Source organism: Anabrus simplex, chromosome 1, assembly GCF_040414725.1.
Source record: "Anabrus simplex isolate iqAnaSimp1 chromosome 1, ASM4041472v1, whole genome shotgun sequence".
Classification (NCBI taxonomy): domain Eukaryota; kingdom Metazoa; phylum Arthropoda; class Insecta; order Orthoptera; family Tettigoniidae; genus Anabrus; species Anabrus simplex.
Window position 1 is genome coordinate 634,165,794 of NC_090265.1, and position 284,092 is coordinate 634,449,885.

The 284,092-nt window shown below is 38.8% G+C and overlaps 3 protein-coding genes across 10 annotated transcripts; 2 read left to right on the forward strand and 1 right to left on the reverse strand.

Moving 5' to 3' along the window:
* Window positions 1-22,546: 22,546 nt before the first annotated feature.
* Window positions 22,547-72,361, forward strand: LOC136857244 (osteopetrosis-associated transmembrane protein 1). 3 transcript variants are annotated; one of them, XM_067135736.2, is made up of 6 exons: window positions 22,547-22,677; window positions 32,919-33,099; window positions 41,842-41,959; window positions 42,083-42,318; window positions 49,108-49,276; window positions 69,304-72,361. In XM_067135736.2, the coding sequence occupies exons 2-6, from the start codon at window positions 33,016-33,018 to the stop codon at window positions 69,354-69,356; spliced, it is 660 nt and encodes a 219-aa protein (XP_066991837.2). In that variant the 5' UTR covers window positions 22,547-22,677; window positions 32,919-33,015; the 3' UTR covers window positions 69,357-72,361. The 3 variants fall into 3 exon arrangements, with proteins under 3 accessions (XP_066991837.2, XP_066991835.2, XP_066991836.2); XM_067135734.2 differs by having other exon boundaries at window positions 22,549-22,785; XM_067135735.2 differs by having other exon boundaries at window positions 22,571-22,697.
* A 17,272-nt stretch (window positions 72,362-89,633) lies between these two features.
* Eaf6 (chromatin modification-related protein EAF6/MEAF6) lies at window positions 89,634-141,028 on the reverse strand. The gene is made up of 4 exons (XM_067144976.2): window positions 140,883-141,028; window positions 107,739-107,942; window positions 97,297-97,333; window positions 89,634-92,301 (listed from the first exon to the last, which is right to left on the reverse strand). The coding sequence occupies exons 1-4, from the start codon at window positions 140,958-140,960 to the stop codon at window positions 92,036-92,038; spliced, it is 585 nt and encodes a 194-aa protein (XP_067001077.1). The 5' UTR covers window positions 140,961-141,028; the 3' UTR covers window positions 89,634-92,035.
* Window positions 141,029-146,871: 5,843 nt separating this feature from the next.
* Window positions 146,872-225,507, forward strand: Pex2 (peroxin 2). 6 transcript variants are annotated; one of them, XM_067144978.2, is made up of 7 exons: window positions 146,872-147,117; window positions 161,886-162,026; window positions 165,803-165,982; window positions 171,706-171,903; window positions 182,622-182,822; window positions 186,229-186,332; window positions 225,390-225,507. In XM_067144978.2, exons 1-7 carry the CDS (start codon window positions 147,076-147,078, stop codon window positions 225,424-225,426), a joined length of 903 nt encoding a protein of 300 aa, XP_067001079.2. In that variant the 5' UTR covers window positions 146,872-147,075; the 3' UTR covers window positions 225,427-225,507. The 6 variants fall into 6 exon arrangements, with proteins under 6 accessions (XP_067001079.2, XP_067001078.2, XP_068081208.1 ...); XM_067144977.2 differs by lacking the exon at window positions 225,390-225,507 and adding an exon at window positions 224,159-225,082; XM_068225107.1 differs by lacking the exon at window positions 225,390-225,507 and adding an exon at window positions 217,657-217,995.
* Window positions 225,508-284,092: the final 58,585 nt, after the last annotated feature.

The following is a 284,092-nucleotide window of genomic DNA, read 5'->3' on the forward strand; positions in this document are numbered from 1 at the left end:
GTTTATCCGATAATTTGTTCGAGTCCTAGTGTAAATAGAGAGGTGGATGATCCGCCTAGTCAATACTATGTATTATTTATTTTAAATATTTATCTTTTACCTTAACATTATGTCTAGTACATGTTTTGAGAAAATGCACATTATCTTCTTCAGGTAGTTAAATTAAAATTCCTGTATACAATAAGACCTAGTGAAAAAGGGTGCCCCATTAAGAAATCTAAAACTATGACCATTGTAATGTAACATGTTCATAATTGTAGGAAGGGGACATGGAATTAAATTCGATCTTGTCATATACAATAAAACACGGTAGGATAATGTCTATATAAATTAAAATGTTGAGCACTGAGTCTTGTTGTGATGTGAGGTCACTGTATCCTTGGAGTTCCAATACTTTCTAGTAAAATTCAGGTTGGGTGGTATTAAGAATAACATACATACATACATACATACATACATACATACATACATACATACATACATACATACATACATACATACATACATACATACATACATACATACATACATACATACATACATACATACATACATACATACATACGTACATACATACATACATACATACATACATACGTACGTACGTACGTACATACACATACATACATACGTACATACATACATACATACATACATGCATACATACGTACATACATATATACATTATCATTATAGACTGTTATGCCTTGCATCATTCAGTCTGCAAGCCTCTGAGAATTTATTAAACGTCGCCACAATCCTCGATTTGCAACTAGTGTTGTGGCCTCATTTAGTTCTATACCTCTTATCTTTAAATCGTTAGAAACCGAGTCTAACCATCGTCTTCTTGGTCTACCTCTACTTCTCTTACCCTCCATAACAGAGTCCATTATTCTCCTAGGTAATCTATCCTCCTCCATTCGCCCCACAGGACCCCACTACCGAAGCCAGTTTATGTGTACAGCTTCATCCATCGAGTTCATTCCTAAATTAGCCTTTATCTCCTCATTCCGAGTACCATCCTGCCATTGTTCCCACCTGTTTGTACCAGCAATCATTCTTGCTACTTTCATGTCTGTTACTTCTAACTTATGAATAAGATATCCTGAGTCCACCCAGCTTTCACTCCCGTAAAGCAAAGTTGGTCTGAAAACAGACCGATGTAACGATAGTTTCGTCTGGGAGCTGACTTCCTTCTTACAGAATACTGTTGATCGCAACTGCGAGCTCACTGCATTAGCTTTACGACACCTTGATTCAATCTCACTTACTATATTACCATCCTGGGAGAACACACAACCTAAATACTTGAAATTATCGACCTGTTCTAGCTTTGTATCACCAATCCGACATTCAATTCTGTTGAATTTCTTACCTACTGACATCAATTTAGTCTTCGAGAGGCTAATTTTCATACCATACTCATTGCACCTATTTTCAAGTTCCGAGATATTACACTGCAGGCTTTCGTTACAATCTGCCATTAAGACCAAGTCGTCAGCATAGGCCAGACTGCTTATTACATTTCTACCTAACTGAATCCCTCCCTGCCATTTTATACCTTTCAAGAGATGATCCATGTAAACTACGAACAGCAAAGGTGAAAGATTACAGCCTTGTCTAACCCCTGTAAGTACCCTGAACCAAGAACTCATTCTACTTAAGCAAGAATGATATAAAATGATATAAAACGTGTTGTCAAGCTGATAACCTCCGTTAATAGGTGTATTATGTGCCAGGTTGATATGAGCTTAATATGGTCTGTAAGAAGGAAAATTAAAATAGAAACTGTAACTGGAAGACTAACATAAACAAAATGAGAATACATCACGTAAAAATATTAAAACTTACCTATGTTATAATATTGTATAAGTAGTGCGTAAGGCTGTCATACAACTGTCAACGAGATATAAAAACAAATGAAGTTGTTCGATAAGTGATTGCGGAGTTGCAGTGGGAGGCGTGGTGGATGGAAAGAGGGGTAGAGGGTACCGTCACTGATGCTATCGTCATCCTCTCCCCTTACGCGCTTTTCCTCATTCTCTTTTGCTCTCTTTCTAGAATATTGTGTCCCCATTTTAAACAACTGATTGTCCTCTGCCATGTGCACTTTAAGGCTATTTTCACTATCACATTTTTGTAACTTGTAAAGTTCTAACTTCTCAAGGGCATTTATTTGTTTACCTTTGTTTAACGGGTGTAATAAAACCATGTCCCGTTCAATGTTAAGGAAATGATGATTGTTTTCCTGCATATGTTCGCACATTTATTTATTTATTTATTTATTTATTTATTTATTTATTTATTTATTTATTTATTTATTTATTTATTTATTTATTTATTTATTTATTTATTTATTTATTTATTTATTTATTTATTTACTATGCCTTTGTAGGCGGTGAAGTTAGGGCTGTTGGGCCTCTCTTACATTTAACCACTGTAGTGATACATCACTGAGAGCAGAGTTTAAGTACATAATATTATGTAGTAAATATTAACGAATATGAGCGAATATTGTGGGTAGATTTGATAGTTGCAGGAATTAGGACTAGAATTGTGTCCGGGTATTCACCATGTGAGGGTGCAGATGAGGATGAAGTGGACAAGTTTTATGAAGCATTGAGTGACATCGTGGTCAGGGTCAACAGCAAGGATAGAATAGTGCTAATGGGCGATTTCAATGCGAGAGTTGGGAATAGAACTGAAGGATACGAAAGGGTGATTGGTAAATGTGGGGAAGATATGGAAGCTAATGGGAATGGGAAGCGTTTGCTGGACTTCTGTGCTAGTATGGGTTTAGCTGTTATGAATACATTCTTCAAGCATAAGTCTATTCACCGCTACACATGGGAGGTAGAGGTACCAGATCTATAATAGACTATATCTTAACAGACTTCGAATTCAGGAAATCTGTTAGGAATGTACGAGTTTTCCGCGGATTTTTCGATGATACAGACCATTATCTGATCTGTAGTGAACTAAGTATCTCTAGGCCTAGGAAAGAGAAAGTGAAATCTGTCTGCAAACGAATAAGGGTAGAAAATCTCCAGGACGAGGAAATTAGACAGAAGTACATGGATATGATTAGTGAGAAGTTTCGAAAAAGTAGACAGTAAGCAGGTTCAGGATATAGAAAGTGAATGGGTGGCATACAGGGATGCTGTAGTAGAAACAGCAAGGGAATGCCTGGGAACAACTGTGTGTAAAGATGGGAAAAGGCGAACATCTTGGTGGAATGATGAGGTGAAAGCAGCTTGTAAACGTAAAAAGAAGGCTTATCAGAAATGGCTCCAAACAAGGGCCGTGGCAGACAGAGATTTGTACGTAGATGAAAGAAACAGAGCGAAACAAATAGTTGTTGAATCCAAAAAGGAGTCATGGGAAGATTTTGGTAACAACCTGGAAAGGCTAGGTCAAGCAGCAGGGAAACCTTTCTGGACAGTAATAAAGAATCTTAAGAAGGGAGGGAAAAAGGAAATTAACAGTGTTTTGAGTAATTCAGGTGAACTCATAATAGATCCCGGGGAATCACTGGAGAGGTGGAGGGAATATTTTGAACATCTTCTCAGTGTAAAAGGAAAACATCCTTGTGGCGTTGCGAGCATCCAAGCTCATGAGGAGTATGAAAATGATGATTGTGAAATTATGCTAGAGGAAGTGGAAAGGATGGTCAATAAACTCCATTGTCAAAAGCAGCAGGAATAGATGAAATTAGACCTGAAATGGTGAAGTATAGTGGGAAGGCAGGGATGAAATGGCTTCATAGAGTAGTAAAATTAGCATGGAGTGTTGGTAAGGTACCTTTAGATTGCACAAAAGCAGTAATTGCACCTATCTATAAACAAGGGAACAGGAAGGATTGCAACAACTATCGAGGTATCTCATTGATTAGTATACCAGGCAAAGTATTCACTGGCATCTTGGAAGGGAGGGTGCGATCAGTCGTTGAGAGGAAGTTGGATGAAACCCAGTGTGGTTTCAGACCACAGAGAGGCTGTCAGGATCAGATTTTCAGTATGCGCCAGGTAATTGAAAAATGCTACGAGAGGAATAGGCAGTTGTGTTTATGTTTCGTAGATCTAGAGTAAGCATACGACAGGGTACCGAGGGAGAAGATGTTCGCTATACTTGGGGACTATGGAATTAAAGGTAAATTATTAAAATCAATCAAAGGTATTTATGTTGACAATTGGGCTTCAGTGAGAATTGATGGTAGAATGAGTTCTTGGTTCAGGGTACTTACAGGGGTTAGACAAGGCTGTTTTTTTTGCTAGGGGCTTTACGTCGCACCGACACAGATAGGTCTTATGGCGACGATGGGATAGGAAAGGCCTAGGAGTTGGAAGGAAGCGGCCGTGGCCTTAATTAAGGTACAGCCCCAGCATTTGCCTGGTGTGAAAATGGGAAACCACGGAAAACCATTTTCAGGGCTGTAATCTTTCACCTTTGCTGTTCGTAGTTTACATGGATCATCTGCTGAAAGGTATAAAATGGCAGGGAGGGATTCAGTTAGGTGGAAATGTAATAAGCAGTCTGGCCTATGCTGACGACTTGGTCTTAATGGCAGATTGTGCCGAAAGCCTGCAGTGTAATATCTTGGAACTTGAAAATAGGTGCAATGAGTATGGTATGAAAATTAGCCTCTCGAAGACTAAATTGATGTCCGTAGGTAAGAAATTCAACAGAATTGAATGTCAGATTGGTGATACAAAGCTAGAACAGGTCGATAATTTCAAGTATTTAGGTTGTGTATTCTCCCAGGATGGTAATATAGTAGGTGAGATTGAATCAAGGTGTCGTAAAGGTAATGCAGTGAGCTCGCAGTTGCGATCAACAGTATTCTGTAAGAAGGAAGTCAGCTCCCAGACGAAACTATCGTTACATCGGTCTGTTTTCAGACCAACTTTGCTTTACGGGAGCAAAAGCTGGGTGGACTCAGGATATCTTATTCATAAGTTAGAAGTAACAGACATGAAAGTAACAAGAATGATTGCTGGTACAAACAGGTGGGAACAATGGCAGGATGGTACTCGGAATGAGGAGATAAAGGCTAATTTAGGAATGAACTCGATGGATGAAGCTGTACGCATAAACCGGCTTCGGTGGTGGGGTCCTGTGGGGCGAATGGAGGAGGATAGATTACCTAGGAGGATAATGGACTCTGCTATGGAGGGTAAGAGAAGTAGAGGTAGACCAAGACGACGATGGTTAGACTCGGTTTCTAACGATTTAAAGATAAGAGGTATAGAACTAAATGAGGCCACAACACTATTTGCAAATCGAGGATTGTGGCGACGTTTAGTAAATTCACAGAGGCTTGCAGACTGAACGCTGAAAGGCATAACAGTCTATAATGATAATGTATGTAATGTATGTATGTATTAACGTACAAAAATATATTACACTTTTCTAACTCACATTCATTCGATCTTCCAGTCATACAAGTTAGTCAGCTGCATTCAGCAGGTAGTCTCGGCAATCAGTCTTAGAGTTAAGTAATGAGGTGGAATTTCTGACAATGGCAGGATATCTGGAATAACTACGTGCATTCACATGCTCTTTATAACGTACCAACACACTTCTCCCCGACTGCCCTACATACTTGTCTTCGCAGTCTTGACAAGACAATTTGTATACTCCCGGCACTGAAAATAGTATCAGTGTTTACGCTATTCGAATTGATAAATATTATTATTATTATTATTATTATTATTATTATTATTATTTTATTATTATTATTATTAATATTATCTGTTCTGAAGGATACGTGGATATTTTGTTTCCTAAAAAGTTTAACCATGCCGTATGATTGTTTATTAATATAAGTGAATGTAGCAAATTTCTTCCTTTCTTTCCTATTTACAATAGAGTGTTCTGTCTATTCATGGTCCTACTCTTTATCCTATTGACGTAGCTCGTAGGGTAACCATTTCTTCTGGAAATATCGTGTATGATGTTTATCTCTTTATTAAATTCATTTTTATTTTTTTATTTTTTTATTTATTTACTGCTCTATTGATCAAGCTATAAAATGCTGCTTTCTTGTGTTCTCCCGGGTGGTTCGAGTCTTTCTTGATAACATCTGTATGTGTAGGTTTTCTGAATACTTGGTAAACCAGGTTTTTATTACCTCTAGTTACTGTTACGTCTAGGTAGTTTAGACTTTTATTATCCTCCGATTCGATTGTAAACGTTATATGTTTATCTAAGTTATTTAACTAGTCTAACAGCTCGTTTTGTTTGAGATCCTGTTCATTAATGATAACGAACATGTCATCAAAAGACCTCAAACATATATCTAATACTCTTATTTTGCCGACTATTTTATTAGATTCCGTATGGTCCATACATATGTCCGCAAGAATACCAGACGCTGGTGATCCCATGGCCAACCCTCAACTTGTTTATACACGTTGTTATTAAAAGTAAAAATATCATTTTCTAATGTGAACGTTAATAAGTTGATGAATTCACCTATTTCTACTCTACTCAACGGGCTGTGTGTTTAAGTTATCCTTAACAATGTTGATAGTAATATACATACATACATTTATTGAACATAACAGGCGACTTCGCCCCTATACATGTTCACATGCAAAGTAAAATAAATAATAAAGAATAATAATAATAATAATAATAATAAGGATAATAATAATAAGAATAATATCTATCAGTCATTAGCTGTAGCAGTCACTCAATGTTCAAACATATTCATCCAGTGTCCTTATTGTGCTCTGTACTTGCGTCACATTATTGTTCCTGACCTACACCTAATCAATAAATCAAACAACAACACTCAGCATTTCAGCACTTGCATTACAGCTAACTTTAAAACAAACAGACCATGCAATCCTGTATCATTACCCAACTCCACATAACTAAGTACTCTATCCCTATATTCCCTAATCCATTAGAATTTTATCATAATCTCCCCTTCCCTTATACACATAACTATTCCACCCCCCTATTCCCCTGCCTACCCTCTAACTCACTCTCCTTCATTTTACTCTCGCATGCCTTTTTTGTCGCACATAAATACCTGTTCAATTCACCCCCTTTTTCCCATTGTTTAATAATCCATCTCAGGATTGCGTTCTCATCCCCTCTCCCCAATATTTCCCGATGCTCGGCACTCAATAATCCATGTCTTAACCCCCTCGTTACCTAACAGTCTCTTAGCAAGTGAAAATCATCATTCACATCTCCGCAAAGTACACATCTTGTCTTATCCCTCCCCTGTATATACCCTGTATTCCTTTGCAAACCTAAAAGCCACCACATCATCCCATACCGTTTTGACCTATCGACGTATCTAATATTCAACCCTGCTATCTCCTCTATTTTCGTCAAAACCGTCAGCGAGTTTCTTAGTCTGCTTTCCCCCAATAATTTCTGCCTACGGATATCTCTAATTCTCCTTTCCAGTATATTCATCCCTCTCACTTCTGTCTTCGACCAAACCTCCCCCCACAGGTGTCCTAATCATATCCTCTCCAAATATCCCTTTATTTTTTCTAACCATCCACCCTTATACATGCTCTTAAATTGCTGTGCATACGCTGCCTGTAATACTCTCCCACCTTCCTGTCTTTTTAAATTCATCCAGTATCTAACTATTCTTTTCACACCCTCTGATTCCAAATCCTCCCCACACATTAATTCCGCCCCTACATTTGCTGTACACCTCGGTAAGCCCATTACTAACTTAGCAAAACTACTAACAATCCTTCTTAGTTCCTCTCTTTTCTCATCCAGCCCCCAAACTTCTGAGCCGTATAATACCCTCCCAACGATTACCGACCTGAACACAAGTCTCAGTGTTTTATAACTGATCCCCGGGTACTTGACTAGCAAATTTCTGACTGAGGCTAAGGCTGCCATTCCTCTATATTTCACCCTTTTGATCTGGTCACTCCAAGTTCCTTTATCATTAAAAATAACTCCTAGATATTCCAACTTCCTTACCTGTTCCAATCTTTCTCCCTGAATTACCCAATTACCTTCTATCTTTCTTCTTTTGTCCACCTGTACTGCTAATATTTTAGACTTATTTCCATTAATTCTCAATCCCCATTTCCTCGCAAATAGCGTCACTGACTTTAAGGCCCTATTCATCGCCCCTGGGGTTAGCGTCATCAATAACACATCATCCGCAAATATCAGTCCTGGTACTTCAAAGTCATTAATTACTGGTACAGCCCAATTTTCTGCCACAAACCCCTCTAAAATATCGTTGATAAATAAAATAAACAGTATTGGCGATAACTTGCATCCTTGTTTTAAACCCACCTTGGACTCTAATGGTCCACTCAGTCTCCCTTCTCCCAATTTTACACAAAACCTGACAACCCTATATATTCCTTCCACTGCCCTCAACATCTTCTCCGAAATCCCTAGCCTGCCTAATTTCTCTAATAGGGCCTCTCTATTCACCTTGTCAAAAGCTTTCTCAAAATCTATTGCTGCTACATAAACCGTACTTCTAGCCATATTCTTATACTTTTCTAAAATAGTCTTTACTATCATTATATTATCTACTGTTCTTTTCTTTTTCCTAAATCCCCCTTGGTTATCCGTCAAAATTTCATTTTCTTCCGCCCACTCGCTTATTCTGTTCGCTAACACACCAGTATATATTTTACTCAAAGAATCCAACAGAGATATACCTCTATAACTGTTCACATTGTTCCTACTACCCTTCCCCTTGTATATAGGGCATATAATTCCTGTTTCCCATTCCTTAGGGTAATTGCCTCTATCAAATATCCTATTGAATAGTTTAACCATGCCCTCTATCATTATCTCATTTTTACTAATTTCCTTCCAAAACTTGTTATTTATACCATTACACCCCTCGGCCGACTTCGCTCTGGCTCTGCTTATCACTCTCAGGATTTCCTCTCTTGTGATTTCTTTATCCAGGTCATAAATTGACACTCTCCTATTCCTCCAAATTACTTCTTCTCCCGAACCTCTCCATCTTTCATCCCCCTTTCTCCCTAGTAATTCATCAAAGTGCCTGACGCATTGCACTTCCTCAATACTCGTTCTCTCTATATTCCTTCCACCCTTAATAATTTTATTAATCTTATCCCAAACTCTCTCAAAATTATTTGTCTTGCAGTCATTATTTATGGCTTCCATTTGTTCCTCTAACCACGTCTTTTTTGTCTCACAAATTTCCTTTTTATACTCCTTCCTCAATCTACAGAAAAACTCCCTTTCTTGGCTCCCACCTTTTCTTCTATATTCTCCTAACGCGTCCATCACCTTCCTCCGCATTCCTTCACACTTCCTATTAAACCATTCTTCTCCCTCTTTCTTATTTCCCTTTCTAGCTTTCGCCTTCTGCGCTATCATCTTTATTGGATGTAGCAACAATTCCAAGGCTTTATCAGTATTATTCTCTTCTAACGCCCCTTTCCACCCATATTTCAGAAGATGTAACTCCTCTTTTACTACCCTATTCCAATCCCGGCCCACCTTCTCTGTCCATTTATACTTATTATAACCACTCCCTCGTTTGTCATTTGTCTCATCTTCCTTCATTGTACACTTCTCTTCCTCCTTTTTCAGCATAACCCTCACCGGGAAATGGTGTGATTCAATCCAGTCTCTTATTTCCATTCTTACAACTTCCTCAATCATCCCTTCCTAACTTACAACCATATCTATCACACTACCACCCTTCTCAGTAACATATGTCAATTTCCCCGTCCTGTCACCCTCTATCCACCCATTCAGAATATACAAATTTCCCACAGCACACATCTCTAGGAGCTTCTCTCCATAACTATTTGTAATTTTGTCCTCACTCCTTCTACTTTCCACCAAACACATTCCATCCTCCCTACTATAAACTGGGCTCTGTTCCCCTATTCTCGCGTTCCAATCCCCAAATAACAACATATCCTCCTCACCTGGATACATTCCCCTTATCCTACCAATATCCACCAATAACTCTTCAAAAAATATTTATTTGCATATGCTGAATTACTAGGGTGGCAGTAAACAAAAGCTAGATTTATTTTCTTCCTCCTTCCCTCACCCCCTCCCAAATTCAATCTCAGCCATATGGTTTCCATCATATCGGTCTCTATATCCTCTACTCTTTCACTAATTTCTTCCCTAATTAGAACTATCATCCCTCCTGGTGCTCGTCCCTTATTCCTCTCTTTTCTTCTATATTTATATTTTATCTCAAACCCCTTCCATGAAATCTCCCTCCCTGTTTCCAACCACGTCTCCAAGAGTGCCACAACATCAAAACTTTCAATTACTTCCCGAACTTTCTTGTTTCCTAATTTGTTCCTTAGTCCCTCAATATTCACACATCCTATTTTCCAATATAGTTATAACTTTCCCTCCCTCCCTTCTAGGTCTCCCCCTCTATTCTTACTTCTAGTAGTTATCGACCTCTCGTCCTCTGTATCCTCCATCCCTTTACGTACTTTTCCCCATATGTCTTTTAAGCTCTTACTTCTGACTTTACTCAAAATTTTTTTACCTTCCTGTCAATCTGTCTCCTCTTGACCTTTCTTGTTCACTACACCACTGCACTCTGCTCTCACCGCTTCTTGCTGCTCACCCCCACTCACCCCCTCACTATTTTGGACTTCTGAATCCACCTTCCCTTGTCCTTTCTTGCTCACTGCAACACTACACTCAACTCTCCCAGTTTCTTGCTGCTCACTCTCACCGTCCACTTCACTATCTTGATCTTCTGTCTCCCGGCTGCACTGCCCATTCTCTTCTGAGATGCTCTCCTCTCCTGCCACGTCCCTCCTTCTCTTCTTTTCTTCTTTCTTCTTCCCATCTTGCCTTGTCCTCTCACCACCCTCAACACTCTCTTTTTCATCCATCTCCTTTAGCTTCGTCACTGAATGTACTCTAACCCATCGCCCGTTTGTCACCTCCAACCTCAGACCTCTTATTCGGGCCTTTAGCCTCTGGTTCCTCGCTCTCCATAGGTGCCTATTCAAGATCTTCATATTTTCACTTCCTTCTCTTCCCATGTCTCTTTTCACCCTTATTTTCTGTCCCTGTAAATTCTTACTGTTACCTACCACAATTTCTGCCATAGGGTAGATAAAAGTTTTACCCTAATTGGCCTCCGACCTTTAGTCTTACCAATTCTCTCTACATCGTCTATGTCTATCTGACTAAAGTTTATCTTCATTGAATCACGTATAACTTCCACCACCTTAAATATCAGTTAAATCTTGCTCTCCCTCGCCCCTTCCTCAACTCCATATATAAATATGGCTTTCTCCAATCTCTCCTGCCTGTACCCCTCCGCTTCTTTCTTCATCTTCATCACCTCCTCTTTCAGATGTTTCACTTCCCCTCTCAATAACTCGATTTCTTTCTCATTATTGTCCACTCTCCTGCTCGATTCCTCTGTCTTCGTTTCAAGCCATTTCTTCGTGTTCCCTATCTCCCTTCTCTGCTCCTCCATCATGTCCTTTATTTCCTGCACCTTGTCCCATTGACACTTTTCCTGCATAACTTCACTTACAACCATCCTGAGTGCGGCCAAATCCTCCGTACTATATTTTCCACTGGTATTTGGGCCTGGGTTTACTTCAACGCCCCCAATAACCAGTAGCACCGCTATCACTGTCACTACCAGCACCGCTTCACTCATTTTTAATCCGTCCGTACTTATCACCAATCCATTCCTGGTCTCCTTCTTCTGCCTTGCCTGCCATTTCCCAATAGCGGCCCGGTACTGTTCAATGCCGACCATGTTTACAGCACGCACTTCACTACGCAACCTCTCTCCTCGACCGCTCGAGCTAGACTGATGATGTTAATAGTAACCGTAATCGGGATGTTCGAGCACATATCCTTAACATAGTAGCTATGGATAGTATTCTATAGCGATAAAATTACAGTTTTTGTCCTACTACAAAAATATGTAGTATTGCGGAGGCTAGCATCTACATTAAATGTAATATTTCTTTAAAAACAATTTGGCCGTTTTATATGTGGGACTATTTCTGTAGTTTACAACCGGTCTAATAGGTATGCCTTCTTTGTCTACCTTAGGCATTGCCCTGGGTTCATATTTACCAAGCGTTTGCGTTTGCTTCTTTCGAATCCATCAAAAAGTTAGTATTGGCTAAATGTGCTTAAATGTCTTTTGCATATTTTTGGTGGGGTCCTTCTTTATCTGACGAAACTTATCTCCCTTCAAAAAATCATTCGTTTTACTAACGTAATCTTCTTTATTCATCAAAACTGTAGTATTACTCTTATCAGCCTTCGTAACAATTGTTGTTATCTTTGATCTTCTTGTTTTTCATTCGGAGATCATTATTCGTTTTGGCATCTGCGATAGTCTTGTGTTCCATTATTTTACAAATTTTCCTTTTGGCCTCGAACCTCATATTCCCTTGTTCATCTATAGGGACCTCTGCATTTGCTATTTCAGATTCCGCTATCATTTTCACTAATTTCCTGTTTTGAATGGTCTTACTCGTGTGTGGCCTGTTATGTTTAGGACCTTTACTTACGATCTCAAGTTCTTCATTGTTGAAATCAACTTTGGTCAGTTTTTAAATGGCGGATAAAATGTGTGTGTTGTTGTGTATGTTATATTGTTTCGCATCTTCTCTCTTGTGATGCGCTTGTCAACAATGAGCTTCTGGCATTTTCTATCCAAAATTTCTTGTTTTTTCTTTAGTATTGTAAATAATGAGAGGTCAATGTTAAATTGCGCCTCCTCCCACTCCAACGCCGAAATTTGTCTAGTGATGAGTAGGTGTAATTCATAAAGTGTGTTGATCATCTTCGTTGTTTTGAGGTGTAAAAACCTAATTTCATCTTTAATCCACAAGTGATTTACTTTCCGCTGTGTTCTTACTTCGTGGTGCTTTTACCGAATTCAATTGTTTAGGAATGACATTACTTTTAATACATTTCTTTAGAAAGTTCAGGTCTTTTGAAATACTAATTTAACCTTCGTATTCTTAAATTTATTTATCATTTTTCTTGGCTGGCTGGCATAATCACTATTAATAATCTTGACCATAATGGCCGGTATGCGAAACAATATAACATACACAATAACAAATCAATACGGACCCAATACCGACGTGGAATATTTCTGAGGGGGTGGTACGTAAGCGTTGGAGTTGGTACAGACAGGAGTATTAGTTCACTGAATTTATATTCCTTTAACATTTGGTTTTACTGTTAATTGGAAACAAATTCATATCACCTTTTATACAAGTTGATTTGTTGCGATGTAGCAGGCTGGAATCTCTGAACTCCGGGATGGTCACTGGACACGGTCTGGACAGGAACCAGGCCCGTCCTGGATGTGAAGTTCTCGACGTTCTAGAATTTCTCGAATTTCTGGAGGAACTGGAAATTCTCGAATTTCTGGCTGCACACGTTGCGGGGTTCGATCTCACAAGATAATACTGAGAGGTGAGGCGGGACGCACTCACAAGTCCCCCGTATGGCATTCAAATCACTTCTACCACTGTTAAATAAATTAACATTGACCTTTAAATACTGCATTCATTCATTGCAAGTATGATTTGTCAAATATTAATGAAATTGACACTCGAATTTTGACTCAAACACCACATGGAACCACAAAGGTTCATAAATTATCACTTGGAAAGAAAATAATCAAACTGAATATCTGACCACACGTTGCATGTCAGCTGAATTGATACTGGGGAAAATTATGTACAATTTACAATGTCTAGTCCACGACGCATAACATCTTGGCATAACAGACGGTAATGTTCTATTAGATCACTAACCTTTACCATTTCTGTTCCTAAATTACTGACTTCCTCAATTTTATAATCAGAACACAAAGTTCGTGTAAGTTCAGGACGTGTTAGCATGTTTCCGATGAATCAAGAAAATTTAACGGCACTCGGAAATGTCCTATACCGTCTGTAAATAATTGTCAAAATTACGTGCATTTGAAGACTTGTTCAGCACTGTCTTTAAATAATTGTTAAAATTAAACTGCACTCGAAGAGAGACTGACACTGTCCGTGGAATATTATTTTGAAGTAGAAATTATAAGTTTAAATATGACCCTGAAGATATTCTATGTTCTCTCGGAACTTCACGAGAGGAAAACACAAATTCTAATATGGCATTAGTATTCTATGTTCCCACAGTTTGTTACAAAAAACAAGTTCAAACGTGACACTCTGAAATATTCTTAGTTCCCACAGTTGAGTACAAAACACAAGTTCAAATGTGACACTCGGGAATATTCTAAGTTCCCACAGTTTGTTACGAAACACAAGTTGAAATGTAACACTCGGAAATATTCTAAGTTCCCACAGTTTGTTACGAAACACAAATTCAAATGTGACACTTATAAAAGTTACAACACTTACAAGAAAATTCTATGTTCCTTCAGTTTGTTACTAAAACACAAGTCCTAATATGGCACTTGAAGAAAAATACTAGGTTCCGCTTCCACTGGAATCGCGCACTAGAAATGCAAAGTATCGTCTGGACATAGGTTCGGTCTGCCACACTTGCAGAGCTCCACCCGTCACCCGCATCGTAGAGACGGTGGAGTATTACTGACATTGTAGCTTTCTTTTCTTTTTTCGGGGGGCCCCCGATGCCCGCTCTTCCCGCGTGGCAATCGACTCTATTCTACATTGCCTCCGACTTGCTATTAATTCTAAGAAAAAGAATGCAGGGAGGAGTGGGAGTGTGATACTACAGGAGCATCTGCCTGTCCCCATGCTCAGCATGTTACCAGGCCAGATGTGGTGATGGGTTTCAATAGTGGTGTTGTCGGATAGTAAGGGTCAGGACAAAAAGACATAGGAAGAAATAGAAAGGTGCCTACATGTAAAAGCTGACACTTTGTAGATAGCACATGCAAGGATGTGGTTCTGGAGAGGTCCAGGTAATTGCGTTAGTTGGGAATAGGAATCATGCACAAGTCATAAGCCTATTCCTCGTCAGTCCAGTTATTCAGGGGATCAGTCCCTCTGAACACTGCTGTAGCTAGCGCGGGCCTTGTCGATTACCGAGCCATGCGGCAATAGCGACTAGGGCCCGTCACACAGCCCGACATCCTTGAGGTCCCTCGTACCCAGTCTCCTATCCCGGAGAATGAGGCCAAGCCCGCCGAGGCGCAGACCTGTTGGATGGATGCAGAACATGGCGCCGGGACTCCTTCCTCTCTGCCAGCGCCATGGCCTGGTATACTGAGCAACTGCGATGGGAGGCCGGGGCACCGGCGCCTCCCTAAGTGTAGCGCAGGCCGTGTAATGATAATCACCACCACAGCGGTTGCACCTCACCTGGACCCCATAGCTAACCTGACGGTGGCCCCACCTCAAACAGCGGAAACACTGCAAGAGCTGCTGAGGGGGACGTTTTGTTCTCACCTGTCTGCCGCTACACGTTGAGGTCCTCTCCTGATTGGCTCCTCGTTGGGCTACCTTCCCTGTCGCATTCCTGAGTTGCGGCCGGTTGTCTCTCTCCTGATGGACCGATGTCGTTGTCGTCTTCTTCTTCTTCCTCCTCCTCTTGGTCCGGGGACGGCGTCTGCTTCCTTGTGGTGGTGGTCTCTTCTTGGCGGGGGAAGAGGCTGCGTCCTGGGAGCGTCCCTCCTCCTGGCCTGGTGACCGTGGTGTGGCAGGTGGCCCCAATGCAGTGCCGTCTTCTCCCTCCTGGCTGGCGGCGGCGTCGCTCGTTGCTGGCATCTCTGTGCATTCCCTGTCGTGTAGGGCGCATGTGGATGTCTGCATCGTGAATGAGGTGCTAGCAGGCCGGGCCTGGGTAGCAGCCTCTGAACGCCCGAGGGCGTCCGTGTCCGTGCCGCATTCCGCCGTCCGGGTTGCCTTCCTGGTCTGTGCCCAGGTGGTGGGCCTTCCCTGGGTGGCCCGGGCAGATGGTGGACGTTCCTGGTTAGCGGCCTTGTTGGTCTATGTGTACTTCATGAAGTACAGCGAATCAACCTGGGTCGCGCCATCGAAGCGCTCGCCGTCGTCGCTCCAGAGGAGCCAAGAAGTGTGGGTCCGTTCCCACCTGCTTGTGCCTTTGCCTCCTGGCTGTCTGGTTCAGTGGGACGGTCCTGTGGTCGACTCACAGAATAATCTACCTCACTGCTTCCTTGAAGTTCTCTGGTAGGTCGTCTCGCAGTTCCATCATCCCTGTTGCTTCCTGAAATATAAACCTGAAAGAGAAATAGCACTAAAAGTGCCTCCTAACAAAGCTCACTGCGTACTTAAAACTACACACAGTAAACAATGCTCTTTCGGAGATGTACCAACAAGTACAGTTGCCTGACTAGTACTGCGAAAGTACAGATCGTCTGGCGAGGAGAGAGAGAGCGAGTGACGACCTTGTAGCCTGGATCACCCTTTTTTATACGTGGAGCCGACGAAGCATCTCGAAACGTGGATATTATCCACCTTAATAACTCCTAAAGTACATGGTGGATTTGCTCGAGAATTTAGTAGTGCATCTGTTAAGGCTGGTCTCCACTGATTAACATTTAACAACAATATGTTAAATGTTAAAAGTGTTAAATGTTAACTGGTGACACCATCAACATGTTAAATGTTGAATACTGTTTCATTTAACATTGTGTCCACACTTAATAAACATGTTAAACTTGACTTTCCTCGTTTGTATAAATATCAATTTGTGGTAATTGTCTGGTGTTTTCAAACAAGGACAATGGACTCAGATGAAGAGGATTTGGCCTTTGTTATTGCCATTGTTGCTTCTTGTTATGATTTAGAAATGCAGTTCTATTAGACACATTTCCTCCCGTCATCCTGCTCATTGCTTCAAAAGCAAACCACTTTAAAGTATAAATTTTGTACGCTCCCGCCCCGTCTTTTCTGATTTTTTTGCAATACTCGACTGTTCTTTGAGCGGAGGGACGCTAGGAATTTTTTCATTGCACTCGAGGGAACAATTATAGATAATTTAGAATTCCTGTAAAATGTTGGCTTTCTTCGCGTTATCCCTTCATTCCTTTGATGAGACATCCCATAAACAAGGCCTTTCTATTATATCATTAATTAAGTCCAAAGTAATGTGGCTCCACTCCATTTCTGACTATAAATTTTACTATAGTGCGCAGAGAATGACACACGTGCGCGTATCGGTACCAGTACTGTATTTGTAGCGTATAACAAAGAGAATTAGTGTTGCGGAGTGTTGTAACTATAATCCTACTTCACAAGAAGCACGTCGTTGGCATCGTTTGGCTTTCTGTTGACATGGAAACGGAAAGGAAGTTGCCGAAGCTGTGCCAACATCTCACGAACAACGAATTGACTTGACATGTTTTCCACTTGGAGCGGAAAACACGCCAACATGTTAAAAGTGTTAACCTCAACATTCTGAGTTAACATGCAAAGTCATTTGGAAGACACAATCACAATATACATGTCAATTGTAACATGTTAAATTTAACATGTTGGTGTTAAATGTTAATCAGTGGAGACCGGCCTTTATGATGGCCTCTACGTTGGCGGTGCAAAAATAACAATATCTTAACTCCAAATAGTCTTTTACACATGGGTCGGAACATTATCATACACTGACTGACAGAGCAAATGCAACACCAAGAAGGAGTGGTCAGAACTTTATGCCAATTGCAGGGTAGACTGACGTCACTGAGGTATGCTCATGATGTGAAATGCGCCGCTGTGCTGCGCACGTAGCGAACGATAAATGGGACACGGCGTTGGCGAATGGTCCACTTCGTACCGTGATTTCTCAGCCGACAGTCATTGTAGAACGTGTTGTCGTGTGCCACAGGACACGTGTATAGCTAAGAATGCCAGGCCGCCGTCAACGGAGGCATTTCCAGCAGACAGACGACTTTACGAGGGGTATGGTGATCGGGCTGAGAAGGGCAGGTTGGTCGCTTCGTCAAATCGCAGTCGATACCCATAGGGATGTGTCCACGGTGCAGCGCCTGTGCCGAAGATGGTTGGCGCAGGGACATGTGGCACGTGCGAGGGGTTCAGGCGCAGCCCGAGTGACGTCAGCACGCGAGGATCGGCGCATCCGCCGCCAAGCGGTGGCAGCCCCGCACGCCACGTCAACCGCCATTCTTCAGCATGTGCAAGACACCCTGGCTGTTCCAATATCGACCAGAACAATTTCCCGTCGATTGGTTGAAGGAGGCCTGCACTCCCGGCGTCCGCTCAGAAGACTACCATTGATTCCACAGCATAGACGTGCACGCCTGGCATGGTGCCGGGCTAGAGCGACTTGGATGAGGGAATGGCGGAACGTCGTGTTCTCCGATGAGTCACGCTTCTGTTCTGTCAGTGATAGTCACCGTAGACGAGTGTGGCGTCGGCGTGGAGAAAGGTCAAATCCGGCAGTAACTGTGGAGCGCCCTACCGCTAGACAACGCGGCATCATGGTTTGGGGCGCTATTGCGTATGATTCCACGTCACCTCTAGTGCGTATTCAAGGCACGTTAAATGCCCACCGCTACGTGCAGCATGTGCTGCGGTCGGTGGCACTCCCGTACCTTCAGGGGCTGCCCAATGCTCTGTTTCAGCAGGATAATGCCCGTCCACACACTGCTCGCATCTCTCAACAAGCTCTACGAGGTGTACAGATGCTTCCGTGGCCAGCGTACTCTCCGGATCTCTCACCAATCGAACACGTGTGGGATCTCATTGGACGCCGTTTGCAAACTCTGCCCCAGCCTCGTACGGACGACCAACTGTGGCAAATGGTTGACAGAGAATGGAGAACCATCTCTCAGGACACCATCCGCACTCTTATTGACTCTGTACCTCGACGTGTTTCTGCGTGCATCGCCGCTCACGGTGGTCCTACATCCTACTGAGTCGATGCCGTGCGCATTGTGTAACCTGCATATCGGTTTGAAATAAACATCAATTATTCGACCGTGCCGTCTCTGTTTTTTCCCCAACTTTCATCCCTTTCGAACCACTCCTTCTTGGTGTTGCATTTGCTTTGTCAGTCAGTGTATATGGTCACGCCTTGCTGCGTGAAGCCAGCTCGAGGCGGCAACGTCACGGCTGTGTGCGTCAGCGAGTTCGGCGGGCTTGCCTATCCTTCACCTCGTGCGAAGTTTAGCACTCATACTTCGAACTTGTTTTCACGTAGCTGTGTTTCCGGTACAGTATATTAGTATAATTAAGGGAACTATAGAGTGGTATTTTATTTTTTACACTTTCTGTATTGATGTGTCTACTTTTACTGCTTAAGTCACCTGATTATATCATTTTAAGTATCAGAGTTGGTAGATCCACCACTGAATATGTTATTCATTGTAAAATTCCTCATTTTGATCCTTTGGCTCTTTGGAGTTAATTATTGAAATAAGTATCTATCTAGAACAAAGGAAATGCATCAGGATAATTGTACTGTATAAAAATAATTCCTTACAGTTCCAAGCTACGTACTGGAGACTGGTAACACGTACTGACCGGACGCCACTGTATCAATCACAAACAAGTTGGAGAGTTTTCATTATAATTTGTAGGCGCTCAATCTCCACCTGCCTTTTTAAATCCTCAGAAATACTTTCTTAGTACTTTTCCCAACTGAAATGAACACATGTCATTACAATGACGTCAGTAAGAATGGCACGATTAAAAGCAATACTTTCACATGAAATATTCGATCAAATAAAAAAAAAAAGCACATTTTCTCTCTTTTAACAAACTGTACTACGCTGCTGTTCTAACAGTCCAAAGTTCCAGAGCTGGAATGACCAAGTCGCAGACAGCCATGATCCGTACAAGCTCTTCGTCTTTTTTTCGGCTGCGGGAGTTCGAACAGTGGAGAGTCCCAGGCCAAAAGCTATGCTCTTTTAGTAATCTGTTTCCTAGGAGTACCCGATGAATCGGAAAATCTCAATTCACTACACTAGTGGCGGAAAGAACTAACTTGGAGGCAAATTCTTCCTCCAAGCCGGAGGAGAAACCCACTCTTCACTGCTAATTTCGAGTAAAATGAATGTAGAATTTAATAAAAGTGAAGAGGAAGAAGCTTTTCTTAAGATACAGCTCTTTTCAGGATTGAATTTTTAGTTATTTAGTGAATGTGGTGCTATAATTTGGAATAGGCCTAAATTGTTTTTCTAGACCAGGTCATACTACTACTACTACTACTACTACTACTACTACTACTACTACTACTACTACTGGTACTAGTACTACTAAGTGAGCCTTTGCCTAATGTGCACATTGCTCATTCTAAACAGCGCGTCAGAGTAGAGATCGAATAGCTGGAATACTGTGATGAACCAGTGTGTTACGTACCAGCAGTATCAGGAAATGTATGAACAAGAGGAATGGCAAGCTAAAGAAGAAAGTTTTTAACTCCACAGTTATTTCCTGCCAATATTCAGTCAGGCTGTTATACTCGGTACTTAGCAGTAGTCCCATCTATCGGAGTTCAGTGGCACCATAAGAGACAAAGAAATCACAACAAACAATGGTCAATAATTATAATGTTATTGCTGATCAATTTTAAGAGCTTTCGATATTGTAGGCCTTCACGTTTAGTTTTCTTCCGACTATGAAATAGCACTCTTATCATAGTCGGTGCGGTAAAACTGAATAAAACATAAATGATCGGAAATTGTATTCTCTCTAACTTTTGTTATGTAGTACTTTTCGATAGGGTCAATAACATAAGGTACTTAAAAATTAAATATTTTATGCCTTCCCGTAAACTACAATTTCTTCCAGGGTGAATAAAATTGTTTATAGCTTAGACTGCACTTTCTTATTCCCCGACTCTATATATCGATTTTCATTAAATTCTGTTCACCCATTTTCTCGTGGCTCGGTGTTGATATGGACTTAGCAACAAAAATACTACCGTAATTCACGAATATATCTGTTATCATAGCCGGTGCGGTAAAAATGTATAAGACATAAATGATCGAAAATTCTATTTTATATATCTTTAGTTATGTAATATTTATCGACAGGACCACTAATAATATAAGATACCGGTAGTTGATAATTAAATTTCAGTCCTTCCCCTAAACTACCATTTCACTCAGCGTGAACAAAATAATTTATAGCCTAGATTGTCGTGGTTCACCCCCCGACTTTGTATACCGGTACCGATTTTCATTAAATTCCCTTCAGTCGTTTTCTCGTGATGCGTGTACATACATACACACAGACAGACAGATAGACAGACAGACAGAAATTACGGAAAAGTAAAAAGTGCATTTCCTTGTTACTGTAGGCATGACCGATACAGAAATACCATTCTTTTCAAATTTTGAGCAATGTACACACAAAACTCTTGTTATATGTAAGTTATATACCGGTACGGTATATAGATATCTACAACATCTACAAATCGAATTTCATTTCTGTAAAATTGAACAAGAACCAGACCGAGTGGAAATCAATAAATGGTGGTGTAAGACAAGGCTGCGGACTCTCCCTTTTACTTTTTGTAATATTTATGAATGCAATAATGAAAACTTGGAAACAAGGATGCCATGGATCATTATCAATAAATAGACGCCTCGAACACCTGGACGCCTTATTATATGCTGATGATGTTACATTGCTGGCTACGACGGATGATGACCTGCGAAAATCAGTTTTCAATCTAAAAAATGTTTGCTCAGATTTCAATATGGTTATTTCCACAGGAAAAAAGAAAAAAATAGTGGCCTTCAAGGGAAGACAACAGATTCTTAGTAAAATATGTTTAGATGCCGGTAATACAACATTGGAAAGAGTAACACAAATGTGTTCAATTATCTCGGGTACAACTTACTATACCAATCAGAATTAGATATAGGCCTACAAGCAAAAATGAATAAATTTATAAAAACTACAGGAATAATAAACATCATGAAACCATCACTTGTTCAGAAACATACTCGTTTGCGCCTTTATAAAACCCTAGCTAAACCAACACTTTCCTATGGATGTGAGGCATGGACGTTAAGATATCAAAACTTGTCTCGAATTACAGCACGAGAAATGACATTCAGGCGTCGTTCAGCAGGCTACAAAGATGGGACCATAAAAGGAATGAAGAGGTGCTAAAAGTTCTAAAAGTACAACCGATAACTGACTACATCTACAATTATCAGGGAAAGCTGGAAACGTTATATACAAAGGATGGAACCTGGTAGATTGCCAAAAGAGATTCTTCGATACCCTACCCAGAGGAAAGAGATCTGTAGGACGTCCGATGAAGAGATGGAGAGAAAATGCAAGACCGTAACGGGACACATGGGCCAATACTTGGAAGGAAAATTATTATTATCATTGTTATTACTAAAACAATAGTAGTAGAGTTGTAGAGTATGAAATAAGTTTTCGAATAATGTCGTAATACTACGTACAGCCAGGTTTCTCCCCCATGTTCATTGAAAACGTTCAAGAAAACGCTAGGTAAACAATTGACAGGGAATCTGCCACCTGGGCGACAGCCCTGAATGCGGATCATTGATTGATTGAGTGATTGAATGAATGTTGCCAATTTGTTGTTTGTTTCCTGTGACTCACAATCAGACTCAGTCTGAGTCATTTGGAAAGTTGGCAGCGAGAGTGCCATGTGATCATTGATAATGAATGACTGGTGCGGTCTGGTGTAAACGTCAAGTGAAAAGTGTGTTCGTAACCGTGGCCTAGCTAGCGAATAATGTCATTTTTTGAGGAAACGCTTTATTGACAGGTGTACTATGTTATTCCAACGTGTGTACCATTTCGATTATAAGTTTGTTTTCTTGATTTTAATATGTAGCGCTCTTTATTTATGTTGTGAATCAAGTCTCATGCCACTGTAAGTACTATTTTTCATCCAAGGACATACCAGGTTATATACATTACATTCCTGAATAACTCTATTCTTAACGTTCTGATTTTGTTTTTTATGTGTAATGTATTATTTTCATGATACGTGAGAAGTCATTATATGTTCTTCATTGGCATCGCAACTTCCAACAGGTTTTAAGGTACGGTACAGGGGAAGGAGGAGAAGAGTACATATATACAAAGAGGCACAGGTCAACAAATTTTGGAAGTTGATCCGTAACAGATAAAATAGTGAAAGTGTGCACTCGATTTAGGCTGCCTTTGACAGTTACGGTATCTACTCCCAAGTGATAAAACATTGCGATCATGTCCGTAACAGATAAAATAGTGAAAGTGTACACTCGATTTAGGCTGCCTTTGACAGTTACGGTATCTACTCCCAAGTGATAAAACATTGTGATCATGTTAGGGTACTATAAGAAATACAGTGTCTTTGCTAGTTTTGCTGCCTCCTTAATAGAAATGCTGTCAGCTGTTAATTAATCAATCATGTGGGATTTTGGCATATTTTTGGACGTTTAAGATTATAACAGGTTGGCTAATCAAAGAACCAAGCCATGCTGGCTGGCTATATTCTCATATGATCAGATATACATGCTGTATAGTCCTATTAAAAAATAGGTTGGTCTTAGTTCTTGCCATACCAGTTCTTATCCTCTCTAAACTGACCATGGTTGTAAGACAGGAGGAGTTCCATTTGTTGACTTACTCCAGTCCAGTAGTTTCAACTCTTTCTGCCATTAGTGATTCCTGAGAGCACTTGGTTCAGCTGTTGCAGGTTTGATTGTGTTTGTGAAACTCTTCAGTGATCTGAGATGTTATCTTACTGCTTCGTGGTCGTGCAGAGGTTGTCCGTCTCTTGTTTGTTTGTCAGTTTCAGCTGCTACGGTACTTGCCGTCAAACAGTGGGTGGTACTATACCACAGATGTGATATACATTTTTGTCATTAGTTGAGGCATCCAGAGACGACACAGCATGTCTCATTCAAGGCAGTATTTGCATTTTTAGAATGCACAGAGTTAGCTTGGAACACATGACGAGCATACTCATCTGCAGATAAAGATAGTGCCAAAGTTGTAGATCGCTCAGTTACTGGATGTGCTCCCCTAGTGGACCCTGTTAACATCCTAAGTAAGCTGTTTGTTGCTGAAACCTTTCATGCTGACAGAATGGCAATGTGATTGTGAATGAATGGTCAAGCTAAACTTCAGGGTACGTGGCAGCTGGGGAGAACTCAAGTTTTCTTCGTTCAGTTTATGGTTAGCAGCGCTGTTGCAAAGATCAAACATTGTGACTGTGTTTTTGCTGGAATTTGGTTCTAGAAAATTGTCCTGGTAGTAATTGGACAGATAGCTGAGGCAGGTTTTTAGCTTGGATTCTATTCCATTAAGTTATTCATTCTCTGGTTATTGGGACTCATAATGGTAGTAACATGTGATAGTATGCCAGAATGCTAATATAATGAATGTTTGCATGTGATAGATTTGCTGTACCTTGGGAATCTTTGCTTGAATGCCATTCTGAATGTTAGTGAATATTCTCATACTTCGAGGGGCTGGAAACCCTCTTTTTTTCTTAGTTAATTTAAAGAGAAACTGATAATCTCATTGCTTTACACTGAGATCTACTTGTAGGAGCTATTTTGTTCTGAAGAATTTCTTTATTTCCTTCTGTAGCACATTTAAAAACCATTATACAGACATCATCAATTACAGTACTGTTCTATTGACAGAAAAGCTGAACATTTGTTTCAATACCGGTTTACATTTCTGTGGTTGTGGTGATTATTGTTTTAAGGGAATTACCATTACAGCTATTGGTTAAATACACATTTTCATTTGTGATGATGATGAGATGATGATGATTATGATTGTTGTTTAAAGAGGCCTAACATCTAGGTCACTGGCCCCATTTTTATTTGTATGGACACAGGAAAACAATTTTTCAAAATGGAAGTTATTTCCACTTGAATTCAGGTTGGCTTTCATATTAAAAAGCTTCGTAACTAGTTACATCCGGGAGAACTACTAAGTTTTCCTCTGCTAGGATGTAACTCTTTTTCAAATACTGGGAAAAGACCAAACCAAACCCAACCCCATGGCCTACAAAGTGACCGCTGCTCAGCCCGAAGGCCTGCAGATTGCGAGGTGTCGTGTGGTCAGCACGACGAATCCTCTCGGCCATTATTCTTGGCTTTCGAGACCGGGGCCGCTATCTCACCATCAGATAACTCCTCAATTCTAATCACGTAGGCTCAGTGGACCTCGAACCAGCCCTCAGGTCCCGGTTAAAATCTCTGACCTGGCTGGGAATCGAACCTGGGGCCTCCGGGTAAGAGGCAGGCACGCTACCCCTACATCACGGGGCTGGCATCAAATACTGCTAAGCTTAACCTAAATATTAAGGTCATTGTTATTTTATTTTTTTCCCCTTTCTTTTAACAATGCAAACATTCCCATTGAATTTTGTGTATTTCTAAAAGTTTTGCTTCTCGTACATAAAACTTAGTCTAGAAGTATAGTTGGTAAGTGCCTTATAACGCCAGCCCCATGGATGTAGTGGTACCATGAAACGCCTGCCTCTTATCTGGAAGCACTAGGTACAATACCTGGTCCATCCAGAGATTTTAATGCTGGACTGAGTGCTGCGATAGGTTTTACTCAGCCTCGTGACACCAACCGAGGAGCTTCCTGATATGAGAAGCTGCAGGCATTGTCATGAAAGCCAAACAGTATGGTTGTGGGTATCGTCACGTTGACCATGTGACTGGGCAGCAGTCTTGACAGGCCTGGCCCTTAATGTGCTGTTATGCCATGGCTTTGGTTGTTTGCTATTTTACTATATAAAATGTAATATGCATGCATGCTTGCATTGCGTTTGTTGAGAACAACTTATTTTGTTACGCTAAAACACATTAAAAACATGTTCTTATGAACATAAACATCGACATGTTTTATGTGTTTTAACATAAGAACATTTCCAACCTCATTTTTACCATCAGTGTTTTAATTATATTTGTCTATTTTCACATTTGCTTTTTATAGCTGAAGATGTTCCATATTTAAGGAATGAAACATGTGCTAACCTCTTAACTAACTTTGAGCTGCATTATGTAGGTATGTATTTTCATGTATGTGTAGGCCTATTTGAAGGTGGGATTCTTCTTTCAACCATAGTTGAGTTAATGCCAATACAGAATGAAAACAATGATATTTACAAGTTGTCTTTGAATCAGTTATCTTTAATTAACCCTCAAGTTCCCATGATTGGTCTGCCAGACTGCTCTTACTGGCAACAGTGATGATCTTTTCTGTCATTTGTTGCAAACTTGAGAAAGTGTGGGCTTCTGTAGTCTATTATTGGCACATTTTTGTTCGAAGATATCGGTATATCACTAGCTGTTACGCAGAGTGGTGTGCAGTGTATCTAAGTTCTCTCGCAGTCCACCAAACCAGACCTGCGTATTACTGTTATGAAATAACTTTTGCAGCCGGAAGCTCACATAAAGTGAATGATGCTGATAAACATTTCCAAACTATAACTGCTGAATGGTTTGAGGATGAGAATGTGATGAAGATTTAGCAATAGAATCCAACCGTAATTCAGACTCTGAAATTGAAACTAGTGATTGCAATTCTGACAGTAATGAGAATGAATTATATTAATTGGTTGATGAAAATTCAGGTTTACACAATTCCAGTGTTCCCAGAACTTATTACAGAAAAGACAGGTTTAAGTGGTCATCTAGAAAAGCTCTAGCCGGTCGAGAACAAGACAATATAATATTATTGTTCAGCTATCAGTCTTGCTTCGGGAGACCAGAATAGCTGATGAAGCCAGTCCGGAGTAGGCATGGAATTCATTTTATGTCAGAAGAATTGATGAACATTGTTTTGAAGTGGACAAATATCAAAATTAGGAAGGAGAGGGTGAAATATAATAGATATGGTGGAATTAAAGGCACTTCTTGGGCTCTTAGTTTATATTACTGCCTTCAGCAGTATAATGGCAGTAAAAAGTTTTGCTTTTCCAGTTTCCTGCTTTAGATGTAAAAAGATGGACCCATTAGCTCCTATATCAGAATTGTTTCGGTTGTTCATAAAGAACTGTCGGAATGTGTACAGATTTGGGAGTTCAGCCACTGTAGATGAGACTAGTAAGCTTTTGAGGGTGTAATTTTAAAATGATCATGCCCAAGAAACCAGAAAAATATGATGTGAAAATCCTGTGCCTTACATATTCCAGAAATGGTTACCTTCATAATGCTTACACATATAGTTGGAAAAGATCTGATGGAAAAAACTCTTTCACAAGATGACCAGAAGCTTCAGTACCTACACAAGCTGTTGTCCGATAGACTTATCTTCAAAACTCTTAACATAAATGTCACACCTAATAATTGGTTTGGTTCTATGAGCTGGTGAAGACGCTAAAGGCAAGAGGACTGACATTCTTTGGCACCCTCGAAAAGAACAAGAGGGAAAGTCCAAGGTAGTTTCTTCTTCGGAAAACTAGAGAAGAGGGTTCAAATATTTTCAGTTTTACTAATGAAATGATGCTGATGTCGTATGTTCTAAAGAAGAACAGAGCCGTAGTACTGATATTGTCCATGCACTATGCTACAGTTGATACAGAAAGGGGTAAGTGATACAGAAAGGGGTAAGTCAGAAATAAATCTGTACTGTAATTTGACGAAAGGTGCTGTGGATTCTCTTTATGAAAAATGTATTCAGTAATGTACCGGACATCGCATCCTTTGGTCCATGGCATATTCTTTAGGATTGTAGACGTAAGTTCGTTGAACACATTTGTAATGTTTGGGCCATACAAAAATAATGCACCTGTCTCCAGACTTGAATTCATGAAAACCCTGGTGAAAGTACTGGTATTTCCACAGATGGAAAAGAGAACTTCATTTCAAACATGAATTCAGGCCCTGCATTGGAAAGATTTTGTGTATAAAGGAAGCACTGCCTCCAATTGAAGGGAAACTACAGAAGAGGAAAACTTGCTTCACATACACTCCAAACACACTCCTGGCTCAGTCCGGTGGTATTTGAAGGTGCTCAGATACATCAGGCTCGTGTCTGTGCTACTCTTGCAGAAAATTGTCTGGAATGCGCCAGGAAAGTCTGCGTTCATTGCTAGGATTACCTCTAAACAATGGTAGATGAGATTGAGGGCTCCATTTGTTGAAAATAACTATCAATCTTGAGCCAGATCCATTGACTAAAGCTGGGCTGAGTGGCTCAGGCCCCAACTTGGCAGATTCAATCCTGGCTCAATCCGGTGGTATTTGAAGGTGCTCAGATACATCAGGCTCGTGTCTGTAGATTTCCTGCCACATAAAAGAACTCCTGCAGGACTAAATTCCAGCACCTTGGCATCTCCAAAAGCTGTAAAAGTAGTTAGTGGGATGTAAACCCAATAACATTATTTCATTCACTAAAACAATAGACTATGATCAAAATACTGCTGGTGTTTTTTGCCTTATTTGTCTTTGTTAACAAGAAACATGTATCATGATTCATTGATGTTATTCTGTAAGGAATAAATAAGTATTGTAAAGGTGGAATTTCCTCAAAAATGAACCAAAACACTTGTTATTATTATATTATGGATGCGGAAATTTTCTCACGGAACTGGAGTATTTTTGTAGGGACAAGTTGGGAACGTTAGTAGGTGGGGGGGGGGGGGGGTATTCATACTGGTGAAAGAAGAATTTGTGATCTACAAAAAAGTTAATGATGAGGAACGTGAAATTCTAGGTACTATCTCTAAAGATAATAGGCAATTTGATGTGTTTGGGATGTACAGACCTGGCAAGCCTGGCACTGACACTGATGCAGGAATATTTGATAAGATAATCAGCTATGTGGGGAAACTGCACAGAAAGGAATGTCATTTTAGTGGGTGATTTGAACTTACCAGATTTGAACTGGGAAGGGAATGCGAACGATAGAAAGCATGACCAATAGATGGTGAATAAATTAACAAGGGAAGGACAGCTGAATCAGAAAGTGATGAAAACAACTAGAAGGAAAAATATTCTAGATGTGGTGCTGATAAAACCAGATGAGTTCTATAGAGAAACTGAAGTGATAGATGGTGTAAGTGATCCTTAAGCTGCCTTTGTCGTAGTTAAAAATAAGTGTGATAGAAAATAATGTCGTAACAGTAGGACTATTAGGCAATACTATATGGTTGATAAGAGAGGCATTTTTAAAAAGCAGTTATGATCAATGGAAAATGACAAATAAAAATATAAACATCCTATGGAATGGGTTTAAAGCAATTCTTTAGGAGTGTGCAAACAGGTATGTATGGTACCTTTGAAAGTGGTAAGGAATGGTAAGGACCCAATATAGGCCTATTACAGCAAGAAAATAGATTAAGGAGGAGGCACAGATTAGAAAGAAATAGTTAAGAATGGTTGAGGGAGTAAGGAGAAACTGAAGGGGCTTAAAAGGAAAGTTAGTAAAAAAGTCAGCTAAGGATAAAATTATGTCAAACATAATTTTCAGCCATATGCATTTTAGGGAGAAGTGGAAGGATATGTATAGATACTTCAAGGCAGAAGTATGTTCTAGGAAGGACATTTCAGGGATCATTAATGAAAAAGGGGAGTGTATGTGTGAGGACTTACAGAAGGCAGAATATTCAGTCAGCAGTATGTAAAGGTAGATGGATATAAGGATAATGTCCAGATAAAGTAGGCGACTAATACTGGCAAATTACTGAAATTTACTTATGATAATTCAAGACATTTACAAAAAGATAGAAAAGGATTGGGATTGATAAGATTTCTGGGGATATGTTAAAGGCTATGGATTGGGATGTAGTGCCGTGTCTGAAGTACTTATTTGATTATTGTTTTCCTGAAGAAGCGATACCAAATGAATGAAAAATTGCAATAGTAGCCCCATTGTACAAGTGGAAGGGTGACATACAAGTACATAAAGCGGATAATTACAGGCCAGTCAGCTTGACTTGTTTGCAAACTCTGGGAAAGCATTCTCTCTGATGATATTAGGCATGTTTGCAGATTTATTAACTAGTTTGATAGAAGGCAGTTTTGGTTTATGAAAGGTTATTCCTGTGAAGCTCAACTGGTAGGATTCTAGCAAGATATAGCAGATGTTTTACATTCAAGAGGTCAAATGTACTATATTTATATTGAACTGTTCAAGGCTGCTGATAGGAGTTGAATTTCTAGGAAACAGAACTCGGAGAATTAGAGTAGATGAAGTGTTACGTGATGCTGTAAATGATTAAGCGGGGGGAGTTCCACAGAGCAGTGTTATTGGACCTTCGTTTTCTTATATATATAAATGACATGAGTAAATAACTGAAATTGCAAATAAGGCTATTTGCGGATGTTATGCTGTATAGAGTAGTAAATGTTTTGCAGAATTGTGAGATAGACAGCGGACAATGGTATGATGGTAAACGGGACATAAAGTCAGGTTGTAAGTTTCACCAAGAGGAAAAGTCCTCTCAGTTTTAATTACTGCGTTGACGGGGTGATAGTATCTCATTGGGAACACTGTAAGTACCTTGGAATGGTTCTCATTGGGGTAATCATATTTGTGAGGTTATTAAAACAGGTTACAGATCTCTTCATATGGTTATGAGAGTATTTAGGGGTTGTAGTAAGGATGTAAAGGAGAGGGCATACAAGTCACTGGTAAGACCCTTGTTAGAGTATGGTTCCAGGAATACTTGATATGAGAACTGGAAAAGATCCAAAGGCATGATTTGTTCTGGGTGATTTCCAACAAAGGAGTAGTGTTACATATTTTGCAAACTTTGGACTGGGAAAACTTGGGAGTAATGAGTTGAGATGCTCACCTATGAGGTATGTTTCGAGCTGTTAGTGGGAAGATGGCATGGAAGGACATTAGTAAATGAATAAGCTTGTGCAGAGCTTTTAAAAGTAGAAAAGATCATAATATGAAAATAAAGTTGGAATTCAAGAGGATAAATTTGGGCAAATATTCATTTATAGAACAAGTAATAAGGAATTGGAATAAATTATGAAGGGAAATGTTTGATAAATTTCCAAATTCTTTGAAAATATTTAAGATGATGCTAAGTAAACAAATGATAGGGAATGTCATATGTGGGTGACAGCCCTAAATGCAGATCATTGATTATTGATGACTGACTGATAGATTGATAGGTTGATTGATATAGATATCATAAAATCTGTAGTTCAGTTTCAAAACATGTGTATCACTTTAACCTTTTGTAGAAAACAAAAAGTATAGAGAGGTCTGTCAGACTGGACTGGGGTATGTACAAAACAAAATTCCTCTTATGATGTTATGAGCCATTGAATTTATTGGCATTTGTCACACTTATGGATGTGAAAAGAATGACAAATTAATTGCACTGTCAAAGCAGAAATCATGCATTGATTTGGCCAGAAAGGGTGAAATATACTCAGAATATGAATTAAATGGTTTTATTGAAAGAGAATATTAGCATGGGATTCAGGCAAAGCACTATGAAATAAGGCAAAAGCAGTAATTGCACCAGTCAGCAATCAAGACAACAGAACAGATTACTACTACTCTTATGACATATCTTTGATCAGCTTTTCTGCCAAAGTATTGATAGGCATTCAGGAAAACAGTATGCGTTATGATACCTTCAACTTTGAGTGGTAATGGTGAATTTGAAAAATGTTCTGTTTAAGGAAATTTTCAATTAATCTTAATTTATAGTAATACTTGCATCATTAGCCTTCAACAAGACTTTCTTTTCTTTTTCCACCTAGTACATTTCTGAATAATTTTGTATAAAGTATAGGCCTACTTGACTCTTGTGCTTGTATTCCACATATGGTGCAGCTCTTTTCAGACACACTTCCAATGGAGGTGAGCTGCATGTACCTCTTGACCACATACTGGCCATACTGTTAATCTTAAATTTCTGGCAGTACCAAGAATTGAACCCAGGCCTCTGATGACAGCAGCTAATAGTACTATTATGCTGTGGAGTATTGTACATATGAATAACGACTTGGATAACCCACACAACCTAGGAAGAAACTAAAAGTATGCGATGGATGTCTATTCGTAAACAAGCAGCGCTAGAAGCTCTCTCATTCAATGAATCCACCAACCCTGCAATCATTGGGATTAGGAAGGATCTCCATGTTGTACTTGCTAAACCGGATCACACTTCACTGGATCCGAGGATGCATTGGACATTACAGAAATGAACAAGCCAATTTTCTAGCAAACGTCAGTTCTGCAAGACAGGCCCCTGTTTAAAAAGAAACTAAGAGACTTCTATAAAGATTTCTGGAGCAGATAGTACACATCCTCTTCAAAAGCCTCATCCACAAATCTCTTTTACCAGATGTGTTTTGCCAACAAACCAGCATACTCCCCTTAAAAATTTTAACACAATTCCTATCCATCCACAGAAAATTCCTTAAGTAATTTTATACAAAATCAGTAAAGCCATGTCACCTGTATGTCCATCTAAAGAAGCAGCGCAGACAGCAGTTCATCTTCTCAACTGATGTGAACAACTAGTTGTAAATAGGCCTATGAACCTCCAGTAACCGAGTGTTCATCTTTGCCAAGTGATTTCCAATCCCTAGACAATTAAGTTTATGCATGAAATTTAAGAGATCCTAAGTCAATGAGATATACTCATTTCATCAACAAAACTCTTCTTACCAGTTTTTTTTTTTTTTGCCAACAAATCGGCATACTCCCCTCAAACATCTCAACACAATTCTTATCCAATCACGGAAAATTCTAGATACTAAATATCCTATGACATACCCATAGGGTGAAACATGGGTTGTAGTTATAGTTTAAATGATTATTTTTTAAATATCTTAATAATCTTTTAATTTGTGCTTGTTTCGTTGAGATGATCAATTCCTGAGAATTTGTCCTTGGTTTCTGCTGCAGAATCTAAGTACAATATTCTGTGGAACATCAAGTTTTCCAAACAGTTTTCTACATTTCAGATGTCACAATATTGAAATTATCATGTCTAACTAGATAATCTGTAGCAAAGATGTGATTAATTTTTAATTAGTTACTGTCATTTATAGGCCTTTTTTGTTATTTCAGGGCCGATTCATTGGTGAATAACACCGCCAAAGAAGGCTGTTCTGCTCTTCTGTTAAAATTTGCTTCCAATACTGCAAATTTTACTCATTGTTCTATAATGAATGCTCGTCCAATTAACCTATGTGAATCTTGTGTAGACCAGTATCTGAATGTAATTGAAACTCATGAAAAAATATTAAAGGTAAGTTAAATTATCGTAATGTAGTTGAAGCTTTTTTATTTCACAAATTCTGAGCCTCTCCAGATTGCTAAGCAAGTATACATCAGATGTCCATTGATGTGAATTGGGTGAGCCATTGTTTCACTCATTATGAATACACATTTTTTTCATAGCATTTTTGAAATTGAAAGGTAATTAGTTTTTGTGCAGGTCTTTGACATGTCTTTGACTTGAGAGGGACTAAATATTTGTGTTCTAAAAATATTCAGATACTAGTTTGGACAAATGGGCCAGGCTCGGTGGTAAACTGCAATCTGTTCTTGGGCTTAAGTTTGGTTTAGAATGGTCTGAGCCTAATATTCTTGGCTCATGCTAATGAAGAGTGACTATAACATAAGTTTATCTGGCATTATTTGTCAGTCTATATAAAATGCTGATTTGATGTGTATCAGACCGAAGAGCAAGTTGTGTGTTGGGTAAGGGAAAAAAAAAAAAAAAAAAAATCACGTAAAGATCTAATAAAATACAATTATAATAATTTAGTAATGCACATTTAAAGGAAGAACATAAAAATTATTCTCCTGAACAAAAATGTATCAAAGATGTTTGTTGCTTCTTGCATTTCAGTATATGGTGATGTTTGCAATAATTTAAGCACAGTTCACATATCGTCCCTCCCCTCTGGTAAACTAATGAATGTGCAAATTGCCAAAAAAATTAGGAGAGCTGAAAGAGGTTGTGATTACTCATGTCAAATCAATTTTTATGTTTAATGATTGGTTTTATGTGTTAGCCATAAAGAACGAGCTGCAGATGTGAGACTTTGTCAGAGGGTAGACATTATGAAAAATGAAAATCCACAGCCTTTTTCCAGTCATTCGACTGGGTCAGGAATGGAATGAATGAAGCCCCATCTAGTGGCGAGAATAGGAATTGTGTCGGCTGCCGAAGCCTGTCACACTCCTCTGGGGGAATGATTAATGAATGACAGATGAAATGAAATGATATTGGAGAGTGTTGTTGGAATTAAATATGACAGGGAAAACCGGAGGACATGGAGAAAAACCTGCCCTGTCTCTGCTTTGTCCAGCACAAATCTCACATGGAGTGACCGGGATTTGAACCACGGAACCCAGCGGTGAGAGGCCGGCGCGCTGCCGCCTAAGCCACGGAGGCTAGGGTAGACATTATATAAATAATAAAATCTAGACCAAAACTTTAAAACTACAGGTTCCCTAGTTCGTCACTTTCGCTAGTTTTCCATAGTGGGGACGACATGCACTTGTCCGGCTCCATGGCTAAATGGTTAGTGTGCTGGCCTTTGGTGCAGAGGGTCCCGGGTTCGATTCCCAGCGGGGTCGGGAATTTTACTCTTAATTGGTTAATTCCATTGTCTCAGGGGCTGAGTGTGTGTGGCGTATTCAGTATTAGAAATCATCCTAAGTAGGGCCCTCATCTTCACAGACATGCAGGTTGCCTAATAGGCCGTCTATGAGAAAAAGACCCACACTAGGCTTCTTCGGAGTCCATATGCCATTATTACTACATATGGACTGGGGATTTGCATCATGATAACTCCTGGTAATAATTAATAGATGGTGGAATCCATACACCGGTACTGCAATACGTATCATAACATGTCTGAGCTTGAAGTCTACTTGCCTCCATTCTGTTGTCATTGTATCTGTCAAACAGAAATCTGTTCACGTATATTCTTTATTTTCCTTTAATTGTATTATGACTGCTTCATGCCCTTGTGGATATAATGGATAACTGCAGGTTTAACTCTTTTAGAAAGAACGGCTATGTTGCAAGCTTATATGTAAGGAATTATTAATTTGACCATTTTTATTGTTAAGTCATGACAAGGTATACTTTGAAAGGCACATTGTCTTTTTAAGACATGTAGACTTGACTTTCTCTATCTCAAGAAAATCTCTTTTAGACTAGTGTGTCTGTATGAATTCAAGACCGTAGCTGATAAAGGATGTGATTTTAATCTTGAACAATTTTAAGACTGTGTCCATCAATAGCTTGTGAGGGTGTACTATATCGTTCATTGTTATGACAGCTGTGACTATTTTCTCTCTTTCATACTTTGAAAATATGATGCCACTTTTCTGGAACATAGTTCACTGAAAATCTTCAGGGCTCTGCACCACTGTTGAAAGAAGCTTGGGCCACGTTGATGAACAGATGCGTAACAGTATATTATAAATGTATGCTAACTCCTCCAAAGAAAACTGATATCTTATGATAAAGCACCGTTAATTACATTTCTATACATCCTTACCACAATATTAATAGTTACTTCAAACAAAAGAAGTGAATCACTAATCCAATGCAATTACATGTAAATGTTAATAGATGTTGGACAGTATCTGCTGTCATATAAGAAATGTTATGTACATTTTTTAAGCATTTACCTTTACTGTTAGAACTGCATAGACACTTGCTCATGTTCAGTTTACTGCCACAAGCTGAGCCAATGTGAAGTGTAAGAGTAGTTTAAGTCCTACAAAATACTTTTCTTCCCTTTCGGCTCCCGAAGTCTTAGAGCAATGAATCATACACCAGATAAATGTTACATTCAGCTGTAGGTTATTTTTATACTGATGAAATGAACTTGCACTTCTGAAATCAAAAGTGCAATATTTAAGTTTAAAACCATTTTTGAAAGAAAACTATGCTCCCTTAACCCCAAAATAAATAATTGGCACCAAAGTAATGAATTATTTTCATTGATGATGTAAGCTAAATGTTCATTTATTTTTATGATACTGGTGTATGCATACTGTATATAGCTGCAGATTGTAATTTTGCTTGTGTTACTAAGTGTGGAGAAGAGTAAGACATTAGTGATGACGAGAGGTAATAGAGAAGGAAGAGGGAATATTGAAGTAAATGGAAGACAATTAGAATGTGTGAAAAGCTTCAAATATTTGAGGAGTAGGCCTACACTTGCCAAAGTTGGGAAAATAAATGAAGAAATTGGAAAGAGAGTCCAATAAGCCAATGGGTTTTACCAATGTGTAAGAGGTATAGCAGAGTATTACCAATTTTGACATACGTGGCAGGCACTTGGCCAGCAACAAAACATGATGAAAACAGAATCTAAACAGCTGAGATGAAATTCTTTAGAGGAATAATTGGGAAGACATGAAGGGATAAAATCAGAAATATAGAAATCGGAGAGAGAATTGGATTCCTTAAATTGCAAGACAAGATAGAATCCGGTAAGCTGAAATGGTATGGACACATGACAATGGAAGAGGATAGAGTTTCAAAGCAAGTATTTAAATGGAGAAAATAATAGGAGGAAGACAATGAAGAAGGCCCAGGAAAGAGGCGGACAGATACGGTGAAGAAGAGTATAGAGAAGAGAGGAGTAAAAGTAGAAGAAATATTAGGGGAAGGAAGGGAGTGGTGGAGGTCCTTGATTCATGACCTGCCCAAGAAACTGGAAATGGAAGAAGAAGCCCAAATATTAAAAGTAATTGCATTGAAGAACTAGATATGTCGTGTAGCGATAAGTTCCATTTTATTGTATCTTAGTGCACGTATTGGGGTTCCTAAATCCCCATCATGTTTGTCATTTTTAAACACTACTTAAAATTTAATATTCAAATCAAATCAAAATCTCTTTATTTGCAAATGAGGTGTCTACCTCGGTGGCAAATGGTACACTAAAATACATTATTGTCAAGCACTAAATTTTAAATTAACAAGAGACGAAGAAAATTTTCCTAGAATACAATATTATACAATTTACGCTAAAAATTTGTTCTATTAAACATACACATCATCCTTAATAAATTTATATTGTTTACAAAATTCTACTTATAATATCTTACAAACATAGTCAACTCATATACAGTATGTGAAATTACTTCTAATAATAATATACAACTGGTACAAGATTAAAATTAACATTAAATTTATTTACATATTTATATTTTACCCATTTTGGAACCTAAGTAGCATAACGACCTGCTGCGTCTTAACCAGAGCCCCTTTTGCCACCACTTTTCAGAGTTCCTGAAGGGCCTTCACAGCTACCGTAGCGGTCCCAGGGCCCTCGAAGTCCCCACTGTACTTCACCCCTACAGGCAGTCCCCTACTTGGGCTGTCCAAACTCCATAGACCAGGGGATGGAATTAATTTAATCACACACATTTTTTATTTACAATATCCTGCACTGGTTGAATGTCCTCTAACATTTCATTTATTTTCTCTGTTGTTGTTTATTCTCTTCTTGAATATCTGTACAGATTTTGGAAAAGGATCAAATACTACCCCTGGTAAACTGTTCCACTCCTTCACGCCCTTCCCAATGAATGAAAATTTACCCCAGTCACTTCTGCTAAAATTCCTTCTAATTTTGTACTTGTGGTCAGTTCTACCAATATAATTATTTTCCAACTGAAGCCTCTCACGGATATCTCTCCATGCTTTTTCTCCTGTATAGGCTCTATATAATCCTATAAGTCTAGTTTTCTCCCTTGTCTTACTTAAAGTTTCCCAACCAAGTTCTTTTAACATTTCTGATACACTACTCTTTCTCCTGAAATCCCCTGTTACAAACCTTGCTGCTTTCCTCTGCACACCATCTAGTTCTTTTATTAGGTATTCTTGGTGAGGATCCCAAACACTGTTTGCATATTCCAATAATGGACGAACCATACTTAAGTAACTTTTTTCTTTTAATTCTTTGTTGCATCCTTTAAGTAGCCTCATTATGACATGTAACGATCTGTATGCTTTCCCAACAATGTCATCAACATGACCCTTCCAGTGCAAATTACTTTCAAATCTCACACCTAAGTATTTGCACTTGCCATCTTTAGGGATAACTACCTCATCCAAAGTATATTCAAATTCAGTTTTAAAGCTCCTGTTTGTAAAAGTTGTAACAGTTGATTTGCCTCCATTAATCTTCATATTATTTTCTTCAACCCATTCTTGGATACTCTCAAGGTCCCTTTGTAATTCTGAGCAATCCTCAATGTTATTTATTTCCCTATAAACAATTATGTCATCTGCATACAATCTTATTTTCGATGTTATATTGTTCCCTAAATCATTTGCGTATATTAAGAAAAGTAACGGACCGATTATACTACCCTGTGCAATTCCCTTCCAAACTTTCTCTTCCTGTGATATATTATTTCCTACTTTGACTTTCTGAACCCTTGAATTTAGAAATGTTCTTATCCAACGTATAACCCTTACGTCCAATCCTATTCCCTCCAATTTCTTTAATAATATTCCATGTTCCACTCTATCAAAGGCTTTGGAAAGATCTATGGCTATGCAATCTAACTGGCCTCCTCAATCCAACTGATCTGATATGTCCTGCTGAAATCCCACCAGTTGTGCCTCGCAAGAAAATTTCTTTCTAAATCCATACTGGCTCCTCATGAACCAATTTTTATCATCACATATCCCTCTGATGTACTTTGCTATTAAACTCTCCAGTATTTTACAAACTATACTGGTCAGACACAAACTATACTGGTCAGGCACTTGTCACTCTTCTTTCTTTGGGAACATATATAGTATCTCACTTTTACGAGCATGCTAATCCACTGGATACAAATTACTTCTCTGTTGTAACTTAATATGTCAACAGAAGGAATCTACTATCCTGAGAAACCATACTGAGTAAGTTTGTAAAACCAATATTAACAAGAAATCAGAGCAGATCAGTCTCTAAATTAATGACAACCAATGACATTCTGTTCCCTAGTGCAGTCTAAAATCAGTATTCAGGCAGAAAATAATTACTCATAATTTTTATTTCAACACCTCTGGAACATTTGAATAATAATATTCGATAAAAACAAGGAAACGCAGCAATCCATCTAAAATAATAATCTCTACCGAGTGAGTTGGCCGTGTGGTTAGGGTCGCGCAGGTGTGAGCTTGCATTTGGGAATTAGTAGGTTTGAATCCCACCATCAGCAGCCCTGAAGATGGTTTTCCGTGTTTCCCATTTTCACACCAAGCAAATACTGGGGTTGTACCTTAAGGCCATGGCAACTTCCTTCCCACTCTTAGCCCTTTCCTATCTCATCATTGCCATAAGACTATCTGTGTCGGTGGGATGTAAAACAAATTGTAAATAAAAAATCTCCTCTCCTACACATACTCTTGAAATATTTCCTAAGACAGAGAGAAATGGGCCAAGACAATGTAGTCTCAACAGAAATAACTCAAATGCATGTTTCTGTTCAAGTTTGCTCACATCAGTGTACACCAACAGATAATATGAAAAGTAACTGAAAAACAGAAATGTTTTTTTAGAACCAAAACAAAACTTGAAATCAGCAGAATATATTTTGATCCTGTCTGGCTTGTTACAGCACCATTTGTCTTGTCTTGACTTGGCTATAATAATAGTCAGTAATATAATATCCAGCGGCGGCGGCTTGAACCCGTTTCCGAGTAATTAACTTCTTCCAGTAAATTCACTTCTGTCTGTGGATGTACTTTCGATGGTTGAACAGACCAATTCTAGCATGGAATAAGCATCCACACAGATTGCACAGAATTGTTGGAGGAGGGCGTGGTTGTGCTTGACAGAGTTTTCATGGTTTACTCCTGGCCTCTTCACATCTGCGTCAATTCCCTTCAAACAAATTGACAGCAGCAGAGATGGTGTAGCACCATACTGAACGGTCTTGAACAAGTGTGTCCCAGGTTTGTGGATTCACACTATGAAGATGACAAACCTAATATACCTACAGTATACGCTGAGCATGAGCCCCTCTCCTTGCTGCTCTGTTGTTCTGTTACTAGCCCAGTGTGGCTCCCCTAGATAATGAATTGTTTTAAAATTGATGGTTAAAAGAGAGAAAGGAAGGAAGAAAGAAAAAGAGAGAGAGATTTATGATACAACCTGTGACAATAAAGTTTGGTGAATGAAGTCAGAACGGTCAATCTGGCAACACTGGCGACACACAACACTGCACCTGCTCCCAACATTGTTCAGTTGAGCATCGTGTGTGTGCTGTGTAAGACCTGTTTGACACAGTGCATGTTTAGTGCGGTGGTTCTGAACTGCGAACAGGAACATCAATGTACTGTTTTGTTTTAAGCTTGGCAGGACACCGAAAGAAATGCATGCAATGCTGGTACATATTTATGAAGATCAAGCACTGTCCTTGAAGTGTGTGTATGAGTGGTTCGCCCGTTTTTGAGGAGGCCGGGAAAGTGTTTCTGACAACCCCCATAGCGGAAGACCGGCGACCGCTGTCAGTGCCAAAAATATTGAGAAGGTGAGGACATTAATCACTTACGATCGGCGATTAACTGTGCGTATGATAGCGGATGAATTGCAGATTAACCATGAATCCGTGCGACAAATCGTTGCCCAGAATTTAGGGAAGAGGAAAACGTGTTCTCGTCTTGTGCCACATCACTTGATTGACAATCAGAAGCAGGCATGTTTAGGCTTCACAGGATTTTGTCGAAACGGCGGATGCGACACCAAATTTCTTGAACTGTATTGTCACTGAGGATGAAACCTGGTGTTCATGACAAAAAAGGAGGTGATGCATCTTGAACATCCCCCATACTTGCCAGATCTCAATCCTCCAGACTTCTTCCTATTCCCACGACTCAAACTCGCTTTGAAAGGTAAGATATTTGACGATATTCCTGACATCCAACGAAACGTGACAAGGCTTTTGAACACCACCCCAAAGGAAGCCTTCTTGCAGAGTTTCTAGGACATGTATCGCTGATCTCAGCAGTGCATAGTTATGGGAGGGGACTATTTCGAAGGACAGTAAGGTCAGTGTCGTGCATTGTTCATCAATGTTGATAGTACAGGACTGTTCACCGAACTTTATTGTGACAGGTTGTATCTATTAAGTCTTCAGCATAGAGGCCTCAAATAACAGCATCAAAGGTATGTGGTTATAGAGAAACCACAAAAACCATTGGTGTCACTACTATGAGGTACACAAGGCATGATGAGGAATGAGGTGCCATTGCTTTTCTTGCTAGACCAGAAAGTGCTATTGCAGCACAACCAGTCCTATGAGTAGCACCTTTCTTAATATCCAGATGCACCAGTCGTACTTTGAATGTTATTACTCAGCACCTCTTGTATCTCAGCAGTTTCCATCCTGTCGGTCATAAATGAGACTGAGAGTTCAGAGGAAGTTACATTCTGCTCTGGCCTGTACTCAGAGGCAGATGCAAAAATATTGGCAAAAGCAAATGATTCATAACGGTTACGGTTGACCACTAGGTTCCAAAAAATGTTATAAGTTTTTTTTGAAGCCATTGCATTATATATTCTAATTGTTTTTAAATTTCAAGTAATATCATTTAGTAACCATGAATAAAAAATAACAGTTTAGTAAAAAGCACTTATCTGTCTTGTAGAAGTAATGCATATTTTTGTTTGTGCATTGATATTCAAAATGCATGGTGTTTGAATGGGTAAAGTTTTGGTCATTTTTGCACTGTTTCTCTAACAGTGCTCTGATAAATGCCCTAATATTTTTTTTTCCATGTTTATAACTTATTTGACTCTCTTAAAATTCATTTACCTCTGAAAGGATAAGTATAAGAGAGAAATCTAATGTCTTGCAACATATGCTGCAGTTATCAATGATTGGCACATGAAATGTTTAGGCAAGGAGATGCATGCAAAATAGAGATTTTAATTATGTACAGTTGTTGATTTATATTTTTCTTAAATTATAGATATTGATTGCATTGTAATTATGTTATTTTTTCCACATCCAGCTGGAAGATGAATATGGAGAAGCATGCAGGAAGAAACTAATTGATTTAGATCGTCTTGAAATTATAGAACATGGTTATGGTAATGTGCTTAATCTCTGGGAAAGTGGTCACTGTAGCAGTAAGTAGGCTACTTGGATATATCCACAGATTAATTTTCAATATATTTATTGGGCTTGATATAATTTCATGTATAATTAGATAATGCTGAATTTATATATATATATATATTTTTTTCCAACAGGTTGTTTCACTACCAACAATAGAACTCTTGTAATTAGTACCATCACTGTAACTTTCAATAATCTGCATAAAAAAACAAATGATTGCATACAGTACTTCTACAACTCGGCAAATAAATCATATGACCCTGCTGTATGTACCAGTTGTTCTGAAGCATATTGTAAAATGAATGAATTTTATGACTCATTGAAAGACACTGAAGGTGATGGAAAAATCTGCATTGATATAGTTGATTCGGTAAGTTGCCACTCTTTCATTTTCTTCAAAGCATGACCACCTTGATAAGAAGCCAGCGATGATGCCCTAATGATCTAATGTCCTCCTCTATTTCAAGAATGGAATAAGTTTGAATGTCTCCTTATCGGAACATACAAGTAGAATTTTTGAAATGAAAAGTAACACTGCTGTGGTTTGGATTCCACATAAAACTGGAGGTATTTTGGCCGTGATCTCAATATCAGCATTTATATAAAACTACAATCTTGCTTTTGTGAGATAGGAATCCAGTTTTCAAGAATTTCTGTAAGAAGGCGGATGTTCACACATACAGGTAGGATAACGCATCATATAAAACACAGTTCTACTTCACATACCAGTTATAATCAGATAGCTAAGTTCTGAAGTGTATTTGAATGACAAGACCAGACAGTGTAAGTTTCAGTCCTGTAAGACTTAAAAAGATGACAAAGGTAGCATTTCTGCCAATGATACACTGTTGGTTTATATTTTCTTAAATTATAGATATTGATTCCATTGTAATTATGTTATTATTTTTCCATATCCTGCTGGAAGATGAATCTGTAGAATCATGCAGGAAGAAACTGTTGATTTAGATCATCTAGAAAAGATAGAACGTGGTTATGGTAAACATCAGTCTAGGCATAGGGATGTGGCGACCCTATTGCCCAGTGGGAAACCACTGCAATCAGCTGTCTGAATATTGGCGGGAAAATCATAATGTTTGTGAGGTATGCAGGAAATGCCTACTCCCAGTTCTGAGCAACTAGGATGAAATAAGCTAGAAAGCCTTCTTCACAATTTTATAAAATCATCCTTCATCTCTCATCTTTACCTTTCTAAATAACATTTAGAATTGCAACTCGAGGATTTATCCTCATCTCAAGGTGACACCTTAGACAGTAGATCATGAAAGGTCTTTCGAGGAAGAATTCCACCGACTGCAATCGTACATTGCAGAAAAGACAGCATTCGGATGCGATGGGCTGTCATTCAGAAGATTATGATGGATCAGAGCATCTGGAAACAGAGTTATTACCAGTGAGAATGACTTGTATCATCTTCAAAGTGACATTAACTCTGTATTATCTTCATGCAGTAGGAGTCGTTTATTAAATTAATTGAGGTGTAAAAGTCTGTAGAGACTCCGTGGCTTAGGTGGCAGTGTGCTTGCCTCTCACAGCTGGGTTCCGTCGTTCAGATCCCGGTCACTCCATGTGAGATTTGTGCTGAACAAAGTGGAGGTGGGATAGGTTTTTCTCTGGGTACTCAAGTTTTCCCTGTTATCTTTCATTCCTGCAACACACTCCAGTATCATTTCATCTGTCAATCATTAATCATTGCCCCAGAGGAGTGCGACAATTTTCGGCAGCTGACACAATTCCTATCCTCACCGCTAGATGGGGGCTTCATTCGCTACATTTCTGCGCCCTGGTTGTGTGACTGGAAACAGGCTGTAGATTTTCACTGAAATGTAAAAGTATGTCATTCACAAGAAGATATGAAATTTTACATTCAAACTACTGTGTTACATTAATAATATCAGAATTGGCTATCCGTAATCAATTAATCAATACTGATCTGCATTTAGGGCAGTCACCCAGGAGGCAGATTCCCTATCTGTTGTTTTCCTAGCCTTTTCTTAAATGATTTCAAAGACATTGGAAATTTATTGAACATCTTCCGTGGTAAGTTATCCCAATCCCTAACTTTCCTTCCTATACAGTAAATGAATAATTGCCCCAATTTGTCCTCTTGAATTTCAACACTACCTTCCTTCATATTGTGATCTTTCCTACTTTTAAAGACACCACTCAAACTTATTCGTCTACTAATGTCATTCCACGCCATTTCTCCGCTGACAGCTTGGAACATACCACTTATTACATGTGATAAATATCATTCTTGATCCGTAATGATGATACTTGATTGGAACAATAAGTTAATTTATTGAATTCACCACCTAATCAATACAATAAGTATGAAATTCCTATCTCACAAAAGCAAGATTGTAGTTTTATATAAATGCTGATATTGAGATCACGCCAAAATACCTCCAGTTTTATGTGGAATCCAAACTACAGCAGTGTTACTTTTCATTTCAAATTTATTGACTGATTATTGTATTGATTAGGTGGTGAATTCAATAAATTAACTTATTGTTCCAAACATACCACTTAGTCGAGCAGCTCGTCTTCTTTCTCCCAGTTCTTCTCAGTCCAAACTTTGCAACATTTTTGTAACGCTACACTTTTGTCGGAAATTACCCAGAACAAATCAAGCTGCTTTTTTCCAGTTCTTGAATCAAGTAATCCTGGTGAGGATCCCATACACTGGAACCATACTCTAGTTGGGGTCTTACCAGAGACTTATATGCCCTCTCCTTTACATCCTTACTACAACCCCTAAACACCCTCATAACTATTTGCAGAGATCTGTATCCTTTATTTACAATCACATTTATGTGATTACCCCAATGAAGATCTTACCTTATATTAACACCCAGATACTTACAATGATCCCCAAAAGGAACTTTCACACCATCGACACAGTAATTTAAAGTGAGAGGACTTTTCCTATTTGTGAAACTCGCAACCTGACTTTTAACCCCGTTTATCATCATACCATTGCCTACTGTCCAACTCACAACATTATCAAGGTCATTTTGCAGTTGCTCACAATCTTGTAACTTATTTATTACTCTATACAGAATAACATCATCTGCAAAAAGCCTCACCTCTGATTCCAATCCTTTACTCATATCATTTATATATATATATGAAAGCATAAAGGTCCAATAATATTGCCTTGAGGAATTCCCCTCTTAATTATTACAGGGTCAGATAATGCTTCACCTACTGTAATTCTCTGAGATCTATTTTCTAGAAATATAGTAACCCATTCAGTCTCTGTTTTGTCTAGTCCAATTGCACTCATTTTTGTCAGTAGTCTCCCACCCTATCAAATGCTTTAGATAGATCAATCGTGATGCATTCCATTTGACCTCCTGAATCCAAGATATTTGCTATATCTTGCTGGAATCCAACAAGTTGAGCTTCAGTGGAATAACCTTTCCTAAAACCGAATTGCCTTCTATCGAACCATTTATTAATTTTGCAAACGTGTCTAATATAATCAGAAAGAATGCCTTCCCAAAGCTTAAATACAACGCATGTCAAACTTACTGGCCTGTAATTTTCAGCTTTATGTCTATCACCCTTTCCTTTATATACAGGGGCTACTATAGCAACTCTCCATTCATTTAGTATAGCTCCTTCAACCAAACAATAATCATATAAGTACTTCAGATATGGTACTATATCCCAACCCATTGTCCTTAGTATATCCCCAGAAATCTTATCAATTCCAGCTGCTTTTCTAGTTTTCAATTTAGGTATCTTATCATTATTATCACAGGTAAATTTTAATACTTCTTTAGCATTAATCTCCTCTTCTATCTGGACATTATCCTTTTAACCAACAATCTTTACATACTGCTGACTGAATACTTCTTCCTTTTGAAGATCCTTGCATACACATTCCCTTTGGAATGTCCTCCTTGGAACCTGTTTCTGCCTTGAAGTACCAATACATACCTTTCCATTTTTTCACTAAAATTTGTATGAATCAGTCAATCAATCAATACTGATCTGCATTTAGGGCAGTCGCCCAGGTGGCTTGCCATCATGTTATCCTTAGCTAACTTCTTTGTTAGATTCAATTTTCTAGTAAGTTCGCTCAATTTCTCCTTACTTCCACAGCCCTTTCTAACTCTATTTCTTTCCAATCTGCATTTCCTTCTTAGTCTCTTTATTTCTCTATAATAATAATAATAAGGTGGGTTTTTACCATTCCTTACCACCTTTAAAGGTACAAACCTGTTTTCACATTCCTCAACAATTTCTTTAAACCCATCCCAGAGTCTGTTTACATTCTTATTTACCATTTTCCACCAGTGATAATTACTTTTTTTAAACTGCCTCATGCCTGCTTTATCAGCAATATGGTACTGCCTAATAGTCCTACTTTTAAAACCTTCCTTTCTATCACATTTATTTTTAACTACGACAATGTTAAATTCTTGATCACTAATACTATTTATTACTTCGGTTTCTCTATAGAGCTCATCTGGTTTTATCAACACCATGTCTAGGATATTTTTCCCTCTAGTTGGTTCCGTCACTTTCTGAATCAGCTTTCCTTCCCATATTAGCTTATTTGCCATTTGTTGGTCATGCCTCCTGTTGTTCGCATTTCGTTCCCAATTGACATTTGGTAAATTCAGATCTCTCGCTACAATTACATTCCTTTCCATGTCGTTCCCCACATAGCTGATTATCTTATCAAATAATTCTGAATCCGTACCAGTGCTACCCTTTCCCGGTCTGTACACTCCAAAGACATCAAGTTGCCTATTATCTTTAGAAATGAGCCTTACACCTAGAATTTCTTGTTTCTCATCTTTAACTTTTTCGTAGCTTACAAATTCTTCTTTCACCAGAATGAATACTCCCCCTCCCACCATTCCTATCCTATCTCTACGATACCCACTCCAGTTCCTTGAGAAAATTTCTGCATCTATTATATAATTTCTCAGCTATGATTCAACTCCTATTACAATATCTCGTAAATATATATCTATTAATTTAATTCTATTCTTTTCTTTACAATACTTCCACAGTTCAACACTAACATTTTTATGTCATCCCTACTTGACTTCCAGATCTCTGTACCCTTATCACTGCTATCTATACAATTTAGTTTCCCTGACTGTACCTTCCTATTGCCCTTCCAAACAAATTTCCTAACTTATACGTACCACTGCGGTTTAAGTGAAGGCTATCTGAGTGCAGATCCCTATCTCCTACTCACCCATTAGGATCTAGAAATTTCACTCCTAGTTTTTCACATACCCACTCCATAGTCTCATTTAAATCCCCAATCACCCTCCAGTCAGTATCCCTCCTACACAGTATTCCACTGATAACAATCTCCACTTCCTTAAACTTCACCCATGCTGCATTTACCAGATCCCACACATCCCCAACTATGTTGGTACTTATACCAGCTTGCCTTACGTTGTTGGTACCAACGTGAAACACTACCACCTTCTCCTTCCCCTCCTCCTTCTCTTCTACTTTTCTCAGCATCTGCCTCAACCTAATTCCTGGATAACACTCTACCCTGGTTCCCTTTCCTCCACACACTTTCCCCAAGTGTCTTAACGATGGAATCCCCCATGACCAGAGCCTCAACCCTACCCACCTCCTTTGATCCCCTCCCCTCCTGGTCAGCCCTGTCTTTCCTGATAGCTGCAGAACCTACTTCCTCCTCCCATTTCTTCTTCCCATGACCCTTTTCCACCTGTCTTTTCCTATCCTCTACTCTACATTTCCCTTTCTTACCTTTTCCCTTCCTCCTACTTCCACACATCTCAGCAACAGTTCCCTGTTCCTCATCTTCCCTCTGTTGCTCTACCTGGAGTGGCTCGTACCAATTTCTCACAGACACCTGTCCTGAATTCTGATGATAAATAGAGCCCTTAGCCTGCAATCTCTTCCCCTTAGAACATTAGACCACCTGTCCTCTACAATTCCCCCCTTTCCTTCCCATCCCTCTTTTACACCTGCTGTAACCTGTACATTGTTTGAGGGAGGCCTACCTTCCTTCCTGTCTTCTGTGAGAACCCTAATTATCTCCCTCAAACTTTCCAACTCCTCCCTCATACCCCTCAATGCCTCGCAACACCCACAGTTCCTACACTTGCACTCCTTAGCCATTCTTTATGGAAAAAATGAAAAGAAAAGGAAAAAACTTGTTTTGTGCCAAAAAAACGAATGGAAAGAAATATTGTATAGGATAGTACTCAAAGATCAGACGACAATAAAGTGATTAATATACTACTACACTACAATACTACTTAGTCATATTCTATTTTTATCCTAAACACCCTAACAGATATAAACTGCTGTTAATTACTGAATACCGAAAGGATTTAGGAGTTTTGTTTGATAGTGCCTTTACATTCAGTGCTCATATCACACATGTAGGTAACTAACACAGCAAGCAAGATGCATGGCTGTGTGATCAGAAATTCAAAGCAGTTTACTAGTATTGGAGTTTTAAAAGCTATACAATGCCCTGGTTTGAAGTAAATTAGAATATGCCTCAGTAATATGGGATCTTAACCCCAACGATAATATCAGAACCATTGAAGTCCAAAACAAATTTCTATTTTACAAGAAATTCTGTATTTCTTTCCACCATGCACACTACCCAGCAACACATATAGTGTTACAGAGATATATCGTAGTCCATAATTCCTTACCCTTCACAAAGCATGTTTACAGTTGGCTACCATCGAATAGTGGAGAAAGAGACTAAGTTCGAGATTTCATTTTTATTCTCTTTCAGTATGGTATGAATCTACCTCCTACTTCTGCCAGTAGGAGCACCTGGATGTAGTTCCTTCCATCTGTTAAATTCATTTTTGTCAATTATTGCATCCTTCTGAGAAAGTAAAAATGGCTTGGTGCCTTTCTCCACTGACTAATTCAGTCTTACTTTGTGTATGGTAGAGAGTGGATTTCTTGTTAATGAATTGTACTTGAAAATATTAAGAAAATTGTGTTGGAAATTATCTTGGGTTGATATCAAGCTACTGTATTTGGAAGTAGAAGAAATTTCTTTTCAGTTATGTACTGTTTGTATTGCAAGTTTTCTGTGCCAGTGATTCTTCAATATTCATTGATAATCATCACTCTGCTATTCATGGGATAATGATTTCAGATGAATACAACTCGTTCAAAATGGAGTACTACACTTAACTGTGGAAAAAAGAAGTTGGCACCTGAAGTTCCATTATTGTTGTCCCTAATGATTATAAGTTTGACACCTGTGGGATTTTATATAGCAGCAAAAATATTTTCAAGTAAAGTGGAGTCACGAGTTTTACGACGTAAGTTACAGTATCACTAGCTCTCTCTCTCAGTATGGAAATATTCTATTCTTGTTTGTCTCCTTGGGTGTGAAAGTCTATTCTGTCAGAGGTGAAGTTCTTTTTAAAGATCTTATTGCAATTATTTTGTTATTTTTTACTCTTAATTTGAATAGGTGATGCTTACGTGTAATGTAGGATGTTGCTCTGAAGTCTTACATACTGTATGTCTTGCACACACTTTTGTTCCCCAACTTCTTTAAATTAATGAGGACAAATTTCTTGCTTCTGAACACTAGTCTAGTACTGTATGTCACTCTTACTTACAGCTGTCTGCAGTGAGAGTTGATTGCCTTAAAGTAGTTGTAGGGGTCAGGAAAGGGTTTAATCTTCCGCATTTACAGTCCAGAGTTTACGTGGATTATAATCTAAAAGGTATAAAATATTTTTGCTCATACTGATGACTTGTTGTTAGGGAGTACAAAATTCAAGCAGATGGACAGTTTAAAGTTCTTAGGATGTGTATTCTCTGAAGATGATAGTATTATGAGAGAAGTCAATTCAGTTAGTTTGCCTTTTTCAACCTAATGTATTATGTAAAGAGAAAGTGACAATCTTCTTTTTAATATTGAATTCAGTAAAAAAAGAAAATATGAGTTTGCAGATAAAATTATAATTATATTGTTCAGTTTCCAAGCCACTTTACTATATGGAACTGAAATATGTAGCAAGAATGATTGCTGGTAAAAAAAATGAAAGATCTTATGGCAGGGTATTTATGATGCAAAGATGAACGTTAAATTTGGAAATGAAAGTTTTGGATGAAGTAGTACGTATGGACCAGCTTTGGAAATGGAGACATATGAGAGATAATTAGTGGAGAATAGATTACCTGTAAGAACAGTGGCTTCAGCCTTGGTGAGAAAGTGAAAAAGAGGGAGGCTTATGAGATTTTAGTCTTGGGTATTAATTCTTAAGTGGTTTAGAGTTGTGAAAGCAAAAACAATGACAGTGCTAGTTAATAATAGAGTATGGTAGAAGTACATTAGTCATTCACAGGGTCTTGGAGAGTGAATGGTGGATAGCATGGGCCTCAGTAATGGAAATTTGTGATTTCACATGCATCGATCAGAATTCAGACCAAGGCTGAGAAACAGTTGTGTTATCATGAATTTCTTAAATTAATCCTCTCTTTCTCAACAATATGAACTAAGGATATTTTTTAAATGTGGAATTTAATACTGTTGTATCTTCTGAGAGTGATAGTCTTATATACTGTATGTTCTTGGTTAGTATATGTGCTCAGATTAGTACAGTGTTCATTTGATTGATAAAAAATTATTTTTACAAAAGTATATTATGCATGATAGTAAGCAGAACAAGACTAGGATCTCATGTATTTTCTGAAAATCCACCATTATGTTTTGTGAAGATTAATTACAGATTAGGCGCGCGGCTGTGAGCTTGCATCCGGGAGATAGTAGGTTCGAATCCCACTATCGGCAGCCCTGAAAATGGTTTTCCGTGGTTTCCCATTTTCACACCAGGCAAATGCTGGGGCTGTACCTTAATTAAGGCCACGGCCGCTTCCTTCCAACTCCTAGGCCTTTCCTATCCCATCGTCGCCATAAGACCTATCTGTGTCGGTGCGACGTAAAGCCCCTAGCAACAACATAATTACAGATTTCAATTTGCTTTTTTTTTTTTTTTCTTTCTGCAGAAATCATCATGATCACATTACGGTGTCTTTTCATTTTATTTTCATACTAAATAACAGTAGGGAGAAGCAACCTCTTTTTTATCCTCATTCTATATAGATATTATGTTATGTTGACCTGAGCAGAAAATGTATTTTCATACTGATTTATCGCTGGGAGGACAGTAAAGCTCAGACAGTTATTATTATTATTATTATTATTATTATTATTATTATTATTATTATTATTATTAATCACAAATTTTCATTGTTAGCTATGAATAAAAGTATAAACAGGCATGCTTTTATGTTAGCGTAGTGCAATACCATTGTTCACAGGAGGCACATTAATAGTCTTTAAACTGTGACATAATATAGCATTCAAGTCAAACTAACATGGAAAGGGAACAAACAACTATACAAACATACAGTGCGCACATGAGGTTAAGAGCACTTCATTCCATAGTTTGATCTTTGGTGTGGCTTGGAACTGTGCGGCTTAAGGCCGGTGCTGTCAATCCTCCAACCGAGTCACTTGTCTTGTGTTTGAATAATCTGTAGTATACATATGCGTCTCTTTAGTGAGTAGGATATTCCCACAAGGTACTGAGATTTCATTGATACAGAGATGGCAGATGGTATTCCTGGACTGTCTGAGGAGCCCAAAACTCCCCTGAAACAAGTCGGCGCATTTACCATAGTGGTTAGAGGAAGATAATTGCCAACATTGTGGGTTGTGAGAAAGAAAGAAAATCATTATTAGTTCCTCTTAATCAGTTCCTTAAAAGGGCAAGTATTTACACGGGTACAAGCATCTCAACTCTGAAGGTGATGGGTTGAAGTGCATCTTGTCCAAATAAATCTCTATGGATACCAGGCAAGAAAAGGTAGGCCTAGTGCGCTTTCATACTGATGTAAATCAGTGTCTCATTTAGCCTACTTAAATAGCAATATGTATATTTGTTTCCATTAGATCAAAGAAGAATGGCAAGGTCATGCCGGAAAATTTCGACAAATGTATCACAAGTGCCATATAACAGTGTGCACGTATCGCCTTTCCAGAGAAAACAGGGGGAAAACACTCTATACACTGAAATAAATCCCTGACACAACATTTTCAGTGTGTTTCTGAATATTATATCATCTGAGATTTTCCTGCTACCATATTAACCAGAATTCTAATGGAGCATAACACCGCAACGAATGGGCGACTATTTTAATGATTTTAAGAACTTAATTTCATTTTATTTTAACTAATAATGGATCAGTTAACTGCCTGCTGTCATTTCTTGATGGATACAGTACGTTAGCATCCATCTCTTGGCACAGGCCAGAGCAAAGTGTAGCTTCCACTGAAGTCTCAGTCTCATCCATGGCTGTGACAATATGGAAGCTGCTGAGGTATGGGTGGTGCTGATTAATGACATTCAGAGCACAACCAGTGTGTCTGAGTGTCCTGAAAGGTGTTGATCATAGGGTTAGTTGTGCTACAATAGCACTGTCTGGCCCAGTGAGGAAAGCAATGGCAAACTACCTCACTCCTCATGTTGCCTAGTACGCCTCATTTGGGCTCTGCCATTGGTTTTTGTGGTTTCCCTATAACTGCATAGCCTTTGGTGATGCTATTTGAGGATCCAACCAGGCTCTGGGCTGATGACCTAACAGACATACAGATCAGGTAACTTCCTCAAACAAACTGTGACAATGTGTTACACTGATTACAAATACTCCTGCTTAATGATACTTCTTAACCTTATTTAACAAATGCTGGAACTGGGCGAGTTGGCCGTGTGGTTAAGGGTGCGCAGTTTTTTTGAGCTTGCATTCAGGAAATAGCAGGTTTGAACCCTACTGTTGGCAGCTCTGAAGATGGTTTTCTGTGGTTTCCTATTTTCACACCAGGCAAATGCTGGAGCTGTACGTTAATTAAGGCCACGGTTGCTTCCTTCCCATTCATAGACCTTTTCCATCCCATAGTTGCCATAAGACCTATTTGTGTCGGTGCGACATAAAGCAAATTGGAAGAACTGCTGGACAACAGTAGTGTGCCATTACACTATTCCAAAGTGAAGTTTCAATAGAGTTGGAGTAAACGCAATTACCCACAGCGAAGTTAAGCAGAATGAATAACTTTGTAGAATGTCACAGAAATTCAGAATGATGCAATATCAAAAGTTATATAATCATGATGGCAGTGAGAAAGACAAAAACCGGGGACTCAGATTGTTTAAGAAACTCAACACTGTAAAAAAGGATAACACAAAATGACTATCTCTGCGAGAAGACATGTCGTGAATAAGTTGTAAGCCGATTCATAAGGAAAGTATCAAAGAAAGAAGAAAATTTGAGGAAAGAACATATCAGCTACAAGAAAACTTTGAAATAACACTTCCAATATATATTCATAAAACACGTTATATCCAATTAAAACATTCAACATGATTTGGAAGTCGGCCAGTCTAAGACACCAAGAGCATAATATCGACCAGAGAAGCAATAGTTTGGGACAATACAATATTACCGCAAGGAAGTTTATAACGCAGATTCCATACAGCACATATATTGAATTTACAGCAGACATTTTGGAAGTCTGAAATAAAATTAGGGACCAAGCAAAGAAGTTTTAAAAGAATTATAATTGTTACAATAGAAGGCTTTGATTGTAATCACATGCAATAGCTGATCTCACATATGTTTTTCTGCATTTCTGTAATTGAGCAAGACGAGACGATGATGAATCTATAAGAAGATGGGCGGCGGACTACCTGGAGTGACCTGAGCTGAACCATGATGGGCCAACATCGCAGTCGACATCTGCAGAACAAGCCACACAGTACGATCATTGCTCCCGACAACGCAGAATGAACGAGACATAAATTGTCCCAGAAGCAAAGGGAAAGAGATAAGTTTCTTAAATAAAAATGTGTAGTTTAGTAGATGTTATTTAGAGTAGTTCATTTGTAATCAAAGTCTTGTTATTGTCATTTTGATCGTCAAAATAAGCTTAAATATGTTAGATTCTGCAAGCGATTTCTCAATAGATTGAAATGAAGAGGGTAGAGAGTATTCGAAAGCAATTTAACCAAACCCTTATTCTCAAGAAAAATGGGATATTCTCTCCAAGTAATGTTATTCCATAGGAGATGAGAAGTTTTGACAAGAAGAGTATTTTATGATGCTATAGTGTCAGTGTTAGGCTAATATGAATGTAGGTGATATAGGTTGAGAATGGGTGAAGGAATACAAGGCTATTATAAGATAAAGATGTCACAAGTTATGGAAATGTCAACAGACGGAAGAAATATTGATACGATTTGAGAAGACATTGATCTGATAATGAGAATATACAAGAAGAAAATTACATATGCGTCGAGAGGTTAAATTGTGAAGAGTAGAGAATACATAAGAGATATGAATTGAAATGAAATATTGAAAAAAATATAAAAATGTTGTATGAAAGAAATAAAAGATGGATTAATAGGATTATGTGCTACAATGAAATAAAAGAAGAGATTGAGTATTTGAAATGAATAATGAATTGATTGACGCAAACTAGGATCATGTGTGTTCGTGATAGAAAGTATTGTATTTTTGTCTAGAATCCATGTGTTACATTGATTGTGACAGATTTTAACCTTCATGGAATATTATACTAGGGCCATGTCATCAAAAGGTAGCCCCATAAGAACGAATATTCATGCACTTGGACATCATAACATAGGATTTCTTCTGAAAAGTTGCATTATTTTAAATTGATTACCGGGCGAGTTGGCCGTGCGCGTAGAGGCGCGCGGCTGTGAGCTTGCATCCGGGAGATAGTAGGTTCGAATTCCACTATCGGCAGCCCTGAAGATGGTTTTCCGTGGTTTCCCATTTTCACACCAGGCAAATGCTGGGGCTGTACCTTAATTAAGGCCACGGCCGCTTCCTTCCAACTCCTAGGCCTTTCCTATCCCATCGTCGCCATAAGACCTCTCTGTGTCGGTGCGACGTAAAGCCCCTAGCAAAAAAAATAAATTGATTATGGCATACTTAGATTGATATGAAAGACGATTGCTACTGTATATAAGGATGTGGAAGAGGTGATATCGTACAGTATCTTCCAGAATGATATTTTCCTAAATGCTTAAATTAATTTTACGCGACATCATAAATATGAATTATTTTTGGCTCATTTAAGATTCGGTATCGGTATACCTTGCTAGGCCTAATGATTACTCTAGTGTATATATGAAGATTAATTTAAGACATGCTTTTGAGTGTTACGTTAAATTAATTGATTTTTAAAGCAAAGTCGTGCTGATGCCTACGAGAAACTTATCACTTTTCCTGATGCTTATGCTGAGATACAACAAATATCATGAGATAATCCAACCTAAAACTTGATGAATATCATTTTAATGAAGTGTCTTAAGGAGAAGTAAGAATTTTGCAATGGACGGACAATGTTAGCTACAAAATAATGGAATAACTCTTTGTAACGAAACTTTTCCCGTACTCAAATTGGATATATTTTCAGTTTTATGTACGAATATTGTAAATATGATGAATGTTAGCACATTTCAATGATGATTAACAAGATAATGATGAAAAATGTGATCATTGACAAATAAATTTAACCCAATAGATGTTTACCAATCTATTAAGTTTGAATTTTAATTTCATATTTTCATTTTTTCTCCAAGATTTTTCTATATTTTAATAAATATTAGTGGTTAAGTTTTACTTGAGTCTTATTTATGGCTTTTTATAGTAATATAAGATACCTTAGAGTTAAAGACAATGAATCCTTGGGTAATCATATAATATTGATACGTCGCATGGAGACGTCCATTGAGTCAGCCGGCAGGTAATATATTACTCGGCGTATCGGCGTTATCTTCTGATCCCATGTAAAACAAATATACCATCGACAACCCTGAGAGACTGGTCGGGATTTCTTTTGCGTGACCCATCCTGGACGTGGGAAGGGCGTAGTAGTGACATTTTTAAAGAACTTTTGATAAGATGTACATGTGCAGTATTACACAAAAGATCCTTATTTTAAGTATTTGAACGCACTTGATGTATTTTTTTTACAATATACAGTAATAATGTTCTATTTAAATTGTGTGGAACTTCATGGGGTGCTTCAGCAGACACATAACGACGTACTGCGCTTGGCCTCGTGTATTCTGCAGCTGAATACTGCTCTTCAGTATGGCTTAACGGTTGCCACGTGAAGAAAGTCGATGTACAACTTAACACCACCATGCGTATCATCTCTGGTACTCAGAAGCCTACTGCAACGCACTGGCTGCCAGTCCTGTCCCACATTGCTCCTCCAAGCCTGCGATGTTCAAGAGCCCTTGTTCAAGAATGTGATAAGATCATGTCCAATCCAACTCCACCCATCTACAGGGATGTTGCAGATCTCTGGAGACAAAGGCTGAAATCCCGTAAGCCACCAATGAAAACAGCTAAGAATCTAATGGATGCTGGTTTCAATTTAAAAGAGGAATGGAAAGAGCAGTGGTTTTGTTCAGCTCCGGAGTGGCCAAGCCTCTTTAATCCATTCCCCAGCTGGTTTCAGTTTGCCAAGGAGAACGTGGTCATCACTAAACAGGTTTCACACTAATTGTGGAAGATCTGCATTCTCTCTTCACCAGTGGGGCTTCAGGGACTCTCCAGCATGTGATTGTGGTGCATTGGTGCAGACCATGCATCATATAATGGACGAATGCCCTCTGCGTGCTTATGGAGACCGGAAAGACTTTGCTGATGTCTCAGTATCTCTAGTGCAGTGGATAAATAATTTAGATATCCATGTGTAATTGTTCCCTAATTAGTACCATGTATTCTTTGCCGGTTTTCTTTTGTTTAATATTGTATACACTTGTCCATTATGTAAATTCCATACGCTTAATAATAATAATAATAATAATAATAATAATAATAATTAGGCAACTGAAGATGTCCCCATGACAGGACAAAACATGTATTCCGATTGTAAAATAATGTATACTTGAAAAGTGTAATAGAAATTATGTGAATTGGGTGGACCGTTTCATTTTATAATTTAATATAATGGTAAAAAAAGACTAAATTCATAAATTTTGACAAATGTGTTATTCAAGATACAATCAAAGAATTTTACACTGAGAAGAAAATAATGCATACAATTCACAAGCTTATCCCTAGTTTACGAGGGAAGAAGGTTGGAAATGATGACCAACTATCTTTCACAATGGTTTGAAAGGCATGGGCTTGTTTTGGAGGTGTTTAGAATAAACGTGTGCTATTATTAGATCGTTGTGACATTGCTGACTGGTGTGCAAAGTATCTCATTAGATTACAGCATTTCAGCGAATAGGGCAAAGAAATTTTCTTGGATGAGTCGTGAATTGACCATAACTTGACTAAAGGGAAATGCTGGGCAAACTATGATGTTCTTCATCTGCCATTCAACGGTGACCTCAATCCCATAGAACTGGCATAGTAAAAAATTTAAAGGGTATTAAGAGCACAGAATGTGACAGGTGACATTCCCTTGCAATATCTATGGGAAAAGGCTGTCGGTGCATTCTCTGAGGTTTCCACTTCCAACTGGGAAGGTTATTGCAGGTATGTGGAGACATTGGAGCAACAATGTTGCAGGAAAGACGGCATCATGGAAATAGAAGTTGATAGTCTGATTGCCTGAATAATGACTTCGAACCTGATGAAGATACAGATTCAGATGACACACCTACAGATGCTAGTGAATGAAGATATGGTATGTAAGATACCTTTTAAAAAAGTTATTAGCAGCGTTCATACTGTTCGCTTACGGGTTTCCTGACGGTCATTTGCCTTTCCGTAGTTTTACATTTGTTTCTAGGGCTAGTGATACGAAGTCTTTACAGTGAGTTGTTTGTTCAATAGTTGGCAGCATTGTTGGTGCATGATGCCAGCTTTGTTTCCTCATCCTGTATCACTGCAGCTTTCAGAGCTAATAACATTGTGCATGCACTGTACATCTAGGACATAAAACGTTGTGTTTGTCCTTCTGTTTCCTGTTCTTTGTTCCCTCTGCTTAAACTATCCAGTTCTTGTGTTGATCGGTTGTATTCCTATCTTCCTCCCTAGCTTCTTCTTTTAGATTAAATATTGTCTTTAATGGTGGCTAAGTTAGAGCTGTAGGCCTTTTCTTACACTTAAGTCATATTACAGTAACATGATTAAAATAAAAAGCTGATAGTGATATTCAAACACTTGTTTGTTCCCTATTAAATATATTAAACCCATTCTGTGTTTGTCTTGTGTTATTTCCTTCTGCCGTCTAAATAAACATGTATGTTTTGTCCCTACTTTTCCTTTCTGACTTCCTCGTTATTCACTTTCTACGTCAAGAATGAAGCTGTCTCAAGAATTACCCCTTCAAAGAGTGTGGATGCCATCCTGTTAATGATGCTGAGAAGAAACAAGCTTGCTGGAAGCTAAGAAGCAATGGATTAGAAAGAACTAGGATTGATGAGAAGAGAGCCCATCTATGAAGATGGCTCCATAAGATGTAGGGTTTATTCTTGTTCTTCTTAAGGTTTCATGTTTGCTTATGTCTCTTCTGTTGCTGCTGTTCACACTGGCCAGTCATTGTATTTATCTTTTTTGTATGTTTGTTTTCCAAACCAGCCTAAAGAAAAAAATAGGGAGGAAGAGTGGTTCATCTAAGAAAGGATGCAAAACTTATTTGCCTTGTAGATTACAACAAGAAAGAAAGATAGAAAGAAACAAAGAAAGGAGTTTTCTTCAGTCTGGGAGGAATAAGCAAGGTGCCATGATCATTTTTTTGTTTGTTTTTTAAATTGTCCATACAGCCAGAGAGATGGAAACAAGTTATATATAGGGAGTAACTTTTAGCCTTTGTCTGCAGCTGAGTGCAGCCCATGCTGGTTGAAGATCTCACTAGTGATGGGCAACACTCTCGAGACTGACGTTGCAGATCTCGAGACTCTTGCGAGAATCTCGAGACCGATCCTCCTGTAGCGCAAGCTGTGCGACGTACCAGTAACTATGACTGTAAACTTGATAGTATATCATTGGCAGTTATTGCGTGAAATAACGTTCTCATATGAAAACGTGTGAGCCAATACATTTTGTCAAAAGCCTGGAAAAGTACTGCATGTTCAACTATGAACCCCTTAATACCATTAACTAAAGTCGAAACAGAATGTCAGTATCTTAAACTGTTCACGACTTATTTGGGGTGGACATCTTAGATGAATAACAATGCATAATTTGTGAATAACTGTAGATAGGATGTACACCTACTTGGATACTAGGGGCGTGCATTATTCGAATCTGAGACGGGGAAGATGTGCTTTGCTGCATACGCAACCCCCATTACACATAAGGGTAACATGAAATCTAAAATGCCCGACTTTGCTCAAATTCTTTCAGAAGGGGTGATGGGCAACGCTCTCGAGACCGATTCTCGTGTGCTGCGATCTGTGCGACGTCCCAGTAACTGCGAGTGTAAGCTTGATAGTTACCATCAGCAGTTCTCACATGGAAACGTGTGTGACTATAAATTTTGTCAAAATTCTAGGAAAGCACTGCATGTTGAACTATGAGCTCCTTACCATTAACGAAAGTGAATACAGAATGCCAGTATCTTAAACTGTTTAAGAGTTATGTCAGGTGGATTTCTTAGCTGAATAACCCATATAATTTGTTAATAATTGTTTTAGGATGTAAACATACCTGGATGCCTCACAATCGTTTTCGGCAGGGTAGTTTCTTGTGATTCAGATCGGGCCGGAGGTGTTCTGTGACGATTCCTCTTCACTGAAATTACGTGTTTGTAAGTGCCGGATCATCCCAGACGTATTTCTGCCGATGTATTTTACTTCTTTTGAATAAGCAACACAGTGGGCTGTGCTATGTTATTTATTTATTTAATCGTATGGTGATTATAACTACAAATTCATAGGTCCAGGTCCAAGTGTTTCAGCCACTCTACAGCACTTACTGAAAGATGAAACAGGTCGCTGGGGCTTCCGGAGTAGGCATGCAGAGGGCAACGCAGGATGACATGGTCCATGGTCTGCTCCTCCTCACTGCATTCACACATTGGAGAATCCAGCCAACCCCACTTATGGCGTAAGAAATTGCAGCGTCCATGCCCAGTTCTCAATCTGTTGAGGCGACACCATAGTTTTCTTGGGAGGTCGAATCCCTTCATTTTCTGGGTTGGATTTAGGTCATGAGCATTTGTTCCAGATGTTGAAATTGACCACTCATCCCGCCAGCTCTCGTTTAGATTAAAATTATCCCTCAAGAGTCGGCCGGCGAGTATACTTGCTGGTCTCCTAGATCGAAGTCGTCGTGGCGATGGGTAACAAAATTCCTGGTGAACTGGTAATGAGGGAGATGACCAGATCTTTGCTTCTAACAGCAGAGCTTCCTTTCTCCTCAGGTGGGGTGGTGGGATATGACTAAGAACGGGTAACCAGTGGTGAGGTGTTGACTTTACAGTACCAGTTATGCAACGCATGGTGTCATTCAGCTTAGTATCCACTTTATGCACATGTGCACTTTCCAGCCATACCGGGGCACAGTATTCTGCTGCAGAGTAAACAAGACTGATTCTCGTTAATCGTAAGCACTCAGCTGAGGCTCCCCAGGAACTGCCACAAAGCTTGTGCAGGATGTTATTCCTTGTAGCAATTTTGTGAGAGAGCTTGGTGAGATGTTCTCTGTAGCTATGCGACATCTCTTAAAAATAACCGACATCCACGACTTACGTTGCGTTTCGGACATCGTCTTCAAGTTGTCGCGTACAATTAGACACAGTCACATTGCACCATCACATATCGAAGTATCTACCTAATTATGACGCGAATACTCTATAGCATTGCAAGTAATTGTTTCCTTCGTCCCCAAAATATTGGTAAACACAAGCAGTGGTCATATGTTATTGAATGCGGGGTCTGATAACGATGTACACCAGCCTGTCGGAAGAATTGGAGCAAATTGAAGCAATTTAGATTGAACGCTCCACTCATGCGTAATGGTGGTTGCATATGCAGCAAGACGCATCTTGCCTCGTCTCGAGTTCGAATAATGCACGCCTCTAGTATCCAGTTACGTGTACCTGCAGTAGTCGTCAGGTTCTGTACTTAAACCTCCCATTCATGTACCTACCAGAGCATTCATTGCCCGAATGTGTATCCTTTATAATTATGTTATACTGCGTCAAAATATATCTCGGCAGAAATGAACACCCTAGTCTCTTGTTGACATGTATTTACGAAAATGTGAAGTCCTGTGGTTGGCTATTCGCATATTCGGAACAAACAACATTCAGCTCCGACTACCTGTAGGCCTACGACACGCTGCTCGCCGCACAGTGTGGGGACAACACACTCGAGATTTCTCAAAATTTCTTGTGAGAAATAATGCCTGCGCTAGTCTCGAGAAATCCCGAGAAATCTCGAGACCTCGTCTCAGACTGCCCATCACTAGATCTCACTTGTACCTTTTATAATTACAAGCACTTATATGTGGGAAGTCAATTAGAGTTTGCTGTTAGGAGAGCCAGAATAATGTGTATTTTTATTGTTATAATTTGGCCCCAAATGGGTTCTTACAGTTCAGTGTAACTCAAGATTTTGTATTACATTTAGTATTATTATGGTCTGTTGGTATGCCACTGTCATTAAATGCAGCGTGTTAATAAAGTAAATGGAATGTTAACACTAGAAGATGGAATTACTCATGTATGGCACTTATTTGTGATCTGGGGATATACTAAAGACAATGGGTTGGGATATAGTACCATATCTGAAGTACTTATTTGATTATTGTTTGGTCGGAGGAGCTATACCAGATGAATGGAGAGTTGCTATAGTAGCTCCTGTGTATCAAGGAAAGGGTGATAGACATAAAGCTGAAAATTACAGGCCAGTAAGTTTGACATGCATTGTATGTAAGCTTTGGGAAGGCATTATTTCTGATTATATTAGACATGTTTGTGAAATTAATAACTGGTTTGATAGAAGGCAATTCGGTTTTAGGAAAGGTTATTCCACTGAAGCTCAACTTGTAGGATTCCAGCAAGATATAGCAGATATCTTGGATTCTGGAGGTCAAATGGACTGTATCGTGATTGACCTGTCTAAAGCATTTGATAGGGTGGATCATGGGAGACTACTGGCAAAAATGAGTGCAATTGGACTAGACAAAAGAATGACTGAATGGGTTGCTATATTTCTAGAAAATAGATCTCAGAGAATTAGAGTAGGTGAAGCTTTATCTGACCCTGTAAAAATTAAGAGGGGAATTCCTCAAGGCAGTATTATCGGACCTTTATGTTTTCTTATATATATAAATGATATGAGTAAAGGAGTGGAATCGGATGTTATTCTCTATAGAGTGATAAATAAGTTACAAGATTGTGAGCAACTGCAACGTGACCTCGAAAATGTTGTGAGATGGACAGCAGGCAATGGTATGTTGATAAACGGGGTTAAAAGTCAGCTTGTGAGTTTCACAAATAGGAAAAGTCCTCTCAGTTTTAATTACTGCGTTGATGGGGTGAAAGTTCCTTTTGGGGATCATTGTAAGTATCTGGGTGTTAATATACGGAAAGATCTTCATTGGGGTAATCACATAAATGGGATTGTAAATAAAGGGTACAGATCTCTGCACATGGTTATGAGGGTGTTTAGGGGTTGTAGTAAGGATGTAAAGGAGAGTGCATATAAGTCTCTGGTAAGACCTCAACTAGAGTATGGTTCCTGTGTATGGGACCCTCACCAGGATTACCTGATTCAAGAACTGGAAAAAATCCAAAGAAAGGCAGCTCGATTTGTTCTGGGGGATTTCCGACAAAAGAGTAGCGTTACAAAAATGTTGCAATGTTTGGGTTGGGAAGAATTGAGAGAAAGAAGAGCTGCTCGACTGGGTGGTATGTTACAAGTAATGAAAATCATTTTATTTTCCGTATTGAAAGAATCTCAATAGTAAAAGAGAATTTATTGGACTCCAACCTATTCAATACATTACAGGATGTTAACATTTTTAGTTAAACATTGTTAAAATGGAGACATGGAGACTGATGATGCCCCACATGGAGGGCGAAACATGTCTCCATTTTAACGATGTTTAACTAAAAATGTTAACATCCTGTAATGTATTGAATAGGTTGGAGTCCAATAAATTCTCTTTTATTATTGAGATTCTTTCAATACGGAAAATAAAATGATTTTCATTACTTGTAATGATAAAGCCAACCAGGCTAATAAAAAATAAAAATAGATATCAAAACCTCAAAATCAAAATCGGTAAAATTTCAAAAGATATCTTATTCTTAAAAGAATGTTTAAGATTAGGTCTGGTGCCGAATTTCTTAAAATCAAGTCAAAGGAAAAACATTCCAACACTCAAATCTAAAGACGTCCAAAATAAAGTCAACACCATCTGGCTTAGAAATGAAATTAAACTAATGTATAGAAAAAAATCCCTACTAAACCTGCAGCTTTACCAGGAACATTTGATCACTGCTCAATCATTATCACCTCTCGAATGGAGCTCATACCAAAGACACATTGCACGTAAATTGCAGAACATATTAGACAAAAAAAAAAAAAACCTTAGACCACAAGTTGACATGTCGATTAGAAGAGAAACCTAAATCCATCAACCAAAACAAAAATAGAGAAACTTTCACCCCCTCGTGGAAAAACACTCCAACCACCATCAATTTATCTAACACCACATTTTCGGATAATGAAATCAATTTCTTTGACCAAGGCCTAAAATATAATTGGCCTAGTCCAAATAAAGCCGAGGACATAATTACCACAATAGCTGAAGTTGAATCCAACATAAATAAACAAATTCCCTTCGACAGACAAAATGACGTGAGATAAAAAAGAAATTACCCACCCTTGTAAAAGAAGTTTCCGACATCAATAATTTCCATAGGGAATCTGAAATATTTGTCCTGAATGAGCAAATTTATAATACCAATTGGTATTATTATCAATTATTATCAATAATTTCACCGTTCTCAAACAAACCCACGAATTAAGAAAAAAGGTAGACACCAATAATGTTATAGTAACGAAAGCCGACAAAGGCAATGCCGTAGTCCTAATGAATAAACACGACTACATCCAAAAAACGGAGGATTTCTTTTCCGATAATTCTTACTCAATAATTTCAAAAGATCCTATCTTAAAAACTCAACGTAATTTAAAAACACTCCTAAAAAATTCACCTTTCTATTTAATGAACACGAACATCAAAAACTCATCAACATGAATCCCAAATTACCCACCGTCAGATCACTGCCAAAAATACATAAAAATGACGTTCCCATTCGACCCATCATAAATAGCCGAAATAGCCCAACGTACAAAACTTCTCAGTTCCTCCAAAAATTCCTTAAGAAACACTTCACATTTCACAATAAACACCCTATTAAAAACTCAATAGAATTATGCGAAACTTTAAATAAATTTAATTTGCAGCCTAACCACATAATGTGCTCATTTGACATTACCAATATGTTCTCGAACATTCCTGCTAAAAAAACTATCGAAATCATACGAACTAATCTTTCTAAACACAGCACCTTTAACTTTCATCCTTCATAACAATTATTTTACATTCAATAATAAGATATACAGACAAGAAGGTCTAGCCATGGGTGATCCCATTTCGGGAATACTCGCCGAAATTTATATGGACAACCTCGAAAATAGTAAAATAACAAACAGCATTAATGGTTTGTGTCTTTGGCTACGCTATGTCGATAACACACTAGCAATAATAGACAAAAGCTGCAACAATAGTGAAGACATACTAACTTACTTAAACAGCCTTGATAATTGCATCAAGTTTACTAAAGAAGATGAGGACAATAATTTCATCAATTTTTTAGACATTACAATCACCAGGACCTTAAACAATTTCGATTTCCAGATTCACAGAAAACCTTCATTCACTCCCACAACCATAAAATAAAATTCTCTTCACCCACAATCGCACAAACAAGCCTCATTTTACAGTTTAGTGTACAGAGCGTTAAGAATTCCCATGTTAACCGTCAATTTAAAAAAAGAAATAAGTACCATAAAAGAAATAGCTGTTTTCAATGGATACAATCCCTCAATCATACAGAAAATAATCAATAAAGTGAAATTGAAATTGGCCACTAACCTCTCCCCAATAAAAATTAATAAGCCTAAATATGCATCATTCACCTACATTAACCCCATTATACATCAAATCACTACCCCTTTAAAAAAACATGATATTAGGGTAGCCTATAAGACCCATAATTCTAATCAAAAGCTATTTTTCAACCACAATAAGATAAACTCGGAGAACAATAAATTTTCGGGCTCTGGCATTTATAGACTGAAATGTGCTGAATGCAACAGTTCATATATCGGTCAAACTGGTAGAAGCTTTGCAATTAGATATGCAGAACATTTCAATGCCCAAAAGCACAATAAACACTCAGCCATGAGCATCCATATGAAAGACACCGGACATAGCTTTACCACAATCGAACAGGATCTCCAAATTTTAAGAAGACTAGATAAAGGCAGGCTCATGACCGAGTTCGAAAATTTATACATTTTTTTGGACCAAAAATACAATGAGAATAAAAATTTAAATGATCCAATAGACAACCGAAGCCCGCTTTACGAACAATTAATATTTTCGCTCAATAGTTTAAATCTGAAAGACAAAAGACTTGTTAACGTCCTCAAAACAAGCTCTCCAAGCACCCCCACTAAGCCGCTCAACTCATCACGCCCCTATACTCCCTCCAATACACACAACTCCTCCCCAAGCGCCAATCATATACCCACAGCCCCGCCTTCTCAAATCCACTCCCCTCCTCTAAGACGTCACACGTACAACACGAGGAGCAGGACATCAGCGACAGCCAGTGCTCCACAAACCACCTAACAATTAGGTAACAGCTCAACAGCTTTCAAGGTAAGTTTTAACTTTCACATCTTTCATTTCTCAATGATTTCCCCATTTTTTCTCTTTTTCCATCATTTCACTTAACTAATTAAATCTTCCATTTTCAGATTTTCCTCACATGTAGGACAGCTCAAACACCGATTGCACAGCACAACATTTTCGACCGTTGCCCATTCAACCAACAACTGACTTTCCCACACTTCAACAACAAAATATACGCAACTTTTAGTCAACTAGGAAGAACCTAATGATGTTTTTAACTATCTTCATTTGAAGGCAGTGTTGTTTTAACTCTGTCTTAGCACAGCCTCATTTTATAATCAACAAAAGCTGTTCACTTGCACTGTGCACTCCATTCAAATAGAGAGTGACCAATGGAGTTGACTACCTCATGAATCCTACGGGCGAATTATTTTGGTTGGAGCCAAATTACAAATAGACAAATTGGAATGTTTTACCTCATCAATTTTAACAATCATAAATAAGTGTACAGTAATTATAAATTGTGTTTTATTTTGCCAACATTTGTATATACTTCGTAGAACTATCATCGAACTCAATATCATATAGACTTTGATTACTTTCATTTTTATACTGTGCATAGGATGGCCTCATTTTAATATTAAGAAACCACTAGCGTATTTTACTATGTGTAACTAGTCTATTTGTTATTTCGTTTAGGATAGGACTTTGTACGTGTTTTTTTAATGTATTCTTTCATACATATTATGTTCATAATTTCCAACCAGACGTCTAGTTTAATTTTGAGGTGCTTTGATATAACTGACGATGCCCCACATGGAGGGCGAAACATGTCTCCATTTTAACGATGTTTAACTAAAAATGTTAACATCCTGTAATGTATTGAATAGGTTGGAGTCCAATAAATTCTCTTTTATTATTGGGTGGTATGTTCCGAGCTGTCAGCGGGGAGATGGCGTGGAATGACATTAGTAGACGAATAAGTTTGAATGGCGTTTATAAAAGTAGGAAAGATCACAATATGAAGATAAAGTTGGAATTCAAGAGGACAAACTGGGGCAAATATTCATTTATAGGAAGGGGAGTTAGGGATTGGAATAACTTACCAAGGGAGATGTTCAATAAATTTCCAATTTCTTTGAAATCATTTAGGAAAAGGCTAGGAAAGCAACAGATAGGGAATCTGCCACCTGGGCGACTGCCCTAAATGCAGATCAGTATTGATTGATTGATTGATTGATTGATTGAAAATGATGTGGGGATGTGGTAGGCAATTTTTAGAGAAATTCTCTGGTGATCTAGTTCCACTTAGGGATAGGTACATTATGAAGAATGGTTCTTAGATTTAATAAAACTAAAAATCTGAACTTTATATATCCTAAGCAACAATGTCCTGCTCTTACAGATGAAAAATACGGTATCATTTTGCATGGTTGTAGACCATTCTCTAAAGAAACTTCTGCATTGCATCATCTCAAAATTTTAGCCTATAAAGCAATCAAATTTTTAAAACTGAAATTGTGCTTAGTGACCATAGTCCAAGAAATAAAAGTGCATAACAATGTAATTTGAGTGAATTTTGATAGCTGGATTTTGCAGACCACCGTTTATAGTATTATCAAGTAATAATACATAATTTTCTCTGGTGTAGCATGGTTTCATTTTCATGGTTATGTATACAGAATAAAGGCACTGGAATTAAAATATATGATTAAAACACTAAGTTTCTCTGCATAATGTAGAAGTTTGTGTATGTAGTTTGCTATAACTATTAGAAGAATAATAGGGTCTCTATTTTCTAGATACCGGTGCTAGAAATTTAGAGAGATGCCACACACATTAGCTTACATTGCTTATTGAACAGTCGTCTGAAATTAAGACAATATGCATGATTTCAACAAGATTCTACAACAGCACACATTGTTCAGAATTCTTTGAAATCACTAACTGAAGTTTTTAATGACAGGATCATTAGTACAGGCTTGTATGTATGTTTAGTCATCAGCCCGAAGGCTGGTTGGATCCTCAACAGTTCCACCATGAGCTGTCATAGATGGCCTAGGCATCACTGAAGAGGCGTACTAGGGAAATGAGGAGTGAGGTAGTTTCCCGTTGCTTTCCTCACTGAGCCAGAAGTTGCTATTACATATCAGTCTGCCAAGCCCAATGAAATGCATGCACCAACTGACCCTATGAGCAACAGTTTCACACCATTCATAGCAGGGACTGGCTGCGTAAGGAATGGCATTACTAGCATCGCTCATACCTTAGTCACTTTCATATTGTCAAAGCCAAGGATAAGACAGAGACAGATCAATGAAAGCAACAAAATTGCTCTAGCCCATACCAGAAGACTTAGTGCAGTGTAAACACTAGGTCCTGCCGGCAAAGGCTTATGGCATACATATTTCCTCATCCTTAATGTTACAACATGTACCTACCTTTCTGGGATAAAAAATATATAACTGCATATTTTATCTCTTTCAAATGAATGAAAATAAAATACAGCATCAGGACAGAAATTGGAAGAATTATGGAAGCGAAAGCTGTTGTGAGTGAATGTAAGTTTCTTTAAAAACATGAGAAATATGTAACTGCAGATCGACCTCTTTGAATAATTTGTATTATGCAGGTTAGTGTTTATTATGAAGTGAAATTATGCACATGCTATTATAGTTAAAAGTTGTGCAAGTTTAAATGCAAGAAAAACTTGTCCATCAGTGGAGATGGAGACAGGCAGAGGTTTGACCCAGCACAGCCTGCATTCAGCTACGGATGAAGGCCAAAAATATATAACTCCCTTGAGAAGGCAGGACACTTCTTAGTTAACAGATATCATTGCTAGCATAGTTGTTGCATATTTTTATGAAAGGTTAAAGGAAGGTAGTGGGCCGTTCTGAGAGAGAGAAAGAGAGAGAGAGTGAGTGTGTGTGTGTGTGTGTGTGTGTGTGTGTGTGTGTGTGTGTCTGACTCCCCCCCCCCCAAACCTAAGATTGACTATTGATTCAGCTGTTGGTTAGCTATGTGTTGAACTAATGTCATCTCTCATTCCCATATGACTTTGCTATCTTTCTAACCAAGAAAAATGTAACATTATTTGTATCATTTTAATCTACTGTTGCCTTAGTGAGTCACTTTCTGTCCTGTTTCTTTATCTAACTAAACAGATCAATAGATTTTGAATTTATTTAAGCTACTGCATTTTTTAATGTTAAATGCTGATCACATATATTTGATAGATGTAAATATCTTATTTGACTTTCAAGAATTACATTTAAGGAAAAATGGATGTTGTATACCAGTGATACATACCAGTATATGCAAGAAGAAGTTATATCAGTCTGTGTTAAGTTTCTTTTGTTCATTAATCAAATTAGAGTTGTTTATTTTTCCATTTCAGAAAAACGTCTGGGACATTTAAATTACCCATCCACTAGTCGCCTTGTGTCATGAAACATCATCAACACGTTGTTTACCTTTGTATAATCTGTGATATTACTGCTAGAAATTTGTATTTTTATTGTCTTGTTTGTTATTATATTGTGACTTTTAGTGATTAGTAGGCATGTTCTTTGTAAGAGTATTTTATTGTGAACTGGTTTGGCTACCAGATTCATAGCATTTTATATATTCTTAAAACAGTTTAATAGTATAATTAAATTGAAAATTTCTAGAATTTTTGAGTCATATGTAGGGACCTGAAAAATTAGCATCTATTTGTTTCAAAATTAGCATCTATTTTTTCCAAAATTAGCATATATTTACAAAATTAAAATAATCGCCTGATATTATTCATTTTAACGATTCCAAGTTTATGAAGTGAAAACATTGTCCTTGGTTCATACACAATACAAATTCATTGTTCAAACGAAAGCATTGTCAGTGCTTCGGCATTGCTTTTTTTCAAATTGCACCGTCTGTCTGTAACCACTGTGTTGTAATGAGACAACACACGCTCACTATCTACATTGTTCATTGGGGTGCACAACAGCTCAAGACAGTATTTAGCAAATATGTTGAACTCTGTCTGAACTGCAGTTAATGCAAGCATGACATCACATTTTTCACTTTCTTTCATATGGGTTTGAATTGCATGTTTCAGAGAACAGTAACCAGACCAGATATCATTTCTTGAGAGATCTGTTACTTCAAACAATTTCTCAAGCTCATCTAATTTATCAGTGTTATTCAAAATTATATTTTTTGGATACAAAGCTTGAGAAATTGACACAAAATGCTTATGGTTGGTCTTTAGCTTTCAATGTGGCTAGCTTACACTGTGAAGAATGAGCAGCTTTGACAAATGTGTCTCTACATGCAGTCTGCTGTAGGGGAGTGAGCTTAATCAAAGCATCATTAGTTGCCGCAGAAAAATTCCTCTCACAAATGAAGGTAAAACTGGCGTCAAGGTTATGCAGTTTGGGGTAAGGGAGATGAGAGGTAGGATACAGAGACCCTTAAAGTTCAGTAAGGAGGTCAACCAATCCAGCTGCATGATCTGTGACAAAAACCATGTGGGAGTGAAGTCTGTTCACTTCTTGGTCACTCAGATCAGTCAGGTACTTAATACCACAGTTGTTGATGTCTTTCACGTCAGACATCTTGAAAAATGTAACAACATCAGTAAAGTAAGCACTCAAATAGAAGACAGCCTGAAACCAGCTATTCCATTGATTATGACAGTGGCAGGAAAAAGCTTTGCTTCCTTTGAAGCACCATACTTTGTTGTTAAGAATTGTAAATAATTATATTTTCGCTATCTTGTGTTCAAAAATGCACACTTTACCATCGCAACCACATGATTTAAATCTGTCATCACTGCAACCCAACTATTGCCAACCAAGCTGATCTTATGTACCCAGCACTGTACATGCATTAAATGATCCCCTATGACCACACTTAATGTTTCATAACACCGGGTCATGTACGGGTTACTGTCACTAACAAACACTTTAACTGCATCCTATGGTACACTATAACTGCACAGAGCTTCTAAAACAGCACAAGAGCAGTTTGTAGCATTTCCTACATCAAGATAGTTCACAGAAACAATGTGCAGCTCTCTTTTCGATCTGGCTGGGACTTGGAATATGATGATAAAAACACAACGGCCCATTCTATCTGTAGTTTCATCACACAGTATGTTGTTCTTCCCCACTAGAGCCTCTGCTGTTCTTTTCTGGTGGTCAGATGCAACTTCTAGAAAGGAAGAAAGACCTCAAATTATAACAAAATAATTTAAGATTACTGGATCAATTGGGTACGGGTAAGATAGTTCGATATGGAAATCGCACTCAGATTTGGTATCCTTCAGTTTTGCATGTGGTTTCGATGTCGTAATACCTAAACCGTATCCAAACAATGAAATTGAAACTTACCCGGTAAATATACTTCACGTAGAGTTCTCACACATGGCACTTCAAAACTCAGTAATCTAAGCTCTTAGCTCTTTGTTTTCCAGCTTTTCCAGAGGTATATTTGCTTTGGCAAATACTTCAACTGTGCGTTTCGAGAAGTTATCTCTGGAAAATTTTTGTCGTTTACAACTATCTGTGTAAGCACAGAAGATTGCTTTCTTTGAGACGTACTAGCAGCAGGGGTTGAACTTTTGTTATTGCGTCGCTTACCCACGTGTTTTTCAGATTTAACATGTTTCACAATGCTATCTTTCTTTTCCCCCATCCAACTCGGCAATTACAATACTTGCAAAACAGTCACTGAATCTGTGGCATATAAACCATCCTTTGCACATTGCTGAGCCCTTTCGTGTACAGTTTTTGTCGTGCGACCCATAACCTAAATGATTGCTTGTGTTTCTACTTTCCGCTAGTTTAAATTTCGAACAGGAAAACAACGCTGCGTCTATCTCGTTACTTCCGTGACACTCGATTTACATTTCGATAATAATCAATACAGATCTTATTCCCCTTGCTATTCCCATTGTAAATATCGATTAAAGTCAGCAAGCAGCAATCGATCGGCTACTTTTCTTCATCGATCGGAATGGCCGAAAGATTTATGCATCATATTTTGAGTATTTCTGACGATTTTGCCGAAATATGTTGTTTTTGCCATTAAAATAGCACATTTTTGCAGAATTTGCACCAAAATCTCATATTCATACTCATTTTGCATTTTGGGTCACAATTCGTATTTTGTTGCACTTCTATTTATTCGTAAAAATTATTTTATACCACATTAGAATTACCGTAGGCTTGGATTCAGTACAAGATGAAAAATTTTGCATTTATCAGAAATGCAATTTTTTTTCAGGTCCCTAATTATATGTAATCATCAGAGCAAGTTTTTTTTATGACAGAAGTTTTGTGTGTTTTCATAGAGATGTAAATTATTTCATCTCTTTCATGTTATCAGTTGTTAGATTTATGTATTATTTTACATGATTATGCATTTGCATAGTTTAATTTGTGTGATTTAACATAAAAGTTTTTATAATATTTTGTGTATTTTATTATTCTGCTCCTTTTCCATTGTATTAGGACTTAATTTTGTCCTTTTGGAACTAAAGTCCTGTTCTAATTTGTAATATACAAGTACTGAACATTTTAATGTATACTTCCAAAAACATAACCTCGTGATAAAAAACAAATACTGTAATTATTTACAAATATATAATGGAAGTGAGAGAAATGAAACACTTGTATTCTGTAATGAATATTATTCATAAATTACTCAAAATATTTCCTATTCACTATTATTCTACTGTATGGAACACTATTAATGAGTTTAAGAGACATTGAGCTACAGGAACTTACTGAAAAATGAGAAAATAATTGGTACCTCAAATTATTTGACTTGTGCAGAAACCTTAAAGAAATTCCTTCTAAATACGAACATATCTACATATTTGCATAAGGGTGCACCAAAAAATAATTAGCTATTCAATATGCAATAGTGATTTATTAATAATCATTCTGGTTTCCCTTTTTCACACCAGGCAAATGCTGGGGGGCTGTACCTTAATTAAGGCCACGGTCGCTTCCTTCGCATTCCTAGGCCTTTCCCATCCCATTATCGCTATAAGACCTATCTGTGTCGTTGCTACGTAAAGAAAAAAATAATCTGTATATTAAGAAGAGTTTATGGATGTCCACAAATGGATACTGATCTTGATATTGAATTTGAATTAATCATTGGTACGAAAGGAAATAGGAAAGATTAAAAAAATTATAGTTTTTAAAATTAGGGTTTTTATAGTTGCTTTTAACTCCAAGGTCTTATTGTGACTTACATATGATCACTGAGTAATAGTAATAATAATATTGCAATTATAAGGAAAGTATAAATAAGTATAATGTAATTCGATTTTGGAGTCCAAGCCAGCATCCTTCAGGAAGTAGAAGACTTGACTTAGTGCTGGTGAAGCCAGTGTCACTTCAATTTCCGTAGGTGTGTTATGGTGTTGGCGCCAATGGTGATACAGTTGACATTCTGAAATGATATGCTTGACAGTGAGAGAACAGTTACAGTTACATTTATTGCAGGTGGGAGGTTGTTTCTTTTCTAGGAGATAGTTGTGGGTGATCTTGTTGTGTCCTATCCTTAGTCGGGAGATTAAGACTTGTTCGTGTCTGGTGAGATTTTGGAGAGGATATATTCTTGTAGATATTTTAATTTTTTGAGGATTGCTAGTGGAAGTTTTGAGCCAGTTCATTTTCCATTGATATAAGTGATATCAGAATGTGTAGAGTAGCAATTTGAGGGTCGTTGATTGGAAGTCCAGTAGCCTCTCTTGCTGCTTGATCAGCTGATTCGTTGCCTGGTATTCCTCTGTGAGAGGGTACCCACATAAAAATAACATTTTTTCCTACAATCTTGATCTTGTGGTACAGCATTTGAATTTCTTTAACAAGGAGGTGTGTTGTTGATGGATTTTGTATTGAAGTTAATGCACTTTCGAAATCAGAGAATATTATGAATTTGTTATTGTAGCTTCCTTTTGAACTATGAATTGTGGCCTGTTAAAGAGCATACAGTTCACTTGTAAAAACTGTGAAAAGATCTGGTAAATTTCATGAAATAACTGTTGGGATTTTGCTGTACCAGTCAGAGCTTTAAAATTGTTGGTCAATTCCCAATTGAATGGAAGCAAATGAGCCTTCCATGGAGGGGTATCTAGGGAATTGTGTAGAAGTAAAATGGATGGAAGGCTGAGGTTTAGTTCTTTGAGAAGATAGTATATTCTGATGTTAAAGATTTGGGGTTGAGATCCAGTTCTTCCGTTATGTCTCTTTGAAAATAGGAAAGATTTTAAGTAGTGGTTACTTGTACCAGCTATCTTGAGTGCGTATGTCAAACTCAGCTGTTTACGTCTCATTTCAAGTGGTGGTTAGTTGGCTTCAATCTCTATACTACCTATAGGACTGGTGCGATGGGCTCCAAGGGCAATTTGAAGAGCTGAGGATTGGATGGTATCAAGGATCTGGAGAGTAGATGGTTTGGCAGAACAATATACTGTACTGCCATAATCCAGTTTGACTCTGATTGTGGCTCTATACGTGTTTATTAGGACTTGGTAGTCTGCTTCCCAGTTTTTTTGCTGAGAGAATTTTCATGATGTTCATTGTTCTTTGACACTCGTCTTCAAGATTTTTAAGGTACGGTGTCCAGGTGAGTTTGTGAGGAAAGAATTCGTGGAACAGGAAACACAAGTCCTTAAAATAGCACCGTTAACTGTTTTGAAATTTTGCAAAATTTTGAACAGTCATTGCTGAATATCAGCAGGCTCTGTTTTCAAGTGACACATTGTGACTACTTACCACTCTCTAAATTTATAAATATAAAATAGAATTCAAAATGAAAACCTTAACAAATTCATGAAATAAAATACTCATTCATTTGACTGTGTACTCACATTTAGTCCTTACCTGATTACTCACAGATACAATATTTGATGGGCGCCAGCTACAACTCAGTGCAGCAATAATAGAATGAGAGTTTTGAATATCCCTAGGGTGTGAGGTAATAAGCTTACTTAGCATAACATATAGGTTCTAGGAAAAGGAGATAGTCGTTTTGTTTCCCCATTAAATTTGAGGTTATCTAATTCTACCATTAAAATAAAACTATAAATTCATTTGATATTAAACAAACTATATTATTTAAATTTTGACTTATTTGATGCGATAATTTACATTATAATATAAAACTATAACATTACAACTGAAAGAAACTAGGCATTAAATTTGAAATCTTATTGACTGGACATTTAAAAATTGTACAAGAAATTTATCCCTCACTAGTTCACGAACAGTACCTTCAACACTTTAAGTGTTATTATGATGTATTCCTTTGAATTGGTATCCTGTAGGTATCTCAAGCCTAATTTGGTGATGTATCCTTTTTGTTTCAATGACGAGATATAGCATGGCTTGAAATTAGATTCACACTTCACAATCAAATTTACAAATAATTCACTGATAACTGTTGGTCTGCATTACGACGATTCAATATTCGACTGTCGTAGCACTGACACAAAAACTCGACCAATCAGATACACGAAAAACATTCTGAACATTTATTCCATATGGTGACTGATGATTAAGTATCCATGTGACTGCTGCTTCTCCATTTCACTGACTGACCAACTGTGGCGTTACTCTCCATACGACTATCCATGGACCAAGGCTCCATCTATCTGACTACAACACTTCATGGCAAGCCTCTCCTTCCAAACTGAACTGACCGACTGAGGCCTCACCTTCCAAATAACTCCTCACTACCATCTCACTACAACACTCCCTTGGCAAGTGTGTCCATCCAAATGACTGACGCTATAATATACGGTCAGCTTATATAGACATTAGCTGACACCCCCATGTAATCTCTAAAAATATGATGTTACTCCCACCCAGCTACCAATGTTACATACTATGTTGAAATTGCCTGGGTCACACTTGGTGTTTCGTAAATATGAGCTCATCGCTAAATGCACACAATAACAGAGCGATGGCTTGACAGTTACCCTAGCAGTATTGCAACACCAAAAGTTATTTCACCCAATATGCATCCATATCTGATATTACGCAGCAACTCGTACTTTACATGTTTTTAATATTGATCTATACACACATATACATAACAAATAAACTACAATCACGCAAGCAATAATCAATCACTACATAGCGAAATCAGGTTAATTTGGCTAGGTTTTGTTTCACTGAACTGTATAATCATTAAACAGGAATAAAAACTAGTGGGTACATAAATTGCAGCAAGCTGCATTGATTTCAAAATAATGAAGTAGGAAAGATGACTTAATCTTCTGTGAATGTATAAGAAACTTAGAAAAGGAAATTCAGTGGATACTTGTAGTCACCTTAATTAGGGTAGTTAATAGGATGTTTTCACTTGGGGACGGGGTATTCTGTGTGTATTCATCTTATGTGATTGAAACTGAAATAATAATGGTAGGCAATCCCCACCTCCCCAACTTAATTTCTATATAAAATAGGTCACAAATTGATCAGATAAATGTTGTGCTTTATATTTCACCTCTTTTTTTTAAAATTAACATATTTTGAGGGCAACCAGATGAGTTTTGATATACTGTACTCTTATAACTCTGAGTCACAGAAAAGTAAGTACTTTCCGTGGCAATGCATGCCACCCTCTAGAATCATTTCTTGAAACAATTTTACCAGCTTGTTGCTAATTTCTCTTCATAGGCAGTAACTGCATCAACAGAACTGAAGAATGGTTTACTTAAAAGGTAGTTCTTCAAAATGGGAAATAGGAAGCTCAGGACAACAGTTTTGCTTCTATGCTGTCTAAAAATGATTTTATCAGGCGAGTTGGCCATGCATGTAGAGGCGAGCGGCTGTGAGCTTGCGTCCGGGAGATAGTAGGTTCGAATCCCACTATCGGCAGCCCTGAAGATGGTTTCCTGTGGTTTTCCATTTTCACACCAGGCAAATGCTGGGGCTGTACCTTAATTAAGGCCACAGCCGCTTCCTTCCAACTCCTAGGCCTTTTCTATCCCATCGCCACCACAAGACCTATCTGTGTCGGTACAAAAAAAATGCTATTGTAGTAACAAATTGTTCCTAATCCCGGTTCTAGGCTGTTGTACATGAAGTTATTGCACACCATGGGAAATTTGTAGCTTCCTAATTTTCTAGAACGAGTTGCCAGCTGATCAGTTGTTGTAAAGAATAAGCATCATCTTTCCAGCATTCTTTGGTTTTTCAAATTTGTCTTGTCTTCATTATCATACTGAAATAATAGACATTGTCAGATATGTACGAAGAATATCAGTAGATGAATGTTTGGCAAAATTTCACCCAGCAAAATTTCTGCCTTTCACTTAAACTGGAGGGGCACCCATCTTCAACAATTTTTTTTTTTTTTCATTCGTAGGTATTCATGAAGGATGGTAAAATCACTTAACTGATCCTTAGATCTGACTCTAAATCTTTTTACTTGATCATAGATCTCCTTTTGACATTTTCTGTACACAAGATGTTATCTTCTGTCACTACCATTGATGGCCTGCCATTATTCTCTTCATATTTAATAGCGAGTGACCTGCTCTTAAATTTGCGAACAAATGAAATACTGTTGCACATTACGGAGAAACGCCTCCAAATGCATGGTTCAGCTACTAGAGATGCTATGTATTTTCTTTCAATCCTGGGGTTTTGAAAGTCATAAAAAAAGTTAGTGGGACATAAAACATATGACATTATCTTTAATTTCTAATAACTTTAGTCAAGATATTAGCCAACTTCATCCTAAACTGTGAGGGTAACAATATGAAAGTCATCTTACTGTTACATCAGTAATACACAATAATGAGTCATTTTTGTTGCACAACTATTTCTACCCCAGGGAGTAAAGGCACTCGTCTCAAATTTGTCTTATAGTCTCTGTAGCTTACAAGTGAAACATGACTGGAATTTAACATCAAGGTCATCAAACAGCTAAGTCTCTATTTAAGATCATACAAACAAAAGAAGCCCAGTTCCAAGCTTTTGTACATGGATTTTGTTGAACAGTATGGGTAAGGAAACTTCAGCAGCAACTGGGTTCTAATTTGCTTGAACAGTTGCCAGCTGACTAGTTGTTGCAAATAAATCTCTTGGGACAACTGTTTACCAGGTGTATGCATGTCTTTTCGGGTTTCACCAATAGATGGCGCCAGCGAACAGTACGCAGCGTATGAATTTGACGCATACGTCAGTTTGTTCATCTGACATTAATCTATCAACACACCCTTGTTGAGTCCGCGCCTGTGTTGTATCGTTCAGTGATCAGGTCGACGTTTGTGCCTGAAAAATAACATTTGCAGTACACATTGCTTTTCTTATTTAATCAAAAGAAAAAGGCTGTGGAAAGTCTTCATTTGCTGGTAGAAACATATAGTGAACACACTCCAATGATTAGAACATGCGAGACATAGTTTCATCAATTTAAACATGCTGATTTGGATGTGAAAGTGCGCGTTCTGGTAGACCACAAAAATGTGAAGACGAACAATTGCATGCATTATTGGATGATGACCCAACTCAAACTCAACAGCAATTGGCACAAGCATTAAACGTGTCACAAGAAACAATCAGAAGACGTTTACGAGCAATGGGGAAGATCAATAAACTCAGTAAATGGGTCCCACACGATTTGAATGAACGGCAAATGGAAAATCGCTAAGTCATTTGTGAAATGCTGCTTCAATGCCACAAAAGAAAATAATTTCTGTATCGAATTGTGACGGGTGACAAAAAATTGATTTATTTTGAAAACCCGAAATGGTGAAAATCATGGCTTTCACCTGGCGAAGCCGGTCCTATCAACACCAAGGCCAAATCGCTTTGGCAAGAAACCATGCTTTTTGTCTGGTAGGACCAGAGTGGTATTGTGTATTATGAACTCGTGAAGCCTGGTGAAACCATTAATGCACAACACTATCGCCAACAAATGATTAATGTAAATCACCGATTGATCGCAAGACAACCAGAATGGGCCAGAAAATATGGCAAAGTGATTTTGTTACACGACAATACACTGTCTCACACAGCAAAACCAGTGAAAGACACCTTGAAATCGCTTGGATGGGACATCCTTCCACACCCGCTGTACTGCCCTGACCTGGCACCATCTGACTATCACCTCTTCGCATCAATGGGGCACATGCTCGCAAAGCAGCAATTTCAAGGAAGTTGGAAAATGGCTCGACGAATGATTTGCCGCAAAAGACAACCAGTTTTTCTGGCATGGTGTTCGTAACTTAACTGAGAGATGGGCGAAGTGTGTAGAAGTCAATGGCCTATATTTTGAATAAACAAAAAATGAATTTCCCTTGAAAATTACGTGTTTTCTTTACCTCAAAAACTGGCAAAAACTTATGCTTACACCTGATATGTATAAACAGCATTTCTTGTCAACACATTGTTTTGTGATAGTTTTTTAAAGCCCATGGAGGATTGTATTGGATATGAACTTATATATCCTCTATTTTCAAAAATACCTTCAAGTGGGAACTTTCTGTATGTATTCCAAGGCCTTTACAATTTTTTTCTTGTGGGAGCTGATAATCTGTGTTGTAGGTGTACTCCTTAAACAAGACATTATTATTATTAATATTTACTGGCTTTACGTCCCACTAACTACTTTTACAGTTTCGGAGGGGCTAAGGTGCCAGAATTTAGTCCTGCGGGAGTTCTTTCACGAGCCAGTAAATCTACTGACATGAGGCTGTCATATTTGAGCACCTTCAGATACCACTGGACGGAGCCAGGATCGAACCTGCCAAGTTGGGGTAAGAAGGCCAGCGCCTCAACTGTCTGATCCACTCAGCGCAGCAAACAAGACATTCAGTCTTTAGATTTATGCAGCCTCTGTTATCTCTATCATGCTTTTATTAAATATATTTGGAGTGTCTGCAAAGTTTATCAATTTGTATCGTATTATTCAGTAATTCATTTAAGTTCAAAAATTTTGTCATTTACACATTTTTGTCAATTACTTCCATTAAGTAATTTTCAGAATAATGTAATGAATGATTAATTCTACTGTATTGTGATAGTGGGCCATTAGTGTTTGATTAACCCTTTGACCGCCAGCCTCATACGTGGAGTCCATGTCCTATACTGCCAAGGCCTAATGAGCACTTTTTACCTTGCAGTAAATTATTCGTAATAACTTCTGTTCAATTCATGTAAACTGGATGGGCATTTTTTTGTTTCAAAGGTAATGCTTCAGACATTTTATTGATGTAAATTAATGCACCTTTATTTTTAAAACTTTTATTTTATGAAGTGATAATTCAAATAAATATTTCCTTTCTTTGAAAAAATTATTTTATGATCAATAACCGGTAAGAAAAAAAAATTTTTACTATCAAAAGCTGCATTATTTTAGATAGCTGGTGTTTCCTATGCTAAATATAAAATGATAGAGCCTTATGTACAATATTACAGTTACAATATTATTATTATTATTATTATTATTATTATTATTATAACATAAACGTGAAATTTTCTAATCTTACATTATATGCAAATGCTGCAGTTCCTGGTTCGTTTTAAGTAAAAAATTACTACTAATGTATATTTCACACATACATGTATGTTCAGTCTTCAGCCCTAAGGCTGGTTGGATCCTCAACAGCTCTGCCATCGGCTGTCATAGATGGCCTAGGCATCACTGAAGAGGCGTACTAGGGAAATGAGGAGTGAGGTAGTTTCCCGTTGCTTTCCTCACCGAGCCAGAAGTTGCTATTACATATCAGTCTGCCAAGCCCACTGAAATGCATGCACCAACCGACCCTATGAGCAATGTTTTCACACCATTCATAGCAGGGACTGGCTGCACAAGGAATGGCCTTACTAGCACCACTCATACCTCAGTCACTTTCATATTGTCTAAGCCAAGGGTAAGACAGAGACAGATCAATGAAAGTAACAAAATTGCTCTAGCCCATACCAGAAGACATAGTGCACTGTAAACACTAGGTCCTGCCAGCAAAGGCATCCACATACATAACGCTCAAAAATTCACTTTTTGCCTTAAAAATATGATATAAGAAATTATTTACTAATATTTACACATGTTTATGACGTGCTCTACCAAATGTGCTTAGGGAGACTCAAAGGGTGTACACTCTTCTTACACTGTCTACAAATGTATCTGGTCTTTATTCCATTTACCACCTTGACTAGTACTACTCTTTCTGAATACGGAACAGTTAGGTTCCTTTTTTTTCTTTTTTCTTTTTTTCCAGTAAAATAGTAAGGGGGTTGTTACCCGCCCGCGGGAGCTGAATTGCCGCTTGGCCACCAAGCCACTCGGCAACAAGTTCGTCAACTAAACTTGTTGTATATAGTCTTATTTAATCCAAAACTAGTCCAAAACATGTATTATACATTATTAAAACGAATAAATAACTTGGAAAGTACTTTTTCCGGAAAGTCCGATCAATCGGACGTTGGCGTAGACTGAACCTCGAACGTCCGATCAATCGGACGTTGGCGGTCAAAGGGTTAATGATGATAGTTCCTGCTGTGCTTAACTAAGAATGCTAATTTCTATAGATGTCTATTTCATTCTTACCAGTTTCCATGTAGTGAGCATTGTTGATAATAATAATAAGAATAACAATAATAATAATTTTGATATTTGAACACAAAAGTGTTGCGTTGCTGAAAACCTTCAGTGTGTTAGTTTGATGTTAAACTACTATTTTAAAAAAAAAGTAGCATTAACAGCCATTATTTGAATATTAATGCAGTCATCCATGCATTAGAGTTTGAACGATAGTCTATTGGAAATTTCTTCACACTTTTAAAGCATTGTGGGTTCTTGCTTTTGCCAAGATTACCAGAAGCCTTTCTTTGTCGCCATTCATATTTATGTAGCACAAAACAATTAGCCATTCCATTCTTGAACTCAGGCAAGGTGCAGTAATACAATCTGGTCTGAACTGCATTAAACACACAATCTGGACAGTATTTGAAAATCATTTTTGGCCACTCCTTTTCTATCAATCTTTCAGCACCACGGAAATTGGCATGCATTCGTTTGTGCCACAGTGTTCTCTCATTTCTTCCAATGATGAAACCATCTTTTTGCTACAAAATAATCTTTTCCCATTTTCTTAGCAAGTTCTGCTTTTTGTCACATCAGAAGGTCATCAACACAAGCAACTTGTTAATGAATTTTTTTTGTTCTTTTCATGAATATTATTGAACCAAAATTTTAAAGCTGATTCAACCTGAATGTCTTTTCCATCACGAAACCTCTACAGTTTCAAGTTTTGGTTTTCTTTTCCAGCCCCAACAGTAGTCTCAGTTGTTTTTAATTTTTGCAGAAGAGGTTGTGAAATCTGTAACTGCACAACTTTGACTTATTTTAGGCAATTTTTTGAATGCAGCACAGTCACCTCAGATATTCTCAGTCAAGTTTTACAAAAACAAAAATTTGATAACATAAACCGAAATATTGATTACAATAAATACATTTTTTTTCAATAAGTATTTGTTTGGACGGGTCTTCATGAAAGTAATAAGAATATCGGAATGATATAATTATGTGATCGCAATAAGCAGCATGCACAGTACTAGAGTGCATGAGATATGTACCATACACAAAGGACGTTAGTCACTAGTATTTTTATTTGTTCTGACTTTTAAAAAACATGAAACGGCGTATGGCTTTTAGTGCCGGGAGTATCCGAGGACAAGTTCACTGACTAAAAATTATTATATTATAGACAATAATAATAAGTCATGAAGTTTGTCATATCTAATTTCAAACTTTGTTTGCATCAATGTCCCATACATTCAGTATTTTGCAGAATTCTTCTACCTTGGGTTGCACCTAGGACCTATTCACTAGTCTTGTCCTTGTGTATTGAATATTCTGCTGTAATCTCTACATGGTTTCAGTTTACCTCAAATTGATTTCCAATTTGGCACCTAAAGCTGGAGGTGCATAAAAGTGCTCCGTAATTTGCCTACTGCATAACAAGACAGATCATAGGTATTTACTGTGAATGGGTTCTTTTTAAAAAAAATACATCGAGTTGAGCCTCTATGGACTGCGTGGTAACAACCAACTTCATTTTAGTGTCTAGGTCTTGTTCCGGCTTTGACTTCCTGCCAATATCTCTGAGCCCAGCGACGAGTGCCCATTTATGCTCTTCAGACAAAGCTCCTTTCCATCTTCTGGAAGTTGATGCCATTTTGAAACCTTGATAGTTGTTCACCAATCTTCTGAATGCGTTCCTGTCATGAATTTCTTGGTCTGAAATACCAATCTGCCTCAAATCTTTTTTGCATTCCTGGAACCATCTCGGCCTTGTTGCCTTAGGCTGCCACCAACACCACGACATCGCCAAGCACAGCTACTCTGGTGTCGTAAAAGAGTCAACTGGAGAGGGGAATGGTGGTCTTCAGTGACAAGAGTAGGCTCTGTCTGTATGCAAGTGATGGACATACACATGTAGACGTGGTGAGCAGCCTATTCCAGAGTGCATTCGTCCACAACACCTGAGTCCCACCCCAGGCTTCATGGTGTGGGGGTGCCATAACTTACAACAGACACAGTTGAGTGTTTCTGCAACATGCTCTACATGGTGTACAACAACTGCCCTGACAAGCAAGATCACCGGATCTCTCGTCAATTGAACATGTATGGGACATGATGAAACGGGAATTTACGCGTTCTTCAGAGCCTACAAGAACCATTGCTTACATCAAAACGTGCAAGATGCTTGAGGACAATCTATTGCAGGATACCATTCGACACTTTTATGATCGTTTGTATGTTCTGATTGCACGCCTGCATTGCTGCCAGAGGGGGTACACTGTGTGTTGGTGCAACTGTTTGGACATCTTTTAGTATGACGTGTGGTTCATTTGGTCTGAATTTGTAATCATATACTCCTGCAATAATGAACTACCTGTCACATTGCTTGTGAATAAAATGACTTTGTCCTTCAGGATGCTGCATGATTTTTTTTTCTTCTGGCAGTGTATTACATTTGATAAAATTATGAGCAGACCAAGCAAGTTGGTTGCATGGTTTTAGTCACATAGCCACGAGTGTGCTTTCAGGAAATGGTGGATTTTGAGCCCCACTATCAGCAGCTCTGAAGATGGTTTTCTATGGTTTCCCCATTTTCACAACAGGCAAATGATGAGAGTGTACCTTAATTATGACTTTTTTTACAATTTGTTTTACATCGTGCCGACACAGATAGGTCTTACGGTGACGATGGGATACGAATAGCCTAGGTGTGGGAAGGAAGTGGCCGTTGTCTTAATTAAGGTACAGCCCCAGCATTTGCCTGGTGTGAAAACTGGAAACCACGAAAAACCATCTTCGTGGCTGCCGACAATGGGGCTCGAACCCACTATCTCCCTGATGCAAGCTCACAGCTGCACGCCCCTAACCGCATGGCCAACTCGCCTAGTGTGTACCAGTCTTAGCCCTGTCCAATCCCATCGTTGTGACGTAAAACAAATAGCAAATAAGGTGGTACTTTGATACCAGGTTTGGATGTTGGAATGATAGGAAAATAACGTTTTATGATACTTTAAGTAGCAGAGAGGCGAGATCCTTCCTCAATGCTTGCCAGGGACCAACTCACTCACCCCAAAAGTACGCTTACTTTTATAGAAGAACTAGCTGTAGTACCCGGCGTTGCCCGGATAGTTTTTGAATGTTTACTTTTAATATTTGTATTACCAGTTAGTTGAGTGTGAAGTGAATGCTTATAGAATTCTTTTTGAGATGTTGATTTTACGACTTATCATGTAGTTTTATAGTTATTTAGATGTATCTGACTTCAAGTTTTAGATTATTTAATTATCGAGTAAACACTAATCTCGGTCATTTTATACTATTTACTTTTAAGCCCTTCTCAGCTCCTGCCTCGATGGAGGCTGAACGTGGACTTAAACGCTATCCACAGCGTCACAGGTCGTATCAGCGACACATAAACAATGGATTTCGACATTAATATTGGTTATTTTCCTTATTTTTGCACGTCAGCCCCTCTCATTCCCCAACACCAGCGGGGGCTAGGTGTATCTGACCTCCACAGTAATGTTTTCTATATAGTAAGTCATGTGTATACCAAGTTTGATTGAGAGATATGCTAAAACATACACACATCCTCAAACTCTGTCCCTTTGGACGTTTTCAATTTTTTGCCAGTTCTCATCCGCCTGCCGAGTAGGACTGAGCTTTATCTTAAACGGCATCCAGAGTGATACAGTTCATCTCAGCGACCCCGAAAACTATGGATTAGACACAAATTTCGGTCATTTTGGTTAATATTTACATTTCGCCCCTACTTTAGAGGCTAGGAGTCTCTTACCCCTAGGGTATATTTCTCCAAACAGTAGGTCCAGTATACACACATGCGTCCATTCTCTCGGTCATTTTCGAAATTTTGTTTTTCACTTTTTCTCACCGCTATGCGAAAGGAGGCAGAAATTTGACTTCTAAAATAATTGGAGCGTTACTATTCATCTCAGCGACCCCGAAAAGAATGGATTCGACACTATTTTCGATTATTTCTACATCTCATCCCGTTGTAGGTGTGCTAGGGTTGTCATACCTCCACGCACTTTGTCTCCTGATAATAAGTCATAAGTGATCAAGTTTGTTTGAAATTGTTCCCGTAGTCCCGAAACGTATGGATTCAACACTAATATCGGGCATTTTCAGTCTTAATTACATTTCGTACCCTTATCTAAGGCTTCAAGGGGTGTCTTTCCCCCTTAGTATTTTTTTCAGGTATTAGGTAATATTTGCATTAAGTTCTGCTGACAGTTATACTGGAACGTACAAAAACATCCTTAATCTCGGTCATTTGGATATTTTCTGTTCTTGACTCCTTCTCACCCGCCTGGCAATTGGGGATCAGCTTGGACTTAAATGACAACCGGAGTGTCACTCCTCATTTAATCGACACCTAAAACCATGGATGTGACATTATTTTCGATTATTTCATATCTAACTCCCTTCCTAACCACTCACTACAAAAGGGGCCTTAATTTGGACTTTAAAAGTCCAGAGTGCCACTATTCACCTCAGCGACCCTAAAAACTGTGGATTCGACACTAATTATGATTATTTTTATATATCACCCCCCTTGCCCCCCACCCTAAAGGGGGCTGAACTTGAAATTAAGAATTTCCCGGAATGTCACTGTTCATCTAAGCGACCCTGAAAAGTATGGATTCGACTCTATTTTCGTTTATTTTGATATATGACCCCCCTTGCCCCCCGCCCCTAATGGTTCCTGGGGTGTCTTATCCCCACGTGGTTTGTCTCCTGATACTAAAAATCCGCAGTGTCGCTATTCACTTTGGCGACCCCGAAAACTACGTATTCGACACAATTTTCGATTACATGTATATATCACTTCCCCCTCGCCCCAACGCCAAAGGGTCTGAACTTGGACTTTAAAAAATTGGAGTGTCACTATTCATCTCAGCAACCCCAAAAAGTATGTATTCCACACTACTTTGATGATTTTCATATCTCAAGCCCCCCGCCCCCACCCCTAATGGTTCCTGGGGTGTCTTATTCCCACGTGGTTTGTCTCCCGATATTAAAATTCCGGAGTGTTACTATTCACCTTGGCGACCCCGAAAACTGTATATTTGACACTAAATACTATTATTTTTATATCTCACCCCCCTTGCTCCCCGCCCCAAAGGGGGATGAACTTGGACTTTAAAAAATCCCGGGGTGTCACTATTCATCTAACCGACCCCAAAACGATGCATTCGACACTACTTTCGATGATTTTTATATCGCACCCCTTCGCCCCCCGCCCCTATGGGTTCCAGGGGTGCCCTACCCCCACGTGGTTTGTCTCCTGATAGTAAAAATCCGGAGTGTCAGTATTCATCTCAGCGACCCCGAAGAGTACTTGACATTCTTTTCGATTATTTTTATACATCACTCCCCGCTTGTCCCCCACCCTAAATGGGGCTGAACTTGGAATTTAAAAATTCCCGGGTTGTCACTATTCACCTAAGCGACCACGAAAAGTATGGACTCGACACTATTTTCGATTATGTGTATATATCACTCCCCCCTCGCCCCCACCACAAAGGGGGCTGAACTTGGACTTTTAAAAATTCGGAGTAGAACTATTCATCTTAGCGACCCCGAAAAGTATGGATTCGACACTATTTTCGTATATTTATATATGACTCCCCTCACCCCCCGCCCCTAAGGGTTCCTGGGGTGTCTTACCCCCACGTGGTTTGTCTCCTGATACCAAAAATCCGGAGCGTTGCTATTCAGTTTAGCGACCCCGAAAACTATGTATTTGACACTATTTTCGATTATTTGTATATATCACTCCCCCCTCACTCCCACCCTAAAAGGGGGCTGACTTGGACTTTTAAAAAGATCGGAGTGTCACTATTCATCTCAGCGACCCCGAAAAGTGTGGATTCGACACTATTTTCGTTTATTTTTATTTATGACCCCCTCGCCCCTAAGGGTTCCTGGCGTGTCTTACCCCCACGTGGTTTGTCTCCTGATACTGAAAATCCAGATTGTCGCTATTCACTTTGGCGACCCCGAAAACTATGTATTCGACACTATTTCCGATTATTTATATATATCGCTCCCCCCCTCGCCCCCACCCCAAAGGGGCTGAACTTGGACTTTAAAAAAAATTGGAGTGTCACTATTCATCTCAGCGACCCCGAAAAGTATGGATTCGACACTATTTTCATTTATTTTTATATATGACCCCCCTCGCCCTCCGCCGCTAAGGGTTCCTGGTGTGTCTTACCCCCACGTGGTTTGTCTCCTGATACTGAAAATCCTGAGTGTCGCTATTCACTTTGGCGACCCCGAAAACTATGTATTCGACATTATTTTCGATTATTTGTATATATCACTCCCCCTCGCCCCCACCCCAAAGGGGCTGAACTTGGACTTAAAAAAAATTGAAGTGTCACTATTCATCTCAGCGACCCCGAAAAGTATGGATTCGACACTATTTTCATTTATTTTTATATATGATCCCCCTCGCCCCCAGGGGTGTTTGGGATGTCTTACCCCCACGCGGTTTGTCTCCTGATACCAAAAATCCGGAGTGTCGCTATTCACTTTGGCGGCCCCGAAAACTATGTATTCGACATTATTTTCGATTATTTATATATATCACCCCCCTCGCTCCCACCCCAAAGGGGCTGAACTTGGACTTTAACAAAATTGGAGTGTCACTATTCATCTCAGCGACCCCGAAAAGTATGGATTCGACACTATTTTCATTTATTTTTATATGTGACAACCCTCGCCCCCCCCCCCCGCCGCTAAGGTTTCCTGGGGTGTCTTACCCCCACGTGGTTTGCCTCCTGATACCAAAAATCCGGAGTGTCGCTATTCACTTTGGCGACCCCGAAAACTATGTATTTGACACTATTTTCGATTATTTGTATATATCACTCCCCCCTCGCCCCCACCCCAAAGGGGGCTGAACTTGGAACTTTAAAAATATCGGAGTGTCACTATTCATCTCAGCGACCCCGAAAAGTATGGATTCGACACTATTTTCGTTTATTTTTATTTATGAACCCCCTCGCCCCCCGCCCCTAAGGGTTCCTGGCGTGTCTTACCCCCATGTGGTTTGTCTCCTGGTACTAAAAATCCGGAGTGTCGCTATTCACTTTGGCGACCCCGAAAACTATGTATTCGACATTATTTTCGATTATTTGTGTATATCACTCCCCCCTCGCCCCCACCACAAAGGGGGGCTGAACTTGGACTTTAAAAAAATTGGAGTGTCACTATTCATCTCAGCGACCCCAAAAAGTATGGATTCGACACTATTTTCATTTATTTTTATATATGACCCCCCTCGCCCTCAGGGGTGTTTGGGATGTCTTACCCCTACGCGGTTTGTCTCCTGATACCAAGTCATAAGTGTATCAAATTTGGTTGAAATCGCTCCAATGGTTTGGGAGGAGATGTGGTACAAACCCACCCACCCACCCACCCACATACATACAATGACTTTTTATATAGATTAAAACTGGGACAGCTTTAAACTGCAGATTCCCACCATTTTCTTTGTTCCTGTTGGTCAGCTGTGATGAAGGCAATGTTTATTTTCTCCGATAGAGCTCACATGATGTGTGCAGAAGGAAAATCTCTCCTTTCGACTAGAATGAAATGGCAGATCTTTATCTGCCTCATAGGTTGATTGTGATAACAATTCTCTTGTCTCTTGTATGTATGTATGTTTTGGTATCTGCTGTGAATGGAAGGCCAAACCAACACCCAACTCTGACCAAGATGTCACAGTGTATCACTCTCACAGTGTACTGCATGATGTAAGATGCGTGCTTAGTCTTCTCACAAGACTTTGTCTCTCCTGCAAGACATCGATATGTTCTAGTGCTTCTCGAGACACGCACTCTTGTTTCCCATCCCTCTACTGATATAAAAAGTCACACAACTATTAAGGTTACAAATCCTGATTTATCACTTTTACCCCTCATATCAAAATTTGTTTGTTAAAATTGGCAATTCAACTTATGCTTCAAACAAAGAAGTGTAAGTGAACTTTCTTTCCAAGAAAGATTAGAAAATAAAATTTCAAAAGTTATTATCAGGAATGTTTTCTGTAGAAAGATATGCAGAATATGTTCTGCAGTCGCTTCTTTCCAAGAAGAGGTATATAAAGAAAAATATATAAAAATGGGTAAATAAAGAAATGTATGACGCATATCTTTATTTAAAATCGATTTACTTCACTATGGACGACATACAAAGATAACAAACTACTCGTTACCACATTTGCCAGTGTTACATTTACATAGCATTTGCTGTACTGACATGGAAGACTTTAACTGCATTTGCTACCTGATATTTGTAAAAATTTTAAAATCTTTTATACTTTATAGACAAGAATTTGATTCCTAAACAACACAGTATTGCCACACCTTTCCATACAGGTTATCACATAGTATGTGCTGCTAAATATTCCATTATATTTTGTTTATGACTACTATTTCTTTAAATGCACTTTATGACAGTTATTATACGGAATGTAAATCTAATCACATATATTGTTAAAAGTGACACAATCCAAATTTCAGTTCATATTATACTACACTCATTAAAATGATTTAAAAAAATTAAAAGTTGGTGCATAGGTGCATTATTACTTATGTAAGAGATCCTTTTCGTTGGATGGCATCATTAAAAACAGAATTTTAGCAAAACCTTGCAAAGTTGGGCCATTAATGGGACAGTTATTAGAATGGTACTACAGTAATTGCATGTAAAATTGTAAGCAACATAAAGATAACATCTCTAGTCTTCGTTCTCTACCTAGCAAACACATGGAATGTATTATCTACTCCTTCATGTTTCAAGCCTGATTATTCCCATTCTCAGTTTAACTTCAATAATCCTTTACATTTCTTGGAAGTATTAACACTTATAATAATATTTGTAAAATACACGGGAAATTCATCCTGTGAGTCATGGTGCTAACCTGGCAAGGCTTTACTATAATTTATTTACTTTCTTTTTTGTCTTCACACGTACACACACTAAGATATATTTCTGGTACTTTAATACTTCTTCGACTGCAACTTTCAATGATGAACCTCAAATATTGGCAACTAATTCCAACATCTCTTCCCTTGATTTCATTTTATAGTTTCAGATTACAATATTCAATCAGCAACAATAAGGTGTTCTATATATTGTGACTACATTTTTCTTCAATTTTTTTTTTTTAAGTACTTCAAATTTTAACTAAATATAACAGAAGAATAATAATCACAAACATTTTTCAATTCAGGATTCATCTTGTATGAGAATCTTTAGCATCTTGAAAAGCTGTTTTATTTGTTTACATGCACAAATTAGAGAAATGCAATTTTACTATAAAGATGTTAGAAAAGTGAATGAAGTTATTAGGCTAGGTTGGGACAATTGAGAAAGGAGTAACTACCTCACAAGGCAAGGATGTGTAAAACATAAAAGAGTGTTCAAATGTGTTGATCTATCCTACCGTGTGTGTATATTTCACATATTTACCTGTAAGTTGCTCTTCTCTTTACACAGTTTGACTTTTTGTCCATCTTGCCTTATATAACCATTCACACATATTATATCCTGCACATAACAGTACAAAAAATATTCAGTGTTGTCAATGTATTGCAATTACAGTTATTCCCCAAAAGTAGGACAAGAGCAACACTGTGACACAATGTGATCCTTGAATGATGTATTAATTTGATGTGGGTTTCTCCTTCAAATCACAATTCATTTTCTTTCTAGTTATGGTATATAAAAGCACAAATCCTTGGATTTGCCAACCTTGGGGACTATTTATGTTGTGCACATGAAAGTGTTATAAGATGCTGCCTTAAATTAAACCTATCAATGATAAAATTAGCACATATTTTCTGATAGTTCTGCAAAGCTTCAATAATTTGGATTAAAACCCTGTTTAGTTCCCTCCATGAACATTTAACAACCTATATTTTGAAGGCCCTCTTGTCTTTTGTTGTATTAACCACCTACAGCTGCTTATTGGCTCTTCAATAATTCACTTAAATCTTAACTTGAGACATGGAAGGTAAAACACTAAGTGGAGAAACGAAAGGATCACTATAGGGTGAATATATATTCTTAAATTGTGAATGGCACCATCAGATGCTGTCCACTTTTGTATTAGTACTTTGATTTAGTGAAGCTTCTACCCCCACCCCTTTCTTTTTCTCCCCCTCAATCTTTCCTTGCAGTGTTGACATGCTCCTTAAATTAATTTTGATCAAGAGTTCCCCTGATAAACATTTCCAAAGTTCTATTTACTAATACAGGATTTTGCAGACATCCCCAGACCTGTCAGATTACAATTTTCTATTGTTATCTTTTAGGATTTTCAAAGATACATTTTATTAAGATACCCTCCGAATTGTGCTCTTTTCTAATGCAACATACATAACAGTACCAAAAATATTCATTTGGCTCTAAATACTAACAACAAGCTAAGGTGTTCTACTACAAGATGTTGGGTATTTAAGAATGTCTGTCAACCATTCATTTGGCATTTCAATGCAGACGCATAGAAAAATGAATAAATAAAATCACATTGAATTAACTTTTATCTGTCATCGATGCCTAGGCTTTTTATTTAAATTTTTCTTAGCACTTGATCCACGGTGGACAGTTTTTCCTTCTTTACTAGGAGTGTCTTTCACTGGAGTTGAGGGTCTCTCCATTGGAGCTGTTCCATTCACTGTAGTCCCATTGGTTGTCACAACATTTCCATTATTTTGATGAAGTGTCGTACTGTTATTTTTGCCAGATTCTTTCCCCGTGACATTATCCTCGCTTCCACTGTTGCCTGTCTGAGATTCAGTCTCGCTGTTTCTTTCTACATTCAAAAGTAAAGACACAAAATAATTAATTATGGACAAAACTTTCAATAAATTATTCAGTGCAATAATCTATGTAGCTCAGATTACTGTGATATTCATAATTAGTACAGTTATATGAAAGAAAATAACATAATTCTCCTTACTAAGTTTACTGAGATTCTTAATTCTTTACTGATTGATTATCATAGCTCTGAGCTGCTCTCTTTGAATACAATATGACTAAGATTCTATATTTAAATTAGAGAAACTACAAAACCAAGAAAAGTTCACAGAATTGCATGCTAATACAGGGTTAAATATATATTGTCGTGATAGTTATGACAATGTGGTATGCGCATAGAATGAATTACATGGTTGATAAACTTAAAGAAACCAATTTAATAATTTTCATGTTTTAAATGTATTGAAAGTCAAGAATCAAGTTTTGATTGAGACTGTGTTCTACCAATTTGCAGACCATCTTTTAAAACAGAATATGACCAAAATATTTAAATAATTACAAAGAGGAGAATTTACAGGTGCATATACAGCATATAATTATGATGATAAGGTAATTGTTGTTTCAAGGAGCTTAACATTGAGGTCACCCTGAATTTTTATCAGCTTCTATTAAAACATTGAGGCAGACCAAGAGAGGCATTTGTACTGACTAAAATACAACTTCACTTTGAGTTCAGTAAAATGTACACTCAAGAAATAAGTTATATAAATAATTTCCCTAATGTTGGGGAAATAAGAGTACTGTGGAAAGGAAGAACAATGGATAAACAAATGTTAATTTATATAAGTTGGTTAGTAAGGTGAAAAGTTTTTTCTTTCTTTCTTTTCTGACATTGGTGCATTTCTTTTGCTCTAGTTTCATTTGTTTCCTCAGAAGATGAAAAACGACAATAGGAAATAGGATATGATGATATAAAGCAAGCAGATTTTGTTATTCAACTTGTGTTTAGATCCTATTATCATGAAAGCCAAGTTTACAGTTTTATATGTAATATAAACCAGAGGATAATCTCACATACAGACTTCGATTTGAAACGTAGTAGCGTTGGTAAGTAATGTATTTCTAATGCTACATATGAACAGACGAAAGATATAACCTTTAAGGATTCTTGAATTTCAACTTGATTAATAGAATGGATAATTAATATCTATGAATATCTTCTGATGTAGCTTAGATAAGATCAGTGTAATGGAAAGAGTGGAGGGAAACATACTGTCATTTGGTATGCACATAATTGGTAACACTTTGGAATGAGGCAAAGGTACATCTGTGTAAATAAATAAATAAATTACAATAAAATTTCAAACTGGTGGATCATGGAAAGAATGAGAACTGGAGAAAATGATACAGGGGGAACTTTTAAGTCAGTGTGCTAATTTTCTATGGCTGAGAATAATTTAAAATTGTGACACTGTCTCTTGTTAACAGGTGATTATCAGAAAAGTATTCCATAAGACATGTATGTTTTAGCACAACCTCTGTCCATATCATGTCCTCGTTACGAAGTGATGGGCATCAAGCACAAAGAAAAGGTAAACATTAAGCTATATATATGTATGTAAATAAAAAAGAAGAAACTCCCCCTCCTCCAATCAATTTGAGACTAAGCAGAATGCCCTGCAGTTGACTGCCTCGATTTCATTGTAGTAAATACTAGAATGTCTTTTGTTAATTAGTTTCAAATATAGTATCAAAGGCTCTTTTCCTGAGAGAATGCTGGGGGATATGAACACCTAAAATTTTTGGGCCACAAAGAAGGAAAAAGAAAGTTCTTACTTCATAGATAAATTTAAAATATTCATATTATATCTTTCTTTTATGTTGCCATATCTCTAGTCGCATTCTTCAATCGTAGTGAACACTGATATTTGCTTCCACTTACTAGCGTTATCAAAATGTTAGTTGTTACTTTAAATAATAAATGGAGAATAGTCTTCTGCAAACAGAGGACATTTCCATTCTAGAATGTGTTAAAGTGTTCAGACTCTTTTTGACTTAGCCAGATAGTTCTGGAATTATTTATGGTGAGACAAATAAAATTGTTACATAATCGATTAGGTCCTCCTGATAAATAGATCATTTGAGGTTTCTGGGATTATCCTACGGACAAGAAAATTCTAAAATTCCTTCTTTCTCTTGTCAACACAATGGAAAGTGTTCCCATATCCACCAGTGAGTGTGAGAATGGAATTTTTCAAATGAATGAGCTTCATTGTGCCTTTCTGCCGTCAGTGATCTCCTTTTAATAAATTTTTGGTTTGCCACTGCTGTTATTTAAATCTGTGGTTTATTTAAATAACTTATTTTTGATAGGAAGACATCTTGCAACCACTACAAAGAGCAAGGAGAAAAAGTGCGATGACTACAGCACTGACACACTGATGCCAGTTTGGAGGCCAATTATTTACCACTTCCCTCTCTTTTAGGAGGGAAACTTCAAATTAATTCGAGTCTCAGATGAGAGTATTCCTAAACTTCCTTTTAGAAAAAGAGCCCTGTATAACATAATGCATAAATAGGGTACACAAGATTCAACTTTCCAGTTAGGTTCACAGAATCCAAACTCTAATTTTTCATTAAGCAGGGCTATAGTAATAAAAAAGTATAGACGTTCAAATAAATGCGATGTTTTTCTAGCCACAGCCACTCTGTCTTCTACCCAGTTAAAGGTAAATAAACAGAAGAGGTTTAGTAAAAGATAAGGTTACTTTATGCAGTGTCTTGCCTTTTTTAAGTTAGTAATATATATTTAACTAATAATTGTTGAGATGTATGTCCTCATTCTAAAATTTTTGTTAGTCTCTTCTGTTTGGCTTGGCTGGATTATTCTTGCTACTCTTGTAGCACAAGAGATTGTTAAAAGGTACACACAATTTACTGTTCTAAAAAAAATCTCCACCCAAATTATTTGGTAGGATTGAATTTGTGAACCATCTGGTTAATATTCTTATGATTGAATCGGGTTTCCAGTATCTATGAGCAATAGTACTACTAATGCTTTACGTATCCCATAGAAACATTCCACAGCAGATGGATTGTTCTGGACTAGATTATTAATTAAAACAATTTAATTAGCAATAATCTACTTTCCAGGTAGACATTTCCTGGAACCAAGATCTGCTTACGTTTAAGAAACAATCCCTGCACATTTCTTGTGGAACGGATGTTTGTCTGGGACCTCACGAATGATTCTTTTTCTTTATTTCAGAAGATACTGTTTTAGAAATAGGTTAATTTAAAAGGAATGCTCTTTGTATACTTACAGTCTGAAGCAGGGGCTGGAGATATTTTGCACTCTAAGAGCTTTATGTTAGTTTTAACTAACAATCAAATAATATCTTCAGCATTTTACTTGGACACTATGTCATACTACATTCTGTCCAAAACCAGTTCTGAAATCTCACTTGGAGCTAAAGGAGAGAATCACTTCCACATTACTACCTAGTGCTGTAATTTGTCAGGTTCTAAATGAAATGGTTTGTATATAGTTGCTGTAAATTTAAGGTATTTGTTGCTATTTATGTGGCAGATTTAAAAACTACGTACAACAAATATCAATATAATATTACAGCATGATTTCCCTGCATTAGAAAAAAATATTGTAACTCCTAATGCAAGTTGTTGATTTACAGGTAAGAGGCAGTGAGATTCTAATGAAATTATGAAATCTCCCAGTCAGTTGACATTTAAGAATGGTTAAATAGATTCAGTGGCACTTGAAAGAATTCTTTTACTAGAGCAAACTCTGATGTTTTATAAGTATCATAGCAGTTGGAGGGATATTATTATTAAAATTAGAACCATCTTGAAAAGAAATTCACAACTTCAAAAGTATGTGGATTACTATTGTGGGGAAGGAGTTGAGGAGGAGTTACACATGATTTGACCAGGAAAGGCATAATAATAATAATAATAATAATAATAATAATAATAATAATGAATCAGTGACCAGGGGAGGGGGGAAGAAGGTGAGGGATTTTATATATATATATATATATATATATAGGAAGATGTGTGTATGCATGTGTGGGGATGGTGGTGGTGGTGGCGGCGGTAGGAGGGTGGTGATGCATGTGCCTGGGCAATAAGGAATTGTAGTCTGAAGATGACAGCTACACAATTTATAATGCTACCACAAGGAGTAAATATATGAAGATGATGGTTAGTAGCCTTGTCATTAATCACAAAATATATATCAGTGAAGTGCGTTACAAAGTCATTCATTGATTTCCTGTATTTAAAAAAAAAAAAAATCACAGAATAATTTTCGTTTTCAGTTAAATTGCGTTAGAAATGAATCTTTTTTTGACCTGTCAACATGAGGTTTTATAAATTGTCTATCAAGAGTATTTTGTACAACGAAAGACGATGAAGGAAGTATTTCCTGTAGCATGTAACTAGTAGTGGAATGCAGCAGGGATTGACATCAAGATTTTAAAAATGCTACAGAGTAAGTACAAAAATTCACCTGTCATGTCTCCTTTGTATTTATAATTTCCCTTATAAAAGGTATGACATTCCTTAAAATAGGAGTTAAATAAATTTAACTTTTAACACATAAGACTGTAGATTTATTGGACTTTCGGACTTTACTTTTGGAATAATTTTCTGTATAAACAGAGCCAACAATGCGAGTCCCAAGTTATGGGAATGTGATGGCTGCCAGTTTACCATTATATATGCAATATTCAGAGAGGCTCTTTTAATGAAAGTTAGGTTTATTCAATATTTTTAACAATTATTAATTAAATTTTGCATAACAAGGAACAATTTATTCAGTTATTAATTATAATTACAAATTATAAGAACTACAAGGTTTAAAAAAGCACCCCCATTACAATTACAGTACTGTACAATATTCACAAAATTATACAAATGCAATGCAATTTCTGTCAACTTTGGATTCTTTAAATTGTTTTTGCAGATCCCTTTTTAGAAGTTGCATGCCAGTAGTTGACCACTCAATGGACAGCAGCATTGAAATCCTCACCTTTATCTTGTGTTTGGTCGACAAGTCCACTTACAGCCTAAAAATGAGAAAGAGAACAAAAATGTAATGAAATTTTTTTGAAATATATACAACTAATATTTCTGAATCTACTAACAAAAGTACAAATAGAAGTGTAGTTTGCAATTACAAATGAATCAGAAAATCTTTTCTGTTCTGGCCACCTTGAGAGCATATGATAAACAAGTATAAAGCCGATTACACACACTCTCTCTCTCTCTCTCTATACTGTAAACAATTTGAATCATTCATACAGGTTCAAGAGCTATATGAACCAACTGTTGATTTCTTTTGATACAAACCTCATCTTAGATCAATAATTGTGATTGGCTAAATTTTTTGCTGCTTTTTGTCAATGGTTTGGACTCACTAACCCTTCATAAGCACTCGTGCTTAAACGTTCCATTTGCATATTTAGGAACCATGTTTATTGGCCTTAATACATTCAATTGATTTCACCTACATTTAAATAAATAAATACAAATATGTAATTTTACTTAGTAACAAACCGCACATCTTTCAGTACTGTCATCTCAGCTTGGAAAACAGGTAAGGTAAGGGTGTGTTCTGCCCGAGGGCAGGTCCGAACCTCCGCAGAGGTGTGCCTGAGCCGGAGTTTGCGTACGGTAGGGCAGCCAGATCCTTTCCGCTCATCCATTCCCTTACCCCCCACCAACAGCGCATGGGAACTCATCCAAATCTTGACCACGTCCAATGTTGCTTAACTTCGGAGATCTTACGGGATCTGGTGTTTCAACACGCTACGGCCGTTGGCTTTGGAAAACGGGAAGATTTAAAAAAAATCTTACCATATATATCAGCATCTTATTTTGAGGTCTATTCCCAAAATAAAACCTTGTACAACATTAGAAGTTTATCATCATCTATAGCCTACCTGGTGGCCAGGGTCATTAAGACATCAAGTCTTTATGAACTGATACCGTGGTTAGCTGTTTCAAGTCCCATTGGAAGACATTTTCACCATCAGAATGTTGGTTAGCAGGGTAAGAGAGGTGGTGGTATACAATCTAATCATTAGATTTGCATACCAAAGGCCTGGATTCAATTCCAAACTTCTCCACAGTGTTCGTCAGATGGCGACCTTAAGCCCTGAGCAGACCCCTTGGTGTAGGCTTGTGCCAACAGTGGTTTCACCCTCTCCCCACCCACCACACACCTACAAATGCAGGTGATCCACCATGGGCATCTATTAGAAAGACCTGCATCAGGCCTCTCTGGAGGCCAGTAATCAATCAATCAATCAATCTGTATACTAATATCATAACGAAAGAAGTTTTGCAAGTTTGTTGGTACATGGAGTGGAATCTTGGGAACCACTCAACTTCTTCTTTGTTCTTTTTCTACCACTTTTTCCCCACACCTGTGGGGTCACAGGTACAAACTGTGTCGAACATGTGGACTTGGACCTGTTTTTACGGCTGGATGCCCTTCCTGATGCCAACCATATTTGGAGGGATATAATCACTACTGCGTGTTTCTGTGGTGGTTGGTAGTGTAGTTTAGTGTAGTGTGTTGTCTGAATATGAAGAGGAAAGGGACAAACACAAATACCCTGTCTGTGGGCCAGAAGAATTAATCAGAGGCAATTAAAATCCCCAATCTGGCCGGGAATGAAACCTGGGACCCTCTGAACTGAAGGCTTCAACAGTGACCATTCAGCCAATGAGTCGGACTTGGGAACCACTCAAGTGATTTCTGTTATTCTTTCCATCATTACAAAGCTTATTTATTCCTTATTATATATATATATATATTTACATATATATAAAAGCCATATATTACTCACTAATCATAAAATCTCCAGATCCAAAATACCTTGAAAGCTGAAATTAGGAACATAGGTTCATCTTTTGCCCTAGAGGTACACTACAAAATGATTTTTCAAAATTCAGCTTCTGCCCTACATTCAGGCCTTTTGACATAATAGCATAGACTAATTTAGGCAAAAATCAAATTTGTTGTACAAGGATCAGACAAAGCTCATTTTAAGTCTAAGGGTGTGATGAACAAATTGCGGTTAGTCCCTTTGGTACACCAGAAACCACATTTTAAGGCCTTAAAATCAACCATTTTTGAGTTGGCACCGTGCTGCCACCAACTGGTTTTTGAGTTGTTGGTATCACACTGTCACAACCTAGGTCAAAGAGCTGGAGAGCAGATGTTGACAGACTCATAAACGGGGTGATTGAAAGCATCACGGCTTCTGCTTGGGCAGATTGCGTGAGACATGCAGAAAGATTGCAGGAAGAATTTACTATACTATGAGCAGGTTTTATGGTTCTCACTGTCAGTTGTCTCACTTGCAGCAATATGATCAGGCATGCTTTTGTGTGCTGTTTTCTCATTTACAGCTATACGATCAGACTTGTTTCTGCATTTTATCAGACAGCTTTATCCTGTTCATTGAACTAACTTTTATTCGTCATACACATCTTTTCTTTTATATCTGTCTTGTATCTTTTATTTTTAATACCTTCCATCTTTTCAGACTCATTTTGGTCACAACGCTATAGTTTTTCTACAACGGTTTTCTTTCTGTTTTACCTGCAGCTTCGGTGTACTGTAGTTCCTGTTTCTCATAGCTTTACTTGCCCGACTCGTTGGCTGAATGGTCAGCATACTGGCCTTTGGTTCAGAGGGTCCCGGGTTTGATTCCTGGCTGGGTCGGGGATTTTAACCTTCATTGGTTAATTCCAATGGCTTGGGGGCTGGGGGTTTGTACTGTCCCCAATATCCCTGCAACTCTCACACCACACATAACACTATCCTTCACCACAACACGCAGTTCCCTACAAATGGCAGATGCCGCCCACCCTCATCGGAGGGTCAGCCTTACAAGGGCTGCACTCTGCTAGAAATAGCTACACAAAATGAATAGCTTTTCTTTTTCATAATAGGATGTTAGGCATGGAACTCATTACTACTGGCAGCGTAATGATACCTCATTGTGTTATACCCACGAAGGAAGACTGGTTCTGTTTTTCCTATTCCCTATCTTACTTAATGTACAGCACTGATTCGCTGGGCAAATTGACTTAAAGAAAGAGCTATTCTCACACCTAAGAATGACACCACAGCAAGCATCAATGATTCCTTATTGGACAACATTTCTACTAAGATAGTAAGATATAAGTCTGTGGACTCCTTGGTGAAGATAGAGAACATAATCCACTAACCTGTGGAATTCCTCCACACTTTAAATCCACCAGGTTTTATGCCTCACCATCTCAGTCTGAAAGATGGAGCACCTATAATGCAGATAGGGGATTTGATATCTCCTAAGATTTGCAACGGCACCAGGCTGCAAGTGAACTAACATTACACAGTAATGTGATTAAAGCAATCATCTTCATAGGATGTAGTGTGGGAGAAACAGTTTTCATCTTTTGCATTCTTTTGTTCTCTCCAACTACCATTTCCTATTCAAATGACTGCAATTTTCTACTAAAGTATGTTTTTTAATGACAATAAATGAAGTTCACGGGCAGTTTTTAAAAGCTGTTTCATAAGCAATAATTTTCATTTGTCTTGAAATACAATTACAAATTAAAAGCTAAAAATGGTTCCACCTATTCAATACTTTATTAGTAATATAAGAGCTATTTTGGCAAAAAGCTCACTACACAATACACAGAACATGTCAATGCAATCAAACACAGCAGATTCTCTGCCATGGGCCAACATATAGAGGAATTTATTCACAAGTTTACAACCACTGGGCAGGACATGAGGATTCTCAAAGTGGCTAACAAAGGCCCTATGCTTAATCCAAGAACTGCGGACCATCTGTAGTTCGTAAGAATCTCAAGAGATGGCAGGAGTAGTTTCTTATGAAACTATTTGTGAGTCACAAATATCATTTGTTTGGAAGGCAGACACTATTTTATCTTTACACTTGAAGTTATCGGTTAAGCAACATGGCGTCTGTTTTTGTTGATGATAATGAAATTGAAAGACTTATTTATGATGATGATTATTGTGTGGAGGATAATGTGGAAAGTTCATCAGATGATGAAACTGAAAACAAAATTGTTTGTGCAACGAGTAGATTTTCACAGGGTGTCCCAAAATCCAGTGACCCATATGTTGGAGAGCTTCCAGGTTTTACAACAGGTTTTCAGGCGACTGGTAATGCAAGTAATGAAAGCGTGAGTGTGAATTGGTGTGATGTGGAAACTCCAGAAAGTGAATTCTGCGGAAAAAGTGTCTCATTTACTGTTCACCACCCAGAACTCAGAAATATGCATCCACATAATGCAGCCCCAATCTTGTACTTCTTTCTGTTTTATACCCTTGGTTTTTGGAGATTATTAGTGCAACAGACTAATCGTTATGCCAGACAATACATTCATAAGTTTTATTGGCCTGGTCATAAATATGGGTCTTATGAAGAAAAAGAACCTATCAAGTTATTGGTCAACTCAGCACCCTGGTCAGGACACACCCTTCTTTAAAAAAGTGATGGCAAGGGATACTTTCTTACTAATAAACAGATTTTTCCATATTGTGGGCAACACATGCAGCAAGAAACCAGGTGACCCGGACTATGATCCCCTCTTCAAGGTCAGGTCAGCTACTGACCACTTCAATTCTTGTTTTAAAAATCGTATGTTCCAGGGAAAACACTCAGTATTGATGAGATATTAGTTGGTACTGAAAACAGAACTAATCTGATTCAGTATCTGCCAAACAAGCATCACCACCAGTGGGGAATTAAACTTTTCAAGATGTGTGAACCAGGGTCCTCATATACAATGCAGTTCAATGTTTATTCACCGGTAAAATGTGGAGGTTCTGCACCAAGTGGTAAAGGATTGGGGTTTGATGTAGTTTTCAGTTTACTGAACAGTATTCGAAGTATAGTTGGGAAGGGGTACCATACTGTTGTTGTGGACAACTGGTAAACTTCTGCTGACCTGGCCTTAGCTCTTTGGGAAAAGAACACTCTTTTCACCGGTACTGTTCGTAAAAAAAAAAAAAAAAATTCCTCCAGGAATAAACTCTTTAAAATTAGAGCCTGAACAAACTGTGTATAAAAGTGGCCCATTGCTGTTCACTGCAAGAAGAGAGAAAAAATCTCATAAAAAGTTATCAGTTCTTTCAACTGCATGCCCAGCTATCAATCACAAAGTGAAACGTAGATCTTCAAAGGGGAGGGAAATTGTTATGCCAGTTGTAGTGACAGAGTATACGAAGGGGATGAGGGGCATTGATGTGTCTGATCAGAAAATTGATCATGTGTCAGCTGAACGAGGTAGCCATAGGAACTGGTACAAACTTTTTTTCATATTGTTGACATGGCCATCCTCAATGCCTATATTCTATATACACAGAATACAGATGAAGATGAACTAATATCGAGGTATGACTTTATTGTGAACATTGTGGAGTCTCTCTGTGGTGCTGAAGAAGTTCAAAACTTGCCAGCTTCCAGCAGCACCTCTCACACTATAGAGAGACTTCCCAATAATCGTCAACACAGGTGTGTGGTATGCAATTCTCCTGGAAATAAAAAAGTAAAAAGGTCCAACTACGGCTGCATGGATGTGATGCTGGTGTATGTGTGAACTGTTACAAGGACTTGGATCACAACACCAAAAAGAGGAGGGTGTGAAGACCTTAGTCCACCATGCTGGTATTCTTGAAAAATGTTGAGGTAAACCATTTATTTTTTTTCAAAAGGGAATTAATGGCTTCAAATTAATGTTATGGATCTCCATCATAAGCTTATAGTTCACAAATTACATAAATAATATTTTCAGTCACATCAACCAATTATTTCAGCTACTTTTAGGCCAGGATTTTAAAACATTTTTGTAATTGGTAAAACTTGAGTATTACCCATTATTAATGTAATCTTTTTGTTTCTTGCATCAACGTTTAGTGCTATTCCTAAGCTTTAAAATAATATACAGTACATGTATATTATGATTTATTTGTGGCTACAAATATTTTTTTTTAATGTCTGCAATGCATTAACTTTACCCTCAGCATTTGAGGCAAAATCCAGCAGCAGTACCAGGGTTAATATACTCGAAAACTGCTTCCTCCATTTACAGCAATATTCTAATCCCAACTTCAATCTCAACGAGATATCTGAAAAACCGAATATCTTATCTATATATATAAAATAAGAGTTTTGTCTGTACATTCGTCAGAATTTGAAAAGAATGGTATTTCTGTATCAGTCATGTCCACAGTAACAAGAAAATGCATTTTTTTACTTTTCCGTAATTTCAGTCTGTCTGTCTGTCTGTCTGTCTGTATGTATGTATGTACACGCATCACAAGAAAACGGCTGAAGAGAATTTTATGAAAATCGGAATGTAAAGTCGGGTGATGAACTGCTACAATCTAGGCTATAAATTATTTTAATCACGCTGAGTGAAATGGTAGTTTAGGGGAAGGCCTGAAATTTAATTCTCAAATATTTATGTTATTAGTGGTCGTGTCTTAATGAAAATCGCTAGACAAAGATGGAAAATAAGTCGCTACAATATAGGATATACACGCTGAGAAAAATGGTAGTTTAGGGGAAGGCCTAAAATTTAATTGTCAAATATTTATTTTATTAGTGGTCGTATCTTCACAAATATTGGTATGCAAAGTCGGGGAATAGGTCGCTATAATCTAGACTATCAATAATGTTATTCGCACTGAGTGAAATGGTAGTTTAGGGGAAGGCCTGAAATGTAATCAATATCTAAAATAAGTGTTTTGCCTGTACATTGCTCAGAATTTGAAATGAATGGTATTTCTGTATCTGTCATGTCCACAGTAACAAGGAAATGCATTTCTCAGCCGACAGTCATTGTAGAACGTGTTGTCATGTGCCACAGGACACGTGTATAGCTAAGAATGCCAGGCCGCCGTCAACGGAGGCATTTCCAGCAGACAGAAGACTTTACGAGGGGTATGGTGATCGGGCTGAGAAGGGCAGGTTGGTCGCTTCGTCGAATCGCAGCCGATACCCATAGGGATGTGTCCACGGTGCAGCGCCTGTGGCGAAGATGGTTGGCGCAGGGACATGTGGCACGTGCGAGGGGTCCAGGCGCAGCCCGAGTGACGTCAGCACGCGAGGATCGGCGCATCCGCCGCCAAGCGGTGGCAGCCCCGCACGCCATGTCAACCGCCATTCTTCAGCATGTGCAAGACACCCTGGCTGTTCCAATATCGACCAGAACAATTTCCCGTCGATTGGTTGAAGGAGGCCTGCACTCCCGGCGTCCGCTCAGAAGACTACTATTGACTCCACAGCATAGACGTGCACGCCTGGCATGGTGCCGGGCTAGAGCGACTTGGATGAGGGAATGGCGGAACGTCGTGTTCTCCGATGAGTCACGCTTCTGTTCTGTCAGTGATAGTCACCGCAGACGAGTGTGGCGTCGGCGTGGAGAAAGGTCAAATCCGGCAGTAACTGTGGAGCGCCCTACCGCTAGACAACGCGGCATCATGGTTTGGGGCGCTATTGCGTATGATTCCACGTCACCTCTAGTGCGTATTCAAGGCACGTTAAATGCCCACCGCTACGTGCAGCATGTGCTGCGGCCGGTGGCACTCCCGTACCTTCAGGGGCTGCCCAATGCTCTGTTTCAGCAGGATAATGCCTGCCCACACACTGCTCGCATCTCCCAACAGGCTCTACGAGGTGTACAGATGCTTCCGTGGCCAGCGTACTCTCCGGATCTCTCACCAATCGAACACGTGTGGGATCTCATTGGACGCCGTTTGCAAACTCTGCCCCAGCCTTGTACGGACGACCAACTGTGGCAAATGGTTGACAGAGAATGGAGAACCATCCCTCAGGACACCATCCGCACTCTTATTGATTCTGTACCTCGACGTGTTTCTGCGTGCATCGCCGCTCGCGGTGGTCCTACATCCTACTGAGTCGATGCCGTGCGGATTGTGTAACCTGCATATCGGTTTGAAATAAACATCAATTATTCGTCCGTGCCGTCTCTGTTTTTTCCCCAACTTTCATCCCTTTCGAACCACTCCTCCTTGGTGTTGCATTGTCACTGTCAGTCAATGTACTTTGAGATGCATTTTTGGAAACTGAGAAGATGATCTAACAAGCTCTTAGTTCTTTTGTAATATAATTCTGTTGCTACTGATATACTCCTAAAGAAAGTTGTAGCATCCAGTATTACATAAACTATAAAATTCAGAACATATCATAAGCTTTCCACCAGAGATGAGTCAACATTATGAAAATACAATTATAAATTGCACTCTGGTACCATAAACTGAATTTTTAGAGAAAAAAATAGTTTTGGTAATGTACAAGAGATAATCACAGTCACAGCAACACATAGGACCAAATCTTTTAAGCTTACAGCTGTTGTGCCTGGTGAGAGGCTGCTTCCTAAATAAGTCTGAAAATAATTACATAACTAAGAAAGTGAATGAAAAATACTATGTGCATATGGAAATGCACACAAGTTTTGCCTCGAATGAAATGCAGGGATTCTCAAAATTATTGCAGATTTATTTCTTGGTTGCTGAAGGGGAAAAACAAAAAAAAAATCTGTAGACAACTATTCAGGAAGTCTATATGATATACTGTATGTCAGAAATGCAAGAATTCTGTAGAGGGGAAGTTGAATCAAATTTTATTGACACATTTTTCTACTGTTAAACCACAGTCCATTCTTACTGAACGCTTCCTCAGACAAAAGAAAGCACTACTTGGAGCACTAAAAATGACCAAATTTGTTTTCTAACCTAAGAATGCATGGGTATGAAGATTTATCCTATGGTACATTTGAATCACATAGTTTAATTGAATAAACTGAATAATTTATTTGTGGAAATGAGTAATTTTCAAGTCAGTTTTGACATTATATTTTTTATCTTTATCTTTGATTTGAAGTCTTAGCATACTTTACAATTTTCAATACTAATACATATATCAACAGGTTACAGGGAAGATTGAAGTACAGGTGTGAGGATGTTTGACAGAAAAGTTTTGGGAATATGGGAAGAATCTTGTGATTGCATTTTTGGATAATGTAAAGATCTGAAATATTGTTCCTCGGAACAAGATCTAAAATGAATATAGGCCTACAAGATATTTTCTAGGCTTTTTGTTATTATTCGGATAACACATGTATTTACTGAGAGTAGGACAGAACTAACTCAACAATGTTACCTCTCAATCAAAAGGCCACGACAGTGTAATATTAACTAAATTTATTTAGGGGTTGTAATAAGGATGTGAAGGAGCGAGTGTTTTATCACTGGTGAGACTCCAATTAGGGTCTAGTTCCAGAGTATGGGACCCCTCACCTGGGTTACTTGATTCGAGAACTGGAAAAGATATAAAGAAAAGCAGCACAAGTTTTTCTGGGTGATTTCTTACAAGAGAGTCATCATCATCATCATCATCATCATTGATCATTCTGCTCCTTGTGAGCATCATGACCTCATTTTCGTTATCATTCAGTGTTGCACCCAGAGCAGTCTTCACCTTTTCTTAACATAATTTGAAAAGGTAGGCCAGTGATCTTCTCTGCTTGAACTAACCATCTACTTGCTGTTCTTCCTTGTGGTCTACTACTTTCAACTTTGCCTTGCAAGAGGGTCTTTTCCAAATTGTCCTCCTCTTCCGAAAAAATGGTCGAGGAATTGGAGGTAACAATCACTCACACAGGAAAATAGACTTTTCTTAATGATCAACTTGTCTATAACGGAAACATTTGTTTATCTTTCTGTCCAGGGTAAACACAGTATTCTCTGCCAACACTACATCTCACAGGCATCAATTTGATTTTTGTCATTAGCTTTCCTGGCCGAGATCTCACAGTTGTACAAAAAGACCAAGAAAATTAGCGACTCAACCAAGTGCACCTTAGTAGCTTTCATGTAGTCCAATTCTGCCAAATCTTAGCAAGTTTAACCATAGCAGCTCGACCTAGGACAGTACACTTTTTTACCTCTTTTTCACAGTTTCCTGTGTCACTAACGACTTACGCCAGGTAGACAAAAGAGTTTGTCTACTTTGGACTGGGGAGTCTTGAGAATAAGTCGAGATGAGCTGCTCAACTAAGTGGTATGTTATGAGCTATGAGTGGAGAGTTAGCGTGGAATGACATTAGATAAACGAATAAGTTTGAATGGAGTTTTTGAAAGTATGAAATATCATAATATGAATATAATGTGGGAATTCAAGAGGACAAATTGGAGCAAATATTTGTTTACAGTTGGAAGAGGAATCAGGGATTGGAATAATTTAACAAGGGAGATGTTCAATAAATTTCCAATTTTTGAGTATTTTAAGAAAATATTAAATAAACAACTTATAGAGAATATGCCACCTGGGCAACAACCTTAAATGTAGATCAGTGGTGACTGATAGATATGTAAAACACAAAATCTAGAAATAATGGAATGTTACTTACAGCCATAGATGTAATTGATGACTTTGAAAACAATCTTTCAGCTTCTTTGAATTTCCTATTTCTTTTATCTGCTTTGCTGTTCGTATTTTTGTTGCTCGCAAGGTATCGATCCCATCCTCTAATAATATTACCATACAACTGTGTATCCTCAAGGTAACTTCCTTCAAATGCATAAATCTGTCTTTCTAAATTTGCTAATGTTTCCTGAAATTCAAATGACAGACAATCTTTAATTGCAAATGCAGAAGATAAGACAAAGAATATGTAAGAAAGAGCAGTTTTATAAGAGGGAAAATAAAAAAGTGAGTGAGTTCATTTTTTACAGTCCAAAAGAAATATATTCACAAAAACTCAAATGTACATTTGGAAAGGCAAACATTACTTTTCTATACAGCATCCATTCACACCCCACAGAGACACAAATTTTTCTATACCCCTGTGGTAGAAACTGTTTGTCTGGACATGTAATGATCCAGTGTGGCACAATGTGGAACAAAATGAAAAATCAGCATGAATGACATTCTGCTTCCACAGCATCAAACACTGCTGTGCACGAGGGATATGTGTGGCTGTCCAGAACGGGATTCAACAAGGACAGTTACACCACCCTGCATTGAAATTAAGCACACCATTTACAGATGCTTCCGAATGCCATACATGCACCACCATACATTGCACAAACTTACAAACGATTTCAAGTGATTTCTCTTCCTTGGACCACACAAAAGAATCTCACTCTGCAGCTCAATGTGTTGAACGTCTCAAATGTAGCTGCCATTTTGAAGCAACTGCCTCTCGGCAAGCGTGAGGTGCACACACCTGCAATCTTGTGATATGTTTTACCAAATGTATATTTCAGTTTCGCTGAATGCATTTGTTTTGTTGTAAAAAAAAAAAGAGCTCTAATTGCTTTTCCCTTGTAAAATGAAGAATACTGAATAATATGGCAACAGAACATAGGAACAGAAGGCAAAATAATCACGTGTAAAGTGGGTTACCTATCAATACTTATATATAGTTTACCAACTACTGGCATACAGAAGTAGTGTAGCTTAACTTAATATTCTACAATTCTCCTGGACAATGATTATCCCAGTCGCGTTATACAGAACTGAATGCTGGCCAACCACCAAATCCTCCGAGTACAGTCTCCACGAGATGGAGATTCACATGACTTGCTGGTCACTTGGGGTCACCCTGCTCTAATGACTTGCTGGTCACTTGGGGTCACCCTGCTCTATCACGTACCCTATTGGCAGGTCAGTTAGAGAAGATGTGGACGGAAGGCTCCAGTGGTTCAGACATGCAGTCCACATTTCGCAGGCCACTGTTGTCAGCCTTGTCCACCAATTCCTAACTGATGGCTGTTGCTCTTATGGAAAATCAAAATAAAATCAGGAAGACAGGCTGAATGGTGACTTGAAAATAATTGGCTTTCACCCTGAAGATGCACATAATCGTGCAAGCTGGCATTCCAAATTTTAAAAATCCAGACCCTGCACCAACGTAGGATGATGCTTAGAAGACTGTGTTAACCTATTATGATTCCTCTCTTTCTTTCTTTCTTTCTTTCTTGATTTGTCACACCTGTTTATTCCTTTCCATTACTTATATTTCATGATATAGATGCCAACTGAGATTAGCCACTACTTATCCACTATGACTGACACTAATGATAATTTTCATAGCACCAAAATATGGTGATATTAACTAGTCCGACCTAAAAAAAGAGAATTTTAGAATGAGCAACTCTTAATCACAGGTAACTTTTTAATTCCTGCTAGTTTATCAGCAGCACTCTATGCGATTGAAACATCATCATTACCCACCAACATCGAAGACATTGACAAAAAAAAGGCAGATACCGAGGAAATTATTCATACTGAAAGTCCAAGATGGTATCTGGATGCATAAAAGCTAGATATACCGGGCGAGTTGGCCATGCAGTTATGGGCGCACAGCTATGAGCTTGCATCCGGGAGTTAGTGGGTTTGAACCACACTGTCGGCAGCCAGGAGATGGTTTTCCATCATTTCCCATTTTCACACCAGGCAAATGCTGGGGCTGTACCTTAATTAAGGCCACGGCTGCTTCTTTCCCATTCCTAGGCCTTTCCTATACTATCTCCGCCATAAGACCTATCTGTGTTTGTGCGACGTAAAGCCACTAAGGGGGAAAAAAAAGAAGCTGGATAAATCATGGGCACCACATTTCATGTGTAAAATGTGTACAGAGCACCTGCGAGAGTCGACAAATGGGCAAACGAACATCATGAAATTTGGTATTTTCATGGCACGGTGTGAACAGAGCAACTACACTGATGACTGTTTCTTTTGTTTAGTACATACAAAGGGCATCAATGGGAAAAACTGATGACGATAATGCTTGTAGTTTAAAGGGGCCTAACATCTACAGTCATCGGCCACTAATCGTACGAGATGGACAAAATGATATAATTAAAATTTTAAAATGTACACTGATTAGAGTTTAAAATGGTGATGAAAAATGATTATGAGATTAAAACAATCAGTGGATCTAATTCGCAATGCCTTATTTTCTAATAAAATTACCCAGAAAATGCAGTTGACAATGGAATAAGGCATTGCCTAGAAGTACAGATATAATTATGTATATACATAATTCAAGTTAGAAATTAAAATAACACATTAAAATACGCAAACATGAACTAAAATAGACTCAATGGGATAAAAGCGCAGTCAACACAAACACACTAAGACAAAGGACATTATTACACACGATAAAAAAGACCACTATCCCTCATAAAACGGATGACGAGGTCTACTGACTGCTCTTCATCTTGCAGATTGAGGGAGATATGATGATGATGATGATGCTTGTTGTTTTAAGGGGCCTAACATCGAAGGTCATCGGCCCCTAATGGAACGAGATAGACGACATGATCTATGATAGTTAAAATTTTAAAATGTATCCACTGACTAGAGTTAAAAAATGGTGATGAAATTAAAACAATCAGTGGATCTAATTGGCAATGGCTTATTTTCTAATAAAATAAATTACAGGCAAAAAAAAGGAATAAGGCATTGCCTGGTAGTACAGATATATATACACATTATTTACGTTAGATGTTAAAATACGCAACACAAACTAAAATGAAGTCAATGGGATAAAAGTGCAATTGACACAAATACACTAGGACAACATTACACACGATAAAACAGACCACTATCCTTCATAAAGCGGATGACGAGGTCTGCCGACCGGAGGGAGTTCTCCTTTCAATAGATGGGAGCGAGTCAGGATACCGTGGCCGATCCGAAGACGGCATAATACCACTGCTTCCCTCCACGAAGCCCGAAGGGAAGTCCTCCATACCTTTGTTGTTCCTTTGATCGCTCTCAGCTTATTTGGAAGTGGAATGGCTTGCCACTCCATCTCCCAATGGGACATAACCAGATGTCTCAGCTGAGTGCGAAAATCACTTGCTGGAACCTTGAAAGGCACCGGGGGCAGTGTAACTGCCTCCTTGGCAGCCTTATCTGCTAATTCATTTCCCTCTACACCCATGTGGCTTGGGAGCCACATAAACGTGATTCTGGTGCTAGCATCTGTACACCCGGCCAGCAGGTCCTGGACCCGCTGCACCAGAGGGTGTCGAAGGAAACAAGTATCAATGGACTGTAGTGAGCTCAAGGAGTCGGTACACAGAAGAAAGTGTCGGCGCTCATCGGACTGTGTACCGCAGAGCTTCACAGATAGCATAGAGCTCTGCTGTGTACACACTATAGGTTTCCGGGAGAGAAAAAAGAAACCTATCATTGTCAACAACGAACTCACAGCCCACCTTCGTGTCTGTCCTTGAACCATCCATGTAGACGACAACTGAACCTGGATATCGGCCAACAATGGACAGGAAGAACCTCCAATAAATCGAAGGGTCCGTGTTTTCCTTTGGGCCAGTGTGCAGATCCAGGATTATTTCAGGTCGCCGTACTACCCACGGAGGTACCCCACTTGGTTGTCTGAAAAGGCAAGCAACCAAAGGTATGTGAAACAATCTGTAATTGCTATCCAAGCGTATTCCAATCGGCCGCGTTGCTCGAGGACAAGCAGCGCACAGCGAACGGTTGTCATTGTTGAACACGCAAGGATAGCTTGGATGAAGTGGCATCTGTCGCAAATTTACAGCATACGAAAGTAGGAGCTGCTGGCGCCTCAGGTGTAAAGACGGCACACCAGACTCAACGAGCAGGCTGGCAATGGGGGTTGTACGAAAAGCTCCCGTCGCCAACCTAACCCCATTGTGGTGGATGCTGTTCAGCTTCGCAAGAACGCTTGGTCTTACTGAGCCATATGCTGCACTGTCGTAGTCTAGCCGGGATAAAACATGTGCCCTATAGAATCGTAGGAGCACTGTACGGTCAGCACCCCAATTAGTGCTGCTAAGAAACTTCATGATATTCAGCTTCTTAGTGCATTGCACTTTCAACTACCGCACGCGTGGTCCCCACGATAATTTGCTATCGAAAAGGAGCCCAAGAAATCGGTGTCAACAACCGGCAGAGCGACATTTCCTAATTAAGCTCAGGTTGTGGATGAAGAGTACGGAGCCGACAAAAGTGGACAACAGAGGACTTTGCGGTGGAAAAGCGAAAGCCATGTTCCAAGGCCCACTGTTCCACTCTCCCAATAGCTTGCTGTAATTGTCGCACTGCGACTGCCATATTACACGAGCTATAATGCAGTGCAAAACCGCCCACATATAGCGATGGTATTACCGCTGAACCAGCAGCAGCGACAATACCGTTTATGGTAATCGTGAACAGAGTGACACTAAGAACTGATCCCTGTGGGACTTCATTTTCTTGAACATGATACTGCGAATATGCCCTCCCTACTCGGACACTGAATACATGGAGGGACAAAAAATTTGCAATAAATACCAGCAAGTTACCTCGGAATCTCCACTGATGCAGGGCGAAAGGATACCATATCGCCATGTGGTGTATAAGTCTTTTCTAAGTCAAAGAAAACAGCCACCAAATGCTGTTTGCAGAGAAATGCACTGTAGATAGAACTCTCCAGGCATACCAGGTGGTCAGTGGTCGAGCGAGCGGCTCGAAAACCACATTGGTACTCTGACAAAAGTCCTTGTTTTTCTAGACACCAGATAAGTCAGTGATTTACCATCCTCTCAAATAGCTTGCACAAACAGTAAGACAAATAGGTCTACAGCTTCCTTCATACTTGGGATTTTTTTCAGGTTTGAGGACAGAAATGACTATGCCCTCTCGCTACTGAGACGGTAACTCACCCTCTATCCAGATTCGGTTGAACACACGAAGGAGACATAACAGACTATCCGCACTAAGGTGTTTCAACATCTGGTTACGGATATTGTCTGGCCCAGGAAACGTGTCCTTGCCAAGGCGCTGTGGAGTTCCCACTCTGTAAAGTGCATGTTATAGTCCTCTGCAAGATTGAGTGGCAAAACTAAGGCGATGACGCTCTAACTCCCACTTCAGAGCAAGGAGATCATGATGGTAATTCCCGGAGCCAGACACATCCGCGAAATGACTGGCTAGATGGTTAGCAATCGAGAGTGGTTCAGTGACGATACTGCCTGAAATGGAAATTCCCGGTACAGAAGATGATCCTTGGATACCTGAAATACGTCAAAGTTTAGTCCACACTTGAGATGATGGAGTATGTGATGTCATAGACGACACATATCTCTCCCACGAAACTTTCTTACTTTGGCAAATAAGAACTCTTGCCTTAGCGCAGAGTTTTTTAAATGTTACCAAGCTGGCCACAGTAGCCTGCCTATGATAACGTTTATGTGCGCGGTGGTGTTCTTTGATAGCTGCTGCAATTTCTTTGTTCCACGAAGGAACGAGTTTTTGGCGAGGAGTCACTGAAAAGGAGGGAATTGACACCTCAACAGCAGCAAGAATAACTTGTGTTATGTAAGTTTTTTTGCCGTCTACGGTCCGCCTGGTCTCGTCGTTAAAGACAGCTAGCGATGTAAACTTTGGTCAATCAGTATGTTTAAGAATCCATCGAGGAGGAGCCTCGGTGGATTTTTGTTTCAATAAAGTAAGAATAATGGGAAAATGGGTACTGTCACAGAGATCATTGTGTGTATTCCACTGAAACAGCGGAACCAACGTTCGGCTGCACAGACTTACATCTGTGCGAGAGTATGTTCCATAATGTACACTGAAATGAGTTGGTTCACCTGTGTTCAAAATACATAAATTCAGCACTGTTACGAGCGTTTCCAACTCTCTTCCCCTGGGGCAAGGCGTTTCAGAGTCCCATATGAGGTGATGGGCATTAAAATCGCCCAATAAGAGGAAGGGAAGTGGAAGCTGATCTATAAGATCAGTGACAACATTTACGTTAAGAGGCTGGCAGGTGGAAAATAAACATTACACACTGTTGCTATGACAGGCAGTGGTACCCACACCGCAACTGCTTCCAGTGGGGTTCTTAGAGGAACCTCTTCGCTATAAGTATCAGAACGAACAAAAATACCCATGCCACCGGACATTTGGTGAGCATAATATAGTTTTGTCGAGTATAGTCTGAAATTTCTCAAGACCGTATGATGACCTGGCCTCAGGTTTGTCTCCTGAATACAGACTATACTCGCTGCGAACTCACTAATGAGCTGGTGTAGCTCAGCAAGATGCCTGTAATAACTGTTACAATTCCACTGTAACAGTGACATAGTGTGGACTAAAAGAGAGATTGTCAGGTTATGAGCGACAATATGCTCTTAAACCTAAACACTATCAATATCTACATCTACGGACGTAGCTCGACGTCCATCCTGTCATCGAGAACACTGATGCTTTCCACGGGCGGAATATCCCCCTACGAGAGGAGCACGCAGGCTTTGGAGCAGGTGTACCTGCTGGTGCAGACTCATACCCTCCAAATGGCAGGCAGGGTTTCCTTTTCGCAGGAGAAATACGGGAGCGCCTGGTAAGGGCGTTCCTCTTCTCTGCCTTTTTTTTTCATGTTTAGATGGGCTGGGAGATAATTTCCCAGCCCTGGTCGACGATGCCGCCTCTGCTGGCGTAACGGTTTTCGCCAACCTCTGACGGGGGTGGGGGAGACTTGGACTCCCCCTCCCTGCTGTGCCGGCTTAGGAGTCTCAGCCGGCACAGACTTCTTTGTGGTCAAAGATGGGGTGGTCCCCCCCCCCCCTCGAGCTTTTACTCTTTGTGGCTTTACTTGCAGGAGCAACAGCCACATTGGGCGCAGCGACTGCACAGGTTTAGACGATAAAGATGTTGGTTCCCATTTGGAACCTGAAATATTTGTTCCGAATGAGTACATCTATAATACCAATATAGTTGGTCCATTATTGGACATTATAATTTTTCCAGCTAACTCATTTCTGATTGCCAAGCGTTTTCGGTGGCTCCAAATAGCCCACACAGTGGCCTCCACGGTATGCACTAGCCATGCGCCTTGGTGGGTGTGCCATTTACCAACTGATGAGCCCAACTTGGCACACTGGGGGCGAAACGCTGGCAACCAGGAATGAGTTAGCTGGAAAATCTATGTCCAATAACAGATCTATTATATTGGTATTTTAAATTTACTCATTCAGAACAAATATTTCAGGTTCCCTACGCGAATCAACATCTTTATCATCTGATGGCCAGGCAGGCATCAATTTTTGAAAATGCGACAAAGTCTCTCATAGTGCATTGGCACTGCCAGTGGCTCCAAATAGCGTACGCAGTGGCCTCCACGGTATGCACTAGCCATGCGTCTTGGTGGGTGTGCCATTTACCAACTGATGAGCCGAACTTGGCACACTGGAGCAAAATGCTGGCAACCAGGAATGAGTTAGCTGGAAAATTTATAATGTCCAATAAAGGACCAACTATATTGGTATTACAGGTTTAAACGACATAAACGATGAACCTGGAAGACTCTGTGCTATCTTCGTGTAGTCTAACATCTTGGCAGGTGTATTAAGGGCATTGAACTTACGGGTCTTGATCTCCTGGATCTTCTTCTCACCGAGATATTCCGGACAGTTCCGACCTTTGGGTGAGTGAAGACCCCAGATGTACCACATACAGACTGATTCAAGCAATGAGATACCATGTGCTCGAACCTCTGGTATTGATAGCAGCGCATGGGAGACGGGATGTACAGCCTCACATCGCAGCGATACGTTGTTACCTTGACCTTTTCTGGTAATACTGACAATTTGAAGGAGACAACGATTGCACCCATGGCAACGTCTTCGCCATTGACTTTGCGCGTAATACGCTGGATGTGTGTCACACCACGGTGCTTCATGTCTTCCATCAACTCATTGTCAGTGTTCAAGATGAGATCACGGTGGAAGATAACTCCACGAACCAGATTCAAGGTCTTGTGCTCTTCCACTTTGACGGGAATATTGCCAAAGTGGTCGAACTTGAGCAACAAACTACCGTTGCGCATTTTCTTCAGGTATTCCAGTTCACCGTTGACATCTTCTATGTGCCTACTAAACAAAATAGGCTTTACCAGCTTGAAGACACTCCCATTAGTTCCGGTGGCAACAAGAAACCTAGGGAAGCTGGATCCCATTCCTTCACGCTCTGCTTGTTCCCAGGGGGTTGAACCTCTTAAGGAATCACAAGTTAAAGACTTTGGTGGGGGACTCCCTTTGGCAGGTCGAAGACATTTCGAAGCCATGCATGAAATCATCCTCCTGAATGCCATCCACTCTGATCAGGGGTCTTTGTAGCCGAACCAAGCAGCCAAGGCAATACCCACCTGGTCGTAGCCGGTATTGCCCGGGGTCCGATGCTGGACGATACCTAATACGGGATGACTGAGGCAATGAGCACCAGGGCTCCCTTCCTCCAATCACCCGCAATATCATGTACAGAGCACTAAATATAGAGGAAATATAAAAAAACATATGATAATAATATGTCCTTCTGGTATTCGGCTGTGCAGATACTACTGCAAGGGTACATGACGCTTCCACCCGCTGATCCCTGGGTGGTCACAAGCGGGCTTTCGGGCATAATTGCACACGTAAGAGGCGCATCTCCAAGCATCAATCACATCAAAAATGTTGAATCGGTCTACAACTAGCCCTCATAAAACAATAAAAAATAAAGAGGGGACCATGGCCACATGACCCTTTTAGTTGCCTTCTACGACAGGCAGGGATTACCTGTGAATGTATTCACAGCCCCTCCAATCCCCGCCAGGCTCCTCACTTTCATCTATCCTATCCGACCTCCCTTGGTCAACTCTTGTTCTTTCCTGACCCCGACGCTATTAGGTTTGCGAGGGCTAGGGAGTCTTTCATTTTCACGCCCTTCGTGGCCCTTGTCTTCTTTTGGCCGATATCTTCATTTTTTTGAAGTGTCGGACCCCTTCTCCTTTTTCCCTCTGATTAGTGTTAGATAGAGGATGGTTGCCTAGTTGTACTTCCTCTTAAAACAATAATCACCACCACCACCACAGGGGGTCCACCGCATTCTACCAAACCGCAATCCATGTCTGTGCCTAGGTCACCCCTTTTAGTCGCCTCTTACGACAGGCAGGGGATACCGTAGGTGTATTCTTCGTCTGCATCCCCCACCCACAGGGGGTTTACACTTTTAGTCGCCTCTTACGTCAGGCGGGGGATAGCGTGGGTGTATTGTTAATCTGCGTCCCCCACTCACAGGGGGTGGGAAAATCTGGAGTTAGTGGAAGTATCCTCATTTACCCTCTGTAAGATGCCCTACTGCACATTCAGAAGAGATAGCTTGTCCAACTTATCCTAGCATTCTTGAACTTTGTGAGGCAACAATGAATTAACTGGTGAGACACAAGGTTGTGATGGGCACAACATGATAGTGATTTTGAAGGACCTTCTACTTCAAAAGGTTTCCATCAGACTGAATTGGCTTTCCTTTCCCAAGTCCACTTCACTCCCACTCCAGGACGCAATGCTTTACGTGTCAGTGATTGGAGAGTGTCAGATGTCCTGAGAAGGATAATCAGTGCCACAATCGTCCGCTCCAAGATGTTCACAGGTACTCTAGGTGACTCCAAGTTGTTCAAATGCTCTGTCATGTAGATGCCAGCCTCATGTGTATTAGGCCTACATGTTGGGTTGATATACGAGGGTGGCCCAGAAAATAATGCACCACAATTTTTTCTCAGCCCCTAACAACGGTACGAATGCAAAACTTTAGATATGAATTCTTTGAAGTTTTCAGAGTGCACATGCAAAGTTTCCGCTTCTTCCGACAAAGCAGCAATGGTTCAACATGGCGTCTGTAAGTGATTTATGTTACAAGCAGCATATTGTGATTGAATTTCTCACTGCGGAGCAAGAAACGGTTGGAAACATTCACAAACATTTACGTGCAGTTTATGGAGCATCAGCAGTCGACAGAAGTACAGTCAGTCGCTGGGCATAGAGGTTGAGACCATCTGAAAATGGTTCGGCAGAGCTCCAAGATTCGCAGCAGTCCGGGAGGTCACCCGCAGCTGTCACACCTGACAAGATGCATCATTACAATAGAGTAAAATAATATATTATTATTGGTCCACCTTTTCAATACAAAATGAAAATTACATAGGGACTAGTTTCGACCTAGTAATAGGTCATCATCAGCCTGAAGTAAGTCAAAGATCGAAGAAAACATAAACAATGTAAACACAAGTACAGTCTCTTTAAAGGTACATACCAAGTGGGAAGTTGAGTAGAGATATATTAAAAATAATAACTCATCCAAATTGACGAAGCACTGAGCGGAATTTATGTAAAGTTCGGTGCGCCGTATATTATAAAAGACCACTGTGCACTAAATGATGCAATAAAGAAGAATAGTAGGTTGAATGCTGGCTTCTTCTTAGCTGTTGTATAATCGAAGAAGATTACGTCGTGTTTTATAAGGTATTGATAGACGTCAAAATACATGGATGTTGGAAGGCTCTTCAGTTTTTTTGAACATGGCAATAGTTGCGTGTGGAGGCTTAGGAAACCAGAGAAGCGTTATATTATGTTAAAAAATAGAGATCCTTAAAAAAGTCCCGTGCGTTGTATAAATTGTGGAAATGGAAATTGAAAAAACTTGGTTCTTAAGCGATAATGTTGTTCATTCAGAGATCGATTGAAAATAAAGAATCGTAACATAGTCTTCTCAAGATGTTCATAAACCAGAATTAATAGACGATGCGAAGTATGATGCTAGGAGAAAGCTCTTCTGCTTCTGGAATCTTGAAGGACGATGGATGTTTCACGAGGTGGAGCAACATATATGGAGTTAAATAAAGGTGGAAATAAATTCGCAGTTCAATGCGGACCATAAATTTGATTCTGAATAAAAGACAGTAAGATTTTTTTTTTATGTCAAAAGGAAAACTCAAGCGTGATGTGATGAGCTGAAGAGAGAAACGGAGGTAGGAAAGGATCAAAGGAAATTTTGAGGAGGTGAGGGAAGAAAAATGAAGGCAGGAGAAGAATATATAATCTTTTTTTTATTTTTTATTCTATTTATTTATTTTTTTTTTAGCTGAAGAGAGAAACGGAGGTAGGTAAGGATCAAAGGAATTTTTTTTTTTTTTTTTTAGCTGAAGAGTGAAACGGAGGTAGGTAAGGATCAACGGAATTTTTTATATCTGAAGAGAGAAACGAAGGTAGGTAAGGATCAAAGGATTTTTTTATTTAGCTGAAGAGAGAAACGAAGGTAGGTAAGGATCAAAGGATTTTTTTTTGTTTTTTTTTGAGGTGAAGGAAGGAAAATAAAGGTCTGAGATATTTTTTTTGGAGGTGAAGGAAGGAAAATAAAGGTCTGAGATTTTTTTTATTTATTTTTTTAATTTTTTTATTTATTTATTTATTTTTTTTTGAGGTGAAGGAAGGAAAATAAAGGTCTGAGATTTTTTTTTTTTTTTTTTAAGGTGGGGCTGAGGGATGTGGGAATATGGAAGAATGATTAAGAAAAGTGCTAAAAACAGAATGAACAATCGGACCTTTAATATTAGATTTTGATTGTCTGAAAAGTTGAATAAGCAGGTCAAAAAGAATGTTTGATTTTTCGGAAATGTCATTGAGATTGAAATTGGGATTGAAATATTGGTCTAAATTTATAAAGCAATTCTCTGTTATGTTAAGGAGGGGTCCTTTATTCATAATTTTGAGAATTGTCATATCTTGTTTAATGTCAGTAAATTTATGATTACAATCATTCATGTGCTGACCAACTGCAGAAAATTTATTGTGTTTTTGGGCATTGACATGTTCAAGGTATCGTATTTTAAAGTTTCTTCCTGTTTGTCCGATATAAGAAGAATTGCAGCTGCTGCATTTGAACCTATATACACCAGATTTTGAAAAAGGGTCAGTTCTATTAATAGATGATGAGTTGTGTAAGACATTAGCGTTATTATTGTTGGTTTTGAAGGAGATTTTAACATCATGTTTTTTAAAAACGTTAGTGACCTTGTAAATATCTTTATTGAACGTGAAGGTAGAAAATGAAGAAATTTTTGGTTTTTCTTTTTTCAGAGTGGTTAAAGGACGATGTTTGTATTTATTGATAATACTGTACTTGTGTTTACATTGTTTATGTTTTCTTCGATCTTTGACTTACTTCAGGCTGATGATGACCTATTACTAGGTCGAAACTAGTCCCTATGTAATTTTCATTTTGTATTGAAAAGGTGGACCAATAATAATATATTATTTTACTCTATTGTAATCACAGTTCAATACGGATCTATCATTATGAAACTTATTTCTTTTAATTACTTAGCCAACCAGGCAAAACGTAAAGCCTATTTATACTTAGGTTTAAAAGTTAAAATAGCCAAATTAGGCAAGGATATCGAGTTTCTTAAACAATGTATTACGCATAATTTGACACCTAATTTTCTCAAAGGCAACTTAAAAAGATTTCGACCTTCGCCTCACATTGCTAAGACCCAAATTAAAACGAACAAAATTTGGCTAAAAGAAGAAATTAAATTCCTATACAAGAAAAAATCTTTCTTAAATCATAGATTATATGAAACTCACCTCGTAGCTGCAAATTCACTTTCAAGTGTTCAATGGAATTTATTTCAATCTCTAATTGATAATAGACTTTTCAACATATTAGCTAAGAAACAGAAAACCTTAGATAAGAAACTTAGTATACTAAAAGGTTCTAAATCTAATAACACCCTTGCTACTAATAATAGAAATTCCTCTAGCACAACGATTCAATTTCATCCACCAATTATTAATTTATCCAATGTTCCTCTGAATGATGACGATAATTCAATTTTAGCCAAAGGTCCTAATCATAATTGGCCTAATCTTAATAAACTTGACAGCTCTACTACTATGATCTTAGAATCTGAACTAGCCATCAGTAAATTACCTCTCGAAAAACAGGATGAAGTTAGGTTCGAAGTTAAACGTAAAATTCACGACATTCTTAACTCAAGTACGAACTCCAACATCCCTAGCGACATTAAAGAATCATTCATTGATCAAAAGCGATTACGCGCTCTCAAAAAGAAGATTTCTGATAATAATCTTATTGTCACTAAGGCCGATAAAGGCAATACCACTGTTATAATGGAAAGAAACAATTATATTAATAAGACTAAAGAATTCTTTTCTGATAGTTCGTTCACTGTTGTTAAAAAAGACCCTACTCAAAAAATCCAACGCCTTCTTAAACAAACTCTTAAAAATACTTCATTCCTTTTAACTGAACAAGAAAAAACTAAATTTATTAGCATGAATCCAAGTCTTCCAACCGCTAAAGCCCTTCCTAAGATACACAAACCCGGCATCCCTATCCGCCCGATCATCAATTACAGACCAAGTCCTCTTTATAATGCTTCTCAATTCATTCAAAAGTTTCTAAGAAGATATTATCATTTTTTGTCTAAAAAATCTATTAAAAATACTACAGAATTGATCGAAAATCTTAATAACTTTCATATCCAACCTAACCATTCCCTTCACTCTTTTGACGTTGTTAATATGTATCCTAGTATTCAAACCTCTAAATTATACCCTATAATTGAAAACAATTTAGGCAAATACAGTCACCTAAGTGCTTTAGAAATACAAGACTTTATGTCTATCCTGAAATTGGTTTTAAACAATAACTATTTCACTTTCGACGGTATTATCTACCAGCAGGAAGGTTTAGCCATGGGATCGCCGGCTTCGGGCATCCTAGCTGAAATCTACTTAGATTTTTTAGAACATACTAAAATTGATAATAATAATAACTTCATTAATATTCTTTTTTGGGCTAGATATGTTGATGATACTTTGGTAATTCTAGATGAAAGCACAACAGACGCAGCTTCTACTCTTATCAGCCTTAATAATATCGACCCACACATAAAATTTACGCTCGAATCTGAATCTGAACAAAGAATACATTTTTTAGACTTAACCATCATTAGGCATCTATATTCCTTAAAATTCAACATCTTCAGAAAGCCTACCCAAACATCTTCCACTATTCATCAAGTTTCCTATCATCCACAAATCCATAAAAGAGCTGCTTATAATAGTATGGTTCATCGAGCCTATACGGTCCCAATGTCAGAATGTGATCTTAAAAAAGAATTGAACAATATCCGTATGATCACAAAACTCAATGGTTACAATAGTTCTTTCATTGAAAGTATTATCAATAAATACAAACATCGTCCTTTAACCACTCTGAAAAAAGAAAAACCAAAAATTTCTTCATTTTCTACCTTCACGTTCAATAAAGATATTTACAAGGTCACTAACGTTTTTAAAAAACATGATGTTAAAATCTCCTTCAAAACCAACAATAATAACGCTAATGTCTTACACAACTCATCATCTATTAATAGAACTGACCCTTTTTCAAAATCTGGTGTATATAGGTTCAAATGCAGCAGCTGCAATTCTTCTTATATCGGACAAACAGGAAGAAACTTTAAAATACGATACCTTGAACATGTCAATGCCCAAAAACACAATAAATTTTCTGCAGTTGGTCAGCACATGAATGATTGTAATCATAAATTTACTGACATTAAACAAGATATGACAATTCTCAAAATTATGAATAAAGGACCCCTCCTTAACATAACAGAGAATTGCTTTATAAATTTAGACCAATATTTCAATCCCAATTTCAATCTCAATGACATTTCCGAAAAATCAAACATTCTTTTTGACCTGCTTATTCAACTTTTCAGACAATCAAAATCTAATATTAAAGGTCCGATTGTTCATTCTGTTTTTAGCACTTTTCTTAATCATTCTTCCATATTCCCACATCCCTCAGCCCCACCTTAAAAAAAAAAAAAAAATCTCAGACCTTTATTTTCCTTCCTTCACCTCCAAAAAAAAAAATAAATAAATAAATAAAAAAATTAAAAAAAATAAATTAAAAAAATCTCAGACCTTTATTTTCCTTCCTTTACCTCCAAAAAAAAAAAAATCTCAGACCTTTATTTTCCTTCCTTCACCTCAAAAAAAAAAAAACAAAAAAAAAATCCTTTGATCCTTACCTACCTTCGTTTCTCTCTTCAGCTAAATAAAAAAATCCTTTGATCCTTACCTACCTTCGTTTCTCTCTTCAGATATAAAAAATTCCGTTGATCCTTACCTACCTCCGTTTCACTCTTCAGCTAAAAAAAAAAAAAAAAAATTCCTTTGATCCTTACCTACCTCCGTTTCTCTCTTCAGCTAAAAAAAAAAATAAATAAATAGAATAAAAAATAAAAAAAAGATTATATATTCTTCTCCTGCCTTCATTTTTCTTCCCTCACCTCCTCAAAATTTCCTTTGATCCTTTCCTACCTCCGTTTCTCTCTTCAGCTCATCACATCACGCTTGAGTTTTCCTTTTGACATAAAAAAAAAATCTTACTGTCTTTTATTCAGAATCAAATTTATGGTCCGCATTGAACTGCGAATTTATTTCCACCTTTATTTAACTCCATATATGTTGCTCCACCTCGTGAAACATCCATCGTCCTTCAAGATTCCAGAAGCAGAAGAGCTTTCTCCTAGCATCATACTTCGCATCGTCTATTAATTCTGGTTTATGAACATCTTGAGAAGACTATGTTACGATTCTTTATTTTCAATCGATCTCTGAATGAACAACATTATCGCTTAAGAACCAAGTTTTTTCAATTTCCATTTCCACAATTTATACAACGCACGCGACTTTTTTAAGGATCTCTATTTTTTAACATAATATAACGCTTCTCTGGTTTCCTAAGCCTCCACACGCAACTATTGCCATGTTCAAAAAAACTGAAGAGCCTTCCAACATCCATGTATTTTGACGTCTATCAATACCTTATAAAACACGACGTAATCTTCTTCGATTATACAACAGCTAAGAAGAAGCCAGCATTCAACCTACTATTCTTCTTTATTGCATCATTTAGTGCACAGTGGTCTTTTATAATATACGGCGCACCGAACTTTACATAAATTCCGCTCAGTGCTTCGTCAATTTGGATGAGTTATTATTTTTAATATATCTCTACTCAACTTCCCACTTGGTATGTACCTTTAAAGAGACTGTACTTGTGTTTACATTGTTTATGTTTTCTTCGATCTTTGACTTACTTCAGGCTGATGATGACCTATTACTAGGTCGAAACTAGTCCCTATGTAATTTTCATTTTGTATTGAAAAGGTGGACCAATAATAATATATTATTTTACTCTATTGTAATCACAGTTCAATACGGATCTATCATTATGAAACTTATTTCTTTTAAGATGCATCATGTTGATGTACTCATTCGTAAGAACCAATGCAGAATGACTTGGCAATTGGCGCAGGAGCTGTCGATCAGCAAAGGAAATGTGAGTGTAATCATCAGTGCTCTTGATTACGCAAAAAAGTGTTAAAACATTTTTTCTGAGTTGCTGCAACATTTTGAAGCTGAGGGGGAAGCCTTCTTGTGCCAGATTGTGATAGGTAATAAAACCTGGGTTCACCAGTTTGAGCCCGAAACAAAACTGCAATTGATGGAAGGGCACCATCCTGACTCTCCACAGAAAAAAAAAAAAAAAAAATCAAAGCAACTGCTTCTGCTGGTAAGGTCATGATGACGAAAAGGCTGGTAAGAGCAAGATAACAAAGAGGTGATTTGCAAAGTGAAGAAAGTTCCCTATGGGATTCAACATCTTTATCACAAGGATTGGTACCGACAGGGCATACATGCCCTTCTGTCTCCCTGAAGGTAGGCCAAATAACTTGAAGAAAAATTATATGGAGAAATAGGGAGTGTAGAAGAAACATAATACTTTCTTGTGTATAAGTTTCATTATGTTCAATAGTTGCTGAAGAAAAAAAATGGGATCCATTAGTTTCTGTGCTACCCTCGTACTTGTTCATTTGAAGAACTCCGGGTAATTCTTGTAAAAGTTGCTTGTTGTTGATGTTCAGGTTAATTTCTTGGAGCAATAATTGCTCTCTGACACAACCATGTGTGATCGGTGAAATGCTGTACCCACCTATGAGAACAATTTCATGTCTCTGCATGCCATAGATTTGGCTGGGCATCGCACCCACATTTTATTTTTAATGTAGGCATATTCGTAGTTGAATCTTTATACCAGTAAAGACAGGCTTCCATTAATTATTTAATCGTTTTACTTCTTTCTTTATCTAGTTAGTCATTTCATATTTACCCAATATTCATTAATTCACTTAAAATTTTAGGTAATACAAGGATTTCACTCTGCCAGCAATAAAAGGTGAACCGTATTTTCTTTCAACTAACTCAATTAAAAAAAAAAAAGAAAATATGTTACCCGACTGGAGATTGCCCCCAAGGACAAAAGTACACAAAAAGGCAATATGAAATTTTTTTTGTTAGTGGCTTTACGTTGCACCGACACAGATAGGTCTTATGGTGATGATGGGATAGGAAAGGCTTAGGAGTTGGAAGGAAGCGGCCGTGGCCTTAATTAAGGTACAGCCCCAGCATTTGCATGGTGTGAAAATGGGAAACCACGGAAAATCATCTTTAGGGTTGCCGACGGTGGGATTTGAACCCACCATCTGGATGCAAGCTCACAGCTGTGTGCCCCTAACCACATGGCCAACTTGCCCGGTACATGAATATTAAAAGTAACTGTGAGTTGGTTAGCACATCTGACATACTGTATGTTGTTATACAGGGTCTTTTTTTCGCCTTGTTCCGTGTGTCACGGGAACATGCACAGAAGGCGATAGCACGGCCAGGTCACTCATTTGCCGAGAGATATTTGCTTCATGACCGGCTAAGATATCTAATGCAATATGGTAGTGATAACCATTGCTTCACAGCAATAGTTTAGTTTAACATCTGTGGTATTGGTAGCATGTTCAATGTGTTCGCTTTAAAATAGTGTCGTTTCTGTAGAAATATTAAAGTAATCGTTAAGTGATGTATATAGTAGAACAGTGTGTATTCATTGTGTTGTGCTATGCAAAGCATTCTTCTTATACAGAGTGCCGCTTTCGATTCATTCGCAAATTTCCTGGCATCCTAACGGCCGCAGCTGTGTTGAAACACCGGATCCCGTGAGATCTCCAAAGTTAAGCAACATTGGGCGTGGTCAAGATTTGGATGGGTTGCTACGCGCTGTTGCTGGGGGTAAGGGAATGGAGGAGCGGAAAGGAACTGGCCACCCCACCGTACGTAAACTCCGGCTCAGGCACACCTCTGCGGAGGTTTGGACATGCCTTTGGGCAGAATACACCCTTGCCTTTCCCTCCCCATAAGAGTACAGTACGTAAATTAGTAAAGAAGTTCCTCACCACCAGGTCCATTCTTAACAAGAAATCAGCAGGAGATGAACCGTTTTAACAGAGGAAAAGCGTGATGAAATACGAGCTCTCTTGGAAAGAACTCCAACAAAATCCCTGTTGCGTCTAGCCGTACAAGCTAATGTGTCATTATCTTCTGCCCACATAGCAACAAAAGTGTTAAAAGCAAAACCGTACACACCCAACCCTGCCCAATATTTAAGAGGACCTGACAGTTTCACTAGAGTTCGGTATTGTAAATGGTTGCTTCAGTCAGTTCACGATGGGTATGTTGACCAAGAACTTTTACTTTATAGTGATGAACCATGGCTACACTTAAGTGGCTATGTAAATATTCAAAACAATCACTACTGGTGTCCAGAAAATCCCCACCAGCTGCATGTCCGTCCACTTCATGATGTAAAGACAGGAGTTTGGTGCGTAATAAGTGCTCGCAGAATTATAAGGAATATATTTTTCCATGAAACAATAAAAGCTGATCAATATATGTACCTCATTCTCAGACCATTCTTTCAATAGTTGACGGAAGCAGAAAGGAGTAATGGTTACTTCAGGCAAGATAATGTGACGGCACACACTGCTAATCAGTCTATGGAGGTAATAGGGGAAGTTTTTGAAGATAGTGTGGTTAGATCTCCTATGATTATTACCTGTGGGGGATGCTGAAGGGAAAAGTGTGTGTGAACAACCCTCACACAAGAGAAGAACTACAAGAGAACATTACACACGTTTTTTTGAACATCACACGGGCTGAGAATCGCCGAGTGTCTGCAAACCTATTTACAAGGCGCCAGGCGTGTTTGACAGCTGAGGCACAAGAATTTGAACATCAAATGTAATGCCAGGTAGGTTTAGACTAATAGTTTCCCTAGAAATGGATTTCTAGAAGTGTGAATTGCCGTGAGTAGTAAGAAGGAAAAGGGCACATTATACCGGCTAGCAACAAAGTGTCATTGCGCCAGCCGTGCCGTGCGCAGAGCGGTGCTGCAGAACGAGCTAAAGGAAAAAAAAAACAACCCGACCCTGTATTAAAAAGTTAGGAAGATATGGTTCTTCAGGATTTGGACGGAATATTTCAAGGCAGTTACTGCAATTTCTTTTATTAATGCCTGATTGAGGTTAAATAATTTGCAGAAGTGGACGAAAAAGAGAGGCATGGTTCCTCTAGCGCTAACCATTAATCCTATGACTTTGATATCATCCAGCCAGTATTCTTCATTTAGAGGAAACATATAGCACATAAGATAGATAATAATAAGGAATAGTAATACATATAATAGTCAAGGCGTTATTTAAGTCCACGGCAAAGGAAGCCATTTTCGCTCATTCCATGATATCCAGAAGTGTGTGTGTGTATATATAAAGATTAATCTATGAATATGCCTATGTTAAAAACCTCAGATCCTGCGTACCATAGATTTGGATGGGCATTGCACATACACACTTACAAACATTTCCAGATATTATGAACTGAATCTGGCTTGTTATGTCTGGGACAAAAAATGGCTTCCTACAGCATGGACTTAAAATGGCTCCTTGACTTGTATTACCTATCTAATGTACGTTGCCTAGCAACAGTGAATCTATCATCCTGGTGAAAGCACGTTGAATTGTCATTTACCAACATGTTTTCTGACTGTTTTTCATTCATAACTCACGAACGAAAGTGAAAATTAAAAATCTGGCTTTGAGATGCATTTGGACTACCTTCTATCTGTGTTAAAAAGTCAGATCTCAGCATGCCATATATTTGGCTGGGCATTCTGCACAGACAGACAGACAGACAGACAGACAGACAGACAGACAGACAGACAGACAGACAGACAGACAGACAGACAGACAGACAGACAGACAGACAGACAGACAGACAGACAGACAGACAGACAGACACCTCCTTTTATTATTATAGATTAGCTGATATACCTATGCTTTGGTATGGAATTCTACATTGTACACAGAATTGTAGGTTAAGTAATGTACATGTTGTGGCTAAGATTGTATTAAATTTTATAAGTTCATAACGTTACCCCAGAAACGCAACGGGAAAGTCGCCATACGCCATTTCTCATGTGAGAAGACCAGGTTAGGGAAATTTCATTGTAAAAATAAAAATGACTATCAGTCACAACCAAGTTCGGCAATGGCAGACACTCACTCTCCACCTACCTTTTTACATCCTCAGAAAGACTGTACTTGTGATATTCCCAACGGAAATCAACATAGGTCATTACAGCGTCAGAAGGAACGTTGATAAACTTAACCATAATAGGTATATTATTTGATCCTGTATTGACTTGTCTGAATCTATTAAAGAAACTATTATAGTTTTATTCTGAGTCCCTTTTCAATACACCTTACAATGATAGAAAATTATCAGTTTAACATATATGTTTCGGGAAAATCCTCTCTTGTTAGAAATCTAACTCAAGTTAAATTTGATATTAATGAAATGAACATTTTACGTAAATGGCCTAAATTCAATTGGGAAAAGGAGAATTATAATGGAAAAGATCTGGTCAAGTTAATAGCTGGGCCACAGCTAACCTACCAGTTGATGAACAAGTTACTCTTAGATACGAAGTTAGTAGAACATTATTCAATATGATAGAACATACTGTAGAGAACCATGAGGAGTTGAACAAGAATATGAAATTATCGAAGAAGAAGAAGAAGAAGAAGAAGAAGATAATATTGTTGTGACAAAAGCTGATAAAGTTAATACTATTGTGCTGATAGACAAGATTATATTGAAATGACTAAGAATTTTCTAACGAGCAATAATTTGGAATTGATAAAAAAAGATCTTCAGTTCTTTGACTATTCGTGACTTCAAAAACCAACTAGAATAATTTGTATACTCTCCACTTCTTCAACAGTACCAGAAACAAATGGAAAATAATGAGAATTACGAATCATAGTGCTATGTACACCCAGAATTCAATACATACAGTAATTATTATGATCTGATGAGTCTGCAACGTTCAGACATTTCCTAGTTGATCACATTAGTAATAACTAATGAGAGAAATGCAGATTATGAGTAGTTTGTTGTAACGAGAAGAATGTCCCACCATCTTCCCTCTCATTCGCTCCTCACATTACTGTTCTCTGCATAGTGCTGATGGCCAATGGTTTTGTGACTGCCAATATACGGCATGCATGATGCTCTAACCGCAGTGTGGACGAATATTATCGTTTGCCTCGAAGGGAACCATACTCCTCCTACCCAATGGTTCTGTTAGTGACGAGTTAAATTCTTGACAGGGTTAGGTCAGAGTTTGGTTAGGTTATTGTTTGTAACAAAATGAATGTCTGTACATTGACTCTTTTGGCAAAATTATCATACAGTTTCAAGCGTGACAATGACCATTGTGCATACATTTTAGCTTCGTTTCCTGAAAGTTCTAATTTTACCCCCTTTCCAAAAAATCATGATGGTGGCACAATCTGGCAGGTGAGGTAGAAAATTGAAATTTTGAAAAATTATAGATTTTAGCCTTTATCAGAAGGAAAATTCCAAGGTTTAAATTTTTCACTTCCTACCCCCGGAAAATATTGAAATAACGACTCTATTTTAATGATGGTGCAGACCTTCTTTTTTGATATATTTAGTGGCTAAACGGTAAGTCGTATCACAGAACGGATGCCACAATCTCGGTTCAATTTGGAGTGATCTACAACTTTGCTCCTATGACTTTTTGTCGTAGCTCTATTCCTTACGCGTTACATTTGGCTTTATTTCTCGACAGTACATAAATTTTGATGTTTTTACACTTGTAATTCATATTTTGACACACTTATATGAAAGACGGAATCATAAAATCGGCATGAACATTGATCCTCCTGGTAGCCATATGTGAGCCAAATTCTGTTTTCAGCTGTCACATATGTATCAGAAAAGTAATGCAGTGTGTGGAAACCTTATCCAAATTTCTCTCTATTCCACGATTCTAAGTTTCTGACTCAACGTAACTCCTCAATAATGGAGATATGTGGAAATGTTTTAGGATCAACCATTCAGCTGTAGGAAGAGGCAACTTATGGTTCAATCCTTTGTCGATATGACGTACCGTTTAGCAGCAGTTATTCTGTAAATGAAGGTCTGCATATTGTAAACATGCATATACTTTCGTATGTCGATCTATATATATTCACTGATGTCGATTTGATCGAGAAAGGGTGTGTCTGCTATTGTAATCAGTACTCCCCACACCGACAATGACTGGCAGTAGGAATGGGGTCCTTCTATAACTCCTGTGTAACTGGCATTAGTAAGGAGGGCCTACCATTGTAACGAATAACTCCCTCCTCGATTTGTCTGGCGGAAGGTAAGGGAACGTGCAATTTTCTTCAAAACTCCTCTACCTGATTGTGTCTGGAAGTAGGAAAGGGGGCCTACTACTGCAACGAAAACTCCCCAAATAGATTGTGACTGCACAGTAGACAAATGTCCTTCTATTGTAATGGAAACTTCCCAACTTGACTGAGAATGGCAGTAGGCAAGTGAGCCTGCCGTTATCTTCACAACTCACACTTTACAATGGAAACAACGTATGGGGACATCCGCATGCTGTTTCTTGGATAATGCCAAGAGACATGCAATTAAAAATAAACGCATTCACTGCGTGTACATTAATTTACTTCGATATCCGTATACAATATCGAATACTGCGGCAAAGCACGGGTACATTTGCTACTCTGAGATAAGTATAAACAAGATGTTTCATCAGAAAATCAATAATACATGACAAATTCATAGAAGAAACTCCATAACTCCAAAACGGTGTGGGTTACAGTAGTTGCGTCCTAGTTCGTGAACCATGGGCAACGGCTGAGTTGCCTAGTAAGTGGTCCTGAGATTCGGGATACCAGTTGCTATGGAATGGGAGTGGGCATCTCGGACATATTCTGAGTCATGGCTCTCCTTGTGCTCAGGCGGCTAGGACTATACAATTCGCCGGTGGTCCATAACCCGTTAGAGGAGAGATCCTCACTTGGACTATGTGCAAGTAGGGTAGCATCCTGCTTCATGAATTTACCGAGCTCAGAACATTTTAAGCAAGCCTCGGACCTATGGGAGTAATGGAGTCCCACTCCCATTTGACAGGCGAGGGACTCCTTGGAAACAACTTGGTGAACGAAATGGAATTCGATGGGGAGCTATCAATATTAATGGGGCTTATGGAAGAAAGAAGGTAGAATTGGCCGAGTCAGCAAAGAGGATGCATCTGGATGTGCTAGGAGTAAGTGATATTCGGGTAAGGGGAGATAATGAGGAAGAGATAGGAGATTATAAAGTGTACTTGATGGTTGTTAGAAAGGGAAGGGCAGATCTGGGGTAGGGCTGTTTACCAGGAATACCATTGCACCCACATAGTTTCTGTTAGGCACGTAAATGAGCAAATGATGTGGGTAGAATTGGCAGTTGGAGGAATTAGGACTAGAATTGTGTCTGTGTATTCACCATGTGAGGGTGCAGATGAGGATGAAGTTGACAAGTTTTATGAAGCATTGAGTGACATCGTGGTCAGGGTCAACAGCAAGGATAGAATAGTGCTAATGGGCGATTTAAATATATGAGAGTTGGGAATAGAACTGAAGGATACGAAAGGGTGATTGGTAAATGTGGGGAAGATATGGAAGCTAATGGGAATGGGAAGCGTTTGCTGGACTTCTGTGCTAGTATGGGTTTAGCTGTTACGAATACATTCTTCAAACATAAGGCTATTCACCGCTACACATGGGAGGCTAGGGGTACCAGATCCATAATAGACTATATCTTAACAGACTATATCTTAACAGACTTTGAATTCAGGAAATCTGTTAGGAATGTACGAGTTTTTTGCGGATTTTTCGATGATACAGACCACTATCTGATCTGTAGTGAACTAAGTATCTCTAGGCCTAGGGTAGAGAAAGTGAAATCTGTTTGTAAATGAATAAGGATGGAAAATCTCCAGGACGGAAATTAGGCAGAATTACATGGATATAAGTTAATTAGCAGGAAATTCTGAACACTGGACAGTAAACAGGTTCAGGATATAGAAAGAGAATGGGTGGCATACAGGGATGCTGTAGTAGAAACACAAGGGAATGCCTAGGAACAACTGTGTGTAAAGATGGGAAAAGACGAACATCTTGGTAGAATGACGAAGTGAGAGCAGCCTGTAAACGTAAAAAGAAGGCTTATCAGAAATGGCTCTAAACAAGGGCCGAGGCAGACAGGGATTTGTACGTAGATGAAAGAAACAGAGCGAAACAAATAGTTGTTGAATCCAAAAAGAAGTCATGGGAAGATTTTGGTAATAACCTGGAAAGGCTAGGTCAAGCAGCAGGGAAACCTTTCTGGAGAGTAATAATGAATCTTAGGAAGGGAAGGAAAAAGGAAATGAACAGTGTTTTGAGTAATTCAGGTGAACTCATAATAGATCCCAGGGAATCACTGGAGAGGTGGAGGGAATATTTTGAACATCTTCTCAATGTAAAAGGAAATCATCCTGGTGGTGTTGCAAACAGCCAAGCTCATGGGGAGGAGGAAAATGATATTGGTGAAATTATGCTCGAGGAAGTGGAACGGATGGTCAATAAACTCCATTGTCATAAGGCAGCAGGAATAGATGAAATTAGACCTGAAATGTTGAAGTATAGTGGAAAGGCAGGGATGAAATGGCTTCATAGAGTAGTAAAATTAGCGTGGATTGTTGGTAAGGTACCTTCAGATTGGACAAAAGCAATAATTGCACCTATTTATAAGCAAGGGAACAGGAAGGATTGCAACAACTATCGAGATATCTCATTGATTAGTATACCAGGCAAAGTATTCACTGGCATCTTGGAAGGGAGGGTGTGATCAGTCGTTGAGAGGAAGCTGGATGAAAACCAGTGTGGTTTCAGACGACAGAGAGGCTGTCAGGATCAATTTTCAGTATGCGCCAGGTAATTGAAAAATGCTACGAGAGGAATAGGCAGTTGTGTTTATGTTTCGTAGATCTAGAGAAAGCACATGACAGGATACCGAGGGAAAAGATGTTCACTATACTGGGGGACTATGGAGTTAAAGGTAGATTATTAAAATCAATCAAAGGCATTTATGTTGACAATTGGGCTTCAGTGAGAATTGATGGTAGAATGAGTTCTTGGTTCAGGGTACTTACAGGGGTTAGACAAGGCTGTAATCTTTCACCTTTGCTGTTCGTAGTTTACATGGATCATCTGCTGAAAGGTATAAAATGGCATGGAGGGATTCAGTTAGGAGGAAATGTAGTAAGTAGTTTGGCCTATGCTGACGACTTGGTTTTAATGGCAGACTGTGCCGAAAGCTTGCAGTCTAATATCTTGGAACTTGAAAATAGGTGCAATGAGTATGGTATGAAAATTAGCCTCTCGAAGACTAAATTGATGTCAGTAGGTAAGAAATTGAACAGAATTGAATGTCAGATTGGTGATACAAAGCTAGAACAGGTCGATAATTTCAAGTATTTAGGTTGTGTGTTCTCCCAGGATGGTAATATTGTAAGTGAGATTGAATCAAGGTGTAGTAAAGCTAATGCAGTGAGCTCGCAGTTGCGATCAGCAGTATTCTGTAAGAAGGAAGTCAGCTCCCAGACGAAACTATCTTTACATCGGTCTGTTTTCAGACCAACTTTGCTTTACGGGAGCAAAAGCTGGGTGGACTCAGAATATCTTATTCATAAGTTAGAAGTAACATACATGAAAGTAGCTAGAATGATTGCTGGTACAAACAGGTGGGAACAATGACAGGAGGGTACTCGGAATGAGGAGATAAAGGCTAATTTAGGAATGAACTCGATGGATGAAGCTGTACGCATAAACCAGCTTCGGTAGCGGGGTCATGTGAGGTGAATGGAGGAGGATAGGTTACCTAGGAGAATAATGGACTCTGCTATGGAGGGTAAGAGAAGTAGGGGGAGATCAAGGCGATGATGGTTAGACTCGGTTTCTAACGATTTAAAGATAAGAGGTATAGAGCTAAATGAGGCTACAACACTAGTTGCAAATCGAGGATTGTGGCGATGTTTAGTAAATTCTCAGAGGCTTGCAGACTGAACGCTGAAATGCATAACAGTCTATAATTATAAAGTATGTATGTATGTTCTTTATATATTTCAGGCATTTGATTAATTTAAAACTTAATTCAATACAGACTCTGGTATTCAATGCTATGCATTTTAATGCATCCTGGCTCCTAGTTGTGTGCTGTTGTTCTCATAATTTTCAACATATCTACCCCCTCTTCGTTCCTCAATAGTACCAGTATTGAATGTTTTAATCCATGCAGCAAATGCATCTTTTTTTAACACCAGTGGTAGATAAAACAAAATTTCTATATATTCTAACTTTTGTACCTTCTGCCCCTATGCAGTGGTGGTGGTGGTGATTGTTTTAAGAGGTAGTACAACTAGGCAACCACCCTCAATCAGAGAGAAATAAAGAAAATGAAAGACTCCCTAGGCTTTGATATCTGACACCGTTGGGGTTGAAAAAGAACAATAGTTGACCAAGGGAGGTTGGAGAGGATAGATGAAAGTAAGCAGCCTGGCACAAGTAAGTGGAAGCAATGTCAGGACTCAGCTGGGAGCCCCATGGTTGTCAACCCACGCTCCCAAGTTGAGAGCCCCTGGGGCCCCAGTTAGTCGCCTTTTATGACAGGCATGGGATACCCTGGGTAGTAACAATCATAAGCCTGCTACTTAATTGTTTCACCTGTGCTGATTAACCTTCTTTTAAGTCTTAGAGGGTGGAATTTAATATCTTAAATCCCATAACAGGTTGCCCGTGAGCAGAATTTAATATATTAAATGGTCAGAGATCCAGCGTTACTGGCGCACTTAGCACTAAAAAACCTGAACAGATGGCAATAAACAACACTTTTAGGTCTGGCTGAAAGGTGAATCCTTCAATAGAGTTGCATTATCTCTCTGCTAGCTTTTTACAAGCTGTGAGAGGCTACTGTGTTCAGTCAAGCATGTGCTGCAAATTGAGGATTTTTTTTTTCCAATTTAGGCCCATAAATATTTTGCGACACGTTTAGTAAGAAGAGAGTCGTGAACAAGAAAATACTTGAATTTTGGACTCCATGGATGCAGTTTTCAAATGATGAGTCCAAAGATGGAAATTCAAGTACAATTCTCAGTGCAAGAGCGACTCAATTGCCCCAGAAAGCGAAACAGATGACGAATGTACTGATGTAAGTAACTTTAACCCAGGACCCTCCAAGTTCCATTCTGATCTATTAATCAAGGACCAATTTTACATTCATATTTTGACATGGTGACCGAGCCTACACAGTACTATTCACTAGTTTTTGATACAGAAATTTTGAACACATTACTGTAACACACCTTGAAACAGTAGTTCAGGGAAACAAATGGAAACAACAAGCAATACCTTCAACTGCCAACCTTCAAAGGAGGTTGTCTGTAGTGGCATGGTCTGTTGTATAAAAAAAAAAAGAAGTGAAATAACATTTAGCCTGAAACACTCATTATTGTCACTTTCTGAGGTGAAAAAAACCAAACTAAAGCGCCTTGCATTGTCCTTCATTGCATCTCTTATGTCTTTTAGATTTCACATGGTGACGACAGTCATCATGTCCTCCATGCTTCACTGAAAAAATTCACTTGCATTTTCACAAAACACGTGTTTTGGTGAAATTTTCGATGGTCGTAGGAATAAAACTTCTTCCTAATACTGCTTTTGGTAATGCTGATTCATTGCAGATCGTTTTTGTCCATGATCACTCGGCTCTTCATTGTTTTTACATTTTCATATGACATTTCTTGTTATTCCGTTTGATGTTCTTCACTTCACGAAAATAAATGGTTGCACTAGATGGACATCAATTTGCAACAAAACAAGAAATGGAAGTAATAATAACTGCAAGCAACCAGACCAGAAACTGACCTCATATGCTGGGAATTTGCATTCATTAAAGAATGTTACAATCATTGTTTAAGGTTGCGGACAAATGTTGCTATGTCATCATTTTTTCACAAACTCTTTCTTTTCTATTGGCGAGCCTTCAAGACAAGAAACTACTTTATTTTGATGTCCGTGGGAGGAATGGAGAATTTATAATCCATAATAATCAGTATCGAAGTCTCCGTGGCTCAGGCGCCGTGCTTTCACTGCTAGGTTCCGTGGTTCAAATCCTGGTCACTCCATGTGAGATTTGTGCTGGACAAAATGGAGGCAGAACAGGTTTTTCTCTGGGTACTATGGTTTTCCCTGTCATCTTTCATTCCAGCAACACTCTCCAATATCATTTCATTTGTCAGTCATATTTATCATTGCCCCAGAGGAGTGCGACAAACTCCAGCAGCTGGCACAATTCCTAACCTCGCCGCTAGATGGGGCCTTATTCATTCCATTCCTGACCCGGTCAAATGACTGGAAACAGGCTGTGGATTTTCATTCATTTTCAATAATCAGTACCGCTTCTGTAGTGGCATAATATATGTGAGAAAATTGTTGAAAGTACAGAATATCCATAGTGGATGACATCTCTGTCGATGCTAAATCAATGCTATCTAATAATAATAATGTTATTTGTTTTACGTCCCACTAACTACTCTTTTACGGTTTTTGGAGACGCCAAGGTGCCGGAATTTAGTCCTGCAGGAGTTCTTTTACGTGCCAGTAAATCTACAGACACGAGGCTGACGTATTTGAGCACCTTCAAATACCACTGGACTGAGCCAGGATCGAACCTGCCAAATTCGGGTCAGAAGGCCAGCGCCTTAACCGCCTGAGCCACTCAGCTCGGCAATCAATGCTATCTGATATAAGGGCTCTGATTAGCATAATCACTAATAACTTATTTGTGGAATGACTCTTATGCCTTTTATGCGCTAACATGCTGCAATGATAATATCCTATGCACTTCTGTGAGAGAGTTCATCCAATATGCAAGGTATGTCATTAAGATTATGTAGCTATGCATGTTTATTGCTAGTGTTTGATAATTCTGGACAAGTTATAATTTGCCATATTTTCGTCCGATGTACAGACATAAAACGTTTCCACTTGCTTAGGGTTCAGTGTAGGTCTAAATGTCACAAGCCAATTTATAAACAATTTTTTCTCGACTGAAGTATTTATTGACCACAGCAGTTTCATTCATCTCACTGCATTCAATACTGTGAGGAGATACTGTTTTGGCTTCTCTGTGTTGGCACGTTTTAGCAATTTTCACTCACATCTTTCTATGTCAGTGTATTTATTACCTACTCTCTTCACTCCTTGATACAGTTTCCCATGTAACCTTAGTTCCCTCTCATCTCATCTAGTTGTCCTTATCTCACATTCATTAATCTTATAATTTGCCATGATATCAGTTGAATGCCTAGCTGCTGAATCACTGGTATCCATCTTGACATCCAGCAAATCCTGAATTTTCTTCCACCATTGATACATCTTCATTGTTATTTAAATGTTCAGAATCATTTAAATCTGCACTCCTGATTTTTAAAATACCTGTACTATTTCCTGGAGAATTATCACTTTCTAAATTATCTGCTTCTTGCAGAACAATGTTATTTGAGCCATCTTCTGGTGCATCTTAATTGATAGTGTTCATGGTAATTGGGTCATCCAACTTAGAAGACCTTCAGGAAGCAGTGAACAAGCTGGAAACATGGGCAGAAGAAAATGATCTGCAGATAAACTAATCTAAGACAGTAATGATTATCTTCAGAAAAGGAGGAAGAGCTGCAATAAAGGACAAAATTAAATTTCAGAACAGAGTCCTAAACGTAACGAATTCCTTCAAATACCTTGGAATAATCTTACAAACGACAATCAACTCCTACAAAATGCACATAAAGGAAAGGACAACAACAGCCATCAAAGCGATATATAGAATTAAAGACCTCCAAAAAATTTCTTTAAAAACAGCAATAAGCCCAACTGCCACTTATGGCATTGAAATTATTTGGGAAAAGTTATCTGTGGCTGACCTTAGGGCTCTAGAGAAACTAAAAGCCAGATTTCTAAAGCGAGTATTAGGTGTGCCTACGAACACAAAGTCCAGGTTAGCGTACATACTTTGTAAAGAACCATTCTATATCGAGGATCTAAGAATCAATCTAGTTCTGCCATTCACAAGACAAAGTGCAAAGATAATTGAAGAGAGAAGAATGAAACTAACCCAAATCGAGCTCGAATTCTATACCACCGATGCCATGCTGGAGCGAAAATGGACAGAAGCGAACTACGAACAGCGACATGTAGTTACAAGGATGGCAATCCATGGCTTCCACCATAAGCTATGTGCGACTAAGCGATTCCATAAGGTGAACGACGAGTGTGTGTTCTCTCTATGTGAGGAAGAGTGTGATAGCTACCACATACTTAAGTACAAAAAAAGAACAAGATCGATCAACGAATGCAGTAAAGACAATTAACTATTAAACTCTTTGCACATTTGTGCACATTTCACTTATTATTTGTTCATAACTGGTCAATTTAATTCAATGATGCATCCTTCTTCTGGGGATATTGTATCAGCAACTGAATCTATGGGCAATGTTACGCCGTCACGCTCTATTGAAAGAGAATAACAAATAGGTTTAGGCCTATGTTTCTTAATAATGCTACAATAATAATTGTTTCTGCACACTATTAAAATGTTTTAGTAAATTTGACTTAACTATTCCTATGAAATTTCCCGATGTACACTCATTTTCACCACTACATCCTTTTCTGCCAAAGCTCCTAATGCTTATTTCACCAACTTCATTTCTCTCTCTCTCCATAGCAAACTAGGCCTACTGACTATGATATTGTGTTTATATCATATAGCAATACGTTTCCCATTATAGAAAGACATTATTGGCCTGTAATGCTTGACCCTTATTACCTTGCAAGGTGCCACCTGCCACGAAAGACGCAAAAGAATCAGTCAAAACCAGTTATGTGTTTGCAAGATCACGTAGCTGATTATGAAGGCACAGTTGTAAGAGGCGACAGTTAAAGAGTTACGATTTTCCCACAATATTATGCGATCTGCTTAGTATTCACATAGTGAGTTTTGACATGCGATTCGTAGCAGTTATATGCACTTTTAAGACACACAACTCATTTTATGAAAAAGCACAACACAGCGGGTTTTGCAGATGCAATGACAATATTTCCTCTACTTCATGGTATGAAAGTATATATTCATAAGTGTAAGATGTATAGCCAGCTCTATGGGTAAAAATACATTCTGCAGACTGATTGTGTGACCTGAGGATCCTGATATTCATACCCAGAACATCAAAGGGTTCAGGAATCCATTGACAACCAATGTTAAATACATAATTAAGTTCCTGTACAGCCAGAAGCAGTACAACCCTGAATTCACAATGCACAGGCAATTATGCTAGTTTTCCTTTGTGAAAACAAATGGGTATAGGGCCTATATAGGGTATGAGGAGGTGGGGGACTCCCTTCTCAATACCAATGAGGCGTGTAGTATTGTAGGAACAGAGAGGTGAGTGCGAGAGTATAACTGCTGCTGACTGTACTCCTCTATCTGGGCAGCCTATGGCTTGTGCTGGAAATATAGCCACTTGTTGCCAGCCCTGACAGCACCCCATATGCCATAGGATGCCTGGATAGAGGAGTAGGGCAGCATGTGCCGTCAGTGTTGTTGCAACGCCAATTACCTTAGATGACTGGGTCACTGCCCATCAAATTCACAAAGTATGATAGTAAGGAAACAATTTTCGAAGTTCAGGCAACATTGCCAGTTGTTCACAGCAGGTCCTCACTGAAGTGAAAGTAGTTTGCATAAAACAAAGAACGTAAAAAAAGGTGCAACTGATTCAAGGCGTGGATTTAGAAAATGTAACGGAGAAATTAGCATGAGTTTCCAACATGTTCATCAATGTTTTATCGACCTTTGATGAGCTACAACTTCTGATTCAAGAACTGACACTGTGGTCTATAATGTTCAGTCGATTGGGATTCAGATTCCATGGATTCCAAAAGCTGAAGTGATCATTTGTTCTACAAGCATGCAACAAATCTACCGTTTCAGTAAAATGAACTACGTATTTACTGTAAACGAGGTCATTAATACTGGTGGTTAACAATATTACAACTTTGGAATACAACGAGTGGGCCAGAAGGCATTTATAAGGGATTTAATATTCCCTCAACCTATATTTATATACAAGATTTATGACAATGTACAAACATTCTGTACGATTCGCTATCATAACAAATAAAACGAGGTTATGTAACAGGTAACAGCCAAGAGCGCCAAGGTTACTTTGTTCGTACATGTTCCAGCTTCGCGGAAAAATAGTATAATTAATAGAGTAATCAATTTTAATATTAAAATACTGTATTTACCGCAATTTCAGCTTTCCTCTTCACCAATTCAGCCAATTCTGCTCGCGTATCCACAGTAGTTATATTTTTGGATGCCATTTTGATCCGTTCCTCGGGTTCCCCTTACAGTGACACCAACTACTTCATGAAACTTCTAAGAAACTACTTCATGAGATCGCGGTAGATGTGTGCCTTTATCAGCATAGTATTTTTATTTCGAATGTAAAATAAATACATCACTTTTTTACATATTTTAAGTATTTCTACAATATCATTACTAGTGAAATGTTTTCATTTTCATTCTGAATACGGTGTTGTTTGAGTAGTAATTTCTAGAACATTGGTATGTATTCGCCTGTTGTTAGTCATTTTATAACACATGTTTACATTTTTCTCATTCATTCATACTCTTTCAGATTTTGGCAGTTCGCGCTGGTTCCCGGTGGCGAGTGGACGTGACTCTCGGTGCTAGCGTATTAATCGGTATAGTGTGCGAGTAGGTTCGGTGTTGGTAAGGTGTTCAAGTTTCTTCGCTTCCTTGGGAGTGGTGTGGGAGTCTTGTGAGTAACTATATGTATTAATTTCTCAACTCGCTCCGAACCTCATGGCGGAGTCGAGTGGGGGACAGCGTATGGAGGAGGAGTCAATTGAGGTAGATAGTCGTGAGTTCTCTTTGGATAACACCCTCGTGTTAAATGACCCACCCCCACCTGATAGTAACCGTGCTCCCTCTCCTAAAGTTGATGTGTATTCGCTGAAACCTGACACACAGACATATGATGAGACACATACGGGACCCTACGTCGTATTTGTGGAGGCCCTTGCTGACGGTAAGAAATTGGGCAGCATCCATCCCATGGCTTTGGGAAAAATTTTTTATGATCGTAAATTTGAGGGTGTTACTCAAATTGCTCGGCGAGGTCGCCATAGGATCCAAATTGAGTTTAATTCACGAACCAAAGCTAACGATTTTCTCAACAACCCTATTTTAAAGGAAAAAAACCTTAAAGCGTTTATTCCTTCTGCGTCAATCTATAAGATAGGCGTTATTCGAGGGGTTGATAAAGATTTATCGGTCGAGGAACTTTGTAAGGTTGCTGAATCAACTGCCCCATTAGTCGAAGCACAGAGAATGAACCGACGCTCCTTTCAGGATGGCCGCGTCAGTTACATTCCCACTGGTACCATTAGACTCACGTTTCGCAGTCAGACTCTCCCTGCTTTCATTTCCGTCTACCGAGTTCGTACCCAGGTCGAACCATTTGTTTTCCAGCCGACGATTTGCCGGCGATGCCAACGATACGGCCACACCAGAAAAAACTGTAGGGCTCAACACCCTCGATGCGCTAATTGCGCACATGAACATGAAACTACAGAATGTAAGAATTCTACCCGCCGTTGTCTCAATTGTTCCGGAGAACATTCCGTAGGTTCACTTCAATGCCCAGAACAAAAACGGCAACAGGAACTGAAAAAACAGCAGGCGTTGGCCGTCCCTCAGTTATCCTCAGAGTCCTTTTTTACTCCGACAGCCAATAGATTCAATCCCCTTTTGACCTTACACAACTTTCCTCCGCTTCCGAGCACTTCGTCGTTTCCTCAACCCCAGCAGCCGAGAAAGCGAAAATTTACGGCGGTTGTTTCATCGCCTCCACCTAGTCCGGATCGTTCGCCAGGTTACGATGTCAAGGGATATCGTGCTCTTCTCAAACAGCCTCCCTCTGTCACCACTGCTATTCATCCTATACCCTCCATATCGGGGACGAACCTCCCGGCCACTTCCCGGCATGTAGATTCTACTGTATACTCAAAGCAAGACAGTTCCCGGGCCTCGAACCCGGTATCGGCTACCATTACAGCTATTTCAAACAAACTCTCTGCCTATGCCCGGGCGGCTGAAAACGATGCTAAATGGTCTAAAATGCTCCTCACCATGCAAGAGGAAGTTCAGTCACTACTCCATTCATTAGTATCAATTATATCGTTACATGATCATTCTTCAGTGGAATGCACGGAGCGTAGTTCACAAGAGACATGAAGTATTCTTACTTATTGATTCTTACAAACCTCATATCACTTTCCTTAGTGAAACTTGGTTGGCTCCGGCCAAACATTTTCATATACCCCATTATACTGTTATTCGTCATGACAATTATGGTTTTGACGGGGCGTGTATTTTGGTCCATAACAGCCTATCATACTCGTCGGTATCATTAACGTATAAAATACCTGGTACACAGGCGGTCGCCATTGTGATCAACAACATCCATTTTATTTCCATCTATTGCCCCCCGAGAATTCAAGGCACTTATGCTGATTGGGCGACCTTTTTCTCACACCTGCCGCACCCCTTTCTTCTGGGGGGCGATTTAAACGGGCACCATCGGAGTTGGGGATGTGACGTTTCGTGCCCTAAGGGCAATAAAATAGCTAAATTAGCGGCATCACATCATTTACGGATTTTGAATGATGGGTCACCTACTCGCGTTACGCCCCCTTCTACAAATAAAAGTGCTGTGGACTTAACTATCTGTTCGAGTAATCTGGCGCACCGTGTGGAATGGGAGGTCATCAAGGACACCCATTCCAGTGACCATTTCCCTATTTTTATTGGGTTGGCTGACGGTCTCCCCGCCGCTCAACCCCCGGTTAAAGTAAGCAGACGAATGAGCAACTTCAATTCTTCTCAGTTTCAACATTTTTTAGCCCACAAGTTTGCAGCCTTAGGAGGTCAACCGGTGTCCTACAGTTCCTTCACAGCTATTATCACTGAATATCTCGATCTCTACCATCCACTACAACCATATTTCCCACCTAAATCTATCGTTTATGCTCGCTGGTGGGACGCGGAATGCACCGCCTTAATATCACGCCGGAAAGCAGCATTGCGCTCTTTTCGACGTTTGGGTACGTTCCAATCTTATTTACATTATAAAGTCATAGTAGCACAATCGAAAAAGGTTTTTAATGATAAACGCCGCCGAGCTTGGAAAACATTCATTGCCTCGTTAAATAGGCAGACACCGTCCAAACATATATGGAGAGCAATCGCTGGTCTATCGAACCGCCTCCTTAATCCACCGTCTACTATACATTTCAATATGGATGCTTTGATTACCTTTTTTCATCACCTCACGCCAGATTCGGTAGACCCTCAGTATGGTTTCGTTATCCCTCCTAGTTCCAATACTTTTTCGTCGCTCATGAGCCCAATTGACATAGACGAATTAAATCTGGTTATCAATACTTCCAACAATTCGACACCTGGACGGGATGCGATTTCGTATTCCGTATTAAAGCAACTCCCCCTTCTAGCTAGGCAACATTTACTACACATTTTCAATCATTGCCTTGAGACGGCTCGAACCCCTTCCACATGGAATGACTTTTATCTCGTACCCCTGTTGAAACCAGGTAAAAATCCTCTCCTCACTGATAGTTACCGGGGTATCTACCTGGGCCAATGCCTTAGGAAACTTTTCCAAAAAATTCTTCTGGAACGCCTCAAATGGTCTCTCGATTTTTATAACCTGTTACCAAAATATCAATTTGCCTTCCTCCCGGGTCGTTCTGCCTCTGATGCCATTCATCTTTTGGTTACAGATATCAGTTTAGCACGCTGTCGGAAGGAACCTTTGTTGGCAATTTTCTTTGACTTACGGGGAGCATATGATCATGTTGACCTAAAAATTTTACTCCAAAAATTGCTAAATTATAAGTTTCCGCCGCTCTTTATTAATCTCCTTTTGAATATGCTCAGGCACAGATCACTTCAACTCAAACACTTCCCACAAATCTCCGCACGCCTGACCTCTACGGGGCTCCCTCAGGGGGATATCTTAAGTCCTATTCTTTTCTCAATTTATTCGATGTCCCTCGAGAACATTATTACACGCAGAGCACGTATGATTCAATTTGCTGACGATCTCGTGATATATCTCAGTCTTCCACAACTTGACGAGGTTTATAAGTCATTACATCTGACGTTACTGGATTTTGGAAAGTGGCTCCATGATCATAACTTAGAGGTATCTTTTGCCAAATGTCGTGCGATGATTTTCTCTTGGGCTCGGCGTACAGATCACCCGCCTATTCGCTTCCAAGGGTTTTCGATCCCGATAGTCCAGTCTACTAAATATCTTGGTATTTACCTTGACCGGAAATTACTATGGCACTCTCACATCAAATACCTGGTGGATAAGTCCTTTCCAAAAAAATCACTCTTTGTTGCCCTACGACATAGATCTTGGGGATCCGATCCTAGTACGATGCTTCTGTTATATCGTAACATTCTTCGATCGTCTTTGGATTATGGCTCGGGGTTTATCGACACGGCGGCCAAGACCAAACTTAATCACTTGGATTCACTGCAAGTACAGTTTGTTAAACTTTGTCTTGGGGCTCTACCATCTTCCCCCAACAATGCCACCCTGGTTGAAGCTGCAGAATTCCCCTTAAATCTGCGGCGAAAATTGCTAGCAACCAAGTTTCTTCTAAGGACTTTATCTCTAAACTCTCACCCTCTCATCCCTAAATTATCTTTACTCGTTCGCTATTATCACGATATGGGTACTCCGTTACACAGATTCCCCGCGTTGGCTTGGGCTTATTGGAAATTTAGCTATCTTCGCAACTCTATTCTGCGTAACCCGTCCACAGCTAACTACATCTTTCCCTTTCAGGCAAACTACTATGTCCCTGACATGATACTCCCCACGTCAGGGGAGGTCCCATCTTTTGGCCCGGCCCGGACACAAAGTGCTCGGAAATATGTCCATCACATTTTGGCACAGGATGTTCACACATTAGCACCAGTCTTCTATACGGATGGGTCCAAAATTGGTAACCCCCCAGGTGTGGGGGCGTCCTTTTTCTCCCCAGATCTTGTCCTAGGTAAACAATTCTCCCTCCCGTCGGAGACTTCTATCTTTACGGCTGAAGCTTTCGCCATCCGTCAAGCCCTCTTATACGTTAAGTACTCCCGCCTCGAAACTGCTACTATTGCTTCTGATTCCTTGAGTGTACTTCAGGCTTTACACAATCCCACTCACCGCTCTCATTGGTACATTCAGAATCTCAGAAAAATTTGTTTCGATCTTCATCAACGAGGTAAACAGATTAAATTTCTCTGGGTTCCGGGTCATTCCCATATCAATGGTAATGAACAGGCTGATCGCTTAGCCCAGGCTGCTGCGCATGGTCAGGGTGTGGCGTTTTATTTGATGTTGCCCTATATGGAATTTTGGAGCGGCTGTTGCGAGACCCTACGACAGATTTGGCAGACTGAGTGGAGTAACCCCGCGTGTCGAAAAGGACGGAACTTATTCACAATTCTCCCGAATGTCCCACGTTCTCCGTGGTTTACAAAACATCCTTATACTCGACGTCATATTACGAATCTTGTCCGTTTGCGGCTTAACCACATGTGCACGCCGGATCAATTATTTCGGATGAAGTTGGTCGCGTCTAACCTCTGTCAGTGTCGAACGTCGATTGCTACCATTAATCATCTACTTTTTCAATGTCCGTTACTCGAAATTAGTAGGCGTAAATGGTTACAACCTTTTTTTAGTACACACTTCGCGTTACCCACTCAATTGACGTGTTGGATACTCGATCCCACGCCTACTACGGTAATTGCCCTCTCGAATTTCCTTCATGACACTAATTGTTTACTGTAGGTTCGGTGTTGTTGTTTTTCCTTTTCCCCTTATGTGTCGACCTGGTCTTGTTTGTGATTGGTAGAAGTCGCCAAGTATCGGTCACTCTGGCGTGAAGTCTAGTACCTTGTGTCCTTGTGCTTTTCCTGTGTGGTAGATATGTAGTTGAATTCCTTATTCCCTTTTTTTTTACATTCTACATATTCCTTTTCATCTTCTCCATCTTTTGGGTTTGTTTAGAGGATGCGTGGCTGGGTATACCGCTCCCAAGCGAAGCCCATTAAATTATACGATCAAGAAGAAGAAGAATTCATACTCTTTGCTTTGATATATAGTAAATCCTTGAGTGGAGTAGATTGAGGCCGGGTGGGTTAGGTTATCTTCATTGGATTAGGCATTAATGAGTAACTGACAGCTCTTTGATTGACAGGAAATAGTGCATTTCTGTTTGGTACATGACATTTAATTGTGCAGTGTTTCAACGATTCGAATAATCTCTCTTATAATCACAGTTGGCTTAATATTCTACTGCATGAGGAAGGCAAGATTTAATCATGGGTCCAAAGGAAAATCCGTATGTGCCTAGAGTGACACAAGTAAGCTTATCATATTCTCCTTTTCTTTTTCTCGTGCTGGATCATAGTTTTAAAAGTAAAAACCATACATGCTCACTGCTTTATGCGGGTCGTAGCTTTTTTTTTCCTCCCATGGATAGGCTTAACCTTCTAGTTTTTAGATCAATGTCCCTTTGTTCTTTTTGTTTTTTACTTTTCGCTCTTAAAAGACATCTTGCACAAGTCCGCTTTAAGCGGTCCCACCATCGTAAATACTTTTAATGAAATCTGTTGCACAGTGCTCTAATTTGCTGTAGGCCTAAATGTTTGCCTACATCTATCAGTGACCATACTTTTTTCTGCCACAGTTCTTTCATATTCAGTTAGGTATTGATCAATAACTTTTTAAATTCCAAATATTATCCTTTTTTATTCTTGTATATTTTAAGTCTTCCTAGACTACAGAGTATTTTGTCGCAAGTATTACTTTTGTCATTCACCATCTCGCGGGCTCTTCAGTCATTGTTAAACTTGAACATGCTATGACTTCTTTTGAATTTCCGATTGCCCTACATCAGGCCCCTCCCAGACGTTGTTGTCATCGCACCACAATAGAATATACCTCATTGATGTTATTCAATAAACTACAGTAAGCGATCTATTATTTACAAATTCAGTTTATCTTATGAAGTTGTTCTGTATGTTCAGCACCGTCCACTGGAAAGAATGAGAATTGCTCACCACATCAGCAGTAGGTAATGCTGATTATTCCACTGAGTACTGAAGCACCCGAATGATGCGTAGGCATGTTCATTGCTCACTTTGAATTTCCAACACATCTTCTCTAGTAAGTCACTGTGTGTTCTATTGATAACCCTTCACTGGGGGTCATATAAGTGGCAGTGATTACGAGGGAGTCAAACAGTTTAATTAACATGCGTCTTTGCTAATTTATCCATACTCAGGAGTGTTGTGCCTCTTCTCATGAGTCAGATTCAGCAGAAAACTCTCCATCATGCTGTAACTTGCATTCACTTTGTGACGCAATCAACACACCTTATTTCTTGTTAATGTGACACATTTGTCAGCTACCCACACAGAACATTAGAAAACATACCTATTACTGATATTGGGTAGTTCCTGAGTTTTGATCTGTGAATAGAATGTTTTGCAATTCACCTCTTATCTTTTCTTTCTTTCTCAGTTTACAAACAACCGGGTGAGTTGGTTGTGTGGTTAGGGGCGCGCCGCTGTGAGCTTGTATCTGGGAGATAGTGGGTTTGAACCCCACTGTCGGCAGCCCTGAAGATGGTTTTCCGTGGTTTCTCATTTTCACACCAGGCAAATATTGGGGCTGAACCTTAAAAAATAAGGCCACTTCCTTTCCAGTCCTAGCCCTTTTCTATACCATTGTCGCCATAAGACATATCTGCGTTGTGGTGCGGCGTAAAGTAAATTGTAAATCGGTTCTTTCCATTCCCATTAGCACCAGGATCATACACTGGGTAGTTTCACCTGTCTGATGTTATGATAAGGCATGGCTGAAATTCTCCCAAGTTCATCCAATCATACTCGCTTACATACAGCAGATTTTGACCTTTCATCTGCTTCAAGAATGCAACATGAGTAGCGGCAGGATACACTCTCTAACAGTACCTTCCATAGAAAATTTACTGGGTAAACTTTCATCTACTGAGCGAATTGGCTGTAGAGTTATGGTGTGTAGCTGTTGAGCTTGCATTTGAGAGATGGTGGGTTCCAATCCCATCTTTGGCAGCCCTGAAGATGCCTTTCCTTGGTTTCTCATTTTCATACCAGGCAAATGCTGGGTTTGTACCTTAATTAAGGTCACGACCACTTCCTTCCCATTCCTAGCCCTTTCTCATCCTTGTCACCATTAAACTTTCATCTATTATTTACAAATTCAGAAAACTTCAGTTTTTAACTTAGGTAACTTAAATGACAAACACTCGTCAATTCTGTAGGGATGAATAGATCAGCTGATCTTCCGAGCTGAAGTTGGTAGGTCCAACCCTGCTCAGTTGATAGATTTTGCCAGGATAGAAAACATGCCTGGGTTAAAAAATTCTGTCAGCTTGGCGCTGTCAAAAGCCATACATTTTTTACAAGTCCCCTCAGCTGTTTCAGTTGAGTGGTGGTTAGAGTAGCCTACGAGACACACAATCCTTAGATGGTGGGTTGGAACCAGGCTGAAGTAGCCAAATTTTGAAGTGTGGAAAAATCAAGACAGACCATGTTTTAAAATGTTGGTATGGAAATAAATCCTAGCTACGCATTTAATACTAGGCCTATTCGGCAGAATTGAAATGTATGAATCCTGCTGGATAGCAATAAAAAAAAAATGTTGAAATTGATTTGCAGATTACTAAATGATGGCAGGGGAAATACAGAAAGGACATTTTATGCACACTCTGACAAGGATACAGGAATTCGGCAATTTTCCAAGATCGGTTTACACAGTTCTGTAGTTGGATGTTGTGTTTTTAAAAGTAGGAAAGATCACAATATGAAGATAAAGTTGAAATTGAAGAGGACAAATTGCAGCAAATATTCATTTGTAGGAAGGGGAGTTAAGGATTGGAATAACTTACCAAGGGAGATGTTCAATAAATTTCCAAATTCTTTGAAATCATATAAGAAAAGGCTAAGAAAACAACAGATAGGGAATCTGCCACCTGGGCAACTGCCCTAAATGCAGATCAGTTGTGATTTAACGCCCAGAAGAGAGCCTTGAGCTACTGATACTTAATGGGCTTATGTCACATTTGGTTGTGGCAATCCTAGAAAAAGCTAGAAAACAAAATTGCTGTATTAAAGCATCCTCTTCACTATATACACCTCTCAGCCACGGGATGAAGCTTGCTTCAACTCTTGAAAGGTGTGTATAGTGAAAGGCTAAGCTGCATAAGTGGCAGTGCCTTAATATTAGGAAGAGATTCCGATCTGAAATGGTAAATTTGTTTTGTGAACAATGAAATGAAAGCATTTAGTTAAAGATGGTCCAGGGAGGACTGAATTCAACAGGAATATTTTCCTGTAATAATAACAAGAGTTGTATATGAAATTATCTACATAGGTACATCATCCGGGATGGAAGAGGCTCTCAAATTATTCCTCGGCAACTGGAGATCGATTCAACAATGCTGATGATGTAATTGATTCATACCGAGTGAGTTGGTTACAGTCTTAGGTCATGTAACTGTCAGCTTGCATTTGGAAGATAGTGGGCTGGGCCGAGTAGCTTGGAGGAATGATGTAATGGATGCAAAAATATTCTCACGGAACTGGAGTGTGTATCGTAGAGATAGGATAGGAATGGTAGGAGGGGGAGTATTCATTCTGGTGAAAGAAGAATTTGTAAGCTACGAAAAAGTTAACAATGAAAAACATGAAATTCTGGGTGGAAGGCTCATCTCTAAAGATAATTAGGCAACTTGATGTCTTTGGAGTGTACAGACCGGGAAAGGGTAGCGCTGACGCCGATTCAGAATTATTTGATAAGATAATCAGCAATGTTGGAAATGATATGGAAAGGAATGTGATAGTAGCAGGTGATCTCAATTTACCAAATGTCAATTGGGAAGGTAATGCGAACGACAGGAAGCATGACCAACAAATGGCATATGTTAATATGGGAAGGGCACCTGATTCAGAAAGTGATGGAACCAACTAGAGGGAAGAATATTTTGGATGTGGTGCTGATAAAACCAGATGAGCTCTATGGAGAAACCGAAGTAATAGGTGGTATTAGTGATCACGAAGCTGTTTTTGTTGTTAAAAATAAATATGAAAGAAAGGAAGGTATTAAAATTAGGACTATTAGGCAGTACCATAAGGCTGATGAAACAGGCATGACCGAGCTCGATAGCTGCAGTCGCTTAAGTGCGGCCAGTATCCAGTATTCGGGAGATAGTAGGTTCGAACCCCGCTGTTGGCAGCCCTGAAAATGGTTTCCCGTGGTTTCCCATTTTCACACCAGGCAAATGCTGGGGCTGTACCTTAAGGCCACGGCCGCTTCCTTCCCAGTCCTAGCCCTTTCCTGTCCCATCGTCGCCATAAGACCTATCTGTGTCGGTGCGATGTAAAGCAATTGGCAAAAAAGAAAAAAAAGAAAAGAAAAAAGAAACAGGCGTGAGGGAGTTTTAAAAAAGGAACTATGATCGCTGGAAAATGGTAAATAAAAATGTAAACAGACTCTGGGATGGGTTTAAAGCAGTTGTTGAGGAATGTAAAAATAGGTTTGTACCTTTAAAGGTGATAAGGAATGGTAAAGATCCACTATATTATAACAGAGTAAAGAGACTAAGAAGGAGGTACAGGTTGGAACAAAATAGAGTTAGAAATGGTTATGGAAGTAATTAGAAATTGAAGGAACTTACTAGGAAATTGAATCTAGCAAAGAAGTCAGCTAATATGATGGCAAGCATAATTGGTGGTCATACAAATTTTAGTGAAAAATGGAAGGGTATGTATAGATACTTTAAGGCAGAAACAGGTTCAAAGGAGGACATTCCAGGAATCATTAATGAACAAGGGGAGTGTGTATGCGAGGAACTTCAAAAGGCAGAAGTATTCAGTCTGCAGTATGTAAAGATTGTTGGTTACAAGGATAATGTCCAGATAGGGGATGTGAGTAATACTAAAGAAGTATTAAAATTTACCTATAATAACAATGACATTTACAGTAAGATACAACATTTGAAAACTAGAAAAGCAGCTGGAATTGATAAGATTTCTGGGGATATACTAAATGCAGTGGGTTGGGATATAGTACCATATCTGAAATACTTATTTGATTATTGTTTGGTTGAAGGAGCTATACCAAACTAGCTGATGTACCCGTGCTTCGCTATGGAATTTTACATTGTTTACAGAATTGTAGGTTAGGTAGAGTACACGGTGTGAGCAAGACTGTATTAAATAGCATAGCTCTTACTGTTACCCTAGAAACGCGATGGAGAAATCACCAAACATCTTTTCTCATATGAAGACTGCGTTAGGGAATTTTCATTGTAATGGTCCACCCGCTTGCCTACCATCAGTGACAATCAGGTTGGGGAATTGCATTATAATGGCAGACACTCACTGTCCACCTGCCTTTTTATATCCTCAGGAAGACTGACTTAGTGGTTATCCCAACTGAAATGAACATAAGTCATAACAATGACGTCAGTGCAAATGGCGCGAGTACAAGCAATGAGTTAGATGAAATACTCGATCAAATGAAAAACCACTCATTTTCTCACTTTTAACGAAGAGTACTACGCTGCCGATCTAACAGTCCAAAGTTCCAGACCTGGAATGACCAGGCCGCAGACAGCCGTGATCCGTGAACATTCTTCGTCTTTTTCTTCAGGGAGGGGGGAGTCGAATAAAGAAGAGCCCCAGGTAAAAGCTATGCCCTTTTACTAATCTGTTTCCTAGGAGTACCCGATGAGTCGGAAAATCTCAATTCACTACACTGGCGGCGGAAAAATCTGACTTGGAGGCAATTTTTTCCTCCAAGCCAGAGGAGAAACCCCCTCTTTGCTAATTTTGAATAAAATGAATGTAGAATTTAATAAAAGTGAAGAGGAAGAAGCTCTTTTTAATAAAGGCTCTTTTCAGGGTTGAATTTTGAATTATTTAGTGAATTGTGGTGCTAAAATTTGGAATATACCTAAATTGTAATTCTAGAGCAGGTCATACTACTACTACTACTACTACTACTACTACTACTACTACTACTACTAAGTGAGCCTCTGCCTTAAGAGTGCACACTGCTCATTCAAAACAGCGCATCAGAGTAGGGATCGAATTGGTGGAATACTATGATTAACCAATGATGTACGTACCAGCAGAACGGTCTCAGAAAATGTATGAACCAGAGTAATGATAGAGGATGGTTGCCCAGTTGTACTTCCTCTTAAAACAATAATCACCACCACCACTACCAGAGTAATGACATGCTAAATGAATGAACCAGAGTAATGACATGCTAAAGGAGAAAGTTTTCTAACTACCCAGCTATTTCCCGCGAGGCTTATCATAGTCGGTACGATAAAATTGAATAAAACATAAATGGTTGAAATGGTATTCTCTGTAACTTTTGTTATGTAGTACTTTTCGATAGGACCAATCACATAGGTATTTAAAAATTAAATTTTAGGCGCCTTCCCCTTCAACTACAATTTCATACAGAGCATATAAAATTGTTTATAACTTAGACTGTAGTTTCTTATTCCCCCACGCTATATACAGACTTTCATTAAACTCTGTTAACCCATTTTCTCGTGGCTCGGCATTGATATGGACTTTGCAACAAAAATACAAATTCATGAATATCTGTGTTATCAAAGCTGGTACGGTAACAATGTTTGTCATAAACGATCAGAATTTTAATTCTATATAACTTTAGTTATGTAGTATTTATCGATAGGACCCCTAATAATATAAATATTTGAGAATTAAATTTTAGGCCTTCCCCTAAACTACCATTTCACTCAGCGTGAGTAAAATGATTTATAGCCTGGATTGTAGTGGCTCATCCCCCTACTTCACATACAGATTTTCTTTAAATTCTCTTCAGCCGTTTTCTCGTGATGCGTGTACATACATACAACATATCAGATGTAAGGCTTTTTAGGCATTTGCTCTATTAACCAGCGTTTCGTCTTAGGTCTGACACTAGACTCGTCAGAGTGGGATGTGTCAGACCCTACCCACTGACGCTGGGTGTATGCAGGTGAATTTATCAGAAGCCTATATATGAAGGCACAGTCTGATAACTGCTGGTTAATAGAGCAAACGCCTGAAAAGCCTTACATCTGATATGTTTTTTGACATGCTCTATTGGTGAAAAATATCTAATTCCCTCCATGGGAATTTAGAATTTTCCATTCGGAATTGCTAGGCGGGCAATAATTCCATTGTGGAGATTTATCTCCCGTATGCAGTTATCAGACTGTGCCTTCATATATAGGCTTCTGATAAATTCACCTGCAGACACCCAGCGTCAGTGGGTAGGGTCTGACACATCCCACTCTGACGAGTCTACTGTCATACCTAAGACAAAACGCTGGTTAATAGAGCAAACACCTGAAAAGCCTTACATCTGATATGTTTTTTGACATGCTCTATTGGTGAAAAATATCTAATTCCCTCCATGGGAATTTAGAATTTTACATACATACAGACAGACAGAAATTACAGAAAAGTAAAAAGTGCATTTCCTCATTACTGTGGACATGACCGATACAGAAATATCATTCTTTTCAAATTCTGAGCAATGTACAGACAAAACTCTTTTATATATATAGATGATTGGCGAGTTGCTATAGTAGCCCCTGTGTATAAAGGAAAGGGTGATAGACATAATGCTGAAAATTACAGGCCAGACAGTTTGACATGATTTGCATGTAAGCGTTAGGAAAGCATTCTTTCTGATTGTATTAGACATGTTTGCGAAATTAATAACTGGTTTGACAGAAGGCAGTTTGGGTTTAGGAAAGGTTATTCCCCTGAAGCTGAGCGTGTAGGATTTCAGCAAGATATAGCAGATATCCTGGATTCAGGAGGCCAAATGGACTGCATTGCGATTGACCTATCTAAGGCATTTGATAGGGTAGATCATGGAAGACTACTGGCAAAAATTAGTGCTATTGGACTAGAAAAAAGAGTGAGTGAATGCGTGGCTATATTTCTAGAAAATGGAACAGAGAGAATTGGAGTAGGCGAAGCTTTGTCTGACCCTGTAATAATTAAGAGGGGAATTCCTCAAGGCAGTATTATTGGACCTTTATGTTTTCTTATATATATATCAATGATGATATGTGTAAAGAAGTGGAATCAGAGATAAGGCTGTTTGTAGATGATGTTATTCTGTACAGAGTAATAAATAAGTTACAAGATTGTGAGCGGCTGCAGGGTGACCTTGATAGTGTAGTGAGAAGGACGCTGGGCAATGGTATGTTGATAAACGGGGTTAAAAGTCAGGTGGTGAGTTTCACAAATAGGAAAAGTCCTCTCAGTTTTAATTACTGCATTGATGGGGTGAAAGTTCCTTTTGGGGATCATTGTAAGTACCTGCAGTAGGTGTTAATATAAGAAAAGACCTTCATTGGGGTAATCACATAAATATGATTGTTAATAAAGGGTACAGATCTCTGCACATGGTTATGAGGGTATTTAGGGGTTGTAGTAAGGATGTAAAGGGGAGGGCATATAAGTCTCTGGTAAGACCCCAACTAGAGTATGGTTCCAGTGTATGGGACCATCACCTGGATTACTTGATTCAAGAACTGGAAAAAATCCAAAGAAAAGCAGCTCGATTTGTTCTGGGTGATTTCCGACAAAAGAGTAGCGTTACAAAAATGTTGCAATGTTCGGGCTGGGAAGACTTGGGAGAAAGACGAGTTGCTCGATTAAGTGGTATGTTCTGAGCTGTCATTGGAGAGATGGCGTGGGAGGACATCAGTAGACGAATACGTTTGAGTGGTGTCTTTAAAAGTAGGAAAGATCACAATATGAAGATAAAGTTGGAATTCAAGAGGACAAATTGGGGAAAATATTCATTTGTAGGAAGGGGAATTAGGGATTGGAACAACTTACCAAGGGAGATGTTCAATAATTTTCCAATTTCTTTGTGATTATTTAAGAAAAGGCTAGGAAAACAACAGATAGGGAATCTGCCACCTGGGTGACTGCCCTAAATGCAGATCAGTAGTGATTGATTGATATCCCATCGCCACCATAAGACCTGCCTGTATCATTGCAACATAACACAAATAGAAAAAGTAATTTTAAAATGGTTCATATTGTTGCCAAGGTAAGTCAGAAACAAGAAAGAAAACTTTGGCACATACAGTCCGTAGATATCCTTAGCCTGCCAAGACAATTGCTCTCCAGTCCGATGGTCTATAAAAGTTGGACCACCATGTGGTCAGCGTCGTTACATCCCCTGCAGTATTGCTTAGCTCTCCGGACTGGATCTGCTGGGTCATAAGAAAGCTCATCAGTTGGTCTTTGAGATTAAACTCCTTGGACAAGACGAGAATTAAAGCCAGAGCCTCCTGGTAAGAAGCAGATGCACCACCCATACATCATAGGGCTGATGATAAACCAGTCCACCTTTCTATATTTTTCGTATCCACTTCAGTTCCCAATTATGCTAACATTATTTTGTATTAGGATGCTATAAAGCAATTTTCCTACATGATTGTTGCTTTGTTCAAATTACCTTGTCCATCAGTGAAAAGCAAGAAAAGCAGAAAAGCGAGTTTGGAATTTGATGGTCAATAAAATAATATAAAATTTGTTTGACTCCTTCTCAATGAACGTATTATTTATTTTTATTATTAAAATCAACTTAACTTTGATTTTCTGAGTAGATTAGACAATAGAGCGCTGGTCTTCTGAGCCCAAATTGGCAGGTTCGATCCTGGCTCAGCCTGTTTGTATTTGAAGGGGCTCATGTTGGTAGATTTACTGGCATGTAAAAGAACTCCTGCGGGACAAACGTTTGGCACCATGGTGTGTCTGAAAACCATAAAAGTAGTTAGTGAGATGTAAAAACTATTATTATTATTATTATTATTATTATTATTATTATTATTATTATTATTACCTTCAATTTTAAAGTAAATAATTAGAGTAGGCCTATCATGTAAAAAAAAATGCTGGTGAATATTTCAAAATTAAGAGAATGTGGTACTAAGTCATTAGATCTCCCATACTTCCAAAACAGCCTACCATAAAACATTTAGGTAATACTTGAAACCACAGAAACATGATCACCACTGCATTATAAAAAGTCATTGACAGAAATATTGGCTCACCCAACTGCCCGTCCTTCATTGCTTAGTATCAAGATTTTGCTCTCTTCAATGAAACAGTTATAGTGAAATTTGCCTAAAGCAGCCACCTCTAATTCTTACAAAAAATGACTTAGTACAGGTGGTTGCTGAATTAAGGTTATGAAACTTTGGAATTGGGAAAAAGGTCTTTTTCATTACATGACTAACTACAGTAGGACCTACAGTATATTAAGAGTAGCATTTACTAGGTATATACAGTAGACTATTTCAGATATAGGTAAAGAATGGCATTTTCTTAATTTACTTGATCTACAATAAAATCTTTCAGTGTGGTTTGTTTTGTAGTATTTCCACATCTCTTCTTAGCAGCACATGTCTCAAAGGATTCTGAAAGTTTATTCAGATGCAAGACTGAATTCTCGCAGTAATATTCATCTAAAATGGGACACAGTAGCTATATGTTGCATTATTCACTTGTTTCCTAGCACATTTCAGTGCAGAAATTCCTTTCTTGCTTTCGAGAATCACTTTTCTCCATCCCTTCAATGCTCAAACAACCCTTGACTTATTACACATATTGTACCTTACACATTCACTGACTGAATACAGTACAACTGAACTCCATCACCAAACTGCCAATAAACATAGCAGTAGTATACCTATTCAAACGTTATTCCAAACAAAACCATTTTTAGATATCTTAGCAGATATCTTGGATTCAGGAGGTCAAATGGACTGTATCGCGATTGACCTGTGTAAAGCATTTGATAGGGTGGGAGACTACTGGCAAAAATGAGTGCAATTGGACTAGACAAACCAGAGACTGAATGGGTTGCTATATTTCTAGAAAATAGATCTCAGAGAATGAGAGTAGGCGTAGCTTTATCTGACTCTGTAATAATTAAGAGGGGAATTCCTCAAGGCAGTATTATTGGACCTTTACGTTTTCTTATATACATATAAATGATATAGGTAAAGAAGTGGAATCAGAGATACGGCTTTTTGCAGATGAGGTTATTCTGTATAGAGTAATAAATAAGTTACAAGATTGTGAGCAACTGCAAAATGACCTCAATAATATTGTGAGATGGACAACAGGCAGTGGTATGATTATAAACGGGGTTAAAAGTCAGGTTGTGACGTTCACAAATAGGAAAAGTCCTCTGTTTTAATTACTGTGTTGATGGGGTGAAAGTTCCTTATGGGGATCACTGTAAGTATCTAGGTGTTAATATAAGGAAAGATCTTCATTGGGGTAATCACATAAATAGGATTGTAAGGAGGTAAGTGTTGGAATGTGGACGGGTGTTTTTGATGTTTATGGGGGTCTTGTATAACAGTACCCAGTGGATTGAGTTGGTTAGGCATTTTCAGCATTAAGTGAAGTGTAGGTGATGTGGTCATAGTGAAGGATGTAGAATGCGAGCCTGGAGGTGAAGTAAGACCGGGTGACAGCAGTGGGCATGCAGATTGCAAAGTAATTGAGTATGTAAATAATATAGTATGTGGACAGGTAGAGGCCTTACCGATTGCGAGATTGCAAGTCAGTAGCCTATGCGATTGTTGTCATTTGGTGTGCTTTAGATCCAGGTTAAGTATGTTAAGGAACAAGGATTGCAAAGTAAGCAACTGTGTATACAAGGACTGAAGTGGAATCTGCTGTAGCATAAGGTTAGCGGTTTCTTTTTCCTTTTTCAGAACTATCTGTTGTGACACTCATGTGGTGAAGGCAAGGTCTGGGTAGGGCCAGATTGGTTGTTTTGTAGGTAGATTCTTGTTTAATATTATTATTATTATATTTACTATTATTATTATATTTACTATTATTATTATTATTATTATTATTATTATTATTATTATTGCTTTGTGAACATGTATCTGGGCTGGAAGCCTGTTTTGTTCATTAATAAATACTAAATACATAAATGGGATTGTAAATAAAGGGTACAGATTTCTGCACATGGTTATGAGGGTGTTTTGGGGTTGTAGTAAGGATGTAAAGGAGAGGGCCTATAAGTCTCTGGTAAGACCCCAACTAGAGTGTGGTTGCGGTGTATGGGACCCTCATCAGTGTTACTTGATTCAAGAACTAGAAAAAATCTGAAGAAAAGCAGCTCAATTTGTTGTGGGTTATTTCCGACAAAAGATAGCATTACAAAAATGTTGCAAAGTTTGGGCTGGGACAATTTGGGAGAAAGAAAACGAGCTGCTCGACTAAGTGGTCTGTTAAAATGAATAACTAGTATTACATTTAATGGTCCACCCAATTAATACAATTTACAAGTGAAACATTCAATATTAAAATATATTAAACCTTCTTTTTTACATGTTTCGTCTAATTTAAGACTTCTTCAGCCATAGCGTCTCATAACAGATTATAATAAATCATTGTTGCTGTGTAATTATTTTAAAAATGGAAGAGCCCATGTCCTTTATTAACTGTTTGAGGTTACACTAAAGACATTAAACACTATTATTTATGAAATTGTCCATCACTTCTTGTAAAAATTCTTCACATGTTAAAATTTGAATGATATTTCTTTAAAATATGACAAACAGTTCATAAAGGACATGTTCTTCCATTTTAATAATTATTAGACAGCAACAATGATGTATCGTAATCTGTTACGAGACGCTATGGCTAAAGAAGTCTTAAATTAGACGAAACATGTACCAAAGAATGTTTAATATATTTTAATATTGAATGTATTTTCCCTTGTAAAGTGAAGTGTATTGTTTGGGTGGACCATTAAACCTAACACTAGTTTTTAATTTAAACTGTATCATACGGATCTATATGATGAAGTTTGTAAATTGTAAGTGGTATGTTCCGAGCTGTCAGCGGAGAGATGACGTGGAATGATATTAGTAGACGAATAAGTTTGAGTGGTATCTTTAAATGTAGGAAAGATCACATTATGATGATAAAGCTGGAATTCAAGAGGACAAATTGGGGCAAATATTCATTTATAGGAAGGGGAGTCAGGGATTGGAATAACTTACCTAGGGAGATATTCAATAAATTTCCAATTTCTTTGAAATCATTTAAGAAGAGTCTAGGGAAACAACAGATAGGGAATCTGCCACCTGGGCGACTGCCGTAAATGCAGATTAGGATTGATTGATTGATTGATTGATTGATTGATTGATTGATTGATTGATTGATTGATTGATTGATTGATTGATGAGTTTGCATATTGTTGGCTTGTTCAGTCTTGCTGCTCCATTCACCATCACAGGTAATTTACAGCTTAATTTACTGGTAGACAAGAGGTGGGAAAGATAAACTACAGTACTATTTGGATGGCCAGATGTGAAATAGGTTGACTTTTATTACTGTTTGTCTCAAGGATGAGCAAAGTGTTTGAGCTGGTTATGACTGGCCATTTCATTCAAGTCATTTTGTGAAACTGTGTGGCCGCTGACTGCATTGTCAGGTGAACGCTTAAGGGAGGGGATATTAACACAGGCTTTATGGAAAAATTAATTGGTTCCTGAGAAAAATGGCCTTTTATTGAGGTGACTGCTAAATGAAGATTGCCATATAGACAGATTTCACTGTATATGAGATTCAAGCCTCAAGATAAATGAATCTGCCTTAATGGAGAGTTCGAAATTTAATGGAAAAGCTATATCACTCACACTTGTTTGGGACTGCGACCATTCCAGTCTCTATTTGACAGCACGTTGCTGCACCCTCTAACTTCAAGGCTGCCTAAGCATAAGGCACCAGAATATTATACACAATAGTAGTAGTAACAATTACGGGTCTTTTATAAGATGTTGGACACTATGCTACCTTTATTTTGGTAGACTCTGTCTCCTCTGACCATGGGTACCTAGTGTTAGACCATAAAGTCACTGGGCTTTCTTTCATTGACAGAAAGATTCTTCTTTAATCTTCTTTGACATTGCTTAAAGCATTCAGGTCTGAAGAATACATGAAGTGAGAAAGGTAAATTAGATTTTAGTGTTTTAAGGTTTTGTGGCAGAGAAGTGAAGGGATTCATAAAGCAGAAAATCCCTTTTTTTTCATGATAGATCTGGTATTGGAAAGGAGAGGACGGGATTAACAATTCTAGAAGACAGATTACGGCTCCAAAATCTCACACACAGTCTTAACTGCATTAAAAACACAGTGCATCTAATATTGACCTGTTCTGTATGTTAACAATTTCATTGTTTGATGACTGTCATGATGAAATTAAGCATTAAATGGCTATCGAATCATTTGGTAATATTTCCTAATGCTGGACACAAGAGAAATTTGGAAGTGGTAAAAATTAAAACCCACAGCCTGTTTCCAGTCAATCGACCGGGTCAGGAATGGAATGAATGAAGCCCCCATCTAGCAGCGAGGATAGGAATTGTGACAGATGAAATGAAATAATATTTGAGACTGTTGCTGAAATGAAAGATGACAGAGAAAACTAGAGTACTCGGAGAAAAACCTGCCCCGCCTCCGCTTTGTCTTTGAACCATGGAACCCATTGGTGAGAGGCCAGTGCACTGCTGCCTGAACCGCAGAGGCTCCTTGGAAGTGGTACGATGAGGATTTAAACCTCTCAAACTTCAGCAAGTAGAAGTATATACTGTATTACCATTAAATTTTTTTTTTTAAATCCACCATTAAAAATGTGTAAATACAGAAGTGTGTATATCTTGGTATATTTTACGTGTAATGTAATCATGATTTTATAAGGAGTTGTGCGAGTTGGCCGTGCGGTTAGGGGAGCACAGCTGGGAGTTCGCATCCGGGAGATAGTGGGTTTGAATCCCTCCGTCGGCAGTCCTGAAGATGGTTTTCCGTGGTTTCCCATTTTCACACCTTAATTAAGGCCATAGCCACTTCCTTCCCATTCCTAGGTCTTTCCTGTCCCATCGTCGCCATAAGACCTATCTGTCGGTGTGACGTAACGCAAAAAAAAATAATTGTAAGGTGTGTATTTAATTTGCTAATATTGCTATCGCCTGTCTTTCTGTTTGTGATTTCAGTTGGATGCTGTTGATTTGGACAAGGAAATTTTGCAAGTTTTGAAGTCTCAAGTGATCAATATCACCAAAGTTAACAATGTTGGTTTCCTGGCCAAGTGGGAGCCAGAAATTGATGCAGTATTGCAGTTAATACTGTGGAAGGTATTTTTAATTATTGTAGATTCATGCTTAAAGTTCCTTGATTAACTAACAATCTTTTTTCCCCCTTGAGGCTGAAATAAAAGCTTCTTAGAGGAGTGAAAGTTTGTTTTATAGTGGAACTCTACTAGATGGAGGTTATTTGGGCATCATATGTGGAAATTAGTCAGCCTACCTGTTTCACCACCAGTTAACAACTAAGGTGGGGAACAGTAGGGCTGCAACAAGTTCAAATCTAAAAACCAAAAAGTTAAGAATCAAATTAAAATGCTATGGAGTAAAGGATACTGAAAGCATCAGCCAAGGAAGGATGATGCCTGTGCTGCCACAAATTCATCAACTTCGACACAGGTTGATGGATTCTAATTCTAAATAGTTTCAGTAATTCCCCTGATTCAGGGACTGGGTGTTTGTGTGGTCCCCAACATTTTTGCAACTCTCACATCTCGCTTAACACTATCCTCCACACACTAACACTTAAGTTTCTTATTCACTGCAGATCCCACACACCATCATCGGAGGGTCTGCCTTACAAGGGCTGCACCAGGCTAGCAATAGCAACATGAAATAATGAATATCTGATTAGTAACTAGTTCACTATCTCAAATTCAGATTTCTGTGTGGAACACCTGACGTTGACAAACGAGATGACCTCGGTTATTGCTGTCTCACTGTCAAAAGGAGCAGCTATCTTTACAATAAATCCATTAATAACATACCTCATTACTAAGTGGAGGTTGTGTGATCTGTTCGGATGGTGGGATACAGTGGCTTGGTTGTGGTGCGGTATATGTATATAAGTTGCAGTGGGTTGAATTCACCCAGGGCTTGAATCATTAACTAGGTCAACTTGTAAACATAGTCGCTTTTTGAAATACACTAACAAAATTAATGGGAAATAGTTATTCTAATTCTCTTATTTAGTTTCATTTCTCTGTATCGCAGTGTATATGATAGTATGTGGTTCAGATACTGTAGTTGTAAGTTGAGGTTTGAAACCTAGTCTCTACCTTTTTTGTGTGTTCATCTTTGTTTGGCCTTATTAGTTGTAGTTGTAAGTTGAAGTTCGAATTCCAGTCTCTTCTTTTTTCTGTGTGTGTTTGTTATTATTAAGTTTGGCATTACTAGCCATTGCACAGTGCCTTGGAGAAGTTAGCTAACTGACTTGTAATGGAATAAGAATCTCTCACTTTAGTGAATTAACGACTGCTGACGATGTTTCTGTGGTAGCCAGAACATGGGAAGGGCAGCTGATTCAGAAAGTGATAGAAACAACTAGAGGGAAGAATGTACTGGATGTGGTGCTGGTAAAACCAGATGAGCTCTATAGAGAAACCAAAGTAATAGATGGTATTAGTGATCATGAAGCTGTTTTTGTCATAGTTAAAAATAAATGCAATAGAAAGGAAGGTCTTAAAAGTAGGACTATTAGGCAGTACCATATGGCTGATAAATCAGGCATGAGGGAGTTTTTAAAAAGTAACTATGATCAGTGGATAACGGTAAATAAAAATGTAAACAGACTCTGGGATATGTTTAAAGCAATAGGGTACAGATCTCTGCATATGGTTATGAGGGTGTTAGGGGTTGTAGTAAAGATGTAAAGGAGAGGGCATATAAATCTCTGGTAAGACCCCAACTAGAGTAAGGTTCCAGTGTATGGGACCCTCACCAGGATTACTCAGTTCAAGAACTGGAAAAAATCCAAAGTAAAGCAGCTCTATTCGTTTTGGGTGATTTCTGACAGAAGAGTAGCATTACAAAAATGTTGCAAAGTTTGGGCTGGGAAGACTTGGGAGAAAGAAGACGAGGTGCTCAACTGAGTGGTATGTAATGCCAATATAAATGGTCCGTTATTGGACATTATCAATTTTCCAGCTAACTCATTCCTAGTTGCCAGCGTTTCACCCCAGTGTGCTAAGTTGGGCTCATCAGATGTTAAATAGCACACCCACCAAGATGCATGGCTAATGCATATCGTAGAGGCTACTGCGCAGGCTACTTGGAGACACCGGCAGTGCCACTGCACTATGAGAGACGTAAGTCTCTGTCTAATAACGGACCATTTATATTGGTATTATCAATTTACTCATTCTGGACAAATATTTCAGTTTTCCTATGGGAATCAACATCTATATCATAAGTGGTATGTTCCGAGCTGTCGGTGGAGAGATGGCGTGGAATGACATTAGTAGACGAATAAGTTTGAGTGGTGTCTTTAAAAGTAAGTAAGACTAAGTAAGACTAGGTCTGTGTGTCTTTGTGAGGTACACAGACTACTGCGGTCATTTGATCACGTTGTACGTCAACCAGCACATCTCATGAGACATCTTAACGAGGTTCAAGTTGCAAGAGTCGTCACTTTGATCCAGGAAGGATGGACTTTTCGTCGTGTTGCTGTGGATCTCAATGTGTCTCCGTCAGTTATTCACCGCTTGTGGAATCGCTACAGTGAGACAGGCCAGTTCACAAGGAGGGTTGGAAAAGGTCATGGACGCATGACAACCCCACAGGATAACCGATATCTGACCATCTGTGCATTCCAGCGTTGTTCAGCAACTGCCAGAGAGCTGCAACAAGACCTCCGGAGAGTCGCTGAAGTGTCTGACTAGACAGTAAGGAATAGGTTAAGAGATGTGTCCTTACAACCCAGACTTCCTGTTCAAGTGCCCCGTTTAACTCAGCAACATCGCGCAGCTCGCCTTCTGTTTGCCCGTACCCAAGTCAACTGGCAACTTTGCCAATGAAGACCTGTGTTGTTCACAGACGAGTCCAGATTTCCTCTGACACAGCGTGATGGACGTCATGTGTATGGAGACATCATGGTGAGCAGTACATGCCAAATGTTGTCCAGGAAGGCGACTGATTCGGACAAGGTTCTGTGATTGTGTGGGGTGGCATCAGTATTGATGGCTGTACGGATCTTGTCGTCGTCTGTGCTAATCTTACCGCTGCGGGGTACATCGAGCAGATGCAGCCAGGGCTGTCTTGCGAGAACGGGACATTCAAGAGATGGAATGGCCAGCAGTGAGTCCCAAACTTAATCCCATCTAGCATGTGTGTTCATGGGCGTCCTGTTCCACCACGGACTCTTCAAGACCGCGATTAGGCTCTCATTGAAGATGGGACCTGATACCGCAACGTGACCTCTGTCGACTTATATGGAGCATGCCATGTAGGTGCCAAGCTGTGATAAATTCTCATGGAGGACATACACCATACTGAAGCTCTCCAACTGTGATAAAAATCCACCCTGGAGGACTGTTATTTTGTTTTTGCCCCTATTTGGACTTTTCCGTTTGTGTTCTGAAAATGAACGTGAATCCATCAATGATTTTTTGTATACTTCAACGGTAAAGAATAAAGGTTTAGTTGGTAATATACCTGGGTGTGAGGTATTGATTTGTGGAGCATGGCATACGTTCAAAAACATGTTCCCCTAATTGTTTTGAACTGTGTAGTTTCCCTTCCCTAAAACAATGATTACCACCATCACGTCTGGTTTCATTCAGGTTATGACAGCAAAAAGTATTCACACTATGGAAATAACAACTTTACTTTTGTTGCAATAATGGACTCTGTATGCTACATATTGTTGCATTTACTACAGCAGTTTAAACATTTCTGGTATTGGCTACAAGAACTTGTAGTTTTTGTAGTAACTTAATATCCAAATAATTTAAGGAGGCTTTTTCATGTGTATGTATGTATTTTTTGACATTTTAATGTCGAAAGTTGTTTTTAGAGGTATGGTTTCTAACCTAAATTATGTTGTTCAGTTTTCAGTGAATACTGCATACAGCACATTTGGTCAACAGCTGCTAAGTATGAAGTATGGTGGACTATATAATAAAAGAAAGGCTTATATGTTGGCCATTTTGACCATAGGCTCACGATATGCTGATCACCGCTCTAGGGAAATTATGAAGGCTGCTGGGAGTGAAACCTTCACCAATGTGGTAAAAAATCAAATTTTGAGCCTTCATGATTATTTTAGTCATGTTTCATTATGTGCCTATATTATGTTGTATGTTTTGACATCTTGTTAGGAAATAGATTAGGATGAGAATTTTGTTTCCTTGCTTGTGGAAAACGGAACCAGCTTTCATTTTTGGATCCCCGAATGTTATCACTTTGTTGATACAATTCATCTTCTCTTTCATCATCTCATCTTCATGAAATGCTGCTAGCTCCACATATAAAGTTGACTGTGTCTTATCATGTGAAGACATGGAAAAAAAAAAAAAAAAAAAAAAATTCCTTTTTATGTCCCACTAACTGCTTTTGACTATTTTTGGAGATGCCAGAATTTTATCTCGCATTTCTTTTACATGCCAGTAAATCTACCGACACGAGCCTTCAAATTCCACTGGACTGAGCCAGGATCAAACTTGCGCATGTAGTTATATCATTTCAATTTTTATACAAAGCTACAAAATTCCTTTTAATTTTCAACCCTAAAATAATAATAATAATAATAATAATAATAATAATAATAATAATAATAATAATCTTACAGGCAGCCATCTTTACATCAACAGATAAAGTATCTCTAGCTGTCGGAACAGTGTTGTGGAATATATGAATGCACAACCAACTTCCGTCATTCTATGCACGTGGTGATCTTACAGTTTCATGTGCTTTGTGTGTCCTATCAAACTGGTAGGAACAGGTTACATGATGCCAATCTATATTCTCAATGGTCATGGTGAGGTCCAGCTCTTACATCTTTACATCATGCAGCCTGTTACAGATGAACAAGAAATCATGCTGAATGGACTCCACAGAATTGGTGTAGGCTGCTAGTTAATGACATAGGTTGCATATGTTTGAACCTAGATAATCACAGACAATATGTTTGGAGAGAACTGGTCAAATCCACATGTGTTAGATTCTGTGCCTGACGTATGTAGCAAGATGGTGGCTCTTTGGTGTTTTGGTGTAATTATACATGGGGTCACTGTTCACCTTTAATGTTTTTTCAGGGCACACTAAATGCCACAAGTAATGGGGACAGTATTGTACAACTAGTAGAGGAACCCTATCTCCACCATTTCAGGGAATATTTCATTTCAGTAGATGCATATCCACTGTGCAGTAATCGTTATAATTTTCTTTCGTGATGCTGGTATGTAGTGCCTGCCTGTTCCCCAAACACGAACTTCATTGAACATGTCTGGGATAAACTTAAATGGTTAGTTTGCTGGCATGTCTCATAATCTGCTAGACTTGCACAGTATCACCAGTGATATAAGGAACAAATTGGGCCAAGAATGGCGTGATAACCTTGGTAACAGTATGCCAGACCAGATTCAAACATGTATCCCCAGGAAGGGGAAGTACCACTCAATTTAGCATTGTCAAGATTGACATGGGAAACCTCCAGCTGAGAAACTAATAATGTGATCTAGTATAGAAATTTTTTTGTTTTTGATTTGTTGGGCAGAAATAAGTGTAAGTTGTTATGAATCACGACTATATATGCTATAGTTGGCAGAAATAAGTGTAGGCTCAGTGTCCATGAATCGTTTTGTATCATGATACATATATACTCTATAGGTAGGGACTTGCGTTTTTCGTTCCATTTTTTTGTGGAAATCGGGGTTATTTTTCAAGAATTTTGCGTTAATTTTTTAGAATTTTGTGATATTTTTAATAACCGTATTATCATATTGTGGGATTTAAAAAATACTTTTTCATATAAATAAAAGCTTTTGATAAAAAAATGATATAGAGTTTTATTTTAAAAATTGCACACATTTTTGTCATTCAATTATCTCTAAAGAAGGCATAATATGAAAGAAAAGTACATAATATATTTTTTTCTGTCAAAAGAGAACATTGTCGCTTTCCTGTTGCAATGCAGTTCTAACTGATTCTGGCTGATGATGCTCACGAAGCATGGCATGAGTGAAATATGTCCTAATTGTAATATCTGATTAATGGTTTTATCCTAAATATAAAGGACTACTATGTATCGGAAAGGTGGTTTTTATTAGTGTAATAGCTTCTCTTCCTGTTGCAAGTCGACTCCTGAGTAGCAAGAAGAGAAAACTTCACACTCAACTTTAGCATGCAGATACCACAATAACTGAATGTTAAGTCTCACTGCAATGAGCATAATACCATAAAAGAGAAATACATTATGTTCTGTTTTCTAACTGTCAAAGGAGAACATTGCCATGTTTGCATTTTCTTCTTTCATGTTGCAATGTAAGTCACTCAAAACTCCTGAGTAGCAAGAAAAGAAACGTTCACAGTCAACGTTAGCACATGGATACCACACTGACTGGAAAGCTCTGCCACTAAACTCAGGGTGTATGTCAAGCAAACTAATCAGAACTTTCACAGTATTTATTTTTCCATCTCACAACATAATTTGATTGGTTTGCTCTTGAGGTTCACTGTACTCTTTTGTGATCACCGAATTATTCTCATTTTTAAAGAATGGAATAGACTTCACTCTTTTCACTAGTGCTGAATCGACTTTACTGTTAATGTTGAATACTGGACTAAACACTTCATGTGCTGAATACAGCTTATTAGCAGAGTTTTCAAACATCAGTAACAATCTAACTTGCAGCAAATTTCCAGCACCTATTAAAAAAGTATGTTAATGTTATAAAGTTCCGTTCTTGAATTGACTAATAATAATAATAATAATAATTTTGGCAGTAATTTACTCAACATACCTTCAATGAATTTGTTCATAGTAGGGTGCTTCAATTTCTATAGTGGTATATTCGCTTCAAGAAAAGACTCCGTATTCCTCTTGGCAAAATTATCCCTTGCAATAACTCTTTTGTTTCCAGTAAAATTACACTGTACAATACTCTGTTGCCTTTTATGACAAGAGGATGTACTGGCTGTAGATGATATCTCCTACTGGTTGGTGTTTCTCACTTTGCACATGCTCAGTACATGCTTCTTTTTTATCCCAACATATCATACAGTTACAGTATTGACACATTATGGATTTTAAATTGAATGGGGGCGTGATTAGCTCAGTGGCTTAGCTGCTGGTTTCCCATGCAGAAGGCTGAGATTTGAATCCCGGTCAAACCTGGGTCGAGATTTTAATCTCAAGAATAACATGACTTCAAGTAGGGCATCCGGTCTTAAAACCCCAGCCAAAACCAAAATGAGCGTGGGTGGCTCCAGCGACCCCCGAAACTGGCACAAGCTGTAGAAAGTTTGTTTTTTTAATCGAATGCATATAATCCATCATTTTAAAATTCGAGAGCTCTTTCCTTTGCAGTAACGCTCACCTTGGGCATAATACTAGTCATAATCATAACAGAACACAGAGAGAAAACAATAAGACTGGTACTGACCAGCTTCTTAAGCAGAATGATGCAGGTGCACGAGTCGAGTTGATGAAATGGAAGAACAAGTTGACTTTGTAAGACTGTGATGTGCACGATGGTCTATTCTGGCAGTGGAAAAACCTTTATAAGAAGGAAACCACCGGAATTTGCAATATTATGTATATAAAATTGATAAAGTTGACGTATTCATGTTATTGTCTCATTTTGTTTTATTTCGCAAAAGAAATCTTCTAATTTCCGAATTGTATAGGTAACAGTTTCCCAAGCATTTTAGGGAATATTTTTAAAAAGTCGGTGTTATCGCAAACGTGAACAATGCAGGTTCCTATCTATAGGTGGTGCAAAACGTTTTTTTGGATGTGTGTAATAAGATAGGAACTCCATAGGAAGAGGGAGCAACAGAAAGACGAATCCAGGACCAGTACAAAAACATAAAAGGTCAAGGAGAATCTTCACTTCATCATACACTGCCATTTTCACACAGATGCTTGTCATCAAACCCAGCTCTTTTAATCGAAACAGACTTTCAACGTATTAGGTCGTGTTACGTACATGTAGTACGTGTTGAAGAGATGTTAAGTACAGAACAAAAATGGCCAGCCGGACACCAGTGGGATCCGGATCCCACTTAACATCTCTTCAACACGTACTACATGTACATAACACGACCTAATACGTTGAAAGTCTGTTTCGATTACAATGCGGTCGTGAAAATTCAATATCCAGCTCTTTTACATCCATTTCTTCTCTGTCTCCTGTGAACTTTGTTCTGCTTCCCAAGCTCTTCAGGAGGCAAGGGCTCTTAACTTGGGAGTGCGAGTTGGTGACCACAGGGCACTTAGCTGAATCCTGGTGTTGCTTCCACTTACTTGTGCCACTTTTACTTTCACCTATCCTATCAACCTTCCTTGGTCAACCCTGATGGTCTGACCTCAATGGTAATACATGTGGAGCCCTAGGGAGTCTTTCATTTTCATGCCCTTTGCGGCCCTTGTCTTTCTTTGGCTGATTCATTCACTTTTCAGAATATCAGATCCCTTCCCTTTCTTCCTCTGAATAGTCCTAATAGAGAATTGTTGCCCAGTTGTACTTCCTCTTAAAACAATAATCACCAACATCAACCACTACTCTTCAAGAGGGTGAACAACATCAACATTTAATAGATCTTCAGCCTTGATGATGGAAGAGTTGAATAAAGAAGAAGTTTTATAAGCACAGGGAAATAGCGAGCGACAGCTCTGAATATGGTTTTCTGTTACTTTGTCGCTGCAAACATGAGTTTGGGAGACATTAAACTGCTAGCAAAGACTCAGGAAAAGGCAAGAGGCAAAAAGACAAAGGGAATGAGGATGTAGAGATTATTCTTTTCCTTTTGTATTTTCATCCGTATCGTCCTGTTCTTTCTGTTGCTTCCTGCTCTGTGACCTGCCATTGTGGTTATTGGAATATGTTTCTTTCTGAAGACCCATCTTTCTTTGTATGACTTGTCACTTTTTATTTCCTTTATGTACAAAAAAAGACAAAGTTATCTCTGCACACACCATGTGGGCCCCTGGATGAGCAGAAGGTAAAGGCTTCCACTATCTGTAATGTCAGCACTAAGTGGGAGAGAGTGGTTGGTTTTATACCCAGCTGTCTTTGCCCCCAGGAATTAACCTGGTACTCATTTTTGTTATAGGCTGAGTGAACCTCAAAGTGAACCTCCTCCTCCTCTGTCGGAGTTTGCAAATACAAAGAGAGTAATCTCTTCCTTGGTGTACTATCTCTTCTGAAAAACTTTATTTTTTGAACAATTCTTCGCTAGATCTTTTCCACGTTGCTCTTGGCCTTCTTTACCAGTTGGCGGTTGTTCAATTTCCAAGGCTTGGTGGACCAGATGGTTTTCATTTCATCATTGGACATGACGATACCATTGTAGTTCGTCAGTATCCATTTTCTTATCATTGACACTTATTGACCCTTCGTACTAGGTCTTTCTTCACCCGATATTTGATGGTCACACCCATTGACCAACACAGAATTTGTATTTCAGCAGCATGCATTTGCTGATTGTATCGGGCTAGCCTTGTGTATGTTTTGGCATTGTACATCATTGTGAGTCTCGTCACTGACTTACGTGCCTCTCCGGAAGTGCAAATCTCGTTTCTAAATTTACCAACTACCTGATGAAAATTGAACTCCTGTTCCTCTGGGTGAACTGAGCACTCTTTTACCATGTGAGGTGAGGGCCTTTTTGCAATATTTTGTGTACATGTGAATATTTGCAAATTTTTTGTATATATTTTTCATTTCTTGTAATTTCATAATTGGGAATATATGGTACTCATAACTGTCCATTAATATTTTGTCTTCAGATGTCTGATACATTGCATTGGATTAGAGTCTGCATAAGAATTGCGAATGTAGTCAATCTGTTTGTATTCCTGATGCAAGGAAAGTACCCTACTCTTACTGATAGGCTTCTAAAACTTCGACCTGTTTCTCTGTCGACTGGGATCCGAATTCCAGGCTATAAGTTTATGGTCAGAGAAGCTCTTTGGCATGGTTTTATGGTAAGTATACATAATGTTTTAATGTCTATTATCATATTGTCCCGTTGTACCTTGGGATAGTAAGAGGAGTGTGGAGAACAGAAGGGTACCTTGGCTTTTCCCAGCACCTGCTTGAAACTTTGTGTATGTTTAGATAAAAATGAGGGTGTCCACTTATAACTATAAGGTGCTGTAATTGATGGTTGTAGTTGTTTGTAAATGTTATAGTGAATAGGTTCATGTAACCTGCCGTGATCCAGCAGACATTAGACATCTTAAATGTCTTGTCAGTACCTTAGACTTAAAAAAATTGGTATTTGTGTTTTGGTCATGTCCAAATAGTGAAGAAAATGTGATTTGTTTCTGTGATGTATGTATGTATGTATGTACGTACTGCAACCTGCGGCAACAGTGTTTTTCTCTTCACTTTGCCCCATGTATGGGCAACAAATTTAATGCAACCTATTGGTGGCCTCATAGTCCTAATTCTTACCAAGGTCCAGGTTGGACTGATAAAAATATAGGTATCACCATCGCGCTGTACTTCCTCATACTTCACCTCAAGTTGTAGTACTAATTTAATATGATGTTGCCCGTGCAATATTTCCACTTACATGTTGCTAATTAACTATGCGAAATCGGGGATGGATATACCAATCAAACGCGGTGGTTGCATGTCCATATTAAGTCAATATCTCAGGGTAAAAACATCTATATATATTCAACAATACTATTTACCTTCGTAAGTTCCGTTGAAGAGGGTGTATAGTTCAATGTGTTACTCATTTACTTCGAAATCCTACCGTAGAATTAATATAAGCCTTTAAATATCATGACTCCGAAATATCAGCCTAAATGTATCCTTACAACTAATCTTCCTATCTCTACCTTTGAAAATAAACGCTAGAATAAACTTAAAACTAATTTATTAGCATGCCAATATTATAATTAACAAAATAATGATCATCTTTGGTAATAGAGGAAAGTAAATCAACAAAATCACATATTATTTTTCTTGACAACTAAAATTGACGAATTGACATAATTAAAATTGGGCAGGTATCTTTAATTCATCTGGGCAATTATTATTTTGTTGCGTGACCACACTTCATCACTTTATTTCAATATGGGGACAACTAGGATTTACTCTTTATTAAAGGAGGGAGTGGTCTTTCTTTCCTTTAGGTCTATTTGCACTACTCTTTGGAATTGGTTTGGGAATTTGCGTATTGACTTGTTTATGGCATGAGATAAGTAACTCTTTCCAATGATGGCTTCAAAATGCCATTTTAAGTATCTAAAAGAAATTAATCCTAACCATAAATATAAATTCCAACATCCTATATATATATTAAAAATGTGTGCCAAAAATAAAATTAAATATCTTCATTTACGAATGCCATCGTTCTTCAACCGTCATGACCTGTCAGAATCGTACCGACCGATTAATTATTATGTGTATTTTCAATTAAAAATTACTCCTTCTACTGCCTACTAATTTTTACCATTTTCAGGTTAACGCGTGCTCCACTGCTATATATTCATTATATGAGACGAATATATTACTAGGCGGCTATATCTCTTTTCTATATACACTACAAATACATGTAAATTACGATCCATCTATCTCCATATTCCATATAAGTTCGACCAATAGACCATTTAATCTCACTGCTTCACTTAATATGTTCACGTATGTAGGCCTTAATTTCACTGCTTGCCTCATTTTCAATCGCAACATAACTGTAGCTAAGAATAAATTTGCACCTATTTCCATCAATCATTTACTTACACAATACCTATTCAACATCTCAAATCTCCAACAACATATTATCATTTATGCATTTAATTACTGCGATTCCTCCGCATACAACAATATCTCTACTCAGATTCCACGTAATGTCTACCACGTCGCAGTAAAACATTCCTTTTACTTAAATATCTACTCAAAACACCGCAAGCTGCTACTGTTTATTTCAACTCATCGTAAATGTAGACGATATTGGCCTAGTTATTCAATCTGGTCATTGGGTAGCCTAGGTTTATTATTATTATATTGCACTTCACTATCTTAGCCTTGCCTAGTTTAATATATATGACGTTCTCGTAAGCATATAGGTTCAAAAACATCAGTTCTCTTCCCGATACTGCTCACATTAACCTCATATCAAACTTATGAGCACGGCAGTATATTACTACACATAAATAATACGTATCTGTGGTTATTTTCTCCGGCATATGCCTTAGAATTCACACAATGGCACAAACAGGTCATATCTTTGGCATTTCAGCATTCCTACAATTATACTACGCCAAATGAAATACATTATAGTTAAATTTACTAGAACGTTACTTATCTCTGGCCATGTTATGTCCGACTCTGCTTTCTTCTTCCTCGTCACGGCATCTCGGAATGCTTAGCCTTGCACTGGATCACGTCATGCTGGATCTCTAGGTCTTCAGGCTTGAGCTTACGATGATCTGGTCAGCCTCCCTCCATCGCTTTAGGCTAGCTCCATTTCGTGTCCAATTTCCGTGCAACGAAAAGACAATATTAAATTGATAGAATACATCTTAATTTTCAGTATATAAAGCTTTTCCAAGTACTTTCTCTAATTGTATATATATTTCTTTTCCTCTAAAGATACTGCTCAGATTCAATTTTATTTTCATAAACTGGCTCTTCCTTGGTCTTTTTTTATGTTGTCTGAATAATGTTCTTTAAATCTTATCAATGGGCAATACGTATAATTTGATGAAAATTTGGCCGTTTATTAAGTCAGTGTAGGCCTTATTTACGAATGCCGTATCCCAACACCTCTTCTTCCGTACAGTATTTGAAATCTATTATGCGTGTTTCCCTGCCGTTTTTATGTATTTTCCAGTAGTTTGTTTCTGGATTCTTCCTTCGTATGGCTCCTATTATGGTTATATTGATTATGTCAGCTAATCTTCTGGTCAAGTAATCGCAATTCACAGTCCGTTTACGACGAAAACTCTTCTTGCCAAAGTAGATAATAATAGACCGTTTTTCAATTTTTTTACGTATAATGGTTCATTTCTCATAGAGTTTCCTTTCCATCTCGCCAGGCACTGCCTCCTAATTGCGGTCAACTTGTCACAAAAAGTTATTCCGTGCATTCTTAACGCTTGAAGCTGATCTGCGCCATTTTTCTTCCGATGTATATTCATGTAAACTGACGTCAATCGTAACGTAATGGTACAGTACATACCCAAATAATGAAGAAACAAAACAAAAAAAAAACACAATTGGGCAGAATTTCATGACCATTTTTTATAATAAGGATCTTCGATAGAAAGAAAGTGGATATCACATTATTCAGTAGCATCTGCAATGTATTTCATATCATCTACACTTGTTGCTTTTTAAGGTTAAATAATTTACTTACTCAGGAACCTGTCCTGACAGACAGACAGCCATATTCATGCTACAGTCTAAGCTATAAATAATTGTATTTGCTCTACCGGGCGAGTTGGCCGTGCAGTTGTGGGGCGCGGCTGTGAGCTTGCATCCGGGAGATAGTGGGTTCGAATCCCACTGTCGGCAGTCCTGAAGATGGTTTTCTGTGGTTTCCCATTTTCACACCAGGCAAATGCTGCGGCTGTACCTTAATTAAGGCCACGGCCGCTTCCTTCCAACTCCTAGAGCTTTCCTATCCCATCGTCGCTATAAGACCTATCTGTGTCGGTGCAACGTAAAGCCACTAGCAAAAAAAATTTAAAAAATGTATTTGCTCTGGGTTAATACGGGTCCTGTTGATTAATGGTACACAACAAAAGTTGTAGAAAATACAGTCTCTGATCATAATGCATAGTACAAACAGATCCTACATTGAGTAATAACACAAATACTGTATTTACAATTTTTTATTTATTTCCTGCACAACCTGTCAGAGTTAATCTTACTAAAGAATCCTTCGTAATGAATAGTGGAGTAGAAGAGATAATAAATTGCATGCCTTATAGAATGTTATCATAGTACAAAGGTTATTGGTCCCATACTTGTCTATCCAAGTGATTCCCAAACTTTCTAGTACGGAGATCCCTTTAAAAAAAATTATATTTCACGGACCCTCTCTGAGTTTTGAAATAAACAGTTGTCTTCGGCGGCGGCTTGAACTCTTTGAGTATAATCTTCTTCCATGTCACTTCACTCCGAACTCAAGGCTATCTGTGGATGTGTTTATGGTGATTAAACAGTCCAATCTTAGCGTGGAACAAACGACCATACAGATCACACAGAATTGTTGGAGGAGGCCGTGGTTAAGCTGCCCTGATTTTTTGTCCTCGTCGCTTGGACTCTTTGTAACTGTGCCATTTCCCTTCAGACGTCTTGACAGCGCCCGATATGATCTGTCGCCAGGTTGAACGGTCTTCAGCAAGCGATTCCCAGGTTTGTGGATTCAGACCTGTCAACTTAATAGTATGCTTAAACTGGTCCTTACAGCGCCTCTTATGAGGTCTGGTGCCAGAAGAGAGTTCACCAAACAGAATCTGATGTGGAATTCTTGTATCATCCATCTGGCGGACATGTCTCGTCTACCTAAACTGGTGACCAATGATGGATGACTCTATACTATTAGCATGTGCTTTCTCAAAGCAGGTGGGTTGGTGGTGTGGTCTTCCCACTTGATTCTAAGGATGGATTGAAGCTTTTGTTGGTGGAAGCGCTCAAGCTTTTTAAAGTCACGTCTGTATAGGGTCCAAGTTTCACAGCCATGCAACAGTGTCACGCCATCACTTCAAGAGCAGGGTGTCTGTGGGAGTTGCTTCTGGTTGTTATATGTATTGCAGTGCCGCCTCTAATGTGGTGAGACCCTTGCTATGAGACATCTTTTCTAAATTTCTTTTAAATCATCTTCCTTACTATTTTCTCTTGGTTCATTCAGCATTTCAATGATTGATGCATTTGTAAGTTCATACTGTTCCTCACACTCCATCCATTCTTTAACTTCAATTTCAGTAGCATATTTACATCCTTAAATATGCGAGATTAGATATGACAAGCTGGTATCATTGGATACAAGGCCGCTACACTAACGAGATCTCAGCTGCTGACGTCACACCATTGCTGTTTAGCTGAGTGATAGCATCCATGTTGTTTGGAGGTGTTTGAATGTAATCTTCGTACCAAAACATGTGGGTTTGGTACTGTTACTGTGGAAATATTTATCAGCTTAAGGAAAAAGAAGTATGCCTCGTAAATGTTGCATCCCTGTTTGTAAGGGCAATTATTCAACCGGGCCAAAAGTGAGTGTTTTCCTCTTTCTGAGTGAGGAACCAGGATGAATTTGTGCCTTCTAAACAATCTTTGGTGAGTTAAAGTTTTTCTAGTTTAATTTTCTGAATGTTATTTGAATTGTTTTACTCCCTGTTGCTTATATATAAATACGTTAAATGGCTAAATGATTAGGCATAGAACTAACTACAGTTCCTAACCTCACAGACTTGAAGTTATCAACAGGTTATTATGATATGCATTATCTTAAGTTACTTGACTTTGTAAATATGATGTTTTGCAAATATTATCTGAATAATATGGAAATGCATCCTGCTTTGTAGGTCAGTGAATCACATTTCCAGTCCACTGATATTGAGAGAACTACTTCAATGCATGGCCCTAAGAAATAAAGGTTATTAACAGCTCTCCTAGGCAAACCTCGACTTAAGAAAGATGGGTTATATGTTCTATATTATACGTGATTGTAGTTGAATACCTATGATAATACTATAATTCGTACTATCGTAGGCCAAAGTGCTGTACATAAAACAATATTATTGAAATTATTTCAGATGCAGTTCCATCACTGCTACCTGGATATCTCTCATATCTCTCCAGACAGTCAACATCAATAGAAGATCGTAAGAACTGCAGAAAATGGCTGGAAAATATATTTCTGAAGTCCAGCATCAAGGAAAGTCTTATTGTACAGGAAGAATTCATTAAAGTGATTTCATTTTGGGTACCCCAAGCAAAGACTAAATTACAACCTGAGTGGGTGATGGCGAAAAAAGATTATCATGTGTGTCTTATGTTGATATGTGATGTTCCATTACTTAACATTGTGTGTTATATTGTTATCAATAAATAATTATTTTTATCTGTGTTTATTGAAGGTGCACCGATGAATCAGGTAGGCAGTACAAAACTTCCAGTAATTGTAAATGGCACTAACAATTACATCCTATATTTGAAGATGGGATCATTCAATTTAATTAGTTTTCAAATTTAATAGAAAACTGACACTATGCAGGACATGTTCAGTAGTTTATTTCCTTGTATGCCTGATAAAGCAGAGGGGAATTCAATTTTTGATGAAACAGTTGTGTTTTCTCAAGTGTACCTAAATCAAGATACTCATGGAAATCTCTTGTGTACTGGTCTCTTGTGAAGTCAATGTCACCTCATTGTTAGCAATACTTAAGTTCATCTGGTATGATACTTTTTCGTGAGAACATACTGAGTAGCTTTAGTAGTAACTTTTCTAACTTGCCAATTAACGAACTGTGTAACTTTTTTGAGTTATCTGGCTAGGAAAGTCGAATTCTTAGATGAAGAAGACAAATATGTTGTTCCTTTAATGGGTGAAATTTGCCTGAAACCACAATTTGTTTTAGGGTGGAAATATTGTAGGTACTTTTGAGTGTGCTGTTAGTGCCTACGTTTCTATGGTCCACAGCTTAGATTCTAAGTATTTAGATATAGCCCATACTTTGCCAGTAAAAAACTTCAAGGCAGAGGACTTTCACACACTTACTAAGACAGAGATTTTAGAGTTAGAGGAGATAGGATTTCAGGTATCTGGTGTGATTGCTGTTAATAATTCAATCTTTAAGGGGGTTATTGCCTTCTTTGCTGCTTCCCCTGAGCGAAATATTACATATGACCACCCGAAACAAAGTGTGACTGAGGAACATCTGTGTTTTATATTTGACAGTGTGTACGTTTTAAATGTGTATGGAACCAGAAGGAACAGTAATGACATTTTAACAGTTCAGTGATGATGTTCCGGAACCCTTGAAAACGCTTCATGCTTTAGAGCAAGATTGGCTATCGATGTTGTTGGGAGTGATGACAGATTACTTGAATGAAAATGTACTTCCTGTATCGTTTATTCTACAAAAGGGGGGTACTGTTCTTTAGTAGAGTATTTAAGTGTGACTATTCTAAGATATTTGTATCTGCTGTTGATAATGAAATTCAAGATGATAGAAATAATGGCTATGATAGAAATAGCTTCATCAGTCAGAGAAGTAGAAGTGGCTTACGTTTTTCAAGCCCAGAAGTAGTAACATGTGTATTCTATGTATTGCTGCAACACAAGATGACAAGAAAGAGTTGTTCTTGAATAAAACAAGTTGGTAAAACATGTTGTACCAGATCTTGCTTACAAATATACTAAAATGCATTTTTCTGCCCATAATTGTACATTGTCAATTCCATTGTACTGGTATATACATTTGTAAATATATTGTTATATAATTATAAAGAACTGTAATGGATGTTCAAAGGAATGATATCTATTACAAGAAATGTAAGTGTTCCTAAAATTGTGTGGGTACTTTTTTTTAGAACCACCATTGTTCATCAGAATAGTAATTTCTTCCTCCTCTTTCCCTGCTTTTATTTCTTCCTTAATGAGCAGCCCTATAATTCCAATGTAGTATAGTTATACCAATGATTGTGATGAAAGACCACTGGGGTTAATTCTCAAATAATTATAAAATTGTACAGAAGGTTGTTGATTTGTACGGTTATGTGTTGTTTATGACAGAACATTTTCAAGAAAAGGTAATGTATATAACTTTTTAAATATACTTCAGAAAATGAGTGTTTGTTGTCAAAGTTAGCGCGAGCTCGGCCGTGTACTAAATGCTACGTGACACCGTACTCCGCAGTACTCAGTAGGCCGCACAGTGATGACGTCACATTTCGAGTGTAGTGGCCTTGTATCCTAGGTGGCGTTGGCTTAGCGGACATTCCTATGACGATTAATTTTAGTTTATGGTTGTCAGGTGTATTTGATGTACCACAGCAAGTGTCTTAGAAGTCAACATAAATATAAATTGAGCCCTGTTTCATTGTACCTTCTACAGTACTCGCACTTTTAGGTTAATAGTTTTCTTACCTGTCGTTGTTGTCGTCTGAAACTCATATCCGAGTAAACATATCCTTCAGCAGTTTACATTTTCACATTCACAATGCTTTATGAATATGTTTCATATGACTAGTAGCCCAGTCTTGGCATAAAACATACGTCCACAAGAATGGCTGGGGGAGGGTGGGACTGAGCTTGACGGAACTTCCGTGCTTGTCTTTTAGCCTATTCACATCTATGTCATTCCTCTACTGATGTAGAGATAGTGTGGTACTAAAGTGTACGATTCTCAGCAAGCGTATCTCAGGTTTGATGTTTCATAGTTTTCATAGTTTGCTTTAGCTGATCCACGAACCTACTACGCTGGCGTAGCAGGGGGAGAGGTGATACTCCCACGTGGCGCGTCCCAGGTGGCGGACAGGGAGGTCCTAACCAGCTTACCGGCGGACTTGAGGGAAATAAAATACCTCTCGCGGACCAAACACACTACCCCCTGTAGGTGGGGGACGCACATGTAGAATACACCCGCGGTATCCTCTGCCTGTCGTAAGAGGCGACTAAAAGCGGCGACCAAAGGATGATCCTATTAGAACCATGAAACTACTTGTAATTAGTACCATCGCACAGGGAACACCAGGGGTTGCATTTACTTGCGCGTAGTACCACTATGTTAGGTATGCAATAGGTTTGTGATTAGTAGCGACAGTGTGTGAATCAGGATGTGGGTCCTACAGTACCTATGATTCGTACCCCTATATGAGCGACACCATGGTTCTGCCTTACCTATGCTCAGTTCCCACTATGTGAGGAATTCCATGGGATAGTACGGATCACTGTGGTTACTCCACTTATGTGAGGAGCGCCACAGGTTTGCGTTGCTTGCAAATAGCGCAGCAATGTGCGAGACACCATAGTTCTGTATTACATGTGTGCATTACACTACCTGTGAATAGTACCATAATGTGTGGAATACCATGAGTCTCCGCTACTTTTGATTAGTACCGCAACATTACACATAGCATGGTTCTACTTTCCTGGCGATAAATACCATTATGAGGGGCTGATGACCTGGATTTTAGAGCCGTTTCGACTATACGCATAATCGATTCAGCATTGTACTATAGAAGCAGTCCCTTGGTCGGGAATACGATTGTTTTGTGCCAGCCTCTGTGCATGTGAGGCACTGTGGGTCGGATCCACTGATTGTTTTAAATTTATCTCCGTCCATCCATTCATTCTTCGTCCTCATGCTTTGAATTATGGTCAGTGGAGGATTTTGGAATTTTAAGTTGTCATTTCATTTCGTACCATTAGGGGCTGATGGCCTCGATGTTCGGCCCCTTTAAACAACAAACATCAATCAATCATCACTTTAGCTGATCCTTGAAACTCCTCAAAGGGGCTCCATAAAGTCTTGTGCCGGAGCAGAGTTCACCATACTTATTAAGTCACATGTAAAAAGATAGGAATGTCAAAAGTAACACGTAATAGGAAAGGGAGAAGTAGAAAGTAAACACAAATGGACAATTTCCAATTCTTCATACACTGCCATCTTCAAGTAGATAGCCTTGGTCTTCATCTATCCCAGTTCTTCTCAGCCCCGGACAAAATCGTTTCTGCTTCCCAGCTTCATCAAGACTTGACTCATTGAGTCTATATATGTATGCTAGGTGCTTTACGTTGCACCGACACAGATAGGTCTTATGGCGACGATGGGACAGGGAAGGGCTAGGAGTGGGAAGGAAGCGGCCGTGGCCTTAATTAAGGTACAGCCCCAGCACTTGCCTGGTGTGAAAATGGGAAACCACGGAAAACCATTTTCAGGGCTGCCGACAGTGGGGTTCGAACCTACTATCTCTCGAATACTGGATACTGTCTGCACTTAAGCGACTGCAGCTATCGAGCTCGGTCATTGAGTCTTGATGTGGAAGTAAGTATAAGAGGAAAGTCATATAAACACAGGAAAAGGGAAGAGAGAGTTGGTTTACCATACTTGCTAAGGAGCCGGTTCTCTTACAGGCAGACCGTAATGTTTACACTCTCCCCAGCTGAACCTCAAATCAATTGCTTTTCTCAATTTACCTCAACCACCCATATGACCGACTTGTTGAAGATTGGCATAATAGCTAGTAGTATATAATTAAACATGACATAGTTACTCTAAAGCAGACCCAGCCAACAGATGATGATGATGATGATGATGATGATGATGATGATGATTATTGTTACTCTAAAAGGGAAACTTACATTACATCCTTCTGTAATGAAATACATATATTTTATTCCGAATTTAATAACCACACCTCACTGGTGTGGAAAAAAACAATTTTTTTTAAATGTTGGAGACATAGATTTTAGTTGAAATAGGAAAAGAAGGTTAATTGAAATTCTTGCAACAATTGTGTATGACAGTTACAGAACTCCATTGTGTTAGAGCTTCTGTCATTGCAATTCAACAGTTAATTGCTCACATGTATGGATATTTTTTTGACATTTTGACATCCAGGAATTGTGGCTAAATTTCTAATATCAGGTTTTAAGAGCTTTACATTTTTGTTATTTAATTTCTATTTTAAGATATATGATCTAATATTTTTCTTCTTATACTTTATTTTCTAGGAGTTACTTGGAGTTACTTTACCACTGATAAATTTCCATTACATTAGAAGAAAATTAGTTAATTTATTTTCATCACAATCTAGTATTAAATCTCAGCCTGCTGTCTTCACTGCAACTACCAAATGTGGTGTCTGTAAAGAGAATCCAATTCATCCTCACGGGATTGGGTGTGTTCATGTATTTTGCTACTACTGTGTTCAGGTGAGACTATTGCCAGTGCATATTTTAAGAAAAACCTTTTTTGTATGTGTGACTTTGTTGTAGTTTAAAGGGCTTTACTTCCTAGTCATAATTAGCCTGCCTGATGGCCATGATCATTAAGGCGCTGAAGTCTAAATGGTCTGACACCGAGGTTAGCCGTTCGAGTCCCGATGGTCAAAAAAAATTTCATCCTCAGAATGTTGGCCGGCAGGGTAGGGGAGGTGGTGGTTTACAATTTCTAATCACTAGATTGCGTGCCAAAAGCCTGGATTAAATTCCAAACCTCTCCGCAGTGCTCATATGGAGTGAGGGCAAACGACGCTGTTGATGGTGATTCGTCCGTCGGATGGAGATGTTAAGCCTTGAGCAGACCCGTTGGTGCTATTCGACAGGAGTAGGCTATGTGCCAGCACCGGGTTTCACCCTCTCCCATCTATCATATATATATCACGTCCATTCATTTCATCTCATTAACTCCTCTGATGAGGTTGACGTCAGGAAGGGCATCCGGTCATAAAAACCCGCCACGACAGATTCATCTCACCTCATACCTGACCCTGTAGAGAAGCGGGACAAGGGTTGGACAAACAAACTTCAGTCATAATTATGCAGCGTGTTAATTTTCTGATTGAAAAGAAGAAACAAAAGGGATTTCCATGCAACAAAAAAATTAAATTAGGAGCTATTACTCTTTCCGACTCCTTGGCTGAATGGTCTGCATTGAGGCTTTCGGTTCAGAGAGTCCTGGGTTCGATTCCTGGCTGGGTTGGGAATTTTAATTGCTTCCGATTAATTCTTCTGGCTTGGGGATTGGGTGTTTGTGTTTCTCCCAACACACTCCAGTTCATATTCACATAACACATTACACTTCCAACCCCCACAGAAACACGCAGTAGGTGTAAGGAAGGGGATCTGGCCGTAAAACAAGCCCAAATCCATATATGCTATACAGTTCGCACCTGTGACCCCACAGTGTGGGAAAAGTAGTAGTAGTAGTAGTAGTAGTAGTAGTAGTAGTAGTAGTTACTCTCTTTGAAGAATATTTTAGTGCAAAATTTGAGTTGTCTTTTCTAATAATATTTGTGTACTTTTTTTTTTTTTTTTTTTTTTAAGTTGACTAGGTGGGATTCAGTTTTTAATAGGGCTAACAGTTCAGACAGTATATTCTTATTTAAGGGCACCAAACACATAGTTTTTCCAGTTTGCTGTACAGCTTTTTTAGAAATACCTGCTTCCCAGATGAGCTAGCATAATTAAGTACAGCTTATGATAATCTGGAAGAAATAAGCTTTATAATGGTGAAAGAATTAGACATTGGTTGAGTGGTTCTCAAGATTATCTTCCCCACATAGAAACAAAATTACAAACTTCTCTCTTTATAATATTAGTATAGATATAAGCTTATCTCTCATTGTTGTATGCTGGAATCTCATTACCAGCGAGCTAGAATATAATACATAGAGTGGCTGTAGCAGCTCGATTAGCGCTCAGGGCGGAGGCAAGCAACACTACGGCCGCCATGATATAAATGTACTAGCTAACGACAACAGCTATCTGGAACTATTTCAGTAATCTCACATGTGTGTCAAGTTCATCGTTAATAGAAATTATTTCTAGTTTGGCTTTATATATTGAAGCATGAATATGCCTACATTATATTTCTCATGCTTTGTTCGAACAAAACAAACAGTTTATCTTATTTCAGGTAAAAGAAGGCTACATATATTGAAAGATAATCTTAATTTTCGCCACTGTAAAGTATAAGTTCTCGTCACAGGTTCTCTCTAAAAGACAAGTAGCTGACCAGGCAGTGGGTGAATAACATGATGAGAGACAAGTGGTATCTCAAGCAGCAAAGCACTCTCTGTTCAGAATATTGAAGAGCACTATACGTGTGTGTCCAACCCTTGTCCCGTTTCTCTATGGGAACAGGTGTTTAGTTAATGATAGGAGACATAAACTGCCCAAGGCATTACCGACAATTTAGAATTGCTCTTCTCATCCATACATTATAGGGGAGGAAACAATCTCAATGCAGAGCAATTCAGATCAGCATACAGGAAGTATTTACTGGGACAGATTGACCCATCGACAGGAAGTGATGCTTCTCTTATCTATGTTGTATGGTTCCTTCTGATGACAGTACCTATACTGATCATGATTGCTGTGCTACAAATTATGAGCCACTCACCAAGTACTGTGAAAATGTTGAGTACATAGCAGGAAATGTCATCCGTGAGGTGAGAAAGAAAATTAAATGCCTCGACTGTCTGAAGGTTTTGTTTGCTCAGCATTCAGAAGAGGAGAAAGAACTTATTGCCTAGAAAAATACAAAATAGTCTCTTTATCCAGCTCATGATGTTGTGAAATTGCCACGTGGCTGAAAGTGGGTTGAGAAAAAAGTCACATCGCGAAGATGTAACATAAACCTTACAGGCTGAAGTTCTCTCGTCAGTTGCAGGGCAGTGGTTTTACAGTAACGATAATTTATTTACTGCTACTGAGTTCAGTGAGTGCCAGCATGACAAAACTTCTCTTAAAGCAGCATTTAAAATTAGACTGCAGTACAGTTACAGAGCTATTATGTAAGAACTGAAAGGAGTAACCATATGGCAGATGTACACAAAATTAATACTTTTCATGGGATAATGAATCAGAGCTAGAAAATATGTATTGGTTCATGTGAATGAGTGAACTGTTCTGAATCGAGAAATTGGACTATTAACAGATCAATATAAAATTTGATTTGTTTAGTGTAAATTTTATTTCCAGTCTATGTTATAAAAATGTTACATAGAAAGGTTGCCTGTGAAATGTATGATAATTCATTAAAGTGTGCTTAATTTTCTTGGTTGTTTAGAGATGCATCCTAACCCATAATTTTTTACCGTAGGCCTACACTCTCCTGCATGTTGATAAATTGGAGATGTGTGGATAACTCCACATCTTTATGATAAAACAATTATTGACTTAATCATTTTACCTTCAAGCAAAAACGAATTGTTACATATTTTGTTTCTTCTGTTTTATGTTACAGTACTTGCAATTCTGTAGGGAACCTTTGCTTAACGTAAACTTATACGCATCAGATAGTTACGCTTTCCATCCAGTATTTTCTTCATCAACTCAATCTCCAACTGTATACCTAATGAATAAAATCTATGTGAAAATGTCTCATTTTCCCACTTTGTTCCGCACTCACACAGTGCTCCGCCTAATGAGGTACATTTAAGACATGGCGGCCGCCAGTTCAATTTTCTTCAAACATGGCGGTGTGATAGTCACTCTATGAATTATATTCTAGCTCGTTGCTTATTACAGTTAATGATTTTAAATGTGTCTTTCTCTTGCTGAATTTTAAAATACAAGTATTATGCATTTGTGATCATCTTTACATTTCTTTCAGGCTAATTTCCTTGCAGACCGAGAATTTAGATGTCCACTGTGTGGAATTTCTGCCAAGGATTCCGGTGCAATTGTCCCACTGCAGTTAAGCATCACCCAGGATAGGTAGTGTTCAGTTACTGGTTGATATTTTTCAGTGAAAATAATTTAAGAGCCCAAGTTCAGGTAACTAATGAATATATTGCATATTATCAATTGTTGTGGTAAAAGATATCCTTGAAATAGAGGCTGACAAGTTCTACAGGGTCCTTGAGCTAAGTTTGATGTATATGCAGTCTGTACTACTTGTATAGTAAACTGTTATTCGGGCTAATGAAGGGGAGAAAATTCACAAAAAAATTGAAAGTAGGATAATCCAATTTAGTGAAAATTTGTGAAATAACTTAACTTTCTCTGTATGCATTGTTCAGGTGATAATTTCTTCAGCTCTTTTATTTTTTGTTGAACCATTGTACAAGTGCAACATGTTTTTTGAAGTTTCTTGTTTTGAAGGTCCACCGCTATCACTGTTCCACAGAAAATCCTCCAGCGTTTTTCTTAAAATTGCAGACAGTTTATACTCCCACTGCATTATCTACCGCCAACTTCACAGGCAACTCTCCTTTCTTCCTTTAGCTTTCAGATTTTGCTAATTGTTAAAACAGTAAAAAAATAGCTTTTCTGTCATGTCAAGATAAAACTGAAAACTGTACTGACTGTATAACAACAGAAATTTTCAATTTTCACAGACACCAGACCAGTAACAATGTCAACGGTACTCTGTTGTAAAGAAGCGTGGGATTTATTGCAGTAATGAAAGCTTAATTTCTTAACAGACAAGAGAAGGGCTAGTTCAAAAGCACGGAAATTAGTGTACACTACAGTACATTTACTTATTTATTTTTATCTTATTTATTTTTCAATGTAATTTTGTAGGAAGCATGAATAATGGTCCGGCTCCTTGATTGAATAGTCGGTGTAATGGTGTTTGGTCCATAGGGCCCTGCGTTCAATTCCCTGCAAGGTTGGGGAATTTAACTTTGACTGCTTTCTAGCTCGGGGACTGGGTATTTGTGTTCATCTTAATACATATCTTCACTTTGATAGAGCACATCACCCTACAAACCAGCACAGAAATATACAATAGTGAATACACCCCTCCATGTAGGGTTGGTGTCGGGAAAGGCACCTGATCGTAAAAGTAGGCTAAATTCAGACAAAGTGTCAACCCCTGGAAATTGTTAAAAGAAGAAGAAGAAGAAGAGGAAACGAGGAGGAGAAGAAGAAGAATGCAAAAATGATGTGTACATGAACAATCAGAAGTTTGCTGTACTTGTAGTCCAATTTACAGCATAGAAGTGTGGCACATTACTAGAAATACCACTAGTATAAATTGTGATCTGCAATTTACAGCATAGAAGTGTGGCACATTATTAGAAATACCACTAGTATAAATTGTGATCTGTGTCATCCTTTTACCATCTACATTACAAAATGACTAGCATTGTGACTCTGGTTTCCCTTCATAATATTTGTTACATCATCATTAATTTAACCATTTTCAGTATCCATTGCTGTACAATAGTGAATTAACGTCCTTTGTCATGCTGTAAATGAAATGATGTAGCTCACATTCATTGAGAGGTTCTTGTGTAATGTCATTGTATGTTAAATATATTTTATAATTGTTATTCATAGTGTTGTATTATTAGATGATCTACCTTTTGTGTGTCTATGAATGTTATTTTAATGTTTGTTGGTCATTGTTTAGGTAATTAAGTTTTTCTGTGTTCATATATAATGTTTACATTCCAAAGTTTCTTCCAGAGAACATAATTTTAACTTCCATTAGTGATGTATAGTACTTCTGAAGCTTCCACTGCTGTTACCATAGTTTTTAAGACTTCCGGATTATGATAATGTGTCAATTTCTTATGTCTGTAATATTAAATCCAATAACTTTTGATTTCAAAAGAAAACCTCCCTTCAGGGCTGTTTGTTTTGCATTGTATTCATAGCAACAGTACATCCTGTCTTCCTCAGTATTGATACCTCTGGATGAAACATCCAGTATTCTTGCTTTTTCTTTCAGTAAGTTGCTTTGGTGCCTTGGTTGTTTGTTTTGACTTTCTTTGGTGTTTTGGATGTTCTCAGTCTTCGCTCAATTTGATTACGATCCTGTGAAGTATAGTCTTTATGTCATCAGTTGGTGCTGAGGTATTGATAATTTGGTCGTTTTTCCATTTATACAGAACAAATAGAGGGCAGATGAATGTTAAAATTATAGTAGCAAACATGACTCCCCCCAAAAAAAGACAAAAATATGACCTAGCAAATTAATTAATTAATTAATGTTTAAATGTGAGATCTTAAAATTTAATTCACTTACATATAACTATCTGATAATCATTACTGGTTGCATATTATTTCTATCTTTGTTCCACTTTAGCTATAGGCCTAGCAAGTTACATACCTTATAAAAACAAAACCAAAAAAAAAACCTAGTCAATGATGAAGTACTTGGCTAGTGTGTAATCAGCAATTTATTTATGAGAATAAAATATCTGTACTTGGCATTAGTTCCCACTGTCAATGAAATTACACTGGATGATCACGGAAGTTGGCAAACTGGAAACCTTTTCTTCGGTTGTCAGACAGGATGTTTCTATACATGGAAAAAGTCCGCTTGACATCACACGATGTTGTGGGAGCAAGTTTAAATGAAGTTATTTCATCTGGGGAAAATTCTAGTTTAAAATCATCAAATTTTGCTTTGTGTCCACAAAAAAAATGTCACTTATCTTGCAAAGTGTAGAATAATGTACATTAGACAACAAAACCCTGACAGTTTGCACTAATTGTAACAGCCACTTCACCTTTTGCTTGCTTTAGATCATCCTAAGTTTGTTTTACAATTTCCAGTGCTTACAATACATAAATACAAACTACTACCAACGGAAAATCTGATCGTAAAATCAAGACTAGTTTGATAAAACTACCTAATTCAACATTTTACTGTTCAAAACTATTAAATTACAGTAGCAAGCCTCAAAATTAAAACCTGAAGCTAAATTCCAGCGTATCCAAGATTTTAATCTTCAGACACCAATAAGTTTTAACAATAATTACGACTCAAATTTTAACATAGATGTCAAATTACAATTGTTTTTAATAAACTATAAAAACTATAAACTATAAAATAGTGTTGTAGCATTATGATCTAACAACATAAAGCCAATTGTATTGAAAAGGTGGAAAAAAAAAAATCACAATATTGTAAGCATATTATAGCAAATTCAATACGGGTCTAATCATGAGATTAGTTACATGTAATAAAATAAAATAATTTCCAGTGCGTCACAAAATGGAAGCCTGCAGTTTCAAGGTGAGTGATTTTGATATTCTGCTGATGTTTGATGTTATGTATGCCAAGTTTCTGACCATGTTCTTAGAAGAAATCAAATCTTGCTCAGTTTTAATACACGATGAATCAGAAGGATCAATATTACCCTCTCTGTTATAACATTAAGTAGCATTGAGCCACATCGCCCAGCAAGTAAGGATAGGTTGAAGAAGAAGAGGTAGAGCAGGGCCCGTTTCTTTCATCTTTTTGTTCTCGAAGTGGAACTTTCAGGAACATTTTCTTCCCATTAGAAACTAGCTTCTCTAAGTTGTAGTTGCTCGCAACCTCTCTTGCCACTCTATGCGAACTATATGCAAGACACGTAACTCAAACCATTTTGGGGTAAAATATTTCAAGTCCTTTCCCTGCCCTGATCATGTATGGCAGTGGCATCTGTTCTAAACAGTAGATGTTTCCCATCTTTACACCATCTGGCCAATGGTGGATTTGAATCCCATCATCGGCAGCCCTGAAGATGGTTTTCCCCGTTGTTTCCCATTTTCACACCAGGCAAATGCTGGGGCTGTACTTTAATTAAAGCCACAGCCGCTACCTTTCCAATCCTAGCCCTCTCCCATCCTTGCGCCGTCAAAAACTTTTGATGTGTTAGTAGGCCTACGATGTTAAACCACTAGAAAAAAAAAAAACTGGCCAGAGTGGTTTCATAAAATCATCAAACAGCACTGCAATTGCGGAATGATGTACCTTCTCCAGAACACAACGCGTATATCGATTGTCAATCTCTCATTCTCGCGTGCTATGTTTGTGTTCGTTCACATAAGTCTATAGAAGAAACACTTCACCAGGTCTTCTTTCAGTACACCAATAATAATGTTACCTTGTATCTCTCATCTACATTGGCTGTTTCATCCACTGAAACCCATATTTTATTGTTGAGAACTGTAGATCTTATCTTCTTCAAAACATTTTCATAGCAAAATGGTATATCATTTTTTCTAAGTGTTGATTTATAATGATGGGCAATGCTCTCACTTGAGACTCTCGAGACTTACGTCACAGATCTCTGAACTCTCGCAAGAATCTCGATCAATTCTCCTGTGCTGCGATCTGTGCAATGTCCCAGTAACTATGAGCGTAAGCTCCCGATTTTCAACAGTTTTTCCCGCCTCCTAATTATTCTATTATTTCTCCCAGTTTTAGCTTATTTTTTTGGTGAACTTCAAACATTTGTTTTCAAATCCCGCCATTTCAGCTCTGTACGCAAGTGGCCGGAAGTTCTTCGCTCATTGGCCGCTTTCAAATGAAATATCAACGTTTATTAATACGAGAAATGCACGTGAATGTGCGATGTTTATTGAAACCTGTATATCGCGACGCGTATATCGATTGTCAATCTCTCATTCTCGCGTGCTATGTTCGTGTTCGTTCACATAAGTCTATAGATATACTTAACCATAATAGCTATTTGAATTGGTCCTGTATTGACTTGTCTAAATCTATTAAAGAAACTGTTTAAAGTAGTTTATATTGGGTCCACCTTGTCGGTATATACACAAACGTAATCGTCTCAAAGCAAGGAGAAATTATGATCGCAGTTACTTAATAAATAATAAAATATATTTAGAGAGATTGAAAACACCTTTAAATGACAAATTAGAGACAATGATCAACAAGCTTAAAACCATAGCTGAAGAAATCGCTCCAATTAAAAGGAGAAAGAAACATGCGTGGTTGAACAGGGAATGTGACAAAGCAATTCAAGCAAGGCACAAGGCATGGTCAAATGATCAACAGAGGAAAACAGAAAAATCTCGAGAAGAACTAATTAATGCCAGAAGACAAACAGCTAAAGAAATTAGGACAATTAAAAGGAATTATCGAAAGGAAATGCTTAACACTACAGAGGAAACATTCAATCAGCATAAAACAAGGGACTATTACAAAACATTCAAGCAATATCAATCTAAGTTTACCCCTCCCACACTTATGTTAAGAAATAAAAATGGAAAAATGGCACACAATAAAGATAATGCTAACATCCTTGCAGAATACCGTACTTTAAAGAGTTACTTAATTGTGAGGATCCTGTGGAACATTTAGAATTTGACCCTAATTCAAAAAATAAAACTCCATTACAAAAGATTATACCACCAGTTTACAATGAAGTGAAAACAGCAATTAATGCACTTAAAAACTACAAAGCAGCAGGAGAGAATCAAATAGTAGCAGAAATATGGAAGAATGCTAATGATCAGACTATTCAAAACCTACATAAATACATCATTGATATTTGGAACACAGAGAAGCTTCCCGAGGAATGGAATACAGCGATAATCCACCCACTGTATAAGAAAGGTGATTGCTCCGATCCAAACAATTATCGGGGGATATCCTTGCTTGATATTACATACAAGATTTTATCCAAGATTATATACACAAGAATCCAAGAACAACTCGACCTAGAACTTGGAGAATATCAGGGAGGATTTCGACCAGGTAGAAGCTGTCCAGATCAAATCATTAGTTTAAAATGGATAATGAAGCACCAAAGAGTTCGAAGTAAGGGTCTAGTCATCACGTTTGTAGATTTAAAAAAAGCATATGACAGTATTCATCGTGAATCATTATTAAAAAGCCTTAAAGAATTTGGCTTACACCAAAAACTTGTTAACCTCATTAGTATGACTTTTAAAAATACAAAGGCAAAAGTTAAATTTAGAGGTGAATTATCAGAATCATTCACCATAAGAACTGGACTTCGACAAGGAGATGGACTTTCACCATTGTTATTTAATTGTGCATTGGAGAAGGTTATGCGTAAATGGAACAAGAAATGCCAACCATCAAGATTGGTAGAAATATTAAGCTCAACTGCCTTGTTTTGCGGACGATTTAGCATTACTTGCAAATACAATAGAAGAGGCTAAATTTCAAATTGAACAACTAGAAATTATAGCAAAAAAAAAAATATGGGATTACAAATTTCATTTAAAGTTGATTTACCAGTTATTCAACTGAACAGTAATAAAGAGATTAAAATTGTTCAGAAATTCAAATATCTTGGGGAAATAATAACATGGAACACAAATGAAAAAGAAGCAATAGAACACAGAACAACTAAATTTAAACAAGCACAAAGACTTACCTGGCCAACCTATAAAAAAAAATCTCTTTCGATAAATGCTAAGCTGAAACACTATAATTCCATAGTTAAACCAGAGGCAACGTACGCTAGTGAAACATTCACATTAAATGTAAAATCTACAACAGATAAATTACAGAAAACTGATAGAAGAATTCTTAGAACAATTATTAATAAAAAAACACAAAGACAGTACAAGATGGCGCATGTAGTTAAACGTGTGTGAAAGTGCTCCGTAATTCGCCTACCGAATATCAAAATATATCACACATATTTACCCTGAGTGGGATCCACTAGATTTATTGAATATATATATTTCATTTTTAGTGCATCAAACATGACCCTCAAAGCTGTGAATGAGAAGATTAGTGAATTTGAAAGACGTATGTCTCAATTCCAAGGGCGCCTGGAGGAAGCTCTATCTGCTACTACTAACAATGCCACTAATCCCAAAGAGTTGTTAACGCGTGCTTGAAAGTGACTTCCGTGACTTTCGAGAATCGATTTCAGCGGAAATATCCGATTTGAAGAGAAGTATAAGTGAAATTGAACAGCGTCTTGATATACAAGAAGCATTGTCAGATGAAGCGGCCCAATACAGCAGACGCAATTGTCTCCTGTTGCATGGTGTTAAGGAGACTGCTGATGAAGATGTGTACAGCAAGGCCTTGGATACCATCAGAGATAAACTGCAGATTGACCTGAATATTGAGTGCATTGATCGATGTCACAGATTAGGGCGACAACAGAGATCGACTGCTGATGTGGTGACTTCAGGAAACAGGCCAATTATCATAAAATTTCTTAGATATCAGCAACGAGATAGTGTGTAGCGCGCTAAGCGGCTGCTAAAAGGCACTAAAGTTCTTATTACTGAATCTCTGACAGCTACAAGGAAGGAGATGTTCCGCAAGGCACGTGATATATTTGGAATGCGTAACACCTATATGCAAAATGGCACGATTATCGTCCTCACAGCCGATGGAAAGAAGATGCACTTAAACACTCCTGCAGAATTAAATTCTTTGATTAGACGGTTAGGCGAAAGCACTAGGAAATAATTATGATTGTGTTCTTGTTATTGCTAATGTATACTAGGCCAATTCTATGTTTTAGGTTAGTTATGGTTAGTAAGTGTGTGTGTTTGTGTGAATCAGCTGGAAGTTATATTTTATGCTATGTCGAGGTAAGCCGCTATCTGTTTATTCTCAACTTCTGCCTGAGGATTTAAGTATAACAATGTCATTCACTTCTATTGCGAGCATAGACTTGGACACAGACACCACCCCTCCTTTCTCTTTGGCACCGACTTCTAGTTTTACTCCTCTTACCCCTCTTTCTTCCCAGATTCTCTCTTCAGATCTATCTGTTCGTAGTATTTTAGAAACGGAAGTGAAAGCATTTCCACGCGCTTTGTTGTGTGCTCATGTTAACAGCCAATCTGTTGTAGCTCACCATGATGAACTGAAAACTATATTTGAAAACAGTTTATTTCATATAATTGCTGTAAGTGAGAGTTGGCTATGTAGTTCAATTCCTTCCAGTATGGTTGAAATACAAGGGTATCGTATTCATCGATTTGATAGGATGAGCAGGCGTGGAGGTGGTGTTGCATTGTTTTGTAAGCTTAATCTCAGGAGTACAGTGGTAAAAACTTCTACCACTACTACAAATCCTGTTCCTGAATTTATGTTTGTTGAAATTATTATAGACACTGTTAAAGTACTCATTGGGGTTGTATATAGGCCTCCAAATGCAGGGGGCATTGGTGAGTTAGAGGACGATTTAATGAGACTTTTACCATCTTATGAACACGTGATTATACTAGGCGACTTTAATACAAATTTGTTAACTCGGACTAGTGAAACAATACGTTTTCGAAATATTTTTCTCTCCTGTGACATGACAACATTGCCCTTGGAACCAACTAACCACGTTCATACTTCCACCGTCTCTTCCGATTCACTGATTGATCTCATGATAACCAATAATCCACACAAGGTTCTTAAACACGCTTAAATACCTGTTCCTGAAATATCAACTCATGACCTTATATACTTAGCGTATTCGCTAAGAGTTCCTAAATATAGGTCGAAATACGTGACTTTTAGAGACTTTAAAAATATAGATTTCAATCACCTAAAAGAAGATGCATGCAAATGTCCTTGGGGTGACATAATACTAATGAATGACATAGATGAAAAACTGGAAAATATTAATTCTCATATTCATGGACTTTACAATAAGCATGCTCCTAAGCGCTGTGTGAAAGTAACACGGCCGCCCTGTCCGTGGCTGACAACTGAAATTAAATCTTTGATGGCTCAGCGTGATTCGTTATATAGACGTTACAAATGAAATTTATCAGCTGACACATTTGAACAATACCGTGTACTGCGTAATCGAATTAAACAAATTATCCGCAATAAGAAATTCGATTACTTCCGGCGTCTATCCAATAATATAAACGCTGGTAGTACTTGGCGACAACTTCGTTCATTAGGTATTGGAAGGCCTCCTGTGAACCATGCTAAACCAGAAATACCGGTTGACGATATTAATAGACACTTTTCAACAGATGTTTTTACTTCTGAACACGATATAGTGCAGGCCACCATCAAGTCTATAATACGACAACAATCATCTGATCGTCCATATTTCGAATTTCGAACTGTTTCAGAGTCTGAAGTGAGACGAGTACTGATTTCAATTAAATCTCATGCAACAGGGGCTGATGAAATCCCTATTTTCTTTATTACTAACATTATGGATATAATATTGCCGGTTATTACTGACTTATTTAATGCATGCCTCTCCCGTAGTTATTTTCCGACAAAATGGAAAGATACACAAGTTGTCCCAGTTCCAAAAAGGTCGCCAGCTAATGTAGCATCCGACTTTCGTCCTGTATGCAGCACTGTCTAAAGCTCTAGAAAAATTGATCTATAGCCAACTTGAACAATATCTGGAAAAATATTCTCTGTGTGACCCCTTCCAATCTGGTTTCAAGAAAGGACATAGCACAGGGACGGCACTGCTAAGAATTACAGATGACATTAGACGAGCTATAGATGAGCGGAAAGTGACTATACTTATTCTACTTGACTTCAGTAGTGCGTTTGACACAGTAAATATTGACATATTATTAGCGAAACTACAAAGATTTAATCTGAGTCCCTCTGCTATTCAGCTCTTTGCTTCGTACCTCTCCAATCGGCGACAACATGTTGTCATAAACGGCACTACCACAGACTGGAAGACGAAGCAAACAGGTGTCCCACAGGGATCCGTGCTTGGACCTCTTCTGTTTACTCTATATATCAATGATATATCTTCTCAGTTCAGTAACTGTAAGTATCATTTATATGCAGATGATCTACAAATATATTATCACTGTAAAGCTATTGATATTGAGTTTGGAATTCATCAGATGAATTCCATTTTAAATCTGATTAGCTCCTATTCTAATAAGAATTGTTTATTAATTAATCCTAAAAAGACACAAGCTATTATAATAGGGCAACAAAGGCAGTTAAATATCCTTAACTCTCTTGGAGCCAGGCGGTACTGCGAGCGTCCGCCCTTTAAATTGCCAGAGCCGATGAGATCGGCCTTTAAATATCCGTGCGGAAGTTGCCAGAGCCGATTAAATCGGCCGGCTGGAAATTCTGTGATATACATACTTTTTTGGCAGTCTATAGTGACGTGCATACTTTTGTGACAACCTGTAGTAAATGGGCTACAAGTTATTGTGTGCCTGACCTTGCTTTGGAATTTCTAAGAGGGTGTTCTAGCTTTCACAAGAGTTGTTTCCTGTGTTTAGAAATACCGCTAACCGGTCAGTACAAGATTGCTCCTTGCAGTGAGTGGATTCATGACAGCAGAATGGCAAGTAGTTCACGTGATATATTTTCAGCAGGTATTGATGACGATAAATTAATGGAATATTTGAAACAATGCGAAGTGAACGCGGATGATTTATCGGATAGCGATAGTGAATTTAGTTCAGAGAGTAGTGATGAAATTATACCAGACACGCCCCCGGGATCACCACAGCTAAAGAAGAGGCGTTTATTTGTTTCTAATGGCAGTAAGGCTACTTTGAATACTGTTGTTGATGAAACTAGTGATGACGAAGATGATGATGATGACGATGTCTCTGGAGAACATTTTGTAGAAATTTCTCCCAATGAACCTGACAACGTCCCTCAGTCTCCTGTTTCGTTCATGGAACTTCCTGGACCTAAACATGCCCCTGCGCCTGATTCTCCGCCCATATCATACTTCAATTTATTTTTCACTTTTTCTCTGCTAAACCTTATAGTCACCGAGACCAATCGCTATGCTGACCAACTCCTTACTTGTAATGAACTGTCACCTAATTCCTGCTCTCGATGTTGGAGACGCACTACAATTGACGAAATAAGGGCATTCATAGCTGTCATCATGAATATGGGACTAATAAGAAAACCTACCATTGTTTCGTACTGGAGTACTGTAGACCATTTCATTACCCCTTGGTTTGGTGAAATGTTCTCAAGGAATAGGTTTCAGCTTATTTTGAAATTTTTTCATTTACTTGACAACAGTAAGCTTTCTCCTCCTGGCTCTCCAAACTACGATCCCTGTGCTCGATTCCAGCCTCTTGTAGATCATGCTAATAGGCTATTTAGACATCATTATACTCCTCATCAGCAACTTTCCATAGACGAAAGTTTAGTTGGAACTAAATGCCATACACAACTACTCCAATACATGCCGAATAAGCACCATCACAAGTGGGGGATAAAATTTTGGATGTTGTGTGATGCAGTTAGTAAGTATTGTGTTGGTTTTTATACCTACCGAGAAGCAAGATCCACTGAAGACAGAAACGAAATCAGAATTAATGGACTGGCCTACACTGTAGTGACCAAACTCATGTCCCTAGGGAATTATTTTATGAAAGGTTTTCACGTTTATGCAGATAATTATTTTACGTCAATCCCCCTTGCAAAACATTTATACTCACTTGGAATATTTATTACCGGCACTATACGAAGAAACAGGAAGGGACTACCAGATGCTGTGAAAAAGCCATTTAAATTAGTTTGTAATAAATATTTCAGACAGGGGCCAATTTTACTAGTGGGATCCAAACAGAAAAAATCTCAGAAAAATCAGGTGGTGCTTATAAGTACACGCGGAGCTGCAATAGAAACAGAAGTGCCTGCAACTGCTAGAAACATTAATCAACCCAAGAGGAAACCTAACGTGATCTTAGACTATAATCGTTATATGGGTGGCATTGATACAAATGACATGATGGTGTATTTTTATTTAGATGAACGTAGAACTTTGAAATTCTGGAAAAAAGTTGCATTCAATATAATTTTGAGAATGGTCTTAAATGCTTATTTGATGTATTTAGAAAACTGTAACGGAAAGAAAATGACTAGGCTCCAGTTCTACTCCGGTATAATTGAATCTCTGAGTACTGAATGGTTTGAGAATAGACAAAAGATTATCACGAATATTCCCGTGTGTGGCGTAAAACTTTTGTCAGGTACATTAGAAAGACGGTGCGTTGTATGTAGCTCTCCGCAACAGAGAAAGAGGTCGCGAACTGTGTGCATCAAGTGCGATAAAGGCCTGCATACTAAATGTGCAGCTCTTCATAAATGCCCTAAATAAACAAAATATATTTAAACTTCTACTTGAACAAAAAACAGAGATATTATATGACGTTGCGTTATGCTTTCTATTGTTCCTATTAGTGTTAGTGATAAGTGATTAGTGTTAGTGATAAGTGATTAGTGTTAGTGTAAATAACCTTAAGTGCTTCAACAGTGGTCTCAAACTTTGAACAACATTATATAGCGGTGACGAGTCTTCTTCTCAAAAAATTTCGGTGAGTAAATTTATTTTGTCATTTTCCTTCTTTTTTACTAGTGACATAGTAAATTTGTGTTTGCATTTTTTGTTTTTCTTTTTCTCGTTCAGAGCAATTATTCTGTTCATAAATGAATTCTCTATCATTACGTAAATACCGGTCCCCATGGGTCAAGTGTAGTGTGCCTGCCTCTCACTCGGAGGTCATGGGTTCGATTCCCGGACAGGTGAACGATTTTTACCTGGGTCTGAGTGTTGGTTCGAGGTCCACTCAAACTAAGTGATGACAATCGAGGAGAGATCTTAGGCTAAGAGAGCTACCTTGGTCTAGAAAACCATGAATAATGAACGAGAGAATTCGTCTCACTGACCATGCGTCACCTCGTAAACTGCAGGTCTTCGGACTGAGCAGCGGTCGCTTAGTAGACCAAGGCCCATCAGGGCTTTAGTGCCATAGATGTTTTAATTACGCATATTGTATTGTATTGTATTGTAAGATGTTTTTAAAAATAGATACTGAAACAGAAAACTAGAAAAGGGGATTTCCGATAAAATAAAAACTATAATCTCAACTATTATTTTTTACTTTTTAATAACTCAGAACTATTTTTATACAATCTACACCACATATATAAAATTTATCTTAAGTGTTTGCCATACATCGATATATACATGAATGTTATCGGTGAGTAAAATTGTCTTATTTTCATTAGGGACATACGTTTGAATTTTAATTTTTTATATTTTTATTTTTCGCGTTCAAAATAATTATTTTATAGAATTATATTTGGAAATAAATTCTGCATTTAGACATATATTCTTTTGTATCGTAGATGATATTTTCAAAGTAGATATTGAGAGAGAAAGTGCAAAAATGTTTTTCTCTTCCTAAAAGTAAATGTTATCGACAACCATAATATCAACAATAATACTTTTTAATTATTTATATCACTCTAAATCAGTTGTTTATTTTATGTAGTCGACGTGTAGAAAATTTCTTGCCGGTATTTGACATACACCGGTAGATATACGCGAATGTTAAAATGCACGTAATTCTACTAAAAACGGCCTGGCACTTTACAGTAGTAGAGTGCAGGCGGAGCGCTGGCCTCTTCCAGCTGCTAGTGAGCGGCCGACCAGATCGGCTCCTGGCTCCAAGAGGGTTAATAAGAAATTATTGCCTTCACTTTCGCTTTGTGGTGTAGCTATACCATTTCAGAAGTCGGTAAAAAATCTTGGAATTATCATAAGTGACACACTAGATTGGAGTGAGCACATAACAAGCATCTGTAGGAAAATTCACTCGTCACTTCACCCTCTCAAAACTCCCCAATCACTTCTTCCACTAAGCTTGAAAATTAAACTTATCCAGACCCTCATATTTCCCATACTTAATTATTGTGATATTGTAATGATAGATGCCACCATGGAACAGACACTAAAATTACAGAGGGCAATGAACTCATGCATTAGGTTTATATTTTCAATTAAATTTTCAACTCATATCTCCCCCTATTATGAACTTCTCTCCTGGTTAAAAATCGATAAACTACGACATCTTCACGTTGCTACTCTCGTATTTCGTCTGCTGAATGAATCTAAATCCCAGTATTTATCCTCAAAGTTTAATTTACTCTCCTCCTCACATGAACACAACACACGATCGACTACGACACTCTCAATTCCTGTGCATCGCTCATCTTCATTTAACCGCTCCTTTCAAGTGTCTGGTGCAAGGCTATGGAATTCCCTTCCAGTTAGTGTTAGGAATTGCACTTCCTTAGCTTCTTTCAAGCGTTCTTGCCGAGATTACCTATTAAATGTATAACCAGCTTGTATGAATGGAAGAATGAATGAGGTTAGGATTTATATTTTGTTAAATTATTTCATTACTGTTTTATAAAGTTTATTAGATATGTGGTTATTTCATTATTCTGTTTTATAAAGTTTATTAGATATGTGGTTAAGTGTAAGAGAGGGCCATGAGCCTTAACTTCGCCACAAATGAAGGCATGAAATAAATAAATAAATAAATAAATAAATAAATAAATAAATAAATGAATAAGTTGATGGACAGTGGAGATTGTTGCCTAACAACATTGTCTATCGTGAATGTGAATCAATAATATCTACAATGCGTAAAAGAAGAATTTCCTTTTTCTGTCACATATCAAGATTACCAGACACCAGGATATTGAAACAACCATTAGATTATTTTTTGAAAAATAAAATCAATAATAATTGGTTCAAAGAAGTTCAGGATGATTTGGAAGAATTGGGTATAACTCGGCAACAAATCAAAGACAGAAAAGAGAAGAGGATTTTGAAGAACAAAAGCACAAGTCTCAAACTAAAAACAGTTGAACGGAAACAATATACTATATCGGACACACAAAGGGCTTCCAGGTCGGAGAGGATGAGAAAGTTCTGGGAGAAGAAAAAGAAGAAATTAACTCAAATGTATTGATTTAAGTGCTCCAATGTGGGCGTAAAATATGTAAATAAATAATAATAATATGATCCCTATAAATTAATAAACAATGAACAGTATAAAGAACTAACTCGAGACGTTGACAAAACAGATAAATTAAAAGAGATCATTCCGAAACTAAAAGACATAGCTGAGAAAATAGCATAGGCAAATCCAAGGAAAAAGCATCAATGGTGGAATGAGGTATGCGATAAAGCATTTGAAAGTAGACCTCAGGCGTGGTTAAATCATCAAAGTCAGAAAACAGAGACATCGCCTGAAGAATTTACCAAGCAAAGAAAACTAACCCAAAAAACCATTAGAAATATTAAGACAACATCAAAAAAACATAATTCAACAAATAGATATATATCACAAAAAGACCACTTCTAGGGATTACTATTAAAAAATCGCTCTCGCTCTTCCCCCCCCCCCTCTCTCTCTCTTTTTCTCTCTCTCTCTCTCTGCGCACGCGCACTTGCTTACATGCTCATAGGTTTACATTCACACTACCGCTAAGCATGTTACTTGCACAATACAGTGTTTCGCATCTTTTATGTTATCTTGAATTAAAGTAACAATCTGTCAGGTTCCACAGGTAAACTATCATAAAATGCATGATGATCTCTCTCAATCAATGGTTTCAAGTTTTGCAAATTATTAAATTTTTATTCAGAAATTGGCAACAGCTTTTATACAACTGTTTGAGATCCTGAAATGGAGCACTCATTCTTTTCCTGCAAGGAAGTGTGTCCTTCATTCTCTGGTGTAATGAACCTTGTACTTAATGACCCTGTCTGGCAAATATCAGTAACAGCAGGATCGCCTGTTTTCTTCCATGGCCTTAAAGATGATAAATTGGACTTTTGATCTTTTTAATTCTTAAACAAAATAAAGGCAAGATTCTTAATGTGGTACGGATGTTTTGGTCTTGCTTGTCGCATTCGTGCTACATAATTCATTGGGGAATTGATGGGTGATGAGAAATAGTGCTCTAGGCTGGAATGAATGCTATCACATTCCATCATAGTATGGCACTTCTCCAGGAATAACTGCTAAACTGTGATGCTCTTTCCTCTAGAACATCACTTAATGCACTAGCAAATATTCTGTTCCTGTTTTGATAATTACACCCATCTGAAACTAGTGTTATCTGTTTGCATTGTGGCACATTGTCTGTACAATCCATTACACAAGTTGTAAATTAATTTGCTAACACCTCCCCCATTTACTTCCGTGCCACACATAAGAGTGTTACCTTCACATTATGCAGATTATAAATCGTAAAGTTGTGTACTTGAAGGTTTTGTTTATAGTATGCCTTCGATGCTAACAGCCTAGGACACAAAAGGTACACTTTGCAAGTCCATGGTGATCACTACATGTTCATCAGAGGCTTCATTTTTGTACATATCTTTAAGCTCTTTGGCCTTTTGCTTGCATAATATGTGTATCTGATAGCTTTCTTTCCATGAACCTACTATGATGGCGTAGCAGGGGGAGAGGTGATACTCCCACATGGTGCGTCCCAGGTGGCAGATAGGGAGGTCCTAACCGGCTTGCCGGCGGACTTGAGGGAAATAAAATACCTCTCACGGACCAAACGCACTACCCCCTGCGGGTGGGGGACACACATGTAGAATACACCCGCGGTATCGCCTGCCTGTCGTAAGAGGCGACTGAAAGGGGCCCAAGGGGCTCTCAACTTGGGAACGTGGGTTGGCGACCACGGGGCCCTTAGCTGAGTCTTGGCATTGCTTCCACTTACTTGTGCCAGGCTCCTCACTTTCGTCTTTTCTGTCCGACCTCCCTTGGTCAACTCTTGTTTTTTTCCGACCCCGATGGTATTAGAGCATTTGAGGCCTAGGGAGTCTTTCGTTTTCACACCCTTCGTGGCAAATGAAGCATGTTTGAATACATTACCTTTTCTCGAAGAAGTACTTGGATCAATTTTTGGAATAATCACAGTGCTGAACTTGTAATGGTTGTAGATTGAAGGCTAGGTGTAGAAAACAGTGTAGTTCCATATTGAAAACAAAGTTAATAGCATTATCTCTCAGAGGATATTAATGCCATTCTGTCTTGAACGGTCCATATGTTATTTGAGATGGACAACTTAACTGAATAACCCTCCATATCCTAGACATCTGTAAAACATAAGCGAGGTAATTCAATATCAAAAGCAATTCATAGAGGTCATGTTGTAGAATTATGTTTCAATGAATTAAAAGAAGTGTAATGTAGCTTATATACGGACAACAACTACAGCTAACAGTGTATTATGTTAGTCTTTTGTGTATTCTTTTATGATTTAAAATAAGAACACAGGTAATATTATGTTCACAATCAGCTGTTATTCTATCTCGAATAGAAAACAACTCCTTGAACTGAGATCAAAGAGTTTGATTGGAGAAATTTCTCTAGTCAAAGTTAATCCTAGTTCAGTGCAAATTGATCTCAGATTAACATTTATACAACAAAAAAAATCCGAGTTTAGCATGAACTGAGATTGGTTTCGTTTCTGATCTAAGATCAAACGGTTTATGCAGCCAGCCATATGACAATGTCAGAAATTAATGTGAGTTATGTGTGGGGATTTTTCCCCCTGCAATTTCAAATGTTAAAAATGGGAGATATACGCGGTGAGTTATATGCAAGCAAATACGGTATGTCATTGCCTCGGCTTTTGTTCAGAAGCTCCTTAGTTTCATCTTTTTCCTTTCTTCGTCTTCAGATCACAGTCCTTGTATTCACCAATCCTCTAACAAACACTCTTTTCACCCCAAGATGGAGTATTCCAAAATATTTCAAAAAGGTTTAGTCTTTTTCATTGATTTTTGTACAAAGAAATTATCTTTTGGTATGCTTTACTAAATCTTTGTGATTGCATCTAGCTTTAATTTGTATTTGTTGTTTGCTAGTTAAAGAATCCTTTCTAATTCCTAAATACGTTCTTCCTTTCATTCTATCTGATTTAGATCGTTGCCTTTCTTTTCTGCTTAGGGACGTTTTTATCAAAATCTGTGCCCCAAGACACTTGATTTGCGTTGTTTCAGCTTCAGTTACATTTAGAGATCCAGTTACTGCTTCCTTCTGCAGTTCTTGTGTACATGATTGACCTTAAATTTACATCTGAGATAAGCCTAATAGATTCATAAGTTTGTCTGCAGAACTCCATTCGACAGATGAAATATCGCCAATGTCCTCTATTCCTGTAAAACAAACGAAAATGGTCAGTGAATATTATTGTCCATAAAACATTGACGTAAGTGGAACTATTAAAACCTCGCCTGTAATTTGCCAGAGCATTAGAAACTTTATATTATTCATATAATAATTAATGGCCAGAAAATTTCTTGTAGTAGTTCATAGCATTCTGAACTAGCATCCATAGACACACATTTTTTGTCAGATAGTAAAGTTCCTCTGATCAACAATTGCTTTTTCAGCATTTCCTGAAGTTTTTGCTGTGCGTTCCATGTGCATGGAAGAACAGGAAGGGACTTGTAAATAATAATAATAATAATAATAATAATAATAATAATAATAATAATAATAATAATTATTATTATTATTATTTTATTTTTTTTATGAGGGATTGTGGAAAATCTTCAAAAGACACTTGTGAAGGGTCCGCACTCCACAAGTGTGTGGGATTCTTACCCACTAAAAACCACACCCTTTTCCCACGATGTGTGTCATCACCCTGGAACCGCTCTCGCATTACTTCAGGGTGATATCTTGCTTTGTCTTTCAGACATCTTCTTTCTTCATTTCTCCTTTACGAACATTCGTATGCTTCCAAATCTTTCTTCTTTTGACGAAGGACGTTCTCCACGTACACTGCCACGCGATCCCAGGATTCGTGTTTTCGCAGCATCACCGAAATAATATTATCTTTTGTCAAATCTCCTAGTTCAGTTTCCACACATCTTCTCTGAATCGTCCAATGGCCGCATACAAAAAAGGTGTGAAATACGTCGTTAATGTCATCACAGTATATGCATGCGGCGTCACTCGCTCTGCCCAATTTATGCAGGAATTTCCGGAAATATCCATGCCCTGTTAGAAACTGCGTGAGGTAGTAATTTACTTCACCATGAGCCCTTTCAACCCAGATATCCAAGCGTGGTATCAGTCGCTTGGTCCATTTGCCTTGAGGGTCACTTTCCCATCTGAGTTGCAATCGCCTCATCCGTTGACTGAAGGCACGCTTCTTTGCACATTTCTTTCCCAGCTCTCCTTGGGTACGCCAGATTTCATGTTGCTCCAATGCAAGTAGGTCTATTGGGGCTATTGCTGCCACCGTGACTATTGCAGGTTCGGAAACCGTGCGGTATGCACATGCAATACGTAAAGCCGCTCTCCGTTGTACGGCAGCTATCCTTCTCCGATACCAAGCAAATCTCAAGGATTCAGCCCAGATTTCAGAGCCATATAGGAGCACTGACTGAACCGTCGACATGAGAAGACGTCGTTTACTGGATTTCGGACCTTTAATATTTCCCATTAGTCTGCTAAGTGCAGTCATGTATTTTACTGCCTTGTCCGTCGCTCCCTGAATATGATTCCAGAATGTGAGCTTGGAGTCAAGTGTCACTCCTAGATATTTTGTGCTCGCAGATGTTTCAATCACTAACTCTCCAACAGTCATTGGTACAAGAGTTTCGATCCTTTTCCTCGTCAGAAGAACTATCTCCATTTTGTGTTCGGCTAATGGTAGACTGTGGCTCATCATCCATTCTTTTATGCGCCGCATCACCTGGCTCAGTTTGATTTGAGCCATTTCAACATTACGAGCTACTATCAAGGCAGCCACATCATCAGCGTAGCCCACAAGCTTCATGTCCTCTGGCATCTCCAAACGTAACAAGCCATCATACATTATGTTCCAAAGATCTGGACCAAGGATCGATCCCTGCGCTGCACCAGCCGTCAGGCGTTTTGTCTTTTCTCCATCTTCCATATCATACAACAGAGTGTGTTCTTTGAAGTAATCTCTCATTATGCGCATAAGATATTGTGGTAGCTTGAAAGTTTCCTCAAGAGCTACCAACTTGTCGCTCCATCTTGCCGAATTGAAGGCATTCTTCACATCCAGGGTCACAAGAAGTGTCAATTTACGGGAATGATGGTTGCCCATTTGTGCCCTTTCTGCTGTATTCACCACCTCCCACACTGCATCTAGCGTCGAGTGTCCTTTCCGAAATCCATGTTGGCGAACAGATAGATCCCCTGCTAGTTGAACTGCTGAGAGGATTCTAGGCTGCAGAAGTTTCTCCAGGCCTTTTCCAGCTGTGTCCAGCATACATAAAGGTCTATAACCACCAAGTTTTCCTTTGCTGATCAGAACCAAACGAGCCATTTTCCATCGGGGACTAAAAACACCCGTTTCCAGGCAATGATTGTACATATTCAGCAACAGTTCTGGACATAGTTCTGCTATTATCTTTTAGGTATACCATCTGGTCCTGGAGTTTTCTTGTTTCTAAGAGAGCTAATAGCTCTATTCAGCTCTTCTACAGTGAAGAAGGGTATATCATCCAGTTCTTTTTCGTCGTCACAGTCAATCCTCTCTGGATGGTCTGGGAATAGTGTATCCACAATTTGTTTAATTGTTTGCGGATCCGCACTCGGGGTTGAAAGTGTCCCGAGTTTCTTCATTACAATTTTATAACCTTGTCCCCATGGATCATCTTCTACTTCTTTAGCCAGTGCCCACCAGTTATCGGCTTTACTTTTTCTGATTGCATTACCGAGTTCCTTCTTCGCTGACTTGTACTCCGCTGTGACTAAGGTATTCTCTTGACTGCCTCTCATCCTCTGAGCCCTGCGTCGAAGTCGCAGACAATTCTTTCTCAGTTCAGCAATCTCTTCAGTCCACCAGTATGCTGGGCGCTTGCTATTTCGCGGTCTCCTTTGGGGCATTGAGGCGTTGCATGCTTGATGGATTAGCTGCATAGTGAGTTCAACACATACACCAGCTGCTTCTTCCCCTCTACGAGCAAAACATTTTTCAGTTATGTTCTCCATTCCATTCTGTATTATATCAATGAACTTTTCCTTGTCGATACCGGCTACGTTCCACCGTGCTGGCCTGTGCAAGATGTTTCTTTCTTGAGGAGATTCTTGGAGCAGTCGAAAGATGATATATTGGTGATCACTCCCCGTGTAGTTCTCAATCACTTGCCATTCAGAAATCTTAGGCGTAATATCCTCTGATGAAAAGGTTACATCCGGCATTGTTCCCTGACATCCTCGCCGTCGAAATGTTGGCACATTTCCAATGTGTTGACCACCAAACCCGTTCTGGTACCATCTCCATTATACGACGTCCTCTGGAGTCTGTTTGTGGCATGCCCCATTCCAACGCTTGAGCGACCACTAGTTTTTTTTCCATTCTGCGTATTACATCCTCAAGACCATCAAGTTTCATCTGAAAGTTGGAAACAGATTCATTTGGCGTAAAATAACAGCTTACAATAGTGATTCCCCCCGTCTGTACCCAAACAAAACCGTCATCGCATCCATGCTGTGTTACTGGGACTTTTCCTAGATCTGGTATCCAAATTGCAGCTGTTCCGAGGTTATCCACAAACCACCCTGGATGGTCCCTCTCTTGAAATGGTTCGCTAATAATAACGATGTCTACTTCCATCTCGTAAATCAGCTGTGTCATAAGATCGTTAGCTGCTTGACTCCTGTGCATGTTTGCTTGAAGTACTCGCATCATTTACTGTGATTTTTTGCCTTCTCCAGAGCTTCACGATGAGTGTCCTCGTCTTTGGTTTCGAAGATGGCAAGTTTCTGTCCCCAGCTGTTTGGTTTCGAAACTGATATTTTCACTTTTCCATGGGGATTGCCGGAATCTCGTCTTACAGCTTCCTCCATGTCTGCAGCGGTAGTGACGCCATCCATGTCTTGAATCTCCAGTGTAGTTCGGGGGGATTAAAGCCTTTACATCGCCATCACGTCCGAGGGCATCTCTCAGAGAATTACTGAATACCTCCCTATTTTCAATCTTAGTTGTTTTGTTGAATTCAAGAAGAACAGCTCCAGCTCTTGTTTTACGGATGGATCGAATGCCTGCTCCACTGTCTTCCGGCTTCACCCTGTTCCTGATATCCTTCAAAACATCAGCAAAAGTCTTACCGTTCATCGGTTTGATGATTACGGCTTCTGTACGACTCCTAGATTTAGAATGAGGTCTTTTCCCACTTTCGCTAAGCACTGTAGTTTCAGGATCATTACTGGCCTGTTTCGTTGGAATATCTTCGTGCTTCCTATCCTCACTCTTCTTCTTTCTCTTCTTCTTGGACACAAACGTCTCCCATTTTCCTTGATCTTCCTCCTCCGAGTCATTTGTCACTGGTGATGTGTTGGACAATTCCTTATTCTCCATGGTAATTGGTCTCTGCTTTAGTTCTTCTGCAGATTTCTTCCACGACATCCTGCATGTTGCTCCAGCATCTAAAGCTTCTTCCAGCTTCATGAGGCCATTCTTTATTTCCGTTTTTAGGTTTTTGAGAGGAATAGGCATTATGTTCTTCAACGGTGATCTTGCAGTCTCAAGATGCACCTCTTCTTTGTATTGATTCTCCATTATCTGCCGACTGATATCATCGATCAGATTTAGGTCGATACTCCTACCATTTCGGCCATTGTGGATACTATCCCTTGATACACCAGGGAGCTCCACTGTATCACACAGAATGTCTGCCATCATGCCAGTGTGAGAGTCTAGCTGGCTGTGTCTTGAGTCAAGGAGATGAAGTTGTGAGTAGGCGGCTGGGAGCGCTTACAGTATAAAGCGATCATCTATCTACCGCAGTGTACCTTCTACGTGATTTTGATCTTTGGCAAGATGGCTGCTCACAACAGGATTATTTTACCGCAAACTTTTCAATATTTCACTCAATATTCTGTCGTTCCAGTTGTAAACAAACACATCTACCATGCAATGGGGATTAAAATAACCTTAAAAGCTCGTTTCGGTAAGTGCCTTCACAACATAAACCCGCTTTCTTGAGCTATTTTGTAACTGCGAAGTTCACGCGTCCTTTCATGTCCAACAATCAATAATAATAATAATAATAATAATAATAATAATAATAATAATAATAATAATTTGAAGTACTAATTATCGCTTAAATTTATACCAACCTCTGTCCAAAAGCAGCTTTGGTCTCAGTTATAGAGCCATTTCAATTTTTTTTTTTTTTCACGACTGAACATGATCGTCAACTTGATACGAAGTTCATACGAATAAAAGTACATTACATTGTAATTCCCTTAAAGTTGCACAGAAATGCTAATAATGCATGTACAGTACACACGTAATGAAAACTGTGATACTGTAACAGGCTGTTAACGCACTAAAGCAACAATTTAGAATCAGAAACCCCACTTTCCGATATCCCGTGTAAACAATTACCATGGTGTCTTTTGCTGCCTAAAACAATATTATGTTTCATGAATATACGTATCTGTTGTTATAGTTACTTACCTCTTCACTGTTCTTCATACCAATAAAGATATAATCATCAAAAGATTATAAACGCTTCTGTATTCCCTAGTTCTTAGTTTGTTTTGTTATTCATGCATTTTCCATGTCAGTTTCACTCGCCACATATCTTTTATGGTTAGTTCCTGCAATTTTGTTTGATACAAAGCACCTAAGTGCATTTTAATAGACTGCCAAATACACCCAATATCTCCTATGCGAATAGCAAGAACACACATGAGCTTTTGTACTTGCAATTTTAATGAGTTGCAGTCATGGAAAAGCGTATATGTATGCTGCAGTGCACATAGGAGAATTTGCCAGCATTCCAAAGGCAGTGTCACATAGGGGGTCAAATATTTTCTGCAATAACAGCTACAACTTCAAAATGTCACATAGGATGTTTTGGTCAAATTGGTCTGGGATTTCCAGTAGTAGCAAAATCTCATTTTCACCCATTGCTGCACATAAAGGTTTTGTCCCGGCAGTGACGACTGAATGTTTGCCACAGAAACTCGGTTAATGGTAATATAAAATTCTATGGAATATGGAAAAAATATGATTTTATGTAGAATTAAACAGAAATGTGACCAATATCTCAGAAAGGTCCAGATATGTAGAATTAAGCAGAAATATGACCAATATCTCAGAAAGATCCTATATGACTTTTAAGGAAAATAAATACCTTTCCAATTCTCCTCATAAGATTTACACATTTTTTAAGTAGTTAAGAGATCAAAATAAAGCTCTTAGAACAAGCATGTCATAGAAATCTACCCCTTAGTTATCAATAACCTTTTTTGAAAGTGATTTGTCCAAAAAAAAAAACAATGTCTCAAATCTTTAACAATAAATTTCTACAAAAGAGTCTACCAATAGAAAAAGCAAGGCAAATGATTGCTTTTGTAAGTAAACAAATTTTACATGCGATGCAAAAGGGAGGGAAAAATAACATGTATAGAAACAAAAACAATCACCCGCTCTCCTTTGTCTTTTTGCTACATTGCGTTTTCCATTATTTTTCCACATTCTTAATTAACAAGTGTTAATCCAGATAAGTTCCCATGCAAAGCAAGTAGATGTGGCCCTTAATGAAACTGTGAGACTAATTACTGGATCTTTGAAGCCAACTCCAGGTGACAAACTGTATTGTATGGCAGGAATTGCTCCTCCTGATATACGCCAGGAAGTAGCCGCAAATGCCAAAAGGAAAAAAAAGTTGAAGAAAATGAGCTACATCCACTATACAGACACACTTCACCAAAGCGTAGATTGAAATCTAGGAGGAGCTTCCTACAGTCAACATCTCCACTAAATACATCTCTGAAGAAAGCCAGAGAAAAACTGTGAGCAGCCAGAGCAAGTCACCTTCAGACATGGACAAAACAATCTGAATGCTTACCAACCAGACACAACTTGGACTGGACCACATGGAGATCACTGAACAGGTTAAGAACAGGTGTTGGAAAGTCTAAGGACAACCTACTGAAATAGGGATATTTGGATGTATCATCACTATGTGAATCGGGAGAGGTGCAGACTACCAAGCATCTGTGTCAGTGCTCGTGTTGCCCTTATTCTTGCAGTGAGGAGGATTTGCTCAAGGCACAAGGGAATGCAATCGCAGTTGCTCATTTCTGGGCAAAGACTATTTAACCCGATGTGTGCTATGCCCGCCTATAGACGGGCTGACGTGGCCTGTCCACCAGTGTTACGCCCATCTATAGACGGTGCACGAGAACTTTAATTTCTTTGAGTTTCCCAGCTCACTCTCGAGTGCTGATTTGATCTCTGGCATGTTCTGCCATCTGTTGGTCATTATGTAGAACGAATTGATCATGGCGTATAGCTTCGGGAAGTAACTTACAGAGCTTTTTGTTGACGTCTGCGGAATTAATCTATGATGTAAACAAACCTGGTGGAACAACAAGCTACAGTTGCTCTTGCAGCGATATTATTTTGGATCAAAGAATCTTTCAGCTATTAACCATAGTGGAAAGTGATGATGAAGATGATGATTTTAATGAATTGTTAAGCGATTTTGAAAGTGTTAGTGTTACAGAGAGTACTGAAAATATTTTAAGTGAGAAAGAAACAGAGCCTTCTTCTAAACAAAAGAAGAAAACTCGGTGAGTTAAAAAGCTATTATATCACTATTTTCATGGCGGACGGATGTTTTTTCTCCACCAGACTTTCAAGTAACTGTGTCAGACTCTGGGAGCCAAGTAGTGTTTGATGACAACCCCAAAATCATTGATTTTCTAAAACTTTTGTGCCAGTGAAGTTGGTGCAGCTGGTTGAGCAAATCAGTATCACAGGCAACCGGTGGAAAAAATGAACTCTTACCACATTCCAGGTTTAGAAAGTATTTTAAAATATCAACTTGTATGGTGTGTCATGTATTAGTTGCCTACAGATTTTAGGAAATCATTTTATTTTGGGCTCACCCTGAAGTTTACTCAGCCTACACCAAAAATGAGTACCAGGTTAATTCCTGGGGCAAAGGCGGCCGGGCGTAGAGCTAACCACTCCACCCCATCACGTGCCGCAGTTAACAATGGTGGAAGCCTTTACCTTCCACTCCTCCAAGGGCCTTCATGGCCTGTATGGAGGTGACTTTGTCTTTGTCTTTTGACTGTGTATAAATGTGATGTACTCATGGGCGCAGAAAGTGTAATGTTGTTTTTCTCAAAATGATATTGAACAAAAGGGTAAGATTTTCCATTTGCATTTAGATTTATAAAGAACCAACATTTATAAACATTTTAAGCTAATCACCCTACCGATAAGTTAAAAATCGAGGCTTCTACACTTTTTTTTTGCATAGGAAGGTACCAAACAGTCAACTGGTAATTCAGCACTTAAAAGGTTAATACCATTTTGGTATATATGTGACCGGGCGAGTTGGCCATGCTCGTAGAGGCGCGCGGCTGTGAGCTTGCATCCGGGAGATAGGGGGTTCGAATCCCACTGTTGGCAGCCCTGAAGATGGTTTTCTGTGGTTTCCCATTTTTACACCAGGAAAATGCTGGAGCTGTACCTTAATTAAGGCCACGGCCGCTTCCTTCCAACTCCTAGGCCATTCCTATCCCATCGTCGCCATAAGACCTATCTGTGTGGGTGTGACGTAAAGCAAATAGCAAGGTATATATGTGTATAAATTCCTTTTGTTTCATTGTTACTAAATTGTAATGTAAAACCAAAAACAAAACAAAACATAAAGTTCTATTGTATGCTTCTGACTAAAGTAAATAAATAAAGCCAGATAAATTGCAGTAGAAGAGTGGGAAGTGCTTTGGGTAGCTGGGCTGCTGCTAATAGCGTCATCTGCTGGAGGGGTAATGGAGACGTGGAGGGTTATGTAGATAACTTGTTCACAACCTGCTCATAAGCAAGCAAGAGTGCTTCTGCTCTCTTTTTCTGCAGTTGAACACATGTGCTCTATATAATAACACTAGAAATGTGTAAAACATCAGCATGCCATAAAAACATAATTTAGCATGTCATATCAAATAGTTTTCAGAAAGTTACATTTCAAAGCGTTGAACAAAACAAAACGTTGTTCAATTTCAAATTAAACTCCTGTCAAAGATTTAGAAAAAGAACATATGATTAACTCTTCATTGTACCGGGCGAGTTGGCCGTGCGGTTAGGAGCGCGCAGCTGTGAGCTCGCATCCGGGAGATAGTGGGTTTGAACCCCACTGTTGGCAGCCCTGAAGATAGTTTTGCGTGGTTTCCCATTTTCACACCAGGCAAATGGTGGGGCTGTACCTTAATTAAGGCCACGGCCGCTTCCTTCCCATTCCTAGGCCTTTCCTGTCTCATCGTCGCCATAAGACCTATCTGTGTCGGTGCGACATAAAGCAACTAGCAAAAAAAACCTTTTCATTGTTACTGACATGGCTTTTGAATTTGTAGACAATTTGTACATTATATTGTACCTGTATATTCCTATTTACATCATCGCAAATATTTTTCACGACAATGCATCAACATTTTCTACCATGGGAATGTTATAGAAAATGTTAAATTGAATACATTTGGATAAAAAAAAATTTTCTTCTAGTCATGCAGGTAGTAACTTCAAAAAAAGAGAAGGACAAGATTATAAACCAAAGAATGATTCTTACTTACAAAGAAATACAGGATCAAACTGTGCATCTTGATGGCTGTTATAATGGAAACTAATAAGAATATAAATATTACAAAGGAGGCAACCAAAATTTATGAAATCTTGTGTAGGATTTTTAGGTGAAAGTTGATTTTCAGTTTGGTAATCTGGTTGACTAGAAAGTACAGTAGATAGAGGTACAAAACTACCAACGTTTTGTTTGAGTGCATATAAAAACCTAATTTGACATTGAGGAAGCTTCGAATTATAGAAAAAATAGCACTTACTTGTTTAGGAAAACTGAAGGGGACTGAGGTCAATTTTCGAATGAATTATGGAGTTTACTGCCCATCCTGGATCATTGTGGGTTATTTCTTGACAGTTATCAGAGAGACTACTTTGATAAATTCATTTTTGAGCCTACTGCTTAAAGTTTTGGGCATGCGAGCTCTTTGATAATTTATTTTCCATTCATTTGTTCGTTCCATTTCCATCACACATATTAAACTGATGATTTCAGCACGAGTAAAATAATTATGCCTAAAATAGCAAAGGCATTAAAGTGTACAAACTACAGAACAGTGTCTCTTTCATCTCATGTTAATAAAATACTCATACACAGGGCTTGTTTTCAATCAGAATGGTCTGTAACACATTCCAGTGAACTTTTAGGACTTTCTTGGTCAAATCTAGACTGCCTCAATTTTAAATTCTCAGTTACAGTCATTGACAGTGTCAATCGAGTGTCATCTCTTGTTCATCCAATTTAGTACTGCCATCTTATGTTGTTGCTGAACTTTGAAGATCGAAGTATTTGATTAGAATTGATGGTCAGGCATTATGATAGTGGCTTTTTCCAGACGAGCCTAATTTTTCCACCAACAACAGCTTCTCTACAAATGAAGGCTGTGTTTTGAATACATCAATGTTCGTCAAGCTGGTTGGGCTGCCTCTGATTTCAATCCTTACCATACATCATTTCCTGGTTCCTGAAAGGCAGTCAAGCATGAAGTGGAAGGAATGAACTTGTGAAGGTGGCAACACTAGTGCAAAGAGCACAATTTGAAAGCTGTTGTGAAAATTAAAGCCTTCTTAAACTTGTTTTCATTTTTGCATTAAATATTTATGTCCATTTCATATACAAGGTATAATAGCCATTTTTCCAAAGGTCTAGTATTTTTCAATTTTTCTTGTGTTATAAAATGGGAGGGTAGAGTTCCACTAAAGAATTTCAAATACAAGACCTGCTCCTACTACAGTAATATGGAAAATATGTGTGAAGATAAGTTTTGATTTAGGATGGGAAGAGGAACTAGGGAAGCAACTCTGCTGCACTATTTGTTTTAGAAAGTTGAGTGAACATTAGAGACATATTAATGCAGAAAATATATATTGACATTGTTGATTAGAAAATTTTATTTAAGATAATGAAAAGAATAGGATTTTATTATAAGATTAGAAGAATTTGTATTATTTTCAACTCTACAGAAATCAGAACACTGTAATAGAAGTTCACGGTTGTTTAAAGTTACACATATTTAGTTTTTGCTAGTGGTTTAAATGTTGCATGTTAAAGATACTAGGATAATGAAGGAGTCTGAAAAGTATGTCCACATTTTACGTACTGTGTTTATTGAAGACACAATTGAATTCATGAAAGTTCAAACTAAAGAAGTAAAGGTGAACAGACAAATAACCCAGTGCGTTAGATTTGCAGATAAATTAATCATAGCTGACTGTGGGATAGAAATGAACAGGATGCTTGAGATAGGTGGAAGCTGAGCATTAACATGAAAACAGAAGCACTACAAGTTGGCGAGTACACCAAAGCACTGAATACTGAGATAAAGGTAGAACAAATAAAGTAATACCTTTTCCTTCATAGTTTCATTACTGAGGATATCAAAAGAAGAATCAATCTAGCAAAGAAAGAGTTCACAAATAGTTCTTTTGAAAATCCCTCGCTGGCTCCATTAACTTAGACTCGTTTTGCCGCCTTTCCCTATCCTTTTGTTCTGTCCGCAGAGGTGTTAATCTTATCCCTCCATTTGCTCACACCACCTCCTACAAACCTGGTTACTATGGCTGCTCTGCACGCTTCTAGAATGAGCTACCATGTAAAATAAAAGCTTTGCATCTAAACGCAGTTTACCAAACATGAAAAAAGATGTAAATCTTTTCGTGTAAAAGAACAGGAGTGAAAGTGTTGTCGATTGAATGAATTACTGTACGAGTGTAAATAGGTGAATAATGTAATTATTGTAAATATTAGCTTAGTGGGTCAATGAAGCTGGTAATATACATGGGCTTACCCCCTTTCATTAGGCCATCCATAAAATCTGTATAAGTTGTGGTAAATAAATTAATAATAAAAATAATAATTGTACCGGAGGTACACCCGCCCCGCGCATTTAAATTAAGCGCCCTGAAGAATGCCATCTTAAATATAAACCTTGCAACTAAGTACAAGAAGTTTGATCATTTCTCAACAGATGTCGCTGCTATAAACTTATGTTGTGCCCTCTGGTGTAAAGATGAACTATTAAAATTATAGATAAACTTTGTATGGTAAGGTTCCCTAAGCTGAATTGTTTATACTTTGTATTCGGTGTGTTAAAGTTTACAACACTTCTGCCTCCTCCCGCCAACTTAAGATGTTGGCCAGTGAAAAATGTTGTACATTTATTCTTCTGTCGATCTAAACTTTCTGGAATTTATTTGATTATCAAATGAGAATTGGGGGTGTGGCAGTGCCTTAGCCCAGAGTTTTCTGAAACTTTCCCCTCGGCTATAAAAGCTGGCACATTTTCGGACCAGGTTGTCTTAGTGATCGCTCCAGTCTAGAGTGTGTTCGTAACGGAGGTGGGAGCCACCTCATCCACCTTCAAGAGGTCCACCAGCTCAAGGTAATGGCAGATCCAGTTTAAAATCTGATATTCCTTCAAAGCTAGCTCGAGGGGAAGGTTTCAAATCGTTATTAATGCAACTTCATTTTTTAAAATGTAAATTTCAAACTTGTCGAAAGAACTTAACTGAAATCAGGGAATAGAGAGTGAGGTACCCTCTCGTATTCCCTCTTAACTTGATTTTGAGGTGACTGTGATTTTGTAACATTTTCTACCTTGTAATTTCTGTAACTTAAATATTTTTCTCCATCTAGTTGCCTTAGTAGTATAGGCTTAGCCTCTGTAACGCCGGGCCATAAACCCAAATAGGGTTTTATGCATTTATGTAAATTTTAAGGAGCGCAAGTATTCGCCTCCTCACCATTTTGGTTTTTGGGCCAGTAACTGTAACCTTTTGTTTTTACCAAAGGCCACGTAGAATGGGTACTTGTTACCCCTGTTAAACTCTCTTTCATTCATTTCATGTTAAAGATATCAGACTGTTGAGCATGTAAGGCAGTGAATACTGTTGTTTTTTTGTTAAATGTAGGTTGTGCCTATGATAGGTCAGGAAAGTGTAAATTGATAGAGCAATAATGCTCTTCCTGTTGATGTAAAAGCAATTGGGAGATTTGTCTCCTTGACTATTGATTTAAAGGAGCAGTAATGCTCAGGTAAAAGTTGTAATTGGGAGCTTCAAGCTCAGCCTGTAAAATTATCTGATTATTTTAGACCTCTCTAAAAGTGTTTTTCAAGCTTAAGAGCTAACTTTTGTAACTACTTGTTAATCACTTGTCAAAGTGATTTGAAAAGAAAAAAAGAGGAGGGTTAAGAAAAGAAATAAAACTGCCAATTTTAAAGATTTAATTCAATCTTTCGATTTTCGTATATCCACCCATTCATGTCCGCACCTTCTTTCACCTCTGTGATCCACAAAATCATGGTAGTAATAATAATAATAATAATAATAATAATAATAATAATAATAATAATAACAACAATAACAATAACAACAACTTACTGATCCACAAAATCATGGTAGTAATAATAATAATAATAATAATAATAATAATAACAATAACAACAACTTACTGATCGGCAGGAACATGGATATGAAGCTGAAGAAAAGACTTGCTGTATGGGGCTTTGTTATATGGTAGCAAAATGGATGTTTGGTGAAATAAGTCAAAAGGAAAATGGAAGCAGCAGAAGTGGTGATATAGAGAATGGTAACCCATACAAGCTAAGCAGATAGAAAGGCAAGTGAGGTGGTGGTCTTGAGGGTAATGAAGACTGTACACTCCCATATTTAATGAAAGAAAAAACAAATAAAATTCATTGACCACACAACATAGTACTGTATAACAAATTTCTTCTGAATGTCATGGAGTGGAAAAATGGCAGGAGGAGAAGAGGGCAGCTGAAGAAGTAATCTATGGAAAAAGTGAAGAACATGATGGGGATTTACAAGATATAAAGAGTTGAAAGGAGCATAAAGAAATCAAAGAAAGTAAGACAAGATGACAAGGTGAAGCTTGTAGTGTGTGGCAATGATTATATTATACCTATTTGGTTCATTTTCTGTGTTAAATCTTTTTCTGTGTTCCTTGTTTGTATTTGACCTGTATTAACCCTTTTTTTTCTTCTTCTTCATGTATTTACCTGCCTTTCCATTTATCAAGAAAGAATAGTTCACAAGAATGATCTGTTGAGGGAGTGTGAATGCTGTCTTCTGTGATGAAGTTGGACAAGCTTGTAGAGGGTTGAGAAGAAATATATTGGAAGTTCATTGAAAATATTTAAGAAAACGCTAGGGAAACAATTAAAAATGTAAATATAAGGTAAACAATAAATTGATAGGGAATTTGCCACTTGGGCAACCGCCCTAAATGCAGATCATTGATGACTGACTGTGAAGTGACACTGAAGATAAGACCTGCTTACAGCAGTGTGTTGAGATGTGGGGTTGACTGTGTTTGTATGTTTCTGTCTGTTTCTCCTTTCTCTTGCACCTTCAGTCTGAATTTGCCCATTGTCATGTTTTTGGCTCTGTGCATATACCTGACCTGTCTTACCTTACTTCCTATATTTGATAACTTGTATTCATATATTTGTTTGTTCTCTTTGTATTACTTATGCTAAGATGTACATAATGACAATTGGAGAATTCTCCAGATATATAATTTCTAAATAGTTATGTCAGTTACAGACTTAATAACATGAAAGAGCTACGTATGAATATTAGATTGTTAACCTATTTGTAAGAGTGGCACCATGTTCCCAGATTTGGTACTCTCCTTCCACTTCTGCAAGCCGGGAAGTTAAACTTGCTCTCACATTTAACTTCTGAATGCTGGGTTGCCAGTTCTGCTATCTGAAATCCTCTTCATCCTCCTTCAGTGTTGTTAAGGTAGCCACTTATTTCCCTGTATTTATGACCGTAGAAGAGAGGACATTGCAGTTTTACAAAATCCGCCAAGCAAGCTGACTATGCAAATCAAAGTATGTAGCTGTTAGCTTGCATTCAGGAGATAGTGGGTTCAAATCTTCGCTGTTGGCAGCCCTGAAGATGGTTTCCCATTTTCACACCAGGCAAATGCTGGGGCTGTACCTTAATTAAGGCCACGGCTGCTTCCTTCCCATCGCTAGCCCTTTCCTGTCCCATCGTCGCCATAAGACATATCTGTGTCGGTGCAACGTAAAGCAACTTGTAAGAAAAAAAAGGATAAAGCATCCAAAATGACTTGAATAACCTAGCGGAAATGCGCCTCCAGGCAATGTAATGTTCTATAAACTTCAGTTCAACCTAGATATTCTTCTTCTTTTTTCTTCTTCTTTGCGAATGGGTCACCTAGCACCATGCAGAATAAACACTTTTTCAGGTTTCCTTCTTGTCCAGTAGTTCTTCTTCTTTCTTAAGGACTGTGCAAGTTTTCTTGAAATGCACTATAATTATCAGAAATTGTATATCACCACCTCTCTTACCCTGCCGGCCAACATTCTGATGAGGAAAATGTCTTCCTCCAACGGGACTCGAACCGGCTAATCACTGTGCCAAACCATGGAGACTTGACAATCAACGATCCAGTTTAACCTAACTGGTCTCGTATAGGGAGACGACCTCCAGCCTTTAGTTACAGGATTTCCTGCCACTGTGGATGATGGCTTTACTTTAGTGGATTGCTTGTGTGGAATTGCTAGTAGGGGGCGCACATGTTCAATGGCACTCTGAATAAGGGCCTTAGTAGCAGTGCGAGTCGCAGATCTAAGTTGAGTGAACATGCGGTATGCTCCGATGGGACATTTGATCTGCTAGATGAGTTTGAGTGGGTGGGGGCGGTAGAATAACACCCACGGTATCCCCTGCCTGTCGTAAGAGGCGACTAAAAAGGGCCTCAGGGGATCTGAACTTTGGAGCGTGGGTTGGCGACCACGGGGCCTTCAGCTGAGTCCTGGCATTGCTTCCACTTACTTGCGACAGGCTCCTCACTTTCATCTGTCCTATCCGACCCCCCTTGGTCAACTCTTGTTCTTTTCCGACCCCGACGCTATTAGGTTTGCGAGGGCTAGGGAGTCTTTCATTTTCACGCCCTTCGTGGCCCTTGTCTTCCTTTGGCCGATACCTTCATTTTTCGAAGTTCGGACCCCTTCCAGTTTTTCTCTCTGATTAGTGTTATATAGAGGATGGTTGCCCAGTTGTACTTCCTCTTAAAACAATAATCACCACCACCACCACTGAGTGAGTGAGACCGCATCCTCGTACTGAGAGAGGCAGGTTGGACGTTACGGCACATTGCTCGCTGCTTGAATGTTTTTGACCACACTGCGCGTTGGTAGTGATGGGCTGTCTGAGACTAGGTCTCGAGATTTCTCGGGATCTCGAGACTAGAGCAAGCACTGTTTCTCGCGAGAAATTTCGAGAGATCTCGAGAGGCGTTGTCCCCGCATTGTGCGGCGAGCAGCGTGTCGTAGGCCTACAGGAAGTCGGAGCTGAATGTTGTTTGTGCCGAGTATGCGAATAGCCAACCACGGGCCTTCTCCATTTCGTAGATACGTGTCAACAAGCGACTAGGGCGTTCATTTTTACCTAGTTCAATTTTGACGCAGTATAACATAATTATAAAGGATACGCATTCTGGCACTATATGCACTAGTAGGTACACGAATGAGTGATTTAAGTACAGAACCTGACGGCTACTATAGGTACATGTATCTGGATACTAGAGGCGTGCATTATTCGAACTCGAGACGAGGCAAGATGCGCCTTGCTGCGTATGCAACCACCATTACTTATGAGTGGAATGTGTAATCTAAAGTGCTTCAGTTTGTTCCAATTCTTTCGACAGATAGGTCTACTTCGTTATCAGACCCTACATTCAATAACATATGACCACTGCTTGTGTTTACCGATATTTTGGTGACGAAGGATGTAATTCCTTACAATGTTATAGAGTATTCCCGGCATAATTAGGTACTTCGATATATGACGGTGCAATGTGAAATTGTACTAGTTGTACGCGACCTCTGGCCTTCGCGATGACTATAAATCGTTCACAGGATCAGTCTCTCTTGGGTGGGCCGTTATTCATGCACGGCCAGTTCTGTTTTAGCATGAACCGCTCACGTTTTGACTTAAATATGTCATGTCTGGGGGTCGTCTGAAAATATGCGCCAGGAAATTAGCTATACGAAAGGTGTGATGTGGTGTTGCCTAGCAACAGCGTTGATGGATGGCTATGACTGATGGACCTTGACGGCTGTCATTGTCAAAGAGGCCTCATCTCATCCAACTCTTGTTCTTTTCCGACCCCGACGCTATTAGGTTTGCGAGGGCTAGGGAGTCTTTCATTTTCACGCCCTTCGTGGCCCTTGTCTTTCTTTGACCGATATCTTCATTTTTCGAAGTGTCGGATCCCTTCTATTTTTCCCTCTGATTAGTGTTATATAGAGGATGGTTGCCTAGTTGTACTTCCTCTTAAAACAATAATCACCACCACCACCACCTCATCTCATCATACCTTAAGGCGGGTACAGACATGCGCGCCTAACTCTGTAACGTAACCACGTCGCGCGCCAAGGTTAAACGGGGCAATGTTACGCACCGCGGTTGCGAGGTAAAATTTCTACCCCGCGCCGCAGGTCGTAACGCGTAACATACCAACGTTCCGCCAGTTGAGACAGTGCAGCTTTGAAAGATGGACTTAGCTGCAGCAGCCTATATTTATTTGCATTATGCAACCAAACGGAAACATAGGCGATGGTGGCAAACTCAGCTATATTCACGTAGAACTACACATGGTGGTTCAAATTTGCTGGCTGACATGAAGTTTCAGACAGTTAGTGGGCATTCTAAAGATTTTACTTGCTAAACCTGACCAAGGCGTCGTTTCCGTTTCCAACGCTTTGTATTGATTTTTGTTTTCGAGTTCCGCGCAAGAGTATTATTGCTTAGGCAAGCAAGTCGGAGTTTTAAATGTTTCAATATGGGTAGGTTTCTTTTTTTACAGATAGGTGTTATGGCGATGATGGGATAGGAAAAGCTTAGGAGTGGGAAGGAAGCGGCCGTGGCCTTAATTAAGGTACAGCCCCAGCATTTGTCTGGTGTGAAAATGGGAAACCACGGAAAGCTATATTCAAGGCTGCCGAGAGTGGGGTTCGAACTCACTGTCTTCCGGATGCAAGCTCACAGCTGCACGCCCCTAACCGCACGGCCAACTCGCCCGGTAATATGGGTAGTGAAAGCATAGTAAAACAATTATTAAACACGTTTTTCATCGAGTGAAAATAAACAAATGATTGGCTGTAGCCGACCCTGCTCAGCGATTTTCAGGCCTGACGACGGTTTTTTGTACTTTAGTTTTACAATATTATTACAGTCTATACGATTTTACAACGGTGAAGTGACTGAACTGGCCGAAATACACATTTCATCTTTGAAAGAAAGTCGTAATTCTCTGCAGACTTCTCCTTTTTTCCCTCCATGTCTTTCTATTACATTCATTTCGTGATTTGAATAATTCGGGGAGGGTGTGGAGGAATGTGCGGACTTATATTTAATTCATAAATTTAATCTATAACAACGCCTGAACTTCTGGGGCAGGAAATGCCACTGTCTTATGCGTGTTGTACACCATTACATTTTCCTGTCAGTTCAACATTTCACAAGAAATTTGTCAAATCTTGTCAAAGACTGTTCAGCATTGCTGAAGGTTTGATAAGATTTGGCAAGGTTTGATAGCATTTTGTTTTAACATGGAGGAAAGGCAAACAGCTGTTGTAGTTGTTGGACTAGCAGCGAGGTACAGTCTGAAAAAGAAGAGAAACGCTCAATAAACCACAATTTACATGGGTAAAATATTAATGTAGTTATCTTCAACATAATTTTTGCAATGTATTTACTGCCATAACATCATTTGTAGAGGTTAAGTTATATTGCATAGCTATACTTACATTAATTGAATAAAAATGACAGCAATGAAACGGAAATACGTATCTTATTACATGAAAACATATTAGAAATTCAATAATAATAATAATAATAATAATAATCATAATAATACATTTCTTTCCTTCTTTCTTAATCCGTTTACTCTCCACAGTTGGCTTTTCCCTCAGACTCAGCGAGAGATCCCACCTCATCAATTTGATAGGGCCTAAAGTTGCTAAGAAGGATACCGTACCACATTCAGAGGCTATCTCGGTGCAAGAAAGACTTGCAGTGACAGTACGATTTCTAGCAACCGGTGATTCATACACTAGTCTGCAGTATCTTTTCAAAATATCCAAACAGTCGATTAGTGTTATCGTACCGGAATGTGTCAAGCTCTGATTAAGCACTAAAAGAAAATATAAACGTAAGTAAGGAATTTATTGCTGGGATATTCTATGATTCATACATCAAACATTATCTATTTTAATTGCTTATTCAACACAGAAACACTACTTTGTAAGTCTAATCAAGTCCTGAAAATCCATATCCACATCGTGGGAATTGCTTACTGTATTTGACTCAGTGGACAGATTGGAGTTGGAGTGAGGATAATTGGATGTAGTAGTAGTATTCGGTGAGGATAAGGAAGCTGAAGGAGTGGGTGTTGAAACGGTGTAACCTTGAAAATGTGATGGGTTCGGCAGCTGATGAACATTATGCTGTGCAGCATGATGGGGATGTTGGGAATATGTAGAGTGAACCGGAGAATGGAGTGGATGGGGAAAGTGGTCATACTGTCCCCGGTCTGCACGAAGTAAATTGTCCATCATAGCATGTTAAATTTCAGCTCGAGTTATTGGTGAATATTTCTGCATCCTTTTGACAACCAAGTTCCCGAAGATGTGGCATTCGTCCTCTTCTTGATGTTTGCTTGCAGATGCCGCCAGTATTTCAAATGCTTTCTCTAGTCTCTCGTCCTCAACTCGTTTTTTCCGTTTATGGGAAACAGACTGCGGGGAACACGATATAGTTCCTGTGGTGCCTTCCGCATGTTGTGCATGTTCTTGTTCGTTGTCTGGTGCCGGCATCTATATAAAGGAATATCGTGTATAGGCTACACATACATATTTACGATATACATTACTAATACGTTTATTATTATTATTATTTACAGATTCCTACAACAGAACAAGGATGGCAGGCTGTGGCACAAAACTATGAACGCATGTGGAACTTGTCTCATTGTTTAGGAGTCCTGGACGGCAAACATGTAGTCCTACAAGCACCTATTGAGAGTGGTAGCGAGTTCTTTAACTATAAATCTACGTTCAGCATTGTTCTTTTCGCACTGGTAGACGCCCATCACAACTTTTTATTTGTGGATGTTGGTTGCCAAGGCAGTTGAACAATCAACTACATCAAAAGAACAGCTTATGTTTACCAAAAGCGGAGCCCTTAAAAGGAAGACAAATTCCAGTTCCATACTTTTTCATCGGGGACGATGCGTTTGCTCTTAGTGAGAAGTTAAACCGTATCTAGGGATTCATCCAAAGTATTCATTAGAACGGCGTTTCAATTATCGACTGTGCCGAGCACGTAGAGTGGTGGAAAATGTGTTCGGCATTGTGTCGGCTGTCTTTCGAGTACTTCGAAAGCCAATGCTGCTACAGCCTGACAAGGCTGAATTGATTGTGAAGGCAGTGACTCATCTACACAATTTCTTAAGCCGAAGCCCTGACTCAGTCAATCTTTACAATCCACCTGGGACATTAGATCATGAAACAGACGGACAATTAAAGGAGGGAAACTGGAGAGCCGACATTGATAACATGACGTCATTACTTCCTATCAGAAATGTGCCACGTAGATCAAGCTCATCGGCGAAACGAGTTAGCACAGTTTTTCCAACATGAGGGACAGATTCCATGGCAAGATAATTACGCGTGAATATTTTCGTGAAATTCACATGCTTTAGGATATGAACAGTTTGCTGTTACTCTACAACCTGTTAAATAGTTGAAACATATAGTGAACCTAGCCACAAAAATGTAGTTTTACACGTTCAGGTGTGCAGTGAAGAAACAGCCATTAAATATACACGGCGATCCATAATAGCTCTACCATTCTTGATCACTGATAACTACTGACCCAAAAAAATGAACACAGATGCAATCAATTATGAACTTACATAGTGTTATCAAGAACATAACGTAATTAGAAAGTCTTTTATAAGAAACCTTTTTGAAAATTGTTTTTATGTGTGATGAAGAATCAAAAACAGGAAAACAAATGTGTTACTAGTTTCACTTTAAAAATGTTAACCCTTCATTTATTACGTGTTTACTTTGCAGTAAAAATGTACTTAAAGTGCTTAAACCATCTCGCTGCTTGTCTTTGTCCCATAGGAACTGCAGACTCTTGAAAGCAAACCATGTGCTCTGATACACCTCGTCAGTTCCTGAAAATGAAGAAATGCATATATTCAAATATCGTAATATAGCACCGTACACACGGTTTAAAGCGTAAAGCTTAAGAATGCATCGTAGCATTTAAAGTCTGATGCCATGTGTTATAAGTAATATTACATAGTTTTATTTATACACACCTGATCCTGTTCCCATGCTCTTCTTTATTTTGCCTTTCGCCCTTCGGAGTGAAGAAAGCAAGGACGTCATTTTCTTCCGGCATTCCTCGGCCGTTGTGTTCAGTTCCGTCGCCAGCTCCTCCCAGGCGTCATTCCTTAAAATTTTGTTGAAATGCCTGGGATGGCTAGCTAGCCACAACATTTCCTTAGCTCTGTACATTTCAATAAAATGCAGTGTGTTTTGCTCGGTCCACACCATGTTTACTGATCAAGCAGACAGAGACGAATGTGTGTTACGCGCCGAGGTCCTGTGTACGTCCAAGCGCTTGCTGTAACTTCCGCGCGCGCAGTTCGTTGATATGACGCGGGAAAACCGACAAGCAGTGGAACGCAGCGAACCTCGTTCCGTATCGTTCATGTTGCGGGCTAAGGTTGCGCGACGAGGTTACGCAGTACCGTTCAGTAGTGATGGGTTGCGACTGGAATCGCGAAGAATCGGTTCCATATGCCTGGGGAATCGGGTACCCGATTCCGGAATCGATTCCGAGGAACTAGTAGCACCATCTATGATGCAGATACGTAAACACGTGCAGCACGAATGTGTTCTGTAATGTGAGTTCGTTTTGGTTTATAACCAGGTCTGTTTACAAGCCATGCCTGCTTTTATTGTAGTTTGCTGGAGTTATATACTCTAATGCGACTGTAGTTTCATCAGAAACTATGATCCTCTGTTTGAAACTATTCAAATTGTATTAAATCAAAACTTGTACGGGGATTATGACATAATATAACAGTACTCTTTCTACAAAATACAATTGTACTAAGGAGACAACCTTAACTAATGTTAAGCAGTGATGAAAAAAAAAGTAATTCTGAGAGTTTCTCATAATAATATTTAGTAGTAGTATGAAATGTTCTTATTTTTCTACAACTTTTCCCACACCTATGGGGTCGCGGGTGCGAACTGTATCGCGCATGTTGATTTGGCCCTGTTTTACAACCGGATGCCTTTCGTGACGCCAACCCTATGTGGAGGGATATAATCACTATTGCGTGTTCCTGCGGTGGATGGTAGTGCTGTCTGAATATAAAGAGGAAAATGTTGGGACAAACACAAACACCCAGTCCCTCGACCAAAAGAACTAATTGGAGGCGATTAAAATCCTCCACTCTGCCGGGAATCGAACCCGGGACCCTCTGAACCGAAGGCCTCAGCGCTGACCATTCAGCCAGTGACCCCGACAGTGGTACGGTATGTTCATTGCAAATTAAATGCAACGGAAGCCAGTATGTTAGGAAACAAGTTGTATACTTATTAAAAATGTGACTTAATTCCACATATTTTATACGTTTATACTAGCGATAATTGAAAACCACATTAGGAAAATACAGTATGAGCATAATAACAATGCCGATTGCTACACCCAGTGTCGAAATGTGTAATGTGATTTCCAGACTACCAGGGTAAATTGTTATTTCATTATGTGGCATAATTCATTCACGACAACCAGTTACACATTTCACTGTATACAAAAGAAATAGTAAATATTACACGTTCGAATTTACTCCACTTATATACGGAAGACTCACTCTATTGAGTGCGACCGGAACACTCTCGTGACGTTATCGGGAACCGATTCCTCGCATGCGACATTGAGTGCGACCGCGGAGTCGTGGGAACCGATTCTCGCGATTCCAGGCGTCATTCGCGCACATCACTACCGTTCAGACAGGAGCGCGACGCGGTTACGTTACGATGTTCTGTTACAAGTCTGGACGCGCCTTTAGAGAACTGATTATTTCATTCGTGATAGTTTTATAGGCCTTGAGTCAGTTTCCCCTTTCGGTACACTGAGTTCTACGTTTATCGACTCCAAATTCTATACAGACGTCTATCGAAAACGATTCATTAGATGCAAAATAATGAATTGTTATCAATTTGAGTTTCATTATTGAAAGACATATTTATGATCATTTGATTTTCTCAAAGAGAAATTTTACACAATTTTTTTCGGATGGTGTACGACCACGAAAAGAACCAGGGACTGTCCCAGATGTTTCCAACAATGTGATCTTACAATTATTTTTCTGTATCATTTGTAAGTTAGAGTTGTGTAATCTTTCTTTGTTGTTTCATGTTGGTATTGGAAAAATCCACAACCTGTTTCCAGTCATTTGACCGGGTCAGGAATGAATTGAATGAAGCCCTCATCTAGCGGCGAGGATAGGAATTGTGAGGCTGTTGCCAAAGCTTGTCGCACTGCTCTGGGACAATGATTAAAGGGGCCCATAGACGTGCAATATTATTGCGCAAAATGGATTGTACAATATATTGTTAGCTGCCCACAGACGTACAATATTATTGCACAACAAGCGGGTTTGTGCAATAATAGAATCGTGTGGAGATAATATTGTTGGTTGTGCAATATATTGTGCAAAGCGGTCACAGACGTGCAATATGCGTGGCAATATATAGTCAGTCCATGCCGGTGTTTTGTTTGGTGAACACTCTTTTCTGTATCAGGAAACCGCTTCACTTCCTTCCGGAAGTTTGTACGCAGAGAACTGATTTTTTTAATACGTCCTTGCTTGTCGCCGTTCGGATATTTTTCGCGATATTTCTCAATAAGTTCCTCGATCTGTTCACCTTTTTTAACGCGATTACTGTAATCTTTGCTTTTAACGTCCCATAGAGCCGGAAGGCCATGCTACACTCCGATAAACTCCAAAATAAACTTTTTCACATCCTATCTTAGAAGTGAAGCTTCCACGGTGTGAAGAATTATTTAATTTAATTTCCGGGTTGAACCGTGTTGTACTGTACGTGATGTGCAGACAAGTACAACACGGTTCAACCCGGAAATTAAATAATTTTTTTTTTTTTGCTAGTTGCTTTACGTCGCACCGACACAGATAGGTCTTATGGCGACGATTGGATAGGAAAGGCCTAGGAGTTGGAAGGAAGCGGCCGTGGCCTTAATTAAGGTACAGCCCCAGCATTTGCCTGGTGAGAAAATGGGAAACCACGGAAAACCATTTTCAGGGCTGCCGATAGTGGGATTCGAACCTACTATCTCCCGGATGCAAGCTCACAGCCGCGCGCCTCTACACGCACGGCCAACTCGCCCGGTGGAAATTAAATAAAATAATTTTTCACCTCCTGTTTGTCTGCCATCACGATACCTTTTCCCCCACTTGTTGATAACAGTTGGCGGCAGGGCGGGATATTGCACAATATTGCCAATACATGACACAGTATTTTGCGATTTTCACAATATATTTCAAACTTTTTTGATTTCGTACACTATATTGCACAACTCTTCAATATTAAATACACACTATCAATTATATTGCACAAACCCCGATATTGCGCAATAATATTGCACGTCTATGGGCCCCTTAATGACTGACAGATGAAATGAAATGATACTGGAGAGTGTTGCTGGAATAAAAGATGACAGGCAAAACCGGAGTACACGGAGGAAATCCTGTCCCGCCTCCGCTTTGTCTAGCACAAATATCGCATGGAGTGACCGGGATTTGAACCACGGAACTCAAAGGTGAGAAGCCGGTGCGCTGCCGCCTGAACCACGGAGGCTCTCGTGTTGCTTTTATTTACTCACATTTCAATCTTAACACTAATGCTAATTAAATACCTTTGTGCTGTACGACTTTAAGCGTTTTAAAATATTTCTTGCCGAATTCGGGAACTGGTGTACTAGGCAGCGGAAAGTTACCGACACTTTAGCCGGTGCTACTGCGCAGGTGGCCTAGGGAAATGCTTCGTTCCCGAGCGATGGAGATAAGAGTACGCGGTCAGGCAGTGCAGCGAACATAGCGGTAAGACTACGGAATGAATTTCTTGTTGAGCTCATGTTATTAACGTTGTTAGTGTTGATTACCTTCACTTGTTGTTGAACGTTATTTGTATTAGCTATTCGTATGGAGACGTATAGTGTTGGTCAGCGAATAGTTCTTGTTGAGAAGAGGTGTTCGATGAGCGAATAAAACGTTGACCCCCTCATCCCCCGATTTAAGTGCCTGTGATTTTTAATTTTGGGGAATTTTGAAACAGAAAGCGTCCAAGAACAAATCATGTACTCTTGGAGCCCTGGAGAATGAAATCAGATGACTGTTAAGTGAAATTTCAGAGGCGGAGATACGAGTATTTCGGTTTTTATTTTTTATTTTTACCTCGATGCAGCGTGTGTACGGAGTACCATGGACATAGTTTTCAACAGCTGCTTTAATGAAAAGTAAAATCTACTGTAGTTTTCAACTTGATTCATTGTCAACTCTATGGCTCCTTGGCTTAGTCGTTAAGGTGCTGGCCTTTAGTCCAAGGGGTCCCGGGTTCGATTGCCGGCCGGGCGGAGAATTTTAACATTCATTAGTTAATTCACATGGTTTGAGGGCAAGGTGTGTGTGCTGTATTCAGCATCAGAATTCATCATAGGTAGGGAGGACTCCATTCTCACAGGCGCGCAGATCACCTATCAAGTGTCAACTCAAAAGAACTGCTCCAGGCCTCACTGGAGGCTACAATTTACGTCGCCGATAACCTTTGACGTGCTAATGTGACGTTAAACCACTAGCACAGGAAGGCTATTATTATCATAAGCTATTTAACATCTCACTAACTGGAGTTCTCGGAAGCAGCCATGGCCTTAGTTAAGATACAGCCTCAGCATTTGCCTGGTGTGAAAATAGGAAACCACAGAAATCCATCTTCAGGGCTGCCGATGGTGGGATTCGAATCCACAATTTTCCGAATACAAGCTCAGAGCTACGCGATCTTAACCGCACGGCCAACTCGCTCGGTTAAAAAAAAAGCTGTTGCCCCAAGCGAAGTTATAAGTTCGAGATGTTACGATGTGAAGCTCTGTTTAAACACGCTTGTGTAATATTTAGAATCTTCCTAGAAAAATTTGTTTGTGTAAGTACTGCATATAGTGCCCCGAATTATTATTATTATTATTATTATTATTATTATTATTATTATTATTATTATTATTATTATTATTATTATTATTATTATTAATTACCAGTTTAAACACGAGAGATAGCACCACGCGTATTGAATTCATTCTCGTGGTGGGAGCTTTATTGTGGTATGGGCTCCCAAGCGTATTCCTGACCATGCTTGTGTTGTATCTGTCACTGAAATATTATCGCCGTATGATCAGTGCAATTACATACATCCAGGCGACCTAAGAGTTTTCTTACCAGAAAAAAGTTACCAGAGTATTCGAACGTGGGAAATTGTCTTTAACTTCGATTTTTGGAATTAAAACATGATCCAACCACTTTTGATGTGAAATCACACTGTCCACGTAGCCTTTATTGTTGTATATCCCCTGAGAGGCTTGTGTTTTTGATATTATCTAATGAAAGACTTACACTGGATCGATTTGATGAGGGACTGTCGACTATCTCTCGTTTTCATATCAAGTTCGAGAATTAGCGGTCAGAAAATGTGATCTAGTTTTAAAAAGCAGTGTCCAGTCCAGTTCTTTCTTACTGAGAGCGGTCCTCCACTTTCTCCTGACGTAATGGTTAGTCTGTAGCAAGTGTCTGGCCATCGGACGAGAAGGAAAGTTGACACATGAGGTAACAAGGAAAAATGTACAAACTTTTGTTAGCGGTTCCGGGTTTTATTATTATTATTATTATTATTACTATTATTATTATTATTTTGCTACTGGTTTAACTTCGATCTAACAGATTGAATGGTTCGGCAACGGAAGGAAGGGAAAGAACTAGGATTGGGAAGGTAGCGGCCGTGGCCGTAATTAAGGTACAACCCCAGCATTTATCTGTTGTGAAAATGGGAAACCACGGAAAACCACCTTCAGGGCTGCCAACGATGGATTCGAACCCCCTATCTCCCGGATGCAAGCTCACAGCTACTCTAGCCTAACCGCGCGGCCAACTCGATCGGTATTTATTATTATTATTATTATTAGAATCAGTATAAACTCGAGGCGGGGGTGATAAAAAGTATAAATGAAGAGGGTGGGGTCATTACAACTATTATGTGGGGGAGAAGGGGACACGAAATCAAATAGGTAGTCAATAATAAAGTAACCGGTTTAACGGTTTAGGAAGACACTGAGGTGCCGGAATTTTGTCCCACAGGTGTTCTTATACATACGGTAAATCTACGGAGACGAGGGTGGCGTATTTGAGCACCTTCAAATATCACCTTACTGAGCCAGGATCGAATCCGCAAACTTGGTATTACATTTCTGGGAGCCTTTTTGCAGCCCAGAATCGCTGCATTCCTGGCATCCTGTCTTCTTTCCTCTGTCCATTCACTATTCGGCTTGTGCTCTTTATGGTAACCCTTGCAGTTATTAATTTGCTATTTACGGAGCTCGGTAGCTGCAGTCGCTTAAGTGCGGCCAGTATCCGGTATTCCGGAGATAGTGGATTCGAATCCCACTGTCGGCAGCCCTGAAGATGGTTTTCCGTAGTTTCCCGTTTTCACGCCTGTACCTTAATTAAGGCCACAGCCTCTTCCTTCCCACTCTTAGCTCTCTCCTGTCCCATCGTCGCTATAAGACCTATCTGTATCGGAGCGACGTTAACAACTTGTAAAAATAAAAATTGCAATTGTACCGTATTCGATCTGCGATGTCTTCCCGCTCCCTGTATACATTCCGACCTGAATCCTCTCATATGAAAGTCAAGGGCTATTGTCCACTACCTATTTTAAAAATGTGTTTTGTTAACGGCTTTTCATCCATTCAAATATTTGTCCATTGAATATCAGTCGTTCTTTTTTTTTTTATCGGTTCCATCAGTCGCTCGTCTTCTTCATCTTTACCTGAATTGTTCATCCATAACATTAAAGCCTATTATCTTTCGTAGGATGTTTCAAACTTCTCGACTTCTCTCAGTCCAGATTTTCGAGTCATTCGGAGGCACTCACTTGTGCATAAACATTCAGTTTCAATAACTGTGTTGTAGTGTCTGAGCTTAGTTTTCCTTGAAATCGCCTTTTTGTACAGGTTGCGTAGTCCACGAAAAGCAGAAACCACATTATTATTATTATTATTATTATTATTATTATTATTATTATTATTATTATTAGTATTATTATTATTGTTGTTGTTATTATGGGCTCCCTAGCCGAGGTGATAGAGGTGCGTGCTCGGTTCGCCCGGAAGGACGTGCGTTCGATTCCCCGCCACGAAGCCGAAGAATTTAAGAAACCAGATTTCCACTTTTGGAATGGTACATGGCTCAGGTTCACTCAGCCTGCACCAAAATGAGTATCAGGTTCGAATCCTGCTTAATACACGTGGGACGTTTGAAGTGAAAAGTCACGTCCCTGTTGTTCGTATTCCACCTAAAACCAGAGAGCTAGTGGCTGTGAGTACCAGGAAAAGACAGCTGGTCGTACAGCTAATCACTCCGTCCCACCTAATACCGAGGTTACAGTTTTAGGGAAACATTTACCTTACCTTCTTCTCAGAGCTTTCCTGGTCTGTATGGATATGACTTTTATTATTATTATTAGTGAGTCCTTATTGAAGTGCTCATTTAATTAATCAGTCATTTATTCGAATGTACAGAGAATATTTCATTTTTATAGTACTAAGAGTAGAACGCAGCCGGGAAGGCGGTTTGAAGAGGGTTGCGCAGTAACATTCGCGCGCTTTGTAGTATGACGTGTTTTCCGCTGAGCCAATAGAATCATTTCAGCAAGAGGTGCCTGTTTGTGCGGGTCACGGGTGAATGTTTCGAGTTATATTTGTAAATATCATAATCAACGAATTTAGGGAACTATTTGCGTGTGTACGATAGATCCAGGAAGAGCAAAAAGACAAGTATTCCATCGACAGGCGAAGGAAGTAGTATTTAAAGTGTATTTGTATTTTGTAAGCATGCAGCAGCAGGCGTTCATAGGCGGAGAAGGTGAGGAACGCCATGTTACCACGCCTCAAAAGAAGACAGCCTTCGCGTGTGGTATCGGCCTGCGAACAGTACAGAGGATAAAACAAGCTACGGAAATAAAAATAATGCATTGTTCAGGTCGCCAGAGAAGAAACCTAGGAGGAAGAAGCCGTGACTGACCTCGATGATTTCAATAAAAATGTTCTGTATAAAAACGGCGAATATCCTACGGCATTGAACCTGGCCAGTCCATTTGCCTTCCTTAATATCTCGAAAATTTTCCTCAACTCTTTCGCGCGGTTTGATGTTAAAAATTAATTTGGACTTTTAGGAAACGTTTAAGCCCACGAAAACTATAGGTCATCGCTTTGGAATTCAAGATATAACTGGATGAAAAAATATTTACACATTCATGCTGTTATGCTCTCTGCACTTCGCCTTCATTTCTCTCAACTTCCATTTACCTTCTTTACTATCTCGAAAATTTCCCTCAACACCTTCTCGGGGTTTGATGTTAAAAATTATTTGGACTTTCAGGAAACTTTTAAGCCCACAAAAATTATAGGTCATCGCTTTGGAATTCAAGATATAACTGGATGAAAAAAGTTTACACATTCATGCTGTTATGAGTAGCCAAATTGTCATCACTGCACCTCACACTTCTGTCTCTCTCTGCGCAACGAAACCGCCTTCCGGGCTGCGTTCTACTCTAGTAACTGGCAGGAAACATCTACATTCAGCAGCACGTGTCGCAATTTCTGCAGGGAGCTTGGAGCTCGGGTTTGTTTGCTCACCAGCTAAGTTTAGAAGGTGGAATTTCGACATGACGCACACAAAGCCGAACAAGGGGACAATAGAACTCCAACGGACAACATTTCGGATGCCCGGCGAGGGGCTAGGGTCGCCCATGAGAGATGTTTGAAGCAAGCGTCAGGTACGCGATGTGTTGAGCCAATGAAACAAAAGGGCCACCGTCGATATGGTTAGGCATTGGTCTAGGGAAGAGATGGCCCCAATCGAGGATACGACGGCGTCTTCGAGGACGAGTTAATAAAAACGATGACCGCGTCGGTTAGTTATCCTATTATTCGGCGAGATTCTGTGCAGGTAACATCGTAAGAAGTTTTTGTTTACGCGAGTGATCGTGTGGGGAATTGAAAACTTTTGTTGGAAGACGCTCAGTCTGCATTTAATCTATTCAAGTTTTCTAATACTGGGAGAACTTACTATTACCAAAGGGAGAGAACAGTTCCATTTAATAATTTCAAAATGCATAGTAGCCTGCCTATGTAAATAGTTTTCCGATGGCATAAATTTTACAATTTCCAGTCCAGCCGTTTATAATATGGGAAATATTTGATTTAGTTACGGGAGTAGATAAGAGAAGCGGTTCCGCTACGGAATGGGAACTGGTTTCACGGTCAGTGGCATTTACCCTCGGCTGTAGTATTCTCGTAACCGGCAGGTTGATCTTGACCTAGTTTCTACATCGTGAACGAGGGGATGTTTAGACGACATCCGGAAGCAGAAGCAGCAACGGAAAATACGACATCACCTTTCTACCCCTCGATGGAGACAAAGGGACTGATCCAAGTATTTTCTGAAGGCAGCAGCATCATCATCATCATCATCGATATGGCTGGCTAAAAACAAGATGGGGTCGGCTGTCTCCTGAAGACGGGCGGACATAAGTCAACGTAACAGATGAGTACAGAGTTTTTAATGTAATTATGTGAGTGTGAACGTGTTTAATGTTGCAAAAGGGGATAGGTTAACTTGATATTTAATTTCTATAGATGTATCTTTGTTTGGAAGGACTACGTCCTATTTAAAGTAAATGATAGGAAGCTTGTTAATGTAAATATAATTGTAACATAAATGTGGACCATTTGCATGAGGTTGCAGATTGATTTCTTACATTTTGTTCTGATTTATTTAACTGAGTGGTTAGCGTCATTTCTTTTACGAGTCAGTCTTTTATTTTAGCGTTATATATTTTTTGATTTGTTTTGCTTTGATGTTTGAGACGCAGTGTACGTCTCGGGGCTTAATTGTAAATGTAAATAAGGATTCATATTAAAGTCAGGAAGGACTAGATTAAAGTATTATTAATGGGAGCTCAAAGTGGACGGAAACATGCCGTCACGTTTCCTGGGATTTATTGCATGATGTGTGAATGAGAGTGTGTAAGACGGTGGAGTGTGGATCCACGAAGTTGTTAGCGTCATCTTCACGACTATTTTGTATATCTAGGTTGTAAATTAGTAATTGATTCACGAGTTGCACGAACGCTGTTTCGTATTTCGAGTTCCAAATATTAGAATAACATTTATGTAAAATTTATTATTATTATTACTATTATTATTATTATTATTATTATTATTATTATTATTATTATTATTATTATTATTATTATTATTATTATTATTATTGATCCTTACCCGTGGAACGCAGAGGTGAAAGAAGGTGCCAGGATGAATGGGTCTAACTACAATGTGAAGAAAAGAATTTTAAAAACTTAACTGAAGGTTATATTTTTGAAAAACAACAAATTTAACAACTTTCCACTTAGTGAGATAACAATGAGATAGCAATTTAAAAACAAGACTTAGGAAAATCCGAGATTACAGTATTTTCACTCTCTTGGGCTACAAGCCCCTAGTTTTACAGTTTTTGAGTTCCCAGCTCAAATTTTCCAAGAGCGCAAATTTGTTCAAAGGGCGTAAATCCCCTAATACATGGATCACTAGCTCCTTTAACTACAATATCAGGTCTCCCAGAGGCACTTTTCAAACACTTGAAAAAAGCTAAGGTGCTCTCAGTATGCCCAGCCTATTCAAGGCGACATAACATGAAAATCTAAAAACTCTGGCCTTACAAGGCACTATTTACATAGAAATCTTATTACGCAGAGGTATCTAGTACCCAACCTACAGGGCCTTTGTGAAAATGAACAGGTTAAATAAACGGCCCGAGTACAACTTGAATGGAGTCGAAGATTGAGCTCCAAAGAAAAATTTAAAGACCTATAGGGCACGGCCGACGAAACAGGGGCTAATCCCAAACTACTGAGGTTGCTCGGATGGAGATAACTTTAATACATTGGAGAGACAAAACGTAGCACCTCAAACCAAGATGAAGGGGAGCTCGAGAGGGTATATCACTCTTTATCCCCGGTTTACAGTTAAAGATTTATGAAATTTTTACATGAGCCGAAAGGAGATTTACATTTTAGAGAAGTTGGTTACATAGTTAAAGTTTCGAACCTGTCCCTCGGGTTAAACTGCAGAGCTACCAAGAAATAAAGTTAAGAGGCCATTACCTTGTCAGTGTACTGCTGCCTGATAAAAGTGGCGCCTCCCGCCTCCTGCTTGACACACACACTTAGTTAGATGACGATCAAATGGCCAAGAGACGTGAAAATCCGCAGTTAACCCTCGGGGAAAGTTCGAGACCTTTCACGAATAAACCAGCCACACCCTCTCAATTTATTGGTCAATTTGAAAGGTTACACTCCAAATCGAAGAAGACGGTTGTGATAGGTTGAAAACTAATTACAGAAATTCGTTATTGGCTAAATTCAAAACTGGCGGAAAGAAAAGATAAATATTGCCAACCCAAAAATAAAGGAACATCAATTAGTTTTAAAAACTTATGAATACAAAACTTCTTTAAATCAAAAGTTCATTCACTTCGCACCAGGGTGCATGGTCATAGTTTTTGTAGTGACATCTATGGAAGAATGTCCAAACTTCTTGATGGAGGGCAAACAAAACAGGTAGAAATACAGTCAGTTCAGGAAACTTCAAAATAACAAAATTTCATCAGATTTCTGTAGTGACATCTTCTGAGTAAAGGTTTAAGTAGGTCTAGTTTCAAGTTCACGGTTCCCCCAGTAGAGGAGTTCTTTTAGGCGCAAGATTAAATGTGCGGCGTAGAGGTGTACCTCCCGGTACAATTATTAATTTATTAAATATATTATTATCTGTACGAGTTTCTCGCGATGTAGGATTGAGATATTTCAGTAACTTTCCGATGTTTAGACATGATCGATTGTCAATGTAGCAGTTTCTTAGTTTCTGTTTAACATATTTATTACAGAGTTGGCCACTTTATTATTCATGTTTACTTTGAGCGCGTGTGCTTTGATTTTTGACCAGCGCGGTCGGGTTTCTTTCATGCGAGTGAGTGTTAGACGACGTCCTTCATATTTCTTCAGTTTTATGCAACTTTAGGACATGAGATGCTATTTGTGTGATTTTGAGTAAGAGGACGCGTTCCTCATCTGAAAGGCCTGCATTTTCTTGATTATGTGACTTGCCTCGGGTAGACTCTTGAGCAGCGTGTGTAAAGGGTTGGACCCTGTGGTTTTGGTATTGCTGCTTTATTTTGGGAGACGTGGATCCCCACTTTGAGTCATTCCGCCGTGTGTTGGCGAGGGTGATATGTTGTCTACCGAGGAGAGTTTTATTTGAGCGGCCTATACTTCGTGATTTTATTGTTTCTGTCCATGTCTCTACGGTTGTTGCAGTTGACGAGATTTTTATATCGCGACGTTTGTTTCGGACCTTCTTTGATAATATAACCGTGCTGAGGAATATTTTGTGTCATGCAATCTTTTTCAGGATATAACGTTGAATTACTGTAGGTGTTGAAAGGTAGAGCCTACTCTGTCTTTTTTTATCTATTTGTGTCACGTAATTTCATTTCAGGAATCCACGTTGATTTGTGTGTGATATTATAAAGTCCAATAGTTAATTGATTTTGTGTCATGTAATTATTTTTGAGGAACCTGCGTTGAACAGGAAGTGTTGCTTAAAGTGTGATTATGTTTCGTTTTATTTCCATTGTGGCTTTGAGTGGATGCGAGTTGCGTGAATGCTACATGCTTTTCTTAGTGAGCCCTCGAAAATTTGACATCATGTTTTGTTTCTTTGAATGTATATGTTTTGCCATTTATGTGATTTTGAATTTTGTGTGTTTTCGATCCACATTATTTGTTGTGCTGATGAGCTTGCTCATGGCTCGAGATGTATATATTTTGTGCGTAGGATGTTTTACCACTCAGTGTGTTATATATATTGTACAGTTAGGTTAGTTTTGCCCCCCCCCTTTTTGCGCATTAGATCACGTCTTTTCTTAAGGTTAGGTACCCCACTGCAATGTCAAGTGTGCAGAAATGGGGAACGTACTCATCTACGGTTAAAAGTGATGACAAAGGTGAAGCCAGGAGCGTGGTACGCGCACGCAAGCCCATATGCTAAAATTAATGAAACTTCAAGATTTGATTTGTTAAGTATATGTGTCGGCATACATTATAAATTTGTAATATATTCTGATTCTCAAGATGGACTTTATCCAGCTGAAAAACAAGAACAATCTGAGTCATGTAAATCTGGATTATTTGATACTTTTGTTATTTAAAAATATTTATCTTGTTTAATAAACAGATTTTCCTCCAAAACTGACGCCATGTTTCGCCGTGCTTTATTTGTAGTTTTAATTGACCTCACCGTGTCCGTGTTTAGTTATATGTTCCCCCTCAAGGTCCAGGGTGCATATATTTTAGGGCATTATTTTATCATAGTTTGGACTGAGCACGCCTGGGATCGGCTGACTAGTCTGGGGCAAATTACCTTGATGGTAAAAACGGGGACTAGTAGTAGTAGTAGTAGTAATTTATCACCATGGGTATGTATGTCCCTCTAACTTTTTCATTGGTCGGCTATCTTGTACGTTCTTGTCAAATCCCATTAATGCTAAATAGCCTACTTTTATCTATCCACTGCTAGTAGGAGTGAAATGTCCTCTAAAAGTAATGAAGTTCTTGTTGGTGCCATAAATCTGTACACATCTGATTTGCTGCTTTTGCGGTATATGTACAAAGAAAAGTCATCTTCACACTGGCTATGAAGGCCCCTAGCAGAGTTGTGGGCAATGGCTTCTACTATTGGTAGCCTCTGCACTACGTAGGATTATTATTGATTAGCTTTATACCAGGTCGTCTTTCTCTGCATTGGGGCGTGATGGCCCAGTTGTGTTGTCACTGGCCTGTCGCCAGGGCGGCTGCCGTTTGAATCTCGGCCAATGCATGTGGGGTTTTGGTAATAAAAGTCACATCCCTGTAATGCCGTTCGGATTTCACATAAAAATGAATGTCTCGTGGCTGTGATCACGTTATTAGCAGTCTCGAAGAACTACAATCCTTTCATCTTACCCTTTACGTCTAGCAAACAACCTGATATTCATTTCTAGCGTAAGAAGAAATTCAGGACCAAGTGCTTCGCTACAAGTGTATGCCTTGCTTCTCAGTTTCTCGACTTCCTGTCGGGAAATTGAATCCATGTCCTTCCGGTTGAACCGATTATGCCTTTGCCACCTCGGATAACAGTAGGAAAAATCTTCAGAATAGCTTTGGTTGTGCACTCTTCGTTTAGGCTACTTTTGATTAAGTAATAAACCCACACCACGGTTATTTCCCCATTCTCCGTGGTTTACCCACCTCCGTCTCAATCTCTATATATTATACTGCCTGCTCTGTGCCGCAAGAATGCGTTTACAGCGACATTACAGATGCCAGCACTTACCGCACCCACAGCACATGTTGGCTAAATGAGAGTTCGTCCGTAACACCAGTATAAAATGAAAAATAATCCTTAACATGTTACTAATCGAGAAGATACTGCACATACCGAAACTAACATTTCACATTTGAGCTTGGTTTAAGATATAGAAACATAAAATATATAAAATCTTACCGGTTACAATAGCATTATTATGATCATCCCACTGCTACATAACACACACACATTTCAGAATTTTCTCGACGCGAATAACAGATCATCTTTTCAGTCGTTTTCTTACTGTTAATTACCTGCAGTGGACGCACAAATTTTACTATCACTATTTCGTGCCCAGCTTTCAGGATACATTTTATAGCACTGCAGAGCGTGCGTTCGTCATGTCATTATATCCACCACCTAATCTCAGTGCACTAAATAGAGCTTTTGTTGCGTCTCAAGAAGATCATCTAGTGAGAACAAAACAGAACTCATTTTGCAAAAGGTAAAACACACTTTCAAGTATAGATTTCACAGTTAAAGAGAGACATCTGCCGTCTCATTAGTCAGACACTTCAGTTCTGCATGTTTTGATTCCAACTGAATTATTTTAGCGTACTCAATAAAATCATCATTAACCATTGTAGTATTTCATATGCTGGGGAATAGAAATGCACACAATCTGGATAGTTTTGCCGAATGTGCTGAGTTCTGTCAATGACGTCGTGGAATGTGAACAATTTGTACATTGATTTCAAGAAGCGTACCTTCGATTCCGCATCTGAAAAGTCTAAACTTCTGTTTATAAATGGGCATTGTTTTCTTTCATGAAGTGAATAGCAGCAGTAAACACTGGGGAGACATTTGTACAGCAGAACATTCATCTTTTCTAAATCCCTCTGCTCAATGTGTATTTTCGTAATACCGAACAGGCTTGAATGGCAAGTCTCTCTGGAGGCGATACACTTCTTTCACATATTTGGAGGTGATGATGCCATTGCTGTCATTTCTATCTTTTATGAAATGGTAATAGTCAAAACTGAAAATAATTTTACGACTGGGATCACACTGATGAGTCACACACCTTCTCACTTTCCCCTTTCCGAATTTTTTAAACATAAACACATTGTTTCTATGATTGTTCGTAAACGACGTTAATCATTTCTGAACTAAAAGGAATAACTTATATCGGAGTCTTCTAAGCCTTTAACGAGGAAGTAGGCAGCAGGAATAGGGAACATTTTTGAAAGTCTGTTTATAAGAAAACACAACAGTTTATTCACGAGAGCAGAAGATTTTCGAATATCTGTGCCGCATACACCTTCAACAATGACCACGTAAACGAACTTGTCACTGGTTCGGTCGTAGAGGAACCGTACCTAATTAGCTGTTTAATCGGCAATTACTGTTACATTCCTCTCTGTTGGTCTGAGAGTTTTACATTCAGCTCTATGTCTTTCCTTCACTAATTGGGAAATCACGACACCACACTCAACATTTCCCATTTAGGCTACTTGTTCAGAGCACTTTGTAATGGAGCTGACACTAGACCAGGAGTCACCCCATATTCGTAACCGTTTGGGATACTATTCTCCACGTCACACAATACCGTGTGATTTGTTCTGACCGCGCGGATTTTTTCTTGCGAAAATTATGGATTTGATGTAAAACATAAACGGTCTGTTGTTCATTATATTTACCTGCTTCCATTACTTATTCAGACGATCAGTTTCTGGGTTGTCTTCGAATTTCCTCTGTAATCTTTTAATTTCGTTATCGTTAGTCATCAGCTTTTGTCGCAGTCTCAGAATTCTCGATCGGAGCCTCTAATATTCAGTTTTCTGATGACTGTTGTCTTTCTTACTCCCTGAAATATTGACTTGGATTGAGACATCATTATTCACATACATTTCATACTCGTCATCCAATGTATTTCCTGCGGTTGAAGAGTTTGTTTCCTCATAGATTTGTTCCGAAGAAATATCTTGTCGCTGTCTGGTTTTCCGTGGAGCTATTTTTTTGGTTGAAAGTAATGGAGATAATTCTGAAACCGACTAGGCACACTCTCTGGCTTCAATATACTTTTCTTTTAGTTTTATCTTTTATCTCTATCTGTAAAATCCTGGCTACAAACACGAGAATAATCGGATGGAATCCATTTATTACCCTTGGTTGATCCTTGCATTAATATAGCGTTAAACCTCACACCTGAAGAATTTGGATTTCTTGCCATGATATGCAGAGAGGAACACAAAAATTTTACAACCAGAGACACACACACAAATATTCGATGCAAATGCACGGGAACAAAACAACATGGGTACGGAGATAAACTGGGTGCGTTAACTGGCGCCCCTAGCGGAAGTTTATGACACTAAGAGCTCACGCTGATCAGCATGTTAACCGCATAGAGCAGGCAGTATATAGGACTGAGGCGGCGGTGGGTTTACCCTTTAAGATACAAATAAAATCCTTACGAGTGATTATTCAATTTTTCTGCTGCAACGATGGGTTTCAATAACTGTGAGTTCTCTTGAAAACACTCCTGTAGTTCGTATAGTAACAACAGCAGTAGTATGTAAAGATAGCGGCCGCGCTGGCACTGCAGTCTCTAACCAGTCAATTCGAATCCTGGTGAGATTTTCAGTAGAACGAGCAAAGTGAGCTTGGTATTCCATCGACCTCACATTAACGTGGGAAAGCGATGTTTTTTTTTTAAAGTGTGAAGACACCCATTTCTGCGAATCATTGTTGTCTAAGTAATAAGTTCACAGATAAGACCCAATCAAATGGAAACACTAAAGAAATAAGGAGAAGGAAGAAAAGATATAAAACATTACAACTGACTCAAAAAATCGTTCTGGAGGTTTGAGTAACCCCTACTCCTCGGTGTTTTGCTTTGGCTGACAACTAAGATTTTGGTGACGAACTTTTAGGAACGCCAGCCCGGGACAATGACCTGTCATTACTATTCAGAAAATGAAAACAGAATGAATAATAATAAATAATAAAATGCCTTTCAAACGCCTTCCTAAGAAACAAAAAACATGGACAACCCCAAATCCCCACCTCGGCGAATTCCAAATTGACCACGTTGCTATTTCTCGTAAATCTCAGAGAGAAATCCAGAATGTAAAAGTCTTAAGGAGCGCGAATCTTGACTCTGATCACTATCTCTCGAAGATAAAAATGGAGCTTATTCCAAGATCCACCAAGAGATCTCAGGGAAGAAAGATCAACAGGTTTGATGTGGACAAATTAAAGACTCGGAGAGAATTCAGTCAGAAACTTGAATCACTTGAGCCACAGAATATTGGGAACAACTAAAAGAAGCCATAGTTGAAACGGCAAAAGAAACCATCCCACTGACAAAATTGAGGAAGCATCCTTGGTGGACCAATGAATGCGACGATCCATAAACCAAAGGCGACTTGCCTGGCTGCGGTGGAACAAACTGAAGAACGAAGAAAACCATAGAAGGGTTCCTGATCGCGAAAAAGCAGGCTGACAAAACCATACGCAGGGTAAAACGAGGATTCTACAAAAATCATCTGGCACAGATAGACCAAGATTTCAAAAAGAACAACACTTGCGACTTCTACGAAACCTTCAAGCAAAATCTCAGTAAATACACACCACCCAGTCTTCACTTTAGGAATTCCGATGGGAAAGTTGCTTACAGACAACTGTAAGATCCTGGCAAAATAATTTGAGTCCCCCTTCAACTGTGAGGCTCCAACATCAAAATTTTCCCTTGAAGAAAACATGCCCGTTAATCCAGACTCAAGTCCACCAACCAGAGGAGAAATCAGGCAGATCATTCAATCACTTAAGAACAATAAAGCACCATGTGAGGACTCAATAGTTTCCGAGCTTTGGAAGTATGCAGGTGATAAAGCAGTTGACAAGCTTACGGATATCATCCAGGAGATTTGGAAAACAGAGAAACTGCCAAGTGACTGGACATCGACCCCGATTCACCCCTGCACAAGAAAGGTGAAAAAGCAGACATAAACAACTATCGTGGCATGTCACTCCTCTCGATAACATGCAAGATTCTCGCGAAAGCACTTCAAACGAGAGCTGAAGCACAGCTGGATCAGCAACTGGGAGAATGCCAAGGAGGGTTTAGGAAAGGGCGATCTTGTATGGAGCAAATCACGAATCTAAAATCAATTCTAATTCTGTCGTACATGAAACTGAGCAGTAAGAAATTCGTAGCGACCTTCGTTGACTTCAAGAAGGCTTACTACTCGCTGGATCGAAGTACCCTGATCCAGGATCTAAAAGAATTGGGTTTATATAATAAGACAAGAACAATCATTCAGAAAACCGTGTTGGACACGACCTCCAAAGTGAAATTCAAGGGAGAGCTTTCTGAACCATTTGAAATACGGACAGGGGTAAGGCAGGGAGATAGGTTCTCACCTCTGCTATTCAACTGTGTTCTCGAGAAAATTATTCGTGAGTGGCGTAAAGAATTGTGTAAGGAAGGTGTAGAGATTAGGGTCAGACTAGGTTGTAGGAACAAGGACCTGACAATCGACTGTTTATCCTTCGCAGATGACCTTGCAATTCTCTCTAATTCTCTTGACTAGGCCACATAACAAATCAGTCAACTACAGATGTAAGCAGCAAAGGCAGGGCTTCAGATTTCGTATGAGATAACACAGTTCATAACGAACATCGAGTAAGCAGCCAGAGAACTTAAAGTGAACGATGATTACGCTAAATAGACGCAAATGATAATTTCGTGGATGAATGATAATTCTAATAATAATAACTTAAATTATTGACGAATGTTATTATTATTATTATTATTATTATTATTATTATTATTATTATTATTATTATTATTATTATTATTATTATTATTATAATATGATTTTATTATTATTTTGATAATAATTATTATTTTGATCACTACGATTTATCACCGTCCTATTATTATTATTATTATTATTATTATTATTATTATTATTATTATTATTATTATTATTATTATTATTATTATCGGTTTCACATCATTATTTATATTCCTCTTTAACACATTTATCATCGTCCCTTCATTTAACACGGTCCAACTTTAGATCTGCAATACCTATTATTATTATTATTATTATTATTATTATTATTATTATTATTGTTGTTGTTGTTGTTGTTGTTATTATCATGATTATCAGCACTCGTCATTCTTAACCATCACACCATACGATCATTTATGTGGAATCTTAACCTCTTTTCATCTTTGGGTCCGTAGTCTTTCGAACAACTATCTGCGCAGTCCATTTATTTCGTACGTACTATTACGGGTTCGAATCATGTGTCTCCATAAGGAATTTATCTCTCTTCATATCTCAACATCATTTTATTCAATTATTAATCAGAGTTTTCAACTGACTTATTTCTCATCGACGACATCGTACGACATATTTATATTCTGACTGCATGATCTTTACAACATCTCTCTTCATAGCTGATTTACTTCTGAGGTCATTCTCCACAAATAATCGCAGCAGCCTGAAATTATATTCGCCGAAATTCGAGAATCATGATCACGTAATTATTAGTCCTACGTGGTCCAGCTAATACTTGCAAATTAAATATCTTACATTTATTTATAAAATATTGGACCGTAATTTAAACAACACGTTTATTAGCATTTAAGGTTTATTCGCACCGGTATTATTGCTCATAATTATTATTTCACAAATTTTAATTATCACATATTTTTAATTCCGAATAAAAACTATTCTGTCATCAACGATTCCCGATTATCTTAACATTTTATCCATTCAAAATTTAATGTTACTCACTGTTCATATTGAAAGACGATATCTCATGAATTATTATTATTATTATTATTATTATTATTATTATTATTATTATTATTATTATTATTATTATTATTATTATTATTATTATTATTATTTCGAGACATTCCCTAAAATATGTCAACATTAATAAAAAATTTAACACAACGGGAAACGTTGGTATCGCACGCGGCTGGGTTTTCCATAACATTATAATACAAATTGTCGTCAATTGACTGACGTAAAAAGCAAATTCTGGGTCAGTTTGAACATTAAACACAAACTCAAATGTCGAGAAAAAAACTCGACTAGATTAATATTATTATCCATGCATGACTTAAATCACTACCCTATACTTACGGAAATATATGTACAACAACATAAATACATTATTTGACCCAACATTTACAATACTACAATTTAATTCCGTCCGTGTGTACTAAATTTAGAATGGGCTCGGGAAGCGATCCATTTTGTTACATGAAGTAACCAAGTCAAAATTAAAACTTTTTCCCTTCCCAGTCATGGTAACATCCCCACATAAATCTACATATCAGTCTGTAGTTGAAATCCTTGGCAGGCATCACGGACGAGAGGCCTATTTGGCCCTACGCCGTCTTACACTTCCATAACGGCCGGTTTCATTTCACCTTCATATCTTATTCCACGGCATTCCGCCATTATAACACTTATTTAATAATTATGACACTGATTTAATATTTTAACATATTAACACTGACACACTGAAATTAAATTTTACCATATAATACCACTACGGTACCATAGACCCAATTTTATCTATGTACACTGTTTTATCTTCGTCCCTTTTCCCGCACAAAGGACTGGACACAAAACGACGGAGTGTCGATTAAATCGCCCGGCGCGCTGCACGGTCTCCGACATGGCACGTCCGAATTAATATCAAGTCGCACTCTTGATGTGTTCATTATGACGGCGGTTTTATTTCAGCTACCTACAGTACAGGCTCAATTATTGAGCAAGATTTCCATTTACTGTAACGTCACACAGTTTGGTACACCTACGTTCACTGATACTTTAAAAGAAGATATGTTATCACTACTTGCTACTATTACATCTTTACTTGAATTCACAATATACAACTCGTAGGTTCAGACCGTAGCATGATCTGGCGTGATCTAACTTTAGTCGGCCCGCGGGTGACTGGAATACAACAACCTGATTCATAGTCACAAGTCACTTCGCCCGAGCTCTGAATACAATTGAGTTTGTATGTAAGTGCGGTCGTCCGTAAACTGAAGTACTGCGTAAAATGTGTTAATGCGTAGAATGAGTTAGTACGTAAAAATGAGTTAATGAGTGTTCCTTCCACTCTTATTTATTGATGGAGAACCTTACTGTTGATTAGCTGACGTCATGCCTTGGAGGGGGGAGGGGGTGTGGATTTTTCAAATCGGCACTGGTAGTCTGAACTGGCAGTTATAATTGATACCAAATTAATCCCCTCATCTGGAACATACTCCTGGTTTAATATGGTCTCCTAACGATCGCAGATTTCGGAGATATTAACAGATATCGCTCCACATTTTTCGTGGGTTTGGTAGCGTCTCTCACGGTGTGGTCATCTTTCGGCCAATAGCATTTGAGATGCCCTGTTTCCAGGAAATTCAGTCTTCAATTTATTTAATTTGAAGCTTATTATTTATTATTTACGCATGATATCTAAAATGTTCCTTAATTTGACTCATATAATTGCAATAATTGATTAGTGATTACTTTCGAAAATAATTGACACTTTATTTCATATCTTTCAAGATGGTATTCCTGGCTGTCCAAATGAGTTTTATGATTGGGCTAGAGCAAGCGGTTCATTTGAATTTTCCTTTGTAACAACTTGACAACACATGCCCTGAGTCTCTGGTCATTCCCATTCTCCAATTCCGAGAATACGTGACATCACGGAAATTTCCTGCCTGACACAAATACAGCTTCGCAGCGCTAATGTCTGAATATTGTCAACCAATTTTCTTCATTTCAATACGCGTACCATATTCTACTTCGGATATCCAATCATGATTAAATTACGACCCCTATCACTCGGGTTAGTATATTGGTATTAACTAGCTTGTGAAGGATCACTCCCCTAGGGTTTTGGTTACTTCTGCCAGTTTCCTTACCTTAAAAATCGTGTATTTCTACTGGACAGTTTAAAGCAGTACCGGTACTTAAGATTCCAAGTATGATTCCAAGTTGATTGTCGACACTTACTGTAATGTGTGGTTGATTATTGAGAGGTCACATCCTCTCGTCGAGAAAACAGATATTAGTAACTAATTATTAACTGCCTGGCTGTTATAAAATGGCGTATCCACAACAATTAGGAGTGTTGTAACGTAGGTTCCACCATCCCTCCCCTCAAAAGATTCGAAACTTTAAGTCATTCAATGTTAAGAAAACAGAAATAAAACAGTATTTCTCATAGAGTTAGTAAATAATACACTAGAGGTAGCATTGGCGCTGCAGTCGCGTGCGAAATTGAACGAGCGCGCTGTTTGGCAAAAGGTGGATTGTTTGGCACTGTCAATACTGGAGCTTCCCGCTAAATTCAAGTATATACTTCTCTGAAGGAAAATGCTAGTCTCCTGTGCAGCTTATGGCTGCATATAGAGGTTCATAAAGGGCAGTGGTGTATCATTTCACAGGTACGTTTCCTTGAAATTCATTTCCGTGCGTGTAAAATAATACTTTGCGTGACACTTGTTGTCATGAATTGGCCTACTTGGGCTGACTTTGCGAGTGATTCCCCTGTCGGCGTGAATGAGATTCTTTGGATCTTTCCTTGAAGACTGAAATTAATGTATTAGGAAATATAAGGGATGACATTTTCCTTTCACTGAAAGCGAATATCCAGAAAAATCATGTGCATGATACCGAGCGAGTGGCTGTAGGCTTCAGGTCACATAGCTGTCAGCTTGCATTCAGGAGATAGTGGGTTTGAACCCCACTGTCGGGAGCCCTGAAGATGGTTTCCAATTTTTACACGAGGAAAATGCTGGGGCTGGAACCTAATTAAGGCCACAGTCGTTTTCTTCCCACTCCTAGCCCTTTCCTGTCCCATAGTCGCCGTAAGATCTATGTGTGTCGGTGCGACATAAAGCAAATTGGTACAAATAAGAAAAGATGTGCATGGTAGCTTGGAATTGTGCTTCGTTTTTCACTTTCTGTGTGTATTTATAGCATTAAAAATATTTTCTCTGTATACCGGTACAGTTTGTTGCTTTCCCTTCGTACAATACATGTAGCAATCCCCATTTATACCTTACCCGATTTTAAAATTTAGAGACTAGATGTCCTGCACCGTGTGAATATCTGAGTCCTTTACTTTCGTCAATATTATTCCCTGAAATGTGTACCTACCTTTGTATTATACTCGTGTACCTGTATTCAGTTAGCATTAAGTTTAGTTATAGTTGTGTGCGCACACTTCATTTTGCTTCAGCCTTCAAGTAAAATGAATTCTTCCTATCTGGCCAACAGGACAGAATTCATTTTTGAGGGGGCACTTAGAATATTTCTACCGCACCATATCATTTTATGGTACGTTTACTTTTCTGATGTCTTCACGTTCCTAGCGAACTCTAGTATCTATCAACTATTACTCTTTCCCATCATGTATCGTTACCACTATGTAATCCTTCTCTATTCCGACAGATGGCGTCTTATACGATAGGATAGGTCAAAGCATTTCTTTCTGCCCCGTCTTGTGGGATTATCTTTCTGATTTTTTTTTTTTTTTTTGAGATCTTTTCGACTTCAGAAGATGGAGGGATTCGATTTTCAAGTCGCCTTTATGGCTTATAAAAGATATTTTAAGAAATTCAAGATGTCTTTGGACACATCTCAACCTTTTAAGTATGCTGTTTGCTTATATTATCGAGGTATTTATTTTTCTTTAATCTTCTTTTAGTTGGGTTATAAAGGCTTCCCTCATTACGTGTTTTTCTAATTTATTCGTGTGTTAACCTTGATTTCTTTTACTGATCCACTAAGTTTATTTTGAGAATAGAAGGTAACACGGATTCATGTGTGTGTATGAGATTGTTTGCTGTGTGCTTCCGAGACCTTTTACCCATGTCGCTTCATTAAAATTCCGCTTGAGCTCATGTCGTATTATTTTATCGCGTGTGTTGTATAATTCATATCCATTTCATTGATCTGTTATGAATTCAAGCTAACTACGCGATTTGCCTGCTTCTGTGTGTTTTGGTGTTGAAGACACTCCGTCTCTTTTGATGGACCACTTTCTGGTTCATTCTGTCTGAGCTCGTGAGCGGTTGTTTATTTATTATGTGCTGTACGTCGACACTCTTATATGTTCCTTTATTTGCGCTGTGTGAGCGTGGGTGGTTCCGACTTTTGATTCGTTCTAGCTTTTGTGCTTAATTTACCTGTTTATTGATCGTTTCATATCACCGTCATTGGCTTTCCTTACTTATTTTCTAGTTTAATATGTTTTATTCCTTGAGGGTTGCCTTTCCATATTTTCTTGTTGTGTTGCGTGAAACTATGGTAACCGCCCCTTTTGCTTTTTCTCTGGTTGAATTTCAAAAGCTCGGTGCACCTTTCCCTCTTCTCCTTTTATGCTCTTTTTACTATATGTTATTATATTCTCGGGGGATGTGATTATTATTGTTGAGAGTCTTGATGCTTTGACGGTAGAATCGAATGAGAGTACGTTATGATGTGAGGCTATTACTCTCTAATCTTATGACTGTCTTGATCTGACGTGCTATAAAGAAATGTTTTGTACCGTCTAAACTCATATGCTTCAGCTAATTGGTATAGATGCCATATCTTTATGCTAAACTTTTCTTCACGTCCTTTACGAAGGTAAGCGTTTGCGAAGGTATTATTATCATTGTGTCTGGTGTATTTTAATCACGGGCCACATATTATTAATATTGCCCATTTGATTTTCGGCTCCCGTTTTACTTATGCTATTTTCTTTTGATTTTATTTTCATAATAAATTTAAGTTCTTACCCTTGTCACTGTTATGTTTTATTTTCTTTGCGTCTCTTATATGTTTCTTTTACCTATAAGAGGCCCGAGTCCAGTTCCTGGCAGTTTTCTTTTCGCTAGTTTTGACCAAATCCACTGCACTGAGTCTTCATCGTATCCTTAGTGTCAGTTCAAATGTCATACAGAGATATAAGCATAATAAATTATTGACCAAGCGAGATTTCCGTGCGGTTAGGGCCACGCAACTGTAAGCTTGCTTTCGGGAAATAGTGGTTCCCCATTTTCGCACCAGGTAAATGCCGGGGATGTACCTTAATTAAGCGCATGGGCGCTTCCTTCCCACTCCTAGTCTTTTCCTCTCCCATCGTCGCCATAAGGTCTATCTGTGTCGGTGCGATGTAAAACAAATTGTAAAAGTTATTATAAGTACCTCTTCAGTTCTCTTCAATCATATAATTTACCACTCTCCCTTTCCATTAACGGAAATCATGTTATAAGTTAAAATCTTAAAGCAATTAATACATTTCAGGAAAAGCTAAATAGAAACTCCATAATAGGCTGAAACCACAACTGAGTGTCATATTTCCACTTGTAATCGCGTTTAGAAAACATCGATAATAATAATAATAATAATAATAATAATAATAATAATAATAATAATAATAATAATAATAATAATAATAATAATAATAATTGTACCGGGCGGTACACCTCTACGACGCAAGTTCAAATCTTGCGCCAATTGAAACTCCTCTACAGGAGAAGCTCTGAACTTTAAAAACTGAACTCTACTGGTTATCAGAAGATGTCACTGTGTTTTTTTGATTTGCTTTTGTTTTTCTTTGATCAAGAAGTGTGGACATTCTCTAACAGATGTCTCGACCAAGAAGTATGATAATGCGCTCTGGTGTGAAGGAATGAACCTTCTTGGAGAAATTTTGTATTCATAAGTTTTCTCTTTACTAAATTTTGTTCTGTCATTCGTGGGTTGGCAATATTAATCCTTTCTTTCTACCTGTTTTGAATTTAACCAATCAGTAATTTCTGTAATTAATTTTCCTCCAATCATAGCTTTTTTCTTCAAATTTCCATGTGTAATCATTTCTACCAATAAAAATTGAGGGGGTGTGTCTACTCATTCTTGAAAGGTCTCGAATTTTCCACGAGGGTATAAAAACTGCTGATTTTCTTGTCTCCGGGCCACTTCAGTAACATCTAGCTTAGTGTGTGAATATGTAGCAGGGGGGTGGGAAGCGCCTCTTTCTTCGGGCAACAGATCTCCAACAAGGTAATGGCCTTTTAACATCTTTATTTCGTGCTAGCTCAGCAGTTTAACTCTCGGCGAGAATTCGAAACCTTTAATATGTAACACATCTCTTTAAAATGTAAATACTTTTTCAGTCTATGTAAAAACTACCAATCTCTTTTACTGTAAAGCGGGGATAGAGAGTGCTTTACCCTCTCGAACTCCCCTTCATTTTGAAATTGAGGTGACTACGTTTTCATAACCGTTTCTTCTCTTCCTTAATGTATTAAAGTCTTCTCGTACGAGTCACCTCCCTAGCTTGGGATTAGCCCCTGTGTATCGGCCTAGAGCCACTTAGGTTTTAAAAGGTAGATTTAGGAGTGCAATTCACGCCTCCATCCTTTTGTTTTGGGCCATTTAAATTAACCTGGTTTTTGCACACTAAGGCCCAGTAGATTGGGTACGAGATACCCCTGTTTATAAGTATGCCTTAAGGGTAGTCAAGTGTAAAGTTTGTTTATGACCTTCTGATAGGCTTGAACTATCGAGAGCGGGTCAGCTCTTTATGGTGTTGTGGTAAAAGTGCCTTAGAGAGGCTTGAAATGTAAGGTTGGGAGCTAATGCTCCATGTATTAAGGGTTTTCTGCCCTTTGGTGTTTTGATTGTGAGCTGAGAGCTCAAGGTTTGATGAATTTGGGCCCGAAGCCCAGAATTTGTAAAGACCACTGAACTGGTGCCTTCTTGTAAAACGGCATTGTACCTGATTTTCTTTGTTATTTCCCCCTAGTGGAAACTGTTTAAATTTTTCTCTTGGTTGTGTACCTGATTTAACTTGTTGTTATTTGTTGTACGCTCAAAATTCTATGTCACCATTGTTAAGTTTTGAAAATATAACCTTGTTGAAATTTTAATTCATCTTTCGAACTTGTAGTTAGGCCCATTTCAGCCCGCACCTTCTTTCACCTCTGACTTCCACGGATAACTCCGTAATAATAATAATAATAATAATAATAATAATAATAATAATAATAATAATAATAATAATAATAATAATAATAATAATAATAATAATAATAATAATAATCATCATCATCATCATCAGAAAATGAAAGCATACTGGGCCAAGAAAAAGCAGAAGACCTTAACTAAGAGTTAAGACGAGCCCCGTGGTCCCTAGTAGGCCAAAACGAACCATAATAATAATAATAATAATAATAATAATAATAATAATAATAATAATAATAAAAATAATGGCTTTACGTCCCACTACTTACTTACACGGTTTTCGGAGACGCTGAGGTGTCAGATTTTTTTTTCCCACGGGAGTTCTTTCATGTGCCGGTAAATCTATCTACAAGAGGCTGACACATTTGAGCATCTTCAAGTATCATCGGGCTGAGCCAGGCTCGAACATGCCAACTTGGGTTTAGAAAGCCAGCATCTAAACCAGCGATAACAAATATTTTGTCTACTTTATCCCAAAATCTCCCCAACGCTTTTAGGCCTAAAAACTCGCTCATCCGCTTCGTACGAGAGAGGACATTTTCGGTCGTTGGGCAGAACTGTACCAAAGTACTGGTCATTTACGCGAAATATAGCGAAATATACGTGCCCTCCTTCTAAACCTATGTTGTTAGAATACTTAATATGAGCAGTATATTGATTTTGTGTTTCTTAACTGCACCTGAACACCGTGCTCTTTTATCACGCATTTCTCTTGTATTTATGCTTTTAGGGCTTTCTTTTTTACTGGAGAGAAGCATCGCAAGTATACTGTAATATCTGAGAATGTTTACATGTAAGAAATATTAACCATATCTATATCCACACAGTTTTAAAAGTCCCTTATTTACATTGATGAGTACAGCGGAGTGAGCTTTTTGCCAAACAGCTGCGATTTCAACATGCTCCGCTGGCTACAGCGATTCTCTCGTAGACGGTGGCGCCAATGCTACCTCGAGTGTATAATTTACTAACTCTATGGTATTTCTCTTATGGCAACAATGTTGCCACATAGAACGGCTCTGCTCAACGGCATCACGGGAAAGCCGAGGCATAGATATTGGTGAAACTCAGCACTTAAGTTCAAAATAAAAGAAGAAGAAAATTAAGCTGCAATTTTTTTTTTGAAATCTAGGGTACAGGGGTTGTAGAGAGGGGAGAGGGATTATGTTGGTTTTTACAGCAACATGGATAAACTACTGCACGTACAAATCCTCACTATTGAAGTTCAAGACAAACTGGGAGAAAATAGAGAAACGATTATTTTTATAGGCTCGGGGTGGGGGATGCAGTTAATTGCATTTAATAAATTTGCCCAGGCAACGCCGGGTACTGCTGTGCAATCATATCACCCCACGAAAAGAATGGTAACAATTGAAAATATTTAAGAAAAAGCTAGGGAAACAATAATTGTAAATATAAGGTAAACAATTGATAGGGAATCTGTCACCTGGGCAACCGCCCTAAATGCAGATCATTGATGACTGATTGAGAAGACTGATAAAACGCGCTTGTGAAAAAGTGGTAAAAATGTGACAAAAATAAAATGTGCTTATGAAACCAAAGCTAAATAACAAAACCAAGCACAGATAAACATCATAGTGAATTTCTGTATCAATACAAGTCATGCCGTGATGTATCGCTGCACACCACAGCATCAACATCTTCAGTAACAACTGCTGTACAGTACAAGAATATTAAAACACACACACATAAACAAAGAGATGAATTCTCTTCCATAGTGATAAGTTGCTGGCGATTCAAGCGTAATGGATTATGCGTAGCATGTACCATACCAGAGCAACTCGGAAGGGAAATGAAGGAAGGCAACAAAGAGACGGCTGTTTCCACCATTGTGCTTCCTCCCTGCGAATGTATGTATTAAACAGGGAATGTTAGTAATTATTTTAATAACTCACGGGAAAAACGTGCCTCATCCATTTTCTTTCTTTAATAATATGCAGTTGGCACCCGTGACCCCACAGGCGTGGGAAAAGCAGTAGAAGAAGAAGTAGAAATACATCTCGATGAAATTCGCAAAATACAAAGCATTAAAGAAGTATAATGGAATGCCTTATATTCTCAACCGAATTTGAATAGGGAGTTGTGCAATGCTTAGCATATAACGATAACGACGTTTTCATAAACCGTTCAATGGGATAAGTTTTACAAGTAGAAAAGAACATGTTTTAAAATGTATTTGAACATCCATTTGGCCGCATCAAGAAAATCCTAAGCAGATGGTAAAAGTCCTAGCTGGCCTTCTGAGCCTAAGTTGGTAGGTTCGGTCCCAGCTCAATCTACTGTAGTGGTGGTATTTGAAGGTGCTCAAAAACGGCAGCCTCATTTCAATAGATTTTACCAGCACCGTAAAAGAACTGCTTCGGGACAACATTCCGACGCCTCGGTGTGTCCGAAAACCGTAAAATTACCTAGTGGGACGTAACACCAGTAAAAACAGGAAGATACTTTAAAGTACGAAAAGTACAAACTGTTGCAAATATTAGATACTAGCTGATGTGCCCGTGCTTCGCTACGGGATTCTCAGAAAGACTGACTTTGTGGTTTTCTTAACCTGAAATCAACATAGGTCATTACAAAAACGTAAGTATGAATGTGGCGATTAAAAGCAATGCTATCATATAAAATACTCGATCAAATGGAAAGCCGCACGTTTTATCACTTTTAACGAACAGTGCTGCGGTTAGATTGCGGTGCCAATCTAATAATCCAAAGTTCCAGAGCTGGGATGACCAGGCCGCAGATTGCCATGAACACTCATCTGCCATTATTCCGCTAAGTATGCACACTGTTCATTCCAATCAGTGCCTCAGAGTAGGGATTGAATAGCCCGAATACTATGATGATCCAGTGTGTTACGTACCAGTATTATCAGAAAATTTATAAACCAGGGGAATGTCATGCTAAAGAAGAAAGTTATCTAACTCCCCAGCTACTTCCCATCAATATTCAGGCAGGCTGTTACACTCTGTACGACTGGGCGAGTTGACCGTGTGGTTAGCGGTGCGCAGCTGTGAGCTTGCGTCCGAGAGATAGTGGATTCGAACCCCATTGTCGGCAGCGCTGATGATGGTATTCCGTGGTTCCCACTTTCACACCAGTCAAATGCTGGGCCTGTACCTTAATTAAGGCCTGAGGCACTCCTAGCCCTTTCCTATCCCATCGTCGCCATAAAACCTATCTATGTCGGTGAGTCGTAAATCAAATAAAAATACTCTGTACGCAGCAGTAATCCTATCTACCGGAGATGAAGGGCAACAGATGTCACAAAGCACATCACGACAAACAATGGTCAATGTAATGTTATTGTTGATCAATGTTATGAGCTTTCTATATTGTAGGCCTTCACATTTAGTTTTCTTTCGACTCTGTGATTTGTAAAATATTTTATACCATAAACTGTAGTTTCTTATTCTCCGACTTTACATACCGATTTTCATTAAATACTGTTTACCCATTTCTGGTTACTCGGCGCTGATATGGACTTAGTAACGAAAATCCAAAATCATGAATATCTTTGTGATCATAGCCAGTACGGTAACAATGTATGACATGAATAATAGGAAATTTAATACTATATAACCCTAGTTATGTAGCATTCATCGATTACACCTCTAATAAGAAATATTTGAGAATTACATTTTAGGCCTTCCCCTAAACTACCATTTCACTCAGCGTGAATAAAATAATTTACAGCCTAGACTATAGCGACTTATTTCCTGACTTTGCATACCGATTTTCATCAAGATAGGACTACTAATAACAACAATATTTGAGAAATATATTTTAGGCCTTCCCCTAAACTACCATTTTTCTCAGCGTGAATACAATTATTGATAGCCTAGATTGTAGCAACTTATTTCCCAACTTTGCATTCCCATTTTCTTTAAAATACGACCAATAATAACATAAATAGTTGAGAATTCAATTTTAGGCCTTCCCCTAAACTACCATTTCACTCAGCGTAAAATGATTTATAGCCTAGATTGTAGAGGCTCATCCCCCGACTTCATATACTGATTTTCATAGGCCACTAATAACATAAATAGTTGAGAAATCAATTTTAGGCCTTCCCCTAAACTACCATTTCACTCAGCGTGAGTAAAATGATTTATAGCCTAGATTGTAGAGGCTCATCCCCTGACTTCACATACCGATTTTCATTAAATTCTCTTCAACCGTTTTCTCGTGAGACAGACAGACAGACAGACAGACAGACAGACAGACAGACAGACAGACAGACAGACAGACAGACAGACAGACAGACAGACAGACAGACAGACAGACAGACAGACAGACAGAAATTACGGAAAAGTAAAAAGCGCATTTTCTTGTTACTATGGACATGACCGATACAGAAATACCATTATTTTCAAATTCTGAGCAATGTACAGACAAAACTCTTATTTTATATGTATAGATGATAATCATTAAACCGTGTAAAATATGACGGAATGTCCGAACATTTCGACGTGTCGCTTGACTTTGACTTCTTCCGTTAGGCGAAATCGCAACTGCTCTAACAATACTGAGTGATTAGCGTTACCGTACTTATTTCTGACCTCTTCCCAATTTCTAGATGTCTGCACTTGATGTGAATTTGGCACAGTTTTATGTCTGGATGTCATTCCTGACGCCACGCTATGTTGAGGGAAGTATACATTCTTGAGTATTTCTTTGGTAGTTAGTAGTGTAGCGCAGGCATCGTCAATCGAGCGCGAAATGCCTTCGGAGCCAGTTTGCTCCCCGCTCTCGAGGAATGAGAGCAGCTTAGCGAGCAATCAGGGGAAGAAGTAGGGAAAGTGCATGACGTAGTACGTACTGCAGGCCAGTGGCGCAAATGTATAGTACGGGCGCGGTATGCAACCCGCCTGTCCGCTGCTCTCTTGTCACGTGACAAACAGCCGTCCCGAGCTGAGCAAGTAACACCGGCTCCCTAGAGCAACTACGTGATGACGTCTGGTGTAGTGTGTAGATGAAAAGAAGTGTGAAGACCGTTGCCTTTGAGCGGGCTATATATTTTCCTTTAAGTGTTGTAGCGGGGATTGGGCGCATAAAATAAAAAGAAAGAAATTTGAAACATGAAAATAAAATTTAGAATCGTTAAAACCATATCACAAAATCAAAATTAAACAAGTTAAAATACATGGAAACTAACAGCAGGATGTGGACGGCGGAAGGGACCGTACGAGGTTATGGATCGAAGGACTTTTATGGCTGAAACGTCAACAAAGAATAATTTAATTAACACCTATTTATTATAAAAACATCAAAGAAAAGGAAATAAGGAACATTGTCGGTAGCATAAACACAAAATAGAAATTCAAACCCTGATGTAATTAAGTTGCAGTCTTACAATCTTGCCGATACTACTCACTTGTAATGTGAAGCGACCACCTTCACCAAAATAAATAAAATACAGGTCATAGGAAAATAATTCCAAATGAAGCAGATTTACTGAGGTCAAACTTAGTGAGACATTTAATTTAAATTACAAAAATGTTAGAAAAAGCTTGCCTCGTGCCAACGTGCAGATGGATGTAAGACGTCTTTACACTATCATAAATTACAATTGATTTCTGATAGAAAGATCGACGGGTAAACTGTGACAAATTAAAACTTGAAATAAAATAAAGTTGCATTAGGAAATGTACGATTTGCTTACCCTAAGAGAAAGCCAGAGCTCCCATGGAGCATAGAGCTCCCGGACAACACGCCAGCTCTATATGATCTCGAAGACAGAGAATGAAGCTCCCCTGCGACGTGCTTCCCGAAGATAGTCCGCGCTGGGTATATCAACAGGAAATGACACAGCAGAATTAATGGCCAATGACCGCACAGGAGTTACCTTTCGATTAATTTAAACCAATAAAATTTAAATGTTTAATTGGATGCTTGATATCTTATTCTTTGGAAACTTCTTGAAGCTTGTATATTGTACAATCCCAGAACAATCGACACGTGCGGTACAGTGTGTCCTACAAATCTTGACGATAAATTTAATACAATTTTTTAAATGATCCAAACATTTCCTTGAAGTAGCCCAAATATATAAACTCTCGCAGCACACGTCACAAATGATAAAACTTTTTTTAGTTGAAAAATTTAAAATCGTAATTCATACATAGTTCTTCTACATTGAGTTTTTCTCATCGGTTGGCCTGCAGGCGCGCCCAGCTTATCTGCCTCCCGTTGACTCATCACTTCCCGTTACGTAGCGCAGTGACAGCACGGGTTTTGATTTCTACATTCGAATTCCATTCCTGTGTTAACATTGTCTTAGGTAGTTGCATTCTGATACCCTTCCATTGGCTTTTTCCGTCCAGTTCAGGTCCGTACTTAGAATGTATATTAAGTGTTGATCTGCCGCTCCAACTGTTCTCGAGTTGTGAAGTGTTACTTCGGGTTATTATTCTCATAATGCCTTCACATGTGTACACGGTAAAGGAAAGGGTATTTATGTACGACAATTATGTGAAAACGGTGTCTTGCAGGGAAGTCGTTAGGCGATCTATAACATAATTTCCAGGTGTACTCCCTTCACATAGAGAGACCGTGCGAAAACTTGCAAACAAAATCGAGAGGAACTGGTTCTTTAAACGATAAGAAGCGAAATGTTAAAAACGCGTACTTAACGAAAAAATAAATGGAATCGCAGAAAGATTAGAACATACGCATACAAAATCCGTAATAAGACGACTTGGACAAGAAGAGCTCAGCATGGCGGGGTACGACAATGTTAAAATTGAAACCACACAAGGTAACTGTGGTACACGAACTGCATCGACGTAAACATGATAAACGGGTACGTTTTTTGTAATTTGATGTTACGAAACGTTCATGATGAAATAATCGATCCATGCTTAATATTTTTCTTTCACGAAGCATGGTTCCATTTACACGGATATGTTTCGACGCAGAATAACAGATATTGGAGTACAGAAAACCCCCATCGCCAATGCGAAATTTCTCTACATGACGAATGGATCAGAATATGGTGAGCAGTGAATGGATACAGAATTATAGGAGCTATCTTTTTTTAGGGGCACGATTAATGCACAAAGGTACAGGGATAATATACTCAAACAATTTTTTTTGACGAACTGACTGACTCTTGACTGTCAAAATGGATATTTTCAGCAAGACTCTGCCACCACGCATACAGCTAGTAACATATTAAACTTAGACAAGGGCCATGAAGGGCGTGAAAATGACAATCTCCCAAGGCCTCGAATACTCTAATACCACAGTGGTCAGAAAAAAACAAGAGTTGACCAAGGGAGGTCGGATAGGATAGATGAAAGTGAGGAGTCTGGCACAAGTAAGTGGAAGCAATGCCAGGACTCATCCAAGGACCCCACGGTCGCCAACCCACGCTCCGCAAGTTCAGAGCCACTGGCCACCTTTAGTCGCCTCTTACGACAGGCAGGGGATACCGTGGGTGTTACTCTACCCCCACCCACAGGGGCATTAATTTCAGAAACACACTTCTTGCAATGCTGATTCTGGTTTTGATTTCTACATTCGAATTCCATTCCTGTGTCGACAGTATCTTAGGTAGTTGCATTCTGATACCCTTTCATTGGCTTTTTCCGTCCATTGTGATGTTATTCTGTTTGCTTTTTACCATGCGTTTTGTTTTCTGAATGTTTGACCGAACTTACTGCATACTTCGTTGATGCTGTTCAGAAGGAATTGGAATTCTTCTATGTTGTCAACAGGTATCACGGTGCCATCTGAATAGCGGATGGTGTTTATTCGCTTCCTGTTGATCTTGATTCCTTTATCAGCTTTATCAGCTTCTTCAGCTTCATCATGGGCCAGTAGCGCCAGAGTATAAGTCAAAAAGGATTAGGGAGAGGATACAACATTGCCTCACACATCGTGAACTCTTCCGCAACTTTCATGGCTAAATGCCTCAGACAGTAGTGTTGTCCTGAGCAGATTCGATCCCGATTCAGCCCGCTCCGTGTTGGTAGATTTACCAGCCCGTAAAAGAACTGCGGGACAGAATTCCAGTATCCCGGCGTCTTCGAAAACCGTAAAAGCAATTAGTGGGAAAATACTACTACTAATAATAATGATCATTTTTCATTTCGCATCCTTCGTGGCCCTTCCTTATCCTCCTTGGTGATACCTTTCCCGTTGTGGGTGGGGATGCCAGGATACATGTACGGTATCCCCTGTCTGCCGTAAAAGGGGTTAACCCCAGTGGCTCAGATATTGAACGAGTGGGTCGGTGACGATGGGTCTCGTAGCTAAGTCTGACATTGGTTCCATTTACCTCTGTCAGGTTCCTAATTTTCATCTTTCCTATCCGACCACCCTTGGTCACCTCTTGTTCTCTTTCAACCTCATTTGTATTAGGTTTGCGAGGCCTAGGGAGTTTTCACTTTCACTTACTTCGTGGCTCTTCCCTTTCTTTTGCTGATACCCTTCTTCTTTGAGAGCTCTTTCTTTATTCTCCCTTTTTGGTTAGTGTTAAGGTAGGATGGTTGCTCAGTTGTACTACCTCTTAAAATAATCACCTCCACCTCCTTTGGTCAATTCTGGTTCGCTCCCGTCCCCACGATATTAGGCCTACGGTTTCTTTCATTATCACGTCCATCATGGCTCTTGCCTTTCTTTCCCCGATACCTTCATTCTCTGAATGGTCGGACCTCTTTTTTTTTCTCTTCTGATTTGCGATAAGAGGTAGTGGTTATCTAGTTGTACTTCCCCAAACAATGATAACCACTTCACCACCTCCTCACCATTATTCCGATACCTTCATTTTTAGGATACTGCCCTTTTTTCCTTCCTCCTCTAATAATAATAATAATAATACTAATAATAATAATAATAATAATAATAATAATAATAATAATAATAATAATAATTTCGTGTGGCTTTAATTAGCTTTGTGAGGCAGGCTCTCTGGCAAGTGCAGGCGACGTTTGCCATGTACTGTAGCTTATAGCAAACTGAGTGTTAGTGTGGTGAAGGGTAATGCTGTCCGTGACGTGTGAGTTTTAAGAATGTTAACGACAGCTCAAATATCCAGTCCCCAAGCTAAGGGAATTAATCGTCTACGATTAAAATCCCACGACCCGGCTTGGTATCAAATCCAGAATCTGAAAGCTCGAAGACCAAGACATTGACCAGTCAGCCACGGAGCCGGGCCCTTCCTCCAGTGATTGCCGTCAAGAGAAGCTGATAATCCCGTTGTTCTGCCCTTTTAAAACAGCAAATCCTAGCTCCTTAGATCTATGTACTATCACTGAACTACACTGCGTGGAAGTGTTGTATAGAAAATTGCAGTGCTGTCGGGAGGAAAGAAAATTGAACGTTTTCGTGATTTAGTGCGAAAACCTGATTGAGGTCACTAGGCTGAAGGCTGGTGGAAGTAGCGTTTGTAATCTGATTACACGTTAGAGCCGAGCTGGCCATCGTTTACCTCCAATTATATTTATGTAACATACAGTATGTTATGTAACTGGAGGCAGGCAACGCCTTTCTGTATTTTGGGTTGATAATTGCTCCATTTCTTCCCTCTATATAGCATTTGATCGCTTCGAGAAGGAACACATAAATAATTATAGACATGCTCTGGAGAAAGTTTGCTACAACTACCAGGAAATACCTAGTAGTCGCGGATTTATAGTTAGAGGTTCCAAAAAGCTTCGAGCAGAAGTACCTGTTCTATCACGTACGTGAAGGATAACGAATGTTTAGAACGCCCATCATAGAACTTTCTTTCCCTGATCGAGGTGAGTTCCTCCGCTCTTCTGAGATATATAGGTACTTTGTAGCCTAGTGACTGGTTCATGAGTTGGGACCTAGCGAATTGGCTGCGTGATATGGACCGCGTAGTTGTAAGCTTGCATTCACAAGTTAATGGGTTCGAAGTCCACCATGGCAGCCCTGAAGATGTTATTCCGTGGTTCCCCATTTTCATACCTAGGAAATATTTGGCCTATGCCTTAATTAAGGCCTCGGCTATTTCCTTCCTAGTCCTTGCCCTTTCCTATTCCACAGTCTCCGCAAATCTATTAAAGTTAGAGCGTCATTAAACTACTCGTGAAAATGATTTTCCTTGCTTTCCCATTTTTGCACCAGGAAAATACTGGGGATGTACCTTAATTAAGGACACGGCCGCTTCCTTCCCGCTCCTAACTCTTTCCTATCCTATCTTTGCCATGAGACCTATGTATGTCGGTACGACGTAAAACAAATTCTAAAAAAAAAACCCTATTAGTAACCGAGCAAGTGACTGTGCAGTTTTGGTCATGTAGCTATCATATTGCATTCGGGAGATAGTGGGTTCGAACTCCACTGTCGGCAGCCTTGAATAGGGTTTTCTGTGGTTTTCCATTTTCACCCCAGGCAATTGCTGGCTGGGGCTGTGCCTTAATTACGGCCACGATCGCTTCCTTAACACTCCTAGCCCTTTCCTATCCCACTGTCGCCATAAGATCTATCTGTGTCGGTGCGACGTAAAGCAAACTGTAAAAAGCCTACTAGTAAAAAAACAAAAACAAGAAGCGCTTGCGGGCACCATGATCAACAAGGCAGAGGGTTGGCTATCAACTTTCGAGCACGGCTTCAAGGCAGGGATGCCAAACTGCACGATAATATGGGGGCATACAATAATTTTGAGATTGGTGTGATGTACGATGTTAGACTGTACAATACTGACAAAACATACGACTGTTTTGAAAACTCTTGATACATTAATATCGCCCGTGCGTTCTCATTGTGCGATTTCCTCTAATTCGTACGCTTAGCGCGGTCAGGCTGTCGATTATCACCATGCAGATGCTATGAACAGAAACCATGTGGAAGTAATTCCCCTCTGTAGCATTCCGCGTCGGCGATTATGGTAGCTCCATATCCTTGCAATCAGTGGCACTGCCGAAGCATACCGAGGCTTCCCGAAGAATCGAGTCGAACCCGTGGAGGCGCTAGCTATAGGGTGGCGTGCACCATCTTAGAGTAAATTACTCCGGAAGTAGCGTCTACCAAAGAAGTCCATACTACAGAAGTAAACTACTACATTAGTTATTTACTCCGGAAGTAACGTCGGATAGCTGAAGTACAATTTACTCTTCTAGCTACTACTACAGGAGTTGCGCTCGTTACTCGCGGAGTAGTGTTGTGTTCGTATGTCTTCTTTAAATAAATCAAAATTGATAAGGTTCTGTCCGATAGGAAACGGGGGAAAAACGTAAGCGAAAAAGATAAATGCTTGTTAGTAGTGATAATGAGGATGTATGCGAAGGATGTAGAGTGTAAGAAACACGATGTAAAGATGCTGGATAAAAAAAGAAATGCATGGAAAGCCGTGACAGAAGAATTCAATGCTTCGAGTGACGGTAAACGCAGTGAAGAACAACTTAAAATTCTGTGGAAGGACTTAAAAGCGAAGGCTAAGAAGCAGAAAGCCACGGGCACGCGGGAAAAAATTAAAACTGGTGGTGGTCCACATACAACGCACGTTGATGATATGTCAAAAATAATTATTGAAATAATGCCCCAGGTTTTCGATGGTATTAATTCAGTTCATGATGATGATGATGATGCGATAGCAGCTAATCGCATGGAAGACAACAATAATAATAATAACAAGCCTATACACGGAGCCGATGACACTTACGCTGATGATATGTATAATGATAATGAAGTGGGCCCAAGTTTAGACATTCCGGTGGATCATGGCGTTGTAATTTCTATGACTGATACTGCTGGAAGTCCGAAAGTTGGTAAGTGTAAAATTAACTCTTATTCGATAAGAAAATATTGTTGAAATTGTTTATAAACCTCTTAAGTGTACGTGCTGACATTCTTTTGGCTATGCTGTGGTAAAGACAAATATTTTGTTGTATTACAGATCTTGGAAGTACTGAGAGAATTAGAAGACGCCCAATGAGATACATAAGCGGGATGAAGAGCTACATAAGATGCGTCCGGACTTCCTTCGCATAGAACACGAAGAGAAGATGTCAATAATGAAGAGAGAGAGAGAGAGAGAGGGAGGGAGAGAAATGCAAGAGGAAGTACACACAATGAAAATAAACGTTTTAGAACTATTAAAGAACAAAATATGTTCAATGCCCGCAGAAACTCGGCCAACTTTGTGACTTACTTAGATCACGCGAGTGAAGTATGTGAAGTTGTATCGGAAACGGCGGATTGAAATTTCGAACAATGTGTAAATATTTTCACCCTATATTGTTTACCAGTTTTGTCAGTAATTTCATATAAAGTATGTTTATTTCCAGGTTAAATATTATCATTTTATTTAGTTCACATTTTACTTAGTTTAATTTAGAGCAAAATGTTCTCATAATACTGTCTTTATTTACAAGGGAACATGAAAAAATGCACTAGGCCTAACTGGTTTTCATGTTCATGAAAAGTAATAATTTATAATAGCTCACCGAATGGCATTTCCTGCTATATTTTCTTCGTGATTCATAAATTGAATGTTTTCGTTGTTATTGAACAAGTCTCTTTCTTCATACATATCGCCTACATCCAGAGCGAAATTGTGGAGGACTGCCGTAGCTACTATTGCGTTGCCGCATGCTGTAGGCGTGAAGCGCATTTCCTTTTCAAGGATTTGGAATCTTTTTTTCCACACTTCAAAAGTGCGTTCCACAACATTGCGGTTTTTTGCATGAGCAGTGTTGTACCGGTGTTCAGCTGGTGTATTTGGTTGTAGGAATGGTGTCATGAGGAATTTTGTACAGGCATAACCCTTATCTCCCACTAACATTCCATTATATAAACCATTCTCAAAGTTCGCTGCAACAGCACTATTGTCCCATATTCGTGCATCGTGCGTAGAACCAGGCCATCGGCAAACAATATTCTTGATCTTCATACTTGCATCACAAATAACTTGTGTGTTATAGAAAAATACCCCTTCCGATTTCTGAAAAGTTCGCCGTTGTCACCGGGAGGTCACAAAATGGGAACATGCGTACAGTCAATTGCACCCACGATGTGTGGGAAACCTGCCAACGTGAAGAATTTCCTTTTATTTTCAGAACATTCATCATCATTTGCAGGCATATGTACAGTCATGGGAAAAAGTATACGTACACCTCAAACGTCAAGCAATTTCGACGTTTGTAGTCTACGCATTGCCCATAGGCTGCTAGAAATTTCACTACTTTTCTATATTTCGGTATTTCGCGAAATATGAATATGACTACGTACCAGAAATAACAATATTACTTTGGAAATGTTTGTTTTAACAAACGTGTCATTCAATAAGTTCGAAATACAGATGCATAAAAAGTATTCGTACAGATGGTTTATCTCACATCAAAGTCCTTGATAACATCCCTTGCGACGCAGGTAAGCAGTAAAGGTCACGGCTTGTACCAAGTCAGTTGTGCTTCAGTCGTTCTAAACAACAAGTGATACAGTCAATCAGTAAGATGGGCCGTAAAATGAAAGAAACAACAGAAGAAGAGAGAAGAATTGTAATCCGGGCTCGTATTCGTATGCATCGCTCTCGGAAATATCGAAACTTGTGGAGAGACCAAGATCTACAATTCAGGGAATTATTGACAGGTACGGTGAGATAAAATCTATCCAAATGCATGTATACGTGGACGTCCATGCAATCTAGACGATCGAACTAAAATACTAATCCTCAGGAAAGTTAAGAAAAATCCTGGAATCAGTGCTGCAAAACTTAGGTCTGAACCAGGAAATGATTTAAAACTTAATATCTGTGCTTCCACAATTCAAAAGTTTTTGTATACGAATGGGTATCATTGTAGAAATGCCAGGCGAAAACCTTGAATTACCCCAGCAAAAAGGAAGAAAGGACTACATATAACAGGCTATAAACATGCTTCTCTAGAATTCCGGGATCGAGTTATATTTACGGATGAAAGTAAATTGACCGTTTTTCAAGAATATTGCAAAAAGATATGGAGGAAAACGAACACAGAACTCGAAGAAAAAAGTCTGCTTCCTTCGGTGAAGCATGGTGGAGGTTGTTTAATGGTTTGGGGGTGCATGAGATCAGCTGAAGTAGGTTCCTTAGAATTCATAGATGGAAAGATATTGAAGTTTTGATGAAACATCTAGCATCTAGTGCCGAAAAGATGGGACTTGTGGGTAGTTATGTATTCATGCAGGATAATCATTCAAAGCATACGGCTCTTGATACACGATTGTGGATTTTATACAACACACCCAAATACATGGTGACACCCCCCAGTCCCCGGATCTGAATGCGATTGAACGTGTGTGGGCTTATCTTAAAAAGAGGCTGAGCAGAAGAAATATTTCATCAAAGCCAGTTTTGAAAATGGCTCTTTTGGAAGAATGGGGTAAGATTGCTCTAACCACGCAATGAAAGATACGGCCAGCAGTCGTGCGGTGAACGTTTATTAGATCACCGGCAACTAACTGAAATGTTCCAGTACGAAACACTCGCAGGGCACACAACAACTGTAATTTGGGAGATACAGCTGAATTTCTGTCTGAATTTTGTTGTAAATTATCTACAAGTAGATTTAGAAGGAAAGTAAAGTATTCCCTCCTAAGACCAAAACGTACCTTAAACTCTCTCTCCGTGTACATATCATACGGATCTCGCCTTTCACGCACTGTACGCACTATTATATCCCCGTCGTTTTCTTCGTCGAGATCGTCAATATAATCCAAGTAATCCATAACCACGTTTGAAACGTCTTCCTCTCATATACGATACGGTGTTCAATTAGTCAACAAGTCTGATCCTAGCTTACTCCACGCACGACGTGAGAGTAAATTCTAACCTATATTCGTGCGTTATTTACTTCTTTAGTAATATACTACAAGATGGTGCTCATCAACATTTTACTCTTGTAGTAATTTAGTCTAGGAGTATCTCAAAGGACTAAAATACTTCGGAAGTAATTTACTCTCGTATGGAGGTCGCCGAATGCTAACTTCAGGAGTACTTTACTACGGAAGTAGAACTTACTCTTGGTTGGTGCACGCCACCCAGAGTCTCGTGAGCCTCGTGCTAGGGAATTCCCCCTTCTAAGAAGATGAAGAATTCATGCAGTTGCCAGTTACTGTCTGGTACTGGCGTCTCTCGTAGTTTCGCTAACTGAATGTCGATGCCATGCCTCCTGTGTATCTTTGTCATCATTCTGACGTTAGGCCTATGTAATAAAAGAATTCACCTACGATACCAGACGGACAATAATATTGGTAACGAGTTTTATACTTTGAAGACTAGGTTCGATACTTTTGCAATCCGAGGTTGGCAACCCTGGTTGACGACAATGGGACCTCTGACTGGAACTAGCATGGCTTCCTCTGTCCGACTCCATGCCTAAATGGTTAGCGTGCTGGCCTTTGGTCACGGGAGCCCCGGGTTCGATTCTCGGCAGGATCAGGAATTTTAACCCTCATTGGTTAATTTCGCTGGCACGCGGGCTGGGTGTATGTGCCGTCTTCATAATCATTTCATCCTCATCACGACGCGCAGCTCATCTACGGGAGTCAGATCAAAAGACCTGCACCTGGCGAGCCAAACATGTCCTCGGACACTCCCGGCATTAAAACCATACGCCATTTCATTTTATTGCTTCCTCTTATACTTGTGACACTCACCTTTCCTATCTGACCTCCCATGGGCAACACTTGTTCCTTTCCTACTCCGACGAGTTTTGTGAGGCCTAGTAGGGAAACTTTCATATTCACATCCTTCATACTACATCCCCATTCTTTTGCCGATACCATCATTCTTCGTAGGGGGGATCAGACTTCCTCTCTTCTGATTAGAGTTGAGAAGGGTTGATTGCCTTGTTGTACTTCCACTTAACCCAGTAGGGCCCAAATTATTTAATTATATGTTTAAGTGAAAACGTATTGTACAAATGTGAAAATATAAACAATCTTTTAAGATAATGAACATAGTTCAGGAGATATGGACCGTCCCTAAAAACGACGTTAGATTTTAAGGGAAACAAAATGTATTTTACATAACATAGAAATCTGAATTTCTATCAATAATAGAATGTCTTATTTGTGACATTATTATTCATGTTGGGAAGCACAAACTGTTTTGTTTATGAAGATATTTATACGATAACTATAAAAGGGAAACATATAACGTAAACGTGAAAAACAGCAAACGAAAAATAAATTTCAACCACCATGCTTATTACGATAAACACATTTCTATCCAGAATAGTATCTAACGATTTGCTTTCAAATTACGAGGATACGGGGCACAGATGGCTTAAAACAGTAATCACTACCACCACCACCACCACCACCACCACCACCACCACCACCACCACCTTTCTCAACTGTTCTGTGTATTTTATGAGTGTGTGGAGTTTGTCTGGTAACCTGTGTGGATGCATTGCGTATGCTAGTGTGTTAATTGACAGCGTTTGAAAGTTGAGAATTGTAGTGTAGATCGGTATATTAGATAGTATCTTGCCTGTTATATTCGTGTGTATTTTTGTGCAAACGGCATGTTTCATTTCTTTTACAGCGTAGTAGGGTAAAGTTGTACTGATATTAATCTGTCTACGTGTTTAACTTTGTTGGTAATCCTTGAGTACCGGTAGTCCTTGCGAATAACTAACTTTAGGCCTAATTGGAATTTTCATTTCTATTTGTGCTTAGTAATAACCTATTGTAATTAGGATATGCTACGTCTGAACGTAGTTTAAAAATTATTGTAGTGTATTATAGTAACTTATTAGAAATCAGAGTGCTTATTCTATTATTTTGAGTAGTATTGCGAATTTCGAACTATGAACTTTGATTGTAATTTCCTTTTCTGTTTGTGCTTAGTAGTAACCTGTTGTAATTAGAATAGGCCTACGTCTGTACATAGAAAAAATTATTGTAGTGTTTTGTAGTATCTGAACGTAGTCTGAACGTAGTTTAAAATTATTGTAGTTTATTAGAGTATCTTATTAGAAAATAGTGTGTTTATTCTATTACTGTGCAATATTTGTGTACTATAGTATCTGTAGTAACTCTCTTACTAGAATTATGTTGTAGTAATTAGGATAGACTTAACTGCAGTTTAGAATTGTGTAATTCTTGTGTATTATTCTCTGTTTCCAGTAATTAACTGCAATTTTCATCCTGTTAGGGTGTTGTAGGAATAAACAGTCGTATAACTAAGTAGTATTGTAGTGTAGTAGTAGCCTATATTAATTACCTTATTGTCGTGTGATCTTTGTGAACTATCCTAGACAGTATTTCTTCCCTTCATTTTTATTTTGCACAGAGTTACCTTATTTTTCCTTTTCATTTAATTATTCAGTAAAGAATGGCTAAGGAGTGCAAGTGTAAGAACTGTGGGTGTGGCCAGGCATTAAGGAGTATGAGGGAGGAGTTGGAGAGTTTGAGGGAGATAATTAGGATTCTTTCAGAGGACAGGAAGGAAAGTAGGCCTCCCTTAAACAATGTGCAGGATACAATAGGTGTAAAAGAGGGATGGGGAGGTAAGGGGGGAAATTGTAGAAGACAGGTGGTCTAATGTTTAAGGGGAAGGAGATTTCAGGCTAAGGGCTCCATTCAGGATCAGAATTCAGGACGGGTGTTTGTGAGAAATAGGTACTAGTCAATGCAGGTAGTAAAAAACCGAGGGAAGATGAGGAACAAGGAACTGTTGCTGAGAAGTGTGGAAGTAGGAAAAGGAGAAAAGGTAGGAAAGGGAAATATAGAGTCGTGGATAGGAAAATACAGGTGGGACAGGGTCATGGGATGGAGAAAAGGGAGGAGGAAGTAGCTTCCGCAGCAGTCAGGAAAGATAGGACTGACCAGGAGGTGAGGGGATTAAATGAGGTTGGTAGGGTTGAGGCTCTGATCATGGGGGGTTCCATTGTTAGACATGTCGGGAAGTGTGTTGAGGAAAGGGTACCAGGGTAGAGTGTTATACAGGAATTAGTTTGAGGCAGATTTTGAGGAAAGTAGAAGAGAAGGAGGAGGGAAAGGAGAAGGCGGTAGTATTTCACGTTGGTACTAACAACGTAATACAAGCAGGTATAAATACCAACATAGTTGGGGATGTGTGGGACCTAGTAAATATAGCACGGGTGAAGTTTAAGGAAGCGGAAATTGTTATCACTGAAATACTATGTAGGAGGTATACTAGCAGGAAGATGATTGGGGATTTAAATGAGACTATGGAGTGGGTATGTGGGAATCTTGGAGTGAGATTTCTGGATCCTAATGGGTGGGTAGGAGATAGAGATTTGTGCTCAGATGGCCTTCACTTAAACCGAAGTGGTACGTACAAGTTAGGAAATTTGTTTAGAAGGGTTATAGGGAGATAGATTCAGGGAAACGGGGTGGCCTAGGGAGCGGTGATAAGGGAACAGGGAACTGGAAATCAAGTAGAGATGACATAAAAATGTTAGTGTTGAACTGTAGAAGTATTGTAAAGAAAGGAATAGAATTAAGTAATTTAATAGATATTGTAACTGTTCCCCCTCCTAAGCTTCACACTTGAGGAGACGAAAGTTAATAGCTGGGGACACTTCAATATAATTATAAACTATATGTGGCTTGCCCGCAAATTACCACGCAAATAGAATATGAATTATCATTCCATGGTTTCCCATTTCTCTATGTATTGTTTGGGAGCCAGCTTTACAGTTTGAAACAAAACTGCAGGGCAAAATTTATCATCAATCAAATCATCAATCAATACTGATCTGCATTTAGGGCAGTCGCCCAGGTGGCAGATACCCTATCTGTTGTTTTCCTAGCCTTTTCGTAAATGATTTCAAAGAAATTGGAAATTTATTGAACATCTCCCTTGGTAAGTTATTCCAATCCCTAACTCCCCTTCCTATAAATGAATATTTGCCCCAGTTTGTCCTCTTGAATTTCAACTTTATCTTCATATTGTGATCTTTCCTACTTTTATAAACGCCACTCAAACTTATTCGTCTACTAATGTCATTCCACGCCATCTCTCCGCTGACAGCTCGGAACATACCATTTAGTCGAGCAGCTCTCCTTCTTTCTCCCAATTCTACCCAGCCCAAACTTTGCAACATTTTTGTAACGCTACTCTTTTGTCGGAAATCACCCAGAGCAAATCGAGCTGCTTTTCTTTGGATTTTTTCCAGTTCTTGAATCAGGTAATCCTGGTGAGGGTCCCATACACTGGAACCATACTCTAGTTGGGGTCTTACCAGAGACTTATATGCCCTCTCCTTTACATCCTTACTACAAGCCCTAAACACCCTCATAACCATGTGCAGAGATCTGTACCCTTTATTTACAATCCCATTTATGTGATTACCCAAATGAAGATCTTTCCTTATATTAACACCTAGATACTTACAATGATCCCCAAAAGGAACTTTCACCCCATCAACGCAGTAATTAAAACTGAGAGGACTTTTCCTATTTGTGAAACTCACAACCTGACTTTTAACCCAGTTTATCAACATACCATTGCCAGCTGTCCATCTCACAACATTTTCGAGGTCACGTTGCAGTTGCTCACAATCTTGTAACTTATTTATTACTCTATAGAGAATAACATCATCCGCAAAAAGCCTTACCTCTCTCCACTCCTTTACTCATATCATTTATATATATATAAGAAAATATAAAGGTCCGATAATACTGCCTTGAGGAATTCCCCTCTTAATTATTACAGGGTCAGGTAAAGCTTCACATACTCTAATTCTCTGAGATCTATTTTCTAGAAATATAGCAACCCATTCAGTCATTCTTTTGTCTACTCCAATTGCACTCATTTTTGCCAGTAGTCTGCCATGATCCACCCTATCAAATGCTTTACACAGGTCAATCGCGATACAGTCCATTTGACCTGAATCCAAGATATCTGCTATATCTTGCTGGAATCCTACAAGTTGAGCTTCAGTGGAATAACCTTTCCTAAAACCGAACTGCCTTCTATCGAACCAGTTATTAATTTCACAAGCATGTCTAATATAATCAGAAAGAATGCCTTCCCAAAGCTTACATGCAATGCACATCAAACTTACTGGCCTGTAATTTTCAGCTTTATGTCTATCACCCTTTCCTTTATACACAGGGGCTACTATAGGAACTCTCCATTCATCTGGTATAGCTCCTCCGACCAAACAATAATCAAATAAGTACTTCAGATATGGTACTATATCCCAACCCATTGCCTTTAGTTTTAGTATATCCCTAGAAATCTTATCAATTCCAGCCGCTTTTCTAGTTTTCAACTTTTGTATCTTATTGTAAATGTCATTGTTATCATATGTAAATTTTAATACTTCTTTAGCCTTAGTCTCCTCTTCTATCTGGAAATTATCCTTGTAACCAACAATCTTTACATACTGCTGACTGAATACTTCTGCCCTTTGAAGATTCTCACATACACACTCCCCTTGTTCATTAATTATTCCTCGAATGTCCTTCTTGGAACCTGTTTCTGCCTTAAAATACCTATACATACCCCTCCATTTTCCACTAAAATTTGTATGACTGCCAATTATGCTTGCCATCATGTTATCCTTAGGTGCCTTCTTTACTAGATTCAATTTTCTAGTAAGTTTCTTCAATTTCTCCTTACTTCCACAGCCATTTCTAACTCTATTTCTTTCCAGTCTGCACCTCATTCTTAGTCTTTTTATTTCTCTATTGTAATAAGGTGGGTCTTTACCATTCCTTACCTCTCTTAAAGGTACAAACCTGTTTTCGCATTCCTCAACAATTTCTTTAAACCCATCCCAGAGTCTGTTTACATTTTTATTTACCGTTTTCCACCGATCACAGTTACTTTTAAGAAACTGCCTCATGCCTGCTTTATCAGCCATATGGTACTGCCTAATAGTCCTACTTTTAAGACCTTCCATTCTATCACATTTATTTTTAACTACGACATAAACAGCTTCATGATCACTAATACCGTCTATTACTTCAGTTTCTCTATAGAGCTCATTGGTTTTACCAGCACCACATCCAGGATATTTTTCGCTCTGGTTGGTTCCATCACTTTCTGAATCAACTGTCCTTCCCATATTAACTTATTTGCCATTTGTTGGTCATGCTTCCTGTCGTTCGCATTTCCTTCCCAATTGACATCTGGTAAATTCAGATCTCCCGCTACAATCACATTTATTTCCTTGTCGTTCCCTACATAGCTGATTATCTTATCAAATAATTCTGAATCCGTGTCAGTGCTACCCTTTCCCGGTCTGTACACTCCGAATATATCAAGTTGCCTATTATCTTTAGAAATGAGCCTTACACCTAGAATTTCATGTTTGTCATCTTTAACTTTTTCGTAGCTTACAAATTCTTCTTTCACCAGAATGAATACTCCCCCTCCCACCATTCATATCCTATCTCTATGATACACACTCCAGTTCCGTGGGAAAATTTCTGCATCGATTATATCATTTCTCAGCCATGATTCAACTCCTATTGCAATATCTGGTAAATATATCTTATATCTATTAAATTACTCAATTCTATTTCTGTCTTCACAATACTTCTACAGTTCAACACTAACCATTTTATGTCATCCCTACTTGATTTCCAGTTCCCTGTTCCCTTATCACCGCTCCCTAGGCCACCCCGTTTCCCTGAATGTACCTACCTATTACCCTTCCAAACAAATTTCCCAACTTATACGTACCATTGCGGTTTAAGTGAAGGCCATCTGAGTGCAGATCCCTATCTCCTACCCACCCATTAGGATCTAGAAATTTCACTCCCAGTTTCCCACATACCCACTCCATAGTCTCATTTAAATCCCCAATCACCCTCCAGTCAGTATCCCTCTTACACAGTATTCCACTAATAACAATCTCCGCTTTCTTAAACTTCACCCGTGCTGCATTTACCAGATCCCACACATCTCCAACTATGTTGGTACTTATATCAGCTTGCCTTACGTTGTTGGTACCAACGTGAAACACTAACACCTCCTCCTTCCCCTCCTCCCTCTCTTCTACTTTCCTCAACATCTGCCTCAACCTAATTCCTGGATAACATTCTAGCCTGGTTCCCTTTCCTCCACACACGTTCTCCATGTGTCTAACGATGGAATCTCCCATGACCAGAGCCTCAACTCCACCCACCTCATTTGATCCCCTCCCCTCCTGGTCAGCGCTCTGATAGCTGCAGAAGCTACTTCCTCCTCCCTTTTCTCCTTTCCATGACCCTGTTCCACCTGTCTTTTCCTATCCTCTACTCTACATTTCCCTTTCCTACCTTTTCCCTTCCTCCTACTTCCATACATCTCAGCAACCGTTCCCTGTCCATCGTCTTCCCTCTGCTGTTCTACCTGGAGTGACTCGTACCGATTTCGCACAGACACCTGTCCTGAATTCTGATCCTGAATAGAGCCCTTAGCTTGCAATCTCCTTCCCCTTAGAATATTAGACCACCTGTCTTCTACAACTCCCCCCTTTCCTTCCCCTCCCTCTTGTTCACCTACTGTAACCTTTTCATTGTTTGAGGGAGTCCTATCTTCCTTCCTGTCTTCTGTGAGAATCCTTATTATCTCCCTCAAACTCTCAAACTCCTCCCTCATACCCCTCAATGCCTCGCCACACCCACAGTTATACTCGCGCTCCTTAGCCATTCTTTACGGAAAAAATGAAAATAAAAATAAAATAACTTATTTGCAAAAAATAAATGAACGGAGGGATATATTGTCTGGGATAGTACTCAAAGATCACACAGCAATAAGGTAATTAATATATGACTACAATACTACTGTATTTTTTATCCTGCAACCCCTAACAGGAAAAAATTGCTGTTAATTACTGAATATCTAAAGGAATACACAAGAACTACACAATTCCAAACTGCAATTAAGCCTATCCTAATTACAACAACAGAATTTTAGTAAGAGTTTCTACGGATACCTCTACTACATCAGTACTACACAAATATTTTACAATAATAAAATAAGCACAGTAAATTCTGATAGGATATTAGGATACTCGTATACTACTGTACAGTAAACTATAGTAATTTTTAAACTACTTTCAGACGTATCCTAGTTACAATACCGGTACCGTATGTCACTACTAAGCGCAAACAGAAATGTAATTTGCAAGAACTACTGTACTCAAAAGATTACCAACAAAGCTAAATGCTTAGACAAATTATTATTAGAACTATACTCTAGAAGGTACACACGAAAGATAACACACGAATATAGCAGGCAAGATACGGTACTATCTAAATATACTGTATCTACACTACAATGTATGTACACTACAATTTTCAGCTGAAGTGTGGTTATATGAACTTTTACCGCTGGTGGATTAGTATTATTTTCCCTACTACGCGGGACGGAGAATAAAAGTGTCCTTAAATGCTGAGAATAAGAGGTTGTCTACTATAATTTCTGTCAAAACCACGCCGGGGGCTTGTAATGCAATATTATTGTGATATAGGAATTTGATTATTCACTTTTACTCGATGAATAAACTAAGGTGGAAAGTACAAAGTATGCAGGGAACTAAGACTACAGATTATGGGAATAATGAATCAGCTGACTTTGTATTTATTTACACAACTATCATGTGCATGTAGCAACAATCGTCAACAATCCAATTGAATAGCATAGAGACTTATATTAAAATCACAAGGGTAGGATTTTAAATTATTAACCATTAAGTATCGCTTTGAGAAAGAAAATAAACGCAATATCTGGTCAAATTAATTTATTAAACAAAAAAATGAGATGAGTCGGAAAATTTCCTTTTAGATTGGAGGGAATTAAGAATTTAACGTTACTGTAATTTACTGTTGTTTGCATTATCTAATTGTGGCTCACCAATTGTAGCTTCCGTTGAGGTCATCTGTTTTCCATGGTTACTCATTCCCCTTTTCTCGTTGTAGACTGGCTCCATGGACATCCTTCCTTCCTTCTGCGATATGTTTTGGGCTATCTAAACTAGCACTCCATAATTGCCTAGTCTTTAAATTAGACATTGGCCCTATGCTTGTGAAAATTGATCACCGTTGATCTTAGGAGGAGAAAAATCAGTGTTGATTTTTTCCATGTTATCAGAAATCTCAATCCAACTTAGCTATTCTCCTGATACAATACAGACTAGTACCAAGTACTGTAGACTCGAACTATAGCAGTTTTTCGTCCAGAAAATACAGAATATATCACAAGCCGTATACTTGTTTCGTCTCACCCTGATCCGACAACATCACAGCAGCTACGTACTGTATCTCGAAGCGACAACTCACTGTCCCGAAAATAATAATTATTGTGGTCCTCTGGATTGCTCCGTGTAGGACAATATACACGAGCCATCCCCTCCCTAGGTAACTGCTTCATACCAAGTCTCTTTACACCGTAGCATCGGATTCGTAGATCTCATATCATACCTTCTCTCTCTTCTTTCTTCACGTGTAAGCAGTAGGCGTGTCGATGATGTAGTCTCGTAGCTTGCGCTAGCCTTGCTCACGGGTCGCTGTATAATACTTTACTCATGAGTTAAACCCAGTGAGTCATCCTAAATTTCCAGCGTCAAGAATAACTTCTCCGTGCACACAAGTATGAGATGAAATGACACAAACACTGTCTCAACATATTGACCACATTTACAGTACATAATGAATTCCTATTTTATAATATAATAATAAATGATGATCTAATATATCATATGCAATATGATTCCAAAAGCCTTCTTATTTACAATTGATTGAGGTTAAATTAACATGTCTCAATGAATAATTGCCGATGCCGGATGATTTTGATATCGAGTGATATCACGTAATAGGACCGTAGAATTACAATTAATATGGCTGGAGAAGCCTGGACAGTTACACTATATATACTTACCAGATATTGTAATAGGAGTTGAATCATGGCCGAGTAATGATATAATGGATGCAGAAATGTTCTCACGGAACTGGAATGTGTATCGTAGAGATAGGATAGGAATGGTAGGAGGGAGAGTATTCATTCTGGCGAAAGAAGAATTTGTAAGCTACGAAAAAGTTAAAGATGACAAACATGAAATTCTAGGTGTAAGGCTCATCTCTAAAGATAATAGGAAACTTGATGTCTCTGGAGTGCACAGACCGAGAAAGGATACCCCAGACCTGATTCAGAATTATTTGATAAGATAATCAGCTATGTGGGAAACGATAAGGAAAGGAACGTGATTGTAGCAGGTGATCTCATTTTACCAAATGTCAATTGGGAAGGTAATGCGAACGGCAGGAGGCATGACCAACAAATGGCAAATAAGTTAATATGGGGAGGGTGTCTGATTCAGAAAATGATGTAACCAACTAGAAGAAAGAATATTCTGGATGTGGTGCTGATAAAACCAGATGAGCTCTATAGAGAAACCGAATTAATAGATGGTATTAGTGATCACGAAGCTGTTTGCGTGGTAGTTAAAATTAATGTGAAAAAAATAATATATTAAAATTACGACTATTAGGCAGTACCCTATGGCTGATAAAACAGGCATGGGGAAGTTTAAAAAAGTAACTATGATCGGTGGAAAACGGTAAATAAATATGTAAACAGACTCTGGGATGGGTTTAAAGCAATTGTTGAGGAATGTGAAAATAGGTTTGTACCTTTAAAGGTGGTAAGGAATGGTAAAGATCCACTATATGATAACAGATAATTAAAGAGATAAAGGAGGAGGTGCAGGTTGGAAAGAAATAGAGTTAGAAATGGTTGTAGAAGTAAGGAGAAATTGAAGGAACTTCCTAGGAAATTGAATCCAGCAAAGGAGTCATCTAAGGATAACATGACCGGGTGAGTTGGCCGTGCGGTTAGAGGCGTGCGGCCGTGAGCTTGCATCCTGGAGATAGTGGGTTCTAATCGCACTGTTGGCAGCCCTGAAGATGGTTTTCCGTGGTTTACCATTTTCACACCAGGCAAACGCTGGGGCTGTACCTTAATTAAGGCCACGACCGCTTCCTTCCAACTCCTAGGCTTTTCCTATCCCATCATCGCCATAAGACCTATCTGTGTCGGTGCGACGTAAAGGCACTAGCAAAAAAATATATATATAACATGATAGCAAGCATAATTGGCGGTCATACAATTTTAGTGAGAAATGGAAGAGTATGTATAGGTGCTTTAAGGCAGAAACAGGTTCCAAGAAGGATATTCCAGGAATCATTAATGAACAAGGGGAGTGTGTATGCGAGGATCATCAAAAGGCAGAAGTATTCAGTCAGCAGTATGTAAAGATTGTCGGTTACAAGGATAATGTCCAGATAGGGGAGGTGAGTAATACCAAAGAAGTATTAAAATTTACCTATGACAACAATGACATTTACAGCAAGATACAAATTTGAAAACTAGAAAAGCAGCTCTAATTGATAAGATTTCGGGGGATATACCTTACTAATGACAATGGGTTGGGATATAGTACCAAATCTGAAGTACTTACTTGATTATTGTTTGCATGAAGGAGCTATACTAAATGAATGGAGAGTTGCTATAGTAGCCCCTGCATATAAAGGAAAGGGTGATAGACATGAAGCTGAAAATTACAGGACCGGGCGAGTTGGCCGTGCGCGTAGAGGCGCGCGGCTGTGAGCTTGCATCCGGGAGATAGTAGGTTCGAATCCCACTATCGGCAGCCCTGAAGATGGTTTTCCGTGGTTTCCCATTTTCACACCAGGCAAATGCTGGGGCTGTACCTTAATTAAGGCCACGGCCGCTTCCTTCCAACTCCTAGGCCTTTCCTATCCCATCGTCGCCATAAGACCTATCTGTGTCGGTGCGACGTAAAGCCCCTAGCAAAAAAAAAAATTACAGGCCAATCAGTTTGACGTGCATTGGATGTAAGCTTAGGGAAAGCATTCTGTCTGATTGTATTAGACATGTTTGCGAAATTAATAACTGGTTTCATAGCAGGCAGTTTGGGTTTAGGAAAAGTTATTCCACTGAAGCTCAACTTGTAGGATTCCGGGAAGGTATAGCAGATATCCTGGATTCAGGAGGTCAATTGTACTGTATCGCGATTTACCTATCTAAGGCATTTGATCGGGTAGATCATGGGAGACCACTGGCAAAAATGAGTGCAATTTGACTTGACAAAAGAGAAACTGAGTGGGTGGCTATGTTTCTAGAAAATAGAACACGCCGGGCTGAGTGGCTCAGACGGTTAAGGCGCTGGCCTTCTGACCCCAACTTGCTAGGTTCGATCCTGGCTCAGTCCGGTGGTATTTGAAGGTGCTCAAATACGTCAGCCTCGTGTCGGTAGATTTACTGGCATGTAAAAGAACTCCTGCGGGACTAAATTTCGGCACCTCGGCGTCTCCGAAAACCGTAAAAGAGTAGTTAGTGCGACGTAAAACAAATAACATTAAATAGAACTCAGAGATATTATAGTAGGCAAAGCTTTATCTGTCCCTATGATATTTAAGAGGGGAATTTCTCAAGGCAGTATTATTGGAGCTTTATGTTTTCTTATACTGTATACATCAATGATATGTGTAAAGAAGTGGAATCAGAGATAAGGCTTTTTGCAGATGATGGTATTCTGTACAGAGTAATAAATGTTACAAGATTGTGAGCAACTGCAAAATGACCTCGATAATGTTGTGAGATGGACAGTAGGCAATGGTATGATGATAAACGGGGTTAAACGTCAGGTTGTGAGTTTCACAAATAGGAAAAGTCCTCTCAGTTTTAATTACTGCGTTGATGGGGTGAAAGTTTCCGTTGGGGATCATTGTAAGTACCTCGGTCTTATTATAAGGAATTATCTTCACTGGGGTAGTCACATAAATATGATTGTAAATAAAGGGTCCTGATCTCTGCACATGGTTATGAGGCTATTTAGGTTGTAGTAAGGATGTAAAGGAGAGGGCATGTAAGTCTCTGGTAAGACCCCCAACTAGAGTATGGTTCCAGTGTAGGGGATCCTTACCAGGATTACTTGATTCAAGAACTGGAAACAATCCAAAGAAAAGCAACTCGATTTGTTCTGGGTGATTTCCGACAAATGAGTCGTGTTACAATAATGTTGCATATTTTGGTCTGGGAAGACTTGGGAGAAAGGAGACGAGCTGCTCGACTAAACGGTATGTTTCGAGCTGTCAGTGGAGAGACGGCGTGGAATGACGTCAGTAGAGGAATAAGTTTGAGTGGTGTCTTTAAAAGTAGGCAGGAAACCCTGTCAAGAAAGCTGTATTATGACTGAGAAAGTTGTCATGTTGATAGTCTAATATCTGACCCCAACCGGCTGGGGTATCTTGGCAAACTCAATGTCCTTGATAGGCTGCATTGGCTATTTTCTTATCAGCGAATTCTAACGGGTATTAAATTTATTCATAGCTCTTAAAATTAATCTGATTGCATGCCTCATTTTTCAACTACGGAAGACCAAAGGTTGAGGGGGTAGATATTCTCTATACCGAAAATCAGATTTTACAGGGAGTTATGATTCTTGTGCTTTTACTGTTAACTGTATCTTCGTATTGGGATTTTAACTTTAATATGCTTTGGAATTTGAGGAAACAGATGAGACATTAACTCTCAATAGCACACTTCGACTGAATAATAATAATAATAATAATAATAATAATAATAATAATAATAATAATAATAATAATAATAATAATAATAGTTATTAACACGTGTTTCATGATTACTTCATACGCCGAAGTATTGTGTTGGGCTACCTCACTGCCGGTAGCGTGATTACAACTGAGGTAATGAGCCCCAGAGTCCTTTTCTCTCGGAGTAGGTCCCCAAACCTTTGAGATCCCCTTCTCTAACCACAAGGCACTGGTCTAATCAATCAGCCTTAGTTGGAAAGTGCTCCCTCTTGCGCCAGTTTCACCGTACCGATGACCATCAACTAACGACTGTGCAGGATAGATCTGCTTACAAAAACTCGTCGAAAGTCATAAATGGACAGATACTAAGATCAAGATCCAAATCACAGAAGCGGAGAGAAATAGGAGGAGTGAATAAATGAAGAGGTATTGGGATGAACGAAGACGAGGTGAACATGTCACTCGAGATCCTAAGGGTCGAAATGAATAAAATAAATAATAATAATTCCGGTAATAATAATAAAATGCTCAGTAAAACTAATTGAACTCTGAAGAATGCAAGTATTGGCAGATATAATACAAAGGATCCGCCTTCAGATCTGCTGCATGGAGACGTGAGTTTAATCGGGACTTGTCCTTCGTGTCCCTAGACGCTCGTGGTCAACCGCTACCCACTACTTGAAAAGTTCTATCTGCTTTTCCACGCAGTCAACATCACCCTGTGGTCCTAGATGTTGCTACTCAAATACCTTTAGTGGCCTCCTACCGTCGACCATGGTGGAATTTAAAGAAAATAAATTAGAATGAATTTTCGAGAGACCTTGTTCGATGGCTTCCCCGAAATGCTTATAATTATGACAGATTCGTTGGTGCTGTACTAGCTGTTGCCAAAAGACATGTTCCAAGAGGCTACAGAAAAGAGTACATTCCTGGCTGGTCTGATGTTTCTGAAAAAAATTCCAAAGACTTTGTTGCTAGCGGAAAGCAGGAAGTTGCAGACGAGCTCATTCAAAGCTCGGATAGCTCTCAAAGACAAACTTTGGAATCTACGGGTTAGCACTGCTGGGAGGAGCTATTGGTATTATCCTTATTAGTCCATAATTCTTATAGTCTCGTGAGCATCCTCGCGATTCCTGGCAATCACCGTACATCTGGTAAGCACCAGATTCATGCGCGCGGTGGGCAATGCCTTGTGGACCCACTCTGTTACCGTGAGCAGCCTCGCGGTCTCAGGCCTCACCGGGCAGTGGTCACTGCGTGAAGCGCCCACTAAACTTATCATAGCCTGTTCAGTACTTATATCGGTAGATTAGATTTATTCACAGGGACAACGGCTCTCCGGTAGTGTGTTGACCGTTGGCCATTTGCTTTCAATTTCTATATGGTTTTGTTTGCTTAGGCTATTATGGATTTGAACTCTGTATCGGGCGAAAGCCTGTATGGTTCAGTAAATTCTCTAAATCCTCTAAAAAAATCCTGTGGAATCTACTGACTTCAAGAAATCCAGTAGACAAGCTGATGAAGAACGTACAGTTCGTGAGATACCTACAATAACTCCTAATAATGTTAGTGCACACATAGTCTCTATGTCCAGAGGAATATTGGGTGTAAAGCATGTTCGACAAGTCCAGAGGGAACTGGAAGTCCAAGGCAACCAAAGGCATATTTTTCTCGTCCCTTTCCTATTGATGAGATTGAAGTAGCCCTGAAGAGCATACAAACTGGTAACCTGTGGGATTTGACGGACTACATCCCGAATTCCTTGTCAACTGCGGTAAAAATGCGCGTTTATGTTTGTGTAAGTTTGCTACCAACATTCTACAGACTGATAACATTCCTTCCTTATTGAAGCAAACAAAAATTATTGCTATTCTGAAGTTTGGGAAACCCAGTAGTAAACAAGAGAGTTACAGACCAATCGCCCTATTAAGCGTGTGCTATAAATTAGTAGAATGATTCCTTCTGAAATGAATTGCTCCAAAATTACTAGCGGAAATACCCACTGAGCAAGCGGGATTTAGGCCTCACCGTAGCTGTTACAGACCAGATGTCACTAACGACGTTTATTGAGGCAGGATTCCAACAATTCTTGAAGATATTTTCTTGTAGCCTACGGCTGCTGCTCTCGAGTAGGGAGTTTTTATACTCACTTAGACCGATTGTTTGATATAAAATGTTAAAAACTTACGAATAAACAGCACCAAGACTTGATCGAGGTTTGGTATTTTTGTTACATTTGTTGCAGTGTTAAAATTAAATTATTGACATTATTTTGTTTGACCAACCTGTTTTAATAGTTCTGAAGTTATGTTAATAGATCAACGAGTTTCGTTTAAGTGTAACTATCGACAAAATTATAGGTTGGGTATATCACATTGGACACTTCAGTGATGAGCCGTGTAGTCTGCTCTTTATATGCATTATTATTGCTACTTCTTGAGTTACTTTGTATAATAATAATAATAATAATAATAATAATA

Coding starts and splice junctions, on each gene's coding strand:
- LOC136857244 (XM_067135734.2), top strand. CDS start 22,685: ATGTTATTCCAACGTGTGTACCATTTCGATTATAAGTTTGTTTTCTTG. Junction 41,960..42,082: donor GGAAAGTGGTCACTGTAGCA/GTAAGTAGGCTA, acceptor TTTTTCCAACAG/GTTGTTTCACTACCAACAAT. Junction 42,319..49,107: donor GCATTGATATAGTTGATTCG/GTAAGTTGCCAC, acceptor TAATGATTTCAG/ATGAATACAACTCGTTCAAA.
- Eaf6 (XM_067144976.2), bottom strand. CDS start 140,960: ATGGCATCCAAAAATATAACTACTGTGGATACGCGAGCAGAATTGGCT. Junction 97,334..107,738: donor CATCAATTACATCTATGGCT/GTAAGTAACATT, acceptor TCTCATTTTTAG/GCTGTAAGTGGACTTGTCGA. Junction 92,302..97,296: donor CGACCAAACACAAGATAAAG/GTGAGGATTTCA, acceptor TTTTGAATGTAG/AAAGAAACAGCGAGACTGAA.
- Pex2 (XM_067144977.2), top strand. CDS start 147,076: ATGGGTCCAAAGGAAAATCCGTATGTGCCTAGAGTGACACAA. Junction 171,904..182,621: donor CTCTTTGGCATGGTTTTATG/GTAAGTATACAT, acceptor TTTATTTTCTAG/GAGTTACTTGGAGTTACTTT. Junction 186,333..224,158: donor TTAAGCATCACCCAGGATAG/GTAGTGTTCAGT, acceptor TATTATTTACAG/ATTCCTACAACAGAACAAGG.